Source organism: Argiope bruennichi, chromosome 11 (assembly GCF_947563725.1).
Source record: "Argiope bruennichi chromosome 11, qqArgBrue1.1, whole genome shotgun sequence".
NCBI classification, from domain to species: Eukaryota; Metazoa; Arthropoda; class Arachnida; order Araneae; family Araneidae; genus Argiope; species Argiope bruennichi.
In genome coordinates this window covers 54,002,250-54,229,156 of record NC_079161.1, presented here as the reverse complement: position 1 = coordinate 54,229,156, position 226,907 = coordinate 54,002,250, and the positions used below count along the sequence as shown (strand labels likewise).

At 28.8% G+C, this 226,907-nt stretch overlaps 4 protein-coding genes across 6 annotated transcripts in view; 2 read left to right on the top strand and 2 right to left on the bottom strand.

Annotated features, from left to right (window-relative positions):
* The first annotated feature begins 13,528 nt into the window (after nucleotides 1–13,528).
* Nucleotides 13,529–35,332, top strand: LOC129957349 (TWiK family of potassium channels protein 7-like). Its single transcript, XM_056069633.1, has 5 exons — nucleotides 13,529–13,603; nucleotides 17,676–18,109; nucleotides 19,403–19,680; nucleotides 29,715–29,904; nucleotides 33,616–35,332. The coding sequence occupies exons 2-5, from the start codon at nucleotides 17,683–17,685 to the stop codon at nucleotides 33,840–33,842; spliced, it is 1,122 nt and encodes a 373-aa protein (XP_055925608.1). The 5' UTR covers nucleotides 13,529–13,603; nucleotides 17,676–17,682; the 3' UTR covers nucleotides 33,843–35,332.
* Nucleotides 35,333–35,762: 430 nt separating this feature from the next.
* LOC129957695 (E3 ubiquitin-protein ligase HERC2-like) lies at nucleotides 35,763–205,236 on the bottom strand. The gene is made up of 81 exons (XM_056070153.1): nucleotides 205,158–205,236; nucleotides 204,661–204,757; nucleotides 202,418–202,496; nucleotides 199,822–200,004; nucleotides 198,268–198,484; nucleotides 195,590–195,844; nucleotides 192,556–192,738; nucleotides 190,521–190,623; nucleotides 189,942–190,100; nucleotides 186,239–186,433; nucleotides 184,864–185,015; nucleotides 183,364–183,509; nucleotides 182,134–182,244; nucleotides 180,075–180,246; nucleotides 178,040–178,301; nucleotides 175,911–176,111; nucleotides 173,616–173,829; nucleotides 172,350–172,492; nucleotides 170,371–170,525; nucleotides 168,910–169,106; nucleotides 165,823–166,002; nucleotides 163,410–163,595; nucleotides 160,992–161,177; nucleotides 159,582–159,673; nucleotides 159,213–159,474; nucleotides 154,336–154,558; nucleotides 151,221–151,362; nucleotides 150,923–151,118; nucleotides 147,544–147,629; nucleotides 147,344–147,457; nucleotides 145,392–145,528; nucleotides 144,104–144,483; nucleotides 141,687–141,859; nucleotides 139,974–140,163; nucleotides 136,574–136,756; nucleotides 133,363–133,550; nucleotides 132,212–132,362; nucleotides 129,565–129,761; nucleotides 124,294–124,506; nucleotides 122,545–122,701; nucleotides 120,880–121,154; nucleotides 117,685–117,970; nucleotides 115,990–116,183; nucleotides 113,290–113,436; nucleotides 110,769–111,000; nucleotides 106,500–106,611; nucleotides 106,281–106,417; nucleotides 106,016–106,164; nucleotides 104,945–105,142; nucleotides 104,090–104,371; nucleotides 103,744–103,825; nucleotides 101,558–101,698; nucleotides 100,798–100,888; nucleotides 99,057–99,234; nucleotides 96,688–96,941; nucleotides 94,816–94,960; nucleotides 92,757–92,982; nucleotides 91,131–91,314; nucleotides 87,635–87,818; nucleotides 85,833–85,970; nucleotides 84,881–85,060; nucleotides 83,488–83,641; nucleotides 80,197–80,304; nucleotides 79,812–80,099; nucleotides 77,689–77,828; nucleotides 76,140–76,265; nucleotides 73,534–73,805; nucleotides 70,845–71,043; nucleotides 68,684–69,076; nucleotides 66,967–67,220; nucleotides 61,036–61,175; nucleotides 59,209–59,304; nucleotides 53,862–54,112; nucleotides 51,725–51,808; nucleotides 49,576–49,717; nucleotides 47,936–48,130; nucleotides 45,720–45,854; nucleotides 43,373–43,535; nucleotides 42,236–42,341; nucleotides 41,056–41,268; nucleotides 35,763–38,900 (listed from the first exon to the last, which is right to left on the bottom strand). Exons 1-81 carry the CDS (start codon nucleotides 205,169–205,171, stop codon nucleotides 38,604–38,606), a joined length of 14,445 nt encoding a protein of 4,814 aa, XP_055926128.1. The 5' UTR covers nucleotides 205,172–205,236; the 3' UTR covers nucleotides 35,763–38,603.
* A 5,014-nt stretch (nucleotides 205,237–210,250) lies between these two features.
* Nucleotides 210,251–212,569, top strand: LOC129956558 (uncharacterized). The gene has a single exon (XM_056068487.1). The coding sequence runs from the start codon at nucleotides 210,251–210,253 to the stop codon at nucleotides 212,567–212,569; it is 2,319 nt and encodes a 772-aa protein (XP_055924462.1).
* Nucleotides 212,570–221,290: 8,721 nt separating this feature from the next.
* LOC129957391 (V-type proton ATPase subunit C-like) overlaps nucleotides 221,291–226,907 on the bottom strand; it is a 16,632-nt gene continuing 11,015 nt past the window's right edge. For all 3 annotated transcript variants that reach the window (XM_056069690.1, XM_056069691.1, XM_056069693.1), the window contains exons 11-12: nucleotides 225,927–226,053; nucleotides 221,291–222,310 (exon numbers count right to left, since the gene is read on the bottom strand). In XM_056069690.1, the coding sequence (XP_055925665.1) occupies nucleotides 222,218–222,310; nucleotides 225,927–226,053 (220 nt within the window). In that variant the 3' untranslated portion in view covers nucleotides 221,291–222,217. The remainder of the gene's footprint in view (nucleotides 222,311–225,926; nucleotides 226,054–226,907) is intronic.

Genomic DNA, 226,907 nt, shown 5'->3' with positions numbered 1-226,907 from the left:
AAAATTGATTAAAACTTTTCCTTTGTAGTGAATACTTTCAATCTAAGAATTAATTAAATGAAAAATTTGATAGTTCTAGGCCCAAAAGTCTGTGCAGTAGTGATAGTTTTGAAATTTTTTTTATGCGCTAATATACAAGAATATAAATATTGTCAAGTTAAAATGACATGATGACACATCATTGCGCAATTTAACACTAGATAATATGTACTGCTGCATTTATCACTAACCGCCAATGGTAACTAGCTGGTTCGCAGAGATTAGTATCTGTTAAAAATTTTATTTAAAGGTATTTGGGAACTTGGTCTTCATGGCTACTTTTGCAAGTATTTTTAAATTTTCATAGACATGACAAACGTATTATTTCAGACGCGTTACGTTTTTCTATTCATTGCGTTACACATCTCCCTAATTTTCTGACATTTCACTTAAAATGTAAACTTTAATTTGAAACGAAAGTCATTTAAGTTCAACTAATCCAGCGATTCTCAACCTGTGGGGCACGCCCCCCTAGGGGGGCGCGAGCACACTAGAAGGGGGGCGCGAGAATATCCAAGAGAAAATATTATTTAAAAAAATTGATTAACTGACTGAAAGGAAAGCACACATACACATAGAAAACAAAATACATTTCGACATATTTAATAGCTTATTAAAGTAAAACAACTTACTAAATCAAAACTTACTTAGTCAAAACATACTAAATTAAAACAAATTTAATAAGTATTAGTGACTTCCTGGGGCCTATCTTGCAGAGCAAAGTTTTTCGAAGGAAGGCTAAATATTAGAAATAGCCATTCTCAGTTCTGCCGAGATCTATATTTTGTCTTCAAAGCCACAGCAGAAAATCCAGTTTTTCAAAGGTAGGATGTTGGAAAGGGCAATAGAATGCGAAATGCACTTGTTTTTAGTGCAATTAAAAATCATCCTCTACTCCTGCCCAAAATTCAAATAATGATTTATTACTAAATTGTCTTCTAGTTTCGCCACTTGTCGTGAAGTCTATGAATTTTTCTTCCTCATGAATTCTTCTTCATGAGAGACCTTCAGGAGTCTTATGAAATGGGTCCCTAACTCACTCATAACTTGCTATCAGTTTCTCGTCAGCAAGAAAATACTTTTTTAACATTCTCTGCAAGCATGGCTAAATGATTTTCAGTGGTTACAAAAACAACTTTTACATGTTCTTCTTCAGCCTTGTAAGTTTTAGTACAATCATCCACATTTGCAAACATTGTTAGATTTCTTTGCTTGAAATTTCTGCTTCACAATTTCAATTTTCCACAATAAAAGCATTATATCACTCGTATCCAACATATGTGTATTTGCTCCTCGGAGTTGAAGATTCAAGTTATTTAATTTTTCGAATATGTCGACCAAGTAGCCAATTTCATGACAAATAAACCATCGCGAAAATTTTCGGCCGCCGGCATGTTTTCTTCTTCTTCTAGGAAAATGGCGATTTCTTCACTTAATTCATAAACACGTTGCAAAAATTTCCCACGTCATGACCATCTTGTCTCGCAATAAAATAGTAAAGCTGAATATACTGAACCCATGTCTTTACAAAGTGTGGAAAAGATTCTCGATTTCAGGGGGTCTCATTTTTATATAATTTACTACGGTTACAACCGTAATTAACACAATATTCAGACCAGTACTCATTTCTTCCGAAGCCAAAGCTTTTCTGTGTATCATGCAATGTGTCCAGACGCACTGAGGCGATTTTTGTTTTACAAGTGCTTGTATACCTTGGAATCTTCCGGACATTGAACGAGCACCATCGGTGCATATTCCGACACAATTTTTCCATTCTATGTTTGCCTAGTTCATAAAATCATTTAAAATAGCAAATAATGCGAGGACCGTTGTTTTGAGTTCTATTGGTTTGCAGAAAAGTAGTTCTTCTACTACTGACATATTATCATAAAATCGAACATAGGCAATTAAATGAGCATCTTTATTATCTGTTGTTTCGTCAAGCTGTATTGAACACAATTTGTTACGCAACTTCGAAAAAAGCTGACACTGTACATCTTCAGCTATATCACCAATTCGACGAGCAACAGTATCATTTGAAACAGGTACGGGCTGCAATTGTTTTGAAAAATTATCTCCAAACATTGTTTCTACAATCTCAATTGCTGCTGTCAAAATAAGTTCTTCCCCAATGGTGTGAGCTGTTTTACATCTGGCTATTTTATTTTATATGAAACTTTTTAAGGTTCAATTAAAGCTTTTTTATTCACAGACAAAATTTATTTTAAAAATGATTTTTGCTTTTTATGATTTTAATTTTAATTCGAAGAATTCTTTGAGTTCGTTGACGTACTCAATATGAAGCGTTTTCAAATGTCGTTTATTAGGTTTCATGCTGCCTACGGCCAACATTTTTGAGCAAATTATACACAGGGGCCTTTCATCTTCATTTACTTCAGTACTGGTAAACCCAAAATTAAAGCATTCTTGAGAATATTTTCTTGATTTTATTTTCGGAACCACGCTCGCCTGTGTACTTGTTGATGCTTGACTGTCGTCTAATGCTCGCTTACTTCCACTTAAAAATTCATCCATGAGTCTGCATAAATCTGCTGCCGTAAATATTTAATATGGTGAATTGCAATTAACATGAAAACATATAAAGCATGCACATTCACGATATATTCGATAGCGATAGAAGGGTCGACTCAAATGAGACTGACTGGAATTGAAACTTGCGTTATCAAACATTTTCCTTCTTCCCATGAGAAAACATCTGCGCACACTCGAGACGGCATCGGTCGTGTGGATTCTCTTCCACAAATATTGCTTATTTTTTTCTCTTTTGTTTAGTCATGCTTCTGTTTTATTTCTTTTATTATTCGAAAAAATATGTTCCCAGTTTCTGAATTTAGCTCACCCCGTCTAGTTTAACTTTCATTAAGGAATTTTTCTACTTTCATATTCTTTTAACATTATCTGTCTATTTGGCTTTCATTTCAAATATAATATTTAAATTTTCCCCGCTTTCATTCGCTTCATCTATTCACTTCCCGCTTTGCAAAATGCCAGATGTAGTTTATCGCCAATGTTGGCTCGCTTTTACTCTTTTATTGGCAGTTAATAAAAAATAATTTAAAAACAGAATCAAAAATGCTCAATTTACATTATTGTTGTATACTTTTTATTGTAAGTGGGGGCGAGATGAAAATTATGATTGAAAACTGGGCCACAAATACTGAAAGGTTGAGAAACGCTGTACTAATCCATTACTTCTTAGATGAAATGTAACATATTCATTAAAAAAACAAATATAAAAAGCAAAATCATTTGGCATTGGAATTTTCTTCTTATTATAAAATATGTTTTATAATTGAAGTAAGATCTCATTACTCAATAATTTTTTTCTATTTAATAAAAAAGTTCCAATCCTTCTTTTAGATTAAAAACAATTTTCAACCAAAAAAAAAAAAAAAAGAAAGAAAAAAATATGTCTATATCTTCATACCTCCATTACAGAAAATAGCAACAATGTTTAAAAATGGCCGCAATTTTGAAAATTTTCATCATGGTAAACGATTTTTTTGTTAACATACTGTAAACAACAAGATACACAAACACTGTAAACAACAAGATAAATAATTTTTATAAAAAGCTGAAATCTTACTTTAAAACGTATATTAACCTACTGTATTCGGAAAAATAAAAGATATATCTTCATCACCGAAATACCTTAAATTTAATCTTAATACATCTTAAATCTACAGAAATTCCTTAAATATCTTGATTTTTTAAGAAACAGATGAAAAAAAAAAAAAAAAAAAAAAAACCCAAAGATGAAGTATTTATAACAACTGTGAAAAGGAAAAGAGTTTTATTATCAGTAATGTAAATACATTTACACTGTATTTATATTGTTGTAATAAAAACCGAAAATTTTATAAAAAATTATTAAAGATTATGTCAAGTAAAAATTAAAAATTTCAATTAATTAATTTTTAAATTGGTAAAAATGTTATGTAAAAATTATGTTTGGTAATTAAAATTAGTATAATTGGATTTTTTTTAACTTTTAAAATGATGTAAATATCTTTTTTTTTGTTATAAAATTTTTGGATGAAATGATAGAAAACATCAAACTTCAGCTTAATTTTAATTAATTAAAATTACAAAAAAAAAATCACTGCCCAACACAAACATGCACGCACGCACGCACGCACGCACGCACACACACACACACACACACGCGCACACACACACACACACACACACACACACACACACACACACACACACACACACATTCTCTTCTTTATTAAAATTAGATAGCTAATAAACAACTCTGTTAAAGAAGATATAGAATAAATCTTAGTTTATTAAATTAAATCAATTGAATTAAAATATTTAATAAAAATTTTAATACTTTAGGATAAAAGTGGAATATAAAATCATTTCATTAATTAATCATTAAATAATTCAAAAGTAATTTAAAAAAGGCTAGTGTGTAAGTGAATATTTGCATGACATGAGACTAAAAACGAAAGTAAATATATATATATATTTTAAAAATTTGAAACTAAAAAAAAAACATTTGTTTTTCAAAAAGTATTCACCAAAAGTATGGTCTTCACCTGTATTCACTTTCTTCATTATAAAAGAAGTGGAATTATTTTAAAGCGCATCCGCAATCACAAAAATAAATTTTCTTAACATTAAAAATGCTTTTTTTTATATTCATGCCTTGATTTATAATCAAAGCATTTATCATCAAAATAAACATGGTCCCAAGTTACTTATTTTTTTTTTTGGAGGATTTTTTTTTGGGGGGGGGATCGTACATAGAGGATGGCGCAAACTATAATGATAGGATTTTCCTCAGAAGACTAGAGAGGCTTTATTGTCCTTGAACATTTATTCAATTCTGAATTAAATTCAAAGTCAGACACTTTGCTTTGGTAATTAAAAAAAAATCTCATTGTTTGATGCCTTTTCCTGGTAATCACGTTTAATAGGCACTTTTCGTGTGAAATAGCATTAAATAAATAAAAGAAAAACTTTTACGATTTTCATATATCAGTTGTGCCATGAACATAAAGTTTAGATAAACGTGAAATCGTGATTACCACAGTCAGGTTAGTGAATTTTATTTTTATTTTTGATAAATTCTTTACCATGGTTCTAAAATTTCAATATTTTTTAAAATGCAAAATTGTTTTCTATGTATGTATGTAATCAAACAATTATTTTAAAAATTAGATTTTTTTAAATAATTGGCACTTTTTCAAAGTATAATTGGCAGAAAAATTCTTCAGAGTACTTTTATAATTATTCCTACGTAAATTTTATTTTTTTCATATATTTTATCATTTTATAATATAAGAAAATTAAAATAGTAATGTTTTGTAAATCAAAATTTCAATAAAAATAAACTATTTATATAAAATTAGTTGAAGGAATAAAATCGATATACTCTAAAATATTAATAACCAGCAGAACTTGCATGGGTTTACCTGTGACATGATGAATGCAAGCGAAATCAGTGTCACAATAAAATAAAATAAAGTTATGAAAACTACGCTTGAAAAATAAATATTTATTTTTCATCTTATTTATTTATTTTTCTTGACAATGGTAATATCTGGTGAACGACAGACGATAAAAATAAAAACAAATAACTGAAAATAAAGAAGCGTAAAAGAGAGAGAGAGAGAGAGAGAGAAAGAAAGTTTAGTTAGAAAATTTGCTGCAAACGATATTATTAAAATTAAATCGTTCTGCGATTAATGAATATCAGCGAAATCAAAACCACTAAACCTAAAATAAAACTATAAAAAAAGAAATAAAGAAAATAATATTGAATTTTGTATTTTTTTTTTTTTCATTTGTTAACTACAAACAATAAAAATTAAAATGAATCATTCTAATGAAAGCGTGCTAAAAAAGACATTGGTATAAAAATAATTTTCATCATTCTTAGTTTCCTGATTTAGCATCTTTGCCCAATCAGTGAATAAGAAATACTTCTAGCAGACCATCAAAAAGAGGCTTTGAATTAATAATCAATGAAATAAGGTGCTTTGATTGTCTTATTTTAAATTCTTCAATATTATAAATGCTTCAATATTCAACTAAAAAAATTTAGAAAAGATTACAGAATTGAAATGTCGGGTGCAAGAATTTTAATTTCAATTCTTAAAAGATTTCTAAAAAAGTGACTGATTTCTAAAAATTTCTCAGAATTCTGTAAATTATATCAAAGGCTCAAAACACTGTCTTTAGAAAACCAATTGTTTGCTATATTCAACAGCGCCCAGATTATTTTTTTACAATTAGAAAGGATATGACTAGGGTTTGACGGTTTTCAAACCCGGTTTTTTAAAATAAATTTGTCACATTCGAAAACCGGTTTTAAGAATTCATATTATTATGTAAAAATTAATTTTGAACTTATTTGATTTGCTATTCATTCTATGCAACGGGCAGCAAACACATTTTTTCAATGTTGCAAATTGCGTTGGCTAGTGCTTGTGCACTGCACAGTTGCGCCTCGAATTCGTCAATTTGTTTTTCAAGAACATCCCTTTTCACTTTTTTTTCTAGCCGAAACAAAAGTTTGATAAAGTTCATCTCTTGCTTCTCGTCGGATGTTTTGTCTGTCGGTATGAAATCGGTGCAATTAGAAACGTCAGCAATTTGACTGGCTCGTTTCGAAGAACGTATGAAAGGAATAAATAATTCCCTGTTTTCTGCTTCTTGATCACAGTATTTAATGATATATAAAATTTTCTTCGTGCCACTCCTGAAGGCTTTTTTACACTACTTGAACTAGCCATATCAATACGAAATATTCAGTTAAAATAAAATGCTGTCAGAAATGACATAACACTCACATACACGTGAAAAAAAATAGTACTAAAAAAGTATCTAATGCGAGAAATCCAAGGTCAAATGTGTCGTTCCGCGTCTCACCCCTTAATGAAATGGAATTGTCGAAATGTGGTCTCAGAATCCGATCCATCTCGAGTCACGACAGGTTTGCTTAATATTGTAAAAGCTAAAACTGGAAACAAAAATATAAAGTTGTTATATTTGGTAAAAATAACGTAAGTACTAAGTATGTTTATATTTTCTATTTCACATTTTAAAATTTAAATTTTATTATATAAATTTTTTTTATTAAAAATTAGTGCAAAATAAGTTCTGGCTTCTGTTTAATGGAATTTTAAATAAAACACAGGGTGTTAAAATATTCCATATTTTCTTTCGTAACGTTTTAACATAAATTATGTCTTTAGCAAGCATTGGAATTAAAGTAAGAAATGTTTTTTTTTTTTTTTTTTCAAAATTCCTAGAAAATGTGTAGATTAGATTATTTTAAATTGCATTAATATTAATAGTTAAAATAATAAAATTGTAAAATAAACGTCAAAAATATTTATTCAATAACTTTAATTTTATTTTTAGATAAAAATGAGTAAGTCGGAACTTTGGGATAGTTTCAAAAAGTTCGAAGCAATCTGAAATCATTGTAATAAAATGTTGATCTGCAAAGGATTATCTACGAGCAATCTACATAATCATTTGAAAGCAGTTCATAAAATAATTGTCGGAAATAATATAATTGTTTAGTTTCTTGAAGACCCTGAAGAAAAACTTACAAATCCAAAGACACTGAAAGCTGAATTTTCATTATTTGAACAAACGAATAAAAGAACAAAAAACTTAGATTTGTAATTTGATGCCAAACTCAGTAACTAGTGAACGAGTATTTTCAATTTCAAGCAATATTGTGTCCAAAATAAGAACGAGACTTAGCCACCGTTCAGTGGATATTTTGTTTTTTAAAATCCTATTTTCTTAGGAGAAATTAAAATTAGTGAAAATAATATAAATATTATTTGAAATTTTTGTTTGAGTTTTCGTTATTTTGTGTAAGTAATATGTATATGTAATCTTTAATTTTGTTTTTTATATTTTGACTTTGATATTGATTTCGTTTTTTGTTATTTTATATAAATTAAAATAAAATAAAAAAATAGAATAGAGAAAAATATTTTATTTTTCCCTATTCAATTTTTTTTGAAAAAAATTCGAAAACCGGCTAAAATCGTTTTTTTTTTTTGGAAATATTAAATTCGAAAACAGGTTTTTCAAAAAGTCGGTTTTTGTATAAATCCTAGATATTACTGATAGATACTTGTGAATTGTTTTTCAAAATAACTCAATACATTAAATAAAAGTGTTTATACGTCGAATTTTAACATTAAGGTTTCAAAATGCATTGAGTCATTATTACAAATACCTGTCTGTCAAATTTCATGGCAATAAGTGCGATGGATTTGTCTGGACATAACATACAGTGGCTCAAGCAATTGAGAGTACACCTTACTTTTACTTGATAAATCCGACTTTCAATATAAATAGCACATTACCGGGAAGTGCAAACATATTTTTATTTTTACACATAACAAATGGTTTAATTTAGAGTAAAAATAAAGAAAAATCAACGAAAAACTTCTAAATTGAAAAGTTTCAGAAGCATTTTAAATAAAAATGCGCAGAATTTTTCCTAAAAAAATTGAGAATACACCAATGAAATTTTTTTAATATCTCGCAAAGAAAAAAAGTCTCAGTATTTAATTGCATGTATTTTGGCTTTTATAATGGCTTTTAAACATCCTGGTACCGATTAGACCCATTTTTGGTGGTATCTTAAGATATTTTACATCATTCTTCTTGCAAATTTGTTTTAAATAAGTTTTGTTTCTAATTTTGCGTTTTTGAACCACTATTTCGTATGTGGCCCACGAATATTCAATGGCATTAATATCGGGGTACTGTGGTGGTGTGTGTATAACTGCTGTTTACAATGAAAAATACACCCTATTTTGACGTTACGTGCATTCTGTTTGGGGTCGTTGTCCTGTTGGAAAATGGAATTTCAATCTAAATCCAAATTTTTAACACTTTTCTTTAGATTGCTGCGACCATATGGTTCACCCAACTTGTTGCAGAAAGTTTTCAAATCATAGACAGAAGTGTAAGTGCTGAAACTGTATGAAATGCCATTAGACAAGCTGGATATAAAAGTAGCATTGCTAGAGAGAAACCGTTCATCAGCTTGGAAATTCAGAAAAAGTATTTGAAGTTAGCAAAAACTTATCAATTTGAAGATCAGTAACATTTGGAAGAAAGCTTTATTTAGTAATGAAAGAAAACTCAACATTTTTGGCAGTGACAGCCATCGTACTGTATGGAGAAAGCCTAATACTGCTTTGGATCCAAAACATTTATGTCCTACAGTTAAACATGACGGTGATTCCATCATAATTTGAGGTTGCATGGCTTCATCCGGGGTAGGAAATTTAATTTTTATAGTTGGCATTATAAACGATATGGTTTACTTGGATATACTTCGCAGCAATCTAAAGGAAAGTGCAAAATATATGGGTTTAGATAGTAATTCCATTTTCCAATAGGATAACGACCCCAAACAGAATGCATGACGTCAAAATATGGTGTCTTTTTCATTGTAAACAGCAGTTAGACACACCACCACAGTATCCCGACATCAATACCATTGAATATCTGTAAGCCACACTCGAAGCAGTATTCCCAAAACACAAAATTAGAAACAAAACCATTTAAAACAAGTGGTGCAAGAAGACTGGAGTAAAATATTTTTAGATACCACCAAAAATGGGTCGAATCGGTACAATGACGTTTAGAGGCCATTATAAGAGCAAAAAGACATGCAACTAAATACTGACACTTTGTTTCTATGTGTGATATTACAAGAATTTCATTGGTGCATTCTCAATTTTTTGAGGCAAAATTCTGCGTATGTTTATTTAAAATGCTTCTGAAACTTTTCAATTTAGAAGTGTTTCGTTGATTTTTCTTTATTTTTGCTCTAAATTAAACCATTTGTTATGGGTAAAATTAAAACATGTTTGCACTTCCCGGTAATGTGTTATTTATATTGAAAGTCGGATTTATCCAGTAAAAGTAAGGTGTACTCTCAATTTTTTAAGCCACTGTACATCTATATCTATACTTATAATAAATTGAATGTATCTGTGTGTGTGTTGGCACTCTACAGGCCAGACCGTTCTACCTACAGCTACCAAATTTGACATGTGTATACTTTGGAGGCTGGTAATGTGCACTTCGGAGCGATTTTTTTGAATTTTTAATTAGAATTTTAATTAATTAAAAATTTTAGCGTTTTTTCGCTATAACTTCCGAAAATATTACAGCACAAAATTGATTTTTGCATCAAGTTAAAGTTCAAAAAATTATCTTTTTAATGATACCAATGCTTTAGCCTATAAATTGAGTTTCGAATTTTAACGAATTTTTAAAGAAATATTTTAACCATATTTTTCAATAATATATTTCGCACAAAATAAAAATAAAATTTAATCTGCACGAGCATATCAATGGGAAAAAATTAGTTTTTATCCACGTGTTGCCATTACATTGACAAAAGCTCTGATTAAAAAATAAAATAATTCCTACAGCAAATTAAATCTAGAAAAATGTAATTTTCAGCACGTGACTGTAAGAAATGAAATAAATAGGAAATGTGATATTTTCTAAAAAAATAAATGAAAGACAAAATTTTCTATGATCGCTTGCAATATCTATATTATTAATTCAATAAAACTGTTTTATTTAAGGTAAATATGGTCTAATATATGCAGGATATCCATTCAAATTCGGGCTCAATGGCGTATTTGTAAATCTTCAGAAATAAGCATACATAATATTTAGTATTGTGAAAAGGGTCTAAATGAAGTAAATAATTATATTTTATGCAACTTGAGTCAATAAATAGACTGATGAATTATGAGTTTTAAATTTGTTCATATTCTGCTTTGTGAGTCATATTTAACAAAATATTCTTGAGACACTAATATTTTAAATAAAAAGAGTTACATCAATCAACTAAATCAATCATTAAAATTGACTGATTTATGAAGATATGAATCTCACAATACAATAAAAACGATTGAAGTGGTCGATTTTAAACCATTTCATAGATTATCGTCAAAAATATTTGAAATGAAAAGGTTTGCACTCCAGTCAACTAAATCAGTCACTAAAATTGGCTGATTTATGAAAAATACACAAAAGTGTAATTTTCAGCACGTGTCTGTATGAAGTGAAAAAAAATTTTTTAATATGATATTTTCTAAAAAATAAAAGGAGGAAAATTTTCTATGATCTTTTACAATATCTATATTATTAATTAAATAAACAGTTTAATTTAAGGTGAACATGGTTTAATACATATATATAGGATAATCACTTTAATCAGCTCTCACCAGCTAATTTGGGGCATACATCTGCTAACAAAATAGTCTAAACGAACTAAATAATTATATTTTATGCAACTTGAATCAATAAATGCTCTGATAAATTACGAATTTTAAATTTTTGCATAGGTCCCCTGCTTCTTGAATCATATTTAACAAAATATTCTTCAGACACCAATATTTTAAATAAAAATTGTTGAACTCCACTCAACTAAATCAATTACTAAAACTAACTAATTAATGAAATTTGAATATCACTCTAACTGACGATTTTAGACCACCTCGTCGGCCATCTTAAAGAAGATGGGTCAATCATCTGCTAGGATTTCTCGACAGTGATTGGATTATGATTATGAAAAGGTTGATTGTTCTAAAATTGATATACAAAAACTTCATAAATCGGTCAGATTTGATTGAAGAAGATAGAAACGTTCATTTATTTATTTAAAAGTTGAAGTGCCAAGAGTATATTGCAGAATATGATTCCTTAGGACAAAAGGACTATGTAGAGTTTAAACTTCATAACTTTTTCTTAAGTACATTTTGACTGAAATAAAATAAAATATTTTTATTTGCACCATTTAAATATTTTGAAATAAAAACTGAATTTTACGTGGAATCCGAGAAATTTTTGTGGAATAATTCTTTAAGATTTTATATAAATTACGAAAATTATTTTGCAATGCACATACAGATTCAATGCCGAAGGACTTCAATTTTCATATTAAAAAAAAGACATGGTTGGTTTCAGTAAAAATGTTTTTATATTAACTGAAGTTTAACATTTCCACTCTAATTTAAAGTAGAAATTTTATGGGCGCTGACAGAAAATTAAAGGGAGAGATAAGCAGTGCAATGAACAGAACTGTTTAAGGCCTAAATAATAATATGACTGAATTATACAACTATCAAAATCTGAAACTTAAAAAATATTTTACAGAAGAATCTATTAAGAGACCAAATTACATAAAATAATTTATTGAAAATTTAAGCTATTATTAATACTGGCGAATCGGCTGGTTGCCAAAGACGGCTACAAATGCACTTTTTCATAAATAGTGTATTTGTGAAATAGTATGTATTTGTGAAAAATTTGCCTTTTTTTTCCGGTAATTTTTCTCAATGTACGTAAATTGCGACAAACATTTTCTTCTTGGTTATATTCAATACACCTCTGGCTTTATGAAAAGTATTATAAAAGATAATAATATATTTTAATCGATTCAAATGTCTTATTTAAAATTATTTTTATCTGAAATTTATGTTGAAAAAATTAACACATAGAACTGATTAAGACTAAGCAAAATTCAAATAAATTTTCAACCTTCTATCATAAACATCAGAATATAAAAATGTTTTCGCGTGATTCGCCTACAATTTTTTTAGAATTCGCAATTGATTGTATGAAGTTGATAACGTACCCCTCCCCCCTTAAAAGGCATAAATTAATATCGTAATTAACAAGAATATCAGTAATTAAAAATAATCAGTAATTGAAAAGTATTTTTGTAAAATATATTTAAAATTCGTATTAAAAATTTGTTGAAACAAGAGAAGAATTGTATTGAAATAAAAATGGTAACAATGAAAAAAAATTAACATTTTTAAATAGCGTAAAAATGGTTTTATGTAGTAATTAGCGCCGATGTTATCGCTGAAAAACAATTAATTCAAAATTGAAGTTTTTAAAAATCTATCATAAGCGAACACTTGTTATCCAAGAAGTAACTACGTGTCAAATTTAGTAGCTCTAGGTCCAACAATTTGTCTTGCAGTGCATTGTGAGTTATTTCTTCATCATGTATGCCCCAACACGTATAATAGCAATTTACAGATAGCATGTCAACCTAAAAACATCATCATGTCATGAAAAGAAAGATGATATAATGTAATAATAATAAAATAAGACAATTTTATCTCAAATATTTTAACTTTCTAAACGATTAAAATAAAACAAATTGGAATAAAAAGGCGCAATTAAAACGGCCTCGAAAACGCACCTCTCTTGTTGATCAGTTGTCTTAGTAACTGAAAACGCGAATTGTAAATTCATTCTATTCTTTAGTGTAAAAACGGTGAAGGAAAGGGCTAATCAATGTGCGCACAGGGTTTCAACTGTTGTTGGTAACATTGAAGTTCTCACGGAATGTATCTAAATATTTTCTGTTTCACATTATTGTTTTGCACTACTTGGCAACGCAATCTGTTTATTTCTATCTGTGGATGTATCTTCCTTTTAATTAGTTCTTTAAATCATGAGCCGAAAGGTTTGACAAAAGTGAATCAGTTAACATCAAAGAGAGGTAAGTTAATCAGAGTTACCTTTATATTGAAAAAACAAAATCCTTTGTGGGTAAGCATAGAATTTAGCATTCATGATATTGTAAAAACATTGGTTATGTTTATAAAAGACCAAATTTATCATTAAAAAATATGACGAGAAGGTGGAATTGTTGTGTTAATTAAAATGTTTTCATCTTTGAATTATTTATTGCAGTATTGAAATTCAGTCTTTTAAAAATTAAAGATTAAGAAGATTAAATCAAGTTATTCTTTTATTCAGATTTTATTTTGTTTTGTTTTTTAATCAGAATTAAAACTAAACAAGAATTATCGTTTGCTTGAAAGTTAGGTTTTCGTTTTATAACAGAGAATAAATCTTTGCGCTTTTCATTTGCTTCGTCTTTCAATTCATTATGGAAAGTAGACAAAAGTTATCGTCTGCTTGAAACTGTAAAAATGTTGTCATTAGCATAGATGCTGCTAAAAAATTTTTAAGATTAGATACAGGAATTTTTTAACGTTCAATTGCAACAAATGAATATTTATATAAAAGACACGATTTTTCTTCATTTCAGTCAATTATAGAACAAAGTAATAAATCTAACTCCATGCGTATTTTAAGACACCATTCACAAATTTATCATTTAAAACTAAAAATTTAATTGTGGAAAACTTTACTTGAATCTATTTTGTTATCCGATTTATCAAATATTTTTTTTTACATTTAAATAACTGCATATCTTCTGGAATAAATTAATAAAATAATTTAAAATGTATTAAAAATTTAAAACAGTTAAAATATGACGATTTTTCTATAAAAAGAGTTGGTAATCTTTTCTCATTAAGAACATTTCTAACTATAGAATATTTTTAATTTTAAACTGAAGAAGTTCTTTAAAGAAGTGCAGGACTGTAACCAATATCAGAAAGTTCATGGAATTTAATTTGTTGGATTTAAGAGAAAGAAAAATTTTAATATTACTCAAGTAACATGCATTTACGTATCTAAAAAATAAATAAATAATGCGTTTGAATAGAAACATGTTTAAAAAATGCTTTTTTTGGGGGGGAGGGAGTTTTATGCCACCCCTTTCTTTCTTAGATAATTTTTGGGTAAAATAAAAATATATTTTAGCTAAAAAAAATTATGTAAACATTAAATTGTATAATATAAAGATAATCATGTTTTCCATTTGCTGATATATTTTGTTAGAGTGTATGAAGAAATACACATTTCAAAATAGTCACACATGCATACAATAGAAAATTCGTTTGTTTAAACCTTATATAATTTTTTACTCGTTGACAGAATCGAACAAAATTTGATATAGTATATGTTCCTAAGCACACAGAAGAATGAACTACATTATTAATAATTTTCTACACTCCCCAAAAAAGGATGAAATGGGGATAGAATTATTTTTACTTTATTTATTTATTCATTTTTTACTTCGGAACATATCATTGCACAAAAGCAATTTTTGCACTAACTTAAAATTTCAAAAATTATTTTTCCAGTAATATAAATTTTATTTCTGTAAGATTGTTTCTTGAATTTTAATTAATTTTAAAAAAATTCTTTTTATAACAATTAATTTTATTAAGCCTATTTTTCTGTTTAATTACAACTGTCACTTGACCTTTTTATTAAAATTAAAGTTATGTTTGTTTGTTAGTTTGTTTTCCTTGGATATTTTCACGTTTGTTTTTATTTCTTAGAATATTTTAATGCACGAATGCATAGTTTATCTTTAAACACATTCAATTAAAATTACAGCAACTTCTTTTACTGTGTACCTAAATTTTATCTCATATTTTAACACTTCTAAAATTTTAGTAATTTATTCAGTATATCATATACCTTTTTCATGACTTTTCTTAATTTGAATTTAATGAATAAGATTTATTTCAATCAATAAATTTTTCTCTTATTATAGAAATATTATTACTTTCTCGTAGTATAGAGAAGGTACTGTAATTGTCGAAGAATTCGAATTCGATATTTTGATGAATCTCCAAGTTTTAAACCTCCTTGTGTTCGAAAAACACATTTTTGGGAAATGTCCATTTTTTCATCTGTAACAAAGATAATTCAAAAACACTTTACGCTGGACGAATGAAATTTTGTATACGATTTTTACACAAAATTTCTAGATTTCAATCAGATTTTGAGAAAAATCCGTTCAAAGGAAGTCTATCTGTGCAGCTGTTCGAATATAAGTTAAGACAATAGCTACAAAATAAGGAAAGCTAGATGGATAATGTTCAGTACACATATTTAACATTTATAATGTAAACACCTATCAAATTTTGAGCAAAATCTAATGAGGTGCTGACCGTCTGTCGGTCTGTGCTTTCAGAAACATGCAAACATGATAACTTAAAAACGTAATGACTTCAGAATATCAAAATTGGTATGGGATTTTGTGACTACAAGTTCTTTTTTTTTTTTAATATATATATTTCAAATATTGAAGCCAAATGTCTTGAAGAAGATAATGATGTTCCATTGTTCAATTTATTATAAGACTGCCAAGTCTCTGTTAAATGAATTCTGATCTTTCCACTTTTAGATTCCATTATAAAAAAAATCATTGAATAAAAATTATAAATTAGATTATTCAAGAGAGAAAAAATTCAAATAGTGACAGTAACCTATTCACTTTATTAATATTTAACTCATAACTTGAACTATAAAAGAACCATAATTCTGCTTTGTACCGGTTTATTATAAACCAGGCATATTTCATAAAGTTTTTCAAACTTTTTTTAATGATCTCATCAACTCTTGTTAACGATATTTCCCGCTCGTAAACGATGCCTTCTTCATCACTCACTTCAGTGCCTTCTCTACATTTTGTATTAATTTGAAATATATCATGTTTTTACAATATTCAACTGTCACAATGTTTATATTACCTTGAAGAATATTATACCGCTTTTAACTTCTCAATCTCAAATGTCCCTATATCTTTCTGCTATTACTTTCAAGGCGGCCGATTTCATTAACTTTGCTGAAACTTCAGCAAATGGAGGTAGCGAAATACCGCCAAAAATTGGAAAAACTTTGCTATATAGAAAATATCGTTCTTAATTAGAAAACCAAATAGCTTGTAAATGTCATTGAAAGTTAAAAATTTCGTTAAATGAAACTAGATTGGTGATATTACTGCATTTGCTATTTAAAAACTACTGATTTAGTTATTAAATTAAAATAAATTTAACCAGCAAAAGTGGTCACCCCCAAAATTTCTCTCAATAAAGGTGTTATCCCGAAGAACGCCGCGCATGGAATTGGCGTACAATAGTTACGAAATGTCAATCTTAGACGTAAATTTAGCATTTTTACTGAATCTATTTTATCATCTTTGGCGAGTTTTTTGGCGATTAATCCTTGATGTGCGGTTAAAAAAAATCCAAAAATCCAAAAATCGAATTTGTGTTCTAAATAAGTTTTTCCAACCCGATTGGAACAAAGATTTAACCCAAAGTTATGCTTGTAGTCACAAATCCCATACTAAATTTGATGTATTTAAGTAACTCCATTTTTGAATTATCGCTTTTACATGCTTCTGAATATATTGACTGACAGACAATCAAACCCATCGCTGGATTTGGGTTAAAACCCGATAGATATATAGACTATAGATGTTAATTCTTCTTATCGAAGTTTATCTATTAACCTCTCTTCGTTTTGCAGTTATTATATTCGAACAGACGGACAGATGGACATTCTCTGAACGGATTTTACACAAAATTTGATAAAAATCTACAAATTTAGAGTAAAGACGGTATACCAAATTTCAACCCCTAATTCAAAGCGTTTTTGAGTTATCTTTGTCACAGAAAGACAGACGACCATTTCCCAAAAATGTGTGTTTCGAACTCAAGGAGGTCTAAAACGTGGAGGCTCATCAAAAGCTCGAGTTCGAATTTTTTTATGGTTACTATACTTTATCTATACTACGTATATAAGAAAGTAAAATATCTGGTTTTAAATTTGATAGAAAACTTATATTACCAAAGAATCTAAGCCTAGCCTTAGATTACACAGATGAACTAACATGCTCTTCTTTCATTTTCCCTCTGCAGCTTTATCATGGGCGACGAAGAGGACCAAAGACCGCAATCACAACGATCCTGTGGTAAACTCATTCTTCGTCTTCTTTTCTCACATGTTGGTTTGTTTCTGCTGGTTTGCCTCTATGCTGGATTTGGTGCTTGGCTTTTTTCTACACTGGAATTCGAATACGAAAACTACCTTCGCAAGGAGAGATATATTCGATCTGTCGATGTCAACGATTCCATTGCTTACCTAAGTGCCTTATTCTACTATTTGAAGGACAAAGTTTCGCAAGAAGAATGGGACGCCCGTGTTTACCAGGAGCTCAGAGATCTGGACCGATTCATTGTTGGAGCGGTTAAAAACTTTTCGTATGATAGTACCATGGATATGGATAAATGGGACAGAGAGTGGTCTTTTGGGAATGGGCTTCTGTATTCTGTCACGATACTTACCACAATAGGTAAGTTAGTCTTTCAGAAATTAGTTTCTAATTTAATAAAGCATTCATAGCAATGTTGATAATGGTAATGTGCTGGTGAAAAAAGCACCTGTAGAAATACGGTACTAAGAAAACTTTTTCAAACAAAATATTATGGCCTATCTAGTGCTGCGTTTATTTTCTATGAAATGTGTCACTGTCATTGACTCGTAAGTGGGAAATACTGTAAAATATATAATACAAAAATATGTGTTACGATGATGTCTTCAGATATTAGATTTTCTTCATTTTTATCAGGAAATAACTAACAGGGTTCAGTGCAAATTTAATATGGTTTTTTCCCCCAATTTAATGCAAAATCGTTGGTTTAAAAATACACTTCAAAATCGGTTGATATTTCTATTCTGACAAACATTCTCCATTCACTAAATAATTTATTTGAGCGGTTAAGAATAATGAAAAAATTAATTTAATGCAGTGAGCAGTAAGTACTTTCTTAATACTTAATACTGAAACAAAATTATTAAAAAAAAATAAAAGAAACTCAAAGCAAACAGTTTAGTTAAATGAGGTTGACACTGGAAGAGTGCCGATTTTGGGTTTCTTTATAAGAGATGTGCTGTTAGTTTTTACAGCCTCAATAGGGACATAGTATGTTCCCTTTCCCTATTTATAAGTCCTTTTCCACTCGCACAAGATTTCGAGCAAAGATTCGAACTCTTTTGAGCTCTATAATGGAGTAGCCAGCATAAATGGTTTCCAGGACATAATATGATTTTATTTTTCAGTCATCAGTGATTCATCAATAAATAATGCCAATGAGTGACAAAAATGCACTAATATTTTGCCTCCAAAGCATCCCAATGATTGGAATTTGTCTGTATCCTACACTTTTACTTGCTTTTTGGTCGTTTGCTCCTGAGCTGATCCAGAACCAAGTGACATAACGACCGTATGTTTCTAACAGTGCCAAATTTTATGATTAGAGCTAAGGCTTTGCCGAACGGTTAGTAGTCTTTTCACACGGTAGTAGCATAATCAACTTAAACTGCCACGGACTGCAATGGAGCCGTAATACAGAACTAAATGAACAAGATGTTATGTCTTTATACAATTTCGAAACGAGTTAAAGGGAAGTTCTAGAATGTCAGAATGTCACAGGGAAAAACCCATAACTTCTATTCAGAAAAGAAGTACACAGTTAAATTTGAACCAAATATTTTTATTTAAAGCATTTTTAATAGATGTTAAAAATTCTTTCATTGTACAGTTGAAAATATAGTTCCTGTTTTACTTTTCCCTTTTTTTTTAAAGGTTATGGTCACGTAACTCCCAAGACACAAATTGGCAAAGTTGTGACAATTTTATATTCCCTCATTGGTATCCCTCTCACTCTCATTTTCTTGGCAAACATTGGCGATCTTATGGCATCTTTCTTTCGATACGCGTACAGTCGTCTTTGCTGCCGTTGGTGCAGAGGCACACGAAGACGTTGTGAATATCCCCCTGAGGCTGTTGCTCAAATGGGCGGCAGGTTGCCTCCATTGTCATCAGACGTGGTTGGGGAAGAAGCCTACATGCCTACATCACAGGTAAGATCTTTATTCTTGTTTCGTTTTATAAATTTTGTTCTAGAATAATAAAATATTCGAAAATGCCTCTTGATCTTGTGGAACAGAAACACATCAAGTAAATCTGTCAAAATAGCATAAAATTATTTTGGATACTATCAACTAGTATTATACTGGCATATAACATAGTAATTATTTTGGAATGGAGACATTTCCAGAAATTATCTAGATACTTCAGATAATAAATTAATTCACAACATTACAATATTTGATAAGATTTTCGCTGATGTATAGTATATTTATTCTCTTCATTGGAAGGGCGAATATCCGACATTAATTACTTTAAATATATCGCATATGTAAATCTAGTAATGATCAACGTTGCCGTGAAATAGCTGGAGATGTAGGAAGAAAGAGTTGATGAAAGGTTATATTTGTCCGGCTACTTTTTTTCTTGGACTTAGCAAAAACTAAACATTAGTGTCGAATTTAGGGAACATTTTCGTTTCGAATTTATGGAATTTCGTTTTCCCTAACGAAGTATTTCTGCACTGTTCGTGAGCACATATCTTTTGCTCCTGTTTGCAAAAAAATAGAAGATTCTAAGCAAGAAAAACCAGGAAACAGTTTTCTTGACAAGTCATCCATTTATTCACATCGAGCCGCACCTTATTTTTATACAATTTCCGAAAAGCAATTCCATATCACGGTTGCGAACATTTCTTAAAGACAATAAAAATTATTTTCTTCATAATCTACTAATTTCACAAGAAACTAGCTGGGTTTCCGCGTGATCGTTAAAACAAATTTTCTCTGCTTTTCCTCCCGTGCTACTGATCGCTCACACTCCAAGTGAATGTCTTCTTTTCTTGACTGCCAAGCAAACAAGAAATCTTTCATGCATAACTTTCAAGACAACAGGAATGCGCTGCCATCTGGGGTTAGGAAGAGGAACTAATCCCGACAATTATTGAGTTTATCTCACTTATTTGCTCTCTCCAAGCCATTGCTATTTCAAAGCTTTCATCGTAAAGCATATTATAAGGAAAATTTTCTAAAATAAGTGCATGACTTGTACGGTGGAATTGTAGCCCAAATACGTTCAACAATGGATAGGATAAACAAACCCCAATAAGCCAAATGCCAAACGGTGGTACCAGATGACGTCGCCACAAATCAACCCCACACAGCAGAAAAATACTAGAGACACTTGTGGATAACTAAAATCCGATACTTGTGACACTTGTGGATACCGAAAAATCCCTCTAGGAGAACGCACCAAATGTCTCAAGACCCCAAATCACATCAATATGATTAACATAAAAACCACCCACTCTCTTGGAAAACATAACAATAGAAACAATGCCTTAAAATACAACAATAGTAGTTATATAATTAATGTGACAATACAATAATAGCTACACAATAAAGTTAAACAATACACAAAAAGTTATACAAAAACAAAATGATGTAATAAAGTTATTAAATTTCAATTGATAAAAGTTGAGCAATAATATCAATACTTAATTTTTTTACGAGATAATGCCAAATGAGATTTTCAAATTTTGTTGTTACCGCCAAAAGGCCAGTCACTCCTTAAAATATCTAATTTATTAGAAAATCCACATTTCCTTCTGAAATTCCCCATTGATAAAATAATTCCCTTCCAAAAAAACTATATTATTGGTCCTAAATATACCATGAACAGTATAAATTTCATTTACTTCTATGCGAATTAATTTCATTTATGGAAAGAATTCCTTTGTTTTGACACCTTTATTCGAATTTTTCCAACAAATTTGATAATCGATAATTTTTTTTATATGATTCTCTTCTCAGCATTGTTTTAAATTTACTATAGTACTTGTCTTTACTATAATTAATCTAAAATAATTATTACTTCTTTTCTTAATGCTTTTTTTGGCCAGGTAATTGGCTCTTTCATTTCCGAAATAATCAAGTTAATATCTAGGTCAGAATCTATAATTTCATCTTTCATATTCAATAGAATTTTCCTCACTTCTCGAGTTGACTCTAGTGACATTAACACAGACCTAGTATCAGTAACAATACATATCTGAATTAGTTGTTTCGCAAATTCACTGCTCTAAAAATTGCCTCAATTTCGGCCATACAGTTGCCTTTTCCGCCAGTCTAAATAAATCACGATTTTGCTCAATGTCATTGAAATATCAAGTCCATGCTTCTTTTACCATATCCTCCATCTTTGAGCCATCAGTATTAATATAGTATTCTGCTTCTATAGTAATGTCAAAATATTTTCATGGAATTGCATGAATTTTCCTAGGAATATTTTTTTTATAATCGAAATTTATCATATTACTTAAAACTCTTTTACTCTTAGAAGTTTTGATATCACCTGGAATTGAATTAAATTTCTCTATGACCGAGTCGATTGGGGGACAAGTACTTAAAACTAGAATTGCTTCCTTTGAAACTATTGCATATGCTTTAATAACAGCTAGCGAACAAAGTCGAATCTGAAGAAGTTTGTTTTCCTCTTTCACTTCAACCATAATTCATTCTCTACCCTAACCATACATAATAATTTTCTCAAATATGATTTTATAAATTTCTTTCATTGTCCTTAGAGTATATCCCCAAATATCTCTCGTAAGTCTCCTTATTTTTTTCTATAATTTTCTGAATTTTCAGTTTTAGGTGATTGAGATGAAGTATAAAGGATAAATTCTCATCAAAAACATTTCTCATATACAGGGTAGTTATAAAGTTCTACTTTGAAACGGTCATACAAGGAAAACTACTGGACCAAATGTTATCAAACTTGGCAATAGTTTAAAGGAGGACATGAGAATTTCTTTTCCGCAAAAATTAAAAATTCTCCACTAAGGGAGAAACTGGCTCTGTATGCAATATTATTAAGCAAAATAGGACAAAATGTGTTTAATTGATATTTGAAACGTGTTACAAAGCATGTTCAATGTGGCGTCCACCATTTTTTGAAAGCAAGTTAAATCGCATTACTGCATTCTCAACAGTAGCTCTTCGCATATCAGGAGGAATGTTATGTACATGCCGGTGTATCGCTTCTTTCAGTTCCACCAAATTGTTTGGATAATCACCATAAACAGTGTTTTTGAGATAACACATATTGAACATGCTTTGTAACACGTTTCAGAAGCGATTAAACACATTTTAAACCGATGTCTTCATGTCGTATTTTGCTTAACAATATTGTATACAGCACCATTTTTCTCCTGGTGGTGGGTTTTCGAGCTTTTCTGGCGGAAAATAAATTCTTATGACCTCCTTTAAACTATCACCAAGTTTGATAACATTTGGTCCAGTAGTTTTCCTTTTATGACCATTTCAAAGTGGTACTTCAATTATAACCACCCTGTATTTAAGCTTCTTTGAGTAACTTATTCTTGTCTTATATAATTTAATTCACGGGAAACGAGAAAGACGATTACGATACTTAAACATAATGGAATAAGATTTATTTAAACTGAAATTTAAATTTAAAAGATTCATCCATTCTTCCATTTTCTGTACCCGATTAGTACAAAATGGCTAACATATTCTGGAAATAATGGCAATAACATTCTTTATATCTTGCTATCGAATGGTTATTAAACACATTCTCAATATCCAAGGAGATCATCCATATTATATGCTTGACCTGTTTAACTTCGATACAAAGTTTACTACTACTTCAAGTTCTTTACTATTACTTCCTACAGTAGTTCGCATTTTTTTTCTAAATATATATTGGTTTTATTTAATTTATTATTAATAGCAAGCAAATGCATAAATATAAGTCATTAACTTGTCCAGAATATACTTCCAGAAAAAGAGAAGACATTATCTATAAGACTAGAAATCGTTGCATTGTTTCATCAAACATTTAATCGAGTGATTTTTTATCACCGTTGAAAGCTAAAGACGAAGGAATTCTGTTAATTATCTATCTAACGAGATTGCTATCTGTCTGTAATTAACGTGAGGAATTTGGAGATGAATTGCATTACATTACCGGAAAAATCAACGTGAAATTTGAAAAACAACTTAGAAGTTTTGTTTTTCTATTACAACTATGTTATATTCTTTCCTAGTTTCTAGAGCGTAAGACGCTTGGTTTTGGAGTGGATGCGAATACAAAGAGAAAATAAAGAGAGATTTATATTTTTATTTATTAATATTATTTATTAATATTTATTATTTTTATTTATTAATATTATTTATTAATATTATTTATTAATATTTATTATTTTTATTTATTAATATTATTTATTAATATTATTTATTAATATTTATTATTTTTATTTATTAATAAGAGAAGTTTTTAAAATTACATGAAATAAAATTTAGGAAGCTAGAATTGCTTTTATAGTATATGAGTTCTGAAATTTTCAACAGCAAAATCTTTAATGAACCCACATTTTACCTAATCCCTTTTCTTTTGAGGGAATATTCAATATTTTATTGCACTTACCCCCACCCCCACCTCCTTAGTTTGAATTGCAACATCTAGGAATAAATTGTACAAGACACTGCACTCAAATATTTCCTGATTAATAAAGACAATTTCAGTGATAGAACGATGTATAACTTTATAATTTTATTGTATAAGATTACTTAAGGGTGAAAATTTTTTGCAATGGTAATATAAAAGTTTTGCTGAATATATTGCTTCAAATAATAATAATAATAATGCATACATAAGAATTGCAAAAATCAAAACAGCATCTTTCCCAACTAAATAAATTAAAAAAATAATGAAATGCAAACAGTATTTTTAAAATAGAATATTTATAATATAAATAATGCAGACAAAAAAAAAATCGTCTGCATTATCTCTATCCTTTAAATAACACATGTTTTTTTTTAAACAAAGAAAATGAACAAGCTAGATCTCAGATCTAGCTTATTTAAAAATAATGTGTGAAAGGTTGTAAGAATCTTCTTATAATTGGATGAAAGTTAAAATAAATAAAAAGAGAGCTGGAACAATGTTCCTCATTTATGCAAATTTATTACAATTTCTTCTTAGCCGACTAGTTACAAGAAAGAAAAAATATAATTTAATCAGTTCTTCATTGTTGTTAGCAACCGTTAGAAAGGAAGTATTGCTGTCAGTTTTAATTATAAGACAAAGCTGGCATTAAAATGATGGCTAATAAAAAAGTTATTGCTCTGTTTTTCCCCAAAGAAAACGGTTATTGTTCTGCTTTTCGTAAAACATTGGCTACATATATCCGGGTTCGTTCATGTCAATGAGAAATTAATGTTAATCAACTTTTCATTGAATGAAATATATATCAAGACCTTTTTGGTACTAAGCAATCAAATTTCAACATTTGCAATAATAGAAAGCAAAATATGAATTTGAAATGGTCAAAAAATAAGCGAATTTTTAAAAAAGATTGGAATATTCTTTCCATCACATTTCTGATTAGAATATCATTTATAAAGTGCTTATAAAAATTGAATGTTTGCACTCACTATGAAACCAAACGCTCTCTGTTGGTATTTATAAAGTTTTTTCTCAAAGCAGATAAAAAAAATTCTCCTCAATTTTCAATAAATAAATTACGGAAACAAGCATATTTAGTATGTTAGTTCTATTAATCGAAAACGCTTTAATTATAGCATTACATTATGCTAATTTTATATTAAAGATCTGAAATCACCATCGGAATTATGGTGGATAATATTTGCAATTAAATTAAACTTAAAAATCAGCAAGGGGATAATTAATAACGCTTTTATCGTAATCAATCATCACTTTTATTTTCCTTTAACAAGTGAACAAGAACATGAATACGAAAACATACAAGAATTTAGAGCAAACTTTAAACGTGTCACGAGCAAGAATATACAGTAGTAAACAAAAGACATACAGTGGCTCCAAAAATTGAGAGTACACCTTACTTTTAGTTGATAAATCCAACATTCAATAAAAATAACATATTACCGAAAAGTGCAAACATATTTTTATTTTTACAAATAAAAAATGGTTTATTTTAGAGTAAAAGTAAAGAAAAATCAACAAAAAACTTCTAAACTGAAAAGTTTCAAAAGCATTTTAAATAAACATACGCAGAATTTTGCCTCAAAAAATTGAGAATACACCAATGAAATTTGTGTAATATCTCGCATAGAAAGAACGTGTCAGTATTTAGTTGCATGTCTTTTGGTTTTTATAATGCTCTTTAAACGTCGTGGTACCGATTCGACCAATTTTTGCTGGTATCTGAAGATATTTTACCCCATTCTTTTTGCACCACTTGTTTTAAATGGGTTTTGTTTATAATTTTGTGTTTTTGGACCACTGCTTCGAGTGTGGCCCACAGATATTCAATGGTATTGATGTCGGGGTACTGTGGAGGTGTGGATAACTGCTGTTTACATTGAAAAAGACGCCATATTTTGACGTTACGTGCATTCTGTTTGGAGACGTTGTCCTGCTAGAAAAGGGAATTTCCATCTAAACGCAATTTTTTAACATTTTCCTTTTTATTGTTGCGACCATTTGGTACATCCAACTTGTTACATAAACTTTTCGAATCATACCAGAAGTGTAAGTGCTGAAACTGGGCGAAATGCTATTAGACAAGCTGGATATAAAAGTCGCATTGTTAGAGAGAAACCGTTCATCAGCTTGCAAATTAAGAAAAAACATTTGAAATTTACAAAAACTCATCAATTGAAGACCAATAACCTTTGGAAGAAAGCTATATTTCGTAATGAAAGAAAACTCAACATTTTTGGCAGTGACAGCCATCGTACTGTATGGAGAAAGCCTAATACTGCTTTGGATCCAAAAAATTTACGGCCTACAGTTTAACATGATGGTGACTCCGTCATGATTTGAGGTTGCATGGCTTCATCCGGGGTAGGAAATTTAATTTTTATAGATGGCATTATAAACGATACGGTTTACTTGTATATATTCCGCAGCAATCTAAAGAAAAGTGCTAGAAATTTGGATTTGGATGGAAATTTCATTTTTCAGTAGGACAGCGACCGCAAACAGAATCCACGTAGCATCAAAATATGGTGTCTTTTTCATTGTAAACAGCTGTTACACACACCTCCACAGTACCCCGACATAAATACCATTGAATATCTGTGGGCCACACTCGAAGCAGTGGTCCAAAAACAAAAAATTAGAAACAAAGCCCATTTAAAACAAGTGGTGCAAGAAGAATGGGGTAAAATATCTTCAGATACCACCAAAAATGGGTCGAATCGGTACCACGACGTTTAGAGGTCATTATAAAAGCCAAAAGACATGCAACTAAATACTGACACGTTCTTTCTATGCGAGATATTACACAAATTTCATTGGTGTATTCTCAATTTTTTGAGGCAAAATTCTGCATATCTTTATTTAAAATGCTTCTGAAACTTTTCAGTTTAGAAGTTTTTCGCTGATTTTTCTTTATTTTTACTCTAAATTAAACCATTTGTTATGTGTACAAATAAAAACAAATTTGCACTTCCCGGTAATGTGCTATTTATATTTAAAGTCGGATTTATCAACTAAAAGTAAGGTGTACTCTCAATTTTTTGAGCCACTGTATAAGAATTCTGAAAGAACGCAGAAAGCTGTATTAGCATCGCAGACGATTTTTTATTTTTTATTTTGCATGTATTATTATCGTTTATATTAATATCAATTGATAAAAATTATCAATTAATATCAATTGATCAATTTTATAACAGGCTTCTTTTTTTTGAACAGCAGCATGTAGCTATCCTGTAGAGACATCTATTTGCCATCGACCGAACAGCATTCTTTCAGCCTTTCTACGCATGCGCTGCCTACTTGCCTTCTTGCAACTTGCTGAGTGTAAACACGACATAAATCTAATTTTAATAATTTTCAAATACATTTAAAGTACACTTTACAACTATATTCATTATTTTAACTTCGTTCTCACTCTTTTTACGTTGATATTCAAATACATTTTTTTGTGTGAATATGTAATAAATTCTACGCATCAAAAATATATTTCGAAAGTAAGAAAGATAAATTGATCATAAAACTGTACGATGTTTTGGACTAGAGATTAGAAACTTCTTTAAAAATTTGTAATGAACATTTTATTTTTCCCTTAAAGAATTTGGATAGAAAATTAATTTAATAAAACTTTAAATATTATTTATTTAATGAAGCCAATTTTATCTCCGATTTGAACATTATTTTATAAATTTATTTTTAATTCAAAATATAATATATTATTATTCAAATATACTATATATATTATTATTATTATTATTGTTATTCAAAAATAACTATAAAATAATATATTTAACACTTTCTCTGAATACGAGAGGAAAAACAGCTAGATAGTTCTCGCGACTTTCATGTATTCACACAATACATTGCTTTTTGTATTTTGGATCTCTGATTGATTTAAAAAATCTGAATTCGGCCAAATTATTTAGCAAAACGATTTTAATCCCCGGTCTTTTGAATTTTTTAAATCTCCTTAATTATACTCTTAGTCATGATGTAGCAGCGTTAATGACATTGATCTTATAGTTATTTCAAGGAAAAAATTATGGATAAAACTACAATTAGATAAGCAAGATAATGTTTCCTTAAACATTCTTTTTTTACTAAAATAGCTGCTGATAAAACCAGTCTCCAAGTTTTTCTTCAAGCAATGAAACACTTCAATATCTACTATTTCATAGCTCTCATCCAGTAGCTGTCCCTACAGACCTTTTAATCAAATATTCTTTCATAGTTGCGTCCATTCTACGATTTTTAGTACGTCTTTTGGTTTAAAACTTTGGAAACACAACTGTGGATTGAACCGCATCAGCAATACTATTCTGCAAATGTAAATGGACAGAACAGAACGCGTCTCATGCCCCCGTATCCGTGACCATTCTGGTTACTGAACGGATTGGCGGGCATGTTACGGGAATTATATTTAATTAACAAAATATTTACAGTAGGAAAACGAAACAAAAATAACTATATACAGAATTTACAATTATATAAGAAATTATATCACGATGAGACCGTTTACATAATTTTTCAACTTAGAAATATAATTTGTAGTAATAAACTTAGAAATATAGTGCTGAGAGATAAAATGTGTAAAAATATACATATAATCTGAGTTCACTTATTTTTTTATGATATAGTAGATCGGGATGCAATTAAAAGAATCAGATGGAAAATAATTTGAGAAATGGAAATGAAAACAATCTCTGATTGATTGAAATGTGTGACAGGAGACTGCGGTGCTTGTTTTTTCCCTTAGTCTTTTTTGGTATGTAAATGGACAAAAACATTCTTTTTGTTCATAATTTTTTAATGTGTGTATGTTGACGAATTTACTCGTTGCTTACATCTGAAAAATGGAGATAGCAACCATTGTTGATGCACATCTCAACCTCATTCTTTCCAAGTTGTCAGTATATTTGGTGGCAACATTACTCTTGACAAGAACTGGTGCCAATATTTCAGCTTGGCTACCACTGGTTGCGTCATTGCACCAATGGTCGTGAGTTACATCAAATATTTGCACTTGGCTCCAAGTCAAGTGGAAATATTTGACAATTTTGTTTGGTGAGTGTTTACGCTTTCACCAAACACTAACCAAATTAATTAAATTAGTGCAAATTAAACCAAACAACTAATTCAGTGCAAACGGAAAGGTACCAATGGCCATATACTTAAAATACTATACGATATCTCCACGATGCTAATGGACATCCAGAATGATCCATTTCAACCAAAATAGGTTTAGGGTAAAAAGAGGATCAGGGCTAAGAATGCCCAGAAACTCGCCAATTCAGCACCCAGGCCAGAGCAGCACACGTCTTCCCCCAAGCAGTGACCAATCGGCACGGGGTACCAGTGGCACCCCAGCACTACCTTCACTCCTTCCGTGTTGGTTTATTGGGGAATATTTTGAATGTCGGACAACATTCAAAATATTCGAATAACGTAAAGATATCTTAGCAATGATGTGGCGGCATTTTGTGTTACTAATAGTGTGATTTTTCTACGATTCCAACGCAGCAAAAATTTTTGTCTCTTACAGATACAGATACCGATTCTTCTGAATTTGATGTTCATCTCACTTTTCATTCTCCTCGGTTCAGTGATGTTCGCCTTTCTCGAAGAGTGGGATATGCTCAGTTCTGGCTATTTCACCTTCATCACCCTCACAACCATAGGATTCGGAGACTACTTTCCGGGTAAAGCCTTCCATGGATATAAAGGAAGCATCAGTAAGTACTTGACAATTCATTTTATTATTCATTCCGATTTCTGGCCATCTTTTGATCAGTCTGCTGTAGCCATATTGTCTTGACAGAAAAAAATAAAAGCGGTTAATAAAAATATAAGAGTCGAATATTAGTAGAATCATCACCGATTCCTAAAGTAGTTGAAGCCTTTTCTCTCAAAATTCTCGTATGTTTTCACAATAATCGCATTCTGTATTTAAATTCGTTGTATTATAAAGGTAAGTTTACACTCAGCCAATTATAAAATTCCAGTAAGTTACGCATGCGCAGAAAGAAGATTGTGCAAGCGCTGAGAGAGAGGGCGATAGCAAGTTCTTGTTTCGACGGGACAAGTACTTGCACAGTTTATTGTATAGTTTCTACGCATGTGTGGTCTTACTCAATGGTTTGTAGTTGGCTGAGTGTAAATCCTACCTTAAAGATAAGTAATTCAGTGCACATTGTGGGAATTTTTCCGTTGATCAACGGGTTTAACATTTTATACTTATATACAAATTTGCCCTTCTGAGGAACACCTCAAAAACTTGGATGAAGAGCTTCCGGCATGATGGTTTGCTCTCACTGCCCTGTGTGTACAGAAATAGTATGGGGTTATAGTGTGCGTATTTTCTGTAGGCGGTTCAAGGTCACATTTTCTACCTCGTTATTGGTTGTCTGCCTCGCAACGCTGAGGCAAACAACAGTGTCACTCTTTTTTTTTTTTAACACAGCTTTTAAAGTACTGCCAGTTTAACATCCTTACTGAAACGTACTGGCGTGGAAAAAAACAAGTTTTGTCGAAATCATGGCAATAGAGAAGGAGAAAGAGTGAAGAGTAGGGATAACGAGTGTCCTTGAAACGCCTACAGAAATAACACAGACTATAGTTACCCCCTTCTCATGCCGAGCCGTGTCTTCTGCGGGAAGGGTTGTACCGTTGCTGGTGATAGCCCTTAGAACTCAACCGCGATTCTCGCTATTGCTGTCTTGGTGTTCCGGTCATTCAGATTTTTTTCAAATGCCTAGTAACTTTTTGTTGTTATCTATAAAATTGAAGTAAAAATCATATAGGGAAAGACCCGTATAGCGGGAAAAACCCAGTAGTGTAATAATGGTATGCGGTACTCAGGGTATTATATGATATTTTTATTTCTTGGCACTACAAGTGGTAAGTAAGTATAACGGGCGTTTGGGACATATTAGTTTTACACCCCTTTATGAAATTAGGTTTAAAATAGGCATGAGCATACTGATGTTTTTTGTCCACAATAATCCTTAAAACATTTATACCTCTTGCTCCTATGCCACGAACTGTACTTCAGTAAACTGTGGGCATATCAAACGTGAAAGTATAAAAATTTTGTTTCTTCATCAGAATGTTTAATTTAGAGTTTAGACGCTGTTTAGTTATCTCGGCATATTGGTTTCTAGTGAAACCCATACACATTTGCTTTAGATCTTGCATAAGTTGCTGGGAATATTTATTTTTTTCTCCCTTTTTCCTTGAAAAGCTTTTATCGTAATGTTTCTCCTATTTTACTTTTTATTCCATACCTGACGCACACACACACACACACACACACACACACACACACATATATATATATAAATTTTTATTGACATCTAATATATAATCTGGTGTTAGTGGTTTAACCATATCCCAATGATTAATCGCCAAAGGTCGCTGTTAATAGACTCATTAATAATGACTATTTGCCAATGGCTTAATAATACACAAGTATACGAGAAAGCTTCTGGGAAACCATACCCACTAGTTTACATTAAAAAAAACTAGCCAATATTCGGGACTTTTCCTTATTAAAATTCATCAATCTAGTTTGCATTTTTCAAGTCCGTTCATATACACAGGAATAGGCAAACCGATACACAGTTAATCGATTGAAGGAGTTATACAACATTTAACATTCTACAAGCATTTGAGTGTTCTAAGGCGAATATCATTCAACATTTATAGCGATCTAATGCTAAGATTACATACTAAATATCTTTCGTTTAGAATGTCCACCATTATGCTATTTTATTCAAAATAGACAGAAAGGAAGATAGATATTAACCAAAATATGGTTTTTCGGTATTATGAAGGTCTAAAACACGAAGATTTATCAAGATATCAAGGCCGAATTTTTTTGACGATAAGAATACTTTCTGTTTATGTTGTTGCTTATGGCATTCGTCATAGACGAGCCCACTGTACGAAGTCAGCAATTTTCAGCCAAGTTTCAGAGTCTCTTGTTTCAGTAGCGCCGTATAGGACCAAGAGTACGTCTTAGCTACTCATACGTCATAGCATTTATACGGGGCAGACTTCATTCATGCATTTCATTCACTCATCTACAGATCGAAATTTAGACCTGAATCAGAGATGATCACCTCTGATCAGTACTGCCAGTGGTATTGTCTCAACTTGGAGGACTTTGTGGCTACGATCGATTTATATGTGCGCCAGCCACCATGTACACAGAGGCAGGGTTCGAACTTACAGCCCAAGGGACGCGCATCAAACGCCCTACCAACCAAGCTCTCCTGGAACAGAATATTTTCTACATTTCGTGTAGAAAGAAAATAATAAAAACCGAAATTCTGACTCAAAATAATTTTGCTGATAGTTCGTTGAACAATAAACCTCGAGTCCAAAAAGATTTAACATCTGTTCTTCATCGATATCTTTAAAATTTAGCCACTGTTGACATCTATTGTGTATACAGCATTCTTTCTAGAAAATATCATTATTTTTACCCCGAGGAGAGACCTTCTTTTCTCCTCTATAGACATTATCTCACAAAATTATATTTATAATTAATATACGATATTTTATACCCATATTATTTACAATTACAAATTATAATTAGATTCCTCGACATTATTAAAATGACTCAAATATTTTTTAATGCAGCTCATTTAACTAGACATAGAGAATTTTAAAATGGCCAACGTTCTTGAAATGGAATTAAAAAAATAAAATTTCTTACAAATCCTTCATTCAAAAGTATTTAGGAGTCTTAGAGAGCCCCAAAATTTTGGATGTTTTCCTTTGCGATATGCTCGGATTATATTAAATTTATGTTTTCATTTAATTTACAAGGGTTACGATTTCCAAATGATTCAATAATTCAAACCAAGTATTGATTAAAAGTTAAACCATGATTCTAATATTCTTAGATAATTATGTTTTAGAACATTTACATTATATTGTTTAAAAACTTTAAAAGAATAAAATAATTTATATTTAAAAATGTCTGATTCTCTTAATTAAATTGTATTTAATTAGTACTCGAAGGTCTTTTTCTGCTTTTTTTTTGTTTAAAATTGTTTTAAATTTCTTTTGTATAAGGAATACTGGCACTAATTCCCTCAAAAGAGCTCCGTAATTAAACTTTTTGTCAGATTGCCATAATTTGTTACATAAAACTCTTATGCAAATAATTAGGATTAACAAAAAATATCTGGTATAGAAAAAAAGATTAGAAAAAGGTACCCCTAAAGATGGACTATCTATGGGCCCTACGCTTATATAATCCGGCCCTGCTTGCTACAACCTTTCCCTAACAGATTGAATCGACAAATTGCCACCAATTATCGATACGCCAAGAAACTTTTACAAATACCATAACAACATGTTTCACATATCCTTCCTCAGAAATTTTCTGTCATTCTATTACATCTTAAATTAATATACTTGTTTTTTTCTTCTAGCTAAAACCTTGACATTGATGGGAACATGTTTTTACATGATGCTTGGAATGGCACTTGTCAGTATGTGCATTAACCTGATGCAAGAACAACTCACTGCCAAAGTGAAGTGGGTGGCCAACGAGATAGGCCTGATCAAACAACCCGACATCCCAGATACCGATGAAGCCAAGCCCCTGACCACAATCAGTGCGACAGACGCGACATCGAGGTCAAATCTTTTAGAATGAAATGCATGAATTGTGTTTTCTTCAAACCATCTATCAGAAAATGCTTTTATACTCAGAAAAAGGCGGCTGAGAACTAATGCATTATGGGACATTAGACGAATCAATTTTGATACTGTCCATCTCAGTATCCTGAGACGACAACTTTTCAACGATTCTATCTCACTAAGGGGTGAGACGTGGAAGGATGAGCAGATTTCCGGAATTCTTTATCATTCTTTGACTTTGATTTCAGCTCTATTAGCTACTTTTTCTTTCAATTTCTTTTTCACGTGTATGTGAGTATCGTATATTATTTTAATTCAGTTCACGAGTTTACTTTATTGTTAAATGTAAGCATTTCCTCCTTTCATCTTTCTTCTCACTCCTATTTTGACGAATTAAACTCATCATTAACGTATACGCAAAAGCGCTGAAGGTTTTAGAATCCGTTGTCAAACAATAAGGAGATTCCATCATAGTCATATTTATTATAACCATGCTATTTCTCTTCGACTTACCCTCGCAACAAATGTACTCGTCTGTGTGAATTCGAAGGTAGCCGCTTTCTTCCGAGAGCCAGGAAATAATATAGAATCTGTTATGAAATTTCATAAAACGAATATGGAAGTTATAAGTACATTCTATTTCTAACATGCAATGATTTAATTAAAGTTATTGCCAACTTCCAGCTTACTATCAGCAGGTCCTGTAACAAATTCGCCTTCTTATTAGTCACCGATTTAAAAATAAGAACTAACTCGTAAAATTGAAATGATTGGCATAAAATAATATATTAAATACCACATTGTATTATCCGAGATTAATGCAATTAAAAAACCATGATGTTGATACGAAATTTTTATGAGCTCCCTGCGATCAAAATCTTGGATTTTGATTGATTAAGGCTGCATTTGGCTACTAGTCATTTTAGGTTGCTACATTATTGGTAGTATATAGTAATAAATGGTTCTGCGCTTCCTAGGAACCAGTGCTAAAGCAAAAAATCTGCCTCCAATATTTGGCTATTACGTTTAGCTACTGTTCATAATACGTTGTTACATTATCGCCCATATTTGGCGGCAACAGATAAGATTTTAGCTTTGCGATCGTTCGTTCCATGCTTGTTTGAAACGGTGCTAATATGCCAATATTTGGTTGTATTCGTATTACTACACTACATTATCGCCAGTATTTGCTGATGATATCTTAGATTGGAGATTGAGTGCTTCTGTAGGGGAAAAGTTTGAGGTTGACTTTTTTTTTTTTTTTGCCGATGAGATGAAAAACAAACCCTGAAAACTGGAATGCAAAGCAACAGCAGTTTATAATGCAAGCGAACCTTTTTGTCACCAAATGCCAATAAAGTTAATTCATGTGTGTTATAGCTACATGATAAATATAATTTTGCATGTTATCTAACAATGTCATAAAATAGAAATGAATGACATAAAGGTATATGTTAAATTTCACATTATATTATTATCTGAAATTTAATATATGCTTTTCTTATTTAAAAGTACTGCTTAAGATTTATATAATTTCATTTAAAATTCATAGTTTAATTTCACTTTCATTTATAATTTCAGATAATTATTTATGCATCTTTCTTTTTTTTTCAAAGACTCTACAGGTTTACAGAAATAACCTTTTTATTTATAAACATTTAAAGCTCGTGTATTAATTAACTATTCATTTCTTTGTAATAAATTTACCAAGTTTAAATTGTTTGATTTATAAACTGGTTATTGTGTTTTTATGATATTGTCTCAAAATAACTGTATTTTTTATATAATAAAATATTAAGCTTTTTCAGGATGTCTTTACAGAAAATTTTATCTTTTCCCATTTTTTTTTTTAAGTACATCCAAATATTACATTTTTCTACAGCATCTATTGTAACAAACTGTGACAATTTCACAATAAAGAGGAAAAGAGAAAAAATATCAATCAAATAAAATTTTATTGTAATTACAGATAAAATATACAATTGTGGTTGACACACAATAAAGTAGTAACATACCTATTTCAAGAATATATACATGAAGAATAATTTAAATTTCCCCATTTTATACAGGTATCACTGAAAACTTCAATATTTTTTTTAAAGCGATAAAACGAAATAATGACCAGAATCAATATGTTGAAGTTTAAGGTATCCACCCACATTAAAATACCCATTTAAATAAAATACAATACACATTTTGAAAAGTAGTTTAAGATTAAAAATTTCCTACATATCCAGTACAGTGGTCGAATATTATTAAATGCAAGAACTTTTTCCTTTGAAAAATTAAAACTGTTTTGAAAATACTTTTATGAGTACTGTTCCTTGTTAATAATAAATTTTAACAACTATTTATTTCTAAGTTGTACAATTTTTCCAGGGCAAAATAAACCCTACATTTTTAAACATTGTATTAATGTAGGTAGATACCTTAAAATAAAAACTAACAGCATCTCTTTTTTAGTATTTACAATATAAATAAAACAGACACAAATACCTTTTGGGGGGTGAATCGTTTGCACTATAAAACACAGAAAAAGAGCACAAACAATGACAAGTACAGTGCAAATTACAATTTATACAAAAGTACGATTGCCAACATAAATAGAAAAATGTAATGTTTTTAGAAAGTTTGATTTTCAGACACAGCATGGTATATTCATGGAAGTCAAATTATTCTTGATTGTCAAATTAATATTATAAAGGGAATGAAATTTTTTTGGAAATGTGCTGTTTTTAAAACCATTTAAAGTATCAAATTAAGTTTATGGATAGAAGTCATGAAAATTTGATTAAATGCATTAAAAATAAATGACTTTTAATGAAGAACATGACACTGAAGAAGCTTTGAATTATAAATCGAACTTGAAACTATAGTTATGTCACATTCAGCTTGAATAATTTATTTTACGAGAGAGATGGGATCTTTTTCTCTTCTTTATTTGTTACAGTGAAATTGTTTTTTTACAGTTCAATGCAAAGGAAAAGGAATTACGAGATTTAAATATTAATTCAGAATCATTAATAGATTTCCGTGAAACTAACACTTCACATTCAAAATGAAATAAAAGAAGAAAACTTTTTTTTTGTCTAAGTATAAAGTATGAAAAAAATAATTTCAGTTAAAAAGATATGATACAAATACATTTGAGTGTAAATAAAAACGTTAAACTAAAAAGGCACTGGGGAAAAAGAAGAGAAATGCACAAATAGGAGCCTATGTATGAATAAATAACAAAAAAAAAAAAAATGATGAACTAAACAGAAAGGACCTAGCATTTACAGGAACATAAAAATGTATTTTTTGGTTTAAGCTTTTATAAAATCAACCAATAAAAAAAATTGCCGCTAAATATCAAGAATCACTAATATTAATTATATCACAGTGTGAAAACTCGCCAATAGTGTAAATAATTCCATATCATCTAATTAATATTAAACTAAAAATTGTAAAAATAAATTTTAAAAAAATGTACTGTCATGTTTTTTGTTGTATATACAAGTCATCTGTTATGTATGACATCATCCACCATATAATTATATATATGGGGAAAAGATATTAGTCTGGACATATTTTCATATTCACAATTATCTTAAAAATTTTCATTGCTTAATTTTCAAAAACAAAGAAAGCTGCCATTTAAATCTTATTATTTTCATGAATATTTGCTAAAAAAACTGAAACACTGATTTAAAAGTTTTATAAATTTTTGCTTAATCAACAAAGACACATGACCCACTAAAAATCACAATTTTAATTTTATATTGAACTATCTGAAGTTGATTACAAGGTTCTAGATGCCTAATTATGTGGAAATCAAATTAGAATGAGATAGGATTAAATCAATAGCATTTAAATTTTTTCCCCATAGATTTCATTTGATTTATTCATAAAATCATTAATTTAAACAATGGAATGTATGTTGTAAAATATTTATATGAATATCCAGGTAGCACAAACTGTTGCATAATTTTGAACAATATTGGGTAGCATTATATTATTCAATATTTAACAATATTATATAATTTTGTGGATGATATGTAATATCATACAATGTTGTATAATATATGTGTGCTATTTAAGGCAAAAAGTTGCTTTTAATAACTAAATGACATTTGAACTGCAGAACGATATCAATGAATTTGAATCACTTTAATGGATAGGCATATTAGAACTAATAAATGAAAGAACACTTAATCAGACTACACATTTAAGCAATAAAAAATTACTTGTGATTAATGATTCTAATGAAAAAAGAAAAAGATATCCATATATTTCATGAAATATCTCACAATTAAAAATATTCTTCCTACTCAACTTAACTATAGCTACTTTAATAGTATTTGAAAGTCATGGACAATGGATATGAAAAATAACAAAATGAATCATGATAAACTTATAATAATCAAAGCCTTATTTTTGATCTAAGCTTTGAAGACATATTCTAGAAATATATCAGACACTTGATGTCTTTTGTAGGGCGAACACAGAAATTGTTAAAACAGTCCTCTTGCTTTTTATGACCTTAATAAATTACATTGATAATCTGGTGACAGTCAAATGACTATTGCATACATTTTAAAATATAAATATTTTGTAATTAAAAAAAAAAAAAAAACTCTTCATCCTTTTTTTTTCTTTACTTAATATGAAATCATATGTACATAATATTTGTCATAAATTTGCAAATAAAACGAATAATGTGCAACTATTTTAATGTTAATAATGTATCACAGCAATCAAAAATTGAAACATGAGTCTATACACACACGGACCCTCATCGGTCACTCTCACTAGGGGGTGAACGAAGTGGAATCGAATCATCTGAACCAGATTCAATTTCATCATCACTGTCACTAATATCAATGTAAGGACTAGCACCCATACTATGTTCTAAGTTTGGTTGATTGAGTCTTGCATAGTCATCGGTGTCAATAGATTTACAGAAGTGAATTGCATATTTTAGTTTCTCTTTCAACACGACCTTGCAGGAATACCTTGGCATTTTGAGCAAGAAGAAACAAGTATAACTCTCTGGTAAGAAGTGGTCTGGAGGGTTATATTTCTCCATTACCTAAAAATTTTAAAATGTAGAAATTAGACACTTAAATAGAATTAGTGGGACTTATTTCTATTATGTTAAACAAAAACTCAAATTGGTATCATAATGGAAGTTACAGAATGTATTATCGATATATTTAAAATTAGCCACCTTCAATGAATGACTTGTTGGTTTGCCTGCAATTTTCATTACATTAAATTTCTTATGCATAACTTAATATTCATGATTTTTACGAGAAAACAAGTTAGGCATCGTGACAGAAATTAATGCCATTTACTTTATTAGAATAATATATGTTTTGTTAATTGAATATTTTAATCATCTTACCCAGTGTCACAGTTTAGTTTAGTCATAGTAACGTCCCATTTTAAATCAACACTAAGGTTATTTTGGGATGGCCCTCGTAAGTTTGAACCATAGCCAGATGACGAGAACGACACCTGAGTTGATATCCCCTGTCCAAACTTCCACAACACACCAGCGGGAGGACGTTAACTAACCGACGAATTTAACATGCACCAGACCAACTTACACGATGGTTTTTCGGTGAAATCGGGTCTCAAACATGAAACCCTCTGGTTCCGAAGCCAAGACCTTACCACCAGGCCACCGCGGACTTAAATAGTTTCATAACGTAATAGTTTTGGCAGGCATCAGAAACACATAGGTGAAAGGCAATGAGGTAATCCAATAATTTACACCCACAGTAATTATTTTATTATAAATATTGTATATAGTTTTAGTATCATTTAAGAATAAATAATTGAAAGGGCTTTCTGGAATTCATGCACCATTGAATAACACATATTCTTCATATATTAGAATTGTGATTTTTTATTGTAAAACCCAGCTCTAACTTATTTTAATTGAAGGAAGCAACATTGATTCTGTTTTAGAAGTAAAACGTGGTACGCATCGCTAGAACATGGCACCCTATCTTTAAAATTTAATTGATTCATCCTATATACAAATAAAACTAAGATTATTAATGGTTTTCTATCTGTTTGTACAACAAAAAACGATACACTGGAATTTTAAACATTATCTGCTTTGAGAAACTGAAGTATGAAAATAACTGGTAATAACAAGATAGAATGTTCACTTCAAAGAAAAAGAATTTCAGGCATAATCTCTAGTAAAGATATTATCTTCTTCACACAAAATTGTGTACCTTGAGCATAACCTGAATACCAGTGCAGCTCAGGCTAAGAAAACTAAATATGCATTCCCCCCCCCCCCCAATTGGCTGATACTGAAAATGAAGTTCTGTGTTAAATTTTAGCAGTAGGATGACACAATATTTATCTAAATAGCTGTAGGTTTGAACCATCATATCTGCATACATGTGAATTTAGAGGTCGATTAAGTTATTAGTTCAAAATTTGAAAAATATTTGTAATTTAAATATTGAAACTCTGTACCAAATTTTATCAATCTAGATCCTTACATTTTAAAGTTATATTAATAGTACTCGGACAGCCAGACATCCTGAGAATCCATTTTGTTCAAAAGTTAAAAGAAATCTTTAAATACGGTTTAAAGACCTTTGATCAAATTTCATCCGTCTAGCCCAAAGCGTTTCTGCATTATAGTGTTCAGATATAATGTTAGACAGATATAATTCCAAAAATGTTTTTTTCGGAACTAAGGAGGTCTGAAATGGCGAGATTTATCGAAATCTGTAGTCCAAATCTTTTGTCAATAAAAATACTTCCTCCTTATGCTGGGACGGCCCTCGTAATTTTGAACCGCGGTCAGATGTCGAGGACGATACATGAGCTTGCACCCCCAAGCTTCCGCACCAAATCAGCGAGAGGATGTTTGGCCCGACGGATTTAGCGTGTACCAGATGCGCTTATACGACGGTTCTTCGATGGAACCGGGTCTCGAACCCATTATCCTCCGGTTCCGAAGCTGAGACCTTATCACCAGGCCACCGAGGTCCCGTCTAAAACACAGAGATTCGTCAAAATCTCGAATTCGAATTTTTTGACGATTACGATACTTTCTCTATACAAGATATACAAGAAAGTAAAAAGTGAAAGTTGTTTTTTTACATAAAAGAGCTAATTTAAATATGGTGTTTGAAATAAAAGCCAAGTAAGTTTGCTTATTGCTAGTAAACAAATAAAAAAATCATCATAATAAATTAAGTGGCGCAACGTACCTGCAAAACGAAATCTCTTCCCCGGAAATCCGCAATCGTCCTCGGCAATCTTGTGCGTCCCCAAACAAATCTCAAAAACAAGGATCGTTCAGTGTTGTTGAACTCTTCCATCACATCCCAAAACCACTGAACAAGAGGTGCGTCCGGCTCAATGCCTTTATATGTGACTACTGACTTCAAAAGTTGAATAGGTATTTCTGGACTACCACATACCTATAAGAAAGATAATGTAGTATAATTTTCAGTGAAAAAAAAAGTAAAGATACAATAAGATAAGTAAATTAATAAAAAATTTAATGAGTTTCCAGCTACATCATTGGAAAATACCATCTTACAAAAATGATTTTAAAACTCAAAAACTAATTTTTTTAATGATATAATTTTATAGTTTTATTCTCGCAATTTTAATAATTTTTAAAAATTAATTTGGTATACAATTTGCAACAGTGTTTTTATTGTCATGATGAAATTCAAATTAATTTTATTGCTTCACCAAATCATGCAATTGAGTGCTTTTATGGATAAATGAGAAAATGAAATGATAAATATAATAATAAATTTTGATGATAAAATTAAGATAGGAATTGCTTTCTTTGGATGTTAATTCCAGTATAGGATTTGTACTTCTATTTTTTATTTTGTATTATATATTTATATATTCCTTTTATTGTCAACACAATTTGTTGAAAATTGATTTAATTAAATTCATATTTTTAAAATTAAATCAAAGTGAAATGTTAAATAAATGCATTTTATATTAAAAATTTAGCAGGCACAAAAGATAATATTTCAGGTGAACAAGATTTTTAAGTTATTGAAAATGGCCAAATATTCCATAAAATATTATGGAGTCATATGAAATTGCTTCAAATAACATGTACAGCTCAATAAAAATGCTTTTGCAACTTTTCAATTTAGAAGTTTTTCGTTGATTGTTCTTTACTTTTACTTTAAATGAAACCATGTGTTAAGTGTAAAAATAAAAACTTGTTTACACTTCTCGGTAATGTGCTTTTTATACTGAAATTCGGATTTAAGTAAATGTAAGGTATACTCTCAATTATTTGAACCACTATATATATATATTTGTTTTTTAGAATTACTTTAGAATTTAAGAGTAAAGATTATTGATTTTCAGTAGAAAAAAATATTCCTTCATAGATAATAAAACGGTATTTACCATAGTTTCCAATTCACTACCAGTAAAAAGGGACAGAAGTGGAACAGGAATAACTTTTGACATTCCTTCACGTACTGCAGACACTTGCTCATCAAATTCGTGCAATCTATACAATAAAGTGCATACTTATTAACAAACAATAATGGAAATATGTGCTTTATTTTTAAATGACAAGATTGACATTCAAATAGAGCATGAAACTGGATAATTACTAATTAAGCTGATATTTTCTTCCATTTATAACAAAATAAAGTTAAATTGACTACAAAATAGTAAACTGCACTGAATGGGCACTCTGTTTAATTAGATAATGTAGATATATTATAATACAACAATATGCAATACACATAAATCATTATGTAGCAATAATTTAAATATGAAACTGCTTCAGAAAACTCTGTCATATGGGAGTACAATTAAAAATCCAACAAGTTCAACAATAGATAATACTTTATTCTATATGAAAACATGAAATGCAAGTACAAAACATATACAAAACAACACTTACAGTACAAAACAGCACACAAATGGCAGATCGCTATTAAACAAACACAAAGTGCATAGAGAGAACTCACTAGAGATTAACACTTCAAAGATAGAATTTGTTTGATTACTTGCAATTTAACTGTCAGTTGAACTGACTGACTTTAATTTTGACTTTGTTTTTTATGGATCCCATTATAAGATAACATTAAATGTTTTATAACAAATGTCACAGCTTAAGTCTGAATGCACCTATCCCAAAGATTCTAGAATATTCTGGACCTTCATTTTTGTAGCAGAACTTGCCAAGGGTCATTAATATTGCATCCATTCAGCATCAGTTAAAGCTATCTGTAAAAGTCTCCCCCTCACAATTAAATCAACTGTGTAAAGAAACAATATTAGAAATTCGTGACAATATAAAACTAATTTTTCTCCATTTATACACTTTCTCTACAGACTAATTTTGAAGGAGGGACCCCCCCCCCCTAATAATTCTGGTTATTAAAACTTAAAAGTACAATAAATAGTAAAAAATTATTAAAAGTAAATTAATAAATAGTAAAAAATTATTCTGCACATGTTCTTTTAAACAAGAAGAAAAATTAACAATGCTTTTAAATAAATATATATATAAAAAAAACATTTCAATACCTGTAACTTAAAGCAAGACGAATGTATTCTATACGATTTTCTGGTGTGACAGAGGAGTACTTTGAACTGAGAGGGACCTCAGTTCCAGTGGTGCTATGAGTACTGAAGGGTAAATCAAATTTTCTCACAGTATCAGGTTCCATATAACGTACACTTATAAGACCTGAAATATAAATTAACAATAATAATATTAATAATATCAAAATTAATAATAATAAATATTAATAACAAAAAAATATGATTAATAAAAAAACAGTCTAGTTTTTCTTCAGCTGCATTTCTTGCAAAACAAAAAGCATATTCATATTTCTTTAAAAAAGGGATGGAAGCGATCTTGAAAAAAGCTGAAAGTTGAGGCAAATACAAACTGTGCGTGTGTAAAAAAAAAAAAAAAAAAAAACCTTTTTTCTTTGGAAGACTTTTAAAATTCACTTATGAAAAATAATGAACAAGGTATTGTTTAAATTATACCTTCAAACATGAAAATTGTTTAGAGCAATCAACTTTTCATGGAACTAAAAGCAACTACTGCAGAGAGGTCTCATTGTATACCAAATATTTTTATAACCAACAGTTTTACAAATATTCACTCAATCTTCTAAACATTAATCATATCAAAATTGTTTTCATATCAAACTCTTATTATAATAAAGCTTACTTCTTTTTCAAAATTGTACTTGAAAAAAAATGAATAACTAATATTTTATTTCCCATTTTTTTGCCTTGATAATAAAGTTCATTTGATAAATGCAAAATTTTTTAATAAATATTTCATTATTACTGCAATTTTACTTAAAAATTTAGTAAATTTATTTACGCTAAAGTATTTAAAAAAATACCTTGGAATTTTTTTAAATTCTTATTAGAAGTCTACTAAAACGCAGAGGAAGTGGTCTAACCAAAACTTTCGTGCATACTCTCCAATAAAGATGTTGTTCCAGTGAATGTCTTACATGGCACTGATGTACAAGAGTTGCAAAATATTAAGCTTTCGTGTTGAGCTTAGCATTTATACAGAATATACCATGCTATCCTTGGTGAGTGTTTTGGTGTTCAATCCCCGGTATGCAGTCAAAAGTATCCAAAAATCGAATTTGGGTTTCAGATGAATTCTTCCCAACAGATTAAACAAATATTTGACATAAAATTACATGTGTAGTTACAAAATCTACATTTTTAATATTAATATTTTTGGTGACTACATGATTTCTAGAATATATTGTGTTACCAAAATAAATTTCAATGCTGTTTACAAAGGAAAAACGAAAAATAGCAATGGAGTCATTTTGACTCCATGTCTCTATCCACGTGAGGAAATTCATGTCTTCAATTAAGGGTTAATATTTAACCTTTGGTGTGAATTTTGCATTCTTACTGAATCCGCCGTGTGATTCTTGGTGAATGTTCTGGCAATTAATCCATGACATGCAGTTAATGGTATCCGCAAATAGAATTTCCGGTTTTACGTTCGTTATTACCAATCGATTAAAATAAAAACTTGACACAAAACTACACTTGTAATCACAAAATCGCATAAGAAATTTGATGTATTTAAATCTTTGCGATTTTGAGTTATCATGTTTACATATTTCTGAAAATAGACTAACAGACAATCAATCTATTGTTGGATGTAGCTCAAAATTTGACAAGTGTCTACACTATAGATGTTAAATCTGTGCACTGAATATTATCTGTCTGGTACTCCTCGTTTTGTAATTATCGTATTAACTTATATCGTATCGTATTAACTTATATTTGAACTGTGGAAATGGACTTTCTTTGAACATTCACTCAAAATTTGATGGATAACTGCAAATTTAGTATAAAGACTGTATACCAAATTTCAACTATTTAGCTGAAATCGTTTTCGAGTTATCTTTATCACAAATAGGCAGACAGATGGACATTTTCCAAAACTGTGTTTTTCAAATTCAGGGAGTTCTAAAAGTGAAGTTTCGTCAAAATCTTGAGTTTGGATTTTTTGACGATTACTATACTTTCTCTAAACTTCATATACGAGAGTGTAAAGAGGTCTATTTTTATGGTAAAGAACAAATTCTGATTAAAAATTGAAGAATTTACAGAGGAAAAGCTTTTCTAACACATTATACTAATTCAAATTGGAAGAATTGTTAATATGAATTGATTTAACCCACAAGTTATCAAGGTAGCCCAGTTTCTTGTAGCAGGGTGATAATTAAATTTGAATTACATAATTACAAAATTTAAAAAATATTCATAGATTTTTAGATAAATCAAGTTCTTATATGATAAATGTCTCATTTATTAGACAATTGTTTGAAAGAGAAATTATCATAATAAAATACCACTTTATTAGCTAGCTTACCTGCAACATAATCTTTATCAACTTCAGTTAGATCAGTTGGAGTGAGGGCCATTCCAGTCAGTTGTTTCCAAACAGGCTCTGCTAAATTCAAACTCAGAGGACTTCCTGTGCGCATTGCAATGCCCATCAACATACCTAAAACATATGATTCATAATTAAAATATCTAATTACTGAAAGCCTACTTAAGCTATTGATACTTAATTTATATTTAATTAACATTCAAATCAGTGGAAATGATCTCCCCAAAGAATTGAGAAAAGTTTTTACTTCCTCCCATACATATAAAGATGTTATATCAGGGACTGTATGGCAAAGCCCATATACTAAATTTCAACTGTCTAGCTCAAAGCATTCTTGAGTTATCTTTGTCACAGACAGACATTTTCTCTAAATGTGTTTTTCGAGCTCAAAATATTGAGTTCGAATTTTTGGGCAATTGCCATACTGTATTATGTATAAGAGAAAGCAATAAAAACTCTAAAACAGATGTATCATTAGAAGCTTTAGCACCAATAATGAATATACTGGTAAAGCAGGACATCCATGATTTTTTCATAGTAGTGGTATCATTCCAAAATCGATTGTCAATGTGAAAAACTGTTAAGGATTGGCATGGCATGGATTAGATTATACAGAATAAAACTTGCCGTAATTTTTTTCTCCAACATATACTTTAGAATAGGTACTTATTAAATACAAATTACAAGGGGAATACCTTACTGCAATATTCTGCAGTAAGGTATTCATTGAGGGAGGTGGAGTGAAGTTGGCATGGAATATTTGTTAATGACCTGCCCAGAAATATAGACTAAAATATGAAATGTCTTTAAGTGTCACTACTCCTTTGGTATGGCATGGAGTAATCAAGAATGACTAGTGTAATTGGAATAATCATGAAAAAGCTATTACGCCTATCCAAAACAATGACTGACATTCAAGACAAATGTTTCAATTCAATCTCGCTCAGCATTGTTATTTCATCTCCAAGACTGGTTTCAATTGCTAAGATTCCTTTAATTGCTAACAATGGCCCATAGAAACAGACTACAGAATGTCACATTGTTGTCACTACTCTACTGGAATGGCACAGAATAATCAAGAATGACTGGTGTAACTGGAATAATCATGAAAAATCGTGCTAATCCAAAATAATGATTGACATTCAAGACAAATGCTTCAATTGTATGTAACTCAGCATTGTTACTTCACCTTTAAAACCATCTTTGTTTAGAGTTGCAAAATTTAAACTAAGCTGTTGCAAATGAGGGCATTTACCTCAAATAAAGAGATTGGAATGCATGCCGAATGTAATGGCCTTTCAATACAAAAAAATAATATAATTGAAAACAGAAATTGTCAACTGAATTGAACAAGAATATCAATTATAAATTTATTATTAAATTTATAAAAATAATAAGTCGTTGTTATTCGTTTTTTTTTTTTTTTTTTTTTTTTTTTGCGTAAGAGTCATGTTTAGCTATGCTGCGCCAAGCAGATGGTAAATCCAAAGAACATTCTATCAAAACACGCATGCTAAGATATAAAAGCAAAAGGTATCAAGATAAAAATACAAAAAAAAAAAATAAATAATAATAATAATAAAATAAAATAAATAAATAAATAAATAAATAAAAATAATAAAAATAAATAAATAAAAAGTACAATGTATAATATTAATGAATTTATAAATGAAATACTGTTGCGAAAAAGCGTTACAATGAATTGATGTAAAACGTCAAAGATGTATAGAAGTTAAAAAGTGCTAAATACAAGTATAAAAGCCAATGGCTCACAAAAATTTAAAACTGTCTGGGTGGAATTTCTCACCCATCAGGTGTTGTAAAGTTAATAATAAGTCATAGTAAAATTTATAATAACCATTCAAAAACAAAACTTCAATTTTAATTTGTAAAGGGAGGAGGTCACAAAACCTTCCCCTATGATGAGTGAAAATAGTTTATGAGCTGCTGATTAAGGTTTATATTTAAAAGATACAAAATTTTTGTCCAAATATTTTATCATAAACATTCTTTTTTAAAAGACAAGTCTTTCACTATTTTTTTTAAATCAATTAGAAAGAACATAAATCAACATATACAAAAAATAACAGGAAGAAATATTTATAATTTAGTTTCTTATAGCAACTATGACATTATGTACAAAAAATATACTTTAGTAGCTAGTTTTAAAATCTATAAAAAAAAGAAAATTGTACCCAAGAATCGGAACATATCCATGTGAAGACTAGATTTAGCAGCTGGGTTGAACAAAAAGCAATCTTTGTTTGTACCAGAATCATCTCTGCCATTAGGTGTGAGAATGAGCAATGGCAAGGATCCATTTTGTAATTCATCACACATCTCAGCCACGGATTCACTATAACCTCCTCCACAATCATCAACACTCTCACCTGAAAATCAGAAGTAAATTAGTCAGAATTAATAAAGTAAATAAAATTTAAAGGAAATTCAAACCTCTGGTTTAGATGTTTGGTTTACTGGTGCAAGAGCCATAGCTGACTATACTGCACCAAGCATACAGTAAAATCAGAAGAGACTTAAAATAACAGGATTTTAAAAGCAAGTGTAAATAGTTAAAACCACATAAAATGTGTAGATACAAATATAAAAAAACTATTTTAAAATAAGACACATTTAACATATAAAGAGAAACAGATGAAAAAGGTGTTAAATGCAGTTGATAAAACCAATAGCTTTTAAAAATTTAAAAATATTTGGGTGGTATTTTTCACCCACGAGGTGATTCAAACTTTTGATTGCAAATATCTTTGTATGGCAATACCTTCAGTTTATTTCATTTATGTTTATTTATTTTAAACATTTACTCTTAATAATATAGCAGTGATTATGGGCACAAAGCATTCAATATTACCGCAACACATGCAAATATAAATATCAGTAACTAAAACAATGAAAGTTATTAATATAAGACAGACTAAAAATATATATATTTTTAAAAATTATTAGAATTAAAGAAATAATTGTATGGAAACAAAATTGGAATATATTTGAAAAGCTTACTTTTGAATTATAAAGAATGTACAAATTGTTTTTATGCACTAATATAATCTGAAGTTATTGAGGAAAAAACATTAAAATTTTAATTAATTCTTAATTAAAAATCTAAATTAATGTTTTGAAAAATCCTTTTTGCATGACCCCCCCCCCAAAAAAAATACTACATGACTAATTAGGCTGTGTACAGCATATTATTAGCTCTGTCTAACAATATGCTCTGTACAGCATTTTGAATGTTATTTTATTACACATATCACAATTTACAGATAACATGTCAGCAATTAACAGTATCAAATTAAAAATGAACACGGATAAATCTTCATTAATTCAATAATATATGGTGTGACAAGTTTTTTGTGGGAATTCGATTAAGCAGGACACAGAGAAAAAAATTATTCATAAAATAGCCAAGCAGAATACAAACCTTTCTCCATATACTATAATATATACGAACAAAATAATTAAATGCAAACACTTAAAGTTAAATATATTTCTTGCTACTTATTGTCAAACTGGGAAAAAATAATGGTACATAATATAGGAAGAGTAAAGTTATTAATGAATGGACTTTAGATGCATATTGAATAATTACCGAACTAGTATCTTCTAGGTTTGTATTTTTCCACTTAGGATTGTGTGTGTGTTGTGTGTGGGGGGGGGGGGGTGCTAATAGTCTAATTGTATAATGTAAATTTAATTCCCCGTACAAACATCACATTCCTAATAAGAGTTACATATGTTCGTAAATTTACAGCTGCATAACTTATACATTTTCTACAATGCAAAAAAAAAAAAAAAAAAAAAAAAAAAATCTTACCAATAAATTTCACTTTCCATATTCGATGGGGTAAGAGCAGACTTTCTTGTGTCATAATACTCATATTGGATACCATCTGTCCAAAAACTGATTTTGAGCCATCTGCTCCAGCCAAGCCACCTTTTGAGCGGGATTTCTTAACCTGAAAAGAGATTAAAAAATGAAATACTCAATAATAACAGATGAACACCTATTTATGAAATAAAAATAAAAAACAGTTTTAAAATTATTAGATGGAAGAAATACATTAAGTAGAATACAGAGCTGGCCGGCCTTAGGAGGAGCGAAACCCGTTTAGAAAAGAAAAGCAAGAGTGTTTTAATTTAGTTTAGTTATATTAACGTCCCGTTTCAAAGCAATAATAGGACTATTTTGGGACGGACTCGTAATTTTGAATCGCGGTCAGATGACGAGGACGACAACTGAGCTGTAAACCCTCTTCAAATTTTCACACCACACCAGTGAGAGGACGTTTGGCCCCAACGGATTTAACGTGCACCAGATTCGCTTTCACGACGGTACTTCAATGGAATCGAGTGTTTAACCTGAGACCTTCCGGTTCCGAAGCAGAGACCTGACCGCCAGGCCACTACAGCCCTCAGAAAGGAAGGGAGGGGAATAATTTTGGCTAACATTTTTCCTGTTACATTTTAAGGGGGGAGGGCGAATGGGAATATTTTACATTTAATTTTCTGAAACATTTGCAAAACATTACGTTATACTCTTATATATATATAAAGAAAACAACATGAAAGCAGTCCTTGCCTCCAAATTGGAAACAAAATTTTGTGTTAAAACTAGAATTTTGGTGAATAAGAACACACAACAACATTTCCTTCTAGGATTCGAAAAATTCGAAAACTCTCTGCGCTTTTGCGCATGCGTCAGGACGCATTTATTTCCTTATGAGAAGGGATGAGAGACGAAAGACGACAGGAGGATATGTTTGCATTTAGCATTATTTCAAACTCAGATTATCGCGTAATTAAGAGATGTGTTAACCGATTATCTTTCTACTTACCAACCCTTAAAGAAGTACAATCGTCGAAAAAGGTTGGTCTCGTGATCCTGATACGACTCATTTCATTTATTTAAGACGTTATTTTTTTAAATCATATTTTTTCATACCTTCGATAATTTCATTCTTTTCACGGATTTGGTTCAGGCACAGACAAACAATTATGATAATAAATCCATGAGCCAAATTTAATTTTTCTAATCCTTCTAGTTTTTGAATTATCTAAGACATACGCAAACAGATGGACTGACAGTGCTTCTGTAAACGGATTTCATTTAAAATTTGATCAATATCCCGCAATTTTATTTTTATGATTATAAATCAAATTTTATCCAATGCGCTTGTTCCACTTCATTTCAAAACGATTGCGGCTGTGGAAGATCTAACTGTCTAGGTCGGATTTATTGAGGTTGCAATATTTCTCGTTTGTATATTTTATATGTTACAAGATTAAAAAAAAAAAAAAAATGGAACTCAATTTTGCATCATCTATAAATGCACGCAGAAGATACTATTTAATCCAATTTAATAAATTGTGTAATTAATAAATTAGTAAATTGTGTGTTTAGTAAATTGGATTAGACCAGTAAATTGAGACGAGAGTGAACAGCATTTATGAGCAATGGTTCAACTGGAAGTAATCGGTTAAAGACTGGTCCTGAAAGAATGTACCATAAGCCGTCGATACATTTAGATATTAAACATAAAATCAATCAGCTGCTGTAAAAAAACTGCAATTTACACTAAAACTACTCGTGGTATAAAAGTTTTTACCGCAAATAAAAATTAATTAATTCCGAATCATTAACTCTGCTTATGAAGAGATTTTATTTAATTGCAATAAATTATTTAATGCTTCCTGTCTTGCGCTTTAACATTTTATACAGACCATTTTTAAATATTTGCAAACACAATTTCTAAAACTAAGAATTAAAAACAGAAATTAAGCCTAAAACCACAAGTATTCCTTATTGTAATTAAAATAATAATAATAACATTGGAAACAATGACATCCGTATTTCACGACAAATCTTGAGGCAAATTAATGGAAAAATAAAATGGACAGTTTAAAAAAAATTGAGATAAAAAATTCATGATCTTTATAGACTAATTTTTAAATAAAAAACAAACCTGCATTCGATTTAATTCCACAACAGGCCCATGCTGTCGGTCTCTTATCATAGTAGCCTGAAGTACTTTTCTAAATGCAGCTTCCTATGATCACAAATAAACATAACAATAATTTAGCCAAATGATAATAATTTTCATACATATATAAAAAGACATACTACAGGCAATAATGAGGAGATAAAACATTTACAATATATATATTGTTTTTAGTTTTTAAAATGGTGTGGGATGAGAACCCACGCCAAATAATTTTTCAATGTTGTGGCATAATAGTTATTTTCTTACTATAGAAGTAAGCAATAATGAATTAATTTTTTTAAAATATTTGCTGCCTTGTACATCCTGATTATTGATTGTTAACCAATTAATATGGAAAGTTTTTTAAATAATTTTTTTTTATTTAAGGCGATTGAAATCAGGAATTTAATTGGATTATTCTACTACAAATTACTGCAAATACATTTTAAAAAGTATTATATTACAAAATGAAAGCAGAGATGAGAATCACATTTTGAAGTTAATGTTAAAAAAAAAAAGAAATCTTTTAAAATGTAGAATTTAACATTGGTATAAACAGGAGATTGGATAGAAGATTTTGAATTTTTTGAAGGTTAGGATTGTTGATAGAAGAGTTTGAACATAAAATTAAAGATATTGTTATACATTGTGTATCAAATTAAATAAAAAAAACTATTAAAGATAAATTAAAAAATATCAAATAAAACTAACATCATTAAGAAGGTAATTTTAAAATTTAAAAAAATAATTAAAAATAAAAAATATTGTACAGAAATAAAACTGATATTATTAAAAAGATAACTTTTAAATTAAAAAAAAAATATTAAAAATAAAGAAAAAAATTATACAAAAATAAAACCAATATCATTAAAAAGACAGCTTTCAAAGTTTTAAGATAACAACCTTTTTTATGAGATAGTTTTGAAAGATAGAGAATATCAATTTCCATAGACAAGACATATCAAATACTCAGCTAATGATGGTTAAGCCAATTTTCGGAATCGGACTGAAGACTATTTCTATCATCTTGATTTCTTTTGCATCTGTTTTCCACAAACTGAATCGAGTTATTGGTGTCGAGTTTTTGGCCCTTTCCGGAAAATCATTAATAATATCTTACTTATTTATTAATAAGTTAAGTGAAGCATTGAATTAAGTGCAATTATAAGACACATTCTATAATGCAGTCTGAAATGTTCAAATGTCAGTATGTTACATTTGACTACTGTCTTTCGACAATAAGTAATATGACAGATTTCTGTGACATATGCATTAGCGTTTTATACATAATAAATCTAAATGAATAAAAATTTTGGAATAAAAAGGAGCAAATATATAAACAATTAATAGAATCTGCATGGTGTTATTCATGACATAATGAATGTCAATGAAATCAAAATCCTAATAAAAAAATAAACTTTGAAAACAAAGTTAAAAAAAATATTGCTTTGTAAGCTTATTTTTCTTTGTGACAACGAAATCACATAATGAGAAACAAACGATAAAAATCGGAACCGATAACTAAAAATGAAACACACATCCAACGAGTGATAGTATTGAAGTATCAAAATAATTTTCATACTTGGTTTGTCGGCTCATTGACTTGGCAAGGAGCCAAATCAGCGAGGAAGTAAATCTTCATCTTTTGGATCACAAAAGAAAATCTTTGAATTCATCAAAAAAATAATTAATTAAAGATTAGTTTTGAAAGATATTTTGATTGTTTTTGCTTTAAATTAGAGAGAAATGTTAAAATCTCACACAATTTGATAAAATAAGGAATAAGATTGTTAGATGCAGGAATTTCAATTTTTTTTTCAGAGGTGTATTTTTTTTATTTATTTAGAACGGAAACTGCTTTTTCACTTAGATAGTACACTCATTTTATTCTACAATTATTAGAAATGATATTATGAGTAAATGCATGCAAAAATAACAAAAATTAAATGCAACTTCTATACATTAAATTTTAAAATCAGAGATTCAACGTGCAATGAGTCGCATACTACAACTAAATTGCATGATTTTAAGTGCAATAGATTTGACTGGACACAGCAGACATTCTCACACACGCACACACTTCCTTTAATAAGTATAAATAGTAAAATAAACTATTTACCTTCCCAGAGGAAACCAGAAGCCCTCTAAGATTATCATTCCCTAAATCGAACATAGATATTGAAGAACAAAACAATTCTGAAAAATGGTACAGTAAACAGTATCGATTTCTCAGCACCGGTATTGAAATGTCCCTTAAATAATCATATTCTAGAGGAATTAATGTGGGCAGTCGACCTGTATGGCTCGTTTTGCATGTTGACCAGGCCACAGTATGAGCGGATCCACATGCGACTTTGTTTATCTTTTTACCTGAAAAATAAAATAAATTATATATATTTAGAGATATGAATATAAAGAGTACCAACTCATTAAATATAAGTGTGTGATATATAGCACTATAAACATAAAAGTTATTTTTGTTTCATTTCTATTATATTTAATTTCCAGTATTTCCATTATTTCTGTATCAAGCCAAAATTTACAAACTCATTTTTGTGTAAAAAGACTAGTATAATTTTCCCTATTAACAGAAATCTGCATTTGTAATCAACAAATCAAATTTTCAATGGATGAATCCGTGGTATAACAATGGTGAGTCGCACATAATTTGTTTCTCACTCTCTCCTATCACCACGAATTTAACAAAGATAAATGACGCTCGGGATATAGTGGTATGTTTTCGCTCCATCACCGCATTTAACTTTAATAAACTAGTGAGAGTGGTCTCAACAAAACTTTCTCGCATACTCTCTAATAAAGGTGTTATCCCAGAGAAAGCCTTGCATGGCGTTGGCGGACAATAGTTATGAAATATTAACTTTTGATATGATTTTAGCATTTTTACTCAATCCATAGTGTCAACCTTAGCGAGTTTTTTGACGTTTAATCCCTGGCGTGTGTTTAATGGTATCCGAAAATCGAATTTGTGTTTTAGACCCATTTTTCCCAACCGAATTAAATAAACTTTTGACAAAATTACACACATCAATCACATACCAAATTTAATAGAATTAGACTGTAGTGAATAGCTTATAAGCCAGTTAAAAGCTACGCTACCCGAGCGATTACTTTTGTATCATGGTCATGTCACTGGACTGCATCGCAAATTCACCACAAGACCATTCCGACTTTCAGTTATCGCATTTACATGTTGACGATATGTTGTTGGATTTGGCTCAATTCTCTGACAGATGTCAACACTATAGATGTTAATTCTGTGTATCGAATTTTATCTATCCAGCTCTGTTCGTTTCGTAGTTATTGTGTTAAATTATATTCGAACAGCCGGACAGATACTGTTTTTAAACGAATTTTGCTAAAAATTTGATAGAAATCCATAAATTTGATATAAGGGTCATATACCAAATTTCATTCGTCTAGACTAAAGCGTTTTTGAGTTATTTTTGTCACAGACAGTCAGATGAACATTTTCCAAAAACGTATTTTTTGAACACAGGTAGAACTAAAATGTGGAGATTCGTCAAAATCCCGATTTAGAATTTTTTGACGACTTTTATACTTTCTCTATGCTACGCATACGAGAAAACAAAAATTGTCATAATTTCACTGTATTTTGATTCTATGACGCTGCCAAAGATTTTTGCTTGGGGCATGTATATTCAATCCCCTCAATCCCAGTCGTTACAGCACTGGAAAATAAATTCTGAAAAAGAAAAAACACTTCTACCAATTTTTTAAATATAAAGTTTTATATAAAGATATCATCCAACCCTCCCTCCCACATAAAAACGTGAAATCTTGTGAAAAATCATAAAAGACAAAAATGCTTTTTATACATTTATATGCATACTAAAGTACAAATGGACAGACTTTCAACTCTTAGAAGAATTTGTTTCAAATTTGATATGGGTATATATTTTAGATGCAAACTTGTTAGCGAAATTTTATCTATATAGCTCCTTACATTTTGCAAGGACTGTTACAGATACAGTTAAGTTATCGATCCTTTTTGTGCTTTGTTATTCCATCACGGCGTCACATAAATTCAATTCCAATGTCAAAATTAAACAACCGATTTTGTTTAGAATAAATTTTGTAATTAAAATTTTGCTTACTTTAAAAATACCCCCCCCCCCCAAACATTTCTTTTAAGTTAGGTATAAGCATGAATTTCGTTTCCGACTTGAAATAATTATTGTTCCTTCCTTTTTTATTTTCTCAAATATTAAACATACAAAGAGAAATTTTATTCTTTCTCTCTCTCTCTCTCTCTCTCTATATATATATATATATATATATATATATATAATCACATATTTATATCGTTATTATATTAAGAATTTGTAATGTTGCTTCCCAGCGCAATAGTTCCATCGTACGAAAAACAATTTTACGGACAGCTCTATTGGATATTGAACAGATGACGGAACAATGACCGCGGGTTGGTGGCAAAATATAAGATTCTAGAATCTCCAAGAATTTTAATGGTAAGACCAAAAGGAGAGATTTGTGATAATTCCTCTAGATGTTTCTGTGCCCTATCTCAGAAGCTATAAAACGCTGGGAGACCAAACTCGAAACAATCAGCTCAGTTGCATTGAGCGAAGTGAAAAGGATGATTTAGTTTATTGGAAATCAATCGATTAGTGACCTGAGGATTGAACCGTGTGCTGAGTCTTGAATGCAAGTACTGAAGAATTATCGAGTTCAGTCACATACTGAGTAGCCAGTCATATAGTTGAGTCAGTAATGAGTTGTTAATTGAGTAGACAATAGAAAATAGCAGATGTTTGGAGGAAAGGGATTATCGGTGTGGAGTCTCTCTTTCTGCGGAGTTCTGACTAGCCATTTATATTATTGTGGTTGTTTACTGATTAGCTCTAACGTGCTATCATTTATTGTAACTACTGTTCTCGTGTATACTCGGCTGTGTTTTGTCGTATGTGTGTGTCATCTCGAATAAACATCAATATTCGTAATTGAGTCTATTTGACTTTTTCACTAAATACCCACTGAACTGAATTCCTTTTTGTCGTCGATTTTACGGATTTTTGAAAGGAATTTTCTGTAGCAATATTTTTATTTTCCTGTATAGAAAATATATATAAAAAAAGTACTATTATCGTCAAAAAATTCGAAGTTGACGAATTTTTTTGAAAATGATGAATTTGATTCATTTTTCGAATTTTTACATTTCAGACCTTCATAAATCCGAAAAACACATTTTTAGAATTATGTCTGTGGATATAACTAAAAAAAGATTTGAACTAGGCAGATGAAAATTTCAAAAAACTTAAAACTAATTCGCAGATTTCTATAAAATTTTGAAAGAAACCCATTCAGAGGAAGCCTGCCTTTCCGACCGTTCAAATCTATGCCAAAATAACTCCATTAAGAAGAGAGCAAGACAGATGAAGTTTGAAACACAAGGTATAGTATTTATAAGGTCGATCCGTATCAAATGTAGGACCAAATCTGCCAAGGGTTGACCGTCTGTTTGTCTGTACTTTCACAAGCATGTAAATGCTATAATTAAAATATATAGAATATAATATATGATTTTGTAACTGCAATTGTAGTTCTGAGTCAAATTTTAGCTTTAATCGATGGGGAAATAAGCGTTTAAAACATGCATTTGGTTTTCAGGTACCTGTGTATCAACCGCATCCAAGCGATTAATCGTGAAAAAGTTACCAAACATCGCAACTAATAGTTTCATACGTAACTATTGTTCGCCAGTGGTACACATTTAATAATGAAATGATGAATAAAAATGCTCTCATCATTTATTAGAGAGCACGTGAGAAAGTCTGAGGGAGAATGCACCTGCTGGCTTAAAAAAACTTTTATAAAGTTAAAAAATGATGTTCGAATTACAGGAGATTCCATTGTAATAAAAAAATATCGGACCTCACTACTGGCATAAGTTCCAATATGAATGACCTTCAGCAAATAGTAAATTACACTCACATCCATTATTATATTAACAATTATTTAAATTGCTATTGTGTGGCCGAAGATTCCAAAAATGTATTTTGAAACAGTCACATTGTATAATAAAAAAAATGACTTTTATTAGAATAATGTAGGTTTAATGAATACTTACACAGAACAGGCAAAAAAGGATGAAAAATGGAAATGGAACATGAAGTAAATACTAATGGACCTAGAAAATTCAGTAATGCCAAGATTAGGCTGAAACTTATCTTCCGCTCTTATATAAAATTTGCAATTGTGCACTTATTGCATTTTTCATTTCCAATTTTCAACCATTATACTATTTTGAAATAATTAATAGATGAATTAGTTTAACAGATGAACTGAACTATAGAATATTTTTTCACTTATCATCTAATAAATACTTCCTCTAGAGTTTGAAATTATGACTTTATATTATGATTTATTTCACATTAAAATTTTGTTATAAATCAATATATTAGTGCTAAAAACGATAGTAGCTGTAATATTTCTGTAACTGTATAGATAGTAGCTGTAATATTTCTGTAACTGTATAGATATTAGCTGTAATATTGCTGTAACTAGTTCAACATTGCACAATCCTGACTTTCAGTATAGATAACATTTTGCCTGCCTAAATTAATTTTGAATCATTTAATTGCCAGTCAGTAATAAAAATAGGATTTTTGACTTAGTGATGGTAAATACCAATAAAGAAATTTTTAGTTAATTTCTGTTAGAAAAATTAGCATTTTCTTTTAATATAAACATTTGCAATTACTTTTTTCTCGCATTGTTTATAAACATTTACAAATTATGAAATGTCACTTTTCTCCCATTCAACCTGCCCTGGTGTTACGAACCTTGAGTTCAAGCACTCCATCCACCTTCTCACAAATCTGCTGGTTTACAAAGAGTTACTCAACTGTGATTTAACAATAAAATCCCAACTTAAAAAAACACCATGAAATTGTTAGTTGAAAATAAATGAAATATTATAGTAGGCTTAGAGATAGGGATATTATTTTCATGTTTAATTAAAAAAATAATATAGCATTTTAAAATTGATTTAAATTTATCAATTATAATCCTTCTTAATATATAATTTACATATATTTAAAAAAAGTTTCTGTAACAGAGAAACATTTACACTTTAGTCCTTTCTACTATTTCTGACAAAGAAAGAAGTATCATATTCACAAAAATGCCTTATTACTTTCCCAAACTAAGCAAAAAAAAAAAAAAGTATGTTATTAAATGGCCAATGAATCTATTCTTTTCATGTGAAATAAATTAACATTTATATTTATACATTAAAAAAAATTAAAATGCCACATTGTCGATTAAATATAAATCAGGGGAGGGCATACAATAAAACCTTCAGTAAAAATGGGACTTATATCCAAAGTCTTGCTGAAACAAACTCCAAAATTACCAACATAGTATAAGTGCTGTTTACAAGAAACAAGATGAAAAAATATTATTACCCTGGAGAGCAGAAACTAATCTCGGTCTCTGAATAGCATTTGTGGAGCCATCACCAAGTTGACCTTCATCATTATCACCCCATGTGTAAACTTCACCTATAAAAAAACAAATACAAAAAATTCAGAAGGTTGATTTGAAAATATGAATTATATAAATTATATTTTATTAACATGTATAAACATTATATTAATATATATACCTATTTATATATATTGGAAATGTCAGTTATTAAAAAGGTACAAAATGCAAGAGCTAGTACACACACAAAATTATGCAGATAGATTTTAATTAAAATATTTTCATCATTAGCAAAGGAATTTCTATCCAATAGATTACAGTAAATAAATAAATAAAAACATAACAAAATGTATAAAATTGTAGATGAATAAACCCAGTCAATCAATATATATATACATCGGCGGTTCGTCAGCTCAGAAATCAGAAAAGCTGCAAAAATTATTGAGCAAGATTAAGCCTAAGATATTCTCATTTTTTACTTTCTCGTATATGTAGTATAGAGAAAGTACAGCAATCGTCAAAAAATTCGAAGTCGAGATTTTGAAGAATCTCCACATTTTAGACATCCCTGAGTTCGCAAAACACGTTTCTGAAAAATGTCCGTAGGCTTGAGTGGGGCAAAGACAACTAAAAAAATGCTTTGACCTAGACGGATGAAATTTGGTATAATACGGTCTTTAAATAAAATTTATTGACTTCTATGAAATTGTGAGCAAAATCCGCTCAGAGGAAGCCAGCCTGTCCGTTTGTTTGAATAAAATTCAACACAATGTGGTGAATAGCATATAAGCCAGTTAACAACTACGCTACACGAGCGTATGCTTTTGTATCATGGTTATGTTACTGGATTGCGAACCACAAGGTCCCAGCTTCTATCCTCGCTCATCCCAATCGGTTAAATTGGTGGCCTCGGACGATGAACCTTCAACCTTCGTACAGTTGTTGTGGCGCCATCTACCCGCAACCAAAGTCGCCAGACTCACTTCGCGCAGCAGCATTAGCAACCACTCACCCCCACACACGCTTGCCGCTACTCAAATGGGTACAAGCGCATTAGAATCAACAGGTCAATACATCACCACTCAACAGCCATATCGTTCGTCTCACCTCCGACTCTCTGGAGGGAGAGTCTGTGGTAAATAGCATATAAGCCAGTTAATAACTACGCTACACGAGCATATGCTTTTGTATCATGGTTATGTTACTAGATTGCTAACCACAAGGTACCAGGTTCTTTCTATCCTCGCGTATACCAATCCGTCAAAACAATAACTACGTAACGAAGAGAGCTAGATAGATAAAATTCGATACACAGAATTAACATCTATATTCGAGACACTTATCAAATTTGAGCCAAATCAAACTACAGGTTGACTGAATGTCTGTCGGTCCGTACTTTCAGAAATATGTAAACGCTATAATTCAAAAATGGACTAATTTAAATATATAAAATTTGGTAAGTGATTTTGTGACTACAAGTGCAATTTTGAGTCAAATGTTTATTTTAATCGTTTGGGGAAAAACTCGTCTAAAATTCTATTTTTGGATACTAATAGCCGCATGCCAGGAATTAATCGCCAAATAACTCGCCAAGGTTGATACGATTCAGTAAAAATGCTAAATTTACATTAAAAGTTAATGCTGAGAGTATTTTATGTCCATGCCATACATTCTTTGGGATATTATCTCTATTGAAACAAATTCCAAATTATTTATCATGAACTATAGAAACAGTAATTACAAATTATCATTTAAAATTTATAGGAAACAGTACATGAAATAAACAAAGATTCAAATATAGCATTTACCTGCATCAGTACAGACAACACAGTGCAAGGAGCCTACAGCTATTGATATAACTTTCTTATTATGCAATGATGTGACCTTCTTTGGTCGACGAACATGGTCATCCGTGCCATGACCTAATCGGTGATAATCTCCTTTGCCCCTGTTAATATAAAGCAAGCAAATGCATGAACTTCTGGAAAATCATGAAAAAAATGTAATCTACTTCCCCAAATTTTAACTTGATGGTTGGGTTGACGGGGCGCCTAGCCCCGGCAGGGGCTTATCCCCGGTAAGGAGAGACTTCACAGTGCTTTGCTGTCTATACTTTGCCGTGGCCGTCTTCGACGAAGTTTGGAGATGACGAGTGTCAGGACTCATTGTGATTGTCTGATATTAGGGTGAGGGTGGGGGGGGGGGGGACGCTGCCATTGGGCTTAGTAAGTTTTTACTGCTTGTGAGCCAGAATTGAGTTTGAAAAAATAAAAGTTAAGAAGAAAAACTAAAGGGCTGAGATAAATTAAAGTAGTATATTACGGGGTCTTTTAGAGTTTGTAGATGGTTTATATTTAGGAATTTTAGCTATTGCTTCATTTTCATTCTTATCCATGTTTTTAAAGAAGTTAGTGGCTAGATTTTTAATGAATTTTTTAAGAGGGGGATAGTCTAGGCAAAAGTACATATTTGTATTGGGCATGTAGTATTTCCTATTGCAGAAATTTCTAATTAAGTTATTTTGCTGGCGTTCAATAAGTCTAAGATTAGTCTTGGCAGCATATCCCCACACAGGGCAGGCATAAGTTAATACTGGACGCAAGTAGGCAGAGTAAATAAGCATTTTATTTTGTCTACTCATTTTGGAGTTTCGAGAAATTAAGGGATAAAATTTACGAGTTAGGTCTCGAAACTTTTCAGCTGTCCCAAATTTTAACTTGTCGTCGGAGAGCATTTTTATAACCAGACTTAAGATTAATATCTGTTCGCTGAAGTTCAATTTTTTTAGGAGATTCTTTTGCCAAATGTAATTTGACAACTTCATATTGCAACCCTTCATGCCGTTTCTAACCATATCTTGTAGTCATCTAAAATTGCAAATTTTTTGGAAGGTTGGCAAGATTTTGTCGTGGATGACGAGAAAGCGGATATTAATCCTGAAATCATGCCAATTTTATATTCGATTATAAATTTTGAGTACCGGAAGTTGGAATTTCAAACTACATTTGGTCACGAGAAATATATGCACGATATGACCATAAGAAACAAGTTTACATTTAACAAACAATAAGGTGAATCCGTATTATTCCTAGAATTCAGAAGCTTAGCAATAGCGAATATTAAAATTGCCAGAGAACATAAATTTACACAAAAATACATTGGAAAAATTTTTATTTAAAAAAAAGTTAAATAGAATTATTAAACAATATATTTCTATAATCTTAATTTCTTTAATGACTATCAAAATTTGTTAATTCATTTTTTTTAATGGTCAAAACGATTTTTTTTTTTCAAAACAGAAAGTAATACAATTAAAGTTTATTTTCTCTTAATATAAAAAAATATTCCTAACTCGTCTGTTAATGCAACAAATTCATCAATAGTTGGTTTTTTTTTTTAAAAAAAATCTGGGGGCACGGCAGTGCCCCCGCCAAGTCGAGCAAAAACAAGCGGCACGGCCGTACTATCCTTTTCTCGAAGCAGTTCAGACCATTTTCAACCTACTATAACTTCGTTGTGGATAAAACTAGAAGCCTGAATTTTCAGTAACCAAGCAGGCATTATATAAACACGGTATATTTCAAATTTCATTAAATTTGAACCAGTAGCTTAAGAATTATAACTAGTCAAAGTTTGTAAATTTTGTCACTGACTGACTGACTGACAGATCATCAAAACTCTAAGGCACTTCTAGAAGACATAGAAGCTTCAAATTTAGAATTCAATTAGTGTTTAGTGTATAAATCAAGGAAAAACTAAAATATCCATGTAATAATGGACGGATCGATAAATTTTTCGAAGTTTCGAGCATTATCCATTTTGTCGGCAAATTCGTCGCCAAGTCGCCAAATGGTCGCCAAATTTGTCACCAAGCTCTCGTATCACTGGCTCGGCATCCGGCAGCATCCAATACAGATTACTGTAAAACGGTCTTTCATATGATGACACTATTCTCGCTGGGAAAAATTAATTAAATCTCAAATTACAGGTTTCTAACAATATCTAATTTGAAATAATTCAATTTGAAGCTGTGGAAGCTGCAAACGCAATGGGTGACTTTCAGAGAATCAATCTGGTAGAAGAAGAGCAAACTGATCTTCAAAGTATGATCGCAAAACAATGCCGATCAAAAAAGAGTCTTCGATATGATCACAAATAAAATGGACACAACCGATAATAACGCTGACGTTTTACGCTGTTTTGTGAGTGGAACTGGTGGCACTGGAAAGAGCTTTTTAATAAAAACTCTGAAAATTTGGGTTAAGACTTATTTAAACAAAAAAAAAAAAAAATGGCAGTTAGTGCTCCAACAGGAATAGCTGACTATACATAGAATAGATTGACTATACATAGACTATTGCAACTGCCTGTAGAACACAAGCAAATACCGAAGTACAAACAACTTTCTGATGAAGTGCTCCTTATGAAATCAGATTTGAAAGAAGTAGTGTTGTTTATAATAGACGAAGTGTCGATGGTATCCAATGTTTAACATATATTTACTTACGCTTATCTGAAATATTCGACACAAGAGACGATCAGAATGGGTAGTTTGGAAAAAAACATCTTGTAGTTTTCGGAGATCTCCTACAGCGTCCGCCGGTAAGAGAAAAGTCACCTTTTGAAAAACTCTCAACTGCTGAAACTAACAAGTTATTAGGTTCCCTCAGTGTACCGAATCTGTGGACTGAACTGTTCATATACGATGAACTTACAATTAACATGCGACAGCTCAATGATTTTGACTCTGTTGAAATGCTAAATAGAATAAGATTAGGTGTGACTACACAAAGAGACCGCGACTTACTCTCGACTAGATTAATAACTCTCAAATCCAATTCAAATGAAAACAGATTAATTGAAATAATTGAACACCTCTCGAAACTTCCTGATGATATCGTTTGCTTATTATCTACAAAAAACATGTGTCAACAATTAAATACTGCAATGCTTAAATCTCTTCCACATCCCGAAATAAAACTTACAGCTGTAGATAGCATAGATTGCCCCAGATACCTCACAAAAAGAGCTCGTGAATGCATAAAAAAATATGAAGACAATGCTTCTATGACTGCAGGCCTGGAAGAGAACATAATTATAAAAATAGGAGCAACAGTCATGTTAAGGCGAAATATTGACGTGAGTCTTGGTTTAGTTAATGATTCTATCGGTATAGTGCAAAGAGTAAAGGTTGATCAGGAAAATACAAAAAATAATTAAGAAAATATACATTGCATTTAATAAAGAACATGTTTACGAGCTTAGTCCGGTCAAAACTAAATTTGAAATTATTAATAGAGCTTATGTTCATCGCGAACCGTTTCCCATATGTATAGCCTATGCTATAGCTATACACAAAAGTCACGGTCTGAGTCTAAATAATGCACTGATGAATATTGGTTCTACAGCGTTCACATCCGGTCAAGCTTACGTGGCACTTCCGAGAGTTACAAGTCTGGACGGCTTACATCTAATAAATGTCGACTTTGCAGTATTAAAGCGCAAGAATCCTCAATTTGTGAATACAACAGACTAAGAAGCATTTACCGTCCAGACTTGTCAAAAATTGTAACATCAAAGCTTACGAGAAAAACCCATAGAGACAAAGACTGGGCTTTGAGAAAAACTGTGGCTGAATCTCAAGAAGTAGTACCGGAAAAGAAAAAGGGGAAGACTACATACAAAAATAAGAAAAGGACTATCTACAAAAAGAAATGAGATGCCATCAAAAACATAACTTGTAAAAGAAACCAAGTCTCGCAACTCAGTTCTTCTATCGTAAAAAGTTGTGAGATCCATGTAATACCAAGTCGGTCTATTTATTCAGTCCCTACTTAAGGGTCTTTCTGTCTTAAGTTATTACGTAATTAGCTAACCTAACAACATCTTATGGTGACCATATCAATATTAAAAATCTTTTATGGTTTAAATAAATAGATTGACTTGGCAATCGCACTAAACAATCTAATTTAATATAATATGTTAATGTAATCTAATTTAATGTAAAGATACATTGTGTTTTCATGCGATGGCCAAGTCAATCTATTGATTTAAACCATAAAAGATTTTTAATATTGATATGGTCACCATAAGATGTTGTTAGGTTAGCTAATTACGTAATAACTTAAGACAGAAAGACCCTTAAGTAGGGACTGAATAAATAGACCGACTTGGTATTACATGGATCTCACAACTTTTTACGATAGAAGAACTGAGTTGCGAGACTTGGTTTTTTTTACAAGTTATGTTTTTGATGGCATATATCTTTCTTGAATTATTTTTAGGTGAAGCAAAATTTGGATAAGTTAATTTTTGTTTCTGCCGTTAATAAAAAAGCCGTCAAGACAGACACATTTAAAAAAAAAGTTTGGGCGATTTAATTTATGGATTCGTTTTCTGTTTCTTTGTCATAATATTTAACAGTTTTATATAAAATATTCTTAGTACAACTAAACCTTTATTGTTACTTGAACTAGCCACATGAGCAGTAAATACACAAATTTCGAATTAAAGCGAAGTAGTAACAATCCCAGATAGAATGCAGAAAAAAATAAACATGCATCTAATTGGACGAAAATACAGGTAAAAGTTTAAAAAAATTCAGAAATGTGCTTTTCTTATTGCATATCATCCCTTTGTGGAATACAATTGTTCAAAAATGTTAATCTCGGCATCCTGAATACAACAGCGACAACACACGTACAGAAAATATCTTATCTTGAAGCATTTGATGTTATAGACGTAAAATTTAAACGTAATAATTAAAAAAATGAAATGTGTCAATATAGAATAAACCAATATCACCGAAGAGCTAATTTTTTGAATTTTCGTCATGGAAACAATGAATAAATAATGTCCCGAAAAGTTACACTGGACTAGTTTCCAATTTAAAAAAAATCTAACTAAAATTTTGAAAACCCTTTTTGTTTTAGAACACGCACTATGGAAGAAGTAGATAAAGTAGCAAATTTGGTAGCTGAAGGACAACGGTCTGTTTATAAGAATTTTTGTACTATTTTAAATAATTCTTGTTATAATGTACGCGTTATATGCCAATTTATAAACATTAATATGTTTAAACAAAATTATTACAGATATAAAAGTCAAGAAGATTCGTACATTATCAGATGAAAAGTTCGGGCTAAAAACGTTGAGGGTTCAATTCGTCATATTTTTCAAGACATTAAAAAAAAAAAATGTTCCAATCATAATTTCCCCCCAAGTTGTCCGATTCTTGAAACTGTAAGTCTTGCCATTCTTACTGTTTTCATGCAGAAATCACAAAACTGCGAGCCTCGACCTAACAGATGCTACAGACATATCAAATCGGAAAAAAAAGGGCTTGCAACATATTTTTCCTGGATTTTCTCTTCAAATTATTATACTTCAGCTCAGTTACATTAACGTCCCGTTTTGAAGTAACACTAGCACTATTTTGAGACGGATCTCGCAATTTTGAACTGCAGTTAGATGCCGAGGACGACACCCGAGCTGGCATTTCCTCTCTGAAATTCAGCATCACTCCAGCGGGTGGACCTTTGCCCACGACGGATTTAACAGACCCGCTTAACACGATGATTCTTCGGTGGAATCGGGTCTCGAAGCTGCAACCTTCCGGTTCTGGAGCCGAGATCTTACCACAGGGAAGAAAACATATTTTCCCTGAACCCTTCAAATTTTTATACTTCAAATGACATTTATTGCAAAACCATGTTAAGATTTAAAAAAAAAATATTTACCAAGTGAAAACACTTCCAGAATTTGTCAAAGCAACAGAGAATTGAGATCCACATTCTACTTTTATGACTCCCATGCCAGTGAGGGCATCAATTCTTACAGGGATCTTGCATCCATCACTGCCTCCTCGACCCAATTTTCCATAGTCGCCATCACCCCATGACCATACGATGTTACCGCTAGTGATACATAACGTCTGGGCATCGCCAGATCCGCAAGCAACATCGATGACTTTATAATTGGCTAGAAGTTCGACCTAAAATTAAAAATACAGAGGAGATATTAATTTACATGCTTAAAAAATAAATAACGGAGAAAAAAAAATGAAAGTTTATATTTTAAAATAAATTTGAATGCATTTATTTAAATGATTAGAAAACAGCAGAAGTGGTCTTCCAAAACTTTCTCGCATACTCTCTAATAAACTTGTCATGAAAGATAACACCTTGTATGACATTAGATTACAATAGTTAGAAAATATTAACCTTCAGAGCGAATTTTTACTGAATCTATCATGCCATCCTTAGCGAGTTATTTGGCGGTTAATCTCTAGCATGCGGTTAATAGTATTCGAAAATCAAATTTCTGCTTTAGACACTGTAACATTCCCTGTTTCCCAGTACTGATAAGACATTGTGTTGTACTGATTCATTGTGTCGTCGCTGTTACTTACTAAACTCCTCCAGATAGCCAGATGGTGAATCTTTTCACCTGGGTGGTCTCGCATCTGTTCATTAGCGACAACAATGAAAGACTACATATGGAATTTCTCGTCCCAGAGGTATTGATAGTACCGTCAAAGAGAAAGGGATGTCCAAACATCTGGATACTAGATGTTTCTCTTTGTGAAAGAATCTTCCCACGACCCACTGGCACAGCTGAGAGAGCATATGGCCGACCGAGGGCATATGCAATTGGCCGAAGGAGAGCTCAAATGACCAATGTAAATTAAGAGGCGGAGATTGTCGCCGAAATAAAGCGTGGAGATTTTTTTTTTTTTTTAGAAGAGAGAAGAAACGAATTGCAGGAACTGTTGGACTACGCCCACGAGTTTGGAGTCTGAGAAACTACCCCTGGAATGGTCGTGTTGATGAGATGAAGAACTGAGTTTCAAGAAAAACCTTCGATTTTGACTGCATGATTAAATAACTATTTATTTAACCAAGATTAGAACAAGGTGTTCTTTGTGTATATAAGCTGAAAAATAAAGAATTGTCCGGAAATTCTGCTTCTTTATTTGATCAGTCAAGATCAGGACATTACAACATGTTTTTCTCAATAGATTAAAACAAAGATTTGACACAAAACTGCATTGATAGTCCCAAATTCCCATACCTAATTTCATAATTTTAAATCACTGTATTTTTGTATTATCGCGTTAACATGTTTCTTAAATTACATGAACCGACAGACAGTTCAACTCGTTATTGGTTTTGTTTCAAACTTTGATATGTTCTTCTTCTACATTATACGTAGATATTTATTTTTATCATTTCAACGCCAAAATATATGTTTATATTCAACTAAAAAAGTGTTATAAAATATATTGTTCAATAAAATAAATATCTGAAGGGTTAAAAGGGAAATCAGACTTCTGAACAAGTTTTACTTAAAATTTGATAGAAATCTGCAAATTTGATGCAAAGATTATGTACCAAATTTCAATCGTCTCACATTCATTACATTACAACTTTTAACATTCAAAGGTTGAATACTTACTTTTTTCGGTTTTAACTGATCTTCACTGTCGCCATGGCCTAATCGTCCATATCGGCCTTTGCCCCACGTAAACAATTCTCCAGTTGATGTAATGCATGCACTATGAGCTCCGCCACATGCGATATCAATGACTTCTTTGTCACTGATATTCTCTATCTTCTGGGGACGATCACAGGAGCTTCTGGTGCCATGTCCTAACTTCCCATCATCTCCTTCGCCCCAAGAATAAACTTCTCCGTGTATAGTAAGTGCCAAACAATGCTTCCCACCAGAATTCACAGCAACTTTCTTGATAGCAATGTCTTGGATACTTTCTAGCAGTGTGGGAGTGGAGACTGAATCTGCTCCACCAATGCCCAGTCGACCACCAGATCCATAGCCAGTTGCATACACCTAAAATTCAAAATTGAAAAGAATTTCAACATTAGATTTCATAAATATCAACTTAAGCGTTTCTATTTTTCGTATTAAAAGGTGAAATTATTTACTAAAATTCTTTTTTTGAGCTCTCAAACTGACAAAACCAACCTTTCCCATTCTTCATGTTCTGCTCTAAATGACACGACTTTTATTTATATGTGCACTTTTTAAAATTTACCCCACAAAATGTTCTTCAGATTATAAAGTTAAGATGACTTATTAAAAATAGCCTATTTATTTTTAAAGTGCACTGACGAGAAATAAAATTTATCACATTCAAACAATTAGTTACTTGGGGGATTATTGTTATTATGAATAGATCTCAATTTTTAAATTATGATTTAAATTATATAAATACAAAATTGAGAAATTACATAATTTCAAAAGACTCAAGCAAAGTAATCAAGTAATTTAAAGGATAAATAGATAATTTTGGATTACAAAGAGCCAAATAAAAAAATTTAACATCATTACTGTTGCACAATAAAGTGACAGTTATTGCAATCCTATAACATGAACACTTGCTGATTTGTCACAAAACATGCAATTAAACGAAACTATAATTTTGTGTCATAAACACATGTTAAAGTATAATGACGGCAGATATACATTGAACTATCTTGGATGAACAAATAACTAAAATTACTGACAAATGGTATAGACCATACACATCTCTACTTCAATAAACTTGCTGGTCACAAAATGGTAACAGACTTGATGGCCCTGGATAAAAGACGAGAATTATGTCCCTTCTTTATTGTTCCTTCCAACCATAACCATTTTCTTGACATTAAAGCAGTTTTTCGCACTTAAATTAACTGACATTTTTTTCAACAAATGTCTTGCTGCTACAGGCTATTACATTATTTTAAAAATCCTTTTTAATTCAGCTAGGTCCAATACAAATGATATCTGAAACTATTTGAAATCACACAGAGTGTAATATTTTTATAATAAAATTTTATGAATAAAATATTCTGTATACATAATTTCATAATTGACTCTAATAGAACATGTACCTCAGTATCACCTTTTACAGTCTGGTAACTTCCAGCTTTGATCAGAAGCCTTTAATCTAAAATGGTCTGCAAATTGATGTAATCTGGTAGCAGGGCTGACATAATCCGATAAGTCAATGACACATTTGCAGATATTTTTAATTTAATTAGAAATAAACTTTATTTCTAATTGGATAAATAATTTATCAGCTCCAAAAGTAAAAATATAAATAAAGATAACGAAGTATGATTTTTCAATTTTTAAAAAAATATAATAAAATTCCAATATAAAAAAAAGTTGATATGGCTTTTTTTCTTATTGCTATCATCTATTAACATATACAAGAATTTTGGAGACTGCATAAACATGAAAAAAATTTACATAACTAAAATTTAAGTTCAGTTTAGTTATGTTAACATCCTGTTTTAAGGCAACACTAGGGCTATCTGGGGATGGACCTCATAATTTTGAACCACAGTCAGATGATCAGGATGGCACCTGAGCTGGCACCCCTTCTCCAAACTTCCACACCACACCAGAGGACATTCGGCCCTAACAGATTTAACATGCACCAGACCCGCTTACATGGCAGTTCTTCGGTGGAATCAGTCTCGAACATGAAACCCTCTGTTCCGGAGCCGAGACCTTACCACCAAGCCACCGCGACCTCACAAAAAAATTAAAATTTAAGACTGATATATTAATAATGCATCTATAAATTGCCTTGAAGACACAGATTTACCTTCATTTCTGTTGTTACGATAAACAAGGTCTGTTCTCCGCCTACTATCTGGAGTGGCCTTAAATTGGTTATAGCATCACAGGGAGTTGGTAATTTTACTTTTGCTCCTTCTACTCCTCCTAGCTGACCACGATGATTATGACCCCAGCCGTAGATGGTTCCACTTCCACCCCAGGACACAGCCCACTCATCCGGTTTCCTTCAATAAAACAAACACAAATTTTCAATTTAAAATATCCACATTATTATTATATATATATAAAGAAAAAAATTAAGATGAATTTGTGCATATTGCATATTAATTGTTTAATCATTAGCACATTTTTGCAGTATTTAGATTAGATACAAACTCTAGAAAAAGCAAAAGAGTAACTTTGTTTGGTTTAGTCAATGATATACTAAAAATTTTTTTAAAAAAATGAACACATTTTGCAAGTATTTCTTAGCAAATTCAACTTATTTAAACTGGTACATAAGACAACAATTAGCATTAAATGCACATTTTCAGAAGACAAATTATTGTGTCCATAGTAATGAATGTATTCAAGATTTGGTAATTATTAAAATAAAAATAAGCTCTTCTTCTTGATTTTTGAAATCAAACTATACAGTATATTTATAAATGAAACCATTTTTTATCCTGTCATATACAAAGTATGCAAAGAGAATTGTAAAAAAATTCAAACTTGAAATTTTGATAAATATCCAAATTTTATACCTTCTTATTAAAAAAAAACAACGCAGTTTTGGAACTGTGCCTGTTTCAGTATCAAATTTGAAACTAAATCCATCCAAACTAACTGACCACCTGTACTTTTGCTTGCATATTGTGGTGGTAATTTGCGTGTTCAAATCACGTCCGGGTCACCAATGTGCGGGTTGAAGTTCGAACCTCAACCCGCACATTGGTGACCCTGGTTCTAAACAACAGCATCCTTCATTCAGCTGTCGTGGCTCCATCTACCGGCAGCAACCACTCACACACGCTCGCCGTCGCCCGCCATAACACTTGGCGCGATAACAACGTTCGTCGCCCGCCATAACGCCTGGCGCGATAATCACGTTCGTCGCTCGCCATAACTGGCGCGATAAAACTCTACCGACTCACTGGTGGGGGACTGTTGTGGTGGTAACATTATAAGCCAGATAACTTCCGGAGAAGAGAGTACTATTTTGTCTAGTGGTTATGTTACTCGGCTATGAACCTTAACGTTGCGAGTTCGAACCTCAACCCGCACAATATAAACACAGTAACTCAACAATGCAATGATTTAAATCGATGAAATTTGGTAAGTAATTTTGAAACAACAATTACAGTTCTGTGCCAAATTTTGGTTTCCATCGGCCAAAAAAAGGCATCTAATATACGTATTCAGTTTTCTGGTAGTTGGGTATTAACTGCAATTAATTGTCGAAGATCGACACAGGATTTAGTAAAAGCAATAGATTTATACACAATGATCAATGTTAAGTAAATACTGCTCCCCAATGCACTGCAATTAATACAAGAATTGGTTTCCTGTACTAGATTACAAAGCAAACAACTCTCATGTGTAGGGCTCTAAAAATGAAAATCTGAACACTTATGGCATTTATGATTCTGCCTAAGGTCTACAATTTTAAGCAGAGGAGAGAAGAAGAATAATTTTATTAAAGAGTATGTGAAAAAGTTTTTTGGAGACTATTCCTAATGACAGTAAGAAAAGTTAGCTATACTTCTTATGTATGAAACACAAAATGAGCTTTTGTCACAGGCACCAAAAATTTTTTTATATACAGGCTAACATTAAAAAAAATTGCTTTTACTTAATTTAATGATATAAATCAATAAATAATCAATAAATTATGAAATTAAACATTAAAAAAACAGAATAAAAGAAGTAAATAAATTTTTTAAGAAGACCAAAAAGAATCGAGGAATTGAAATGTAAACAAATTAGAGCTAGAATTAAAAACAGTTCAATGCAAAAAGAAAAGGAAAAAAAAAAAAAAAAAAACCATTTTGAAGTGTGGGCAGAGGTGTATACTGGTTAGAACAACATGAAAGACAATGTTGTGGATCCTCGGTTCGAATCGAGATTTTTGATTTATTTTTTTACTTACATATTTATATTTAACATTTTTGCTTTTTAAGTTTATCTACATAGATGCTTTTACTGAAAAAAAAAGCAATTTTGCACGCACGCACGCAAGAAACATTTTTTTTATAACTAACTACTAGAGCCCTTTTCTCTTTGCTCACATGTTGACAATGTCATATAACACCATTTCAGATCCGATTTCCCCATAGTAAAAACTGAGTTAAGTTGAAAAATATAAGTAATGATTGATAAACTGTAAAATGAATACTGTCATTGTAGATTGTTTCGAATAGCATGTTAAATTATACATTCACATTTTTTTTAATTTTAATTTAAATGACCAGTTCATATATATCCAAGACTGAAAAAATGTTCATATATAATCAGTATGTGATCTATCTAAATATTTTTTTCATACAAACACGATTTTACAAAAAGTGCCGAGCGAAGCTTAGTCTTCCAGTTAGTTATATAATCATAACCATGTATCTATTTCTGTGGATTCTTTCATCATAAATTAGTTACAAAGTGAAAATTGAAATTTTTAATAACATAAATGAAAAAATATAAAAAAAAGACACAAAAATGTAATGCAGTATTTCTATTACCTGTTCACCCACAAAATTAATTGCTCGTCATGTTCCTGCTTAAACAATTTATGATCTTCATGCTCAGCGGTCACCTCTTCATCTTCTGAACACATTTCTCGAATCTTTCTCCTCACTTCTTCACAGAAAGCTGGTGGAAGAGCAGTTCTCTCACTCAATGAAGTAGACACTCGAGAAGCCATGCAGTATCTTCTAAACCATAACCATTTATGACTTTCACTGCACGAGGGTATGCTGTCTAAACTCAAATCACAGGCTAATGCAACAAGGACCTACAATAAATAAATAAAAAATGATTACCCTATTGATAGAAGAAATGAAATAAAAAAAAATCAAGATCAAACTTCTTTATGAGAAAACAATTTTAATTTTTGTATTGTCCGCATTTTTATGTGTAAAAAGTCTCCATGAATCCATGGCATAATTAGGTAATATGGGGCTCCAAATAAATAATTAAGATACTGCACTTAGAAAATTAAGTTCGCCAATAAGGCTGTGCCAATTTTCGATTTATCGAAAAAAAATCGATTATTTTATGCCATTTTTCGAAATATATCGATACCATGATCATGAATAATGTACACGATGAATCACGGTACAGTAAATCCATATTCACAATTGGTTTGCTTTTCCACTTTCGTTTTGGTGTCGTAAGTGTTTATTTTTGTTGTTCTTCATTCTTTTTCACCTTCATACAGAATTTTTGTTAGTATTTCTATCTATACTGTCATGTTTTAATATATAAAAATACTTGTTTTAAGTATGCCATTTTGGAATAAACTGCTTTCTGTTTCCTAACTGAATGATACCATTATGGAAAAATGATTGCGGTTATCAGAAGGTTGATTGTTCTTTGTTTAATCGCTAAATATTTATCTTCAGAAATAAAAGCAAAAAGGATTCATTCAGATTGAATGCACAATTTTATTCGCATTTTCACATTCAACATACTCGCATAAAAAGAAGAAATTCCGTTATACTTCCGCTTTCATTTGGTGGCTCACGATAAATCGCGATTTCGCTTGTTAAATTAAACCTTAAGTTGTTTTCTTTTTTTATGAAGGGAGGGGAAAGAAACAACAAAAACTGGGTTTTTTTAAAAACAGAATAAAAAAAGGTAAAATTTTAAAAATTATAATAAAAACGCAATACGATAAATTGCAACATGCAGATATTGCTTTGGCACTGATACACTTTATTAAAGAGGTTTTAATACAGTTATTTAACTATTTTTATTGAAACTTTCATATACAATAAATCTCTTATTTGGAGTCGTTCTGATTCGTCAGTATGTTAAAGGATTCTATTTATAACTTATAATAGCTATAAATAAATAATGATATCGCGATGAAAAATATCGATATGTGTTGGACAATATATCGCGATGAAGTTCAGTCATTGGTCACTATAATGAATTATAAAAGTAGTTTTCCTGAGGTGATTTTTCTTTATAATATTTTAATTTATATTTCATCCTTCGAAGAAAGAACAATAACACTGTCTATATGTTTATTTAATTGTAACTATTTAGAACTGTCTCCTTAGATAATGGATTTCTTGTCATTTTCAATATTAGTCTACACATAGTTACATTACTGCCACAACCCTATTTTTAGCTGAAATTTGCTTACAATAAAATAAATAAGAAAGATTGATTTTATGCAGCTATTTGGGAAAAATGCTTTTATAATGATGGCTATTTTTTCTATTTCTATTTAATTATTTCAATTTCTAATATTTACATTGAACAATCAGATAAACTTTTGTCCCCTATGGGTTGCAAATCCAAGAATGGATAGAAATTTGGTAGCACCTTTCCCTAAAGTTATACTCCATAAAACTCAATACAAGCTTAGGATTCTTAGTTAAAGAAATAAGATAAATTTTTGAGAAAAAACAAAATTTTACAAGTTTGTCACTAGCTAACACAGCTGATTATAATGCTGTACACTACAGATTGTACAATATTTAATACAATACCTATGAAAATTCAATGTTTCTTCAGCTTTCCTATATTCCAAATTATGCAAATGAATGATAAATTTAATAGTCTCAAGTATCTGAATTTAGAATGTTTAACTCATAATTTTATGAATTCATTTTGAAGCGACAAAGATTAAATCAAATGAATACTTTAGAATTGCAACAATGACATTTGATCAGGGATCCCACTCTGCAAACTTCTATATAACAGTTTTTGAAGGTAATTAACTCTTGAAAGCACAATTAATAAGCACCAAATCAACAATACAAACATCTGAAGGAATCTAATTCCAAATAATATACAAAAAATCTCCAAACCTCAGGGTTTACTATCTCGCTATAACAACTGTTAGACTCTATTAACTTATTTTGAGTAAAAACTGGGATATGGGTCATTTTTAATAAATAAAAATAATTGCAATAATTTTGAAATTTGATATGTACAGGATGACAATCTACTTATGTATAAGATAAATTACATTGTTGATACCAGTTAATACCTTTGAATTTGAAAGCTGTTAATTCTAAACTTAAAGTTAAATTGAAGATTCAAATTCAAGGATATACCAGTTAATTAATGATTTAGAAACTAAAAAGATCAAAATAAATATATTTAAAATTACCTTAAAGAAATCACTATGCATTAGGTGTTTACCAGCTCTTAATATAGCATCTTCGTATTCATACTGACGCAAGATTGTTCCAGGTAAATCCCTTACAAGACTAACAAGTGCGTCTCCAAATAGAGGCTGAAAGAAAAAAAATTATGAAAAAAATTTTAAATATGATAAAATTTTATTTTTGTATATTATATTCGTAAATACTAAAAAAAAAATCAGTAGTAATTATATTGAAGAAAAAGCTGAATCTTAATCTTGATCTGTTCATAGAGATATATTTGAGTCTGTTATGTAGAAGTATCCAAGACTTCAAAATGGAGCTGTAAACTGATTTCTTCTTATTTATAAAACACGTAAATCTGTTTCTTACCATCAAATACAAACAATCTAGTTATTTCATTACTGTTTACTTCATTTCAACTTAGGGTTAAGGCATTCATTTTTTAAATTCAATTATTTATAAAGATCTAATTTAGTTATATTAACATACTGTTTGGAAGGAACACAAGAACTATTTTGGAATCTCTTAATTGAACCCAAGTCATATAACAAGGACAGCACTTGAGATGACACTCCATTTCTTTCACTTCTGCATCACATGAATGGAAAAACGTTTAGCTCATGAGGTCAGATTTAATGTACACAATGGATAGTTAGAGAAATCATATTTTTGAACTTCAAGCCAAGATTTTACAACTAAGTCCTAGTAGACCATTCATGCAAAAATTTCAATTAAAAATTGACAAAAACAGGGAACTTTTCCTTCAAAGATTATTTTTCTCTCTGAAGGAGAAGATAAAATTATGAAAGTAAGGTGATGATGAAAGTAAGCGATGGAAAAAAAAAAAGCAATTTTATTGTTACAATTTTAAGTTTATTAAAAATTATCAATTATTTCATTAGGATTTCTTCATTAAAAACTTTTCTTTAAATCAAAAAGTTATAAATAATTTAATTAACAATTAATTATTTATTAATTGTTTGAATTTTGAAAAAAAGTTTACTTTTTTTTTTCAAAAAAGGCAAAAGGATTGATTGAAAAGTACATCAGTATGCCAGTATAAGGTCACAAATATTTTCAATATTTTGCAGATTTTTCTGTTAACAGTTGAATTTTATATTATTGCATCATTTACAAAACCTAACACAAAACTGCTATACATTATATATTTTTAAATATAGAAATTATATATTTTATGCTTGAATAAATATTTTTTTTTTTTGTAACTATGGGTGATAGAAAATAATGCATTTATGATGTCAGTATAAATCACACTTCACAAAAGAAATATTCTGATAGCATAACTGAATATTTATAATTTTTTCAAAAGATTATGTTTATGATTTACATGTGTCGAACACTCTAAGCTTAGAAAATTCTTTCCAGTGTTTCTTTATTCATTTTTAAAAAGCAAATAATACTTTTTGGGCCATAAACATATCATGCAGTGAAAAGGAGACTGAAAGAATCATTATTATTACAATCATTCACAAAACTTTTTAAATAATATGAAAAGAACTATAGAAATCTTGAAATGAAATGCATACAAACCTGACTAACATTAACCTGAGTATCACTAGGTGAATCATCAGATGATTCTGACATAATTGTGACTATACTCATTTTATCTCCCAATACTGAAGATTTCAGCTGGCGAAGTTTATTCAATGCCCACATTCTATGACTAGATGCTGAAAAAAAAAAATCTTAACACTCAACACAACACACAGCGAACTACTTCAATGTCTGTCATCAGTTAAAACAAACAAAATAAATACTATACAAATTTTATCATTTTTTTATACACAGAAAGTTCACTCTAATCTTTAAATCATTACAGATAAGCATATTTTTTCCAACTAGAAAAAAAAATTAAATGAAGAATATTGTTTAAGTTTCGTAAAGTATTTTTCAAAAAAATCCTGAACTCTAACAATCACAATTAATAAAATATTTTGAGTGCATAACATTAAAAAACTACAGAACCTAACCTAAAAATCAATTTTTTTTTCAATTAAAGCCAATCAAATTAGAAAACTTCCTAAATCAATATTTAAAACCATTTCAATGGCAGCTTTGAGGACAATGTGGCAGTCAAAGTGTGATACTTGCACTAGTCATTAATTGGAATAAACTAATAAAAAGTAAATTTTCATAACTCAGGAAGAAGAGTGGAATTTTTGCTGTTTAATTAGTATGAAGATTATATTTCTAACTATAACTATTAAAACTATGAATTTGTATAAAAATTTCTCATAAATATTTTCTGTAGAACATTTAATAACTGAAACAACCAGGCTAGACTTAGGCATATATAGCCCCAGACCATATAATCAAAAACACAAAATATTCTATATACAATCATGACTTGGAGGCATATGGATTCATCATATCATGCCATATCTCATGGTTGTAAATACAATGAATTTGTCGGGACATTGCACACATGTGCACAAACCTCTTTTATAAATATAGATGACTCAGGACAATAGAACATTCATTTTATAAGTATCATTTATAAAAGGACTCGGCATTTATATCTATTAAGATAACTAAGTGAATATAATGAAACAGTCATGAATCTGATTAATAATACTTGAACAGAAATTAATATTATTCAAATATTTTATAATTTAATCGAATTTGTGTTTTAATAAATTTATTTATTTTGCAACTAGATTAATGACATTCTTAATCAGTTTCAGAGCAGTACTAGGCAACTGCCTAGTTTGCTTAGTCAAAAATCTACCAATCCAAACAACACAAATTAAAAATTTTTAGGTCATATAGAGGATTTTTTCTTATTGGAATTATATACTTTTATCTGCTTAGAAACTAACAAATGAGCCTTAATTAGAATGGGCATTAATATAGAAAATCTTATAACTTTAAATGGGCAATTCTTGTATATATTTATAAATTTATCTATTTCATGTATCTAAGAAACGGCTCCAATGATGAGGATCAAATTTTATATATATATAAGCTTATGCTTTTTAAATTTATCTATATAGAAGTCTTTTCTGAAAAAATGCGATTTTACACACACACATACAAAATTTTATAACTAACCATTAGAATAAGTATATTCAACTTTCGCATCGAAGTGTGGTCAGAACAACATGTATGGCGCGTGTGTTGCGGGCCCTCCGTTCGAGTAGCGCTTTTTGCTTTATTTTTTAATTATACATTAATTTACTTATGGATTTAATATTTTTGCTTTTTAATTTATCTATATAGGACTAAGGCCTTTGCTATCTATCTGTTTTATAAACACAAAGAAAACAAAATTTTTTTTTAATAATTAACAATAAGAGCCTTTTTCTATCTGCTCTCATGGTCGACAAAATCATATAGTACCATCTCGGAACCGATTTCACCATGGTAAAACTGAGTGTAAATTCAAAATTTTAGTAATGATAGATAAACTGTAAAATAAATACTATAATATAACAGATTGTTTTGAACATGTTACACTAAATACATTCCTGAGGTTTTTTTTTTTATTTTATTTAAATGACCAGTTTGTATGTAGATAAGATTGAAAAATATTTATATGTAACCGGCATGTGATTCGTATCTAAATATTCTCTAAAAAAAGCAGAATTTTACCAGAAAACCTGCCGTGCGAAGCTCAGTTTAAAAGATATTATTAAGAATAAGACTTTTCTTACCAAGTGCTCCCAGCTGTGCACAGGATGCAAGTGCAGCTGCAAGTCTTGATAATGCATTGACATCAGAAGTAAAATTAATCTGTTTCTCAAGAAGTGAAGTAACCAATTCAATGGAAGGTCCAGACATGACAGATCGATCAGACATGTCTTTGTCGCTATTTTGAGGCATGATTGGATATACAGTAAAACGCCAGCCCCAACCATTTACTGATCCATCACTGACAAATTTCCATCGCAGCTCGTTTCCTGGTATATGAAGGTCCACACACCATTCGGGCCATTCGCGACCTGAAATTTTTTTTTAAATAATAAAAAAATTAAAATAATAATTCTTTACACGAGAGAGGAAATATTTTATGAGTATGAATGTAAGATTTTCACATACCTGATCTAATTGCAATTATTTTTCCAGTGCCATCCATGATAGTAAGTGGATCGTGCCGACGTTCAGTTGAGCATTGGCGATCAAATTCTACTCTTAGATAAACGGCACCTGTTAGATAAGAACGGGCTATTAATGATTCATAACAACGAAGGTATTTTTTTTTTCAAATACCAACTTTTTTTGACCAAGATATCACGGCCAAAGGTTGCTCAGTTTTAATTTAAAAAAAAAACAAAGAAAAAAAAAAAACAGTGGAAGTGGTCTCCACAAAACTTTCTCACACACTCACTAAAAACTTGTCATGCCAGAGAACGCCTTGCATTGTATTGGTGTACATTAGTTAGTAGGCGTTAATAATATTTAAAATATTAACCTTTGGCATAAATTTAGCATTTTTACAGAATCTATCGTGTCATCCTTGGTGCATTATTCGGCGATTAAGCCCTGACATGCGGTTAATAGATATTGCGGTTAATTTATATGCGTTTTTCCCAATCGATTGAAACATAATTTTGTTAAAATGCTACACTTGCAGTCACAAAATCAGATACCAAATTCAATATTTAATATTAATATATTTAATTCATTGCGTTTTTGAATTATCGTGTTCATATGTTTCTGAAAGTACAGACCGATAAACAGTTACTCCATAATTGGATTTGGCACAGAATTTGACAGGCGTCCGTTGGTTAAAGTTCATCATTCAGTAAGTCAAAAAATTTGAAATTTGTTGATGAATTAACCATTATGATAGATAAAAGTCTTTTTCACACCCAATCTTAGTGCAGAATTATGTAATTTTCATAAATTATCTTCGGTTGTAGACATGGCTCATGAAAACCGAAGAAGGTTTAAACTTTTTTTTTCATCTGTTTTTTTATTTGTTTTAAAATTTGAATGTGTAAATTCATTAGTTGCATCAGCAAAGATTTCTTGAATGCTTCGTCAAACATTAGACTATATATGCACAAGATGTAGACTATATATGCACAAGATGTAGACTATATATACACAAGATGTAGACTATATATAGACTATATATACACAAGATGTAGACTATATATACACAAGATGTAGACTATATATACACAAGATGTAGACTATATATACACAAGATGTAGACTATATATACACAAGATGTAGACTATATATACACAAGATATTAAAACCTACATCGAGCAATGCTAAATGAAATTACATAACATTTTTTTTTTCTGTCTTACAAGACAACTTTTCAGTACTCTTGCAGTCTGGGAGCATTTATCTGAAAAAATTTACAATTCCCTTGCAAAAGTTATATGAATAATAATTTTTTGCATACTTTAAAGATAATTTCAGCTCTGCACTTGAGCATTATGAGACATTTTAATATTACACTATTAAAAGGTACTAAAAGCCTAATTAATGGCTAAGTACTCCCAGTGCTAGTCTCTCGAAGGCTTCATGGCACTTATGATGGTAATCTTATTTCTTCCGTCATTCTACCAAATTACATAGAAAGAAAAAACTGTAATTAGTAGCATTGAAATCATTTTTCTGTTTGTGGAATTTTCAAGAAAAATTAGGTCACCAATAGACTTTCTTTTCTTTCCCAAAAAACAATGAATGAACATTCCACCTGTTTTTCAAGAACTCAGTGAAAAATCAAGTGCATTAAAATAGAAATCAAAGAGTTTTCAAGGACCACAAGTACCTTGGCTCAGCTCCATTTAAACTGAATCAAGTGGCAAATAGTATTTAAAGAATAAATTAACTAACACATCTGGTTTTCAAGACCTATGAATGACAGCTAGGGCAGTTTGGACAATTCACACTCAAAATACAGCAAAAAACAATTTGGAATATGAATGCAATGCCAACTGCTTATAAAGGATGAATTAGTTACCTTAATGAGAACGGTTTCTATTTCAATATACACAGCTGGATGAAAGGAAAGCGATTAATCAAGGCAACAGGCTGCCATATTTACAGCTATAAAACTGCAGGTGTATTTTCCACTCAATTATTTCACAGGCAACATATCATCTTTTTTGTTCTCTTTATAAAAATATGAATTGCCTGAATGTTTCATAGGAGTAGAGGTGAGCAAGGAATTAGCAAACCCTCCAAGGTCACGATCAGTCTACAACAGCGAGCTTTCTTTCTGCACCCAATTTCTGCATGTTGCAACTCAATATACAGTGCTTTGTTTTTCATAATACAGTGAAGAAAACTGAATGTGATTTTTTTTGTCTAACCAAATAGGTTCAAATTTTACATTAGAAAGCCTAAGCAACAATTCCATTTTGCTTTCAATCTATGAGAACATAATTAGCAGATTAGAAAAAATTCTGATTTCTTTCTTCTTGCACTTGTTGACTTTTAGTGTAACAAAATCATTCAACTTGTAGCTGTGCATTTTAAAAATACAATCTTGGACACATGAATTTTAATAACTAATTAATCCATAAAGTTTATAAAGAAATTAAAAGCCAAAACTTAATTTTACTTATAATTTCTTTCCTTAAAAAAAAAAAAAAATGGATACAAATGGTGTGGCAGTAGTAGAGGAAGATTTGATCATATTTCTGGATAAATTAATTCAGATAGGTTTTTATTAACTATCTATTTCACCGAAACAAAAGGAGTATTTTAGAAGTCAACAGGAAAATTCTAGATATGAATTATAAAATTTTGAATTCCAATCAGATGGTAAAGATAAACCTATCTAATCCAGATACCACTTTTTAAAATTTTACATACAATTAAGAACAGACATTTTTATACCTTTACAACATTATAAAAATTGCTCAGTTGAGAATTCAACGAAAAATGGTATTTATTATTATTATTATTTGCACTTGCATTCTTTATCACTTTTAATCTTCAAACATCCATGCTAAACGAAGTAATTTTTTTTTTCTTTTCCAGAACAACATTGAAAAATCGTTTGACATAGTCTAATTTTGTAAACAACAATGAAATTTAAAAATCGTTTGGTTTTTACTAATATTGTCATTTTAATCAAGAAGGAAAAGTAAAAAAAATGTAGATGATAGATTGAGATTTTGTAGTATATAGATAATTTTAAGCATTACATTATTTTACATCAAAATATTTTAACATTAAAATATTACACCTATAAAAAAATTACTTTATCTTGAGCAACTAATGAGAAAAAAACTAACTTAGACAATTTTTAAAAGCAATTTAGCCAGTGAACAATGATTTGAAGTTAGTATACCAAATAACATTTCATACAAATTAAAATTTAATTCAAAATACGATACAAACTGATAAAAATGCACTTACCTGGAATTTTTACAACATTGCTTAGAGTTACATTATCTGGATAGGGATGGGGTGTCTCCTGAACAACAGGCAAAGGCATATGGCGGCGACTTGACAATTCAGTAGCCACATCCTCTAATTCTGTTACACAAAGCTCTAAAATCATCTCAGCAACCTAAAAATCAAAAATTTCTACATCATCTTTAGGTTATGATGGAAATTTCTACATCATTTTTAGTTTTCTGTTGGAAATGTCTACATTATTTTTAGGTTTCTGATGAAAATTTCTACATCATTATCCAAAAATATAAACAAATATATTGACTCATACGCCATTAAATGCTTGATTTTCAAAAAAATGAAAACAAGCTCTATGTAAATGCAACTTTTTTTAAATATAAAGTACTAAATACCAAAAGCATGAAATGGTTTTGGATTTCCTAAATACTAAAACAAATTTCAGATAATAAAGAGTTAAACAAACTTTTATACTAAACAAACCTCTTTTAATTTTTCCACTAATAATGCCAATTTAATTTTTTAAGAGAAAAGTAAAATATTAATAGCATTTTAAAGCTATATAAGAAATATTTTAAATACCTATATTTTTATAATTGATAATGGTGAACATTTTTAAGATTTCAAAAAAATATTCAATAACTTAAGTATATAGGGAAATTAGAAATATATATATACGATGCTCATATTTATGTAACAAATTCAAATTTTTGGGTAACAAATTTTGGGTAAGAGTTAAACAACCCCCCCCCCCCCGACCCCGTTCAATTTTTTTTCTCTAGAATTCTTCACAAATATAAGCGTTTTCCCCTGAAGTCTCTTTTTTCGGCTTCAGTAGCTCCACTGGAATTCATGTAGCTTGTATTCACTATTCTAAGATCAGTAATTTTTCTCGCTTTTGAAAATTGGACTTACCTAAGCAGAACAGAAGGGGACTGAATAGAAAAAGGATGAGCTTCTGTGGTTTAACAGAAGTTAATGTTGTTTTGTTTTTAGAATTATGTGGACGACCTTTCATTTTTGTAATATTTAAAGACATTGGTATTTTTTTAGATTTAAAAAAACAAACAAACTCCATTCTTCCATTCATTCTTCTTATTTTATAGTTGATTTTCAAATTTTTTGTATTTTCTCAGGCCATGCCAATTTTGTAATATTTTTGAAAATTATTGTGGAAATACGCCAATATTTTGCTTCCTTTTGAGTTAAAATTTTATAAAAGATCACACTGAAGTGTGCATTTTTACTTTTTAAAGGAATTAGGTGTCAAGTTAGGCAATTCTAGATCAAATGGCCTGACTTCTATGGTGCCAAAAACTACATATAGGCAAGCTGCACGGACATACACACACTCTTTTAAACAGCATATTTAAAATATACAGGAAAGAGCACTTACATGAGGGTTGGATTTACTCAAATTAGTCAAGACTGAGGATATTATATCCTTTGCTTTATCGTTCATCCTTCCTGCAACAGCCAATTTAAGTAGATCAACCAACACACGTGCATCGTCTGAAGATAGTAAGTTAGTAAATTCATCTACATCTAATTCAGTTGCATCTGTTATTGAACACACCTGTTGAATAAAAAAAAAAATGTTTAGAATAATTTCACCAGCATAAATAAGAGTGAAAATTATAGAAAATCAAGTAACTAGAATTATTTTTTTCAAATGCTGCTAGAAGACACTTATAGAAAAAGGTAAGTTTTGTGATAATTTGTTAAATAATTTATATTTTATATTATATTAAACAGTGTTTCCAAATATAGAAAAGACTATCTTTAGTATTACCATACCTATTAAGTGATAATATTATAGATATTTTAAAACATTTTATCAATTTGTAACCGAGTTGCCACTAGCAATACTTAAGTTTTATATTATTCTTTGAAAATTTTTGCTACCTTATAGAGAAAAATGAATTTTTTGCAGTTTTTAAAGTTTTTGGCGATATCTAATTCTGTAAGGAGTAAAGGATTTAAAAATCGTTTGGTGTAATTGATATTCTCATTTCAGTTTTTAAAAAAATATCCTGTAGACATTAGCAATATGTTTTGTAATATATTATTTGCATCCAAGCATTTTTACATTCACATTGTTTTTTATTAAATTTGCATAAAGCATGTTCATCTTAAGCAACTTTCGAAATTTATTAATAAGAATTACAAACAATAACATGATTTTATTATCATAACTTGGAAGATAATGACAATATCAAAAGTACAGTATTTTTCATCTTAAACAACATTGGGTATATAAGTGAGTACAAAAAAAAAAAAAAACACTTTTATAATAATAGTATAGAATATTTTGCATAAGTTTAAAAAAGATGAAGAAAAAATTTTACTTGTTCGCAAGAAGAATATGTAGCAACTAAAACACTAGCTGCTGTCGGAGAAACTTTGGAAGAAAAACTACTGGAACTTGATAGTGAATTTACTGAAAACAGCTCTCTAGTTAAATTCGCTTCTTCATCACTTGGACTCTGTGAAAGAATGAATTAAAAAAATTACTGACATTATCAGAAGTGAATTCCAATACATTAGGCACAAAATTGAATTTTGATTTATGCTTAATTTCGATATGAATTTGATTACTGTGACATACACATCTATCAGAAAATTTATAAACACACTACGTATTGAAATTTATCAATAAGAGAGCATTAATAAACAGGAATTCGATTTTGCACATCACCATTTATCAACCAATATAAAGAAATATCAATTTTTCCAGCCTTTGTATATCCTTTTTGAGATGTAATTACGACAAAAATGAACACATTTATTTCAAGGAGATTAAAATGCAATTTCACTTAAAGTAAGTTCATTTTCCTTTCCTCCTTTTTTTTTGTTTGTTTGTTAATATTTACTCTTACAACTTTATATATATATACTACACATTTAAAAGTTAAATTAGTTATAAAAATGTATGAACACTATCTTTGACATTCTGATGAATTACATGCTAGAACTTTCTATAATATTTTTTTCAGATATTGCCAATCATTGCAAAATAAAATAATTACAAAATAAAAATGAAACTGAAGGACATATTGAAAATTATAAATATACCTATGAAAAACACCAACTGTAGATATACATTATAAAATATAACTACAGGAAATAATCTGAATCGCCCTTATTAAATTATGATACAACAACTATTAAATGCAAATGGACTTTAACAAAGGGTTAAAATTAACTAATTAAAAGCGTTTTTTTTTAAAGTTCAGTATTTATTTAATAGAAGCTAGAACCGTTAGTATTGTGTTATATGTTACAAGGATGCTTAATATATTGCTTTAAAAAATGATTATAACAAGAAAACTGATAAAAGTTGTTAATGCATACAGCACTCCGCATGCTCGTAGGGCCTGCACATTTTCGAAGGGTCTAGAAGCTCGCTTGGCAAGCAATAGGATACATATATGTACATTTTTATATTTACATTTAGTTATAAGTTTAAATAAAGTATTCTTAATTATTATTATATATTTTATACATCTATTTAGTATACAAGATTTCTTACATTTCAAAAAGCTTTTTTCTTATAAATTAAAACATGAATTTTGAAATAACAAAATGTACAATAATAAAACACATAAAACGATTGGCGCTGATCTACCGACATGCTAGCTATACTGACTGTTCCCACATGCTTGGAATGTTGACATTCAGTTATTTTGCTAATCATTTGTCATAAGAATGTGTATGGCTTTGTTACCCTGATAACATAACAAAAATATTTTGTCTCTGGTTGGTTATGCATTGATTCAGCCAAAAAAAAAAACATGAAAACAAGATATCTTGTGACCCAGCCACAATATTCGGCCTGTTAAAAACGAGAAATCTTGCGACCCATAAGCAATGTGTTGAGAATGTTCAAAGTGTGTTATCTATGAATAAAGGATAACACTTTAAGGATAGGGGAAAAGTCAAAAACCATATAATTTCCAGCAAACACACAATGTACTTTGGCTAAATATTTAGTGTGGAAGAAAAGATTGCCATCCAGGTAAATATATACTTATTATTATTTTATTTAAGAAAACAGAGAACAAAAAACTTTTCATGAAAAATATAACTTCTCAATAAGAAAATAACCATTCGTTAAGTACAGATGCAGTATTAAATTAAAAATTCTTACCTTTGCTGCTTTAGCAAATGAATTTGATTTAATTTTACGACCCAGACTAAGTTTCCCTGCATCTGGAAAAGGCACTACATCATCTTGCTTCAAGGCGGGAGAGCTCTCTTTGTTAACAGACATAGACATAGACATCTCATCGGATATATCAGTATGAGGTGTAAATGCAGATACTACAGCCTCTCTAAATAAGGAATGTTAAAAAGACATCAGTTGAAATATTAAACAAATTGTTTATTATTTGAAATACAAATGAATTGGTTGAAGCATATTTCCTGCACACCATTAGATCATACACTGCTTGACAATCAATAGATACAAGATGATTTGTACAATCAACTAAAAAATTTGTCTTCTCCTTCCCTTCAAAATGCATATATATCGCATATGCAATGAAGAACCAGAAAAATTCGGACACCTGTCTAATATTGTATAGGACACTCCCCCCTCCCCACAAGCATGCAAAAATGCTGTAACAAGACATGGCATGGCATGACTCAAAGAATGTCTGAAAGTATCCTGGGCAAAATTCATACCATCAGTCGTGTAGAACAATCCATAAGAGAGCAAGATGGAAATATTTCCAGAACATTGCAAGGCATCCAAGATATTTTCAATATTATTCATGCTTGTGAATTTAGATGGCTAATGAAAATGTCTTAAGTCAGAAGAGTATTCCAGGAGCCTCTCTGTAATAACTCTGAATGTGTGGGTTGCCACATTGTCTGCAAGAAAAGTCCAAATCCGTTAAAATGCATTCCGTAACTTGTCAAAGTCACTTCTAGATGCATCAGTGATTCTATATCATGCCAAATGCACATGCTCCAGACCATCACAGATGTTCTATCAGATTGAATAGTTCCCTCTTGGGATATAAGATCCATGGATTCATTCAGCTGCCTGGATACATATACACATCTATCTGCCCAATACAATTCCTATTGTATTGGGCAAGCCTCAATACAATTTCTATTGTATTGAGCAAGCAGCCTATGTCCAGCCATTAAAAGTACAATTGAAGGGTTGGTTGGACAAGATGAGATGAAATTTTATTCCATACAGTTGACAATGGCATATGAAAGTGTCTTTGTCTCCGAAAGCCCATATCAATGGTGGCCACCCATAAACAGTTCAGATTATAGCCTGATACTTACCGAGATCTTAGCATTGAAATCCATGATAATTTGAGGAAATGTTGCATGCCTGCTTCATTTAAAGATTCTCATCAATTGTTGATTGTCCCATTCTTTCAAGGTCTTTTATTCAGTAGCACCGATGTTGGACATTTCATGTTTAATCAGGTACTCGATATGCACAGCATTTTCATGAAATAACTTATGCAGAAAACCAAAATACATCTCTATTTCAGAGATGTTATATCACATCATTAATGAGCCGATTATAATGCCATTATTGAAAGTCACTTAAATCTTGATAGCCTGGCATTCGTAACATGAATAACAGATCCAACAACTTTGCTATATACTCATCATGTATATATGCTACCAACAGCATAGTGTTATGTTGATTAATTGAACATTTCTTTATTTGTTTATGTTGTTACCACCACATATATTAATTTTTCTGGTTTTTCAGGGTATCTAAATCAAAGAAATGTAAGGTACATGAATAATACAATTTGTTTCAGATATTATTTTGAATGCCAATGCCAATATGCTTTTCATCAACCTGAATAAATAAGTCAAAGAAGTCTCTCCGAAACATTCTGGTATACTCTCCAATAAAGGTCTCATCCACTTTCTTCCAGAAAGAATCAGGGACTTTATGTAAAAATGCAAATCTGTTGCATAGTATTTGTGAACGATAATTATGAAATACAAATCTTTGATGCCTATCTAGCATTTTTACAGAATCAATAACGAGAATATGTATTCTGGATGTTTTTTCACCGCCCGATTGATATCAAAATTTGACATGAAATTACTGTTGGAGATACAAAATAACACACCATATCTCATTGATTTAAGTCATTGCAAGTATGAATTATGGCGTTTACATGCATGCAAAAATATAGACTGACAGACATGCAATCGTTCAATGGATTTGGTTCAAAATTTGATTACCAGTATTTTAGATGCAAAACCTGAGTTTCCAATTTTTTGTAACTAGCTCTTTATGTTTTGTAGTTATGTCCATTTGTACAGGAAAACAAACACAACTTGCCTGCAAATAGATTTCATTCAAAATTTGATAAAAATCTACAAATGTGGTTGTAATTCCTAATCAAATTTCAGCAATCTAGCTCAATATGTTTTTGAATTATCGTGCTCACAGGCAGACATAATGCAAAAAGTGTTTGTCAGACTCATAGAAATCTGAAACAAAGAGTCCTGAAACAAAATCTAAGGTTCCAGTTTTTTTATGATTACAATATTAACTCTACACTTCATATACAAGGAATTAAAAAAATCATTTGAAAAACTCAGAAATTTAGCTAAACAAACATTTTAGAGTATAATTAAGAACTGAATTGTAAAAATCATGAAAAGTACTGAGGTTAAAGTGAAAGATTGTAAATAAAAGATTTCATTTCAGATTTTCTCAAATTAAAAAATAGTTTGGAAGGGCAGCAATTTTATAAACAATTATAATTCTTCCTCATAAGCACAGAATGTTCGAAAATTGATGATTTGCTTCAAATGATTTTTGATTTGATCTTCCATACAAATTTAGTTGCAGAAAAATTCTTCAAATATAATTAATATTTAAAGAGATTTTTAAATACATTTTACAAAATTTTCATAATTCTGAATAAGGCCAAAATCGTTTTAATTATTGCTACACATATTTCATTCTGCGTTTTTTTCCCCTTTCCATTGCTGATGAAAAAGTTATATAGATTAAGCTATTTTTCTGTTAAAATATGCTTGATTAATTTAAATTCTGAAAATGATTGAAATGATTAGTTAATATTTAACTACAAATAAGCAATGAAGAGGTTTAAAAAAAACTGACTCATTTAAAAATAGTTTTATATTATCACTCTTTTAAGTTGACAAGTTGCTTTCTTATTGAGGTACACTGATATACATTAGTGATTCAGAAAAATTTTATTGAATAATTCTCTGGCGTTTTATGTAAATCATGAAATATAGTCTGTGAAACATCCAAAACTTAAACGTTTGAATGATTCTTATTTCTATCGTTACTTTTTATAGAAATGTTCTTTGATTTACTAAGTACTAATTGGCTTAGTTGAAGATTAATCATTTCCTTTGCCGAATTAAACTTAAAATTTTCGATAAAATGAATAGAAAATTAAAGAGGCATTTAATGCAATAAGTATCTTGATTGCATTTACTGATTCAAATAATACAAAAAAAAATTATATCAATTTGAAATTCTTATAGAAGTATATGTTTATTTTTTTATGGTTTAGAAATTAGCTACTGGGCCACAATTAAAAAGGGCACCTCAAATTTTAATAATATATATACTAAAGATATTATTAGTATAAAGGAAGAATGTTACAAACCTTGCAAGGTGAATTTGTAAGGCTTGTAGTACATTTTGAAGAGCTTGTTGCCTGGCCTGATCATTTGTAGATGATAAAACCGTCTTCATAAGCGAAGGGCGTTGTATATGCTTAGAATTGGCCAAGAATATTTTATTACTGATATTAGCTTCTATATCATCTTGTACAGCGGAATCACTTCTGCCTGGGAAATGCAGAAAATGTGAATATTTAGAATTATAAAACAATAATAACAAATACATGAATTTATTTCTCTTTTAGGCCGGGATAGCCTGGTTGGTAGAGCGTCGGATTCACGTCCCTTAGGTTGCAAGTTCGAACCCCGCCGCCGAAGAATCCCCGCGTGCTTGGTGGCTGACACGTGTTAAATCTGTCGTGGTCACAAAGTCCTCCATGTCAAGAGTAATACCATTGGGGGTACTGGATCAGGGGTGATCGTTCTCTGATTCAGATCTAAATTACGATCTGTGGTTGAGTGAATGAAATGCGTGAATGAAGTCCGCCCCGTAAAAAGGGTTGTGACGTGTGTGTAGCTAAATCATTCTCTTGGCCCTAGTTGGTGCTACTGTAGAAACAAGAGCCCCCCCCCCTCGGCTGTCTTCGACAGCGGGCTTGTCCATTGCAAGTGCCATAAGAAACAACAACAACAATTTCTCTTTTTCTTTCAATTTGTTGGCTTTTATAAGAATATTGATGAATTATTTGGTTTTATAGACAAAAATTTATATAGACACATATATAAGAGAAATAGATTATAGAGACAAATTGGATCATATATCTAAATAATGAAGTCTTTATACATAAAAACATTAATGTATGTGACACAGAAATTGCTCCTTTTACTAATTGTCAAATAATAAATGTCAGATGATACAAAAAAACATTTCATGCTGCTTCATTAAATATTTTTGCAACTGCATTTAATTCAATGCTTTGTTTGCAAATTTATGGAGCTGCAAAATATTATTGAAAATGCTCGGAAGAAGACTTGCCATGTCTTTAAATACTCCAACACCAAAAATGAAAATGATAGTAAGAGACAATGAACAGAAAGTTTAATCGAGCGTGTCAATAGGTTTATCTGTCGGCAAATGGGTAATTGTTATGACTTGCTTATGGAGATTGACATCCATATCTTCAAAAACTCTTATCTCATAAAAAAAAAGCATTTTCTTAAAACTTAACAATTTAATTTCGTTACAATTGCTTTCTTCATTTACAATGATCTTTTTCAAATTTAATTTCATACACGATCTATATCAACGCTTTTAAAATTACAATGAAATTCGAACTCATCTCGTTCAATCAAGTGTTTTTACCAATGTTAAAACTAAGATTGAAGAAGATTAAGATTTCTTTAGATCAGATTTATTAATTTAGAAATGTATTTACAATTCTGTTTCCATACCAAAGCATTTCAATTTTTTAATTTGCATGCAATCTTGCAATAATTTGTAGTTGAAAGATTCAATTAAATTCATGTTTTTCAGTCGAATCAAATAAAGAGGTGAAATTTTTTTTAATGCAATCCATTTTAAACATTTGACAGCTTAAAAAGTCAATCATCCAAATGAACAAAAATTATGTTACTATTTCTGAATTATGTTTAATATTATTTTTATTTACCCAATGCTAAGGCTCCAAGAGGATCACGTGGAACAGGAAATAAGACAGGATCATGTAGTCTGGGACTTTGTACTTCTACAGTCGTCCAAGCAATACTATGAGAAGAACCACATGCAACTCTTGTGATTTTTACATCTTCTAATCCTTGCACTAGAGCTGGTTTGCGGTTAACTGTTGTAGTGCCATTACCCTGTTGTCCATGATCATTATCACCCCAAGCATATACCTGTAGTATAGTGTATATGCAATTAGTTTGTGGATGTTTATATTTAATCATTATTTTTTAAAAATGCATTAAAATATTAATATGTTTTATCCATAAATAAAAATAAAAGAAAAAGTATATTATTCCTACATCTAGATTAACCAACGCTATTCATCATAAATCATAATAATTCTAACTCATTAAACTTTCAAGCTACTTGAAGAAAAATCGATTTCTCATTTATAATATAATCGTTCATCAGCGGCTGTAAATCTGGAAGGAGTTAAGAATAACCCTATTCTTTTGGTCTATTTCATTATCAGATCAAAATTGTTTGATTTATCGATGTGTGCTCATGCACGAAAAAAATAGCAATGGGATTGTAAATGCCACCTTTCATTCATTCTTTTTTTAATGCTGGATTATAGCAAAAGTCGATGATCTGAAGTCTGCACTTTTTATAATTTTATATTTATACTGTTTGTTGGAGGTTATTGTTAATATTTTCCTCCAACATAAATTTTATTTTATAATTGGCATTGATTTTTTTTCTGTTAATGGTTCCCCATTTGTTTCAAACAGATTTTAGTGATTAGCTTTGATTTGAATGTTCATGAAAATTATAGATAAAGATTCCACTCAAGGAAATAAAACTTTTAATGTTATTATATAGTTACATTTAAAGTGTATGACAAATACTATATATTTTTTATTTCTTAAGGAATCTGTCAATGTACATGAGATTTCCTACTAAAACTCTCATTAGTTAATCTATGATGATCATATCCAAGGTACTTTCATACAATATTAGCCCATTTAGATGGGTACATCTTCTAGTAACAGTGCAATAAATATTAAACACAACTGTTATTCACATAAATTTAAACATGTATCTACGCTAATCATGGTCAATAGAAATAGACGTATATTTCCAATGGTGTACAGGAAAATATTTCTTTTTAAGTCAATAAGTGCACTACTGGAAAGTTACTGTTTCAATTTCTATATAGTTCCCTGGTTCTATTAGTTGTTTCTTAAAATACTAGAAGATCTGTTGATCCAGACGGGCTGTTATCCTGTTAACAATTATCTCAGATATGATTATCGTAAATTATCTAACAGACATTGTAGTAGAAAGTCTCATGCATAATGGCAAAACGCTTAAAAAAAAAACTTATTTATAATATATTTTAAATGTAAATATGTAATAATAATAAAAACTTTCCTTATATTGGGATTTGCTCTATCCATAACATTAAATGAACAATCAAGTCAAGACTAATCACTAAAATTGATTTGAAACTAATAGTGGCTCGCTAATAGAAGGGGCGGGGGGACGCACAGTCGAATATGAAACCAAAATGATGCTGAAAAAAAGATATTAGCAATCACTTCTAACTGAAAAGATAATATAATGAATCAGCACAAATATAAAATAATAAAAACTGTAGACCTGAGCTCAATAACTTTTGCTACCATACAGAATTAAAAATGTTTATAAAAGATGAAATTTGTAATCCCATAACTAATTTTTATTCATATAAAGCTTTATTCACACCTCAATAAATCAATAAACTGAAACATTACAAAATTGGATATAGTCAGTTGTTAACTGTCAGAACAGAAGTCAAGATTTCATATAAGATAACGATGCAGATCAAAAGAAGAAGGGATATTTTTGACTCCTCTCAGCATTACAAACAGTGATAAATGATTATATATGTTCATTTCAGATAAAATAACATTTAAAAAGAACTCTTATAACTAAAATTGAGTTACAAAATTTCAAATATCTGTATTTTATACTCTTTAAAAGGCATGTACTTTCTTTAGTAATAAGCAGCAATTCTGTACCTGTCCACTATCTGTAACTGCAAGACAATGCAAAGCACCAACTGCAACATGAACAATCTTTTTCCCTCGCAAGCCTTCAATAAGCTGGGGTTTTCTGACGTGGCCCTCTTCACCGTGACCAAGTCTGAAGTAATCACCTTTACCCCTGTAAAAAGTATAAAATGGATACCTTAAATGTATTTAGAAAGTTCAGTTCAGTTCAATTCATAAATCTAAATATTATCGCTTCGTTTATTATGTTCCAGGTTGTTTTCATTATTAAAATATAAATAGCAATCCTTTCAGCATTCCGAGGCTATCCCTTTCCGCCGATTTTTTTACATACTGATTGCTTGCATGATAAGTTGAGTGGCAAATAGCTTTCAGGAATTGCATAAAAGAATATTTTACATAATTTCATTAAAATTGTTATTACCATTGTCATTTCAAAGTTATCAAAGAATTCAATAATAAAAAAAAAGTGTTTTAATCTTTTCCCACAATAGTATGGTTTTTAAGTCATTGAATAATCCACTTTATTGTCTCCAAATATCTGCTCTTTTCTTTTGTACATAGACACATCCTGACGCATGTGTAAAAGTGCAGTGTGTTGTCGAATATGTGAAAGAACACTATTATCAAATCTTGATACAAAGCTTTCAAAAATTCTCTCACGTGTAGAGATTTTGAAAATTACACATTTTTTTTATCAAAGAAGTTATACACAATTAATTATTTTAAGGTTAAAGTAGACTTAAAAAAATTAAATTATTATAGGAAAACTGATTTAAGAAATATTCAAATATGTGCATAGTTACAAATTTGCTTACAATAGAGTAAAAAAAAATTCACATTCAAAAGGAGAAAGTTTTTTTTTCAATTCCTACTATTAGTTCACACTCTCCCTATATATATTTATATATCTTGTTCAAATTTTCAATCATTAATAAAATATTTTTTAGTCATCGACTCAAGTTCAAATACATTTTTTTAAACTTGTAGTGGATGACACTAGATGCTAATAAAGATTTTTTCGAATAATCATTCATTAATTATTAAATTTAATTAATTTTTAATATTTTAAATAGAGTTTTAAAATATAACAATAAATTTTGTTCAATTCTTTAAGGTATCATTGGAACTCTTAATTAAAACAAAACAGAATGCTTTAACATAAGGTTTTATTTGCAGATTTCACATAAAATTATCGAAATTTTAATGAAACTAAGAGCAAATTGAAAAAAATGCTGAAATGTTGAGTTAATAACCACATTTAATAAAGTAAAATGTATTGAACTGGGCTATGGACATGAAAAGAGTATTTGATTTAAATTTGCAACGTTGATAAGAAGTCTTTGGTAACTGGTCCATTACAGTGTACTAAGAACAATCTAATAATTAGTATTCTTTATTCTTTGGACTTCCAATTATAGTTGTTACAGTATATGGTATAAAAGAGTTCACATTGTAGAAAGCAAATACTCTTTTCTATACATTTTTATTCTATTTTACAATGCATATCAAGAACTAATACTATGATCAGAGAAAAGGAACAAGATTTATGGTAAATGTTAGCACTAGATACACATAAAAAGAAAGGAAATACCATCAAGATTTAAGGCAAACCTGGAAATTAGTATTTTTAAAAAATCCTTCTGTTTCTATTCAATGGAAAGAACATTTCAGCGCTGCTAAAAATCAAATGCTAAATGTTTAAATACTAATAATATCTTTTTGTTATATTTATTTTACAACTTTTGGACTTCTTTCACATCAGCCGGTGTCTAGTATACTTTTTTGGCAAAAATTTTTTTAAAGTTTTCAGTCTTAGTTTCTTAATATTAAAATCCAAATTTTGAAGTTTCGTCCTATAAAATACTTAAATAAACATACCATGTCCAAACTTGACCAGAATTCGTCAATGCTAAAGAAAATTGAGCACCACATTCAACTTGGATTACACCAAGCCCATTTAAAGATTCAATATTCTCTGGTACTCGACAACCTTCACTGCCTCCTCTTCCAAGTTTTCCAAAGTCGCCATCTCCCCAAGAATACACCATATCATCATCAGTGATAGCCAATGTTTGTGCATCTCTACTACCACAGGACACTTGTTTCACTCGTTTGCCAGCAAAAGCCATAACCTATGAACCAAAAATAATAAATCACAAAGGTACATTTATAAAATAGCCTTTATCATTTATAAAACTTTTTGGATAGGACATTAGATTTTAATATATACTACAATATTGTTTAAAGCTTAAGATTCCTTCAGAGTCAGCGTCTCATCTTCACGAAGCTCTCAGGTTCACTATACAGCCAATCATTGCGTATTTACGACTTCAAAAGGGAATGATCAACTTGAATTTTTATATGCTACTACTAGATGGCACGAAGCAACAGTATTTTTTTCCCAACAGTTGAATCATATGTATGAGCATTAGTTTCTTTAATATATTTCTGAATTGGATAGATTTATTAATACAAGCAAAAGGCTCTTTAAAGGTGCAAATATGATTTAAAGGGACTATGGTGCCTTTGTCGATTTCTTTCGCTTTTTCGTTAGGAGAACATGGAAAAATACATTCAGCTGACTATTGCAGGGGGTGAGGGTAAACTATTTCTGAGAGTGTTTTATAGAAGTCTTAATACATGTGTTGGGATTATATTAAGCTTCATTTGTTAGCCCCGGATAAGAGACCATGTCACCTTTTGAGATAAGTAAAATGATAGGCGTTTTAGTAATCACACCACATCATAAAGTTCCTTTTCCTCTAACATGGAAGAATGTGATTACAATATGCCATTAGTTACTTGCTCTGAGCCTGTAGTTAGTTGGTCTTCTGAAATAAAACACAAACGAAGATGAACTATTCAATGAAAATTGGCGAATCTGATGATATTGGAATTTAATTATCTACAAATTATTATAGCTTAATTTCGTTTCTTAAAATTTCGTAGGAATAGTATTTGTAATTCTATTTTTGTATGCATACTTAAAATTTAAGTAATTTGCTTGTCTTACTAATTTCTATTAAAAATATATTCTTTATATCAGTACTTATTAAATAGTAGTATACTATATACATTATTTGTAAAATTGAAATCATTATATTAAAACGTTGATTTTACATGATTTTTTTTTTTTTTTTTTTTTTTGTAAAATCATGTTTAATTGGAGGAGGCTTGTCAACTCTCCATTTCGAAGTGTTCGGTTTTACGGCAGTGCTTAATTCTCCAAGCGCTGTTTTTGAAGGGTAAATAATTATTTGATAATTTAATAATTAATTAATAAATAATTAAATACTTATTTGATTAATTAAATAATTATTTGACATTGTTTCATCATATATTTATTCACTAGAAGGTCGAGAGAATACTTGAAGAGCTTTGTGTGGACGCTTTCCCTTTAAGTTATCTAAATATGTCTAAAGGCCAAAAACTTCATAAGAAACAGTGGCAACATGGGCACCAAGAATCATAAGCTTAGAAAAAAAAATTACAGTAAGCAAATAAATAATATTAAAATAAACTAACCAAGAAAAAGATACGATTCTGACATGTATCCAGTTTGAATTGAAGATTTTTTTTTTTTTATTTCCTCATATAAAAAATGTACAGATTTGTGATATGCAGTCGCATTACCTGTGACAAATTTTATTTAGAAAAAGTATAGTATTTAGAGTAATCATAAAAATGACACTTTGATAGAGTATACAACAAGTATGAACACTGATAAATTGTAAAGTATTATTTAGCCGTTTAAAGGGCCGATTGGTAAAAGTTAGAGGATAACATTGAATAATTGGGTAGTTGAAGATATTCTATGACATTCAATTTTTGTGAAAACTTTCTCATCACCAAAATGAGTGAACATGAAGTCGTGCAATTTCAACTTAATTTTAAATTTTAAAGAAAAATAGAGAAGTGTTTTTCCCAAAATAAAAAAGGAAGTCAAAATGAAAAATTATTTTTAAAAAATCTAGAAAATCAAAAGGATAAAACATTTAAAGAAGCACTTAAGCAAATAAAAGTAAAATACCTCAGAATTTTTTTTGTTTTGTTTACTTAACAAAATTCTGTGAAAAATATGCATATGTGCATCATGTTTATAATTTTTGAATTACTGAATTATTAGAAATTACACATTTCCCCCCATAATATTTTTATTATGAGTATACAATAGCAACTGTGAAAAATAAAACAGTGTAAAATAAATTAAAAGTATGAGATGAAGTGAAAATTTATTCCAAATTTACCATTTTAGGCTCCATTTGAGTTACTAAATCTCCATGCCCAAGTCGACCATAATCACCAAGGCCCCATGTATACAGCTCTCCAGAGGAGCTAATGGCAGCACTATGAGCACTTCCGCAAGCTATATCTCGGATTCGCTTTGATTTTAAAGCCAAGATGAGTCTGGGTCGATCATAACTCCTGAAATTTCAAACAATAGAACCATGGTTGTGTAGAAATACAATATATTTAAAGAAAGCAAACTGACAGTTTTGTTAAAAGAATAGTAGCAATAAGAAAACAATTAAATTAATTGCTTCCTTCAATTCGTTTAAAGTTTTTTATTTTATAGAAATAAAAGAAATACGCTTGCATTAAAAAAAACAAACTAACATTCTCTTTTGGGGACACAGAAAATCATTGCCAATGTAAAGGTTATGTATTTATATATTACAGGTACAGCAAGATTCTTGTGGTGCAAAGCTAACAACTTACAGGATATATGTGTTAAGATATTGTTAAAATTAAACATACATTACAATTTTTAAAAAAACTAATACAATATAATGAAACTTATATGAAACAAGCATTTTTTAACACTTCTTAAACATGAAATAAAGGAATCATGAAATATCCTTTCCACTTTTGGGTCAATTTCCATTGCAAAATTAAGCAGCTCCTGTAAAGTTTTTGGGAAATAGTGTAAATTCTTGAAAATTTTTTCCTTTAATATTATTGCTTACACAATTCATACAATACTTGTCATCTGTCACTGTTGACCAATTCTTTTACTTTTTTTTATATTAGAAAATCTTTAGCCCACAGTTGTTTTTGCATTTTATGTGATTTTTTTACTTCATTTTCAATGGATGGAAATTACTGACATAACAACATAGATGATGCTCTACAGCTCAGTGCATATCAATGAAATTCAAGTTTCGGACAAATTGGATCAATGTGCAAAATGGCATTCAAAAAGGGTTTGTATAAAGGACACTTTAGGATATTGAGGACAGTATTTGAGTTGATGAAGCTCTCTCTCAAATTCTATACAATATTTGAAATGTTTTCAATGGAATTAACTCACAGTTGAATTTACATGTGTATGTGTGTGCTCTCTCAATGGACTTGAGTTTTGAAACAAACCATGAACCTATTCCCTTCTAAATTTCGACTTTTTGATAAAATTATTGTGACAAATAAAAAAAAAAGTTGCAGTGGAATCTAAAATATGTATGGAAAAAAATAGTGTATATTTGTGAATGTTCTATTTTCTGATAGGCATACCAAATAATTAATTTTGTACTTTTATATGCCTTCTTAAATTATTAACTCCCTAAATGACATGCACACAATTATGTGTTATTGCATTTATTTAATATGTTTTCACATAAGCAAGATAAAACATAAAAATGTGTTCAGGAATTATTTAGTTTTTTATTAAAAAGGAAATTATTTATAAACCGCATTTTTTTCTGTTAAAATAAGAAAACAACAAATAAAAAAAAGGATCAAAATTTGGTTGTTTGCTAAGCTAGATAAAATAGGAAAACTTATAGTTAAATCAGTTTCATAGCAAAACGTACAACGTTGTAATCACAGTAAATGGGCTGAAATAAATTTAATTTAATAGAATTTTAATGTAAATTAATACATATTTTTATGTTACTAATTACAATAAGTACAGAATTTTAACATATTAAAATAATTGCTGTCTTTATACAATAATCACATAATGAGATAATAAAAATACAAAATTCTTACACTCGATTTCCAAGCCCAAGTTTTCCATCATCACCTTCACCCCAAGAAAATACTTTTCCATCTACAGTCAAAGCAAGTGCATGGCGACCACCTATGAAATGTACAAATAAAAGAAATGAAAAATCATTTAGAAAGTCCATGGTGATTACCTATGAAATGTACAAATAAAACAAATAAAAATCATTTAGAAAAAGTTTTAAAAATTCAATCAAAAAATAATTTTATTTTCATAAATCTGAAAATTATTTTTAAAAAAATTATAAATATACACCAGTTTATGGAGAAAACAGATTTTCATATATATATAAAAATAAATTCCATGGCATAAAAATTACTATCCAAATTTAAGCTACAATTTGCTTATTTTTAATGCAATATTATTACAAAATGAAGTTATATTTTCAGAGTTACATAAAAGTCAAAGGACTTAAAACACATTGCATATATAATTTAATGGATAAATAATATATTTAACTTCTATTTTGATCTTTTTTTTAATATAAAACTGTTTTATGAACAGCATGATTTAGTTTTTTTTTTGTTTTTGTTTGTTTAATAATAGAATGTATCTTTCTTTAAAAAACATTACAAAATTATTTAATTATACTATTTTAATATACTATTTAAGTTATATAAACAACACATAGTATTTAAAATAAAAAAATTTATAATAATTATACTAAAATTAGTTTCTGCATTTTAAATATTATTGAAATGGCATAAAATTTTTGTTAATTTTAAATTATAAACTAGTAGTTACCAGAATGAACAGCAACTTTCCGAACAACAAAACTGCCTAAAGTAGTTATCTGACGAGGAATTGACACATTATTTGAATGTCCCAATCCCAAACGACCATTGGTGCCTTCCCCACATGCATACACTTTTCCATCTTGGGTAACTGCAATGAGGAAATACAATGTAAATAATGCAATTTAGAAATTCACAAACATACATGAAAACTGAAAGAAATAATAAAAACATGAATGTACCATAATTAAAAAAAAAAGGGATAAAATTTGAATAATTTATATGCGCCGATATAATTAGAGTAATTATTGTATTAGTTTTAAACTAACTTGAAAGCTTCATTTTTCAACTAAAAGCATTCATTTTTTCAAAAATTAAAATATACAAAATAAATTTATAAGATAATTTCTTTGCATTTGTCATTTAAAACCTTTCCCATCAACAATTTAACAGAATATAAGAGCAAAATTTCTAAACTAAAATGAAATTCAACAAAATCTATATTTCTTTATAATTCTAACTACAAAATAAATATAAAAATACAGTCAAGTTCTTTGTAAAATGAGATACTTTTTGATAAATGTTTTTGTTCGATTTTCCCTGTTTAAAATTGCACAATAGTTATTGCAGAAAGGAGTTCAGTTGCACTTAAATGAAAAATAAGCTCACGATATTTCTGAATTTTAATACCATATCATTAAGAAGCTATGCGAGGTTTGTACATTGTACATCTTTAAGCGGCTGATTACTTAACTTTTATTTCACAAACTAATGAGTTTCTAACATAAATAAAGTATACATAACAAATAATTCACACAATTTTTTACAAAAACATAAAAGCTTTTTGCCAGTTTAGAGGGTAATTCAAGAGATTTATGCAAGAGACGTTTTTAAAGAGATTTATGCAAGAGAAGATTTTTTACTTTTATGCCCTAATTAGTCCATATACACTATATCAATAAGCACTTGAACACTCATGCAAATGAGGATATCTGCAGTCCTGACCTATGTCATGCATTCTGTACTTAAATATCGCATAGGAAACAGCATTGGCATTAGTTGCATGCAAGATGCCATGAAATTCAGAGCTGTCTGACTTCGAGAAAGGGGTAATTGTTGCTGATCCTTAAGGGGCATATCTATTGAGTTAAACATTCTGTTTCAGTGGCTTTTGTGATTAAGAAGTGGAAGACAAGAGGTGATGGTCGGAATGTGCTTCGACCCTGCAGACCCCCGAAACTAAGGGATAGAGACTGATGAATGCTGTCCAAAGAAATTCGGAAAAATTGCATGACCCAATGGCCGTTACACTCCAGGAGTTCCAACAAGGAGTTCTAGGACTGTTGTCTCGATATGTACCATCAACAAGGAAGCACATTTGTTTGGTTTCCATGATCATGTTGCCATCCATAAGCCTTTAATCACAAAATCCAACCTCACTGCTTGTTTGAGGTGCAAAACATGTTGAAATTGGACTGTAGATGAGTGGAAATGGATCCTCTGAAGTAATGAATCAAGGTTCAATGTCTGCCAGTCTGATGGCAGAGTCTGAGTTTGGCGTATTGCATGGATAATGCTTTTTGCCAAAATGCATTGTGCCTATAGTAAAGTTTGGTGGAGATTGAGACTTTGATTAAATTTTATGGTAATCTCAATGCCGATTCCTACTTCGCTATTCTAGACAACAATGTGCTTCCTACGCCGTGGCCATTTTATAGGTTGGATTATTCTTATTTTCAAGATGACAATGCCACTTGTCATGTTGTGAGATCTACCATAGATTGGTATGATGACAGTGGGGTGAATCGACTGAACTGACCTGCCCAGAGCCCAGGCTTGAATCCTATAGAAAACCTCTGGGACGAGTTAGATTGCCCAATTAAGGATTGCAGCTACCATCCAAAATCAGTGAAAAAACCTAAGTATCTTCTCCAAGCCGAAGTCCACCCACCATCCAAATACTTGTGAAAAATATGCCCCAAAGGGTTAAGGTTGTAATTGCCTCAGTTAGAGGCTTTAGCAACAACTGAAAATGAATAATTTGTGTTAATCTTTTTTATCACAGGTGTTCAATTACTTATTGGTAGATAGTGTGTTTTTAATAATATCCAACTAATGGAAATGAACTTCAGCAGTAGATAAATATTGTCACACACGTAACTCTTTAAATCACATTGAACAAGAATAATTACATACTTATAAACAAACTTTTGGATCCACCAGCAATAGCAATAGGTTTGAGAGCAGACAAAGTTTCTGAGAAAACAGGAAGCTTGATCTAATAATAAAAGGAAAGTGAATAAATACATATTTTATCTTAAATAAAAACAATGTAAAAGTAAGAAATGTATTCATAAAAAATGTAGAAGCAAATAAATTGATGAAAATATATTCATATACATAATTTCATGAATATAAATTGAAATATTTCACGAAACAATTATGGTTATATCTAATAACCATAATAAATTTTAGCAGTTTCTATTAATTAAGAAAATACAAATTCAGACAGTTAACGACAAAATGTTAAAATAATATTTACTTTAGAGCCTCTTAATCCTCCAAGTTGATCTTTGTCATTTAAACCCCAGACATAAACCTTAGTTTCAAAATCTTTTAGCATTTCTCCAGTGGTACTTTTTAAACCACTTGTGCCTTGGGTATCATTGTCAGCTTCTACATCTTCATCTGAAGCCAAATATGGGAAAGTTCCAGAGTCATCGGCTTCTGTTTTTCTTCTTCCGAGAATGGTCAATCCATGAACTCTGCAATCGATTCCACCACTACGGCACTGCTTGATACATATCTCAATGAACTGATAGTACTTAAAGAGAGAATAATAATGTTATTAGTTTTGAATTCATTTTCCTCCAGAAAAAAATATAAAAATGATCACTAGCAAGTAAAATAATGAAACCAGCAGGAGTGGTCTTTCCAAAACCTTTCTTGCATATTCTCAAATAAAGATGTTATTTCAGAGAATTATCATTTGTTTGAAGAAAAAACAAAAAACTCACTGATTTGAGAGTGAAAAGTGTTGTTATAGATCTAGTATCTAAAAAGCGGATCGCAACGTTAAAAGTTGGAAAACCCTTGCTTTAAAGGACATATGATTGCGGAAAAGATGAAATAATAAAATCATGATTTTATTTCAGTAGTAATGTAGTAATTACAATAAAAACTAAATAAAAAACTTCCAAATGATAACTATACGTTTTTTAAGAATGAACTTTTTTTTTTTTTTTAGAATGCAGGTATTACAGTTTATATGACTGCAACAAAAAAATGAAAATTTTCACCAATTATTTACATTTATTCTTTTTAATAGGCAAAATTTATATAGATAATTTTAAGCAATACATTTTTTTGTTTAAATACTAGCAATTTATTTACATACCTCAGACTGTTCACACAGGAGATTTACAGTGGTATTGTTTTGTCCAACTACAATTGTTTGCAATTCCTTCATGCTAGCCAATGAAGGTCCTCCATTCACAACAATTAAAGATGGCATATAACTTGAATCAGAAGGATCAACAAGCATGTGTAAATGATGTATCAAAACATCAGGATGCATTTCCAATCTGATCCAGTGCTAGAAAATCAGAAACATGCATTAAATAGAATAATTCCTTTTAAATATAATGAAGAAATTCTGACAGCTTATGCATAAACAATGCAGTAACCTCAATTTTTTTTACATGGTATGAATTTTGCTTACATTTGTGAAGATAATTATAATTAGTTGGGAAAAAGGGGTGCTGACAACATGAACGAAATTTTGCATCTTAATATAATGCACAGTAAATCAATTACTTATATATAAATGTCTGTGCATGGGTTGTACAAGTTTGGCAATTATGTGGCCGAAACAAAGAGAAACTTTATTTTAGCACAGGAGGCATACTTTTTACACAGGAACAAAGGTGCAGTGCATATGTTTATATCAGGAGACAACAATGGAATTCCGGTTTATTATGAGTTTCTGTCAGGGATTTCTTTGACATGAGTCGACTTAGTGAAGGCAATTTGAAAAAGATGTGTAGGAGTTAAGGATTTTTATCTCTTTGCCCATAGCATGGAAAAAAAACTGGTCCACAAAAAGTTTTTGAGCGCATGTTAGAAATAATTACAGAAAAAAAGTGGGATTTGAATCAAGAAATAAGCCATTTTAGAATAGTGTTAACATGGGCTAATTTAAGACAAAAATTAGAAAATTAGGAGTTAAATTAATATATATCCCAAATGCTATAATAGACAAAAGCTATAGCTTCCTCATTTTTTTCATATGTTTTTATGCACTTTTCTTTACTACGTATATCTTTCATTTTTCACATTTTTGTTTTTATATTTTTACTCTTACCTTGTTTACTATTTTCTTTCTCCCAATGCATATTTGTATATAACTATGCATAACTATATAAACTATGTTATATATATATAATATATAAAAAAAAACTATACACACTTTTCCCTGCTTTCCTGAACTTTGCCAAAAATATTTGGATCCATCAGTCAAACGATAAGCCAAATTTTCTCTAGAAGAAACTGTTACATTCTTTACACATCGTCTCCAGTCTTCAATAAACCCACTCACTGGCTTAGATAGACAAGGATCTATTGAAATGGAAATTCAACTATATATGTATATATATATATAGTAAATATATATTCATATAAATATTTTCAATTTCAAAATAGGCACTTAATTATAATGAAATATTTTATAATACCTGATTCTTTTACAGCATATAATTCATGCATATGAACACGATCAGATTTGAAGCATTTTGAGCAAAAACTGAAATTTGGACAAATTCTGCATTTATACCATGACCTTCTCAACAATAAAGTTTGACAACCACCACATCTGAAAGAAAATGGAATTCAATCTTTTAAAATTATAAATGCTCTAACTTTTGAGATTATTTTTAATAATAATCATCACTTACATCATATTCACATTAGGTGATCCAGGTACCCTCTCCAATTCTGAAGTTAAACCTTTCCAGCCCATTTGAGTAGGAAAATCAACTATTACTTTCTGCCCTTCAGATCTGAAACCTATAATATACAGATTGAAGAAATTATATATATAGTTAAGGGACAAAATAATTATGCTAAATATTTAACATTTAATATTAAAATTTTTTTTGTCTGACTTGCGCCATCCTTTTATAACAGTCAAACAGAGATAACATGGATCAAGGAAATGAAATCAAAATTATGAGGACCTTTGAAAAAAACTTTCACTTTTTAGAGAAACATATTTTGCTTACAATTACTTTTGAAACCGATTCAAGGTAAATATCAATAATTCTGGATGCAATAAGAGACTTATTTGTATTTATAATAGAAAATTATTACTTACATCTATATAATAAATTCAAGGACAAAGGAATCATTTCCATATATGAAAATAATTTCATAAGCTAATTTTTGAGTGTTTATAAACCCAACTGACAAGTATTCATAAATATTATCCCATATTCACTGAATTCCACCTTTAAGTCTGAAATGCATTGGAGATTTTGTTTATTTGAATCGTCATGTAAACTGACTCTATATTTACAGAGAAAATCAAAGAAAGCCAAAAGAGATTTTCTTCCACAGATTTAAAATCTTCAAATTTTGCTTCAAATTCAGTTTCAGGCCTTAAAATTTTGTCTCATAATTTTGATACAATAGATTTGCCCTTAACTTTATTTGTTCATCTATGTTAAATCTTAATCCCCCAACCCCAATGCCTGTGAGTAAGCTATTAAAAGTAAGTGAAATAATGTAAGAGCTAAGTAATTTGTCACTAGCAAATGCTGTGATTTGTTATTGACAGATAGAAATAATTAGATATTATAAAATGCAAATTTTAAAATTAAGTATTTTTTGGTATTTTATATTGATATTATAAGACCATAAATATATATATTCACTGTACCACTTTATGTAGAATTTAATGGCAAGAAAATTTAATTCTCAATTACATTAAATATTTTTAATTATTCAAAAAATTCAAAGAAATCAAAATAAACATATATGAAATTTTTTTACTATATTATTTTATTACTATTTATATATATTATAGCATATTTTTTTCCATCTAGAAAAATTTATTATGTATTTAAAAATCTATACAGTAACGAATATTAATAACTAATAAAACCAGCATAGCACTGTCTGTGATATGATGCATGTCAGTTAAATTAAAGCAATAACAACATAATATATAGCTCTAAAAACAAAGTAGAAGAAAAGGTTATTTTACGCATTTATTTGTGGTAATGATATTACTTGAACTGCAAATGACGAAAATAAAAATAAAATAAAGTTGCTCCAGTAAATAGAGAAATAATGTTACCAGTGATGTAATTACAATCTAATATAAAAATGATTGTCATAATTCTTAATTTCCAGATTTGGCTCCAGGTCAAAGCAGGAAAGAAGTAAAACTTTTTTTTTTACATATATACATTTCTGCTGCAGATCACAAAAAAACTTTGAAATTATCACGAAAAGATTAATTAAAATTAATTAAAAAAGCATTTTGATTGTTTTTTTTTTAAATTAGAAAGAAATGTTCGCACAATAACATCAAAAATTTCAAAAATATAAAAGAATTATAATGTTGGATGCAAGAATTTCAGTTTTAAATCTTAAAATTTTGGGGGAATGACATAAATAATTTGTAAAATTCAGTAAATTATACTATGGGTACTAAACAAATTTCTTTAGCATAATTATTTGTCTTTAATGATGCACTGATTACATTTGACTTATGAGATGCATTGAATTCCCCTTATGAATACTTGTATACCAAATTTCATGGTTATAAGTGGTTAAAATTTGTCTGTATTGCAGGAATGCATACAAAAACTTTCTTTTTTTAGTATAAAAAAACTATAAAATAAATAACACGGAAGAAATTTTTGATAAATATAATAAAAGACCTAAATTATGTTAATCATTATTTATAATAAAGATAAATGTGTGCTTGTGCATGTGTGAGTGTCTTGGTACTCTACAAGTTAGATCATTAACCTAGAGGTATGAAACTTGGATAACCAAAAAATATATTTTTAAGACTCAAAATGTGCACCTTGGAGCTGGGTTAAAAAAAAAAAAATTAATTAAAATGTTTATTAAAAATTATTTTTCAATGAAATTAATTTTGCTATTTCTTTGTGATAGCTTGCAAAAATATTACAGTATAAAAATAATTTTTACATCATCTTTAAATTCAAAAAATTATCTTCTCAACGATGTCAATGTTTTTGCTGCATAAATATTTTTTCTATACCTAATCAAATTTTTAAAAATAATTCAAGCATATTTTTCAACAATTATCATAAGAATTCTGAACCAATATTAAAAGTATCACAAACAATAATATAAAACAAAAACAAAAAAAATCTGAAAGGCGACCAAATCTACTGATAAGATTCACTATTAAAGTTGGAGATATTTTTTTCATTTTCATTTTTAATGCAAATAATTATTGACAAAACAGATTTCAGAAAAGAATCTGTAAAGGATTTATATTTATATTTCAAATACAATTGAAATGAATCAAATGCCAAATTTTATAAAAGATATTAGGTTACTTTATTAAAGTATTTATTTTTTAATGAATTTTAGAAAAGATGATAAAAAATATGTGAAATACATAGTAAAATGAAAGAATACTATAAAGCTCCAAATATGAATTATACAGTCATCAAAATTTGAAAATGTAAAGAAATTTTCTAAAGATGCCATTATGACAAATCATGTAAAAATTTTTATTAAAAGTTTTACAACATTAATCCCTGCAAATTAGATAATTACTAAAGGCATTTATTTACAAATAAGAAAATAAATATAGAAAAAATAATTACAATCTATATTAAAATACGTCTTCATCTAATACTGAAATATTATGTATGCTTCATGTATTACATGTATCAAACATAACAACTGAATTTTGTATATATTAATATTTCTTACGGAAAATGCTATCAAAAAATCTTAAAGTAATGACTGAAAATACTCCAAGAACATAAATCAGTAAAATACACCACTTACATAATAATAAAATATAAAAGTGAGATAAAGTTACTTTATAAATGAGATTTCCAATAAAATGTAAAAGACCTAAGAATATTAAAAAGTTACAAAACTAATCTGTACCAAAATAAAATCTACTACAGAGGCATGTTTACCACAATAATGCCTTCCAATCTTGAAAAATCAATATAATAAATAATATTGTCATAAGAATTTTTTTACAGAATTTTTCATTAACTGTATAAACTGATTTGATTGAAGAATTTAAAAATGAAATGAAAGACTCCTAATATTAATATAATATTGTCATTTTATATTCGGTAGTCAATTTTACTAGTCACTATCATTATAAACACAAATCAATGCTATGATCTTTTGATCTCTACAGAATAAGTCACAGAACTTGGATATATCATTGCATAACATAACAATACTTTCCCTAACATGATAAAATTTAGAGGTAAGAACACGATCTGTAAAATGCATCATGCTACTTACATAATGGGGGAAAAAATTCAAGATTCTCAATAGAGAAAATAAGCGAGCATGGAGCTATTCTTTTTAGCAGGTAGTACTTCTTGAATAGTAAATGCACACCAAGAAAGGGATTTTCAAAATTTTAATTAGACTTTAAAATTAATCAAAATTTAGAGATCCTTCCCCCCCCCCCTAATAATTTCAGCGCATATTATTAATAGAAACAATTTTTTCACAGTTTTAGAATTTTAAAAATTAGTTTTTCATTGATATTAATTTCCTAATTTAAATAAATTTTTGAAAATATTTTAAATATATTTTACAACACAGTTTTTCACTATGTATGTAACTACATTTATACATATATGTTGTAATGATTTTACTAAATTATTTGTGTAGATGATTATATTAAAGAGCACACTTAAAAAATAAAATTAAGATTCATGAATCACACCTAAATGCACACAATATAATTCCAAACACGCACATAATAATCACACTTAAATCATCATGTTCACAATGTTTAGGATTAGAGGTTCAAATCACATTTTATCTAAAAGGAAATTAGGACATATCTTTTCTAGTTGAAAAAGTATTGGTGAAATAGAAGCATATAAATCCTAGGATGGATGTTTTCTTTAATACCACATGTATAATGTAAATTATTAAGACTATTAGACTGATTCCATTCTTACAAAACTTACCTCTAACTATTCCTATTGATTCATGTGTTATGCTACCCCATTTATAAAAGGGAGTGTTTACAGTTGACTTCACTCTAACCTGATCACCAACTTCAAGGCAACATTGCATAGAAGCAGCTGATTGATCTACTTGAAGCAATGGATGCAGTAATTCAAGAAATTTATATCTCATCCAATACGTCTTACCCATACGCTTCCATTCAACTCGCACATTATAACTTCCAGGATCGGCCTATAAGATAATAGTATGTATTTTAAATTTATTAATAATTTTAAATAAAATTATATTGACATATCCTTATATAACTCAACTATTATGTTCAGAAAGTTCCAGAATTCGTTTTATTATTGAAGTAAGAATACAAATAGAACTTGCTTATTTGATGTTTCTATCAAAGTAACTGCCTTAACAATACAATTTTGTCTTCAAAGATGTAAATATAAGCTACACCATTTATCACTTCCTAAAGTGCCTTTGCCACTGCATTTTTTAGAACTTGAGATTTATTCCCCCCCTAACCCTTTGTGCATACTACCCTTCAAATTTTGAATTCACATAAAAAATTTTGTAGATAACCTATTTAAGCCTACAGGAGTATTCAGGTTAAATTTCGTGTACTTATCATTTTGATTTGGGGGTGTTCCATCAACTGGAGCACTGGGTCTCTAGAGCTCTGGAAAGTGTGATTAAGTGAATGAAGTACAAAAGTATATAAAATCTCTAGAATTTGACTTAAAAAAAGCACTACGTTATACCTGTGTAGTGTCTATATATGATCCAAGCTGCATCACAAGGAGGCTTGCTCCGATTCACTATTGAAGGGCAATTTTTGAAGTATTTTTGGTGTTTTGGAAAAATTTAGTTGATCTCCCTGCGCCTTTTTTAATACAATTAATTTACAAAAACCCTATAGTTCTATTTAAAATAAAAAATAAGCTATAATATATATGTAATTAAAAATATTTACACTATTATATAAAATGAACGTTAGTGAAACTCAAAACACAGAAAACTGTGTTCAGCTTTAAATAAAGATTGCAAATGCTACAGATTAAAAAAGAAAGAAAGAACCCCCCCCCCCCAAAAAAAAAAAAAAAAAAAAAACTTTAGACCCATATTAAGAGTTGATCTTTCCCAAGAATTCTGATCCTCTCAAATAATATTCCTTGAATTGAGTTCATTTTCCACGAAGGAAATGAAGACACAGATGTTCACTTTCTAGCATAGTGTACCAGCTGATGGAACATCTAATTTTATCCAACGATTATACATATGATTTCTCTATGAAAAATTTAAAAATAAATAGAATAAATAGTTTAAGATAGAGCCAACAAAATAACATTGTAATTATTTTTCTAACAATTATTTTTTACCAGAAAAATTAGCAAAATTCCTTTAAAAAAAAATAGGCTTTTACATAATATGCTGAATATCTGAAAATGATAGATCAATTGGATTTAAAGTGCCATCTATTATTAAGAATGAAGGTTAAAAGTGATTCTTTAAATTTTTTTTCTTCTTTCCATTTATAGTTGAATTTAATGATTTTACAAGCGAACAAAGTTAGATGTTCCATGTAGTGGAGCACTACACCACAAATGGGATATTCCCCATTCAATGAAAAATTCACAAGGAATCTGAACATGATACCAGAAAAAATCTGTGAGCCAGTACCTTATTGTGATTTGGCCTTCCGCATGACAGGACATCGATCATCTGTTACATGCATACATTTTATGTATATTAATTGTTTGAAATCTATTTTGACTATTCAGTTGCATGATATTTTTAGCTCATTCTGCAGGAAATGATATAATATATCCATACTTGGAAACCATCCAAAAATTTCTGTATTTTTTTATATAAATGTACATAAAATAGAAAATATTCTCTGAAATATTTCTAGTATCAGAATGGGGTAAGTATGTAAACAATAGCAAAAATGTTTGAATTTTCCTTACTCAGTTCAGAGTCAACAAGAACGAGTCTCAACAGTTGAGTTGAGATATTTCACAAGAACTGAAATATCTCAACAAGGGTCATTTATTTCTTGCAGATAAGTCATAGTGAGTATCCATAGTAATGGTTACACCTCTTTTCATTCTTGATTATTAAACTTTTCAATTAAAGTTTATTTCTTAATTTCTTTTACATTTTTCTAATTGAATTAAGTGTTTGACATTGTAAATGGCATTTATAATATAATAATTTTACCCAATTAATGAAGTATTGAATTAAGTACAGCTGTAAAAATGCTCGCTAAAGCAGTTTGCTGAAACTTTTGCACATCAATATGTTTACATTTCATTGCTGCCATGTTGTAATAAGTAATAAGAGCAATTTCGGTTCCATGCATGTTAGTGTTTTATATAGATAGATTTTTGAAAGTTGAAAATAAACACATCTTTTTATGACAAACTTTTAAACTAAAAAGAAAAAAAAAAGATTTAAATGATAGGAAATGCCGATTGAAAAGATTAATTGCACATTTTGAATACAAAAGACATGTAAAAAACATACATGAACTACAACACCAATATCTCCTTTCTTGATGTCTTGAAATTCCATGCAGCAGCGAACCAAACTGCCCAGATGTAAATTTTCAGCCATATAGAAATTGTAATCCAGTTCATTATGGAAATCTCCTCGATTATAAAATACATTCTCCTATACAAGTGAAACAATAATTAAGGCAGAAAAAAATTGCTTCTGGAATTTAAAAATTAATTATTATATAGAAATAAAGATTCAAAAGAGTTATTATAAAAATTATACATTTTTAATCACCAACTTTCTGTATTATTTTGAAAAATTTGTGTTCAATAACTAAAAACTTATTAAAAATTAACTTAATAATAAAAACTTTATTAAAAGCATAAAAATAAAGAAAATTTAAGTTTGAATACTTTTAAGATTTATAGTTTTTAAATTTATTTTTATATATATATAAATTACTTCCATTCTATGGATGGGTTGTGGATTGAATAGATTTTCATTAAAAGGCCCAAACAGAAATTTATTTACAGTAGTTATTTATAAATATTTACAGTTAAAAATAATCCAGTCTTTAACAGACTAAGGAAATAATGCACAAACTCACATTCATATTATGAGGGGGGGGGGAAAGCAATTGAAGACTTTATGCAGCAAATCTGCTTAGATTCTAGTCTATATTCCGAAATTCTGTCGATCGCGTATCACATTTGCAACTTGAAAGCATAGCATTAACCTTTATTAACATTAGTATTCTTTATCAATGATTGTAATAAGGCTTTTATTACTCTCAAAAGTCACACAAATTTCCCAGAAAAGAATAGAAATTTCATGATAGCAAATCACCAAATTTAGGGCTAAAAACATAGCCAAGAAACAAATTCCTTTCAATTTACAGAGTTTGGTACAATATTTTAAATTCCTAAAACACTTTAACTCAACATTTACTGATAATTAAAAAATTATAACATGAAACGAGATTCGAACTTCTAGTTCAAAATAACAAGGAATGAAATGTTTTAAGACTGAATCATCTATTTTTATTTCATTACAAAAATTATTATTAATTTTAGCAATGATAATATAAACAATATATAAATTTAATATTGCAGCAATATGTATGTAAATAAATGGAATGATAAAAAACAATGAAAAGTATTGATGCAAAATAACTTAAAAATATCTTTACAAGATTATTAACTCTTTACAAAAAACTAAATCATTTTATTACTAAAAGTAATAAAATGCATAATTATTTACATATGTGAATGTAAAGAGTAGCACTTAAGATGATGAAAAGTTTAGTTATAAGCTTCTTATAAATCCTAAAAATTAATGCAAGAGTTCTTGCAACAATATAACATTTATAATAATCCTTATCTAACAAGAATGAAATGGGTTGTCATCATGAATGAAATGACACTTTCAAATGGTGAGACACACAAATGCAAAAGGTTAACATTAGAGAGGGGGAAAAAAGAGATAACTGAAAAACTTATTTACTAGATTCTAAAGATTTTCAAATACTCTGGAATTATTAAGGAAAAATGTTACATTGTTTATTTTTGATAAAACATTTGAATACAATTATAACCCCTTTTTAGTAAGATCATTCTCCCTCACAGTACCCAAATATGGTTAAAGGGTTAAATGCTGGCCTTGTAGAATGTTTTGAACAAGTTTTCTAGCTTATATGCAGTTTGCAAACAGTATAGCAGCCTTTAAACATTATTTGTTTAAAAATCAAAGGAAAAGTCCCCCCAAAACTTTTTTGCTTACTTTTTAATATACTTATGTATTATTAACAGCTTGCATTGCCAAACAATAGTTATGAAAACATAATATTAGATATAATTATAGTAATATAAGTTGTAAAACAGTATATTAGTATGCAATTTTTAGTGTGGGTGTTTTATTCCCCCAGTTAATTGCTAAATTATAGTTAATACAAAATACCAGGAAACTGAATGCACATTTTGAGCATTCTTTTTCTGACTGACTGAGACCAAAATTTGATATGGAATTACAACTGTAGTCACAAATTACATATTGTATTTATTTTAAGCACTGCATTTTCAGTTATAGAATTCACATACTTGTCAAAATACAGATTCACACAGCACAAGATACAGATTGACACAGCAAGTATACTGAATTTTATCCAGCAGTATTATCCAGTATTAATTTTATTTATAAGTATATTGAATTTTATCAATTTATTTATTATTTTTTTTATTTATTGGCATTTTAACCATTTGCATTCAGAGAAGTGGGCAAATAAACATCCTCTGATTGAATTTCACAGGAAATTTTATTGAAATCTACAAATTTGGTGTAATGACCACATACCTAATTCCGTGTAACTAACTCAAAATGTTTTTGAATTATTATATTCACAGGCATAGACAGAGTTCTATGTCTATTTAGACATAGTTCTAAAACAGTTTCTTTCAGATTCAGAGAAGTCAAATTCATTAAAATCTCTAACTGGAACATTTCAAAGATTACAATATTTACTTTTTGTATATTTCATACACATGAGGAAGTAAAAATGAATATGAATTCATGATGATGGAAAAATAACACAACAAATAATTTTTCACACACACACACACACATATATATATATATATATATCTTAAAAGGAAATAAATGTGTTGTTGAAAAATTGGCATTTTAACCATTCAAAATTTCTCCGAGAAAATATTTTATTTCGGCAACACTCACAACTTTAGGACAAAATGCTTTCATGGCATCATTTTCATCATCAGCCGTAAAAGAATCCGAATCTGTGTAGGCCTCAAAAGATGTTGAACTATCATCATCTGAAACATCAGCAATTTCATCTTCATGTTCTAAAAGCCAGCTGACCACTACTTCAAGCTTACTAGAGAAATCCAACTCAGAATTCAAATAGCTACCTAAAAGAGTGGAATGAATTTTTAAATATAAAAAATAAATTAATTAAACTTTTTTGACATAAAAATAATTTTACAAACATGTGCTCACAGTGTAAAAATTTATATTCAATAACCATTAAAACAATGGATGTGGGCATTATTAGTTTATAGGACCAAATTTAGTATCATTCTTCAAAATACCTTTTTATAATTATCCACTGAATTTACATATACGTGCAAATTATCATCTAAAATATAATTAGGTAAATTATAATACCATAATGTATTTCAACTTGCCACTGTTATCATCATTTGTTATTTCTTGAAATAACTAGATAACAAAACAAGTAATAAATTAAAGGATTTGAATTTTGGAACTTTTAATCAATTGCATATTAACAACAAATAATGCACTTTTTACAGAAGCAGGCGATTTTAATGCATGTTGCTACTACAGCAACCATGATCAGTTGTTAAAAGTTCTTTTTGTACATTCACTTATTTAGTCACTTACTGTTTCACACATAATTTATTTATTCACTTGCACAATGCTTGAACACAAAGTACTGAGTGAAAAGCCAATAATTATCAAATTACTAACAAATAAAAATTTATGGCAATTTGGGAGAGCTTGAATGGGTAATGACATCCAATTAAGATGTGTGTGTTTAAAAATAGTCATGAAGAAATTGAAAATATGGCTCATAAACATTACTCAATAAAAATTACAGATGGGAAAATGTTTTTCTAATGGAAAAGATGTTGAATAGGTTAATTTTCTCTCGTGAACAACATTCATTTCATATGGTACTGTGTGAAATTCGGAGAAAGATTAAAGAAGCATGCGAATCCAAAAGATGTTCTATTTCCATCCTCATTGTTCTGAAGAATGCAAAACTCATACAATAGTGCCACATAAGAAAAATTAAATTTCAGCTTTCATTCGGCAACACTTGCACATCCTCCATACAGCCAAGATTTAGCACGTACGGATTATCATTTGTTTGAATAGTCTCAAAAAAGGGTTAGAAGGAGAAAGATAATGAAGAAGTAGAGGAATTTGTGCATGAGTAGTTTTGAGCTATTTTCTGACTTCTTTTAATTAAATAGGAAGAAAAAGCTTTTAATAAAAGATAGATATTTAATTATGAAATGTAAAAAAATAACATCTTAATTTATTCATAACATTTCATCAAATGTGTTTTCAGAATCTCGTTTATATTTCATCCACTACTGTATTAGATCGTTAAAAGTCCAAATATGATATTTAATACATTCTGTAAAATGGAATTTTTCATGCTGCACTAAAAAAAAAAAAAAAAAAAAAAAAAAATGAAAAGATAAAAAAAGCTTTTTTAAAAAAAATTAGGCAGTATCAGTTCTGCTTATAATAACATGTTCCATTTTCACAATAAAACATTAACATTTAAAAAATAATTTTACAAAGATAAAAAGCATCTTAAAAAGTTTGAACAATTAGTTCATTATCACTTATATGATAAAACAACCAATGCAAGATTACCTAAGGCTCTAAAGGCCATTTCAATATTCCTTCTGGAGAACCCCATTTCAGTAAAAAGCTGGATTTCTTGAGGATCAGTGGCACAATATCCAGAAGGATATTTAGGTCTCGTTCTTCGCTGTCTGCTAACAGGATTTATAACAGGATGGAGTTGACCTGAATCCATACTCATTGTGCTCCCAGTGGGTTCAGATAACGGACTGCTCACACGACTTTCTTTTACATGTGAAGTGGGAGGTAGAGTTGATACTGACAGTAGATACTGTGAGACAGCTAAAGCAGAAGCCTACAAATAGGATATCAGAATAAAAATTAGTATTGTGAAAATTATCATACAGAATACCATTGATATTTTAACAAGTATCATGTCATTTAAGTAGTTTTGCAGTGCAAGTTCAAAAGTGAATAAATAAATGTTTATAGAATAAATACTTCACTACTTGATTTTACTAATCAATGAAAATTTAAATTTGCTGTTCAAAATGGTTATCTTCATATCCCATAATACAAAAACACATTTTAAAGCTATCACACACAATGTTTATTTACATTATCATGATTCTTGAAAAAATGCTTATGGAAGTCATATCGCTGACACTCCAATATGCCCGAAGGCACACGGATTAAGAAAATGCTTATGGAAAATTAACTTTAAAACATTTTTAAAAACTGATTACTACAGTCTATAATTTGTCAAGATACTATATGAAATGTTAAAATTCTAAGGTGCAATATATTTTCTCATTTTAAACAAAAATAAAGCTGCATATATAATTATTGTGCATTACAATAATTTATATAAATCTTCTATATATCTATCTATATAAACATGCTGCCTCCCCCAAAAAAGTGGATCAAGCATTTATTTCCCTAAATATTGCACCAAGACCTATACTTCCAGTTACAAAATTACCTTAAATAAGATGAGTAATTATATGAAAACACTTTGGCATCTAGAAAAAAGAAAAACAATTATATAAATTAGATTTTTATATGACAATCATAGCGAAAAACCATCAATGAATATATATTTTTTTACCATTTATCTATTCATCTATACACACACACAAAGTTTCACATTTCTACAAAACATTTTGCAAAGATATGCATATGTTTAAATTTAGAGGGACTAATCATAAATGTAGATGAAAATATTTATTTCAGAAATGCAAATTTATTTAAAACAGAAAATCTATCATATGAAATATCTGCCAAGTAGTACTTCATATGAGCATGACGATTTCAAAGAAATTTGTTAATCACAAATAATGTTGTTTACTTTGATTAATCGGCAGTTGTCACCAGTAAGAACTACATAAAGAAGAAGAGAAACTGAACATTTTAAGTATCTCAGACAAGTGCCGGAATGCAGAGCAAGAAAATAAAATTCTTTGCTCGCACTTGTGTGCTTTCTAAAAGAATGACATATTTCAATAACAAAAACCATTTCGATATGTTGACAATTTATTTTAAAGGCAACCTAGTTGTAAAAGAAAACAAATAACATTTTCTGAATTTTTAGCATCTTTCTAGGAAATATGTTCATAAAGCACTTTAACGCTTGTGCACTATAATATTTTTCTTTTTTCCGGAGAGGATGAAGTGTCATAGATGAGATGCCGAAATTGACATTTTGGCTTAGGTTACTCTCATGCTAATATACGAAAAGTCAGTCTAGAGCTCAGCATTCTAAAGCCAGCAGAGTAGTGAATATTTTAATGTAATAACAGGCATCCATACAATATTCATGGAGTCCACATACAATAATCACATAGACAACAACACGATCTACACCCAAAATTTTAGATTCAATTTTATTGTAGGTAAAATCAAATTCTTCTTTTTTGAGAAATGCAGTTTGAACAGACAAAATTCTTTAATCAGGATAGGAACATTAACATCAATACGATTACTTCTGAAATGGTAAAGCAATATTTTTCATATAAGAGGTACATCATTAGTGGCAAATTTCTCTAAAGGTGTGGTGCAGTATTTTAATTCATTGGTTAGTTCCATTTTGTACAACAATATGCTGAATGGTGACCAATATACATTCAGTTATTTTGAATTTCATTGATATCATATCTAATTTATGGATGAATAGCCTATGGTAGTAAGTATACACTTTCCATCTTTGTCAACAAATTCAAAAAGCCTGTCTTTAAGTTACAAGTAATAAACTCAAACACATAAGTTCAAGTACTGCTTAAAGAATGCAACTTTATATAGTTGTTGAAGGTATTCATTTTGAAGAAGTTTTTAAGCATTTCAATTAATGTGCTATTTTAAAAAAAATTAATCAAAGTTAATAAATGTGGCTTTATTTCTTGATTTTGCGTTTTAAATAACCTTCAAGAAAATTAATATTATCCCTGAAAATTACAGCAAAAACTTTGTTCAAACCCCTGTCAGAGATATGGATAAATAGTCTAAATCAACAAATTTGCTTTTTAATATCTTTACAGAAACCTTTACAGATAAACACATAAAAGTTTGTGTTCTTATAAATAAGTGCAAGAGAAATATTTTACAAATTAACATTTTTTTTTATGGGGGTTGTGAAAAGTGTAATGTGTTAAAAATTTTTATAATTATTTTCTATAGAGACCAAAATTCTTTCCTACATTTGGGTGCCTTATAATGATATTTTGCAAATGGAAGTACATATCTAACTGAAATAATAAAGAAAATAAACACTTGTTCCACTTTTCCAGGATATCCTGTATATGAAATGTATTTATTTTCAGGTAGGCTGGGACCTTGTTTAATATATACTTATATTAAATATATTTTTTTTCTAGTGTATGCCTGACTTGACATATGATAATTTAAAGATTAACTGTAAGCATTCATTACATTAAAAGCTCTCCAAATTTTGCACACACATACTGAAGTACAACAACGATTTTAATGAAGGTTTTTTCATAACTAAATAGTTAATTTTTTCATTTGAACCAGCTTATTCAAGCTTATTATAGATAACTTTTATGCCATCACTCCGAATGCTTTTTGATCACTGTTATTTTTGAATAGTATTCAAACAGTACAAAATTAAAAAAAATTAGGAGTCCCTGTTCCAGTATTTAAAAAAAGAGCTACCTCCATATAATTAGAAATAAGTAAAGACATCATTACAAAACTGTGGAAGGGAACACAGATTTAAATTGAAAATTTTACAAAATAGCTCTAACTTACTTCAATTTCCTCCCATGTAAAGATAGGCTTTAACAAAGAAGGTTGGCTAGCTGCAGACATTAAATATTGAAGTAGAAGAGGATTATCAACAAATTCTCCATTTCCTTTCTGAGAAGCAGCAAGAAGGGTGACTATGGAATTATTTGAGGCGTAATTCAAGCGAAGAGTTCGAATCATCACTTTGTGGAAGTAGCGCTGGTTTCCAAACAACACACGGACAGCTTTTATCAGATATAGATGGGAATATTGTTGATGCAGGTAACTCCTGTTTATACCTGAAATACAGAAATAATTACGAGCAAATAAGCGTGTGAAATACTTTTTATGTTGGCACGGCACCAGTTTTGCCACGCTAAAATTATGGCACAAGTTGTCATTAAATATTAAGTTGTTGTTGTAGTTGCTTATCCCCCTTGGACTGAACACCAATTCAAACCAAGTCCAAGAGATTGAATCGTGTGATAAGATTGTAAACTGACGCCCCCTCATTCACCAGCTCCTCATAGAGGCGCCAATGCAGTCAATGATATGAGGGGGAGAATTCTTTGTCTCGTGGCTCTTTGTAGTTTTTTTAGTTAGTTTAGTTATATTAACGTCCTGTTTTAATGCAACACTACGACTTTTTTGGAATGGACCTCGTAATTTTGAACCGCGGTCAGATGGCAAGGACATCACGGTCAGCGGTAGGACGTTTGGCCCCAACGGATTTAATGTACACCAGACCCGCTTACATGGCAGTTCTTCGATGGAATCGGGTTTCGAGCCTGACACCCTCCGGTTCCGAAGCCGAGACCTTACTACTAGGCCACCGCGGTACGCGACAAGGTAAAGGATGTCGAATCTTTGACCCAATTGAGTTACGCCAAAATTCCAGCATTTTTTTAAATTTTTGTTTTTGTCACCAAAGTCGCTGCTATGCGGGCAAATAGCCTCGCCAAAGCCAGGTAGCTAAACCATGTGTAAAACTTTTTTCCTTAAATTGAAATCAGCTGTGCATGGAAGCAATATTAACAGTATGTAAAAAGACATACTTTCTTTAAATAAATTTCAACTACAATCAGCAAAAAAAAAAAAAAAAAAAAAAAAAAAAAAAATCTATAAATTAAGTTTTAAGAAAACACAATAAATTTCATCCGTCTAGTTCAATGCACTTTTGAGTAATCATGTTCACAAACATAAGTTTTTTAAATCCATGGAAAGCTAAAACGTGGGCTTATCAAAATCTCAAGTCATTTTGTTCATAAAACTTTCTCTTTACATACATTATGACTTAAAAACCAACATTTTTTTTAAAAACTATTTACATTTACTAATTTAACTCTTATAATTTGAAGCTTGAAATCATGATCTGAAAATTCCAAGTGACTAGAACAAATTTATCTAAAATTATTAAAAAAAAATCAAAAATCTCCCAAGATTATTTTAAAAAAGAAAAAAAAATTAATGTTTTTTTAACAATTAAATGAATAATTATAACATAAATGAATGTGACATTACTACCGGATGCATTAATGATTTAAGCCTTTGACTTAATTATAATAAAATGTATAAATTTAGTAATGTTTCAAGTTTTTTAAAAATATAATACACATGGTATAATAATGTTTATTGATTCATTTATTTTAGATAAAAAAAACTTGTAGCAAATATCTACGAACAACTTACCAGATGACGTAACAGTAATAGATGGTTGTTGATCAGTTTTACATTTATTTTCTATGCAACTCTCATCCCCAACAGCAAGGGCTAATAAAGAAGCCCAAACGTCCAGCATTTTGTCAGATGCGAGCTCATCATCTAAATGGAATTTGGAAGCAGGCACCTTCAAGAGAAAAATATTGTCAGGATAATTATATTATAAAGTAAAAATGTACAAAAATTAGTAATCAAAATGCAATATGCATTCAAACATACATGATACTTCCATAAAAGCTTTTGATAGAATTATTGTAATTTATTAAATAACAAGAATTAAAGGTGTTAACTTTTCTATTAAAGCTTTAAACAGAATTATTGCAATTAAATGCACAGTAATAGCCTTTGAAACAAGAAGTTCAGAGATTTATAATAATAAAAGCTTTTACCTTCTATTGACAAATAGAATCACAATAAAAGCCAAAATTCTCTGCTAGACAAATATTCAAAGAAAAATATAAAGGGGATTCAAAACATCCCAGTATGATAATGCTTTCTGTTCAATTAATCTATATTTTATCTTTGAACTCTACTCTTAATTATATAACATAATATAACACTGATAAAATGCACGCAAAAACTATATTTAAAACTGTGAGAACATTCCACAAGCACAAATCCATTAAAGTACTGATTTACAAAGAATTCTTGCAAAGAATTCTAAAAATCTATTAAAAATATAGGAGAAAGTATTGTACGGCAATAAAACTGATATTAATGAAATGCTTATTTATTTAAAGTTAAGGTAGTGTAAAATTGGTTTCTGTGTGATAATATAACACAAACTTAAGAAGAAAAAAAAAAGATTTTAAATAGTTTTCCTTATGATTGTGATCAATTGTGGATTAAGATATATTGTGGTAACTCAATAATCAATAATATGTCTTATAATATTCCTACCGATTTTTTTTTCAATATCCTTATTGCAATTTACAATAGATTTTATGTCAGCTTATAAATATAATAATGTTACAATTATTCACTTTCTTTAAATCAAAATAATGCCAACATCAAATTATTTATGCAAGGAAAATAATTTTCGTTTATTAACTTGACTAAATTTTTAATGCATTTAAAATTGTATAATTTAAAAAAAAAAAATCACTTCGTGTACTTGTCGAATATAGGGGACATTTCTTTAACAAAGATTTCAGCACTGTTCGTGAGCACATATCCTGTGTTCCATTTGCAAAAAATAGAGGATTCTATGCAAGAATAATCAGGAAACAGTTTTCTTGACGAGTCATTCATTTATTCCCATACAGCCACACCTTATTCTTATAAAATTTCCGATAAGCAATTCCATATCATGGTTACATATATTACTAAAATAAAAATTATTTTCTTCATAAATTACTAATTTCATAGGAAACTCACTCGGTTTCTGCGTGATCATTAAAATAAATTTGCTCTGCTTTTCCTCACGAGCTACTGATCGTTCACACTCCACGTGAACGTCTACTTTTCTTGAATGCCAAGGAAATAAGAAATCTTTTCTGCATAACTTTCAAGACAACGGAAATGCGCTGCCATCTGGGATTAGGAAGGGGAACTAATCCTGACAGTACCGAAATTCTTTTTAAACATTTTTTACAATGTTTTATGTTTCTACAATATGAAGTTAAAAAAACTTGAACATGTTTATCCTTTATTAATATAAAGTAACTTAACTACATCTAAAATTAACACCACATAAAAAATAATAATTACAGCACTTACTACAGTTACTTGACTTAAAAGCTTTTTGGTAGAATTTCTCTTATCTTGAGACTGCAAGTATATTTTTCCATTTGGTGATATTTTTGTAACAGCACTGGGTTCTTCATCATCACTGGAAACTAAACCACCCAAACGAACTCTTTTATCTACTCCACCAAGAACCGCCAAGGCAGCTAAGCATAGACTGTACTTCCTCATTAATATAATATCATGCTAAAAGAAAATATAAGGATTTAAATCAACAAGCAAATTGAAAAAAAATACATGTTTTTGATTAATAGAATTTCAATTTTTTGTAAAAAACAATAGCCTCTTACAGAAAAAATCTGATTTAAATCTCCCCTTAAAGCCGACTTTAGACAAAGTCTTCTGATTGGATACATTTTAATATCTCTTTTCTTCTTTAACATACTTCAGGTCTTTTATACTTTGGCTTTTACTTATACTTTTTATACTTATATGTAATCTTCTGTTTCTTTTTTCTCTTTTTTTGTTGCTTTTTTTAGATGTTATAACGTATGCACTTTCTATTCATAATGTTGTCTAATTTTTTTCTTCCTTTTTAAGTTGAGTTACTTTAATAGCTTAGTTTCTCTTTAAATTTTTACTTTAATTATTTTTGGATTTTCTTTAGAAAATAACATGCTCCGAAATTAATTGTTGTATTTTGTATGCTAATATATGTTGTTGTTTTTTTTAAATTAAGAGTATATTTTTTTCTATCCTTATGACTGCTTCAATGAACATTAACTAAAATTAAGACATCCTTTCTTTTAAATTATATGCACATGTGTGTGTGTGTGTGTGTACATAAGAATATTTATAATCTTTATCTCAATAGCAATCAAAATGCTAAAAAAAAAAATCTAAATTTTTCAACATTCTAGTTATTAAGATAAATTAGGTATCAGGTGTTAGGTAAGATCCAGGTATTAAAATAAAATTCCATTTATGTACCTTAGTGCAGAAAAGTTAATTTCAAAAATGATTTAAAGGATACATACATAATTGTAACACTCAACAGATTTAAAAAGATTTGTAAGTCACTTGTAAAATGATTATTTAGAATACTGCTAAACAATACATTATAAATAAAATTGATGCAATAAACGATTTACCAACAAGATTCAGATTGCAATTAACATTTCATGCACTTAAAATCTGATGCATATATATATTTTTTGGTTGTTTACAAGCAACAGCAAGATTAAATTATTACTACACTTTATTATTTTTAGCAATTCAAATTTTATAACAGGTCTCATTGATAAAATGTTGTAGGATTATAAAGACTTCTGCAAAATGAAATAATTTATTCTTCATATCCAATTCAAAGGGGGTTTTTTTTCTTTCAAATCAGTCATGCTTTATTAATTTTTGTGTTTTATTTCATCAAATTTTATTTCCAACTTCATAATAATTTTTGAATATCATCTTGTCCATAAAAGAGCTCACGGTTTTGATGCAAATCTTTTTATTTCACTCATAAAATTAGATTAATGTTATGTACATGTACTTAAAAGTTAATTTATCAAGATTTTTTTTTTATTATTTAGTAGACTTCAATATGTACCCCGCTTATGGTATGGCATGCATCCAAGTGGTAGTCAGCCTCTTCCTTTGTTCTGGCCAGCATGTCTGGAGTAATGCTTGCCACCCAAGTGATTATCCTTTGCCTGTGAAGGTTCACATCTTGAATTTTCTCCCCATAAACAAGATTCTTAACATGTCTCAGAAGAAAAAAATCTCATCAACTGGATCTGGGATCAGATCCAGGCTTTTCGGAAGACAAGAAATAGGCCCTGCCCTTCCAATACACTTGTTACCGAATTAAATATCCAATTTTTCCGGTATGCGCAAATTGAAGTGAAATGATGCTCCATCTTGCTGAAAGTAAACAGAACCCTTATCCTCCTCAATCTATACTTATAATAAAGCTCAATGTGTGTGTGTGTGTGTGTGTGTGTTGGCGCTCTACAGGCCAGACCGTTTGACATATAGCTACCAAATTTGGTACATGTATACCTTGGAGGTTGAGAATGTGCACCTGGGGTTTCTTTTTTCGAATTTTTAATTAGAATTTTAATTATTAATTAAAAACTAACTTTCCCGCCAAAAAAATCTTCCATTTTCCCCACCGCCAACTTTTCCGCCAAAAAAATCTTCCATTATCCCCAGCGCCAAACGAGAAAGGCTTCAGTTTTTTTTCTCCCAACAGTAATGAGGCTAGGGTTAAAATTTTTCGGCGGATTATTTCAATCGGTTCTGTTTATTTTCTTAATGTTTGATGCATTTAAAATTAAACATTGTTAATGAATCAATCTTTCAGATTCATTCTGAAGTACTTTTGAATTAAAATAAAAAAGAATAAAGGAAATTAAAAATTTCTAATCCGCATAGCGTTACCCCAACTGGCGTAGAAAAACACGTATTTGCGTTACGTAACCGGCGAAGAAAATTCAAGCATGCGCATTCTGTTCTGATTGTTGCCATGACAACGTTATCAATGGATGATTTAAATTATTTTTGGGTTAGTTGCATGCTTTTGTAAGTAAATTGTATTTATGTTAGTTATATATTTTTTGTATATGCTTATAGTTTTAAGTACATCGTTTTTTAAGTAGTTTTTTTAAAACCTGTTTTCAATCGTTTATTTTAAACGATTCGTTTTATTTTCTTAGTGTTTGATGCATTTAAATTTAAACATTGTTAATTAATCGATCTGCTCATAATGAATCTAAGAAAATTTTGTTGACCAACTCTTGAGATATTACATAAATTTAAAAAGATATTCTTTAGTGCCCATAAAGTTTAAACGCTGAGTGACTCTATTTTCAGTAATCAGATTATAAAAAAATGCTTTGTTTCAGTAAAAAATATTATTATATTAATTGAAGATAAATTCTTTCCACTTTAATTTAAAGCATAAATTCTACGGGTGCTAACAGAAAATGAGGGAGATACATATTACGTTATGACTGAAGGCCTTTATAATATTATGAATGAATTATATGATAATCAAAATTTGAAGTTTTAAAATATTTTGATGAAGAAGCTATTAAAGTAGAAATTGCATAAAATATTTAATTATTAAAATTTTAACGAACATTAAGATTGGAGAACCGGCTGGTCGCCAAAGGCGGCTAGTATCAACTAAGTGGGAGAAAACATACTCCTCTAACATTCTACAATAGATATCACCATTTATGGAATTTTCTACAAAAATGAAGGGACCTATAACATGGATATGCATAAGGCCGCACCAAACATTCCCTTTCGGTGAACCCCAAATTCTACAATTATATCAGTTCAGTACAAAAATCACATTTTTTAAAAAAAATCGTTATTAGTATCTATCATGTCTAGCATAGTAACAGCAAAATCTAGTCTCTTGTTTTTGTCTGTTAGTTTGATTTGGAGTACAAGTTATACCTTGTACGCTGTTAGGAAGAGAATTTTATGAACCACTTTATAAACAATCAAAGATTTTTCGACGTTTCAAAGATTTTTTTCGGACTTCATTGACATGAAGTATGGGTTTTTTTGGCATTCTCTTCAGACACTCTTGGCCTACTAGACAACTTTCGTTTTAACACATTTCCCATTTCTTTAAATGCACGTAGCCATTGACGAATGGTTTTGTCTGTAGGCTCATTACCACTATACTTGCGCTCAAAGTTTCATTGCACATTGTTAACAGATCCAGTTTCTATAAGCCAGATAACACACTCAGCCTTTTGTTGTGGCGTCGCCATCGCTCTGCACTATGGAATCAGCCACAGCTGTTTTACTTGAAGGTATATGACGTACGACGCTATCAAGTATTGAAAAAACAAACTGAAACTAGTGTGAATAAAATTTGATGAGATACTGATTCTTTAAAATTGACTGATCTGACCAGACTCACACCATTAACTCGATACGATTGTTTTAAAACTCTGGAGTTCTTTTATGGGCACCCTATAATTGAAATAAATTTTCTGTTAAAAGATTTTAAATAAACCCCTTTAAATCAAATGTTCATGTTTTAAATTCATTCCATAATTATCACTAAACTGTCACTTTTATTGTTAATTTATTATATTCTTGCAATATTCCTTGCTTAAAGGACCTATAGTAAAAACACTATTCAACAAAACAATAAGTTATAAATAAGAGATTTGTATTTGTACTTCTATGCACAGTCAGTCTCTTAGTAAGATGTCTTTATTTTACAGATAAAGTATTTGCTACTAAATGGATGCCATGTCAATGGATTCCAGCCTCGATGCTTAAAATGAAGAATCCAGAATAAATGAGAATCTTGGTGATAGCCCCATCAGGGCTCGAGTTTTGAAGTTAGTTCTAAAATATTCTATGCCCTGTCATGGGAACTATAAAGATTGAATTCAGTATTCAAGCAAGTAGTTGAGCTAAGTACCTCTTTGGAGTGTTGATTTTGCGAAATCCCTTTGACTGTTTTGTAATACTGTGAGAGTTTAATAGCGATTTACTAATACTGCACTGCAGTTTCCTACAGTGTTGTTCTAATTTACCTACTTTCATTTAGGCTGTATTATATTACCCGAATTTCATGTTTTTATGTAGAATAAAACGGCATTAACTTAGCTGTTATTGAGCTTATTGGACTTTTCATCATGCATCCAATGGACAGATTTTCCTTAACAATAATTTTTTAAGGATTATTCTTGAGCACTGCCTCTTTGCCAGTGGCCTTAATGGCACCCATTTTGAAATGATGAACTTAAAGAACCACAAAAAATTTCAGATTAATTTTTTTTCAGAAGAAAACTTAATGAACAAAAAATATAATGCTTTATGTCACTAAAGGAATTTAAAACAGTCTTCCAATTGGAAATATATATTTTTCTAATTGCATAGTTTACATTTAGCTATACTAATGTCCTATTTTAAAGCAAAACCAGGACTATTTTTTGGATGGATTTAATAATTTTAAGCCATCAGAAGTCAAAGGTGACATCTGAGCAGGCATCCCTCCTTTCCAAACTTCCGCACCACACCAGTGGGAGGGCAGTTGGACTCAAATGATTTAACACTCACTAAAAATTCTTATACAGCGATTCTTTGGTAGTATCAAGTCTTGAACCTGGAACCCTCCGGTTCCAAAGTCGAGACCTTACACTCATTCAACCATGGCCCCTTTTTAATGTCACAGATTTGCCATTTGGCCATGATCAAAATGGATACATTTGTAAACAAATTTAATAATTTATGTTTTTCTACAATTGATATAAATGTTAAAAAATTTACCAAATCTAAAGGTTGAGTGAAGATTTCAATGAATAAATGTAGATATTCTGCAATGAAGCGGCTAATATATATTCTCCATGCTGGAAGTGAGTGCAAATGCCGAAGAACACTGACATATTCTTCAGCGAGTGTACTGCAATGAGAGGCTGTTAAGGATACTTTAGGTCGCATTTCCCACTTTCCTTTATGGGGATATTCTAGAAATAATAAATACAAAAGGATATACTTTCAACTAATAATAATAGCAATGCATCAGTTGCAGTATATAAGGAAAATTGCATTACCCAGTTATTGAATTTGAAAGAAATATGCTCAATAGGTTGAAATTTTAATTATAATATTGGCGATAATTTTCCAGGAAATATTATTCACATAAATCCTTTTTACACCACTTTTAAATTAACCTTATTAACATGCTTTATCTAATTAACAATTTATTAGATGTAAAATATGCTACACTGTTTTAATGTTGAAATCAAGTGCTATTGAAAAACAAAGCTGGCATTAACAATGAGAAATTAGACAATTACATCATGTGAATAAAATTCAATCAGTTTGTCCATATAGACAAGACACTGAACAGGTGCAAGACAATTAGAATAGTACATTAAAATTATAGTTTGAAATTCGAAAATATCTTTATTATTAAGGGAACTAAGTATAAAAGACATTATGCATAAAATATTTCATTAAAAAGAAAATCAGTCACACTATTGTTGGTGAACAAGCTGGTCACTAAATAAATAGATTAAGTAATAGATTAATATAATAGTAATAGATTAATATAATTAGATTAAGTAACAAGTTTAAAATAAATTCACTCACTGAAGTCAATTTAAAAGTATGGAATTACTCAAATACAGAAATAAAATTTTAAAAAATAAGATTAATAATTTATATTTATGAGCAAAAATTTTACAATTTGGTCAAAAATTTATAAAATATGTGTAAAAATAAAATAAAATATTAAAAATGATCATGTTTTAATAGGCACTTTAAAATATGAAGTAGGATTAACTGTGTCTTTTTTAAGTTCTTTATGACCCTTTATAAAACACTGAATATAAGCAAGCACTTTTTTGAAATCCTAAAAATTATGAAAAATAAGAAGGATTAAGAATACAATCTTAGTAATAATCATAATATTCAAGTCAATTACATGCAGATATTTTGTAAGTAATAACTAATGCTTCATTAATTTTATTCAGTGGCATCTAGACCATAGCGTTATATTTTCCTTCTTCGTCATACTTAAAAAAAAAAAAAAAAATACAAATGTATTACTTTTTTATCTTTTTGAAATCCTCTAAAATAGTGTACAAGGTATCGATAATTCTTCTTGCTCTCTAGCCGCTACTCCATTATTTATTTCCCTAAGGTAAAATGTTACGGTAATGATCAAGTTACATATGATATGTAATAATCGTGGCTTCTTGATCCATATTTAAAATTGTAAAAAACCTTTTGGGATATTTTGTATGTATCCAGTAATTGTGATGCTGATTATATTCTCACTTATATACAAAAGTAAATTACAAGTTTCATAATGCTTTATCAGACCATTTTTTAAATCAAAAATTTAAGAAATATACTTAATTTAGAATTATTTTTAAGATTTTGTAACATTCTTGTAATAAATATAAATATTTAAGCAATAATTTGTATTTTTTAAATGTTTCGAACACAGACAAATATTATAAAGTTTAATTTTCAAAAACAAATAAAAATATTGTTACGAATCTGTAATGTTGCTTATTAGCATACTTAGTTCCATCGTAGGAAAGATAGTTTTACAGACAGATTTATGGGATGCAGATCAGATGCCGGATTGACCAGCAGACTTGGCAACGAATTTGGCGATAAAATGGATGATACTAGAATCTACAGAAATTTTGGCAATAGGATCAATAGGAGGCGAATTATGCTGATTCTTTGAGAACCTTCTGTGCTCTGCTCCAGAAGCTAAAAGAGGTCAGCATATCAAGCCAGAACCAAATTGTATTGTTACAGTAGAATCAGCGCCAAATTAGTTGAATCAGTCCAACAAAACGCAAGTGCTGAGTGGAACACAAGTGATTAGTGGGTTAAGAATTCAATTGCATGCTGAGTCTTATAGACTAGTATTGAAGCAACATTCAAGTCATGAGTTGAGTAATTAGTCATATAGTAGTGAATTGGCAGTTGAGTACAGTTAAAACGAGCATAGTAGAGAGTAGTAGGTGTTGGGAGAGACCTTAATGAATAACTATGTGAATTTTCTTTTCCTGCTGAGTTCTGGCTGGTTCTTTTGTGGACTGTTGTAATTATTTACCACCAATTGTTACTTGTTGACTGCTATTTGTTCTAAGTACTGTTGCGTCTTGCTTGCATATGTCTCAGCTGTATATTTATCGGCTGTCTATTCATGTTTTTGTTTAACAAACATTATTTATTATTAAGACTTGCTGACTATGTCACCATACACTCACTACAATGAAGCCGTTGAGTTTACAGAATTTTCGCAACAATATGATATTTATAACATCTATAGTAATTACAAAGCAATTAAAAAGTTTATTGATAATTTTACTAAATATTTGCTATGAAGATCATTTTATGGAGACAGAAAAAGCGATTTTAAAAAACAAATTAATGAGAAAAGTCATACCAATTGGATGTAAAGTAGGGTCTCTGTAACAAGCAAGCAGCACAATGCCCAAAAATTCAAAAAACTGTTCCACAGTATGCCTGAACCGGTCTGCCGAAAAACTTAATGACCAAGTAGAAAGTATGGTTTTCAATAATCTCAGAGCTTGCACCTAAAATATTGAACAAAATGCTCAGTGAATGCAAGAAATAAATGAAACTAAAATATAAGCTTATGATATGCACATGGATGTTATTGGTCATCTATAGGCCAGACTGTTTAATATACAGCTAACAAATAGGACATATATATATCTAAGATAATGGAAATGTGCATACTGAAGTGATTTTTTAAAAAAATGTTGGTTAAATTTTATTTATTTAAAAATTAAACTGAATGTTTCAGTTTCTTGCAATATCTTATTAAAATATTACTGCACAAAAATGAATTTTACACTATTTCAATATTTAAAAAAATATATCTATTTAATGATATTAATTTAATACTCAATACAATTTTTTTTAGAAATTTTGGCAATTTTTTTATAATTATCTTTTTACCTAATTTCCAATAATAGGTTATATTGTTGCTCTGAAACTGAAATATTTTCACTGTTTAATCAAAAATTTAATTGCATGACTTTTTTTCATTGTTGAAAGCTATGAAAAAATAGTTCTGTTTAATATCGTGTAGTCGACAAGATAAAAAAGTGACATTACGATACCCTTAAAATTAGATGATAGATGAATTGGGCATTTATATTTTCAATAGTGTTATGCATCATAGGACTATCACCGACAGAAAGGATCATGCACACAACAAAAAGGGCATAAAAGAAAGTAACAAGGTTTTGATGTCTGACAATATGATGGAATCAGGGTTAATTTATATATACACAATTTAAATATAATTAGATAAAGAATAATATCCAATGAATTAACTGTCGATTAGTATGTAATAATTGGAAAGATGCAAAAAAAAAGTGACAATCAAATTATTTTATTAAAAGTAATAAATAATTTTAATAAAATGTATGTAAGTTTCATATGTGGCAATAAAGTTTCAATTCATCGAAAAATCACCAATTATAATCTAGTCACAATTACCCAAGCTTTGGATTTCCTGAGATTATATATTTCATTGTACAGTACTAAATCTAGTTTTTAACATACTTTTGTAATCAGTTGTGATCCTGTCAAAGGCTGTGGGGCAGCAATAATTTTCATTAATAAAATTATCCAAGACGGTGTACTGAGAGCCTGGCACATAGCAGAAGAGCATGCTGTGGCTCGTATAAAACTAAGAGATGCCCATTCTTTGTGCTGTTCGAGTGAAAGCCAATTGGCTGCACTTCTGGGAGCTGAAAAAACAGGAAATATATATTATTTCAAAATAATTTAAAATACAGAAAATATATTCTGAAATTAAATACATAGATATTTAGTTAAGATGGCCAATTGTTCATCTTAAATTTCATTTAATAAAAACAGTAAATACTTTTCAAAAATTTGGAGCCCCATCTAATAAAAAAATAATCAAATTTGTCATTGTTCTTTGTATTATTTTTATCATCAGCATCTCTCTACAAATATAAATACTACATTCATGAATAAAATATATATGGATACAATTTTTTTATAAACTTCTGATACAGCATATTTAGTTTGTTAAAATTCATTGCTAGTTAAAGATATAAGTTAAAAGATAAATTAAAGTATCATTGCCATAGTTACATGAAATAAGTACTACTAAATATTTTTTTTCGAAAGCTAACCTATATAAATTACATAATTTTTATAAAATAGCTATTATTAACTTAGTTACTGCGGCTAACTTGACTTCGTTCAAATGAAAGTTGAACTGCCATTTGCTCAATATATGGCAGTAACAGACAAATTCACGATGACTTAATCTGAGATCAAATATTATACATAAAGATATATTACAAATATATTCAGAGCAATAAACCGCCTTTGCTATATCTGCATATTATGTTACTAATATTATATATGTTGGTAATCTTTACAAATAATAAAGACAAATATGTGTGTTGGAGCTCACAGATGAGAGAGAAGTACTAAATTTAAAGGACAAAAATATGCACATCACAGTATTTTTTAAACATTTAAATTAGAATTTTTGTTAAAAATTATGCCAAATTTTGACATTTTTCTGCAATTGTTTTTTTAATGACACTAGTTTTATAGCCGTACAATTTATATCTGCATTTTCAGTTATTTTTGTCTAATTTTGAATAATAGATCAATTGTTACATAGAAATTCAAACTATTTCAATTGTTTAATTAAATATTAACATTCATTAAATATTAACACTGCATGATTTTCTTTCACTATTAAAAGCTAAAGATTCTGTTAAATGCCCATGTGGTTATAGTTTACAACATCTTGAAATTTAGCAAATAGATAAATCATATTTAATAACTTTTAATAGTAATGTGCAAGGCAATTAAAACAATTTGATGGTATCATGGACATTGTTATATTTGAATGAATTATCTAAAATTAAATATATCCAATATTCCCTGCAGACCAACTGGTCACCAGAAGCAACTACTGATGTCATAAAAGAAAAGATATCCTTATTAATTTATAAGTATTTATTACATCTCCTTCAAAGCAATTTCTCAACTGTAAGGTAATTTTAGCCAACATTTTCCAGATCCTCAAAATATGCTTTAAAACTATTTTTGTGATACTCCTGTCTTCACAGAGATTCTTTTATTGATTGAATTGATTCAAAACATTGGTCATAAGATACAATTCTAATTGTAGAAATAAGAAAAAGTCATATGGCGCTATGTCTGATAAACATGAAACTGATGGAGCCAATTTTTTAAAAATTTCTTTGGCTAAAATTTAAGGAAAATAATAACAAATTTTTAAGAACCTTTATCATGGTGCATTTCATTATAATTCAGGTCGATTTCAAAGTTTCTAATAGCAATCACTGAGCACTAAAATTTCTAATCCGACAGATGATAAGCTGATGATCTACTAATGCGCGATTCGTCTATAGAAGAATCATGATCATTTATAGCATTGAAATATTATGATTTTTAATAAATATTACTTTAAAGGTAAAAGGCGACAATTTAAATATTTTTATAGAAAAAATTGCATTGTAGAAAAAAATTTTACACTCTATTTTTTGAATTATGACATTCAGTATTTTGGAAAAATTGAAGAAATTAAAATTCTTACCAATAATAAATTTATTCTTAAAACATAATATGAAATCAAATTATTATTACAATGTTTATGTGGGCCAGGAAAAGGTCTCACAAAAGTTTGAATATTATTTTTAATACATATGATTTAAAATAAAGCATTTAAAATAATTTTAGACTGCCATAGTTCATTTGGCTGAATGGTCAATTCAACAACCCAACAGCAATAACAAAAAACTAACAACAGCAATTTAGCAATTAGAGCTGCAGAACATTTGTAAATTATTTTTAAACTTGTATTTCTGTTGTTTTTTTTTTATTTAATTTTATTTGCTTACTTTTCAATACTAATACTTCAATCATCAACAAAAATGGGGGGAAAGTAATAAAAACAAGAAAAGATGGCAAAAAATTAATTTACAAGTAAAAAAGACAGAGATAGGGAATGAAATGAAGCAGTCTTAGAAAGTATTCGTCCACAGCAAGTGTATTACTGTGCACAACTATTTATTTTCCACTCATTTCTAAAGCCTGCCTCCAATCTTTCTGTATGTATTTCTTTGCTTTCTCTCAATAGTTATTTAGATTTTGGTTTTGTTTCATATTACTTTGACAAAATTGATATGAAACAATTACTTTTGTGAAAGTAACGTGAAAGTATAATACTATTTATTCAATATCTATTTTTTTCCTGCTAGAATCACTCTTTATTAAAATGTATGCAGATAATTATCTGAGATAACATTCAGAAAAAAAGTTTTAGAATGAAAGATCAATTATCGTTATAAAAATTAAATAAACAATGAACACTGCAGATCTTTAAAATGTCACGTTTTCACAATTCCTGCCGAGTGAAAAAATTGAATAATTAAACCACACATACACCACAGTACAGATTTAGATAATGTTTGAATACACTGAACATCTTCAAAAAGGAAAAATCATTAGAAGTGATAAAAATTGCATGTGTTTCACAGATCTATTTCTGAGGTGTCACTGATAAAATATTAATAAATTTTGCTAAAACCAAGTTATTGTTTTTTAAAAATTTAATAATTTTTTTTTACAAAACTCAATTGAGCATCATTATTAGCTATAATTATGTACAAACATATCATCAAAGGTTTATAATGGATTGCTCCACCAATTTAAGTGAGAAAAAAAATTATTATTCTGTCAAGTATGAAAATCTTACTTTGAGTGTCTCCATAAATAGTATTGAGAATTGATCTCAATAGTCCTGCTAAGGAATTAACTGCTGGCTTAGGAACGTTGTTAGCAAATAAACCCATATATAATGACAAATTTTTGAGAAGCAGAAGACAGGAATCATGAAGAAGAAGAACGGGCTGACCTGCTTGATATACATCTGAAGAAGCTGCAAACATAAGATTTTTAACAACATGAATATTTGACAAACAGGGCACTTTATTATTAAATAGAAAAAGGGGACATTACATGAATATCATTAAAATTTATAAGACAATATAAAAAACTGCTCAACTCTGTTAATTTTAATTTCCAATACTTGCTTCAAACTGATGTCTTTAATTGTTTGTGTATTAACACTAGATTTAAGGACATTCTCTATGACACACGTCAATTGGATGAGCGAACAACTACACATATTTAAAGAAAAAAAACAACCACTTAGAAGGCGATATAATTTTACTCTAAAAGTAAAAAATAAAAATAAAAAAAATGTCTATTAATAGAAAATTTTTATTATTCAAAAATTTTAGCATACATTATTTCAATATTTTAAATTCATTTTGCACATCTTTTACACAATTATTCAATTGTGTTTGTATACTTTTCTGCAAATAATCTTTTTCACATATTTTACAAATGTTATTGTTTCTATTTCTTTTATTGTTTCTATTTCTTATGTTATTGTTTCTTTTTCTTAAGTCAATTTAATAACCCTTGTTTTCTTAAAAAGTACTAGGTGACAGGAGATTATAATCTAGGATTTTGTATATTTTCTTATTTCCTTCTGCAAGTTTATTGGACAACTGAAATAGAAAATCCTTTTTGGATAGTTTTGTAGTGCATTCTTATATAATTCTTATATAGATATATATTATATATATCTATGCGTTTATTGCAACTAAATCTCAAATGTTGAAAAACAGCTAGAGAGACCATCGAAAATATGCTGCCTTGATGGTATATATTAGTGCCATTTAGTATAATATGTCGACTCCAAACTTTGTTTCATTGTAATATGCTATTGTTTCTAGGGATGTTTGTTATTGTCTTTTAACACTAGGTTTACGATTGTGTCAAACTGACACATATTCATAACGATCGATATGCCACATAGAGAATTACAATATTTCAATACATTTGAAGAAAATAGACTATCAATACATATTTGCCTCATTCAACAGATAAAAGTCAGTTAAAGAGATAAAATAAAAATGCAAATTTTGTTTGTAATTTTCCTTATAATATTTGAAATGTTTCAAAATGACACGCTTCCATAAGCCTAGTATTAAAAAAATTTCAACCGTGAAGCATTTGTATAAGTCCACCTCAGCCATTTTTCTTTATCAATATATTTCAATCATTGTCATTTTTTATTTTACTTTTGGGTTTTTTACTAAGTGATAAAACTATAATGATTTTTGCATAACTATCTTCCATTAAGAATGGAAAATTTAAAGTAGTATACCATTATATACACATATTTCAAATCTGATGGACTGAACTTTACTGAAATCTTAGCGTCTTAATCAAATAAAACTTAACTACTACACATTTTATCTAACAGATGATAACTATGTTATACCCAATTACATAAATAGAAATTTTTTTAAAAAAAATCCAGTTATAAGAATTTTTCACAGTAAGTTTTTCTGATAATTGGTATTATGCCGTTTGAAATACAGTGAACATTTGTGTTCTTGTAATATGCAATGAAACCTTCCACATATCTTGGATTTTCAATAACTAGCTATTTCTGTGTATCTAACAGTTTTATACATTGAAAAAAATTTCACATAAAGCAATGCATGCTTCTTGCAACAATTAGTTATTTTCATAAGACAAAATAAAAATTAATAAGATGAAAAAAGCTGTTTCACAGATTCTCATTTCAACATAAATCTTCAAAAGACCAGATATTTATGAGCAAACAATTAAACCTTTAGTTTAGCTTTATATTTTTAATAGCAAGTATGCCAGTCTCTAAATGGAAATATTAATGGTTGTATCGAATATAGGGGATACCTTTCTAACAACGTATTTCTGCACTGTTCCTGCACATATACCCTATGCTCCTGGTTTGCAAAAAATAGAAGATTCTATGTAAGAAAAATCCGGAAACAGTTTTCTTGACTAGTCATCCATTTATTCATATTGAGCCACACCTTATTTTTCTACAATTTCTGATAAGCATTCCATATCATGGTTACGAATATTTCTTTATATTAAAAATATTTTTTTTATAAACTACTAATTTCACAAGAAATTCGCTGGGTTTCCTCATAATCATTAAAATAAATTTGCTCGGCTCTTCCTTGCGAGCTACTGATCACTCACTCTCCATGTGAACGTCTACTTTTCTTGATTGCCAAGCAAACAAGAAATCTTTTCAGCATAACTTTCAAGACAATGCAAATGTACTGCTATCTGGGACTAGAAAAGAGAACTAGTCCAAACAGCTTTAAAGAGTAGAAGACAGAAAGAGGAACAAGAAATAAAATATGGCAAAAAAGAGTACGAAATTTTTACATGTAAAGGATCAATAATTTTGAAAAATAATTCTTTATATATTTCAAACAAAGACTTAAAAAAAATTAAGTTTCTAAAAAGTTCATTTCTATATACAAAAATTTCTATACATTAAATTTTTATCAAGGAATCTTCAAGTTTGTAATATAGAGATGCAACTATTGGTTAGGATTTGTTATGATTTATTTGCCTTTTGATATATCTAAGACAAAGTAGTAATTAGTTGTTACACCATTCCAAATAAATTAAGATATATAAATTATTGATATAAAGAATGACAAAACGTTACTTATAGAAATCATCTTATGCATAGTCATAAAATAAGCAAGAAACACAGAAACTTTTTATCTATTAGAGTGGTCCCATTTAATAACCAGATCATATATATATATATATATATATATATATATATATATATATATATTAAATTTAGGTTGATAAGAAGAGCCTCATTTAGATGCAAGTCGTTTCAATTCCATTGAGGATCTAGTTGCCAGGGTTTCTGTAATAGGATTTTATCTCATATTTCTGCACTTTTCTGTGAAACCAGTGTAAAAGTTGGTGAAGACACTTTTGATCGATTTTTATACCATTTCCCATTAAACATATATTTTAACACCTTTTTTCATTTCCTCTCTGATATTCTAATGACTAATTATTTCAAAATACAGAAATAAACATCTGGCATTTCGACACTTTATCCATGATCAAGAACTATAGTGGTCCTTCAATGATTTCAACTTCAAGTATTTCATCACTTCTTAAAATTAATGTACTTTGAGTTTTGGAACACCCTGTATTCTATGAATAAACGAAAAATTCCTAATTTACATAATGCTAAAATAATAAAATCTTACAATCATCCTCTTCTGAGTCAGACAAAGATTCCTGCTGAGGTAGAGGCAATGGATCAGCCAGTTTCAAATCATACTTCCCTTCTTTTCCCATTCGATATGAATTAGTAGATCCAGTTTCCCACTGAACTCGAATCCAACCATCTTCACCTAATTCTCCAATAACAGTTCCTTCCCCAGGTGGAGGCCCATCCTACAATATAACAATTCACATCAAAAGATTAATCTTGGAATGTCTAAGAATCACAAATAATACAAGATACCTTAATTAAGAACAAACAAATGCTTATTAAAACAGTAATCTTCTTATAAATGTTATACAAAAAGCAGTAATCTTCTTATAAATGTTATGCAAAGTTACTTTCAAAATCATGTTTATAAAAAGCTATATTAACAAAAATGTTTTCTTGATTTTGAAATCATGATAATAATTCACCCTAAATTCTTACAACTCTAAAAAGATAATAATATATATTTGTGCAAGTTAATTCAAGAACACCCAGGGTACTATTTATAGGACAGTTTCACTACATTTCTGTAGTTAAAATGAGCATGTTAAATTTCTTGCTTTTTTTTTTTGTCTTGTCTAGAATGGAAGCATTCAAAAACTAATAATTTTAAATGTCATATACCACTCATTACTTAGATTATGATGTCAAAGTGTCATTTATTTATTGTGTTTATTTATTTTTATGTATGAATTTCAAAAATAATTTTCATTTTTGATATTTAACTACATTAAAATTTACAAATAAATAATCTTCTAGATTCAAGCCACAGAATTTTGTATCAAGACAAATAACACAGTTGAGAATAATTTGTAAATTTTCATTATTTCTCACAACTCAATAGAGGAGAGAAATATAATAAGCGTTCAGTAATCTAGCAAATACTGGACCAAATTAACAAAGGAAGAATAAGAGTAAATTCATTAAAAAACACATTTTAATTACAGAACTGATGCTTATTGTTAAAAAAAATTACAGTAATTCAGTAATCTGGACCAAATTAACAAAGGAAGAATAAAAGTAAATTCGTTAAAAAAACATTTTTATTGCAGAAACTATACTATAACGTTTAAAAAAATTACAAAACACACCAGATTCCAAAGAATATTGTCTGTATATTTAAGATAATACAGAAAATAGAAGAAAATTCTTCGCCTCATCCAAATCCCCCTGCCTTATGAAAGTCAATGACTTTTATATATATCCTCAATGGTCGTTTGCTCTCTTCCAATGTCCAATTTCACAAGAAAATTATAAAACATAACTTCGCAGTACACTCTCTATAAGGGAAAAACTGCAATAAAGTGTCCCTTTGAGAACCCTATCAATTTTTTAAATATATATTTTATTTAAAAACTTTATTTATTTGTTAAATAGATAAGTATTTCATCTTTAAGATGGTACATATATCAATTTTGTACGATAATAATTTATGGAATTATTAACTTAACAAAAGTGGAAAAATTGTGCTTAGTTTTTATTACTTGGTTAAATATTTTAAGAATTAATTAATTTGCAATTTTTAAAATATCTACATTAATTCAGAAACGAACTTCAGAATAGCATGTGCAAACTTCATGTCACAACTGTTCGCCATATAACAAAATGTTCGCTTATAACAAGAATGCTTGTGGTACACTAACATGCATTTTTTGCTTTAAATTATACAACCATCAGTTAAAATTTTTTAAAAACATGATCCATATACCTGATCTCCCCATTTCCAATCAGCTCCTTTGACAACCCGAGTTCCGATTTTCATCATTGCAGCTAATTCTGGCCCTGTCAATGGAGTATGAATTTTATGTTTCCTGAAGTTTTCTTCCAACACTGCATAGACCTGCGATGATTGATCATCTTGTTCAATATTTGGTTTGGGACCTAAATCATAAAAAATATAAAATCACAGTAAATTAAGAAAATATATTTGCATTTCAATCATATATATATATTCCATTTACAAAATTTTAAGAAATGGAAATAAAGTAATATACATAAAATATCACCAAAATATGTTGTGAATTATAATCAACAGTAATTTCAGAAAAACATTTATAACCACAAATGATAATTCAAGTTATTTTTCACTTCCATTCAATGAAGTACAAGCCATGTACTTATCTTAAAAAAAACTATACTTAACCTTAAGCAAAGTCAGAATTTTTTTATATGATATTTAAGAAGCATTGCAAAATGTAAAATAATAGTCAAGTTAAGAATTACAATCTCAAATATTTTCTTTTGCAGTTCTAAATAATTAAAAGTATCAAAATTAAGCAAAATTTTGAAAATGTAATGTTTTTTTGGGTTTTTTTTTTTCAAATATTCAAGCAAGTTAAATTTTAAACAAGAGAAAAAATAGTTAAGCAAATAAATTTGTTCTATGCTTAAAATTTGATTCATATGAAAAATGCGAAACTGATTCAAGTGTAAGTTAAGAATAAACAAACTATATATTCAAGCGAAAATTTTACTACACATAAAAATTATCTATGTCATATAAGTGTTCTCAGATTTAAATATTTTTGTATGCTGAAGAGGCAATAATGCAATATATTGCTTTATAAATGAAATACTAATTTTATCATTAGTTCATAGTCTAAAGGAAATCTCCAATATTTTAAACTTTTAAATAAATGAAAAAGAATGAATATATTTTCCCTCTTTCATAACTTCATAGAAGATAAAGCTTGTGTCTTCTTTGATCATTACCAGAATTATTCATATTTTTCCATCATTAACATTCAACTTATCATCCATATAAGTCAACTTGTATTCAACTTAACTACATATGCAGTGGCACATTTTGAACATTATAAAATTTCTCTTTTAATAATTAATCAATTTAGTTCAATATTTCACCACTTTTTTATTTAATAAACATTTTAATAATTTATTATAGATTAATCATTTATTTAATAACTTTATAAAAACATATATGCTCTAATATATGAATATTAAATATACATATCATGGAAAAAAAATGACCAAAAATTGTTTAAATATTTACTATAGTGATGATTTTTTTAATCTATAAATAAAAGCATTTTAATCATGATGAAAAATTACAGAGAAACAATATTCAAATGAATATTAATAAACCTTAAATACAAGTTAAATGAATATTATATAATGAGTTAAATGAGTAATTAATATTCCAATAAAAATATTAGTAAATGATTAATTATACTTCAATTTACCAATTTCAATCAATCAAAGCATTTTAAAATCAACATAAACTGTAGTCCTAGTATTAGATAATTCATAGCTCCCCCCCCACACACACACACTTTCCCCCCCCCCCCTTTTTTTTTACAAATTTATTAATTTGACATTCAGACCAATAGCCTTTTTTATAGATCTGCTTGCAGCCAAGTTTCAGACAAATAGCCCTAAGCAACTGCCTAATACAAAACCAGCCACTGCATATATGTGGCACAATGTAGAAACAAAATTGGGGTAATCAAAGCTTCAGATTACAGAGGAACAGTTCTATTCATTTAAAAGTAAAGTAAATGAACTGAATGAAAACAAAGGAATCAAATTTTACTAGCACAACATCTGTATCAAGATTTAAAGTTAATATTGTTATAGAAATCATATGGTAGGTGTACAATGCAAGAAGCCCCACAACTTAATAATAGGTAACAGCACTGTATTTTATATAAAACATGAAACAGGAATAGCAAACTTCTAGTCAAGGAATACATAGAAAATAGCACTTGTAAATACTACTATATAGGTAGACAGCTAACTACTAAATAGAATTCAACTCAATGTGAACAAATAGGGAAATAACTCTGTGATCTGCATTTCAAAGTGAGAATTGAATTCTCAAGTAAACAACTCCAATTATATAGTATCTATAGCAGGACACAGAATACTCTACAATGATAATCGGATCATGGCTCCTAATAGAGATACCTCCATAATTCCTAAAACCTCTAATTCCATTGCTAAGTCACTAAGATTGGAAATCACTGATCTAGTATCCATTAAAAATTCCATCTCTCTCTCTTTTTTTACTATAACATTAACTGTACAGGCAAACAATATTACAGATTTGTCACAAAATTCATATAATATTTTTTTCAGAAAGAAAAGAAGTACTAAACAATAGAATACCTAATATTCTTAAAATTGTCTGCACTAGAGCGAAAACACCCGAGCTGACAGCTAATCCTGTTTCCAAGGCTCGAAAATCTCCAAATAGCAATCCAATGTAAATAAGAGGAAAGCGAGTCAAAGGGAAAAGTTCAACTGCTTTTTCAGCATTTCTGATTTCAGCTTCTTTAATATGAAGGATGGAAGAGGTCTTTTGTTTAGCACCTGACTTTTCCTGTACAGAAATGGTTGATTTTGAACTGTGCATTTCAAGCTGCAAAACACAGGAACGAAGCTCTTTAATAGCCCATGTCATAAAGGAAGTACACTGTGTCTCTACCATGATTCGGTCATATGGAGGAATCATGTTTATATTGTCCAAACAGTGGGGAATATGTTTTCTGAAAAAAGAAAAGTAAATATTAATACATTTTGTTTGCCCTTGTAGATTGACAAATGCGAAATAAAAATAATGAAATGCATGAAATGAAAATAAAATTGGACCATCATATAATGAATTTGAAGATTATTGGGGAAAATTTGATGTCTAAAATTTCCAAATAGTGAACTTACAATCTACTGAAACTTCTATAAAAAGAAATTCATATCACAAAATTTCCCTTTTTTTAGTAAATTTTATTATTTTTAAGTTAAAAGAACTTAATTTTTTTTAAAATTTACGTTAAAAATGTACAAATAACAAAAACCTTTCAAAATTAATGACCATAATTTGTCAAAATTTCATGCAAAATTTTTTTTGTTACGTATTTTTATTTTTTCTTTAACTTCTTACATACTTCATAAGAATTTCCTTTCTAATTTTAAGAATTTCCTTTCTAATTTTAAGAATTTCCTTTTTAATGCCATCCTCATAATAGGAATTTCTTAAGTTAGATTTTTATTCTAAAATTCAATTTCATTTCTAAATTTAAAAAAAAAAGATTTGTAGAATAAAAGTTAAAAATACCATATGGTCCACTACAAGTGTTTATTTCTTATAAATGACTTGCAGTCTTTCTCGAATTTCTATTGCAGCAACAATTGGTGAAACAGTTTCTTTCTTATTTAATATATATTCTTTGAAAGAGGAAAAATCAGGGCCATGGAAAAGTTACATCATGAGAATAATTTTAGCACAAACCAAACACTAATTATTTCATTTTAAAGTAAATTGGAGAATTTTGAAGCTCCCCATATAAGCTTCTAAAAGGAGAAAAACATTTACCTAAAATCTTAAGGAATTATCCTAAGTCACAGATAATAAATTCATAAGCAAAAATACATTTGACTGAATATAACATGAACTTACATTTTCTTACTTCCAAATTCAATAAGACCCAGCCAACCACTCAATAAGGAATATTTAACTGATGAAATGATTTTGTCACGTTTAACCAATCCTAACAATGAATTGTATCCTTTTTGTCGCACCTTTGCTCTCTCAACCTGGAAAAAAAAATTTTAAATCAATAATAAAAGTGTAAGATATTTAAAATATATTGGAAATAATAATAAAAAAATATCTATTAATTGTTTCTTTCCACAAATATTTTTAACATATTTTCAGAATTCTTTTTATGTTTTCAGAGTACTGAAAAGTAAAGCAATTTTAATAAGCAAAAAATACTATTTGTGGATACACCCATTGAATTTCATCATCAAGCAAACAAGAAATATCACAAGGATGGTTACATTACGTATAATGGAACTAGCGATCTTGGCGTAACTAGAAAACTGCCAAGTTAACTGAAAAGCTGTAGATATCCACAAATGCTACGAAAACACATTTTTTACTGAGTTGGCAAGTTATAATACAAAGCATTAACTTTAATAAATAATTATATACTCCACATAAAACAACAACTGTGATCAAAAAGTATTGGGAACCCATAAAAAAAAAAAAATTATTAGTTAACATTTATTTATCTCCTCTGACTGCAGTACACTTCACATAGTATTTTTCTGATCCTCAAAAATATGTTTTTAATGTTGTTTTCTTAAAAACTTTTCACAATCCATAGTCCATTTTTTTGTTGCTGTTGTTGTTGCATTTATAAACATAAAATGGTGAAGGTAGTTGTAAGCATCGAAATAAGAAAAATTGACATGGTACCATATCTGATGAATTCAGAGCTAAAGAAGCCATATTTGTTGATCGTTTTTTGTTGTTAAAAATTCAAGAACAGTGTTTACATTGAGAGATGGGTATTATTTTAGGCAGAACTATGAGTTATCATGCCCCAGTTTAGAGAATTTCTGACATAGGAATACATTAAACAATATATCTATTTGTAAACAACAATTGCTACATTTCAAATTTTTTTATCTGATCGATATATTGATGATTATATTAAAAGGATGGCTACCAAAGTGTAAATAATTTATTACAGATGCTCTATATTTTTTTAACATTTTACATCACTTAAAAAAAAAAAAAATTTTTTTTGAAAATATTTTATTTTTAAGTGTTTTTTTGAAATCTTTCAAATGTTCGTATGAAAGAAATTTCATTGTGGTAACAAATTTTTAACTGATATTCATTGTTCAATTACATTGTCAATTTCATTATATCATCAAAATTAAAATGCTTATCTCATTAAAGCTAATTTTATTATCAGATAAAAGCATGGAATCAAATGCTGAACGTTATCAAATATTTATATGGAAATATGTCACAGAAGTTTGTAAATGGTTTGTATATACAATAGCTACCTCCAGTGATCAATTGTTCATACTCATATTAATAGCATTAATTTAGTAATGTTAACCAACTTTTATGATCTACATCTCATCACATCAAATGAAAATGCTATTTCACTGCTACGGCGAATTATGTATTCATAAAGTTTGACAACATTTTACAGGTTCTTTGGAATTTAAATCTTTTCTCTCAACTTAATGGGATTTTTTTATTTTATTTAAAACAAAAAATTGGTGTTTGAACTTCCACCTGTTATCTGATAACATATCTGGATGCAACATTGCATTATACATTTGGAAAAAAAATACAGTTTGGACTACAGGTTTAAAATCTAAAAGAGTATATAGTTAAAACTATGAAAAAATTGGTTACTGCCTTAAATGCACTGTCTACCTTAACAGTCATCTTGTATTTTACCATTGGCTAGTTGGCATCCTTTGGCGATAATAAAAGGGCATTGAAGTAGTTTTAGTGTACCTTACATATTATATATATAGTTTATAGAAGTAAACAAAGTATCTAGTTTTTGCATAAAATAAAAGAATAGAATATAATTTTACCTGACAATATAATGCTTTCCTTAAGCCTTCCACATCAATATCACTATCAAGAACAAATGAAACTAATTCATTTGCAAGTGTTTCCAGTTCTAAAAAGTTTGTAATGCATGAACTCTATGGAAAGATAAAAAAAATAAAATATAACTAAATGTATACAGGGGAAATCTAAACAAATGGCAATAATAAAGAGACATACTTACAGGAGATGAAGAAACCTGTGACATTAAACGACTGTCTCCTGCTTTTCCTTTTTCAGATTGAGAACTTTCGGATTTTCCTTTAGCAACTAATAAAAAAAAATGAGAAAATTAAATTAAACTTAATATTTATGGAATACAGTTCATACAAAAAGAAATGTAAGTATTAAGCGCTGCCTTAAGATTATACAGAAAGGATATGCAAGTTTCCAAACATGTGCTTACTACAAATAATACAATCTATCTTAAAGATTAAGTACTAGCATTTCCATATCAAACAGGTTTTGGTATTGTTTATATGATACTGCCCTGATATCATACATAAAGTATAGCATTCAAATCCTATAAGCATGTCACATGTTCTGCACATTATTTCTTTACTACCTTATTTTGGTGAGTAAATAATTGGTGATAAATGATGAAATAGTGAATCGATCAAAGAGGTTCCTGATGATTTTTAGATAAATGAGTTATTTTTGAATAAAAGAAGAAGGTTATTCAATAATACATGCACTAATTTATTTGATAATGATTTGCCCTCTTTTGAGCACTTTTATAACTACACTCTCATTGAATGTCCCTGTCTTATCACTAAAAAATTATTTAAGGTGATATTTGCAATCTTTCAGGGAAAAAAATAAGTTTTCTTCCCATTTGCCAACTTTGTAAAGAACTGAAAATCTCAAGGTGCAAAATCAGGGCTGTATGAAGAATGGGGCAAAGCCTTACAATCAAACTCTAAAAACTTCCACCAAGTGACCAAAGATACAATCACTCTAGGGTAATTCAGGTGAAAGAGCAAATCTTTACAATTGTCCACCGTAGGTTGATGGCTTGCTTCACATTGTCCAATTGTCTGCTATGTTTATACAATTAATCTTTGGGGAAACAGAGCAGCTTGTAATAGAGAGAGCTATTTCAAATCTATCAGCAAGATAGTTTATTTTTTGAGAATAAATATCAGCCTTATGGGGATATATATATATGCTTTTTTTTAATGTCTTATTCTGTTTCAGATAACTAATCATTTTTTTTTTTTTTGAAATTTTAAGGCTAGTTTAGTATATAATTTGATTCAGAATTAAACAATTAATAAAACCTTGCAAAAACTGCAGGATAATGTTTAAATATTGATAATAATATTTATAACCCTTTTCTTAATTCATTCATTCATTTTAAATTCATTTTTTCATTCTTCATTCATTTTAAAATGCATAAAAATTTACCTTAAGTACAAATTGAGCATTTAAATACATAAAAATATTCACAATTTTTTTTACAGAAAGTCAACATTTTGCTTAATCGAATTGATTTAAAAACTGAAAATTTTCAGAGAAAGAAAACTTATTTTCAGTTAGTAAATCACAAAATTTCTCCAGAACCTTCCAACCATCATTTTATAACCTGCTAATTTTTGTACAAGCTTCCCTTGTTAATGAGATAATCTGCTTGTGTGGCTAAAAAATTTGTTGAAATGAAACAAAATACTGTACAACAATTTCTATCATTAGAAAGGTTAGATAGAAGTCAGTTGGTTAAATATACAATCAATAAACTAAGACTTGTCATGTCAGAGCAACAAATTAAGATCTCTGTAACCGACTAAAAATTTAGTTCCTAATAATCCCTTCTTGAAATTACAAGAGAAGAAATTCATATTATTAAAAGATTAAATTCCAATTTGAAAAGTAAATAAGTGATTGAATAATGGATTTTTAATTATTACTGATTTTTACTGTTCCCTTTGCCTTTTCTCAATATTTCTATATATATAATATTCCCTAATCAACAACAAGAAACTTTCCATTATATTTACAACAACATTTTTTTTCTCCATAAAAATACATGAAATCTGCTCATATTACTGTTGAAATACTTACAAACTGACTTGAGTTTTTATTTTATTCACTTTCTCTTTAAATAATATCATAAAATATAAAAAGATCTCATCCCAAAAATGACATTTTATGAATTTCACATCCTGAAAATAAGCCCCAATGCCACATTCAAGGTCCTTTTTCAAAAATTCAAGAAATTTATGTTTTTATGCAAAATGAAAAACATAGTTCGATTTTTTAATATTTTATCAGTTAACAGAATCCCAGTTGAAAGAGATCTAAATAATCGAGATCCTACTAAACAGATATAATCATATTGTATTAATTCCTACTATTAATAAAGATGAATGAGTGCATGTCTATATGTGTATTCATTCATGCTTTACAAAACATACTCTTTCATTTATAAGTACTAAATTTATCATTTATATACCTGAATTGGAAATTAGCGCCTCGGAGGGATTCCTTTAAAAATACAATAAAATTTAATACACTAAAAACATTAAATATAATACATTAAAAATTAACCAGAATTTTTGAAAATATTACTGCGCAAAAACAAATTTTCCTCTGCCTCAAAATTTGAAAAATTATCTTTTTGATGATACCAATTTAACGAAACAATGCCAATTATAGCCATTTGGCTACAACTTTTTACTTCCATTTATAAGATTCGCATAATTATTCCAAAGGATAACAATGAATGTTTGGAAATTCTTTTTTTTTTTTAATTCTTTTTCATAAACTTTTGTAGAAAAGCAATCGAAGTATTAGAAGTAGATTTAAACTGGAAACTTTGAAAAATACTAAGATGGCTGTTGCGTGAATAATTCTGCCATTAAAAACACTATAAAAATAATATTTTTCTGCCATTGTAGAAAATATACTGGTAAAAGGAATTTTTAATTTTTAATGCAAAGCTATTATAATGTGATTTATGTCGCTGAGATATTGTTTAACTCATAGTGTACTCATTTGGTTCATTTAAATTTTTTTAAAAATTTAATGAAAAATTAATTTAAATTTTTTATAAAAAAAAATATAAAGTAATGCATTTTAAGGAGCAAATTTTTGCTAAATTTTGGCAATCATTTTTTTTTTAATTCTGCATAATTTTAAGTAATAGATTACAATGTTTTCAGAATTTCATCAACTCTCTGATCACATGATCTTTTTTTTTATTATCGAGAAAACAAGGTTTACATTCAATATCTATGCAGTTTATGAGACATAAAAATAGGATGTTATAATACGACAAAATTTAAAAGATAAATGAACCACATATTTACGTTTTTATTAGTGCTATATGATGTCATGATTGGTCTCCATTAAATCGATTCATGTACATTATGAATAGAGCATATATAAGAAAATATAACATGGCTTTATTCTCTGACAATTTGGCTGAAATATGGACATAAAATTATATCTAAATGATTCAACCGAAATTGAAAATATAACTATATTTTTTTTACAGTGATACAGCTGGTCGCTAAAGGCAACTAGTGCAAAATGTTCAGAAATATGAATTTAAATTACAATACCTTTAGAAAGCCTCCTATTTTTTATTAATTTATGAATGGCATGTTTCCATTTCGGAGCAACTGAGTAAAATCTTAATTTAGAGAGTGCTTTCACTTCAGAACTTATAGCAGGTCGTATTTCGTAGAACAAAAATCGACATCTATCTAAAACAGGACTGCATACTTCTTTGTAGGAACTGTTGATGTCTTGTCGAGCCTAAAAAAAAATTTTTTTTAAATGCATGTGCTCGAAGTTTTTTTTTTTTTTAAATCAGACAAGCAAAACACAAAAAGGTTAGTTAAAACTATATTAGTCTACCTTAATTAGACAATATTTGGCCTGCTGAGTAATTCTCAAAACATGTTCAATACAAGGAGATACTACACTATTGGTATTCTCAGCCAGAGATACACATGTTTCTCCAAGTCCCAAGTGCTTCAAAAGTACTGCAATCAGCAATCTAAAATCGATTGATTATAGCAATTAAATATATGTAGAAAAAAAAGCATTATAGTAAAATCAGAGAAATTAGAAGGAAAAAAATACAGTCGAATGTCTATATATAAAACTCAAAGAATCCTAGATTTTTTTTTTTTTTTTTTGATATATAGAATTTAATACACAGAAATGCACATTCCAAAATGTTTCAATATTTTCTCGCAAACAGAACTATTTATAGTTGATTTTTTAGACTTATTAAGAATTTAAAAGAATTCAATGACCAAAGAAATGTACTTTAAAAGATGTACCAATAACAATGTTTTTTTAAAAAAAAAAGTTTATGCTGTATTTTCCAAAATTTCTTACTTTTTTGATGAACCTTTATTTTTCAATTTCGTTTTTCTACATTTTTTTACTAAGTTAAGCTTCTCTTTTACCTTTAACACTTTCAAGGCTACCAACGAGATATCTCGTCTTTCATATACTTCCAATTACAGGTTTCTGTGGGCTAAAATTCATCTCTTATGCCAGTTTATATAGGTTGAACTTTCTTATAAAAATAATAATAGAAATTTCTAATAGAAAGTTCAACCTATCTAAACAGGCAAAAGAGATGAATTTTAGCCCACAGAAACCTGTAATTGGAAATATCTGAAAGACAAGATATCTCAACAGTAGTGTTGAAAGTGTTAAAAGGTATACTTATGTTTACAATTCTAAAACTAAATAGAATTTCAAACTAAAAATTTAATTCCAAATTAATAACGGGTTTCATAGAACAGAAGCTAAGAACATAACTGCCAATTATTCATTGCTTTTTTTAAAAAACGAGTAACAAATTTCTTTTGAAATAAAAACATGTTTACTTCTTTTCATTATTCTTCTTACAAATTGGGTAAATTATCGCACTTTGACTGCAATATTATACCTAATTTTTTATGGGAAAATTTTCACTTTATATACAGAAATTTCTGTTGATATTTAGAAACTGTTTTTCTATTAAAAATTCCTAAATTCCTAAAAAAAAAGTTCTATAAATACTGATTCACCATAGAAGTTTTCAATAGTTTTTAAATTTCATGTATACTAATGAAATTTTTAAAGCCATCCCCCCACCCCTAAAAAAGTTATACCCCAGAAGTTTATAATATAAAACAGTGAAAATGGTCTTCCTAAATTTTCTCGCATGTTGTCTATTGAAGGTGTTATCCCTCTCTGTAAGTGCAAAATTGGGGAGGCCGTGAATACTCAACATGCCATTGACAAATAATAATTCAGAAATATCAATCTTTAATGCAATTTTGGCATTTTTATTGAATTCATTGCGTATCTTTGACGATCAATCCCTAACATGCAGTTAATAGTATGCAAAAGTCAGTTTTTTATTTTAGACACATTAAATTTAGATTGAAATCAGAATTTGATATAGAACTACAAATGTAATCACAAAATAGCAAATATCATATATTTAAATCATTGCATTTTTGAGATATAACATATACATGTTTGTGAAAGTACATACCAACAAATGCTCAACCCTGTGCCAGATTTGTTTCATAATTTGATATATATCTGCACTTTAGCTGATTAAATATTATTCACCTAGTTTTCTTCGTTTTTTTTATTGTGTTGTTTTGTTATTATTTTCAGTCAATCCAAAGACTATATACCACTTTTAATCCGTTTAGGTCAAAGCATTTTTTTATTTATCATGTTCATAGGCAACAGATAGATATAAACCATAAATATTTTTTTCGAATTCAGAGTGATTGGAAATTTTAAAAATCAGAGATTTTTGAAGAAAAAAATGCGCTTTAACTTATACACAGATCCTCAAATAAGAATTCATGTTAATGGATTAAAATTATTAAATCAATTTGTGAGGTATGACTGAAAATAAGTTAAGATGGGATAAACTCATTGGGAGGGCTAAGATCCACGCTGGATTTTCAAATCTTACACAAACAAGGAAAAATTGAAAGGATTTGGTTAAAAAGTTTTGGAGAATCCAGCATACAGTCAGGTATTAGCATACTTAAATTTCCATCTCTTTGGACACATGAATAGGTTCCTTTAAGGTTAGAATTTCGACTTTGACAATGACCTTGATATGGGTTGACAGTCATATGAGACCAGAGTTTTCAAACTAACCTAGGCTGGGACAAATGTTTGAACATAAATGACAGTTATGTTGAAAAGTAATAAACCGATAATACTTTTCTTTTTCTTTTATACTGTTATTCCTTGCATCTTTTATCATTGCATTTAAATTTATGTTCACTACTTATAGATAACCCATTGTACTATTTTCAATATTTCGTTTGTACTATAGCGTGGTTGGTAGGGCGTCGGATTTGCATCCCTTGAGTTATGAGTCCGAACCCACTCACCGAAGACTACCCATGTATGTGGTGACTGGTGCATGCATAAATATGTCAAGGCCACAAAGTCCTCCAAGTCGAGGCAATACCACTGGGGGTACTGAATCAGAGGCGATCGTTCTCCATTTCAAGTCTAAATTACGATCTATGGATGAGTGAATGAAATGTATGAATGAAGTCTGCCTTGTAAAAAGGGTTGAGACACATGAGTAGCTAAGCCGTACCCTTGGCCTTAGATGGTGCTACTGAAAAAAACAGACACTAAATTCTCAGCTTAAAATCGCTGAATTCGTCAGTGGGCTTGTCTATGACAAGTATCATAAGAAACAACAACACTATTTTCAAGAAAGTACACAAAAGCATTTTGATACACTAAAATTTCTTTAAATTGATTCAGTTAGAAAAGTAATAAATCGATATTACTTTTATTTCTGCTTTATACTCCTTTGCATTTTTACTATTGTATTCAAATTTACGTGTGATACTTATTGATAGCCCCTTGTATTATTTTCAAAAATGTACAGAAAAGCATTTTCATGCACTAAAATTTCTATAAACTGATTCAGTCAATAAAAACTTTTTGAATGCAAACATGTAAAAAAATAACTTACCGTCCAACTTCCTCAACAGGATGATCAGCAGGAAAATTAAGATGAACAGAAATGTGATGATCTCGAGAAAATTCCTGAGTTAAATTCAAGAATTTTTTTACTAAGGGCTCATTTAATCGATTTTCAGCAATATTTTGCAGGAAACACAACTTCGGATCAGTGGGCACATTCATATCACAGATACCTGGCAGAAGATGTACTTCAGTAGGAGTAGCACCAGATACTAAAAAAAAAATATCAAATTCAGTAAATTTTATAAATTTTGATACTCTTGCAAATATTTATATAATGCTTCAAGGTATTAATAATCAATTTATATACCAAGTGAATATTTTGAATTACTTAATAAATAGGCTAAGAATCTGGAAATCAATTTCAATTCTTTTGTGGTTATCAAAACTTTAGCCATCAGACCATGCAAAACATTTGGCCCAGCTATTAAATTAAAAAATGTGAAATAAAAAGTAAAAAGCCTGAATCTTTTTTGTTGTAGTCGATTATTAAAATTTGTCTCCAACTGATACTTTCAATTCAGTGTCTAAATAGATAATGTTTATAGGCTTGTATTCTATGTGAAAACTGAGTCGTGTAATATGTATAATGGAAATAATCATTCAAAATAGTTACGATGTATACTCTGTTACTACAGGCTATTATAGTTACCTATTACAATTACCAAAATAGGCGTATAGTATTGTGCGCACTAAAAAAGAGTTTTTCCAATTTTAACTGAATATATAATTAATTATTAAATGAAATTTTAATGCATTTAATAACATCAGAGTATACTAGAGCCCCAAAATCAATTTACCGCAATTTCAAAATTTGAATTTGTGAAAGTGGTAACTCCAAAACTTTTTTACATATTCTCTAATAAAGCTCTTATCACCTGCATAAAACTGTAAACCTAGGGCAAGATAATGATTGCTTATATGGCACTGGCAAATGATTGCAAAACACTAAAATATATTGGCTTGAATCGAGCATTTTTACTGAATGTAGAGCATGATCTTTAGAGACTAAAAGTTGAAAAACATTTGGTGCTTTATCATACAATTACTACAGAATTAAGTTGAATCTATATTAGTTATATATAGTTGAATATATATATATATATATATATATATATATATATATATATATATATATATATATATATATATATATATATATATATATATATATATATGCGTTTAAGGTTCAAACTAGCAACGTTAGGGTTCATAGCCGAGTAACAAAGCCACTAGACAAAAGTGTACACTCCTTTCCGGAGGTTGTTACCTGGCTTATGAAGTTACCACCACACACACACACACACAGTTGAATTATATTAGTGTATATATACTATTATATCTACATTAAATTATAAGTTGAATCTATATTTTTCTGATTAATTGAAAACAAAACTAAGCACAGGACTACAATGTAGTTACAAGATCACAAACGATTGAAACCAAAATTAAGCCCAGAACTAAAATTATGATCGAAACATCACATGACAAATTTTATTTATTTAAATCCATATATTTTTGAATTATTGCATTTACATGAATGCTAAAATACAGATTGTCAAATCTTAGTTAGATTTGGTTCAAAATTTTATGTGGATCTACATTTTAGAAGCTAAATTTGTGTATCAAATTTTATTTATTGGGATCCTCCCTCTGCACCGATTCTATTCAAGATTTAATAGGAATTATTTATATAGTGTAAAAATCATATACTAAATTTCATCTATTTAGCTCAAAGAATATTTGAGTTATTGTATTCACAGACAGACAAGCATCATTCCAAAATTATGTTTTGGGGATGGAGAGATCTCTTAAATGGATATTCATCAAAATCTCTAGTTCGAATTTTTTCACGATTCTTCTTCTATATTTTGTAATAAACATATGAGAAAGCAAAAAGGTTATTTTCTTGTATACCACTCATACACAAGAAATTAAAAATTAGTCTTTCAATAACATAAATTTTATTTTAATACAATATTTTCTCTTTCATAAATTTTCTAAAATATGTTTAAGTATATTTATAACAATACTTTTCATTGTTTTAATAATTATGTATTGTAATAGTATTGTACATATTTTTTTGTGAGTTAATATTAAAAATAGACATTACTCAAATTGCCATTGAAATACATTGCAGTTTTATTAAAAATAGATTTTTTTTTTCGAATAATATATACAAATCAGTTCTAAAACATTATAATTTTATGATTTTTCAGACAAGAGATATGAATCTCTACCTTTTTGTTTAGAAGAAAAACATCCATAAAAAGGTTTCTAAGTTGTACTCGTGACAAAAAAAAAGTTATAGGTCTTTGAGAAATAATAACCTAAAATGTTAATGATAGTAATTGAAAATAGACTTAAATTTTTTGTGCAAAAAAATGGAGGGGGATGTTTATGAACAAAATTACTCAAAATACAGGGTGTCCCAGAAAAATGTATACACATTTTAGCAGCTGATAACTAAGTTATTTCTTCTTTCTTTACATAATGAACCCATTGAAACGAGTGATGGCAGACAGACTTAAATTTGAAGAAAGGAAATTTATTCTAAAATGCTACAGGAAGTATGAAAATGCAGTAGAAGTGCAAAGACAATTTAAGAGGGAGTTTAACAAAGAACCACCTACACGAGTTACCATCACTCGAATTAGAGATAAGTTTGAAGCTGATGGAACGATTCAGGACGTCCATAAACCTGCAACAGTTGTTCAATTGAGGGCAACCATTGAACATGAATGTATATAATATCCCAATGGAATTGTTCCATCATGTGTGCTATTCCATCGCTTCGCGTTGTCAGCAATGTCTGGAGCAGAACGGACATCAGTTTGAGAACATGCGATAACAAGACAATAGAATGATATTTGTAGAATCTTTTACATGTTGAAAATTATTCGAATTATAATAAACCCCAAATTTACAATTATTTAAAGTGTGTACACATTTTTTTGGGACACCCTGTATAGTACTAAATATAGTTTGCAAATCTAAAGTTACAATTTAAGAAATATATTGCTTAGTTGACAGGGCCTTCTTAAAATATATTTTTTTCAATTGCATGCTAATATTAACAGTTTACACACATCTCAGTTTTGTTTTAAATCTCATTCAAATAAAAGTGAAAGTGAGTGCATGTAATTACATAGTTTATTGCAAATACAGAAGCAATAAACATTATATTTCTTAATTACAATAAAGTTCACCAACCTAGTGGGTCTTAGCAACCAAATGAGCATGGTTAAAAAATTTCAATTGGAAGAATGCAAGTTCTATTTTCAGGCTATGCTTTTAATGAGCATTATTCAAAAACAGGTAGACCAATGAGCACCTCAATTCTGTATTATTTATTGGCTACAGCAAGTTTTCCTTCAAATAAAAGACAAATGTGGGCCAAGACTTCTAGAGAGAAGTCTTGGTATGGTATTGCATTTCTCTCCATATACTGGTATCTTTTTCCAGTATTTGAAGAGAAATGAAATTTTTCTCCATATACTGGAGATTTCATCAGATATCCATCTCTGGTGATAGGTGCTTCAGATTCCGTTTGATTAACAGAAGAGGTCACATTTTCCCATTAACAGAAATCCACGATTCCTGGACATTGTTTTTTTTATGGTAAATCCAGTGAGGTTCACCACAACCCATTTCAACCCTCTGACTTCAGACTTTTAAAAAGAAAACCTTTTTAACCCTCTCTAGGGCCATGGGAAGTATGCTTCCCACCAAATTTATCAATCTTTGTATGAAATTATGTAGGTTGACCTAAGTTCTGACAAATTTTTTTAGTAAGTCAGAAACTTAGATGCTTCAGTTCTTTATCTCAGACAAAATGATGCATCTTAATTTGTTATTTAATTATTAATTAACCAAATTAATTAATTAAATTTATTTAATAAGCGAAATGAACCCCTTTTCTTATTCTAATTTCAAGGCTAAAAATATTTTAAGATAATATGACTAGAAAAAAATGGCCCTTTAAAAGGTTAATTCCATTTTTTAATAGAATAAAGTCAAGTTAATTGTTTATATATATATTTTTTTCTTTTTCAGGTGTTTTTAAACCAGAAGTTGAGACTCATAATTAAAAAATATATATATCACTCATTTTTTCACTACAGGACATATTATCACCAAAACCAGTAAATTCTATTTTTTATTGAATCTGTTATAAAGATTATTACTGTAATTTCCTGCATATTACCCACGGTGGCATATCATTTACAGGTTCAAAAAAAAAAAAAAAAAATCAGAAGGTAATCCACACCGCCATATAATTCGCAAATTATATGACATATTATCCTCACTGGCAGATTATTAATGACAATTACAGTGATGATATTAACGTTTTAAAAGATAACCCACAGATTATGCTTAGGAGATAACGGTAATAATGTTGATTATTAATAGTTATTATAAAAGCTTCTATTTTATTTAATGAATATTTATTATTTAATGAATATTTATTATTAAAAAATATGAAATTTTTAGCAATAAATCAAAATAAGTGAACAGAAACATTCAAAATTAAAAAGGAATTCTACAAGCAATGGATTTTTTACGAAGACAGACAGCAGACAGACAATCTAAATGACTAATCATGAAATGCATACATATGTCCTTGTTCTACTACAAAGAAGACATCTTACTAAGAATTTCAAAGTAATTCTTATTCAACAAGTAAATTTAAAGTATTATATTATGTTAATAGACCATATGTTTCATTAGTAATTAACGAAATAAGTAATCAAATTCCGTATTTATTATCTATGGAATTTCTGACTGGAATGATGTATATTTATTTAAATGACATTCAAAAAATAAAATCTACGACTATAAAAATGAAAATCTGAAAATAAAAACCTGGAGAAACAGCTGTAGAAGCAGATCGTGCTTCTCCTTTTTCTTCTTCAAAAGGGTTAGGTGGTTGATAGACCTGCAAGCCTCCTCTCATTGCTGTTGAAGATAGCCATTGGGCATAAGTATTCTCACAAGTTTTCAAGTCTGGACCAATGACCTCATTGCGAGTGGCTAATCCGAGTAGGTATGCTAGTGTTCGCTCACAATCAGTCATCAATGAAGTGTAATTACTAAAATCAACTCGTTGAAACAGCTCAGCATCAGGCTGAAATAATAAATTATTAGCAATAATTAATATAAATTGGTAAAATTTTCATTAATTAATGCAAAAAATTTTAATATCCTAAATATGACTTTATAAAAATATCATACGTCATAGTAATTTCCAACAAAAAATGTTTTCATTAGCTTCTTGGCTTCTTCACTGTGTTTAGTTGACTCAAAAGCTTTAGTTGCATCTTTTCCTAAAATATTAAAAAAAAGAGTGAATGAACTTCTTTAAATTAATCATGCATACAAATAAATATCAAAACTAGTCATTTTTGTTATTGCCCCATTAGGAAGAATATTATTTTTATTTAACAACCAAACTAAATAAGTAAATATTTTCTAATAAATTTAGATATTAATAATTTGAAAGGATAAAAAAGATTTCAAATGCAAGAAATATCTCTAAGAATGCAGGAAATCTTCAAATATAAGATATTTGTTTTCAAAAAAATTATACTAATATATTTAACATTTCTTAGGATGAAATTATTTTCATGGTTATTATATTTAATTAATTGTCACAAATTCCTGCTTAAAGCATGCATATGCTTTAGTAATTTAAAAGCAAAATTTAAAGCATTTATACAATAAATATTTATACTAAAAGTTACATAAACAGAAAAGTACAAATATATTATACTACTTTCAATAGTATAAAAGAATATACTAGTGAAAGTAGTGTAAAAATAGTATACAAAAGATTAATATTAGCACTAGCCAGAATCCAGCTTTCTGTAACCTAATTATGCTTCTTAATATACATAATATATAATTTTTAGGTAAAACATTTTTATATAAAATATTACAATGCAAAAAATATTAATATCAGCATCTGCAACTTTAATTAAAATCAGAAAATGTGTTGTATCAAAGAATTTTAATATCTTGTAATTTCTTGAAGTAATGCAGAATGTCCCAAAAAATTTTTAAAAACAGGAGGAAGTTATCACTTTTTTTCATTTAAGAATTACGAATTATTAGTAAGGAATTATAAAATAAAATTAGTTAAATACTGAGAGTAGCAGCTTAAAAATGTATTTATAAGACAGAATTTGAAGACATCCATTTTATGCAATTTATTTGAATTACCATCAATAGTTAAAAATAAATAGTCAAATAACTTTTAAGCAACAGGAAATTTCAAAACCTTTCTTTCTGTCAAAAAGAGGTTTTCCAAGAGTAGTTACATAAAAGACAGCTTTAGAATCATGTTGTTTATTGCTTAATGAAGTGCATGGAAAAAAGTTTTTAATTAATAAAAAATTAAATAATAAATTTATTATAATGAATTCATCACTAAAATGTTTCTCATGCTTCAGAGAATCTATTGAAAAAATTTATACAGTAGCTAAATTTTCTACAATTACAATAACACTGTTTTCTTTATACAGATAATATATATATCAAAAAGTAAACTAACTGAAAATGAAGCAAAAATTATAAAATCTAAATGCAATTTTTCATATGTTTTAATTTTTTTAAAGAAAATAATTTTCTTAATTAAAATTATACCTGCATATTGCTCCAGGTTCAATAACCCACAAGGTGCTCGATGTTTAAACTCTTGCAAGTTGTACACTTTTCCATGAATAATAGTCCACAATCCATTATCTTTGTTATGATTTTCTAAATCAGTTTTATAAATAATGGGGCAATTATCATTGGAGTGGACCATAGCTGTCAGGCTCAAATTGGATGCTAAAATTCAGAAATAAATGAGCTTCAAAATTTAAATAATACATTAAGAGGAATTGAAACAAGCATTGTACATTGAAACCAGTTTGTTTCAATGTTCAATGTAGTACAAGTTTGTTTCAATTTAGTGCTGTACAATAAACAGATGAAAAAAAAAACATTAAAATGATAAATACATTTAAGGTACTTTAATAAATTACAAGCAGTAATTTTTGGTAGATTAGAATACCAATACCAAAAATTGTACTTTGATAATATTAACATTGAATTAATATTTGTAAGAATTCATTATGATATTATTTTTAATATTATTATATTAAAGATATATAGTTACATATTATTAATATTATATAATTATAAGCATTTAACAAAAATTTCTTGTTGTCTACCTTTTGTAGAAACTTACTTCTAAGATCGTGATTTACTAACTTATTTTAAATTTCATTACATTAAATCTTCATTATTTCTGTAACAAACATCTAGCATATCACTTAGAAAGTAAATTTACCAATATACCATTAATAAAAAAAGATTTTATTAAATACTTTTAACAATTAGTTTTGTTACTTTTTGAACTATCTGCAATAGTTATTTAGAAAAAAGCAAAAAATGAATTAAAAAAGAAAATAAATGAAGCATCAAAATTTATTGTTAGAACTAAAGGGTTTGCAGTTTTAGAAATTAAGCAAAATAAATAAATAAACTTTTATAAGCGTTAAGCGTAGAAAATTTAAATTTTAATTACTTTTAATACTTACTTACATTTTAACATATAATTCATATCAAATATTATTGACAATTAAAATCAATTTTTCTGAAATCCATTACCAGATGGCATGATTTGTATAAAATCAAAATTTAATTAAACTCATTGATTAACAAAGTATAAAAAAATATTTAGGTAATATATTTAATGATTTGATGAAAATACTGAAGTAATTTATTGGTATTCTGAACACATTACTGTAAAAAATAACAAAATTTTAAAACAACAAAAAATTATTTTAAAAAAATCAATAGAAAAATTCATCTATGAAAGCATAAAAACAAATTAACTTTAATAAAAATATATAAATGTATGTCAGTCATCATAAGAACATTAAATATAGGCAGCATGCATTTGGAAACAAAGTTTATAGTAAAAAAAAAAAAAAAAAAAAAAAAAAAATGAGGTGAAACATTAATTAAAAACACACACAAATTTTTACTTTCTGATATACGAAGTATATAAAGAAAAAATATTGCAATCTTGAAAAAATTCAAACTTGAAATTTTGAAGAACATTCACATTTAAGGTCTCCCGGAGTCTAAAAAACTGTGTTCTAAAATAATGAGTTGATTTGTGAAAATGATAACTCAAAATCACTTGGAAATAGATTAATGATTTGGAGTTGTTGTTCATGGTACCTACTTCAGTTTTGTAAATACCTATCAAATTTTGAAGGAAATCCAAGCACAGGAAATCTGTTGGACTCTTTTAAAATAAATTAACACAATAATTATGAAATAAAGAGAACTAGACAAGTAACATTTTGTATACAGATCTAACATCTAAAGCATAAATATTTATCAAAGTTGGAATGATATCAGTCAAGGGGTTGATAGTCTGTTAATCTGTAGTTTCACAAGCATGTAAACATGACAATTCAAAAATATAGTAACTTGATGTATGAAATTTTGTATGTGATTTTATGAATACAATTGAAGTTGAAATTCTACTTTTAATTGGATCTAAATACACATTCAATGTTCCAGTGCTTTTATAATGTCTGCATCCCAGCAATTAATTAACAAAGACTGCATGCTAATACTCTTTCATAACTAATATTTGCCAATGCTATATAGCTTATAATGCAGAAGTACATTTGTTAGCGAATATACAAGAAAGTCTCGGAGAAACCATTTTAGCAGGTTTGATTTTAAATTTATAAATTTTAAACCTTACATGCATTTATTTAATTAGCATTTAGATATAATTAAATGTTAAAAACACCTATTTCGCTATGGAATAATCTGTATAAATTACAGATTATTGCTTCATCTTCTTTACGGTTTTATTTTTTTAATTATTTCAATTTCTTTTAATCTGAAACTAAAGCCATTAAGATTTGATGTTCTAACAATCTCTAACATTTTCTGGCACAGTAGCCCAAATAGAAATATTTTAATATTAATCATTGGATATATGAAAAATAAATTCTTCTGCTGCATTCAACATTTAGCAAAAAAACTTACAAGGAATTCCATGCCATAAAAGATCTGCAGTATCTTCTTTATCCACACCAGGGGCAAGTTGGTTGAATTTATCTAAACGATCTAACAGTTGAGATAATACAGGGATTAGCTGAGCTTCATGAATGAGACTAGGATACATTATCTCCAACTGGACTAGACACACCAAAAATTCAGGAAGCAACACACCTGTGAAAATAATTAAGACAATAATATAAATTCATTATACTTTCAATATGTTGGCTGATATAAATGGTAAATAATACCAAATCTCATTGTTCCATAAGATAATTCAATTCTTCATTTCAATAGTTATCAATAATAATAAAATGTATATGCATGACACCAGCCAAAGCAAGCAAATAGTTAATGCAAAAGAGATCGAATTTTAACTAATAAAGGTAATATACATTTTTGACAAAATACAGCAAATTAGAATTATATATGCATGGCCAAGAAAGTATATCTAAAAATTATAATCAGCGACATTAAGGAAAGCTTATCATTATTACCAGTCGGATAATTTTGAAACCTATAGAGAATTTAGTTGATTTTTAAAGCATGAAATTTCATATCTAAATGGAAGTTTAACTGAGTGCAACTACAATGCATATAAGATTAAATGTATTGAATGCATAAGCATATAATATATTTATAAGCATTTATTATGACGTTAACTTGAAATGTGGTTACACATTGCTTTCTTTCTTTGACCAAATTATTATCACTTTTCACTTACAACAATCCAAAAATCCTCTGATGCCTATAGAACTAATTTTCAAGCAATGACATATTACCAACTAGGCTGCTGACCAGGACGACTAGGCTGTAAGGCCATAAGTAGATCAATCAAAAATCTTTATACCAGTTGCCAAATAAATAAATTTGTAAAACAATATTGTTACAGATCTGTAATGTTGTTTCCCAGCATGGTTAGTTCAATCAATGGAAAGACCATTTTACAATCAGCTCTATTGGATGCTGAGCAGATGCGAAATCAGTGATCTCAGAGCTTGGCGACAAACTTGGCAACTTTGGTGACAAAATAGATAATACTGGAAACTACCCGAATTTTAGCGATTGAGCCAATAGGAGCCAAGATATGCCTGACAGTTCGAGTATTGAATCGTGGAAATGGTCAACGGCGATAAGTTAGATCCCTCCAGCAAAGAACAAGTGTTGTGTGGAGCTCAAGCGATTGCTAAATTGAGTTGTGAGCCAAGTCCTGGTTCTTATTGTAAAAGCAGCATTGAGTTGTGTGAGGTGTAGCCAGTCATGTAGTAGTGAGTCAGCAGTTGGATACAGCTAATGCGAAAAGACAGTAGATAATTGCAGGCATTTGGATCTATGAAAATTCCCTCCTCCTGTTGAATTCTGTGTAGCCGCTTTGTGTGCTGTGGTTGTTATTATTACCAATTACTACTTGTGGACTACTGTTTGTTGTAGTGAGCCGCTGGGTGTTGTCTGTGTATTCTTGTCTTCGTGTTTAATAAAAGTCATCGTTCGTTATTGAGGTCTGCTGATTGTTTTCACACCATACACCCACTACAAGCGAACCTGGTTAATTTACAGACTTAGTGGAATTGGAACAATATAACAATATAAATTCAAAAAAATTATAAAATACTGCATAGCATTAACATTTTATCAAATATAACTAGTTGGGTTCTTATATGCTTCATTATATTCTTACAGTTATTAGAATATAATATAATTACAGGTATTTATATATACCAATATATGCTTCGATACTATTATGTACAAATAGGGATGTCAGGCAGTTTGGAGTCATAATCTCTTTACATAAAAATTGACTAGAAATTTTTGTATTGTTTTTTAGGCAGCTTTTTCTATTTATGTATGCATATAATGAAAGTAAGCATACATAGAAGTGTTATGAACAAACATATGGTTTTTCCTTTTCTTCTATTAAGCATTTTTATTCATTTTTGTATTTAACAATGCAGGGTGTTTTTTTTTTCTGTTAGTAGATTATCATTAGTTCTGACCTAATTTTAGTGATAGTTTTAATTTCAATGTTCTTGAACATTATGTTGATATAGGATCACAAATCTCACATTTTATTAAAAATTTTTTAGCCTGAATTTTAGCAAAAGTTGTTTAGCTTAAGTCTACTTATATTTACATTCAGCATTATTAATTTATTATTTCCAGAAATTTGAAACTTAATTGCCTAGTTTATTAAATATGGAACCTCATAATTTTCCCTGCCTAGGAGTATGAAATAGCATTTCCCATCAATGATAACATGATATTTTTTTAAAAAGTTACAAAATAATGTTTGACTTACTTAATAATATATACACAAAATAGGAGTCTTTTTTTTTTCATTCACAATAATTTATTAATGAATAAGAAAATTTCAGACTTTAAAGATTCATGGAAAGTAACATACCTGTGATATCACTCTCTAAAATTGATGAAGCAACTGCAAACAGATATGTGCCACTTGTTCCCAAAGAAGAGGCTTCAGATAAAGCATTACAAACAAATGAGGTTAACAGGCACGCATATTTTCGCAAAAAAGCAGCTAAACCTTTCAAACGCAGAGTTAAGGAATGCTTGCAAGTATCATCTGAAATATCAAAATACTTTTAGTTAAAAGAAACTTACAAAAACATATATCTGCAAAAGAAATCAAATTACAAAAAGGACATTTAACAGATAATTAGCTAATTAGCTTAGAATAGTAAAGTTTTTCTTAAAATTTAGTTTCACATGGAGTATTCATTCAAGCAATGAAATAATAAGAGGACAATAGCATCTTTAAAAAACTTTATTCGGTTTGTCAAACTTTGAAGAAATCAGAAGATGAAAGACATGGACTGCAGAAGAATCACCAGGTAATCTCACCTGAATTGTTCACAAATAGATAATAACTGTCACAGAAAAGAACAATGATAGTTGAAGATATTCTTATTTTGATTTGACTGTTCATCTAAAGCATATCAGTATTTTTCCTTAACACTTATCTTTCTTGTTTTATTCTCTGAGTTTATACTCCAACTACCATACATTATTCTTAGTTTCAAACATAAACTAATTAGATATTCATTGACTAATTAAACAACAGGCTCTGTTTACTGCCTTTAAGCTTATATTATATGCTAATTACACGTACCAAGGTTTCCAAACTGTGGGTCATTATCAACTTGCAAATAGAGAAATAATTTTTGTTGAGCTGAGATGCAATTTTGAATATATATATGCATCTTTTCATAATTTGCAAAAATGTGACATGGGTTTGAGATCTTCATCCAACCACTCGACAACAAAACAAATAATATATATGTATAAAATATGCAAGGAAGTGAATCATGCCAGCTCAGAACTCTTACAGCAAATCAGAAACTTCTTTTCCCTCTGCATATGTATGTATTAATTTGGAAGCAGTTACCATTAGTGTAAATATTTATTAGACTCAATAACTAGTCATCTCAGGCAACTGGATAACCAGACATATTGGCTATATATATTTTCAGCTATATAGTCTAAATATATCTATCATTCCAACAAATGTCAGACATTAACCCTTTTGGGAAGGGAGACCTTTATCTTAGATGCATGCCTAGGATGAAGCATACGCGAAAAGAATCATCGCACAGGACGGATTTTGCGTCGTTAAGCCTAACTTTGAAAAAAAAAAATCACAAGAAATAAATTTTAAGTCTTAACATTGTTTTTTTTTTTTTTGCTACCTTTTTAGATAATTAGTTCATTCATAATCCGAGCACAATCTTCCTCTGACAAATAGCATTTTCTTGCAATAATAAACTGAAACCAAGGCTTCCCATAATAAAAAGAGAAGTGCGCAAAATGCATCTGAATGCTACGCAAAATACAATAGAACTGAAGGCAAAATCCAAAAAGACTAGTTACAAGTTACACAGTAACAACAACAACAACAAAAAGAATTCAGAGAGAGACCAAAAACAAGAATAATTCTATCAAGTGGAAAATTACACAATCCAGCTTCTATTTATTTACATTACTCTTACCTTCCCTCCCCCTCATTAATTAGTAAAATACTAAAGTCAGCAACAATATGAGCAAACTAGAAGTCAGAATACTAAAAACTATATTTATTTTTAAAGTAATGGACACATGGAGCCATCTAGTAGCGTTTAAAAATTGTTTCTGTTTAAAATGCACATATGCATCATTTTCCCATAAGTTCAATTTCTAGAAATACACGGGTGGTATGCCCAGCTATGAGAGACATTCATAGGTGATGCTATATATGACATATCCATCACAAAAGGTTTAAAACTGCTTTAATTTAATGGTTTTATGCATATTCTGTTTATTGTGTACATGAACTTTTCTAATAGAGACCACTCCCATGATATTATAGCTCTATTAAAAACATAAATGTAAGGTCCATATATCTTTTAAATTTTGTGGTATTATAATTTCCCTTTTTTATTCACCTTGGAACTACACAGATATCAAACAGAATCTTTCTTCTTTAGTTTTTAATAATAGAAAAAATATACAATTAAATATGCGACAAAATAACAAAATGATTTGAATTTCAGGACAACAATGTAGTTTACTGTTGGTAATTAGAAAAATAAAAAAAGCCAAAATTTTTAAATATTTACATGAATATTAATTGGTATAGTTAAAGAGATTATTGTACTGTTAAAATGTTTAAACAGTATGAAATAAATTTTTGTACTGCAATATTTATGGAATTATCGAAAAAAAAAACCAACTTAAGCCTTAACTTTTTTTACTCATTTATTTCGTTATTTTTTTAAAAAATAAATACAAATAATAATTAATAAAAAGAAGAGTTATTGAATTTCAGGACAACAATGTTGAAAGTTAAAAAAAAATGCAGAATTATTAAAATAAAACATTCAAAAGACAATTTTTTTAAATTTTAAAACAGAGCAAAATTTATTTTTGGGTAATATTATTTCCAAAAATTATCATGAGAAAACACAAAATTCATCTTAATTTTTAATTAATTAAAATTTTAACAAAAACTTTTAAAAATTGTCAGATGCATATTTCCACTCCCAAAGCTATATACATGCCAAATAGATAACTGTAAGTCAAATAATTAAATTTGTAACATCAATGTGCATATAGATATACAGACACGTACATACATTCATCTTTATTTCAGAAGAGATAAATGTTCTTACTTTACTGAAAATTCCCTTTACGGTCTATACAACCTATTCCAAAAAGAATATTTGTTGTTGGTCTAAAATAGCTTTATGCTAACGATAAATTGAATCACTACAAATTTAATTTTTTAAATGTAGGAAGCAATGTTTAAAAGTTTGGGAGCACTTGATATGCCTCTTGCATTCCATTATTGAAAGCTTCTTTTTCTTAGGACTTTATTTTATTATTCTACATTTAAATAATTATTGCCAGATATAGATATGTTGCAATTTTTAGCTCTTTAATTAATAAATCACCCATATACATAAGGAATAGAGCATTATTAAAAGATAATGCATACCTTTTTCTTTCTCAGAATCCAGATCATTACTTCTTGCTGCATAGAATTCAGATATTAAAAGTCTTTGAAATCTTAAAAGCAAATTCAAAGAAGGAGATTTTTCCATCTTTTCAAGTTTTTCAAACTTGATTGCTGAAGATGTCATAGTTTCTGGAACATTGTTTTCAAGTTTCAGCAATGTTTGCATAGATACATTCCTATTTAGAAGTAAAAAAAGATTCATCAAAAGTTCTTTAAAAAGATCTTTGCAACATATTTTTAAATATTATTTGAAAAAGTTGATAGTAATATAATTTAATGTTAAAATAAAACTGCCTTCAAAAGAAAAGAAAAATGGATAAATTTCCTTAGTTAAAGTTTAAACTTTATTTATTTATTTACTTTTTTACTTCAAATTGTTTGTTATTCCACAAAAATATTTTCCATAAAGTTGTTCATGAATATTAAAATACATCTAGTATTAAATTTAATATGACATTTTAAATTTTACATACAGTGAAGGATGAGAAAAATTTAACTACAACTCATTTAATATCTTGTATAAATCATTTTTATCTCATACAACCATGGATGTAGTAAAGAGATATATCACTAAATCTCTTTACCACATGCTCAATTGTATCATCTATATAAACAGTAAATGTACAAAAAAAATTGAAAGTTCTAAATTAAGAAAACAACCTCAGTAATTTTAGAACACGAGTTAAAAAATAATTGATAAACATGACGGAAAAAAAAAATGGAGAAAAAGCCATATAAATTTTTTTTTTTATTTGAGAATGTATTTCCCTTGCTATCACAAAAAAAAAAAAAAAAAAAAAAATTAAATAACTTCGAAAATATTAAAGATACAACTTTGAAGTTTGATATTATGAATAGCAAAGCAAGCCAATACAAATTGATATTTTGGGCATTTTCTATGTTCTATTTAAAGCAAAAATTGTTTGTGAAAAAGAGAAAACATTTAGAGACATTCAAGTAATTAACTTACAGCCTTACACATTTCCATAATTGGATAGAGCAAAGCAATGAGGTTGATTTTTGTATAACTACATCTAATTTATGCAAAAAGTATCTGGAAGACTGAGCTTCGCTCGGCAGGGGTTTTTTTCCCTTGTAAAATCATGGTTTTTTTTTTCTTTTTCTTTTTAGAGAAAATATTTAAATATGAATTACACACTGGTTACACATGAATATTTTTCAATCTTACCTACATATGAATTGGTCATTTAAATAGAAAAAAATCATGAAAGCAATCAGCTTAATATGTTATTCAAAACAATATGCTATATTACAGTATTCATTTTACAGTTTACCTATCATTATTTATATTTTTGAACTTGCACTCAGTTTTACTATGTTGAAATCAGGTCCAAGATGGCACTATATATTGTCAGCATGAGAGCAGATAACAAAAGGCTCTAAAATTTATTCAAATTTATTATTAAAAGATATTCTTACCTTAAAAGTTGATTTAACAAATACAAAATAGGAATGTCACACGACTTTCCTAGAACATCATCAAAATTAGTATCGTCTTGAGCTTGAGTTGAATTTAATGATTCTGCAGTTCTTGCAGAAGTAATATTTTTATCTTCTAACATCAAACCATGATCCTAGATAAACAAATGAAAGACAATCAAATAAAACTCTCTCTCTTTTATTACACAGTATATAAATTTACATTACAGCAACATAAAGTGTTGATGTTGGTCATAATTTGAAAATCGCTTTTCAGCCCCTAACTTCTAAGATATTGCAGTTATATACAAAAGGTATTTGACTTAAAGATGTGATAATTTGGCTAACGATTTTTTTTATCTTCAATATTAAGAAAGTTATAGCAAAATACAAATTTCACCCTCCCCCCCCCCCCTCCCTCCATCTCAACATCCTTTCTATATGGGCCATTTACGAATTTGTTCGAGATTTTTACATTTCTAACAACATATTCCAATTCAGTTAAAATTCAAACAAAATTACTCTAGTTATCTTGTTTGCAAGATAAAATGGCAAAGTGTAATATGCATATTATATATAAACTCTTTTTAAACAAAAAGTGTTTTGGATTCTAGGTATTCGATACAGGTGATCGGCAAAAAACTGAAGAAATTTTCCCGAAGTCTTGTCATAAGAACCATAGCAATACATAGTTTTCCTATAGCAATCTACCTAAAATGAAACTGATTAAAACTAGATATAACATCTCTGAAAGAATACATGCTTATTTTTAAGATTAAGCATGAAAAGTTATTTTGTAAAACACAACATGGTGTCTCTGAATGCTAATTTTAGTACAAATCATAAAGATATAATCAGAAGAGATGAATAAATTTTCTATGAGTTATATAATAAGATTACTAATGTAGTGATTTTAACTTCACTTACTATTAAACTTATGGCCTCTGTCTGGTAACTGAACAGTAAAATATCAATAGAAGACTTAAATTCCAATTTTTAATACAAACTCTGCACAATAGGTAATATATAAAACATTTTTTACTTTCTCATATATGTAGTATAGAGAAAGTATATTAATTGTCAAAATATTCTAATTCATTTTGAGGAATCTCCATGTTTTAGACCTAACTGAGTTAAAAAAACACACACACACATTTTTGGAAAATGTCCATCTGTCTATGATAAAGATAATTCGAAAATGCTTTGATCTAAATAGATGAAATTTGATATATGGCTTTTTACTCTAAATTTGAAGATTTCTATCATATTTTGAATAAAATCTATTCAAAGGAAATCTGTTAATTTGGCTGTTCAAATATAAGTTAATACATTAATTGCAGAATGAAAAGGGCTAGATAGAAAAAATTCAGTACGAAAAAATAATATCTATAGTCTATATACCTATCAAATTTTGAGCCATATTCAGCAAAGAGTTGATTATCCATTGGTCTGTACTTTCAGACACATGATAATTCAACATAATTCAAAATTGGCTTAAATACATGAAATTTGGAATGGGATTTTGTGACTAGAAATGCAGTTTTGTGTCAAATTTTTTACTTTAATTGGTTGAGTAAAATGTGTCTAAAACATAAATGAGATTCTTTGATATTATTAATGCATGTTTGGGATTAATCGCCAAATAATTTGCCTAGGATGACACTATAGATTAAGTAACAAGCTAAATTCGCAATTATTGTACACAAATGCAATATAAGACATTGTCTAGCATGACAAGTTTATAAAAGAGTATGCGAAAAAATTGTGGGGAGAAACCACACCCATTGGTTTGGAAAAAAATTTATCAAATAAAAGTTTTCTACATATTTTCTCTTTGAGAAAATCATATTAATTATAGAAATCTCATCACTAAGAAATAGTAATGACAAACATTGGTTGACACTAATATTATGATAAAAACTAAATGACACATGTAATGCATTCAAATATTAATACATAACAATGAATGAGCAACATACCACAACAGCATACTCTATTTCTTCAAGCTCTACTTTCACTGCAGTAGCTAGAGATGATTCCAAGCCTCCATCGGCCATTAAGCTGTGAACCAGTAAATCAATCATAAAATGACAGCCTGAATTACCTCCAGAATTTTGAGAACCTAAAAAAGTCGTTACTGTTACATAGAATATGAATAACAGTTTTAAGCTGCCAAATCAAACAATTTTGATATCACAGTTAAGACACACACACATTAAAAAATTAGAGATAATAACTTTTTTGTGGTAAAACTCTTACTTCCCTTGACTTTAAAAGGCAGTAATATAAATAAAGTAATGTGAATCAATCAGTTTATGAAGAATCTCACAAAAGAATATACAATATTCTTTCGTTATAGAGAATCTCACAAAATATCTTTAGAAATAAACAATTATTTTTAAAGATATTTTAGAAAGGAATTTGATTTGTATAATCAGAATTCTAAACTGTTCCGTTCTCAAACCTAAAATTTCCAGAGTGAAAGGCATAATTATATTTTTCAATTTTGTTTTGATACAATTATATATAGTATTTAAATATTAACTATATTAGCCATATTATGATAGAATGTAGAACATAGTTGGACTTTGATAATCTAGATATTATGAAAAATCTGCCATTTATTTTTATTAAAAATACAAAAGCAGTTTTTAAATCAGAAAAATTCCTCCTATTAGCAAATATTTCAAAACTATTTTATTGATTAGCTGATCAGATTTTAAAAAATGCTTCAACATATTACTATTATCTTTTTACTAGCAAATCCTCATTTTGATGACATTTATACATTTACTTTTAATATAATATTTGAAAAATTACGAGAAAATCTATTATATGCATGAAAACACCTTAATAAATCAGACATAATCTTCAATCATTAGTAAAAAAATGGCCGAGATGTTTTGCAACTTCCCTCCAAAATAAAAAATACCAATCTTAGCAAAGAATTTTTACTTATTTATTACTTAAATTTGAAGAAAAAAAAATTCTTTAATGATATGCTGTGATCTCTGATAATAAATGAGTGTATCGCATTACTATCCTGAATTATTTGAAACTGTGCCAGATTTTCCATTCCACGGTACTTTTCAGAATATACAAGAAAAAAAATTGTCATTGTTTATTTTTTACCAAATGATATAATTCCCTCTAAATTGTCATTGTTTATTTTTTACCAAATGATATAATTCCCTCTATCTAATTTAAAATACAATCAAATTCAACTATAATGCACAAATACTAACCAGAGAGAAGAAGAGAAAGAGCCTTTGCCCTTTCATCAGCAGTTGGAAGAAGTATAACCCATCCAACTCGTAAGACACTTTGTGCAGCCGCTTGAACAGGTAAAGCAACTCCAGGTGTTACAGCAAGATCAATCACTTGTTGCTTCAAACTTTGCAGCAAATCAACATCACCGACACTGCTATTTTCAAGTTTATTGCTGATAGCAGCAGAGAGCTTAAAAATAACATATTAATAACTGAGAAATAATTTTTATACAAACCAAGTTAATTTGTAGTTCAATATTTTTAAAATTTTGTTAATAATATTGCAATATCAGCAATATACAAAGTCTTGATTAAAATTAACAGTTATGAGATTACAGAAATATGGCATTTTATAAATATCTAATGTAATTTATGTAAAAATGTTATAATTATTTATTTTTAATAATATTTCTTTTAAATTCAGTTGAAAATTATCATTTAGTATTATAATGCCTTCACTCCAAATCTAGAAATAAATCAAGCTGGGAAAATTATGGTTCAATCATTCATTCAAATCATGATTCATCACTGGATATGGATTCAGAAAAAAAATGGAGTGGAACCTATAAGTGTATATTACCATCGTCAAATTTTAAATGATTTATTATGTTTATCATTATACCTTGAACACTAAATGTTAGTTTTTCTACTAAACTTATCTACATTTTCAATTACTCTATGATAAAACTTAAAATTAACATCAAATTATATTTAATGATATCAAAGAAGTCATTCAAAATAAATACAAGAGTTTTCAAAATTGCATTTAACTACCTGTTGCAACATACAAAAAATAATAGTTGCTTATAATTACAATATAAACAATCCAAATATCATAAATCATAGATTTTTAAAAATATTTCTATAAACAATTTTCATCTAATAATAATCTGTAACTAAAATATCATGTTTGCCAAACAAAATTATTTGCAAATAAAAAATTTTGTTTTTCAAATAAATTTACTTATTTTTAGGATCTTGGTCAAAGAAATAAGGAGATAAAAAAAAAATAACATGTATATGTGTGTATAAAATAGATTCATATGATCATGCAATGGCCATTTCAGAATATTACCATTATCTTCAAATAATCTCAAATATATGCTAACTCATATTATTGATTATCATCTCATGAGTTCAAATAATCTCATATGATAAAAACCAAATATCTACAGAAAAGGTCAGGTCATTAAATTTTGTTTTTTGATGTCAAAGAATTTAAGACTGTGAATTTCGCATATCTTCAATATTTATGTAACTTAACACATTTTATAACAATTAATATACTTTTTATAGCTGTTTCATACACATATACATTATTTAGAAGAAATTTTAAAATTAAAAGTTCTCGTGTTTCACCTTTTTTACATACTTTCAACATATTAAGATTACTTATTTAGTAAGGGTAAAAATCATTGTTCCTGTGCATTATTTAACAAAAATGATATTATGGTAAATTTCTGTAAAATTATTTTTTTCACTGTTTGTGTTGTTTGATTTTGTAAATAGTTTAATGTTTTCCAGCAATAATTTTAGAAACAATTTTATGATGGTAATTATCACTACTTAACTGAAAAGATTATTTATACAAAGACAGTTAATTTAACAATTTTTTTCCCTCAATTTTCACAATTTTTTGAATTTTTTTTTTTTTTTTTTATTACTACAGAAATAATTTTAGCATAAATAAATATATTTAATAGTTTCCTTGGATTTGATAGGTATATAACTGATAAAACACATTCATTGAATATATGTTTTATCTGAATGTAGGTGGCAACATAAAAGCAAATATATAAAATAATTTGAAAGTATATAGAAATTTCATTCAAAGTGAATTACATGATGTAAATTGGAGTCCTTATGACATTTGCTCATTTTTTAGTCATTTTATAATATACAGAAGGCAACTGCATATCTAGTAAGTAAAAGCACATTTTTGTGATGACAAATTTGATATATCCAAAATTTCATGCATTCACAATTTTGGAACATTGATCATACATCCAATTTCATCCATTTAGTTCATTATTTATCTTTTTCTTATTGAGTCGACATACACGTAGGAAAACAAACAAAAAACAAGTATAATTTCAAAAATAAGTATGCATTCTTTAATTGGGTTAATTAAAATTCCTTAAAAATCTGGAAGTAAATTTTTTTTGTGGTTAATTTCTCAAACTAAGAATGTACATGAATAAAAAAAAAAAGCCACATCCAAGCCATAATTTAATCGAAATTGCAAATGACAATTTAATAAAGAGTAATTACCTGTAATTTCAGAAGGTTTAAACAGGAAACTGCAATGCACTCTTTTTCCAAGCTTGAAGATATCATAAAGCCACCATCAGGGCCATCAAAAATGAATTTCAGGAGCTCATCTAACAGCTGGAAAGTGGTTGGACAAACATCTACTATATATGGAAGCTTTAACTTAATTGTGCTTGGTTCATCTGTACACCAAATAAGTGTCTAAAGAAAAATATTTTATTAAAACAAAGTTAATTACTATAAAATCCAGTGATAATCATATAAAATAATCACGAAGATTTCTGTTTTTAGATCTCTTCAGGCATTGCAAATATAAAATTTTACAATTACTTTTGTACTTTTTTTTTTCAATTAAAAGTGAATGATTCAAAAAATTTTTGAATTAAAAATCACAAATATTTCAAATCTTTCAAACTTTGACTAAAAAAAAAAGTCCAGTAAAAGTTTTTGTAAAGTAAATAAAAGTTTGTTGAATGTTTTGTAAAAGAAATTACATTTAGTGCTTTTTTAATATTAAAAAAATTAATTTCTTCTTTTACAATAATTATTTAATTACAAAAAAAATTCAAAAAAATTTAATTGATAAATCATTACATTTCAGCAAGTAAAGAATTCATAAAAAATATATCAAAACCTTTTTTTTTAATAATACATGACTAAAATTAATTTCCAAATACAATTTTACATAGAAATTTTCTTCATCACACACATTTATTATAACTTCATCAAAAACTTTTTTAAAATCATGAACGGTCATTTAGGACTTGTATTGATGTAGTATTTGATTATCCTGAAATAGTTATTGCATATTTGATCAAATATTTTATGGGAAATATCAAAAGAAGAAATATTTTATAAATTCATGTAAATGATACATCTAAGAATTTAAACAGATCACAGATTTTAAAATAAGGAAAAAGAAAGAAAGAACTGTGACTTATTAGCTATATACAAATTTCACTTGCTATGGTATACCAAAATACAATAACCATAGTTTCATTTATGAATATTTTTTTTAAAGATATTATTTATATAATATTGATACTCAATATAGTATGAAAACGTGCGAGTCTTCACTGTATTTTTTTAAAAATTCTATTGAATTGTTACGTTTTAATTGAAAGCATTTCAGACTAGAAGGTTAACTTGATCAACTGTTTTTCTAAGGCAAAAAAATATATGTATTCAATTAGTGTTCTCGGAATTATCAAATCTATATATTTATGACAGCTACTCCTTTTTTAGCATTGTTTGCATTAAACAGGGTCAAAAGTCTTATGCTTAACATAAGAAAACAATTTATGCATTAACATAAATTATATAATATAAATTATGCTTTTACATAAGAGTGTTCAATTACTAACCAGACCAGGAAAAACTTTCCCAGGGAACAGAACGTAATTGCTTGGACTAATTAAAACAAAGAAAATTTTTATCACTATTTTTAAAATTAAAATTAATATTATCAAAATATTATTTTTTCTTATTTATACATATATATTTCTGTTAGAATGTTATTTTACTTAAAATCATTATAAGGGATAGCTTTATTCAGAAAAAGGGATACTTTACATTCTTCCTTGAAATAACTAGCAAAAGTTTTGTGATGATTTATGACTCAAAACTATAATTCAAATCTCTCAAATTGCCATAACCACAGTCACAAAGATATTTTTTGTTTATTGATTTCCTTTAAAGATTTATGTAATGCAGTTAATGCTAATACAGATTTCTGGTATCACAATAGCCTCCAAAAGATATAATATGTGTGATGAGAATAATTTGCAAGAAATTTGAGAGATGCTCTTAGAACAATTGTAGAAATAAAATATGTATATAAATAATTAAATTAAAAATTTTTAGTGGTAAAAATTAGAGATCAAAACATTGTATGTATAAAAACATATAATCTTAGTAAACATTTTCATAATATCATGCATATAATGACCATGACAAATTAAGTTTTTAAGCATTATATTGATTATTCATTAACAAAAAGAAATATATGTATAAGCAAACTTCCAATCTATTTATAAGAAAAATGAGATCAAAACAATTTTATTGTTGAATCTAACTAGATACATATTAAGAATTTCTAATATAAATAAAATATGTAAAAACAGACTTACCCGCTTATCTCCACAAGCAACTCTAACATTCTTCCCTTTGAAGGAAGCAATTAATGCAGGTTCTGGACCAGTAAAATCACCTAACTGACCATTATCGTTCTGACCCCAACCATAAACATCTCCATCTTCGGTAATTGCAACACAATGACAATGTCCCACAGAAATGTCAATAACTTTCTTCGATGCCAAGGATTCTATTAACTTTGGAAACCGTGCATATTCCTCAGTTGGATGTCCTAAACGAATATTATCTCCTTTTCCCCTAAAAAATAAAAGTGTGCTCATCAGGAGAAAATCAGTTTTGTCAACAAATAATAATAATAAAAAAAAATTTAAGTTCTTAAGAATGAACTCATAAAAAGTGTTACAGAGGCATGTATAACAATATATTCTTTAAAAGGTATGTTTACATTTAAAAGGCAGTTTTTGGTCAAAATTCCCAATTTTTTTATTGTTTTATTTTAAAACCCATTTATTTAGGTTTCCGAATCTGCATTTGTTTTGATTATATGATAAACAAAACTGACATATGTGATTTTTTTAAAAACCACTGTAGCTGAAAATGAAACTAAAAGTACCAACTAGAAGTTGAATGTTTTCCATCATTTTATCAAATACACGCCTCTCAGAATTATAATTTATTTACATTTATAATTTATTTTATGATATGTTCTATCAGCAAGCCATGCATATTAGAATATGTTTTGATGTCGAAAGAATTGGCAATTATATCTGCTTATGAACATTGTTTATGTGTACAAAGCGTTTTTAGTACAAGACAAATCGAAACATTAAATGAATTTTTTGAAAAACTTGGATTTTGTAAAAATGTTCATATAAATATAGGATATCTTAAAAACTTATAAATATATTACCTTGAAATTTTGCATATATGTTACCTTAAGTATTCCAAAGGCAATGAACTAGAGATATAACTTTGAATACAGTAGTTTATGTTTTAGAGTTGCTTAATATAATTTTCAGCAACAAATTTTGTGAAATTTTCAATACAGAAATACTCGATTAACTATAATGTTTTGAAAATGCACATATTTCTTACATTCTAGTTCATTCCCTCCACCATAGCTGTAACTATGTTGTGTAGAAAAATAATTGGAATATGTGCAATAGAATTTTTTTGTAGAGTGTTGGATTTTTTGCTGTAATTTTCACTATTTTTCACCCAAATTGACACATTTTACAAATTCTTAATTGGCACAGAATTTCCTGGTCAATATTTTTTTATTTGCAATCACACTAATCCAGAAAATGATTTGTAATATCTCAGAGGGATTTTTTCAAAAATTTGTCTCTGAAGGTAGACAGATATCTTAAAATATAAAATGCATTCTATTAAAATGATGGATTAAATTGAGTGAATTTTTGATCATCATAAACCAAATAGTTAGGTTATTGTAGATGTTTAAACATTAATTGTGAATTTTGTTTCCAGCGCTATTTATTAGGAGTAGCTAAATAATATTTTTCAAGCTCCTAATTTAAATGCATGCACTTATTATAAATATGTTGATGAAGATTATTATTAATTATTACATTTGCTTCAAAAATTAAATAAATAATTAAAATTATTTTTTAAAAAAATGTCATAGAATGAAATCAAGATGGTGATTTTTTTTTAAATATTATACATCAAACAATTTCAAATAAAAATCCGCATTTTTTTAAAAAAAATTATCAATTAAAAAAGACACTTTTTCTTAAAATCAAATATATTTTAAAGCACAAGGGATAGACAATTTAGTAATTATTTTATAGTTTATACTCAAATAATTCAAAACACTATATAAGTTTATTTATACAATGGTACCTACCGTATTTACTGTAATTCTTAGAATAAAATAATAGCCAATATAATTAGATTTAAAGTAGAAAATTATCTTGAAATTGATTTGGATTTTCTTTTGAAAATGCTTTCCGTGTCTAACTAATCAGGTGCACATATATACAAGGCAAAATTTGATTAGACAGCAGAATAAAAAAAAACATTGAAATATTTCCAGTTATGTAATATTACCATGTATACACATCTCCATTTCTCGCCAAAGCAATACAAATGTCCACTCCACTATAAACTCGACAAATATCGATTCCATTTAATTTCTCCACAACTTTTGGTGGTTTAATTTCCTCACAACTGTTTCGGTTTACTTTGCGAGATTCTTCATCACCCCAAGCAAAGACAATACCTAAAATTAATGAATAACAGCAGAGAATTTTTAAGCATAAAATCTAACTTTCTAGTTAACCATAGATTAACTGATAGACAAAATTGTTAAATATCCATAGGCATATTTAAATAAATAGTATCTTTAAAGTATTATATAATAGCACAAAAAGTAAAAATTCCAAAAATTATCAGTTCAAAAATTGTAGTATAAAACTTGCAATAATAGTGACCAGAATATCAATAAAAAAATTGGCAAGATTTAAAATTAGATTATTATAACTCCTAACCCCCCCCCCTCCAATTATTGGTACATGATGGCCTGTATTTACATAAATACTACTTTGCTGATAATCACAATTGACTACTCCAACCTGCCCGAGACACACAAATAAATCTGAATGACTGAATGCCGCCACAGCATAGGTGGGAACTATGGTTAAATCCTAATGGCCATTAAAAGCTACAGTACAACTTTTCCTGTAAGAAACACGTCCTATTATCAGTAAGAAGTAGCCACTCAATATTACAGCTGGGCGGTGATGAACTTCATCACAATATATCGTCCAACACATACTGATATTTTTCGATATATCGTGATATCATTATTTATTTATAGCTATTATAAATTATAAACAGCATCTCTTAACATATTGCCTAATCAAATCAACTCCAAATAAAAGAAAATTTCAATTCATATATAAAAATATGTTTACTTTTGAATAAAAAAAAGAAGATAATTGAGTTAAAACCCTTTTAATAAAGTGTGTCAATGCCAAAGCAATGTCTGCATGTTACAATTTAAAACACTGTGTTTTTTCAATAAAAAAATTTTACCCTTTTTACTGCTGACTGCTGTTTTTACTGCTGTTGTGTTAGCTAATTCAGTCTTCAAAATTAGTTAATACAACAATAGCTAAAAACAGATATGTAGTCATAGAAACTCTACCATTAACTTTCAATTTTAACCCATTTTGAACAATCCTGTCACTTTATGAAAATTACAAATCACTATCCTAAGAAATACAGTTTTGTGCTTTATTTTTTTAACTGCTCTAAAGGGTTGTTTTGAGGCATTCTGATACATCCATGTACATTTAACAATCTTATTCATTCAAAAATATGAAATAATACCTAGAGGTTAACACACATCTTTAAACATTGCTAATTCTGTGATTCTGCTGATGTTTCATAACAGTAATGAAAAATTAAAACTAAAAATTATTCACTGATGAAAAAAAAAAAAAAAATTCAAATTCTCTGAATTTAAATTTTATTCATCAATTTTGCATCTTAGTTAATCTATCCTAATACTTGATTTAAACACAGGAAGGAAGTAATTTAGTTGGATTGTTAGTTTGTTTTCTTGATATCTAACTTTACACACCATATAATTTTGAATTAAGATCAATTGGTAAGATTAGCACTTGAGTCAAAATTCCTTTTCCAAGCATTCCTTTTCCATTATTTCCTTCCAATCGAATTAATCTGCACTAGCTTACCATATAATATAGACTTTAGTGGAATTAGGTCTTGATTTTCTACTTCTGCTGCCAAAAATTTTCCCACTCGGTCAACATGCTTCTAAATTTATGCATAAAGGGAATACAATTTTAAGTGCATAATTTAGGTACCCATGTTTTCTAAACAGAGAAAAATTCATTTTTAATATCAGATGCATCTTTACAATGCAACAACAGCACATAATATCTGTAAATTGCTTTCATAGTTTATGAATTGAAGTTAAAAAAAAAAAACTGAAGTGGAAGTAAAAAAAATAACAGTTTCATAAAACTGCAGAATAGTGTTGATTAATTACATTCATGTAACTAGACATATTCTTTGTAAATAAAATTTGTTTAAAATTCAAATAAGCATAAATCTATTTCACAGTTAATAATCCACATACCTGAATCACTAACAGCCAGAGTCTGAGAATCTCTTGAAAATGAAATATCAGCCATGTTAATGCCTTTAAATGCTGAAACTAATGTTGGTCGAAGACAATCCTCATATGTACCTAAGGACAGTAAAAAATAAATAAATTAAAACTGAAATAAACATGATTAGTCATTACAAAGGAACTTTATATACATAGATATGAATTAAAAATATGAAAATTGAATATTTAAAGAATTAAAGCATACAACGGATTGTAAAACCCTCTGCGTTTTTGAGCATGCGTTAGTATGGGCTTAATTCTTCAAAATAGGGGTGAAAGGAGGAGATGTTTACATTTACTAGTACCTAATAGGCGAAATCCAAGTTCAAAGGGAATACCGGAAATACACTCATCGTTCCGCGTCTCATCTCTTAATGAGATGGTGTCATCCAAATGTAATCGTCTCAGAATCCGTTGACGAACTATACCATATTATTTTTTATTGTAAGTATTTCTCTTACAATAAAAAATAATATAGCTCAATTAAATAAAAAAAAATCACAGCAAAATGTTTTATTATAATATTTGCGAAGTTAACATAAACCCAATGCAATATAGACTCCTAATAAAATTATTCATTATGCATATAAGAAAATATACAAATTAATATTATCTTCAAACAATTCTAGCTTTTGTATCTAAAATCATGCATATAAATTCAAAAAGTTGCTCAATTTTTTATGAAAAAAAAATGGAGGGGGGAGATTAATACAATTAGGTTTAATATACAGTGAAATTTTGAAGATAATCGTTCATTTCTTGCTAACGATTATACATTGGATAATTTATTTGCAGTAGGTCCATCAATTCAGGATTAAAGGTAAACTTTTTCAACAATGTCTCCTAATAATGCTTGATCATACCCATTGTGATTGTCTTGCATGAAGATCAAATGGTAAGCAGAATATAAAAACAAATTATTACTTCCACTATTGCTGATTAATGTTGATAAACTCCAAATCAGAACACAAAACAAATTGCATGAAATGAGTTGGGATACGAGTATATATTATTTTGGTAGAAGCATAGCAAATTTATGATATTTAAAACAATTTTATTCATGAAATACAGATCAATAAAGACCATAACTTCTGTTTTGCAATAAACAAGATGAAAATTGAAAAATACTGATTATTGCTTTGCAAATCTCTCTTCCATTACAATGTAAAATGAATTTCAGATATTAACATGACTTACCATGACCCAACTTTCCTGCCCTTCCACGTCCCCATGTATATAAATCTCCAGAGGCAGTTATTGCAGCACTTGTTGTTGGACCACATGCAATACGCTTGACATTTTTACCACATAAATCTTGAATTAGCATAGGAACTGGTGATGATCTGTAAAACAGTTTTTTTTTTTTTTTGTTCCTCTCACAAATTAAAAATTAAAACACATTTCTAATAAACAGTTTAACACTTAAAAAATTTATAAGGGAAAAGAATAATTTTTTTTAGATTTATAAATAGATGGTTTCATTAACTTATTGTTGACTTTATAGGAAAATTCTAAGTTGCTGCTCAAATATATTCTAAAACCTTCATCTTCTAAACAATCATTCAATGAAATCTTAAAATGTAAAATAGTTAAACAGTATAAGAATAAAATGCTTATTTCCTTTAGATAGTTGTTTCTATAATTTTGACTGATAGCTTATAAAAATATTACCTTACAATACTTACAATTATTATGGATTGCATCATTATATAATGTTAGTAAAAGATAGTCTTAGAAAAATTTAGAATTAACATAAAATTACATCAAGATATGCTTTGTTATGTAAGCAAATTGAATTCAATAAAAACTTTTTGAGCAAATTAAAATTTTTCTCATAGTTTAACAAATGCATTCAGTAATATTATAACGTATATTATATATATATATAATGATTAATCTATTATAATATTATAAAGTGAAGCACCATTCAGGCATTCTACATAAGTTATTTACTTCTCTATATCATTTTGTCATAACCGTGATTTATTTTAATTATTGTAGCGATTAACAATTATACATCTTTTTCAGAGTTTAGAACAGGCATTACTTTAATGGAATATATAAATTGTTTCCATCATTTTGGAATTATTAATCACTGAATAATTAATAAAAAACAAATAATTTGGTGCTAATTTAAGTGATGACGAAGGAAATTATGAGAGGGTCTTTATTTAAAAATGCAATGGACTCCAATGAAAAATTGCGTTTGTTTCTCAAAACTCTTGTGGAAAAACGTTCCATGAACTTCATTTGATTCATAATGCTGCATTTAGTATTCAAGAAAATTATCATGTGAAATGAAAGTTAAGACTATCTTTCTAATTTTATTTCTTTTTAATTGCATTAAATGTTGCATACATATGTCTTATAAAATAAGTTTAATTTGTACTCAAAAGATGTAATAAAAAGTGATTTTTTTCAGTTTTTTTTATAATAATTACTTAATTTTGAAATTTTATTTATGAATAAATTTACACTGGAGGGACTAAATTAGTAGCAATCAAATTTGTTTCTTAGAATTTCGATTATATGTCTCTTCATTTATATCCTGTTTATATAAATCAAAAGAAGTATAGATAGTAAGCAACTATATTTATAATATATATAAAAATACAATTGAATAAATATAATAAGGCTAATTTATATTAATAAATTGTTCATGTAAATTTTTTACCAGTTTTAAATATAATTACTTACTTGTGATCCCCATGTCCCAAGCGACCACCATCACCAATACCCCAAGAATAAACATCTCCATCCCGAGTTAATGCTAAATAATGTCTTGCTCCTAAATTGGTTGCAATATCAATAACTTCCTTCCCTTCAAAACCACTTACTAAGAGGGGAACCTAAAAATGATAAACAGTAATTTCTAAAAGAAATCAAAATATGTTATAATTGTTCTTGTTTTATGTTACCAAAATATTTTACATTTATTTAATGAGATTAATTATCTGTTTTGATGGTATACAAAGACGATTTTGTAATACATCCCAAAAAAATGTAATAGTAAAATGATGAAGATTATATTAGAGTTGGCACCTTCTCACCAGAAACTTCTACATCACACTAATGATGAAACATTTGATTCAAATAAATTTTTTTCACTTTTTTTTTTATCAAGTCTATGCACAAGGTGAATATTTGATAGAATTAAATTTTGAATGTATAACTTTTTAATCAAGACTTTCATCACATCAAAATAGTTCAAATCTTTTTATATAGAATAGAGTAATTTATAATATAAATACATACGGAAAATTTATTTTCAAAAAAAATAATCTAAAAACTAATTATTGTAAGAAGAAAAAAATTCTAAATAAAAATAAGAAACAATGTTACAAAAAAGAATGACAGATATTAAGTTGTAAATTTTCAAGTAACATTAAATATGAAAGTGAATGCATTGAAGGGCTAAATCAAAACTGGATGGGACATAGTAAAAATTCAATTTCGTATATATTATATAAAGGGGGAAATTCAAATTAAGATACACTGGATTTAAAAATGTTGAGATTTATAGATGTTTAAGCTCAAACTGGTAGTAAAGACTTATTTTTCAAATTTAGCAATTTTACTAAATAATACATAATAAGTAAGCAGAAAGAAATTATAATAAATAAACAGTATAAACACTTGAAATACAACAACAACAACTTATAACATTTCAAAATAAAGAGACATCTACATTTAATTTCAGAGTATCACTTTAAAAAATGACATTTTTATTACTTTTTAATTAAACACATTAGCATGTAAAACAAAAGAAACATGATAGACAAAAAGTATACAGTTCAAAACAATTCAGACATAAAAACTTTTTTTAACTGTTTTTAGTTCTAAGTTTGAATTAACTATAATAAATTCAAATTAAATATAACATATAATCTTATATTAATAAAAAATCGAAGAGACTAAGAAAAATTTGAATTACTAATAAATTTGAATTAAAGATGCCACAATTAGACAAGTTCATTGTAATTACATGTATGAAAATGGACATAAAAATATTCCAATTACAATGAAGATATTTATTGTAATTAAATATTGGAAAAATATAATAAAACAGTACCTCAGAAGTTGCAGGAACATTTACTGTATACACTTTTCCAAATTTATTCAAAATTAGAAGACAGGTATGACTAAAATGAATCTGCGAGACATGCAATTCTGGGATAACTTCACATCTATTAAGTTTTGAACTTGGTTCATTAAAATTCCACAATAGCTCACCAAGACCAAATACATCAGACAATTGACCAGTATCCTAAAAAAGCAATATATTAATAGAAATTCAACACCCTGCATTGGTATACCAAAATACAAAATTTATCTGATCAATTATACTTCAAATATAAAAACACAAACATTTTTATGATTACAAGTCTACAAATGAGCTCTGTTATCACTCACAAATAATTTTACTGTTTTTTTATTTTGAATATACCATTGCAAAATGATATATTTCTAGAAATTTGGATTTCTTACCCTATAAAAGAATAAGTTTTTATATAGAAAATCTTCAAATCTGGATTTGTAGATTTTCTATATAAATCTATATATTTTTTAAAAATCTTATTAGTATATTACAATCGTCTTTTTTTCACTATGTAATTTTATGCAAATGTAAAGTTATTATTTCTTCTAATGTCTTATTCATGCTTAGTTTTGCTGTCAATTCATCTATGTTTTGTAAAATGAAAACTAAAAGAAATTAGCTTAAAAATACTGCTTTATTATTTTTCTTTCTATTATTATATCAATGATGGTCATTGTCACATTTGGAAGTAATAGTTGAATACTAAGGTTATGTTGAAAAAAAATAATGATGTTACAGTAGAAATTCCACATGTTAAGAACTATCATTGAAAAGTTATTTTCCACAAGAAAACAAAAGATTATAAATCAATATGCAAATTGGTATGTTATAATTAGTTAATACTAATATTACACACTTAAAAATTTTAACATTGCTTCCCAACACAGATTTTATAAGGAAGTGAGTTTTAAGATAGATCTAATGGATGCCAGATTAATGATTCACCAACCTTGGTGATGAATTTAGTGATAAAAATGGACTCAAAATATCGAGAATCTGCATTAGGACTAGAGTTTTAGCATTTGCTTTAAAGCATGGAAATTATAAAAAGCAAAGTCATAACCATTTGTGTCAATAGTAAGTAGTTCGAGCAATTATCTGTGCAAAGTCTTTCTTGGGAATGCTGATTTCCAGTAAGTTAGCTTTAAAACTCTGAATTGTTGTGGATGATTAATAGCAATTTGTCATTTCTAAGATGTTCTGGTAAATGTTTAATGTTTTCCTGAAGGAATAAGCATCGTTTTTTACTACTGATCTTGTTGGATTTTCTTGGCATACAATTCAAGGAAGGAATTTTGCAATTTTACATACACATTTTTTTTTATACCATACAATACATGTTTGATAAAATATAATAAAAGTTTCTGAATACAAAAAAAAAAAAAAAAATCAGAATTAGTTTTAGAAACTTTTATACCCGAAGCAAATTTTGATTTCCATATTTCCTGCTATTTTATAACAATCTTTCCCTCCAAAATAAATAAACAAAACAAAAACTAATAAAATTAAAATGCCATTAATTAAATATTTTTTAATAAATTAATACATTTATTCATTTATCTTATATTGATAGAACTAATGGCATTTCCAAAAACCTCCAAGAAATAAAGGTAACATAAAAGAATACAAAAAACTAAATATTATAATAAAGAACAAAAATTAGATTTACAAATGATGAAAACTAGTAACTGAAATTAATATCAAATTTATTATTACAAAAAAATACAATCTAGACAATTTTTACTGTGAAAACAATGTATGAAAAAAAAATATGTTTTGTTGATGATTATAACAGATGAGACAATAAATGTATTTAATTTAAATGAAATAACAAGCAATTAAAATATCATCCTTAAAAGCTAAGTACAACTACAAAAAAAAAATGCATTTGCATTTCATACAAAGGTAAACACTTTAGCATTTGACTAAAAAATAAGATATTGTTAATATTTGATCAATCAATATCATGATGATTAATATTAAAATCCATATCAGTACTTGGGTATCTAATTATTTTGAAATTAAGTACTAAATGTTCTTGTGACTTGATATTCCTCAAATAAATCTTAATTTTACTGAAAGCTTTTTTATCCATATTCTATAGAAGAGAGTAGCATATAAAATTCTCTAATTCATAATCATATTTTAAAGATTTTATTCTAAACTATTTTTGTAAATATGGTGAAGGATTTTTTCTGGAGAGCATGAATTAAGTAGAAAGTGTTTAAATTCTTTAATTACATTTCTTCAAAAAATGCTTTTACATTTCATTCTTGTTTTTTCTTTAAATATTTTTTTTCACAAAGTTTCTGCACATTTGCTATATATATTTTCTTTTAATGCGATCTTATTTTGTTAAATCAGGTTTCTAATGAGTTTAAAATTGTTGCCAACATATCAAAATAAAATATAATTCAAAATGTATCTTCTTTCTTTGACTTTATTTTTTCACTATTTCATAGAGATTTTTTAAAGTTTTTCTTTTAAAAAATAAGCTCAGTTTTGAATAAAGTGAGACATGTAATTTTTCTGTATGAGATATTTTATTTAAAAAAAATCATTCAACTGTTTACCATTATTACATACTTTAATAAATTATGTTAGAGACATTAAGGAAAATAAAGATTTAATACTTTGTGATATATGTTGCAGCATTTCGATGATAACACTGGCATAACTGATGATCTCGTATGGTATCTCTTTTTATATTTTCTTTTCCTTAGAATTTTTATTTTCACTGAAATACTCTTCAATGAATTTGGTAGACCCTGTAACTTCCATTTTAATAAATTTTTTTAAGGGGTAGCCCATAATGTTTGCATACTGACTTTACTACTTAAAGCTGGTTCTGAAAAGAACTAAATTCTCAAAAATTCTTTTTGAAATAAATCATTCTGGATATATTTAATTTTTAAATGTCCCATCATTTTGATTGCATTATGTGAAGAATACATCACAAAAAATTATCATGGCTTTTTTTTAAATTTTACAACACAATACTTCTAACATTTATTTAATTTCAGACTCTTCTTCTCAAAAAGTTTTCATGGTTCATTTTGATTAGAGAAAAATTAAAACTGATTAGAAAAAATTAGAATTTTTAGCACAATTCCGAAATTTAAATAGACAATAAGGCATTAAATAATAAACTAAAAATTAATGTATTAAAAATATTCATCAAGCAAACTTTTAATGGTATTTAAAAAAATGAAATTAGTTTTTAAACTTGTTTTTAGTATAAATTACTAAAATACTTTTTACTATAAATACTACAGAAACTCACTAATAATAATAATAAAAGTTACTGCTGTGAGTTTTTATGGCATTTTCTAATGGAACCATGACCACAGCTTTAATGAAGTGATCTTTTATAGAAATATGGCTAAATTAACAATTGAATGAAAACAGGAGATAATATTTATGAAAGTGTCTATACATACAACTGAATAATCATAATAATAATAATAAAGAATAATATGAACAGAATGAATTAATGCCTAAAAGAAGAAAAATTCCCCACAATTTATAGTTTCCTATAAAGTATTAATCAAGAAATTTTAATACTTGACAATTTCAAAATTAAAAATACATTTCAAAATGATCAACATTTTATATCATATTATTTCTATTTTGGAAGCTAATTTACATTTTAAGAATTAAATGGATTTAAATTTACCATTTGATCTTGAATAGGAGCATGAGTAACAGAATAATAATCTAAATTAGAAAGCATATATACAGCAACTTGCTGCATGTCAACAAGAAGACTATCATCTTCTGGAATAGGCATAAAATGCAGAAACATTTCGGTAGGACTGAGAACATTTTGAAATCCCTAAAAAATGAAAAGATTTTATTAAAACTATATTTAAAAACATATATTATAAACAAACTAAAACAATTTTATAACTGGGACTTTTAAGAAAACATACAAACAAATATGAATTAGAGACTTAAAATATTTGTAAATTGTAGGAAAAAAAAAGCTGAAATTAAAAAAAAAGAAAAGAATATTCAATAATCAAGCAAGATAAAAAAAATTCCATTGCTATGTAATATATAATTATATGGAACAGATTATATGAAATGTTGTTTATGAATTTGAATGTTATAATATTCATGACATTTCACATAAAACTAAAAAAATTATTACGACATGGTTAATAATGAAGAAAGAAAAATATGGCCTAGCTACTAGAAGATTAAACTGCCCTAGAATGGGTGAAATGCATTCAAATAATTAAAATCCACTTACATTTGACATATTTAATTCTATGGGCTTGGGTTTATAATTTAAAACAGCACGAAACCTTTTCAGAATGGGAACCAGAGGTGCACAAGTACCAAATTCAGCTACCCTAAACATGAAAAAAATACATAATCATAAAAAATAATAAAATAAAGGAAAGAAAGGCATAATTCAATTTCTTTTAAAACATTCTTTATTTTGGCATATCATACAGGTTAAAACTATCTTTATTTTCTTATGTATGAAGAATAAAAAAAAAAGGAAACTATGTAACAAAAAAAAAATCTGATCTCAGGATTTTGATGAACTTTTACCTTTGAATAAAGAAAAATATTTTGGAATTATGTGTGATAGTTAATACACAATAATGCAAAAATGGAATGAGTTTGATGAATGAAATTTGGTATGTGAAAGCTAAACTAAATTATGGATCTGCATGAAATATTGCATGAAATCCACCAGTAAAGGATTTCAATGCGAAATCCACCAGTAATGGATTTCAATGTATATTCAAATGCATGTATGCCAATTTGATAATTTAAAAATACAAAATTTATGATATTTTTTCAATGTTGTAAAAGGAATTGGAGATCTTTATCCAAGTCTTTGGATCAAACTTGTCAAAAAGTAAACTGTTTTTCTTTCATGTATGTATATTAATGCAAAAACATAATGAGGAAGAAAAATTATATTACATATGACTCCTTGGCACTAAAATTATATGTTTTAAATTCAGGATATAACTAGTTAAAAAGAATGGGTTTAAAATCCATATTCAGTTTTCATAACTACATCATGAAGTTAAAGATAAAAGCTTCTATGTGTATTTGTGTTATTATAATACATTTAAGAAAGTTGATTACTAAAATTAAGATCCAATTTAAAGTCAGCAGAAGTGGTCTCTCTAAAACTTTCTCACTTACTCTCAATAAAGATATCTTACTTACTTCATAAAATTGTGAACATTAGATATAACTGTGAATACCGTGTATGGCATTGGCAAAAAATAATTAGAAATAATTAGGTAGGAAAATAATAATTATTAGGTTCGTATTAGTAGAATCTAGTCTTTTTACTATATTTAGCATATATATATATTTGAAGCCTTTTTTCCTAATCAATTGAAAACAAAATTTGCCACAGAGCTACAATTGTAGTCTCAAGATCTGATGCCAAATTTCATAGATTAAAATCATTGTATTTATCAATTATTGTATTTACATGCATGGAAAAGTACAGGCTGAGAGGCAGTCAATCCTTTGACAAATTTAGCTCAAAAATTGATAAGAATCTATATTTTAGTGTTAAACCAGTATACTGAATTTTATTTATCTAGCTCTTCGTATTTTGTAGTTATCGAATTCAACTTAATACGAACACTTAGACAGATAAGATTAAAGCTTTCTTAAAGATTTCCTTCAAAATTTGATACAAATCTCAAAATATAGTCTAAAGTTCATAGAATTTCTTCCATCTGATTCAAAGTGTTTTTGAGTTTAAAATGTTCACAGGCAGAATTTGAGATTTGCCAAAATCTCAAATTCAAATTTTTTTGACAATTACAATACTTTCTCTACACTTCATATATAAGAAAGTAAAAATTGTATTTTTGAATGAATTTAGATGATACCTGGATGAATGACAAAAGTGAAAAGAGAGAACATTTTATTTAAATACTTATATTTGAATACTGTTTTTCAAGTGCATACTTTTAAAATGCAGTAACAGATTTACATATTGCAAAAATGTCACAAATTTCTCTTCTAACACTTCTTGTAATCTTTGTTTCAGAATTTATAGAATGTATCAGTAACAAAAAGAATTTAAAGATTCTGAATTAGAAATAAGAAAGTAATATTACATTTCACTTAAATCACTATATTGTTTCCTTAAAAAAAGTATTTTATTATACAGTTAATTATACTAAAATTTTATTTAATTATGTTAATAAATAATATGTTACTAAGACATTTATTGTTTATTTCTCCACACATCTTACAGAAATCTTTCATATAAAATAAAGAAATCAAACATTGCTTACCTATTATCTAATACACATAATTGACTCTTCCATAATTTCAAAAGTAGCAATATAACATCTAAAATCTTATTTAAAGTTGCATGTTGTATGGCAAGCTCTAAAAGTATAGCTAGAGAAGTCTGTTTATCATCAGCAGGGATCTCAACACAACCTTTAGAATTTTCAAGATTAGCTGGAAAATCACTACAAGAATAAAATAAAAATTCCTTTTATTAAAATAAAATGTATATATTTTATATTTTTCTCCAAAATTTTAATTCATATCAAACACTAAGATGAAAGCCCATATACAGTAATTAAAAGATACAAAAATATTTACAAAATGAATAGTTAGTATATAATTCAATACAAATAAATAAATAAATAACAATACAAATAAATAAATAAATAATAAAATTTTATAATTTTCTTCCAAACTGTTATATATTTTCAAATAACGTTTTAATTATAATTTTTTTTTATTTTGTAACTCTGATAAACCACTACTAAATAGTAAAAAAAGAGAAGAAAAATAAAAAAAATAAAATAAATGAATCATATTTGAGATCTTAATTACCACTACATAAAAAACCATATATAATACTCAAAACGACACAATAAATATAATGCAGTGTAATTGAAATATGGTATCATATATTATTTCAGTAATCATATATTATTTCAGTAATCATCAGAACTGTTTTAGAAATTAATACCAATATGTAATATAAGAATAATTTATTAAATATAAAATGGATAAATTTATACCAAAAGTGCTTGAGATATTAAAAATATCATAAAATTATTATATAAAAAAATTAATCAAATTCAAAAATGATTCTGAAAATACTGAAATCCATGCTTCCATGAAAATATGTCATGTCTGTATTAAAATATTTTTAATGAGTAAAAAAGTGAGAAAAAATATTTTGGTATAAAATAAAACTCGCAGGAGTGGTCTCTCCATATCTTTCTCCAATCAAGTTCAATTCCTCCAATCAATATCTTTCTCCAATCAAGTTCAATTCTTCCAATCAATATCTTTCTCCAATCAAGTTCAATTCCTCCAATCAATATCTTTCTCCAATTCAACTCTCCAATCAAGGTCTTATTCCCATCCTCCCGTATAAAATAACGGACCGTTGGTAAAGCTGTAAATGCTTTTCACAGAATTAGCAAACAGTTAAGAAATTTAAAAGCTTACCATGAAACTATCTTTTTTTTTTTTTTTTTACTGAATCTATAGTGTGAATATGTATTTTGAACACCTTTCTGCCAACCAAATGAAATTAAAATTTATTCAAATAGATAGAAAGACTTCTTGTAAATGGATTTCTTTCAAGAATTAATAAAAACCTGCAAATCTGATTGTTAGTTCATACATCAAATTTCATTTATCTAACTCAAAGAGTTTCTGACCATGTTCACAGACACATATAATGCCTAAAATATGTTTTTTAATTCAGGGAAGTCTGAAACATGGAGTTCATCAAATTATGAAGTAAAAATTTTTTTGATATTTATAATGCTTTTTCCATATTTTATTTATGAGAAAATAAGAAAGCATGTTACATGTATTGTGGAATCAATACATACTCACGAGATAAACGAAATTAGTTTTAAAATCCAAAATACAAGAGGATTAATGTTAAGTTTAATTATGTTAGATTAAAAAAAAAACTCTGTTGCTTGCCATGTGATGATATATCACACAACTTGACTTCAGATTTTCCTTTTCATATTATATATATATATATATATATATATAGTGAGAGAGAAAGAGAATTGACTATCATATAATTCATAAAATCATAATGGGCAAAAAATATGCTGGATAGTTAATTCTAATAAATAAAAAAATCCAGTTAGCTTCTAAAAATCTAGAAGATAACTGAATGTGAGATATATTCCATATCGATGTAAAAAATGCTTTGAGGTGGCTTAAGCACTTATACGAGTTTTCATTCAAGCATAAAGTTTCGACTAATGTTAATTAAGCAATTTTTTGTAAAAGGAAAGTATTGCTCTATGCTTTCTTATTATTTTTCTTACTATCCTCTATGCTTTCTTACAATATCTAAGCACACTCAACTTTAGCTCAGTGTCAGTCTGCTTTGATCATATAATGTCCTTTAGTTAAGAATTTCTAAAATACTTGTGATGCTCAAATTATTCAGCATAATTTTTTGGCTAATTTTGGCATAATTTTTTGGCGAGTACCTATAAATGAATTTGCAGAATCGAAAAACTTGATAATACAGTGTAAATTTATGGTCAAATATGTTGAAATATATCAAGTAGTTAAAAAAAAGGAAAAGAAAACAGCATTAATATGAATCCACAGCATCTATCCTCCCTCTTTTAAATATAATTTTTTAAAAAATATTTTAAATTAATAGCTATGATTTTTTAAACTATCAGTTTGAATTTACATATTAAAAAACAGAAATATCCAATGTTAAATCACTAAATAAGCAGCAACTTATCAATAAAATTTATCAACTTGAATGATGAACTTAAAAACCCTCAAACCTATGTGTATATATATATATATATATATATATATATTTCTTCCTAAATTTATATTCAGTGAAAACTTTTCATATGTAGTTTAATAGAGATTGTTATTATTTCCATTTTCTTGAGTAGGAAATATTACAGCTTTCAGAGAATTTGACAAATTTTTATATTTATGAGTCGTATGAGGGGGCGGGAAACATATTTGAAATTTCTTCTAACATTTGATTTACCTGATGAACTGATGGTCATTGCTAATTATGCGTAACTAATTGTCTATGTACTTGACAATTAAAAAGTATAATAAGCAAGATGTATGAAATTTCTGCAACAAAACTGTATGACTATATTAAATTTTGAATGAAAACTGAATATATTTGAAATGAAATCAATTATAGCTATGAATTTGAGGAGTGTCATAATAATCCAAATGAATGCATAAAATAGTACAAAATCTCCTTTACATAGAACTACATTAGTATTCAATCTACAAGCATATAATAATAGAAACATCATTTAAATATTGCTTATCACTTACTCAAGAACAACAGATCTTAAAAACACTGAAGCTCGTTCAACTGTATCTAACCAAACTGATGAAATAGAGCCAGTATCAAATAAAGAAGCATCTGGTAATGCCTTGAGAGCTTTTAGAGTCTCTAAAAGAAGTTCACTGCAGAGATCTGCATCTTCTCCAGATCTCCAAGCTCGACGAAGCGATGCGAAAGCAAAACTCATCGCAATAGTACACCCCACTCTTGCAAGTGTTGCTAATGGCTTCTCCTCGGAAACACTAAAATAAAGAAAAAAATCATGATTTAAAATTCTGCAGCCCACACCAAAAAGTCGAATCCCATATCATCTTATATAATTAAATTGCATACAAACAAATGTGATATAAAACATATATCATTTTTATGCATTTTTTCTCTTTTGTCTTAAATCGCTAGTATGACTTTAAGCTCCATAATTCATTTGACCTTGGCCAAATCACTGATTTAAATGAGTTTGAGTTGAACCATTTGAATAAGTTCAAAAATACATTATAACAACATAAAATGAGACATGCAAAAAAATTAATAATTTACCAGATAAATTTGTTTTTATAATAACATCAAATTTAAAAACTACAAATGCAGATCTCCACTTGATTTTTTTATAAGCAAAAATAACATATGATCAATTATTTCACAGCTGAAATTTCAATTCAAGTCTTTAAAGTGGTGTTAATATTATTTGCCAATTTATCGGTGAAATAATTTCTTAATAAATTTGAATTATAACTATAAATTTTGATTCAATGTTACTGAAATGATGTAATTACACTATAGCAATTTACAATATAATACTAAATCATATTTTAAATGGAAATTGCTGGTATGTGCAGTCTTCTGGCAATGGGGAACTTCCCTGAATAGATGCTCTGCTGCCTGCATATGCTGAAAAGCATCAAACTATGATGGTCTGGGGTCAAAGTTTTGTCCTTGATCTACAAGTGAAGCATGTGTTTCTCGATTGGGTAAGCAAGATATACAGGCATGGGTAAAGGCCAAACAGAATAGATATATGGCTTTGTGTGAACACATCTCTGTTCTGGGATGGGATTAATTTCTGATATACAAAAATAACATCACAATTTAAAGTTACATAAGATTTTACAGAGCATTTGTCTTAAAACATTTATGATTTCAAATCACTGTTAAATGATAATGAAGCCTGAGTAAACACTCCATTCACTAAACTTCCCCATCACATCAATCTGAAAATTTAACATGTGTTAAAAAAAGATGAGATCAATCTTCAGTGATATTATGTTTAAAGCTAATGATGCCAAATGGACAAAATCTACTACCATAGTATCAGATTCAATAATTTAAACATCAGATAATAAATATAATACACAATTAAGAGAACATATCCCCTTCAATAAAACAACTTATAATGATTAGAACAAATTGAGTATTCAGTAATATATCTTTTGAAATGATCTTAATAACAAAATTAAGATAATGCTCATAAATCTCTGTTAAATGTTATTTCAAGGAACAATCATATTTAGCAATACAGAAGTAGAATTATATAAATATATAAGCTTATTTAGATCTATAAAAAAATTTCAGTTCATTGTGCAATTTGCTTCACTGTTACCTTTGAATTCTGCATTAGTATTAAAATATTTCTTTCACAAATTTGCAGAAAATTATTTTTTGTATAGCATAGGAAGAAGTGTAAAACATTTATTTGAATAAGTATTTGTTCAACAAAGCAGATATTCAGCTTTTTGTAACATGCTGGCTTAGTGGCAGCACTATTATCATGTATTTATATATCATTTATTATTGCTCACTCTCGCATGCATACACTAACTCAAAACACTTAAGTATATAAAACAATTAAGATCATTTGTATTTCAAAATTATATTGTTAAGAAATTATACGTTCATATGAAACTTTTTCCCATTATGCATACAATATTTGTCACCTTTTTTTTTTTGTGTGTGATTTTTTTTGGGGGGGGGGGGGCAATGTTTTATTAGCTTATTTTTGTTCTTCTCGTGATAATTTTAAAAGCATGTCTAAGCAAAAACATTTTTGTTACTTAATGCTATGCATATTTTTAAACTGCAAGTAAAACTGCTAGATACTTATTCGTGCTGTTATAAGTAAACTTATAACAGCAGGTTTATATAAGTCAGAAAATTTTACTCATTATTCATTTCAGATGCAATATGCAAGATTTGTCCTATCTCATTTCTGTAATTCATAAACAAGCAAAGTACACCTTTTTTTGCCTGTTTAACGTCATGAACATGGTGTCTGTGACATTTTAAATGCTTACCAGACAGAATTTTTAAATATAATATTGTTTTATTAGCAGTGCAAATATTAACACAGTAGCTTCAATAATATATTGGAGCAATAATTCTAATGAAAATTCTAGTATCACGAATCAAATTTTGCCAATTTGGTACCAAAACTGAGTAATTGAAATTCAACAAAAATAGACTTTGACATAAGTATAAATTTGCAGCAAAACAGAACATACAATCACAATTAAATAAATGAGTAATAAGTGTATTTTTTCATACATTATCTGAAATGAGTGCTAAATAAAATATTTCCCTCACTTTTTTTCATAAATCCTTAATTTTAATTGCACTCACAGCAAAAATAAAAAAAGAGTATAACAAAATAAAAAAGAAAATAGAAATTCACCTGTTTGACTCTTCAGAACTTAAACTTTGTCCTTTGTTAAGAGGCACTTGAGCATTTGAAGTCTGTTTCTTTTGAGGCCACGCAGAAAAATATCGGTGAATGACGATAAGACGTTGCTTTAAACGAGTAGCAGAAATGGTGGAGCTGGAGGCTTCACAACCTAACAGCTGTTTTTCATTTTGAATAAGCTCTAAACATTCTTTCAACTGATCAACACCTGAAATTATGTGGTCAGTAAATTTTTTTTAATGAGCAAACTTTGGTAAATAATGTTTAATAACAATATAAAGTTAAAAAAAAAATATTGCATTTGATAGATCTGATGTTCATTAGAAGATTTAAAAGTATAAACCTTCATAAATGCTACATAAATTTTAAATTATGAATTAAGAAATAAACAAATATTGCAATAATTTCATATCTAGTTTAATGGATTTTGGGCTTAATATAATCAATTGTACCAATAATGTGCAAAAATTACAGAAATTAAGTAAAATTTGAACTTGAATATAAACAGTGAGGGATATAGCAACAAAAGCTATTATCCCATAAGAGCAAAAAATTTACAGTTCATGGATATCAAAATGCTTGAGGGCTTGAATAAAGATGCTTAGATGATGTTTGCCTGCGAGAGATTGAGACAAAAAAATGGCAAAAGAAATATTCAGCTGTTCGAAGTTAAATTTCTTCCAGAGCACAATTCTGTAGACTGTATACTTTGAACATTTTAACAAGATGTGGGAAATGTCACTGCTTTCTTTGCATTTGATGCACAAGGGATTTTCTGAGAGATTGCACCTGTGAAGAAGACTTGGAGTAATGATCATTTTACAAATCAAAATGCAATAAGTTTATCTTGAACCCTACTTCTAGCTTAATTAGTGATTATGCTGATATCTGGGAAATCCTGAATGAAAGCTAGATATTTGCTCCTGTGATATTTAAAGAGAGTTTGGAAGAGTTCTTTCACAGATTGGAGATCATATCCTCTGGAGAGATCCACTCTATGAATGGTGTAGATTCTTTGACTGCTTTTGTAAGAGAGTCTGCTTTTTTGTTCCATACGAAGCCAGAGTGGCCAGGTACCCATAAAAGAGATTTTTTTGGTTCAGATTTTTTCTTGAGTAAATTTTTGAGACTAGTCATTGAATAATTTTAGGCAAGTGGAAATCAATGCTTTTAAGTGCAATCAAAGCAGAATAACTGTTCAAAAGAATCAGGATATTATTATTTGGGATTGCCAGTTTATCTAAAGCTTGGCAGATCGCTAAAACTTCACATCTAAAAATGTTTATGGCATGAATGCAATAAATAAATTAAATTAAATGCTTCAACTCTAATCCATTAAATAATGTTAATGATACAAACAATGCTAAACAAATTATAGATTTTACAATGATTAATTTTTAAAAAAAACATTTTACAAAAATAGTTAAATCTTAAAATTTTTATAAGTATTAGAATGTTCACTACATTCAAGAATATTACATTTTAGAATGCTATGATATGGTCAATAAATTTAAAATTATTACATATAACATATTATATATTTACTTATTTCTGAATCCCATGTCCAAGATTTAATAAAATCTTTGGAATGCATAACTTTTGATTCTGATTCCTGTGAGCTAGTCTCTTTAGGAGCATTTGCTACTCTGTCACTATTTACACACAACCAACATCCACATTCTCCTGGATAATTACAAACATCAGATAAACTGCTACGAGGAGGAGACACTATAAAAAAGGAAGTAAAATCAATTTTTATTAATATCCAAAAAATATAAATGCACCATAGGTCACATCGCTCTTTCTCCGTCTCACCTGTCTGCGAAAATTTATTTTTCGCTGCATTAGAACAAAAAAATATAAAAACTCAAACAAGTAAGCATTCACAAAGCATTTTAAACATTTAAAAGCTTTAAAATGTAGAAGAACTCTTGAAGGCTTCCCTGCAGGAGTTTCACTTGAATATACTAGATGTGTTACAGATGGCGAAGAGGTTAAAATCATAAACAATGCTATTTTGAAATCATAATTTACAGCAGAAAATTTGCAGTTTTATATCCATACTTCCCTTAAAATTTGTATCATATTGAATAGATGATTTCAATATGGAATCGGTAATTATTCATGTAATTATGAATCCTAATTTCCATAATCTTATTTATATCCAGAGAAAACATTCAAACCTCTCCAGTATTTACTTAAATGCAGGATAACTCTTCAAACTAGCACCTACTATTTGAAATTTTTTAAAAACTAGGGAGCAAAAATATAATTTTAAAAAAAAGAAAAAAATGTTGTATTGAATCAATGTTAGTATGATGCGTCAGCAGACACCCCAAGTTAAATTTATGCCACAACAGTAGAAGGATCATGACAAAAGATTTAAGTGTACTTGACCTACATGATCAATCTCAAAGTCAAGGCTTACCTGCCAAGACATTGCTGCTCTATTAAAATAACTCAATAACATTAATAAATCAAGATTTTAATTTTAAAATATTCAATGAATTTCAAATTTTTTATCTAGATTGGAATCCCTTTATGATTCCAATAATGACTGAAGAGATCATCAATTCCAAAACCCAACAAAGGAATAATAACTATCTATCTTCAAGATATTTTAATTAAATATTTCCTTCATAGTTATTAGCAAAAAAAAAAAAAATTATTATTCAAAGAGAAAAAGCAGCATATTTTAATTTCAATTCTTGATGATTACATCTGATAAAAATGATTTTATTCAAATAAAATTATTTCTTCAGATTTATTCTCCACATTAATCTTTTGTTTATGAGTGGTACAAATACTGCAGCTTTTTTTTTTTTCGTCTTTGTAATATTGGATGATTTAGAAGAACCACTGTACCAGTAACTTGGAGATAATTAATGGGAAATTCTAACATCCCAGTAAATCAATTTATGTACGTATTCCAAATCCTTCTAAGGAATAATAATTATATCTCCAGAAATTTAATAATAATTTTTAATAACAAAGAAAGTCAAAAACAAGAAATCCCCGATTCATCAAAATTTAATCTAATTTGATAAAAGTACTATCCTGAAAGACAAAAATATTTCAAGCACTTCCGATTCATAATTGACAACAAAGAAAGAATAATAAATTTAAAATACATTAAACCTATATTCATAGCAAATCTTCCATGGAATTAAATGTCAAATATGTTACCTTCTGGTTTGCAAGCAAAATATTTCCCACAAGTGCCCCTATCCACCAGAAAAAGTAGTTGTAAAGAATCTTCCAGTAAATTGATAGCAAAAAAAGTACTTATTCTATCAAATTCCCTGTTTTAACCCTTTTGCAACAAGTGTGTCATATATGGATCACCTAGGAACGTTTCTCACAGCCAGGCATACCATCTGAGCATTTCTGGAAAACGAAATCATGGGATGGCGAAGCATATATGCATTCTAAATTGGAACAATTTTTAAATGCCACTAGATAGCTCCCTCTGTCCATTACTTTTGAAATAAATATAATTTTAATATCCTGACCTTCAGATTGCTCATATTCAGCTTGACTTTTGTATTTTACACATCAGCTGTTGCAAGGAAAGTAACAGAGCTGGGTTGTGTAACTTTGCACTTGATAAATCATTTGCGTTTTTAGTTTCCCTCCGAATTCTTTTTTTATTATTACAGTGTAATATTAACTAATCTTTTTCGGTTTTACTGTCACTTCTGTTGTCTTCGCATAGCTTTCAGATACATTTCGTGCACTTCGCTTTTTATTACGAAAATCCTTGGTTTATTATGGCAAGAAAACACTATTTGTCAGGGGAAGAATGTACTTGCATTATGAATTAACTAATAATCTAAAAAGCTACCAAAATTGACAATGTTAGGACAAAAACTTTATTTTTTTTTCTTTCTTTTCTCAAAATTACGCTTAGCGACACAAAATCCCTGTCTTATGGGATGATTCCATTTGCATACATTTCGCCCTGTGCGTGTGGATTGTGTGTGCGTCTAGGATTGAGGCCTCCATCCCGAAAGGGTTAAGTATTATTTGGAATAAACTGTTAAATATTTTTTAAAAAGCATGAAAACTTGAATCTTCTTGTAAGATTCAAATTAATTACTTAATATACAATTCAATTACTTAATATACAAAATGACAATACCTGCTTTAGGAAGCATTATTTCTCTTTCTTTAACAAGCTCATTCCAAAAATCAGATAATCCATGTGGTGAAAAAATGGCCTGATATAAAAACAAATATCAAATTTGTTAGAAAATGTATATATATTTCGACAACAGTTCAAGAAATATTTGGTCGTTGATCATGAAAGGAACAGTTAAACATAATTACCCATGCAGTAAAAATATGATACATTAGTAAACTGATATATTAGAACAAAAATACAAAAAATTTCCGGAAAATAATACAAGCTATTATTAACTTAATATCAAACAACATGTAATTTTAAATTATAATTAATAAAAAGTTTAATAATTTTAGAAGTATTTTCTAAAAAATTTCTACTGTTAAAATTAATAAATGCTTTTGAATTTTCAAATTGTTTAAAAAAATTTGGGAAATCCAATTTCCTGTTCACAAATGCAAAGTAATGCAAAAAATTATTTTTTTCAGATATTTTACAGTTAACAAATGTTGGGGGGAGGGATACGCACATTATTAAGAGCAAAGAGTTATTTATATTTTGGAATCATATATGGCACATGACGTATTTTTTAAAATATAAATGGAAGACTTAGATTATAGCTATGACTAATTTTTTTATAGACATTATATATATATATTCATTTTATAAGATGAAAATTTTCCATATTTCAGTATGAAAGTATCTGCAGTAATTAATTTGCTATTCATTTGCAATATGGCTTAAATATGTATTTTATAATTAGCTATGCAATGTGAAATTATAATTATCTCATGCTTTCTCCAAATGATAAATCCCCTTAATTAAGATTCGTATTCTTAAAAAAATCATTCTGATTAATTTTCTTAACAAATAAAAGCAAGGGCCTAAATCATTAATTTTATTAGCAGCAAAAAGTGAAGGATATTTCATTTTGTTGATGAATAAAATTTAGTTCAAATAATAATACATAATTTTGGGCCTTTTTTTTATATTATTCCTATTTAATTCCTAATTACTTATAGTGATGCTTTCAGATTACCAAAAATCAAATAATTTTAATAACTATATTAAAACTGGATAATTTTTTTAAAAATTAATATTATTAAATCATATAGTCATTATACAAAAATGATTTAAATATTATTGAGTTTATTACAATATTTTTAACTTAGTGTTCTCCAGCACTAGCAAATTTTGGAGAAAGAGAAGATTAAGTGCCTAGTAATTTTTAAAAAAAGAAGAGATACAGTTTTGATATTTGGCCTTGGTGTCATTTTGTACAAGTATGCCTCAGCCTTAGACATACACTGGAATTAATAAAACACATCAATAGGTAATAATTCTTTAACATCAATATACTGAACGCTCCTAGAAATTACATCACTAGTGAATTGTAAATGTGTAAATAATTTGTACCATATAAAAAAACTAAACTATGAAATAGATTTTATTCAAAATTTCCACACAAATGCTAGTAAACATCGGAAAAGTTTTAGAAAATTCCATGACAATTAATGAAACAATTTTTCATTCTTTACAAACTATATTTTGATAAAGTAAAGAAAAAAATGATTTCCTTTATGAAATACAAATTCTGTTGAAGGAAGATGTTATAAACTTTCTAAAACATTTTATTTATTTATCTTTGAGTTACCTATTATAATATTACACAAATCATTCTTTAAAAATAATTTAATGTAACTAATATTGCTAATTTAAATAACCAAAAATTGTAAACAAAAGGATTTTTCATATTTTATTAATTTATGTAAAAGTTTAGTTACATTAAAGAAATATTTTCATTTTGAGTAATAATGTCATGCTCATTTTTGTCTTCTAAGTGCTATAATAAGAATTTCAAGAATTATACAATCTTTTTTTTTCAATATAGTGTTTTATTACATTGAATATAGCTTAATAATATTTAAATCTAAATTAAGTTCAAATATATCAATTATTTTCCAATACATGAAAATTATATTCATGACTATTTACATCCATGCAATGATAAACAATGCGGCTTTTCCTAGCAATATCAATTTAATTTGACAGGGGCTCACTTACAGGCAGCATGCTTAACTATATGATAATTAATTCTGCAACATAAGTAGATTTCAAGAAAGAAAAAAAAAACTTTATTATATAATTTATACACTTTATAAATGCAATAGAAGCTATAGAAGATCAATTTTTAAAAAGCAGATTACCTAAACTTGTATTAGAAGCTAAGGAAAGTTCTGAGAAACTGAAAATATTATTACCTGTAAATCCATTTTTAGCCATTTATAGTCACATCTACGTTGGAAATGGAGCCGCATTTTCTCTCTTAAGTGAAATGTGCTTTTAACAGATGGACTCCTATAAAATATTAAATTTAGTGACTATAAAATACTGCATTGTGAATAATAACTTAATATTACATAATGAAAATGTTTTTATTTAATAAATGCAATATGCATTCACAGGTTTCGATATTTATTGAGAAACAGACAAATTAGTACATGAAATAAAAAAACAGAGAATGTAAAATATTTTGTGCATAATTGCATTGAGAATTTGTGCACAGTTATCGTTATTACTTCTTATAGAATTCTGTAAAATTTAAGAGTCAAATGCGTCAGAAATATTGACAGTAAAGAATTCGAAACTAAAATAAGTAACCTGTCATATATTGTAGAAAAAAATTTTAAATTCTTAAATATTTAAGTAAAACAAAGGATAGTCTAGCATCTTAAATATTTTGAAAATATTTACTCACACTTTGGAATCCATACTCAACCTTTAATCTTTGATAACACTTATGAAATACATCAGTTATTGCATATTCCGTTCAAGTTCCTCAAGACAAACAAAAATTCGAAACTCAAAAACTGATGGAATATTGTAAACAAAGATTAGATGCACACCGGTTACAGCCAAATTCGGGAAATTTCATTTTATATACATTACCCACTATGATTCTAAAACTTCTGTAAAGACGGCGCTGAAAGGTTTGTGGTGACGCTTTATAAGCCAGATAACAGCTACGAGACATGAGAAATTTCTTTTGTCTAGTGGTCTTGTTACTCGGCTACGAACCCAAAGGTTGCGAGTTCGATCCTCGCCTATCGCTAATAGCAACAGGTTAATCAAATAAATATTGTCATATAAAGATTTTCATTGCAAACAAAAAAGAAATTAGGTATTCAATGATAAATAGGCAAAATTTTCTTGATTTGAAAATATTTTTGTTATTCTCATTTTAAAATATCTGTTCTTTAAAAATTTAGTTTTAATCAGGTTTTTAATCATTAAATTCTTATTAAGTGTATGCACAGAATTTGTAAAAAATTAAAATTAAAACCTTTTTTTATATATAAATTCTTCAAAGTTAATCTTTTTAATTTTTAATACTATTAAGAGATGGCGCCTATAGTGAAAACATCTGAGAGAGGGGATTTCATAATAACGCGAAACCAGGTAACGATGAGCAGGGGGAAAGTTGCAATTTTGGCATGGATTTTCAATTCCAATGCCATTAATGATTTTTTATTAATCTAGAAAAGGAAAGGCTGCTTGACTGTGAAATTATCGTCAAAGATATAGCAATACTTTTGCATCTTACAAACAAAAGTAATATGTCGGATCCGCTCACTCAGAGCGGTATCGAACCTTTGATCCGGATCCGAAAAACATGAAATTATTGCTCAAAATTACTTTAATAAAGTTTGTATATTAAAATTTTAATAATTATTAAATAAATAAATCATTATTAATAATATAATTTCCATAAGAATTATATAGCATTTCATTCATTTTAATTACAGTAATATTTCTATTAACTAATTCCATTTATTAATTTTATTTAAAATTATAATTTTTTTGAAGAAATGCTTTACTTTATTTAAAATTAATAAAAATAAATCATTTCTTCAAAAAAATTAAGATTCTAATCATCTTGTATTTCTGATTTTAAATATATTGTTGCAGAAAATTCTCGTCAAATTCCGCAACACAAACGGGTCTTATCAATAACAAATTAAATGGTTTACTCAACACGAAACAAAGATAGCAAAACACGGCCAAGAGTACGCAATAACAGCTTTGCCGCAAACAAAGAGCCAAACGGTATTAAACAACCATAACACCAGAAACGGCTAGACAGAACATAGCAAAAAGTGAGAGATTAAACTATTCACATGCCTCAAGCGTTTGTTATCTTCCACTGTCTTCTCATTTTAGCTGAACTCAAGTGCCGACTCACTAATGACTATTCCTAAATGGTCAGAAGTGTTAAGACAAGGATTTAACTCATTAAAAAAAATGAAAACTTACAAAGAAATTGATCTCAAAAAAAAATGAAATAAAGATTGAACACCAAATGGTATTTAGATGTAGGATACATGGAACGGAAAAAGCACGCCTAATCGCTACAGATTTTCAAGAGAAAATATCATCAGAGCTTTATGCACAGTTGCTAGATTATCTATTGATAAAATGTTAATACCTCTTCCTCTACAAAGTGAATGGTCTACTAGACAGTTGGACATTCCATCTACTTTTCCGAATGACATTCCGGAACATGATGTCTATAGAAAGTCCCTTGAAGACGTGGACATTAAAAAAGGGATTCTTAAGAATTGAATTAGGTATTGATTGAATAAGGCAATATTACAATTGAATAAGGCATTGCATGGACTGAGGGATGCTCCATATTGCTAGAATGAAAGATTTAATGCTTTTGCAACAGAAAATGGTTTCAAGAGATCAAAGAATGATTGCTGTATTTTTTTTAAAGAAAAATTGATTGTGTTAATATATATTGACCACATTTTGCTGATTGGTGGAAAGGATGATATGCAGGATGCTACGCAATTATTCAAGAATGAATTTCAAATCAGGAAGTTAAATAACTATTTAGGAATAGAAATTGAAATAAACAATAAAACAATCAAAATTCGTCAAGAAAAGATAATAAAGAAGCCCCTTGAAAGATTTCAAATCAATGATAGTAAAATTTCAAAAATACCAAAGGAAAAGGTTTTGTGTTCCTGAGATTTTCTTTCCGCTCCCTGGAGGGTCGGGAATCAGCCAATACCCCTTTTTTTCTTTCAGAGATGCCGGCTCAGCCCGCTTAAGTTTTGATAGCATAATGTCAATACGGAGAGTTGTTCATTTGTGGTTAGAGATTGAAGAGAATCCGCGACTCTTTTTATTCCTTTTCCATTTACAACATATTTGCCTATTACCGACTTTAAGATTAGATTTTACATTAGAACTTAATAGAACTGATTTTTTTGGTATATTCCATAAAGATAATTTTTAATTGCTTGTGACTTTGATGCATATATTCTGTTTACTACTGGCGCCATCTATTGGTAGAATATAGGACTAAAGTAAACATTTAAAGAAATGACATGTATATTTAATTCAAATTTTTCAGAAAATGGTTTACGTACATAACATTGAAATCGACTGACTCTTTCGATGTCTTTTTGGTACATTCACCTAAGAATGATCGATCGTGTATAAATTTTTAAACATAATGAATAAAATATTTTTTTCAATTCATTTTTCAGTATTTCAAAGTAAAAATATCAATACTGAGGAAACCTGAAATTCATTTTACTTGAAATTGTAATTGCAGTTTTTGATAATTCTATCTCATTTCTGCTGTTTTTAATAACGAAGCATTGTTAGTGTTTATCATGAGGTTTCATGGTACATTTACCTAATAATGATTCATTTGATATTAATAAAGTGAAAAAAAAAATTTATTTTTTAAAAAAAAATTTGATTATTTTTCACGTATTATGCAACAAAGAGGTCTCATATTCTTTTCTCTTATTCTTTAGTTTTTGTTAAATATATTTTGAAAAAAAAATGTTATCCTGTAAATTTCTCTCATACAAAATACATACTTTTATGAATGTGATCTCATAGATCTTTGTAAATGAAACTATTCATTTCTTCGATACAATTAGGAAGAATCATTAGATGAATGGATTATTCTAAGCATAACTAATTTTATATTCCTTTCAGAAGCTTTTTTCATTCTTTAAAAAGTATTTTGAAAAAATATAAATCCCCCCCCCCCCTCTAAAATGTCTGTTTTAAATCTAATATTTAAGGATGGTTGACGTAATATATTTATGCATTGCTCTGAAATACGATTCTTTTAAAATTGAATTTCTCCATTTCCTACATTGTTAACTACTTTTAAATGTCACAAATTGAGCAAAGATATTACTTTCTCTTTCTGCAGATTTTCCAGCCATTAGGAATGCTAATTAATTCCCAAGCAATCCGAAAGCAATTGCTTAACACGTAGAATTTTCACTTTGTGAAAAGAATAGATCCTTCTTTTTTTCGATTTCTGAGAAAAATTAAAATTGCCTTGTAGTTTCAAAACGCAACAAATCTGTGTTGCAATTGGTAATCGTGTCTCATATAACACTGCATAAAACTTACGTAAAAAAAATATTTATAATTTTTGCTTTGATAAAGTTGTAGTTGTTAATAATTAAATGTTTCCAATCGCATGAATTTTTTAAAAATGTTTAAATTTATTAAAACATTTTTGTTACATTGAATTGTAAAATTGTTTCCTATTTTTCAAATTAAGGAGAAAGATTTTTTTCTTGAAACAAACAAAAGAAAAATGTATATATTTGTATAATTTTTATATGGGATGGATTTATTTCTTGTTTTGCTATTAAAATATTTGTATCTGTTTGTGTGTGTGTGTGCATTTTTAAGAATCAGTAGAACTGATTTGATTTCATAGTATCGAAAAAATAGTATTGCTAGAATATTTTATAACCATTAATGAATTAAAATCTTAATTATTTACTCTGCATTTTTATTATACCACATTTCTTAATAGTATTCACTAAAATGTTGCGAATACTATGTTTGCTTCTCGTAACCTCCAGAAAAATAAAATTTTTACTGTATAAAAATGTTTTCATTTTTTTCATTGATAATCTTATTCTACAACACTTTTCTGCAAGTTTATCGTAGGAGGACTAAGGCTTTGAACTTTTTTCGCAATTTTTCTAGGGGTTAAATTTTCTGCTGCATTGCCAATAATTTGAATGCATATATTCTTTTATATTCATAAAAATAAAGAAGAGAATACTTTGATTTTACAATAAAATAATAATTAAGCAAGAATCTTATACGATGTACAACTGCATTAAAATTCAAATTATACAATAAGCAATAAATTTAAGAATTATTATCACTACTTGGAATGAAATTTTCAATTATATTGTAGCGTGAGTCCGCAATCTTCGACGAAGCGAGTAACAACTCAACTCCGGATTGAAACAACAACAACTTGGAAAAACTTGAAAAACGGAACAGCGTTGTGATCAGCAGCTGAAAAGATTCTGAACTGTTTACTTTCGGAAATGCAGTCATTTAAACTTAATATGTATATAGAATAGCTTGTCTTGTCGTAGAAATAAATGTTATAGTTATTTTTTCAAGGAGAGTAGTTTTTTTCAATCACAGTAAAAGAACCCGTGTACCATAGGCGAGTACACGACATGGCGTCCGCGACAAGACTGTGATTTGAAATCAACGATTGGAAAGGCAAGTGAATTTTTTTGACGATAAATTATATGTTATTAGAAATTTGTCGATACTTTGAAGAATAACTGTTTCAGAAAAATTATGGAAGCTTTAAAGCTTAAACGAAAAACAGTTAGATCTGCATTTACTAGATTGTTTAATCACTTAGATGAGTCAGCGAAAACGGAAGTAAACATTGCAGATGATTTAGATTGTTTGGCAACTTTCCAGCTGCTTGGCGAGAAAAATAATGAACTTTTGCAATTAAATGAAGATATTTTGAATCTTTTGTTGATGTCTGAAGACATAAATGAAGACGATATTGAAAAAGAATCTCTTTCAGCAGATGAGTATTCACTCAATTTTAAAAGGATGAGTTTATTAGTGGATCGAAAAACTAATCCCGCTGTTAACGCTGATACATTATCTTCAGTTGGCGGTGAAAAGCGGAAATTCAAGCTGCCTCGTTTGGAACTGAAGAAATTTTGCGGGGAAATTAAGGATTGGCTGCCGTTTTGGGGACAATTCGTAAAAATTGATGAAGACAACGATATCGATGAAACCGACAAGTTTCAATACTTAGTCCAAGCAACTATCCCGAATTCCAGAGCGAGGGAATTAGTTGAAAGTTTTCCCCCTACCTCCGGAAATTATTGCAAGGTGATTGATTGTCTGAAATCTAGATTCGGCCGAGATGATTTATTGGTTGAATATTACGTTAGAGAATTGTTAAAATTGACACTCGCATTTAATCTAAAAGAGAAACATGTTGAATTATCAACTGTTTATGATCGACTTGAAACCCAGCTGAGATCATTAGAAACTCTTGGCGTTACTACAGCAAAGTATGCGCCCATGTTGTTTCCCTTGGTTGAGTCTTGTTTAAGTGAAGAAGTTTTAAGAGCCTGGCGGAGAAATGATAGAGGATTGGATGAAAAAGATGACACAAAAGAATCTCGATTGGAAAGTTTGAGGAAATTTTTGAAGAACGAAGTTGAAAATGAGGACAGGATAGCTCTTGCTATGGAAGGCTTCTCTTTGAAAGAAAATAACAAAAATATCAAGATTAAAAGAGACTTGCCGACAGCTGCGGGACTTTTTTCAGAAAACCAAAAATCTGTTTTGAAGTGTGTATTTTGTGACAAGAACAATCATGAATCCAAAGAATGTCATGTTGCTCGAAATTTGGATTTAAATGAGAAAATGAACCGATTGAAGAAAAGAGGTTGCTGTTTCAGATGTCTAGGTAACGGTCACGTGTCAAAGCTATGTAGGGTCCAAGTGAATTGTGGGAGCTGTGGTCAAAGACATCATGCTGTGATGTGCCCAGATAGAAAGACCGATGAGTCTTCTAACTCTCAAGAAGCAACGGAGAGTTCAATCAATTTTGGACAGTTCAATACATTGACCAATCCCACATGTTCTACAAGTGTGTTTCTACAAACCCTGGTCGTGGTTCTTCGGGGAGAAACACGGGATTTTGCTGTGAGGGCCCTCATAGACACTGGAAGCCAGAAATCTTATATTACGAAAGAAGCTGTTAAGAAAATGAAGTATCCTGCATTAAAAGAAACAACTCTTATTCATACTTTGTTTGGAGGGATGCAAAATCCTCAGAAACATTCAGAATGCAAGATTTTTGTAAGTGATTTTAACAAAAATTATCATTGCACTTTTAACGCATTTGATCAAGAGAAAATCTGTGCCGAAATTTGTCAGATACCAACCGGATTTTGGTCAAAGGAACTAGAGGATAATGGAATCCATCTAACGGATCAAGAATGTTTACCATCTTGTTCTTCATCAACAATCCATTTGCTTATTGGTGCTGACATAGCAGGAAAATTGATGACTGGAAAAATCCTCAATTTAACTTGTGGATTAACTGCCACTGAGACTTTGCTTGGTTGGACACTTATGGGAAGAGCACCAAGCAGTTCAGACTCTATAAGCATGACAGTGACAAACTTACTTATAAAAGATTGTAATATAAGTGACTTATGTAAGTTAGAAGCCATTGGAATTACTGATCCTACTGAATCGAAAAAGAAGACTGAAATGCATCAAGGTACTTCAGATTATTTTCGAAACACTCTGACGATTGATGAGGAAGGGAGGTACGAAGTCGCCTTACCTTGGGTGTTAGAATCATCCCGCCTCCCTGACAACAGACAAATGGCCGAGAAACAACTTTCTTCTGTTTATAAAATACTTGTAGAATCCGAGAGAGTTGGAGTATATGCAGATATCTTTAAAAAATGGATTGCTGACGGTGTCATTGAAGAAATCGAAGATAAAAAGGAATTGAATGTATACTATCTCCCGCACAGGCCTGTATTTAAAGAGAACAGCATTACTAAGAAAGTGAGGCCAGTTTTCGATGCATCCGCACTTATAAAGGGTACACCCTCACTGAATGCCTACTTAGAAAGCGGTCCTAATTTAATTGAACTTGTTCCTTCCCTACTGAATCGTCTCCGGAAATTTCCTGCTGGAATAGCATCAGACATTGCAGGCATTTCTTCAGATCGGAATCAGAGAGAGGTACAAGGATTATCTGCGATTTTTATGGAAAACCAAAGACAAGGGAATGAAAATCTACAGACATCGTAGAGTTGTGTTTGGTGTCACCTGCAGTCCATCCCTTTTAGCGGCAACTTTGAATTGCCATCTGGAAAAAGCACCTGAAGAGCTCTTGGATACTGCGGAAATTTTGAAGAATTCATTTTATGTGGATAATTGTGTCTGCAGTTTGAAGAATATAGATGAAGCAGATAAATTTATAGCTGAATCGCAAGCGTTGATGTCTTTAGGAAAATTCAATCTACGAGGCTGGGAATCAAATGCTTCACTTGAAATTATCGATCAACCCGACAAATACCAAACTGTATCCTTATTGGGTTTAAACTGGGACCTAAAACAAGATACTCTGTCTTGTATCATAAACTGTCCGAAAAATGAAAATCTGGTTCTTACTAAAAGAGATCTGCTTTCTTTGGCTCAGAGTATATTTGACCCTTTGGATATATCCTCTCCTGTAACCATCATTCCAAAGTTTATGCTTCAAGAATCCTGGAATCTTGGACTTAAATGTGATGATGCCCTGCCAGAAGGTCTATCGAAACTATTTTGGAACTGGCGGAAGGGTATAAAGAATCTTTCAGAGGTTAAAATACCTCGATGGATGAAGCTGAGTCAAAATAAAGAAGGGAAAAAGAAGGAAAATATTTGGAAATTTATACCACCATCAGCTCCATGGTGGGGAGGATGGTGGGAGCGCCTTATTGCCCTAGTAAAAGACCTTCTGAAGAAAGTTCTAGGCCGAGCATGTCTGAGTTACGAAGAATTGAATATGATTCTATGCTATTGCGAAGACATCGTAAATTCAAGACTCATTACCTACGTTTCTGAACACCATGATTTGGAACCTATAACACCATCTTCATTCCTCAGAAAACGTAGAGAAAATGGAATTCCAGATCTTGACAACTTGGAACTATCTCCTGAGTATTTTCGCAAGCGGCGACTGTATAGGTGTAAACTGCAAGAAGATCCCAGAAATCGATTCCGACTGGAATACTTGTGGCAGCTGAGGCAACAAACTAAGAAAATGATAAAAACCCACGATTTCAAGGTGGGAGAAGCGGTTATTGTCGAAGTAACCAATCAAAAACGTCTGAATTGGCCTCTGGGAAAAATAACAGATATATTCCCTGGTAAGGACGGTTCAGTTCGTCTTGTGAAAGTAAAAACAAAGAAAAGCGCATTTCTGAGACCTGTACAGCGTCTCTACGCACTTGAAGTTCAAACGCCTTCAGTAGAGAATGTACTAGAGAAGAGAGCATGTGGAGTTGAAGATGAGAAAGAAGAGGCTGTACAACAGCAATATGTTGAACATCCTGAGCTTCCAGAATCGGACGAAACGTCTCTGCCAAATCTAATTACCATGAAAACCCGTTTCGGCCGAAAGATTCAAGTTCCCAATCGGCTAGACCTGTGAACTGTTTGGACTAAAGAACATTTTGAGTTTTCTTGAAAAGAAAAACCCAAAAGGTGGGAGTGTAGCGTGAGTCCGCAATCTTCGACGAAGCGAGTAACAACTCAACTCCGGATTGAAACAACAACTTGGAAAAACTTGAAAAACGGAACAGCGTTGTGATCAGCAGCTGAAAAGATTCTGAACTGTTTACTTTCGGAAATGCAGTCATTTAAACTTAATATGTATATAGAATAGCTTGTCTTGTCGTAGAAATAAATGTTATAGTTATTTTTTCAAGGAGAGTAGTTTTTTTTTCAATCACAGTAAAAGAACCCGTGTACCATAGGCGAGTACACGACATATATAAAAAATCCCTAGTGTCCATCCAAATGTCATTTAAACACATATTTTTAGAATGTTTTATTTTCATTTTTGCATAAAATCGTATAGTTTCCAGCAACCTTGCATTTTAGCTTTTTTTTTTTACATTGAGTGAACTAAATTATATTTTGAAAACATTTTGAATTGAAATGTACAATAATGACAATCAAGATTAGTGAATCAAATATATTCGCCAGCGGGTTTCAAAAGGGATTGTTAAAAAATTATAAATTTAAAATTTAGTGAACAATAAAATAAACTTATTCTAATTACAATTTTTTAATTTAAAACTAAAGCTTTTAAAGATGAAAGAAGTTGTAAACAAAATAAAAATGCAAATATCAAAAAGAGTGGTGTAGAAAAAAACATATTCAAGTCTCCACATATGTTTAGTAATTGCTTATTTAAATTAAAGATATTAATCCTCTTTTTCAGATAGTTTTTTTTCTCAGAATAAATATTTTTCTGTGTAGATTCAAGTGCGAAAGAAAACTTGTTTTCGTACAATGAAATAAGACGCGTATAGCTTCCAGCGATAGTCATTATCATGCAATGGGATAGGGAGATAGAAATAGGAAGCTCTCTGCTTGTGGTCAACAGGTCTCGCCGCAACTGTTTGGGAGAGGTCTGTTCCTGGAAAATGCATCAGTTTGTAAGGGACTTTCCCTATGCATGATTGAACTCTTGTTCGAGAGCTTCCATTGGACAGATCGTATCGATTGTTACTTTCTATCGTGATCCAAGACATGTAATCGAAATATCACCAATAAGATCGTATCAAGGAATTTGAATCACACCCCTCCATGAAAAGTATTGATTACTGGTATTTGTGATTTTATGATATTGGTTATGTAATAACCGCTCGTAAAATATTCGTCATCCCTAGGACAAGCGTGGAGAATGAAGCGTTCTCAAGGGACTTAACGTTCCGAAGTGGAACATCACTACAGGCGCATTTTCGCAGTTAAGCACAATTTTACAAAAAAAATTCATATAAAATCATTATTTTAATGCAACGACGTCAATTTACAAGTAACACTTGAAATATACTACTACTAAATATATATTAATTGCATTACAAGAAAAGGTATGTCTGCTTTTGTTATACATATATTACCACAGAAATACTGTAAAGTTGTACTCCGAAAAGCAGGATTATGTTGCATTTTCATCTACAGAAACTGAATTTGTTATTATAACAATACAATCCTTATGATTTCTATCAATATTAAAATTGTCTGCTGAGCTTAGATTATCAAGAAGTAATTAAATTAAGCAATAGCTATGAAAACAGTAACATTCTAACTGTATAGATATTAAATTTCAATACATCAAGCTGGAAATAATCTTATCGAAATAGAATATGTTTCCACTGATGATAATATTACTATCTTGGCAAAGCCTCGTAACATTAATTATTTTTTCTGGTTTTAAAATTACTTATGAATAATGCAGTTTAAAATCCGAATGTTATATGAAATATTAGTAGCAGTTAATAGTATTTGTATACACAAGGTGATTATAATTAAACTTCCCCTATAAACAGCATCCTATAATGCAAACGGGTGAACGGATTTTAACAAAATTTCGTATATAGACTATACACGAGATGCGCTCACGGAATTAAAAAAAAAGTTTTAAAATGTCCACCAGAGGGCACTTTTTCCGAAAAAACTTTAAATTTAACACAATAAACGCCCAAAACGAAATACAGAAACAATATTAACATTTACTGACTAATTTCTGATCATCTTGTTTTCGAACCACTTTAAGTAAAGGTAAAGAAAAAATAACAATACGCTGTTTCAGAAAAAAAAAAATCAATTTGCAGAAACAACAGATTAGGACGAAATTGCACAAGAAAAGCAGTTATTAATTGTGTGCAGGAAGTTGGATGGAAATGCGGCAATTCTGTGTGTTGATTGTCCCTTTTAGGTAAAAATGAACCTCGTTGCTCCACAGAATATTCCAAGCCCATGACAAATCAAGAGTTATTCTGTTGAGAAAGCTGATTGCGAATAAGAAACATTGTGGCTTGTCCTTATCAAGCAGCTTTTGGGTATGGTGGATCTTGTATGGGAAGAAGTACATTGTGATTCTGAGCGCTTTTCGGAAGGTGCTGTAAGAACAGTCCGTCTATCGAGAAACTGCACGTGTGCTACTGCCCTCAAACTCTGATGTCTGCGTGGCAACAGCTGTCTTGACGATATCAGCAAGTACCGGTGTGACATGTTTACGGCCTCTTCCAGGTTGAACTCCTACTGTCCCCGTCGGTTCAAATATCTTAATCGTTGCCCGAATACCTTTAGTAGACATTGGTTCCCGCCGTAGGCTCTTTACACGTCGAAATTCACAGACTGCAGTATAAGCACTCCCCTTGTTTTCGTAAAACAACTTTCACCAATAATGCACGTTCAACTAAAGATACCATCATCATTACAGCGACATAAAACATGACAGCGTCTGCAAACGTTTCTTACCCTAACCTGTTTTGCATAAAGCGTCCTCTTCTTCGAAAGCATGCAAATCTCAACATTTTTTTCCCCTCTAGAGCTGACAACTTTTCCCGGTTTTACATTTTATTACTCCTAATTTTAGTTCTAGATTGTCAATATTGTTTCTGTATTTCGTTTTAAGGTTTTTCCGGAAAATGGGCCCTTTGGTACGAAATTCCTTGAGCACATCTTGTGTATAGTTTATATACCAAATTTCGTTGCAATCCGTTCAATTGTTTGCTTGTAGGATGCTGTTTATAGGGGAAGTCCTGTATATATCTGTGTGTGTATTTATAATATTTTTGTATTATTACAATGATATGAATAATGTCTGTATTTAATATATTTGCGTCATGTATAGTATTTATCATTGAATGTTTGGTATTGTTTTTCTTACATATTTAAAGCAATTTTATATGTAGAAGTAAAATAGATAAATTAAAAAAATGAGAGAGAGAGAGAGAGAGAGAATGCGAAGATTACAAATTATTATAAATCAACAATTTGAGATTTATAGAATGAGTTTTTTTTTGTAGTTATTTATAACTAAGAATATAATCATTTTTTTATGTTGATATTCTGTAAATATTATTTCCACCTAATAAATCGATCAAAATTTTAACTAATGTGATAACTCAATAAACGCAAATAAAGGAAATTTGGAATTTTATTTGTGACTACAATTTCAGTCCTGCGTCAAATTTCGATTTCAATCAGTCAAGGAAATAGCATCCAAAATACATTTTCTGTTTTCGGGTGTTTGATATCAATCACATGCTAATGATTACCCCCCCCCCCTCAACTAACCCTCTACTAAATACACTCCCAAAGATCGCTCGCTAATAGGCTCTTGTTGTGAAAGCTTATAAGCCAGTTAACAGCTACGCTACCCGAGCAATTTCTTTTGTATTGTGGCCATGTTACTCGACTGCAAACCACAAGGTCCCAGATTCTATCCTCGCTCAACCCAATCCGCCACACTCTCTAGCAACCATTGTTCTAAAATGGCATGCGATTAATACTCACATATCGGTCTTCTTTACCATTACGAAACATAAAATTCTTATGTGCAGAGGTATCAAAAAATCTGATCTCACGTGGCGTGCATAGCTTTGCCGAAGGTCAACAATTTTGTATAGAGGGAGTGAAATAACATCATTATCTGAATATATGCGACAAAGTTTCTTGGAGATCGTTTCAGCTCATTTAAACATGATAGATTTTGCAAAATTCCTCCCATTGTAGAGAATATTGAATTGTTGATTAAGAAGCTGTTGTAAAAAAGCTTGCTGGCTGTTTAAGAGGATGTTTTGCCCGAAGTTCGAGTTTGACAAGAGACATTACATTTTCAAATGTTAATGCGAAATTTCTGAAACAGCAAAATGAATTTCAAAGTTGATAAGTCTGTTAGGAATCTTGCACTAAATTATTGAAATCTAAATATAATCCGTTTGTATTAAACTTTTTCCCGAGATCATGCAGGTAAATTTTACTCCCTTATATCAAGGAACTCCAAAATGAACAGGGAAAATAAATTACTTATTTATACAGCCTACTTGCGTCCAGTACTTACATATGCCTGCCCAGTGTGGGGGTACGCTGCCAAAAGTAACTTCAAATTAAATGATCAACAGCAAAATCAAATTATTAAAAATATCTGTAAAGCTCCCAGATACTTTTCTAACTCTGAAATTAAAAAAAATTCATTAAAAAATTAGTCACTACTTTTTATAACAACATAGAAAATATTGATAACGAAGCAATAGAACTAATCCATAAGTATGACTCCAATCCGTTATTTAAAAGACCCAAAAACGTACTCCTTTAAACTCATAACCCTTATCACTACCTGTTCAAATTAATGAAAACGTACAATGCTCATGGCGCCATCTAGTGCTATAAAAACAACTCTCTAATTTACCCTACACTAGAATTAAATCGCAAAGTCCCTTTTACTTTCAGCAGCATACCCACTCCACCAGTAACAACCAATAGCTTTATGTCTTTCGACAATCCTCATCCTCTCAGCCAACCACAATCCTAGCTTCATTCAGAACCACATCTGAGACAGTCAACACTTTCCCCTATTACTTTAATTCATGGTAACATTATAAAAGTAAATGCTCTAACAGTGACAATCAATAAGGGGATAGTACTTCTCCGAGGACGGGAGACCCGATAAGCCTGCCATCGAAGTCGAAGCTGCCGGTAATTGTAGGTAATTCGAGAGGATAGCGAAGCAACAGCGTTGTGTGGAGCGAGTGCTGAGCTGAGCTGTGAGCATCGAGTCCTATGGAGACAGCGTCTTATATTGTGTGTAGTAGCCAGTTGGGAGAAGTAGAGTCGGCAGCTAAAGCGAGAAGAGACAGTGAGAAGTTCAGTCGTTGGAAACCGTAGAGCGAAGCTCCGAGGATCCCCTCTCCTGGTGAATTCTGTCTGGCCGCTTCGTGTGCTGTGGACGATTACTACTTGTGGACTATTGTCTGCTGTCCTGTGTTCGTCTCGGCTGTAAATATTTGTCGTCTGTGTATTCGTCGTCTTTGTGTACTCGTGTAAATAAACGTCGTTGTTTTCTACCGAGGCCTGCTGATTGTGTTCTCTTCACCATACACCCACTATCAAACGAACCCGGCGGCGGTGAGGAAATTACGTATCAATATGATAAAAAGATACCACAATATTTATAGTAAAAATAAGTATTAAATTATTTTATTTTTTAGAACACTCAGAAAAGAATGCTTTTAAATTTTGTTTATGCTAATTTTTTAACAATTTCTCTTTATCCAATTTACATTAAGTAAAAAAAAAAAAGTATAATTCATATGCATATAGATTTCTTAAATCCAGCACACTTTATTCTTTGATCAAACCTTTTTTTTTTTAACTTTCTCGTATACGAAAAGAAAATATTACAATTATTAAAAAATACGAGTCTCGAAATTTTGTCGAACTTCTATGTTTCAGACTTCCCCAAGTACAGATAGCATGTTTGGAATGACGTCTGTCTGTCTACAAATGTAACTCAAAAAGCTTTGAAGTAACCAAATAAAATTTAATGTATGGTCTACTCCAAACCTATAGAATTCTACCAAACTTTGAATGAAATCTATTCAGAGAAATTTTGACTGTCTAGGTATTTGAATATAAGTTAATATGATAATTACAAGCTATGAGAGCTAGATGGATAAAACTTGGTAGACAAATTAAAAATCTAAAGTGCAAATACGTATATCAAATTTGAAACTAAATCCATCAAAGGGTTGACAGTCTACTTTAAGAAGCTGCACAAGATAACTCAAATATATGAAATTTGATATGTTATTTTGTAACTGTATGTCATTTTAGTTTTAAATCAGCTGGGAAAAAAAAGTCCAAAATACATATTTACCTGTATGGTATGTGTGTGTATTAATCGTATCCCAACAATTAATCATCGAACATCTCACCCTATTAGTTCTAGCTTTCTATCAGACTTACTGGGAATACTGTTAATAATTCTGAAATATATTTATTAGATAGATGTGAGGAAGTTTTGAGCTGACATCTCTCTCATTCCTTTTAGAAATATGAAATATCATGTTTTATTAAAGAAAGCACGAAATACCCGAGAATTTACACTTTTATTATCACCATTTAATACACAAACATGAAATGTGTACAGCACTTTCATGTCAGCAGTACATAAATGTTAAATTCTTTTGTCACTAGATATAAGTGGCATGGACATTCATAAAATGGGCTTTGATAAATTAAATAATTTTATTATCATCATTAATTATAAAACATAACAAATTTTTACAGAAGAATTGAAAATTTTTCATGGTATGTGGCAGTTTTTATGCTGATTTACATGAATTTGAATAAAAATTCTTTTCTTATTTCAACAACGAAGGGATTTTCACGCAGCACTTTTTTGACAAAAATTAGAATGTAAATCTCAAATTTTCAAAATTAAAAAACTGATTACAGCTCATGTTAAATATATCATAGATACGAAGGAAAATAGTATAGCATAGCAAGTTTGAAATGAAGATACCCACCAAAAAAAGCTCCAATTCAAAATCACAGACATAAAAAAAAAGATTAAATCTAAATCCCAAGACACCATTGCTATAATAACCATTAATGAAATGTAGGATGATATACATGGCAAAAAAATATGGAATTTTTTGTGATAATTGAGCAAATTAGAAGTATAATTAACTCTTGAAATGTTTAGTAATAACATTTCAACAAATGAAAGTAATTATAGAAAATAATAGCAAAACCTTTAAATGTGTATAAATACTAATTAATTTGAGAACATCTATGAAATACATGAAAATATAGATAAAATGCTCCAAAACATATTTTAAAATAAATATTTGAAACTTAACAATAATGATGTACAATCAATTTTAAAATGAAATTAAATTATTTACAATAGTAATTAATTTTGTTTTTACATAAATATTTAAAATTATTGCATTTTCAATGATAAAAAGGCTATATTAAAAATTTTACAATTTCCAAATAATAAGATATAACTAACAATTAATATTCATGTTATTATGTTTTTATATACTAATGATACTGATTATAAAAACATATCTTTACGGATAACTACAGCTGATATTTGAAGCATGTTAAAAGGTGTTGCAAAATGAATAAATAATTTAGAAGAAACAAGATTATTTAATAGAATCATGTTGAAAAAGAGCACAGCATATCAAAACAGTATACTATTGTAGTAAATATCACATTTAAATATATGCATGTGATTGATTTCAAATTGACAAATACAATTTATAAAATTTGAAAATGATGGTAGGAAAATAATTCAAATAAAGTATTGTTTTGTGCATTGATCAGCTTTTATATGCAAAGAATTTAATTTCGAATGAATATTTTTTAAAATTACTTTCAGTAATTCTTCAGACATGATTATAAACAAGAGATTAGATCACATACGGACACTAAATATAACGACTAGACTGAATAAAATAATAGCATTAGATGACATTTCATATCTATAATATATGCACCCATTATGACACAGATAGAGATTTCTTAATATTTTGAGTACTTTAAATGATATATACTTTGAAAAAATATTTCAAAAGAAAAATAAAGTACCATTTGTTCGCTATAAGGAAAAAAATAAAACATAAGGCTTTATGTAAATACAAAAAATCAGTTCTTTCATTGAATTCTGACCAGATTTTTAAAAAAATAATGTATTTATGTAACAGATGAATCTACACTAGAAATGAAATTATACACTTACATCCACCTACTCTGTTTTCTGACTTGATTAAACCTTAATCACAAATCCGTATAAATAGGAATGTTTATATTCTTACCTCAATCTGATACAACTAGATTCTATATATTTTTTAAGTATTCAAACAACAATATTCTAACAATTTAAGCCTTTTCACACATATCAACATTTATTTTAAAATAGACATATGGGTAATATTCCTCAACTCCGAAAGATGCTAAACCACCAGGAACATCCTGTAAATAGAAATGAAGAAAGATATAAGATATTTTATAATTTCACAATATGATTTTTAAAGGGACAATAGACTTTAAAATAAGCAAAAATGGATGAAAAAATGAAATTTTATTTTTATCATTTCATCACCAAAATATATGTTTCCATACAACTAAATAATGTTATAAAATGTATTGTTCAGTAAAATAAATATCTGAAAACATATTATCTGAAGGACCTAAAGGAAAAAAGTACATCTTAATGACTTTTCTCATGATGATATTGTAATTTGAGTTAGATATTTTTGAAATGTTCCAGTGTATTAATTTTTACAGAAATTAAATAGAATTGATAATAAAGATTTCTGTTTAACATTATAAGAAAACAAGGTATGCATTTTATATTTCAAGTTTTCTTTTTTAGATAGTTAAAAGTCAATTTTAGTACAGAAAAACATAAAATTACAATGAAAATTCAGTATGTCTATATAAAAATATTTCTAAAAAATTAGAATTTAATTGGAATTAAAAAATCACATACAGTTTTGCTTTAAATAAATTTATATTGGGTAGAAAGGGAAAAATTATAGAACAAATTAAAAGTTAAATTACCTCAAATATTTTGAATTTTTAAAAAAATTATACATTTTTTAATTGAAAAAATAATATTTTGCCCAAGAAAGTTTTAAAAAGAAATTTGACATATTTATATTTATATACATATGCATAAAAAATATCATAACTTTAAGTGAATAGTTTGCAAAGTCTATTAGAGTCCACTGTCTCCTTATAGAGCCTATTCAAGCTCATGCAATACACATTAATTCATCAAAAATAATTTTATTTTAAAACTATTTCATGACTTTTATTTGCTACTTGTAAGGTTAAGTCATAACATGGTTTAAGACAATGTGCAAACTGATTTTACTGCTTTAAGCAGTGACATACAACATGACAAGAATGTACTTCATTATATTATTTTAATAAAAACATGATTTTTCTTTCTTTTTTGTTTAAAGACTCAAGTACCAAAAAAAAACAAAAAAAAACACCTGATATATCTATCTAAAGCTTGATAGATTTAGCACGGGAAAAAGGATCGCAGGAGTAAGGTAAAGCACAGATCACACAAGCTTCTGGAAATTTATAGTAGATAATACACATTGTATTTCTGACAGAATATTTTACAATCTGCATGTATATTGAAGTGCTCGATTTTTTTATTTTGTTAAAAAAAGCGGAACATAACATACCAAATATATGTTATAAGATTCAACTTAATTAGTTGGAGTTTTATGATACAATACCCAAAACTGGGTAGGTTATATATCTAATATATGATAAGATCTAAAAGTTTCAAGTTCAAGGACTTGAGCAGTAAAGATTACATTCCAAACTCAAATAAATGCTACATAATGTAACTGCAATGATAGATTTCAACAATTGTGTGAAAATGCACTGTATTGTTGAATAGGCCATAGCCATCAGCATAAATGCAGGACATGAACAGTACATGTGTGAATCAATAATCAATAACGATGTACACATGCTGTTGATTAGTCACATGCGTTCTGTTGATACACCTGGAATTCCAATGATTTCCAAATAAATAAATTCCCTCCACCCACACCAACTAGCATAGTCCTTGCTGATAAGCAGTATTCACAGGGTATGGTGTAATTGATGAATCTTTCAGTTGGTCCATTATAACTGAATTGCAATATATAATTATATATTGCAATTCATATATATTATAATTATATTGCAATATATAATTATAATTATATTGCAATATATAATTATAATTATATGAATTGCAATATATAATATTCAGTTAGTCCATTATTGCAAATCATATTGCAGATATGATTTGCAATATGATGCTGTTTCCAGTAATGAATAGTCAATGTCAGGGTAGCCATTACAGTTGACCATTGATTTTTAAAACTCATGCTCTAATGCTTCATTAGTCTTTAACAAAGTTACTTGTGAAAATGTCAAATAATTCATGATGATCAAATGTGATCACATTCACAGAATATTTTTCTACTGCCAAACTAATATCATAAATTAAACATTTTGATAGAATTCTAGCACTCATATTATACACTTGCAATTGGCTTTCATGAACTAACTTCATCACCACATTTGACTTGATATAGCCTAGGATTTCCCGAAATATGGGACCATGGAATATATATATTATTTAGTTTGCAAGTCACTTTTGGATGACCCATGTCAATTTGAATGTATATTTTTCACTTATAATTTTATTGTTATCTAACCACATATTAAAAATATTTTTTGTAAAATTATATTTAATAATAAATGCTGTTTTGAAACTAAAAACTTTAAAAATACTATAAACTTTCTTTTTTTAAAGTAAAAAATCTCATTAAAATAATGTGCCATTTGTGATAAAAAAAATTCCATGTGCAAAGGATGACGTGGGTCATTACAAATTTAATTTCTGAATTTCTGTTTGCAAGGTTTAAAAATTTGAGAAATTATGCAATATCTTATCTCATGAAAGTCAAAACTCGCAGATTAATATTCCTTGTTATTTTCATGCTGTAAACAGCTGTGATAATTTTCAGTAATGTTTATTATAAACATTACTGGATAATGTAAACATTTTATGCTCATAGATATGCTGTAAAACATTGTATTCTCATAGATATGCTGTAAAACATTGTATGCTCATAGATATACTGCTATTTGTTAATATTTTTATCTTTGGGAAAATAATGGTTTTACCTTTTCTAATGAATGTAAACAATATTTTATATACAATGATATCTGATACAATGATATCTATATAATACAATGATATCTGAATATGTTAATATATTTTTTTAAACTCTGAAATAAAAATGATAAAAACATTAACAATTAACAAAAAGCAATATGAGGTACCACTAACATGGATTTTTTTTCTCCTTGCAATAGCTTTAAAAAATTTTTTTTTTCATCTTGTCTTATTTATTATTCAAAATGCAGCATTCATTAAGAAAAAAATAATATGAGGTATCAATAATTTGGAAACATGTTTTCTACAAATTCAAAATTATTTATTTTAATATACATTTAACTAATTACCTTTTAAGGTGCTAAATAAGCAAAATGCAAAACAAGTAAAAAAAAAAAAAAAAAAAAAAAAATGCAAATCTTTTATTTAAACTATGCCAACACTTATTGAAATTTAATTTAAGAAACATTTCTCAGACTGATAATAATAAGGAGTTCAACAATAAAATATTTTTAATCTTTAACTGTTAAGTTAAAAGGGTTCTTAATAAAAGGATTCTTTAGGAAGAATTACACAGGTATTATTTTCCTTTCTCAAAATCTTTAGAGCTAAAAAAATCTCTTTTGATTGCATGTGGAGTTATATATTTCAAAGCTCTCTCATTGGCAATAAAGATATTCACTAGAAAAACAGAATTACAGTGGGATAGGGAAATGAACCTATCAATAAAAGAAGCCATACATATAATTAAATAGGAGAAATGAAACAGCAGCATATTCCACCGACAAGAAATGGGGGGGGGGGAATTGATTTGTTCCAACTGTAAGGGAGGGGGGGGGGGAAATCAAGAGCTGTATTTTTTAAATCTTTTAACTAATTAATACTTACATCTATAGATCCAGCAGCTAAACTGCTATCTAAATGGCTGTACAATTTATTTAATACCTCTCTGAGTTTCTTTGTGTTTTTAGCTGGTTGTAGCAACATAGCTTGGAAATTAACTGGAAGTCCATATCTGAAAAGGAAATATATTATCATATTTTCACAAAGATGCAAATGAAAAATTTGAGCCAAAATTAATGACACAAGTTGTCATAAACATTAACACTAAATATAAATTAACAATTTATAGAAGAGTAATACAATGGCATTAATTAAAAGTGATTTTATAATGAGAACATAGCAAAAATTTTAAATTGGATTTCAGCTTATTATTGAGTTAACATTCATGGCAAATTAATTTTTAACCTTTGTATGTAGAGTTGAATTTCAAAATTATTTTCATAAAAGCCCATAATGAGCAGTGATGAGTTTGCCATTGAAAACTCCACACTTTCATTTCCATTTTGATCAAATTTATTGAAAAATATTAGATTTGTAACAATATTTTGTTTGAAAATTTAGCTATACAAATGGTAGAACATAACTTACAGTTTAAAACTGATACTTTATAGTTTGCAGTTAATTAAATACAAGTAGAAATGTAAAAAAAAAAACAAAAAAAAAAAACATTAAAATTTCATAATCCACAATTAAAATCAATACTCCTTATAGATATTAGAATCAACAGTATTATAGATATTAAAATAATAGATAATAAATCTTGTTTTTTGGCAAGAAACATTTTCAACTTTTTACACATACACTGTACAATTAACATCCAATATGTTATTTATAGGATAATTATATTTTACTCTAGTGGCAAAACTGAGCCCATTTTACAATTTCTTTTAAAAAAAATCAATAGGTTTTTTTCATTTCTTAAACAATTTTCAATCATGCTATACCATCTCAAAATCCTATTTTGAAGTCAAAATGTGAGCATATTGGTTTTTTTGTTTTACTTTATTTTTTGGGGTAATTGAATGA

Bases quoted from the DNA above. Each gene is read 5' to 3' on its own strand.
- LOC129957349 (XM_056069633.1), top strand. From the start codon at position 17,683: ATGGGCGACGAAGAGGACCAAAGACCGCAATCACAACGATCCTGTGGT. The intron at 19,681-29,714 runs GTAAGATCTTTA...TGTCTCTTACAG, and splicing joins CCTACATGCCTACATCACAG to ATACAGATACCGATTCTTCT. The intron at 29,905-33,615 runs GTAAGTACTTGA...TTTTTCTTCTAG, and splicing joins TGGATATAAAGGAAGCATCA to CTAAAACCTTGACATTGATG.
- LOC129957695 (XM_056070153.1), bottom strand. The intron at 113,437-115,989 runs GTGAGTGTTGCC...TCACTTGTATAG, and splicing joins AAGCATTTTGTCCTAAAGTT to GAGAATGTATTTTATAATCG. The intron at 106,165-106,280 runs GTATTATAAAAT...CCATTTCAATAG, and splicing joins ATATGCTGTAAAAGAATCAG to ATCCTTGTCTATCTAAGCCA.
- LOC129956558 (XM_056068487.1), top strand. From the start codon at position 210,251: ATGTCTGAAGACATAAATGAAGACGATATTGAAAAAGAATCTCTTTCA.